The sequence below is a fragment of the Ovis aries genome, chromosome 3, assembly GCF_016772045.2.
Source record: "Ovis aries strain OAR_USU_Benz2616 breed Rambouillet chromosome 3, ARS-UI_Ramb_v3.0, whole genome shotgun sequence".
Taxonomy (NCBI): Eukaryota; Metazoa; Chordata; class Mammalia; order Artiodactyla; family Bovidae; genus Ovis; species Ovis aries.
Genome location: NC_056056.1, coordinates 110,996,431 through 111,284,788, shown reverse-complemented (window position 1 = coordinate 111,284,788; position 288,358 = coordinate 110,996,431). Strand labels below are relative to the sequence as shown.

At 38.1% G+C, this 288,358-nt stretch overlaps 1 protein-coding gene and 1 pseudogene across 4 annotated transcripts; both read left to right on the top strand.

Annotated features, from left to right (window-relative positions):
• Positions 1–7,479: 7,479 nt before the first annotated feature.
• LOC101123110 (cyclin-G2-like) lies at positions 7,480–8,274 on the top strand (annotated as a pseudogene).
• A 41,829-nt stretch (positions 8,275–50,103) lies between these two features.
• On the top strand, positions 50,104–287,428 carry KCNC2 (potassium voltage-gated channel subfamily C member 2). 4 transcript variants are annotated; one of them, XM_027967148.3, is made up of 6 exons: positions 50,104–50,345; positions 51,478–52,156; positions 276,351–277,278; positions 279,349–279,513; positions 285,134–285,228; positions 286,305–287,428. In XM_027967148.3, exons 2-5 carry the CDS (start codon positions 51,497–51,499, stop codon positions 285,193–285,195), a joined length of 1,815 nt encoding a protein of 604 aa, XP_027822949.1. In that variant the 5' UTR covers positions 50,104–50,345; positions 51,478–51,496; the 3' UTR covers positions 285,196–285,228; positions 286,305–287,428. The 4 variants fall into 4 exon arrangements, 3 of the variants coding, with proteins under 3 accessions (XP_027822949.1, XP_042102460.1, XP_042102459.1); XR_009600195.1 differs by having other exon boundaries at positions 279,349–285,228; XM_042246526.2 differs by having other exon boundaries at positions 285,134–287,428.
• The last annotated feature ends 930 nt before the right edge of the window (positions 287,429–288,358 follow it).

Genomic DNA, 288,358 nt, shown 5'->3' with positions numbered 1-288,358 from the left:
TCTCTGAGCTGTGGTACATATACACAGTGGAATATTACTCAGCCATTAAAAAGAATACATTTGAATCAGTTCCAATGAGGTGGATGAAACTGGAGCCTATTATACAGAGTGAAGTAAGCCAGAAAGAAAAACACCAATACAGTATATTAATGCATATATATGGAACTCAGAAAGGTGGTAATGATAACCCCACATGTGAGACAGCAAGAGAGACACAGATGTATAGAACAGTCTTTTAGACTCTGTGGGAGAGGGCGAGGGTGGGATGATTTGGGAGAATGGCATTGAAACAGGTATATTATCATATGTGAAACGAATCGCCAGTCCAGGTTTGATGATGCACGAGACAGGGTGCTCAGGGCTGGTGCACTGGGATGACCCAGAGGGATGGGATGGGGAGGGAGGTGGGAGAGGGGTTCAGGATGGGGAACACATGTATACCCATGGTAGATTCATGTCAATGTATGGCAAAACCAATACAATATTGTAAAGTAGTTAGCCTCCAATTAAAATAAATTTATATTAAAAACCAAACAAACAAAAAATGCTTTCTGTCCTCAAGCAGGCTTATGGGTCCTGGATACTGCAGATCCAGAAGTCAATGATTATAATAACTGTGATTGCCAACATATAGAAAAAATAAGTGACGTGTGTGTGTGTGTATGTCACGAAAAAGGGGAAAAGATAAGATGATACATAAGTTGAAATGGAGCAACCTAAGGCCATGAAGGCTGGAAGGCAGGGGCTAAGTTTTGATGCATTTCCTATCTATGTTTTTCTTTTGTATTTTAGTATCATTTAGAAGGTGGCTAATCTATTTCTGAAATTTCTTGTGAACAATTTAAAAACCACTTTCAGGTTTCATCCGTAATGTCAGAAATATTAGGACTCCTTTTTTTTATACCATCCATAACATTCTCTTTACCCTTTATATCACTTTGCCACTGGTATTGTCTAAATCAGTTATCTTCCTTGAGAAGACAATTGACATTTTTAATTGTTCACTACTATATTCTCATTGTCTGGCACAGTTCCTGGCTTTGTGTCTGGAACATAAATACAAAATAAATATTTGTTCACTGACATAATACTAAAATTTTATCTACCTCAATAATCCCAATACTTTCAGATCATTTTTATTTATTTATTTTTTCAGATAAAACAGATTTTATTTATTTATTTTTTAAATTTTATTTTAGTTTACAATACTGTATTGGTTTTGCCATACATTGACATGAATCCACCATGGGTGTACATGAGTTCCAGATCATTTTTGTATCATATATTTATTTGTCTGTCCTGTCATATTTTTTATGATTTCTTTGTGAAGAACTGACATTTTTGTAAGTTATGTTACAAAAATTACTAGAGCTACTTAAATTCCACACCAACTGCTCCTTCTGAATGTTTCCTTCTCACCCTTTTAAATGATCACTTTTATCTTCTCTTTGTTATTTAGGAATCGCTGAAGTGAGTAGTCAGTTTATAAGACATCTACAGATGTATTTTTTGAGTCTCCCTGTAACATTTAGTCATCAGTATCCTAGGTGGTCTCTTTCAGCATGGCTCCGATAGTCACCAAGCAGTAGGGACACCTTGCGATTGGAGTCCTAGGTCACCTGCTCTCTCTTTAGACTTTTGGAGACATCTGTCCACTGTCTTTGGTAGTCCGAAGCACTCTTCAATTTGGTTTCCTGGTAGGAAGCTGTTTACTGTTCTCCTGCTTTTCAAGTTTAGAGAATTCTTTTTTTTCTTCCTTGAAATGTAAGACTTTTATTAGGACATATCCCAGTATTGACTTCAGCTTGTTCATTTAACACTGGACATTTTCTAATTTTTCCATTTCTCACTTTGGTTATTTTTAATTTCAGAATTTTATATTATAATGATTATCAATTTTGCTCTACTATTGGAGTTTTCTTTGCATATTTTAAGGCTGGACTGCAATGGTAGTCCTTTTCTTGGCTTAAAGATCTTTCTCAGTGAAGTCAGATTATTGTTTCCCAGGTTTCCTCTGTTGCTCTGAAAGCTCCACTGTCCCATCCCCAGGTAAGGACCTATCAATTGTATCTTCTGAGTAAGCTTTTCCTCAGGACTCAGTCAGAAGTCCTCTTTTAGAAAAATGGAATAAAAATATATGCCTTGTGTGTATGTTTACACATACATTTATTTTGTCCAATCCCGGTAGAGCATTATTTTCCAACTAAATCACTGAATTCTAGTTTCTTCCTCAAGAGTCTCACTGGTGTTCCTTATGGCTGGCTAATTCTGAAGCTATAGATAAACACTAATCTTAATTCAAAGTGTTCAGCCTAATTGCTTTTTACCCTTCAGCAGGCCCATGGTTCTTGTTACTTTCTTCAGCAGGTTTACACTGAGTGCTTACTGTATGCCAGGCACTGTGCTATGCACTGAGCGTGCGCAAACACAAACCACAGAGTTTCTACACTTGTGTGACTATCTCACGTGGGAACAGCTGTGTTGTATAATATAAACCAAGCTATAAAATATCAGGAACTATGGAAGCCCCAGCCCTGTGATGGTGGTGGCTAACCAGAGGAAAATGCTTACAGGAATTGAACCCAGAGATACTTCTTAAAGGACGAGGAGAGTCAGTGAGTGTCAGGGGCAGGGATGGGAGAAGCGTGGAAGAGAAAGCCAAGAGCAGATGGACAGAAGTAAGGGCCCACCTAGGAGGTGGGGTGTGTGTGTCTGTGTGTTCCCAAACAGTTTACTTTGGCTAGAATTTGACTAGTCCAACAAGGAGTGACTGAAGGCCAGAGGGATTGGTAAGAGCAGGTCCTGGATAGTCTTGCATGCCTTATAAAGGGACTTGGATTTTATGCTAAAGGTGAGTGCATTTTAATCTTTCAATAACATTCCCCTTTGACAATCTGCTGACAGCACTGGAACTCCTCAGAATAGTGGGGAGAGACTTACACATGTTCATAGATTAAAGGGCTTCCACTCAAAGGCAGTTCATCTCTTCTGCTCCAAATGCAAGCAAATGACAAAATATTAAAATAACTTAATAGATGATAAAAAGTTATTTTGTATGTGCATTTAAAATAATAAAATGAAAACTCTAAACAACAATAACATTGTGTGGGAAGGGATTGTGAAAGATGACATGATCGGTTGAGGGTAGAGGTAAAAATACCATTCAATTTTGCTTAAAATTACAGTGAAATACTCATGTCAACATTTTAGTTGACGTCACCAAAAAGAATAAAAATGCAATCTACAGCTTTAAAAACCATCACAGAAGAAAGAAAACATAAAAATGGACATATACACATTGCTATATTTAAAATGGATAATCAACAAGGGCCTACTGTAGAACACAGAACTCTGCTCAATGTCATGCAGCGTCCTGGAGGGGATGGGAGACTGGGGGAGAATGAATATGTGTATATGTATGGCTGAGTCGCTTTGCTATTCAGCTGAGACTGTCACAAAATTGTTGGTTAATCAGGTATACCCCAATAAAAAAATAAAACAGTTAAACAATATTTATCAAATGGAAGATAAGTAGGGAAGAAATCTAATAAAAACTTTGGATAAACAGAATCATTAGTTTTGAAATGTGTGACTTTTAAATTAATGAGAACTTTAATTTTACTATGCTATAGAATAAAATGTAAAATGAAGAGAAGCCGAAAAAAAACAACAACAACAACAGAAACCACAAAATAGGATTGTAATAAAATCATAATATAGTAGTAACCATAATAAATACAATTGGGCTAATTTTACCAGGCAGATTTTTATCACACTGAATAACAAGAATAAAAATTTTAGGCACATTCTGCTTATAAGGGACTCCCAAATTAAATAACTAATCACCTAAGTCAAAATTACACAGAAATGGGTGAGGAAATATATACCATTCAAAAAAGTTAATCTGGCCTAATTAATATTGGGCAAAATAAAGGGAGGCAAAAAGCATTTATGAGAATAAAACAAGGGTACTACATAAAAATGATAAGGTAAAAGAGAAGATTGAAAAATATGAGGTACTGATGGAGTAGTAGGTAGCTTGGGACAAGATGGGGTCAGTGGTATACATGATGAATTTTAAGATTCTTGGAAAAAGAGTTCAGGTGGTTGAGAATGGGCGTAACCTAATTGTTGGCAGGTCTCTCTTGTGGTTAGAAAAATTGGGGGTAAAAATGGAGGGGGGCGTGCATTTTCACTTGTGTCCATTGGTTTTCAAAAAAGCCCCTAGACTTCCGTGGTAGTGCAGAGAATAGGAATTTGCCAGTCAATGCAGGGAACACGGGTTCAATCTCTGGTCCAGGAGGATCCCACATGCCACAGGGCAACTAAGCCCACATGCCCCAACTACTGAACCTGTGCTCTAGAGCCTGCATGCCACAACTACCAAGCCTGCAGTCTGCAAATACTGAAGCCCCAGCGTCTAGAGCCCATGCTGCTCAACAAGAGAACCCCTTGCAATGAGAAGCTGTGCACGCAGTGAAGAGCAGTGCCCGCTCGCCCACAATCAGAGAAAGCCCCTGCGCAGCAACAAAGACCCCGTGCAGTCAAAAATAACCAACTACATTAAATAAATAAAATCATATACATACATACATACATACATATATACATATACATATACATATATATAAGCTCACTCTGAAGCATTCCCAAATTATTCCGGTAGGCTTGAAAGTGGTATTTCATGTGCTCCCAGGACCATTCTGCCAGCTGCATCAACTGAACTTGTGGTCAACTGTTCAAGGCTAAGTTTCTGATCTTAGTACTGGACCAGCTACCTCCTCTTAGGACCATGGGATTCACATCTTTCTTTATGGGTTTGCTGAGGAACGGTATTTACACAATCAGCAAGAGAAGGCTGGTTACTCAATGAAAGTTTACTGCATGTATTTTGACAAAACCACGAAACATCAACCGAGATTGTTCTTGTCAGTGAAGGCTCATGTATTAAAGATCTTTTCTTGCATTAAAGAGACTTTTCCATTTTATATTCCACACTCTTTCTCTTGCCATAGAATACATGGTTGTCAGTGGTCTGTATCCCTTCTATAGAAGGCAGAAATGAAAGGGAGTTAAGGGGCTGGTGAGCACATAGTAAGGCAGGAAATGAATGTTAGGTCAGATTTAAATCTGGGGGGAAATTGAGAGCCTATTCCGTGAAATGACTGCTAGGTATTGTACTCATTGAACAGTTCAAGTCTTAGTAGGCCCTCTCCTCTGAAGGCTAGCAGGCATAACTTGGAGCTGAAGTCAGCTATTGGGCAGATTTCAGGCAGTCAGGATAAATCCAGATCGGCTTTTCTCATCTGCTACACTGTTTCAGTCCGCATGACAGATGGTAGTGTACTGGTTTAAAATGACATCACTGAATTAGGATGACAGCTTCTGGCGTGTTCAGATTTTGACCATGCTTTGAAGGTAAAGTAAATGATATTCTAATGCTGCAAATGATATATAACAATATGTATGACCTCCAGCCCATCCATATGCATGCTATGATACCGTCCAATGTTTTAGAAATAGCGACTGCTAACCACTGAGCCCTTCCAGTTAAGTTTAGCGGATTGACCACTCTTGTCCGTTAGCTCTCCCTCCAAAAACTTCACTAAAATACCAGTGAAGAATCAAAAAAGGGTTAACCACAAGGATAAAGACAACATGGGTGAAAGATTTCGAAAAATGTTTAGACAACAAAACGATGGGGGAGATGTGATGGACTTGGGTAGAAGAAACAGAAATCCAAATGCCTACAGGAGGTGAAGTACCTATAAGAACTGATCTAATTTGTCTTGCAGAATGCCTACAACAAGACCTGACTGGTTTAGGGCCTGTACCTCAATTGGTTGAACTTGCCTGCTCCCCTGCACTTCCCTGAGAAGTCAGGGAACTACCTCACCACATCCATCCTTCAGGGCAACAGGTGCAGTCTGGAGAAACTACCCCACAGAGCTCTGGATTCAGTGACAACAGACACAGGAAAAGGTAGGGGTGACTGCTGATGCTAAGAACAGTGGCATTATATAAATATCTACATACTAAAATGCTGGACTAGGAGGCTGCTTCTGCTTTGTTAGACAGCTGGGTTTATACCTTCCACCAACCCACACCTAGGCACGTCCTCCAATCAGCTTCTCATTTTCACACGTGAAGGAGTGCCGATAATCACTGGACATTTGAGAAAAGACAACTCAAGAAGCAGAGCCAAAAATAAATGGAAGAAAAGAAATGTGGACAAAAGCAATCAATGGAACCGAGAACCAAAAGAAAGTTATAGTTTATATCATCAAGAGTAGAAAAAAAAAGATTATTTGTTGATGAGACAAAAATGGGATCTTATGAAAAAAGAAAAATCAAAAAGCAATTTTTTACCTTGGAATTTAAAAATATGATGAGCAAGAAGTGTTTTGCTCCAGCTTCTGCTGAAGAGTTGCTGGGAGAGCAGAGTCTGCAGGAGGAGCTGCTGCCAGTGGGAGGGTGGGCATCGGCAGTGGCACCGAGCTCGACTGTGGAGCTGAGGAGGGGACAGCAGAGGCAGGGGAGGAGTGGGTGCTTGCTGGGGGACTGCTGTGCTGGTGGGTCGCTGACCCAGGGAAGGGTCCGTATGCTCCCCTGCGCCCACCCCTCTCCAGACCCCACGCTCCCTCTCCCACCTGATGAAGGGTGCGGCAGCACAGGTCTTGGGAGTCTGGAAGAAGGTCCGCTCCTTAAGTTGCTGTAACTCTACCTGGAAGAGGAACAGAAGTTCCAACCACAAAAAATGACTGAGCCTGATGAAGGCTGCTTCTGAGAATGATAACATGGTGTGTTGAAGACAGAGACACGTTGAGATTTAAGGGCTTTCGGTTCAGTTCAGTTCAGTTCATTTCAGTCACTCAGCTGTGTCCGACTCTTTGAGACCCCATGAATCTCAGCACACCAGGCCTCCCTGTCCATCACCAACTCCCGGAGTTCACTCAAACTCACGTCCATCGAGTCAGTGATGCCATCCAGCCATCTCATCCTCTGTCGTCCCCTTCTCCTCCTGCCCCCAATCCCTCCCAGCATCAGGGTCTTTTCCAATGAGTCAACTCTTCGCATGAGGTGGCCAAAGTACTGGAGTTTCAGCTTTAGCATCATTCCTTCCAAAGAAATTCCAGGGCTGATCTCCTTCAGAATGGACTGGTTGGATCTCCTTGCAGTCCAAGGGACTCTCAAAAGTCTTCTCCAACACCACAGTTCAAAAGCATCAATTCTTCAGCGCTCAGCCTTCGTCACAGTCCAACTCTCACATCCATACATGACTACTGGAAAAACCATAGCCTTGACTAGGACCTTTGTTGGCAAAGTAATGTCTCTGCTTTTGAATGTACTATCTAGGTTGGTCATAACTATTCTTCCAAGGAGTAAGCGTCTCTTAATTTCATGGCTGCAGTCACCATCTGCAGTGATTCTGGAGCCCAATTAAGCACCTCTTAAAATTTTCAGTCTCGCACATAAACTTTTGTCCTGGCTGTCAATATTTTGGACAGATTCTTGGCTTTTATGAAGGTAGACCCTAAAATTTGTCTTTCACTGGAGTCTGTTGTTCTTGCTGGCTGCCAGAATAGTTGAAAAAGAATGCAATGGTTCATCTACTCAAGAAGTAATCTGGATTAGTCAATGTAAATGCATTGCTTCTGACAGAAAACAAAGGAAAAAAACAATTTTGGAAAAAAAAATCAGAACTATGAAATGGAACATACTGCTTATTAAACTTTTTTTTTTTTTTTGCTTACCCAAGACTATTATACTTCATATTTCAGAAAGGAAAGAAATATTGAGCCTTGATAAATTGGAAGCTCTGCTTAAAGCTTGCAATTTTCTGGTAGTCTTTTCAAAAGCAAAGCCATCTGTATTAGTTGTGCCTTTTCAATCCGTAAGTAGAAACATAATTCATTATTACTGCAACTCCTCTGGCTTGTTATAAAGTATTCAAAAATTAATGATACTGAGTCCTTTTACTGGAGGGAAATAGCTTCTAAAGACTAGCTGAATATTTTCTCTTGAATGTTGCAAGGAACTGGTTTGGATTACTTCCAGGTACAGAGCCCAGACCATCCAAGACAGCAAATACAATGTTTCCAAGTTGCCAACAATACCAGAGGATTGTTGTCTTGATGAAAGTGAAAGTGAAGCCTTGGAAGACTTGAGTTTCAGAGAATCAGGTCTCAGCAGTTCTCTCCCCAGCTCAGTGATCAAAGACATGCTGTCTTTTTCAGCTTGAAAGTAGTACAGCCTCTGTGCTTTCCATCTTAGAAATCTAATTGCACTGGGTCAGACTTTAAAGTATACATATAGCTTATGAGTAATAAATAGGAAAGTTTTTGGTCCAGTCCCTATCTAGGCAGGAATACAAAGATGGAAATACCTGTTGTCAATAATTATTCGAATCAGATCTGGTCTATTTTCATATTTTAAGCTATCAAATGGGTTGTTGGTGGTTTACTTGCTAAGCTGTGTTCAACTCTTTGTGACTCCATAGACTGTAGCCTGCCAGGCTATTCTGTCCACAGGGATTCTCCGGGCAAGAATACTGGAGTGGGTTGCCAATTTCTTCTCCAGGGGATCTTCCTGACCCAGGGATCAAAGCCACATCTCTTGCATTTCCTGCATGGCAGGCAGGTTCTTTACCACTAGTGCCACCTGGGAAGCCCTCCATTAAATGGTTTAGGACCCTACTCCTCAAATGATTGAAAATAATTTAAATGTTGATACTTTCACTCTTTTTATTTAAATAATTTGTAGCTATTTTTCCATATGGATAGTATATTTCATCAGTAAGGATATAGGGAGTCAAAGAGAGAATCTTTTTTCCATTGATGAAATACAAAGTAGAAGACTAGAATCTGCTGAGGACTAGAGAGCAGAGTTTGAGTGAAGATGAGTTTAGAGGGAAGTGCAAGCTCTGAAATATGTTTTCAGGGGAAACGTAGGGGGAACAAGGACGAGTACAGAGGGTGATCCTGAGGTTCTAGTCAAGGCTGAAAATCACGAATTTAAAGTAGTGTCAAATCAAAGAATTAGGGGGTTTTTATCTGGTATTCTCAAATATCAAAATGTAGAAACAAAAAAGGTTGAGTGTCATTGCTCCAGGGTTTGGGTTTTACAGGTTGCTGATGATGTTGAACTTTCGACAAACAACCCTGAAGTTCAAACTCAGTAAGTAAGAAGGGTAGCCCAGGATGGAACTGATAAATCCAAAATGGGGAATCTAGGTACTGGATGGTTTGTGGAAATTGTTATGCAGATTTGGTGGAAAGGATAGTATGAGAGAGGTGAAAAAAATTGTTTGCAAAGTATAGAATTCACAGTTTCTGAGTGAACTATCAACATGTGTTCCTTGGAAAAAGGCTGTAGTGCAGAGGAGGAGAGGATAAGGGGAAAGAGGTCTAGGGAATTTGAAGTTGGATGCCAGCTTTTGTCTGCATGAACACTAAGACCTTGTAGAATTATGGCAGAAGTATTGCAGAAAAAGACTGTGATCCAGATCCAAAAGGCTACATTCAATGAAATGAACTCAACTGGATGATATATGATAAATAGCTTTAAATGAGGATAGATTTCTGTAGTCAGATGGAAGAGTAAAGGTCAGGAAAAAGAATCAGGGATTCAAGGAAATGTCGCCTCCCTATCTGTTAATATCCACTTTCCTGTGAATATGGGGAAAAGAATAGCTTTCAACAGAGAGGCTTATAGGAATACTGAAAGCCATAATTAATCAAGGTCTGTCTTTCTGTAGTGTCTGGGTGGCAGTAGTGGTAAAAAAATCTACCTGCCAATGCTGGAGACATAAGAGACGTGGGTTTGATCCCTGGGTCGGGAAGATCCCCTGGAGGAAGACATGGCAACCCACTCCAGTATTCTTGCCTGGAGAATCCCATGGACAGAGGGAGCTGGGCGGGCTACAGTCTATGGGGTCAGAAAGAGTTGGATGCGACTGAAGCAGCTTAGCACGTCTTCCTGTAGCATCAATTTCCATGCTTGGTAAACAGTGTCATACACCTCAGATTAACAGAAATGCAGATCCCTTTTGAAGTAGGATGCCAAATTTATGCACATGTTAATGATAAAACAGCAAATGTCAAAGAAAATTTACACTTATGAAATGCTGCTTTGAGCTAGTCCTCTGGTTATTCAAAGATTCTCTTTTCACTGTCATCTATGTGGAAAAAAAACTTTAAAATTATCTAGGAGATAAGGGGAGGGGAAGACACCCTGAAAGAAAAGAAAAGAACACAAGGCATTTGTTATCCACAGAAAGGAGCTTGCATGGCAGTGAATAAGGTGGGGGTTGGGTTGTTTAACAGAAAGATGAGGAAAAGAAATTTGAAAATAGTAATAGTACAGGAGCCCAGGAAAAGAAAAGAGGAGAAGGTGTGGGATGTTGTCGTTTTTCAGTGATTAAGAAAAATGAGTGAAGATTGTTCACCTGTGACTGTTCTTGGATATTTTCCATGTTAACTTTTGCACAGTTCATTTTTGTGCAGGCAGTACTGTACTCTGCCGTCTTAGGCACGTAGTGAGGACTATATGTGAGGAGATTTCAACCAGTTTTAAGAGTGCTGAAAAATCCAGGGCTTTTTCATGGTGTTGGAATCAGTCCCTTAATCACAACTTTCCTGGTGTCTTATATTTAACTGAAATGGTGACTTACTTAAGCCCAGTAACTCTTTTCCGTCGAGTCAGAGGCTGAGAGTGAAGCCCCCAAAACATGATCTTTCTTTTTTAAAAAATTGGTTTTAGGACAGACAGTAGGACAGTACATGCAAACAGGCAACAAGAAGTTTATCAACAAATTTACCATTAAAGTGTCCAAATATCAGATCTTTTGGCCTTCTGCTCACAGTGTCTTTTGGGTACTATTTGCTTTTATCAACAGTTATAGCAATACTGGTATTTTTTTTCCTCCATAAGGGTTACTTCATCCTCCTGAGAGATCTCTAAAAATGCATGAGTAAAGACATACCTCAGAACTCTTGAAGCTCTTTCCCCCTGTTGCCAAAATGATTCTGTTATCTTAAAATTATGCGGCATTTTTCAACCAGAAAGCTTTGTGAAGAATACTTCCTTCCTCAAATGTTGAGGATATTGAATTATAGTCCCTGTCTTCTCTGTCAGTGAACATGATCACATTATCTTCAGATAAACTAATTTCATGATTTATTAATAATCATTTCTCAGGACTTTGACCTGGTATGGCTGTAAATGGTGAAATAAAAAAATCTTTTTATGAGAAATTTTGGAATTTCAAGAAGTGTATTTTTGCCCTAGTTTGAAAGAGCTGCAGTCATTTCCAGAAGGACTAAAGGCAAGCCAGTTGAAAAATATTGTGGGGTTGGAGAAATGGATAAAAGGAAGTTTTTTCTAAAAGGGCAGGCAGTGGCCTTAGGAAAGGAGACTTGTTAAGGGTACTGGGTACAGACAGGAAATAACAGAATTGCCAAATTGGGTTTTTGAGGCTATCAGGAGGAGACTTAACCTGAATTATTAAGTTTAAGTCAGCAAGAAAGGACAGAGTAACACCTGCGGCTGTTATCAGTGGTTTGCTAGCCTGAGGAAGCAATAATAAAATACTGCCAACTCTAGGATGAATTGTTTAATTTTTACTTTTAAGAGATACTGTTCTCACTGAAGTGGAGAAGGCAATGGCACCCCACTCCAGTACTCTTGCCTGGAAAATCCCATGGCTGGAGGAGCCTGGAGGGCTACAGTCCATGGGGTCGCTAAGAGTCGGACACGACTGAGCAACTTCACTTTCACTTTTCACTTTCATTCATTGGAGAAGGAAATGACAACTCACTCCAGTGTTCTTGCCTGGAGAATCCCAGGGACGGGGAGCCTGGTGGGCTGCCGTCTATGGGGTCGCACAGAGTCAGACACGACTGAAGTGACTTAGCAGCAGCAGCAGCAGCATTCTTACTGAAGTACAACAAAGCATCGGGTGACATCTGTTAAACAAAATTGATACTTTTTCAATCATTTAAATATCAACTGATTTACCAAGTTTTTAAAAAGACTTAAAATTGCCCTAGAAAATTTCTCAACTGTATTGAGAGGAAGTGGGGACTTGTTGTGGATACTTAAATATGATGTGACTTAGATAATTTGAAAAGGAAAGTGTGTGACTAAAGACTAGAATGAAGAAAGGCAATAGCTAACAATAAAATAATGGAAGCCATGTTATAAATATAAGGAAGATATTTAAATGATAGATTGGATTGTTTGGTTTTTTATCTAAACAGTAACAGAAAAATACTATACATCCTCAAAGAGAAAACTAGCACTGATTTAGGAATCTTAGTCAATGATGTCATGTTGGATGGGTGAGGATTATATATAGACACCAGGCTGATGGTGGTGGCTATTGCAGGTATCTAAATACTAAGTAAACCTCCCTCGTTGGGCAAGTTTCGTGATTCTGGCAAAGTGAAGAAGAGATGGGCGTGAGAGGCAGAGGTTGCAGCTGACTGCATTTAAGCCAGGCTGTCTCCACCCCTGGTTTCAGATCTGCTCTGCATGCTGCTGATTAGGTCTGCCTGAGTTTGGCCAGCCTGACTGAGGAGGCTTCTTGGATGAAAACTTGACCAGAGAGAAAAGGGAGTCAGTAACTCAGTCTGTAGATATCAGAACCCAAACCAGGCATCCGTTATCCCTGGGGTATAATGATACTCAGTACACACCATTTCTGCCAGTTAGATTTGTCTCCTCCATACATCTCAATTGCAAAGTAAAAACTGGTTTTTAAGTCTCTAAGATGGGAACAGGTAACTCTGCTGTGTTATCCTTTAGCAGGACACAGTACAAAGAGTGGAAAGGGGTATTTTCCCTCAACTCAGAGATTTGTTGTTTCTGGGACGCCAGTGCCTCTGCTGCAGCGTCAGCATAAACAGTGGGCAGGGCTGGGAAGTGACCCTCCGAGGCTGCATTGCTACCAAGAAGACATGCTTGCATTTAATGAACAAGGCTGAGGAAGAAAAGAGAGGAGCATTAAAAAATATGACTTGGTTTAAGTACATGTAAGGGAGCTGGTGGGACTCCCAGAAGTGCTTGGAAGCGAAAAAATTTTACATAGAATTTTTCCTGAATTATGAAATAAGGGGAGGAAAGCAAAGAAGGGGGGGGGGTGAGGTGATATTTGAATTGACTTGGATTAGATAATGTGATGGACAGAATAATGATTTGGACATAAAGAGATGTCCAAATCCGAATTTCCAGATTCTGTGAATGTTACCTGCTGACAGGGAAATTAAGGTTGAGATTGCAATTAAGATGGCTAATCAGCTAATGTAGAAAATTATTCTGGATTATCCAGGTGGGCTTAGTGTAATCTAAGGGGTCATCAAGGAAGAAGGACACAGAAAAAAAGAGAACCAGAGAAAAGGCATCATAAAACAGACTCAATTGGTGGTCATTTCCAGCTTTGTAGTTAGAAGGGGATCTTGAACAAAGGAATGTGGGTAGAAGGAAAAGGTTAAAGAGGATGGAAAAGGTTAAAAACTGAATTCTTCCCTTGAACCTGAAAGTAAAAGAGGAGAGTGAAAAAGTTGGCTTAAAGCTCAACATTCAGAAAACTAAGATCATGGCATCTGGTCCCATCACTTCATGGCAAATAGATGGGGAAACAGTGGAAACAGTGGCAGACTTTATTTTTTGTGGCTCCAAAATCACTGCAGATGGTGATTGCAGCCATGAAATTAAAAGACGCTTACTCCTTGGAAGAAAAGTTATGACCAACCTAGATAGCATATTCAAAAGCAGACACATCACTTTGCCAACAAAGGGTCAGTCTAGTCAAGGCTGTGGTTTCTCCAGTAGTCATGTATGGATGTGAGAGTTGGACTATAAAGAAAGCTGAGCGCCGCAGAATTGATGCTTTTGCTTGGACTGCAAGGAGATCCAACCAGTCCACCCTAAAGGAAATCAGTCCTGAATATTCACTGGAAGGACTGATGCTGAAGCTGAAACTCTAATACTTTGGCCACCTGATGCAAAGAACTGACTCATTGGAAAGACCCTGATGCTGGGAAAGATTGAAGGTGGTAGGAGAAGGGGACAACAGAGGATGAGATGGTTGGATGGCATCACCGACTCAATGGGCATGAGTTTGAGTAAATTCCAGGAGTTGGTGATGGACAAGGAGGCCTGGCGTGCTGCAGTCCATGGGGGTCACAAAGAGTCAGATATGACTGAGTGACTGAACTGAACTGAAGGAATGCAGCCATGCTGGTACCATTTCAGACTTCTGTCCTCTAAAACTGTAAGATAATAAATTGATGTTGTTTTAAGCCCTAAGTTTTTAATACTTTATTAAAACAATAGAAAATTAATACAGTTGTGAATTTATGGGAGTTGATGTGATTGATCAGAGAAGGAAAAGAGCAAAACAAACATGAATCTTTTTTTAAAGTCAATTGGGATAGCAATGTATCCAGAGATGCCAACAATAATTGGCAATGGGAGATGTTTTGGGATAGAAGATAATGAGATTCAATTGATTTACGTTGAGTTTGAGGTAGAAGAATGCTATGAAAGCATAAATATCCAGATGAAAAAACAGATTTGAATTTGGAAATTGATAATATAGAGAAGCTATAAGAATACGTGATTAATCTAGTATCAATTTAGAGGGGTGTGATGGGGTGGAAGATGGGAGGGAGGTTCAAAAGGGAGGGGATATGTGTATACCTATGGCTGATTCATGCTGAAGTCTGACAGAAAACAACAAAATTCTGTAAAACAATTATCCTTCAATAAAAAACTAAAAATAAAAGAATATATGATCAATCTAAAGAGCATTTTAGGCAAATACATGGCTCAAGTTTACAGATTTTCAGACAGAGAGATGGATTAAAAATGTGAAAAATAAAATAATAGAGCAGTTAGAGAAGTGGAAGGGGAATCAATAAGGGATGGGGTGAGGTTTTTCTTTAAATTTATTGGAGAATAGATGCTTTCTTATGGACCATAAAGAAGACTGCACTCCAAGAAGATAGATTCTTTTAAATTGTGGCACTGAAGACCCTTGAGAGTCCCTTGGTCTGCTGGGAGACCAAACCAGTCAATCCTAAAGGTCTGCAAGAGATCAAACCAGTCAACCCTGAATATTCATTGGAAGGACTGACGCAGATGTTTCAGTACTCTGGCCACCTGATGCCAAGAGCCAACTCACTGGAAAAGACCCTGATGTTGGGAAAGATTGAAGGCAAATGGAGAAGAGGGTGGCAGAGGATGAGATGGTTGGATGGCATCACTGACTCAATGGACATGAGTTTGAGCAAGCTCTGGCAGTTTGTGATGGACAGGGAAGCCTGGCATATTGCAGTCTATGAGGCTGCAAAAAGTTGGACACGACTGAGTGACTGAACTGACTCATGTGGTATCTTTAAGTTCTTCCCTCTCTATTCTCTTATTTATTTTTTTCCTTCTGGAATTTCTATCAGATGGAAATTTATACTTTGATCTTCAGTCTTTGCATCTTGTAACTTCTATTTTTATAGAGTTGGGGTAAGGGTTTGTATAAGTACATAAAATTATCTTGTTCACTTAAAAAGTTGTATAATTAAAATATTGTAAAAATAATTTATTGATGGACATTTAGACTTCCAATTTTCACTACCACAACAAAGAAATCATTCTATTATGTACATTTTAATGCTCATCTGTGAATATTTCTCTTGAATTGTTTCTTAGAAGTGGAACTGCTGAGTCAATGGAAATGTACAATTTTATTCTGATAGACTGTCAACTTGGTTTCCAGAATGGTTTCTTCAATTTATACTCCCACTAAAAGTGTACAAAAGTACTATTTCTTATATACTTGCCAGGGCATGATATCATCACCGTGATTCTTGTCAAACTTATGAAAAACAATTCCTTTTAATTTACATTTTCTTATAACTAATCAGGTTGAGCAGCTTTCTATATATATTTATGCAGATGTTTGCAACTATCCTTTGTGACTTGTTTCTTTATATCTTGCCCCTTATTTTTACATATTTTTTTAAATTGACTTTAGGAACTCTGTGTATATTCTGCTTAATAATCTTTCTCAGTAATACAAGGTAAAAAAAATTTTTTTTTCCCCAGAACTTTCTTGAAATTTTAACATTATTTATAATTTATTTTGTTTTAGGGAGACTTTAATGTATATGAAATAAAATCTGTTGGTGTTTTAATTTGGCTTATGTCTTTGACTTAGGAAATATCCTTACTGATATTAACTTGTATTTTCTTCTATGACTTTTGTGGTATTAATTAAATTAACCTGGAATTTACACAGGTACACAGGCCTATAATATTTTTTAAATATGCACATCCAGTTGTTAAAATACTGTAATAAAATAGTCCATATTTTCATTTTTACTTGAAATACTATATTCGCCACAAACTAAATTAAAATAGATATGTAGGTCTATTTATGGATGCTCTTTGTGATATATTTTAACTTCTATCTTCATGTCCTTCTTCATTAATTAAAAAATGTTACAGCTATATTTTTCATAGGATTCCTACTTTATTCTTTTTACGAACTTTAGAATTAGCTCTTGGTTAATTTCTTTTGTCATTGGTTGAGGTGATATTTAAACATAGATTTATTTGCTCCTCATGATACATGACATAATCTCTTCCTTTTCCAGATCTTTCGGGTCTTCAGTAAACTCCCATAGTTTTATTCCTCACTCTTTGGGGTTTTTTTAACTTTTCATTATCATCCTTGATCATTTTTATCTTCAAATTTTCTGATTCTTCTTCAGAAACATTTGATAATTTAAAACTATCACTTGAAATTTATCATTTAAAATTAACATTTGATAATTAAAAGTAAATCTACTTGAAATTTATTAGATTCAAATGTGAACAGCGTGTTTCTTATAATTTACAATCTCTTCAGTATTGTAGGCTTCCCTTGTGGCTCAGCTGGTAAAGCGTCTGCCTGCAATGTGGGAGACCTGGGTTGGATCCCTGGTTTGGGGAGATCTCCTGGAGAAGGGAAAGGCTACCCACTCCAGTATCCTGGCCTGGAGAATTCCATGGACCATATAATCTATTGGGTCGCAAAGAGTCGGACACGACTGAGTGACTTTCATTTCACTTCACTTCACTTCTCCAGTATTATTTTATTTATGCTTATAATTCTTCTTTTATAAGGTTTACCATTGCACTTTTAATTTTACTGTTACTGCCTCAAAGAATCAGTTCTTGATATCAATCCTGTTATTGCCATTAAGTAAATTATTTATAGTTTTTTGTTTACTTTTTATGATTGTTTTAAACTTCTCTTTATTATTTAAAATAATGAAAGCTCTGAAATTCATACTTCTGTCACCGTTTTGTTTGGCTGTTATATAATTTGATACATGTTTTATTGTTAAATTGTAAGGATGTATTCCAGTTTTTAAATTAAAAATGTACAATTTACTCTTTTAATATTAATTAATTTAAACATGGGCTATTTAAATTAAATTAACATTATTTTATTCCTTCACTGACTAGTTGAGGGTCTACCATACAAAAAGTATAGTAAACCCCTACATACAAATGAGTTCCATTTTGAAAGCATGTTTGTAAGTCCAACAAAGTTAGCCTAGGCACCTAATGGACACAATTGGCTATATATTACTGTATTATAATAGATTTATAATACTTTTCACACAAATAAACATAGAAAATGAATGTAAAAACTAAAACATTTTTAATCTTCCAGTATAGTACTTTGAAAAGTACAGTGGTACTGTACAATAGCTGGCATACAGGACTGGCATCTAGTAAAAGGCAAGGAAAGTTACTGACGAGAGAAGTGAGAGGAGGTGGGACATGGTAGAGCTGAAGATTTGTGAGCAGTTAGGAGACAGAGGGCAAGCTGCAACATCACTCATGCCTGATATTGACGGAATGGATACTTGCGTCTTCAAAAGTTTGCAACTTGAAGGTTTGTATGTAGGGGGCTTACAGTATTGAAATATGAAACTATGTGATATTTATAATAAATGAACACATTTGAAAGGTGAAAAAATATATATCTCAATGTGATCTAAAATTTAATTTCTCCAGTTTCTAAGGGAGTTTACCATCCTACAAGTAATTTTAACTTATTTGGAAAAATACATGTTTTTATTCTTTTTCCTTAATCCTCTATAAGAGAGGCATCTTTTCCTTATCGAGTCCCCAAATTTCCTGATAGTTATGATTTTGACTCTTTGTGTTGTAGGCTGTAATTTTTTCATTTTGTTTTCACATTTTGAACTATTTCTTTTTAGTGCAATTTTATAACATTTTAAATTGAGCTATACTTTAACTACAGTGAAATGCACAGATTTAAAGAGTATTGTTAGATGAACTGGCAACTATGTAAATCCACGTGACTAACATTCTAATCATTGTAGAGTTCAATTATATCACTGAAGACAGTTCCTTTCTATCCCCTTCCAGTTGATCCCCTCTCCCCTGCTTCCTGCTGACCTCTATTGTTCTGATTCCTAGCAACACAGGTTAGATTTCTGTGCTGTAGAAATTCATTGAATAGAATTTTACTATATCTACTCTGATTATATCTACTCTGAAAGATTTGCCTGATCTGTTCACTCAATGTAAACTTCTGTTTTTGGGTATATCGGCAGTTTGCTTCCTTTTATTACCAAATAGTATTTTATTGACTAAATACACCAAAATTTGACTATCCATTTGGATTATCTTCTAGTTTCTGGTTACTATGAATGACTGGCTTCATTTATGGCCATACTACCTGGAATGCACCCGATCTCGCCTGAGTAACTGACTCTGATAATTTTTTGTTTGAGGTTCTTAGAAGACATATTGGAATTGAATTAATGCGAAGAGAATGTTAATCACTCACTAGAACCAGCTCTGAAATTGAAGAGATGAAGAGAGAAGCACATCACAACAGCTATTTTGATTATTGATACAACCCATATGGACAAGAAGGTAGAGAAAAGCATGGTCGTGAAAAAGAGACAACTGAGAAACACAAAGACTTAAATTGCACTTTTAGAGATAAAAACACAGTATCTGAGATGAAAAATAAAATAGATCATGATATGGGCTAACTGTCTATTTTCTCTGCAAATTCATATATCTGAATCTTAATGCTAAATGTAATGTTTGGAGGTGGGTCCCTCAGAAGATGATTAAGTCATGAGGGTGAAACCCTTATAAGAAAGGATTAGTTTTCTTAGAAAAGATACCCCAGAGTGCTCCTATGCCCTAGTTACCACGTCAAGGCAACCTATGAATTAGGAAGAGGCCAGTCAGTAGACAAATATTCCAGTGTCTTGATCTTGGACTTCCCAGCCTCTAAAACTAGGAGAAATAAATAATCTGTTGTTTAAACCAATCGTCTATGGTATTTTTACTATATAGCAGCCTGAGAAGACTAAGACAGATAATGTTCATATTAAATCAGACACAGAAGGAAAACAATCAGTGAACCTGAACACAGAGCTATAGAAATTATACAAAGTTATGCACAGACACAGAAAAGAAAAAAGAAATGAACAGCATCATTGACTTGTGGAATGATATCAGACAGTCTAATGTACATGCAACTGTGGCCTCAAAAGGAGAAAAGGAAGATAGGGGATGAGAGAAAAAAAATTGAAATAATAACTGACAATTTTTCCAAGTTTGTGAAAGACTACAAATCTGCAGACTCAAGAATCTCAACAAACTGCAAACAAGATAAACGTTTATGTGCTCAGTCGTGGCCAACTCTTTTGCGACCCCCATGGGCTGTAGCCTGCTAGGCTCCTCCATGGGATTTTCGCAGGCAAGAATACTGGAGGAAGTTGCCATTTCCTCCTCCAGGGGATCTTCTTGACCCAGTGGTTGAACCCGCAGTCTCCTGCGTCTCCTTCTTTGGCAGGCAGATTCTTCATCACTAGGTCACCTGGGAAACCTTTAAGAAAACGACACTAATCCAATTGCTGAAAACCAGATAAGGAGAAAATCTCAAAAGCATTTAGAGGAAATCAAGAGAGAGGACTTCACTGTGGTAAAATTTAGATGAATATAACATTTGTGATTGGTGCATTTAATTGGCTTAAAACTTTAAACATAGATAATAATAAAAGTAAAAAACAATAACCCTCACTTTTGAGACATATACCATTATTCTCTCATAAAATCATCATTAAATTACCAAGGGAATATAATATAATGAAAAATATGGATCTTGGAATGATGAAACCTGGAAAAGAATGTGGTTCTTGTTTCAAAGATTTGAGAAGTCTGCAGGCCATGGAAGAGATAAGAATATACAGAGAAGCCATGTCACCCTATCATTCACTGCATATTAGACTGTAGCTTATCTTAGAACTGAAACAATTATTACCATTACCTAAGTTTGAATGGCATGTGCTGGATAAAAGTGTGGGTTGCAGAGCAGTTGGTAAGAAGTATAACTTGGTCCTAATTAAATACACCACTAGAAATTTTCTGGATGCCAGAGTTTATGCAGGGGAAGGGACATGCTGCACAGATTATTCTCATATTACACTTTTTACTAAATCAGGGAGACAGCTGAGGCTGGTGCCCAGGAAGAGCTGTCAAACCAGTGAGAAGAGTTTCATGAAAAGTGCTGGGACTACTCCATAATTACAGTGGAGAAGCTCTTCAGCAAAGAAGAGACAGTCCACGCTATGACTGCATCCAACTATAATGTCCTTGATCACTAATCTTCCAAAGTAAAATGACAATAAAGCTATGTTTTTCTTTCCTTGCTTTTATGATTTGCACAGGGACTTATTCAATTTCTTACAATTCATCTCGACCTCAACATTATTCAAACATAAGTTTCCTTCTCTAGGGTTAGGTAAACCAAAACGTTGACTGATGCATGGAAAAATATACACTTTAAATTGAGACTATTATGAGGAAGTAAAACAAATGCCCCTCCCCCCAAATAAACATACTCATAGGAAAGAGAAACTTAGAAAAATCTATCATTTATAAATGTCTTAAAGTTCAAGAAAACTAGAGTAAGGAGTCATTAAAGATGCAAGAAGTATATTTGGAGATTAAAAATACGCCTTCTGGAATTTGAAAATGCAATCAAAGGAAAGAACTGTGTATTGGATTATTCAGAATACTGACAATGTAGTAATAATTTTACCCTCCTAAATTAAATAGGGGCCTCTCTAGAGGATCAGATGGTGAAGAATCTGCCTGCAATGTGGGAGACTGGGGTTTGATCCCTGGGTTGGGAAGATCCCCTGGAGGAGGGCATGGCAAGTCACTCCAGCGTTCTTGCCTGGAGAATCACCATGAAGAGAGGAGTCTGGCGGGCTACAATCCATGGGGTTGCAAAGAGTCAGACATGGCTGAGCGATTAAGCACAAATTAAATAGAAAAGAATGCAATGATAAATGGAACAGGTGTTACCTGAAAACACAAATGACTAAATATATGCTGCCAGTTCTCTTCTATGGGTATGCTGCAACCAGATGTCTCACGACAATGTATCAGTGTTTCTTTATGCTAGTGATTATAGGTACACAAGAACTTCCCAAACTAAAATTCACAGTGAAAAAGAACAATAAAAAAACAGGCAGAACATTCAAGACTGTAAACAACTTCAAAAAATATAACATACTTGTAATTGGGAAAGCAGAAGGAGAAAAAGAAAACAAAGCAGGAGAAATATTTAAAGTAATCATCTGGGAGAATTTTTCAAAATTAATGACAATCATCATAGATCCAGGAAGTTTATAGAATGCAGAGCAGGATACATATTAAAAATCTACATTTAGGCATATCATATTCAAACCTCAGAAAATCAAAAGAAAATGTTGAAAATATCCAAGAAGAAGAGGTGGGAGAATCTTCCTATAGAGCAATAACAGTCATGGCTGATTTCTTGTCAGAAACGCAACAGAAAACTCCACAGTGATGGCAGTTTGTAATGGCCAAAGCCAGAACAATCTGAGCAAAAATATAAATAAATAAAGAGCTATTACATTATAACCCATGCTATGAAATGTCCATGAGCCATATGGATATAAATAAATCAATAAATAAAAGAGGAGAACAGGTAAATTTTTCAAGCAGAAGATTCCAAGTAACTACGCTCTGTCCTCAGGGAGTTGGGACATAATCCTCCACTTCTTAAGTGTGATCTATCATAGTGGCTGCCAAAGAATAAGATATGGAAATGGGAGGGAAAAAAAAAGAGTAACTTTACAGTGGAAAAATCTGACACAGACTACCTCAGCTGAGGGGGTCAAGGTTAACATCGGCAGTGATAAGAAGTGTTGATTGTTTTACCACTGATATGATGGGGCAGGAATGGGACTTGACCTGTGTGGTCTTTTCTCCTAAAAACCTATAACCTCAGCCCAATCATTAGAAAAAATGAATCAGAAGAATCCAAATCGAGAGACATTTTACAAGATATCTGACCTGCTGCTAAGTCATTTCAGTCGTGTCCGACTCTGTGTGACCCCACAGACTGCAGACCACCAGGCTCCCCCGTCCCTGGGATTCTCCAGGCAAGAACACTGGAGTGGGCTGCCATTTCCTTCTCCAATGCATGAAAGGGAAAAGTGAAAGTGAAGTCGCTCAGTCGTGTCCAACTCTTAGCATGGACTGCAGCTTACTAGGCTCCTCCATCCATGGGATTTTCCAGGCAAGGGTACTGCAGTGGGTTGCCAGTGCCTTCTCCAAATATCTGACCAGTACTCCTCAAAACTGTCAAAGTCATGAAAAAATAGGGAAACTTAAGAAATATCTGTCACAATGAATTTAAGTGAATATAACAGCTAAATATAATTGGCATTCTGGATAGAATCCTGCAACAAAAGAGACATTAGTTAAAAACTAAGGAAATATGAATAAAATATAGACTTTAGTTAACAATAATAATCATCGTTAGTTCATTGTGACAATTGTCCCTAATAATGTATGATGCTATTAATAGTGAAAACACAGTACGGATATGTGGACACTCTCTTTACTACTGTCTCAATTTTTCTGTATATCTAAAGCTACTATAAACTAAGATTAAAAAAAAATCTGTTCTGGGAATATATCCCCTCCCCCAGTAAAATGTTTTGTTTTTTTTTAAAAATTCTATTGTGTATGTCATTCATACAGTAGCTTAAAATAGAAAAGCCACCAAGATGGACTCTTACTAATGGAATGTGTAACTGAGTATGCCTGAGAGAAGAAGATCAATGGGAGGAAGAATGCCCTTGTGATGTTACAGTCAGAGACCTTGTCGAAAACCACAAAATTCTTAGAAGTTTCCCCATGGACAGAGCACAGAGAACTTCGTGAAGCTGGGCTGCTGGGGATGGGGTCCTGAGTCTACCTTTATTTTGGCAATTACACGGGAGACAGTGAATCGCTGCTGTATCACGTGATGTGACACGGGACACACAATACACACTGGGCCTCTTTCATCTCTAACCTCAGATACAGTCGTTTAATCCAGGGTTGCTATTCAGTTTAGCTGAACCATGACCAGCTCATATTTCACTACGTCTTCTTAGAGATTTGTATAAAAGACCTTGCCTACATCCACAAACCATCCTACCAAGAGCTTACGATCCGTAAATTTCCCTGACCCAGATGCCTCGTGTATAGAGATGAGCAAGACACACGTGTTTCTCATCCTGACAGGGGTTTGGTCTGGTGGGAAAGACAAATATTAAACAAATAATTACACAGACAATGAATCAATTATAAAGGTGACAATATTGTGAATGAGGAACTAAGGCTGTAACAGGGGATTCTGTCCAATGCTCGTGTTTCTGGGTGGAAAGTGGTATTAGGGAAGGATTTCATATAAATAATGTTGAATTGGAAGGGCAAATTGAGTTGGCTAGGTTAAAGCTGTCAGGCTTAAAGGAGTTTCAGTCAAGGGAGTGAGCGAGCGGTTTACAGGCAGAGGAACAGCATGTGCGGAGGCCATGTATGGAAAAACTGATTGGAGGATATCATATTAGAGAGATTGAGAATGAAAACTGTCACCCACTCAACAAAAATGTACTCGGTTTCTGTTATGTGCCAGGTTTTTGGATGAAAAGTAACCTGCTATGGTGGGAGCATAGAGAGCAAAGAGGAAAGGAAGAATGTTAACATTAAATTGCTTGTCATTAGTAACCTTCCTACTGTTTCCTAATAATTTCCTAATAATTACAGCTTCATTTCGCAAAGCTTAGAAATTATACCATTATCTCTTGCTCTAGAAATGTTCTTCAGATAAGAGAGTCTTCTAGGGTTTTCACTTTGTTCTTTGCCTTTTTGAATATTAGAGACACCTGATTCTCTTCAGGCTTCTGGAAGCTCACGAATCCACCAGATTGCTCAAAGATGTAATGCCCAGCATACATCCTTCAGCAGATTCTTTCCAAGTTATTTTGCCACTTCAATAATTCACCTGGTCTTTGAGAACTGGCCTCATTTCGAGATGTTGCTATGTCTCCTTAATATCTTACATTCTGGCGTTCAGTTCCCTCTTTTTGGCATATTTATTTTACCCTAAATATAGTAATTCACCTTGTAGGAGATTACAAATGAAAAATAGTTGTTTCATTTTCTTCTTATAATACCTTAACATTTCTCCAAGCTCTTTCTCCTTTGGTTGTCTTTTGCTCCAAAAACAAGCAAAGAATTATTTTAGTTGCCTTTAATATTTTTGTATTTTTAAATGTATTGTGAATAAGACTTCTTGAAAACATTCTTAAGTGCTACTGTTATAATACTGTGACTATTTTGTTTGCCTTTTTGAATACATTTTTGAATAAATGTATCAGAAAGCTTTTTTGGTGGAAATACTATGTTGTTTCCGTCCCCACATTTTTTCTCATCGGTATCTCTTCTGTACAATATAAGCAGAATTATACCTTGTGGAGCATTTTGATGGGTTTCCCTGGCGGCTCAGGTGCTAAAGAGTCCAGATGTCTTACCTTATAGCTTCTGATGGCCTGAGTTCAATTTCACTTTCTTCTTAAACAAACTAACAAGCTTTTCTTCAAAAACGTTAAAAAAAAAAAAAAAAAAAGGTGGTCTGAATGTATCCAGAATTTTCTTTCGTTGTGATTTTAGACTCTAGGGTAGCACTGTTACCTGTTGTCAAGATTCTTGTCACCAATTTTTCTATGTTCTACCAACCAATTTTTCCTTCTTGGTCATTATTAAGTTCAGAGTAGCAATTTCCCAAGTTGCTTCCACTACCCTCTAAAGGTAAAATTATCCAGTTCAGTTCAGTTCAGTCGCTCAGTCATGTCCGACTCTATGAGACCCCATGAATCGCAGCACGCCAGGCCTCCATGTCCATCACCATCTCCTGGAGTTCACTCAAACTCATGTCCATGATGACATCCAGCCATCTCATCCTCTGTCGTCCCCTGCTCCTCCTGCCCCCAATCCCTCCTAGCATCAGAGTCTTTCCAATGAGTCAGCTCTTTGCATGAGGTGGCCAAAGTATTGGAGTTTCAGCTTTAGCATCATTCCTTCCAAGGAACACCCAGGGCCGATCTTTAGAATGGACTGGTTGGATCTCTTTGCAGTCCAAGGGACTCTCAGGAGTCTTCTCCAACACCACAGTTCAAAAGCATCAATTCTTTGGTGCTCAGCTTTCTTCACAGTCCAACTCTCCCATCCATACATGACCACAGGAAAAACCATAGCCTTGACTAGATGGACCTTTGTTGGCAAAGGAATGTCTCTGCTTTTCAATATGCTATCTCTCTAGATTGGTCATAACTTTTCTTCCAAGGAGTAAGCATCTTTTAATTTCATGGCTGGAATCACCATCTGCAGTGATTTTGGAGACCAAAAGATAAAGTCTGACACTGTTTCCACTGTTTCCCCATCTATTCCCCATGAAGTGATGGGACTGGATGCCATGATCTTCGTTTTCTGAATGTTGAGCTTTAAGCCAACTTTTTCACTCTCCTCTTTCACTTTCATCAGGAGGCTTTTAGTTCCTCTTCACTTTCTGCCATAAGGGTGGTGTCATCTGCATATCTGAGGTTATTGATATTTCTCCCGACAATCTTGATTCCAGCTGTGTTTCTTCCAGCCCAGCATTTCTCATGATGTATTTTGCATATAAGTTAAATAAGCAGGGTGACAATATATAGCCTTGACATACTCCTTTTCCTATTTGGAACCAGTCTGTTGTTCCATGTTCAGTTCTAACTGTTGCGTCCTCACCTGCATATAGGTTTCTCAAGAGGCAGGTCAGGTGGTCTGGTATTCCCATCTCTTTCAGAATTTTCCATAGTTTATTGTGATCCACACAGTCAAAGGCTTTGTCATAGTCAATAAAGCAGAAATAGATGTCTCTCTGGAACTCTCTTGCTTTTCCATGATCCAGCAGATGTTGGCAATTTGATCTCTGGTTCCTCTGCCTTTTCTAAATCCAGCTTGAACATCTGGAAGTTCACGGTTCAGGTATTGCTGAAGCCTGGCTTGGAGAATTTTGAGCGTTACTTTACTAGCGTGTAAGATGAGTGCAATTGTGTGGTAGTTTGAGCACTCTCTGGCATTGCTTTTCTTTGGGATTGGAATGAAAACTGACCTTTTCCAGTCCTGTGTCCACTGCTGAGTTTCCCAAATTTGCTGGGATATTGAGTGCAGCACTTTCACAGCATCATCTTTAAGGATTTAAAATAGCTCAACTGGAATTCCATCATCTCCACTAGCTTTGTTCATAGTGATGCTTTCTAAGGCCCACTTGACTTCACATTCCAGGATGTCTGGCTCTAGGTGAGTGATCACACCATTGTGATTATCTTGGTTGTAAAGATTTTTTTTTGTATAGTTCTTCTGTGTATTCTTGCCACTTCTTCTTAATATCTGCTTCTGTTAGGTTCATACCATTTCTGTCCTTTATCGAGCCCATCTTTTCATGAAATATTCCCTTGGTATCTCTAATTTTCTTGAAGAGATCTCTAGTCTTCCCCTTTCTATTGTTTTCCTCTATTTCTTTGCATTGATGGCTGAGGAAGGCTTTCTTATCTCTTCTTGCTATTCTTTGGAACTCTGCATTCAGATATTACTAACTAATTTGACAGTTCAGGGCACTCTACCAGTTTAGTGGCCCGAGAACATTTTTTTTGGTAGTCATTTGGGTAGAAATATTATGATAGTTAACTTAGCTACAACACAGCACCATAACTAACTCATACTATATTGTATTAAAACAGTTACAGACCAAAGACAAGTTATTCTTACTATAGCCCAGAGCTCTACAGCCCAGAGTTCTGTATAATCCAGACGCTGTTTCTTTCCAACTTCAATTCATACTAATCTGCTCTCCCACTTCACATGATCTGCTGACACAGCAAGCTGTTTTTTTCCATGGGGCATTCATTTATTTACTTTCCTCTGCCTGGACACTGTTTTTCTAATATTCTATAGAGTGAGTTCCTTCTCAGTCTTTGTTTCAGCTTGATATTTACTTTCTATAATAACCTGCTGTTTATTCCCTTCATAGTACTAATTACAATCTGAGGTTATTATACTTATGTGTTTGTTTAGTATATTACACCAATGAGAAAGTAAATGCTGAGGTGGGAAAAGTGTGTGTTTTCCCATTATTTCATACTTGTGCATAGTAAATCCTCAATAAATAATTGTTAAATAGGTAAGTAATAGCTATTCTAAAATAGCATGTTCTTTGCAGAAATGAACTAAATAAAACTGTAGAGAAGTTCTTTGTGATACATAATTACTCAATCAGAACAGCCAATTCATACTTGTTTTGAATAACCTTTTAAAGGTTATTTTAAAAAAGTGATTCTAATAATAGCAGGCAAAGAAATGCAAGCCTTATAGAGCATCCAGAAAAAAAATAGATAAAGTATCAGATCAAAATTGCTTGAAGGCACAGAAAATTAACAAGGTAATGCAGAATTATGAAGGAGAGAGGCAATCCTGACATTTGGGGCACTGGTCTTACAGGCAATGTACGCCAATACCAATTCTGAGAAATGGGTCTCAGAGGGTAAGGGCTGAGCAGAGTTTTAAATAGCCTTATAGGACTAGAGAAGCAAATTACTATCAAGAATTTATCAGGAAGGAATGTCACTGGCAAATATTCCATCTTGAGTTAGAATGTGAAAGAATGCACCCTAGAATAGAGTTGAATCAGAAGTAGAAGAGCATTTCAAGAAAGAGATCAAGTCATTTTAATCTCTGTAAAGGAATGTAAGTGATCTATTATTAGCTTTCTTGGATACATAAATCTAATGACTATTTAACAATAAATAATTGTTTATGTAGATGAATAATGGATATACTAAAATATTAAAACTTTTTCCAAAATGAGCCAAATAAAATCGTTGAGCCCTTCTTTGTATAACTGCTAAATCAGAACAGCTAATTCATGTTTTTGAGCAATGTGTAGCAAAAGATCATAGAGCAGTAACAGAGAAGCTAGCAAAAGTAGAAGTTAATGTCATCATAGGCCTCAGGTTATTTCCATAAAAGTTCATTTATGAAGTTTTTAAGCTTCCTGCACAGCTCAGCGGGTAAAGAATCCACCTGCAAAGCAGGAGACCCTGGTTCAATTCCTGGGCAGGGAAGTTCCCCTGGAGAAGGGATAGGCTACCCACTCTAGTATTCTTGGGCTTCCCTGGTGACTCAGATGGTAAAGAATCTGCCTGCAGTGCAGGAGACCTGTGTTTGATCCCTGAATTGGGAGCAACCCTGGCAGAGGACATTTCTTGCCTGGAGAATCCCCATGGACAAAGGAGCCTGGTGGGCTGTAGTCCACAGGGTGGCAAGGAGTTGGATATGACTGAGTGACTAAGCACAGCACAGCACATGATGTTTGTAAATAAGATTAAAAAAAAAAAGATTGAGTAACTAATGGAGGCAATCAACATGGTTTAAAACCAAGAGAAACAATAAAATATTGAAATAGATAAATAAGAAATAGAGATAATAGAGTTACAGATTTTAAAATAAGTATGTAGTACTTGTTCAGAAATTAATAAAAAAGATTGAAAACTTTGACAGAAAACTTGAAGCTATAAAAATGCAGACTTAAAGAAAAATTCTGAAAATCAAAATTAAGTGTTTAATATATAGATTTAATTATGCATATTATAAGAAAGTTATTGTTATGATTGGTCAAAAGAAAATGTTCACAACAAGCCATGGAGAAACAACATAGTGAAAGCAATACAAAAGATACAAGAAATACAGTGACAAGATCTTAAATAAGTGCAGCTGTATTAATGGGAGAAAAGAAATGAGGGCAGAGCAAAAACATCTCAAGACCTAATAGCTACAAAGATCTAAAATTAATGAAAGACACCAATATACAAATTCAAGAAGCCCTTCCAACACAGAAAAGGATGAATAATAAAAAGATTTATTGAGATCCCTCAAGGTAAAACTGTAAAAATATAAACTAATACTATGAATAGAAAGTTTCATAACAACAGAAAAACAGAACAAGAATGACACCTGATTTCTCAATAGCAATTAGAAATCAGGGTTTAATAGAATAATGCCTTCATAGTAATGAAAGAATAAAACTGCCAAATGAGGACTCTAAACCCAGTAAAAATATCCTCTAAAACTGATGATAAAATACAGGCATTCTTAGAAAAATTTGTCATCAGCTGACTTCTGAAGCAAATAGTAAAGGCTGTTATTCTGGAAGAAGGAAAAAGATTGTAAGGAGCACTGAGACGGAGGATAAAGAGAAATGGACAGAAACACATGGACATATATAAACAGTGACTGTACAGAATAAGAATAACATCTTATAGCATTTAATACACACTGTCACTGTGTGTGTTCAGTCACTCAATTGTGTCCGAATCTTTGCGACCCTATGGACTGAAGCTGACCAGGTTCCTCTGTCCGTGGGATTTTCCCAGCAAGAATACTTGTATACATACATTTAATATATATGATACACATTATACATATGTATGTCATATAGTTATATCTCTGTATATGTAATGAATGACAACAATATAATTTAAATCTAAATAAACAAATTTAAAGTATTCTAAAAACCTTGCATTTTTTCAAGAAGAGGTAAAAATATGTTATTTCAGACTTTTATAAGTCAAGACTGTTGAAAAAACAATAAAATTATCATTATTCATAAATTAATACATAAATTGCAGTCAGTCAGTTCAGTTGCTCAGTCATGTCTGACTCTTTCCGACCCCATGAATTGCAGCACACCAGGCCTCCCTGTCCATCACTATCTCCCGGAGTCCACTCAAACCCATGTCCATTGAGTCAGTGATGCCATCCAACCATCTCATCCTCTGTCATCCCCTTCTCCTCCTGCCCTCAATCTTTCCCAGCATCAGGGTCTTTTCCAATGAGTCAGCTCTTCGCATGAGGTGGCCAAAGTATTGGAGTTTCAGCTTTAACATCAGTCTTTCCAATGAACACCTAGGACTGATCTCCTTTAAACTGCAGTAATTCTACGTTAATAATGAGTAAAATGCAAACACTTCCAGTTTCTGGTTTTTCATAAAAGAGCTTGGAAGTCACCTATCCTGTTTTAAACCGACTAAAAAGTTGAACAGACTGGAAAATCAGTAACTTTTCTAGGATACACAAGAGAGGCCACAGAGCAAACTGCTGTCCCCAAGACTGTAGAGCCAGGGAGTAGTGGCTTACTGGAGCAGAGAATCACAAGCAGAAACAGTGGCAGGAATTAGTCCTAGGAGTAAAAGAAAAACTGAACTCCAATTGAGAGACTCCTGGAGGCTCAGTGTGGACAATTCTGAGAGTTTAAAACTCCAAGGGAACCAAGCCACAGAGGGGTTCCCACAGTGGTGTGAAATATATCTCCAGGGGCATGACAAGATGTCCACTGTGTGGATCACAACAAACTGTGGAAAAGTTTTAAAGAGACATGAATACCAGACCACCTACCTGCTTCCTGAGAAAACTGTATGCAGATCAAGGAGCAACAGTTAGAAATGACATGGAAAAACAGTGTGGTTCAAAACTGTGAAAGGAGTACGTCAAAGCTGTATATTGTCACCTCGCTTATTTAACTTATACGCAGAGTACATCATGCAAAATGCTGGGCTGGATGGAGCACAAGGTGGAATCAAGACTGCTGGGAGAAATATCAATAACCTCAGCTATGCAGATGACACCACCCTTATGGCAGAAAGTAAAGCTGAACTAAAGAGCCTCTTGATGAAGGTGAAAGAGGAGACCAAAAAAGCTGGCTTAAAGCTCCACATTCAAAAAACTAAGGTCATGGCATCTGGTCCCATCATTTCATGGCAAATAGATAGGGAAATAATGGAAAAAGTGACAGACTTTATTTTCTTGGGCTCCAAAAACACTGCAGATGGTAACTGCAGCCATGAAATTAAGACTCTTGCTTTTTGGAAGTAAAGCTATGACAAACCTAGACTGCACATTAAAAAGCAGAGACATCACTTTGCCAACAAATGTTCATACAGTGAAAGCTATGGCCTTTCCAGTAGTCAGGTACAGGTGTGAGAGTTGGACCATAAGGAAGGCTGAGCACTAAAGAATTGATGCTTTTGAACTGCGGTGCTGAAGAAGACTCTTGAGAGTCCCCTGGACTGCAGGGAGATCAAACCTGTTTCAATCCTGCTGCTGCTGCTGCTAAGTCGCTTCAGTAGTGTCCAACTCTGTGCGACCCCAGAGATGGCAGCCCACCAGGCTCCCACGTCCCTGGCATTTTCCAGGCAAGAACACTGGAGTAGGTTGCCATTTCCTTCTCCAATGAATGATAGTGAAAAGTGAAAGTGAAGTCACTCAGTCATGTCCTACTCTTAGCGACCCCATGGACTGCAGGCTACCAGGCTCCTCCGTCCATGGGATTTTCTAGGCAAGAGTATTGGAGTGGGGTGCCATTGCCTTCTCCTCTTTCAATCCTAAAGGAAATCAAACCTGAATACTCACTAGAAGGACTGTACTGAAGCTGAAGCTCCAATACTTTGGTCACCTGATGTGAAGAGTAAATTCACTGGAAAAGATCCTGATGCTGTGAAGGATTGAAGGCAGGAGGAGAAGAGGGTGACAGAAGATGAGATGGTTAGATGGCATCACTAACTCAATGGACATGAGTTTAAGCAAGCTCTGGGAGATGGTGAAGGACAGAGAAACTTGGCACGCTGCAGTCCATGGGGTCACAAAGAGTCTGACATGACTGACTGACTGAACAACAACAGTCAGAGGAAAATCCCCTAAGGCTTCCAGTAGAGGGAGGGGGAAAATGAAACAATTTGAACCATCCAGAGCACTCTTCTCAACACAGCGTGCCTGCAGGTGAAACTAGTTAATCAGAGCCTAAGCAGCTGGAGCATGATGAGAGTCTAACTGATCCTGAGAAGGGAAATACCCAAATCCAGCTCAGTCTGTCCTTTTTGTCCCATTATTGGAGAAGAAAATTGAGAAATTTGTGAAGGTCATAATTCAGAAGCATAGGTTCATTAAAAGACTCAGACCTAATTTTTCTCTAAGAGTCGGACATGACTGCGCAACTTCCCTTTCACTTTTCACTTTCATGCATTGGAGAAGGAAATGGCAACCCACTCCAGTGTTCTTGCCTGGAGAATCCCAGGGATGTCAGAGCCTGGTGGGCTGCCGTCTATGGGGTCGCACAGAGTTGGACATGACTGAAGCGACTTAGAGCAGCAGCAGAATGCATCCACCCTCCCATCCTCACCGCCATACTAGTGAGGGCCTATTTATAGCAGTCTATCTTACCTGGTACAGCATGCTTGGCTATCAGGAAAAACAAAAACAAAAAAGCAAACACCATAATTTGAAGATACAGAGAACCAGACATGGCAGAAACATTGAAATCATCAGACCCCAAATTTATTTATTTGTTTATTTCTGGCCACAGGACTTCCCTGGTGGCCTAACGGTAAAGAATATGCCTGCCAGTACTGGAGATGCGGTTTCATTCATGGTTGGGGGAGATCCCCTGGAGAAGGAAATGGCAATCCACTCCAGTATTCTTGCCTGGAAAATCCCAGGGACAGAGGAGCCTGGAAGGCTATAGTCTGTGAGGTCACAAAGAGTCAGACAAGACACAGTGACTAAGCAACAACAACAATTTTTGGCCGCACCTTGCAGATGTACGATATTGCCCTGACTAGGAACTGCACAGTGCCCCCTGCAATGGGAGTGCAAGGTTTTAATCACTGAATTGCCAAGGAAGTCCCAGATCCCACATTTAAGATAACTTTGAATAACTATGCTTAAAGGGCTCTAAGGAGTGACATAGACAGTATGTAAGAACGAATGGGCAATTAAGCAGAGACAGAAATCCTAACAAAGGACCAAAAATAAAAGCTAGAAATCAAGAACACTGCTACACAAATGAATGCTTTTAATGGGTTTATTACTAGACTGGATGTGGCAAAGGGAAGAATCCCTGACCTAGAGAATCAGTTCAGAGTATTCTCAAAAATTGAAAGCAGAGAGAACAGTGACTGAGACAGAATAGAGTATCCAAGGACTGTGGACAACTACAAACGGTGTGACTCATGTATAATATGAATAGCAGAACGACAAGAAAGAGAGAAAGGAACTGAAGAAATATTTCAAACTATAGTGACTGTAAATCTCCCCCAATTAATCAGATGCCAAACCACACATCCAGGAAGCTCAGATAGCAGCAAGCAAGATAAACACCAATAAACCACTACACCTTAGCATATTATTTTCCAGTTGTAGAAAATCAAAGATAAAAAAAATCCTTAAAGAACAAAAAGGAAAGCAATACTTTAGGAGACACAGAGATGATCACATCTGACTTTTTCTCAGAAGCCATGCAAATATAAGAAAGTAGAGTAAAATCTTTAAAGGCATGAGTGAAAAAACTAACCAATTTAGAAATCTATACCCTATGAAATTATCCTTCAAAAGGGAAGGAGAAATAGAAAATTTCTCAGAAAAACAGAAATTATACCTACTCCTCAATTTTGTTGTAAACCTAAAACTGCTCTAAAAATAAGATATCTTTAAAAAATGAAAATAAATGAATTATGGCTATACTCCACAATGTGGATGAATCTCACAAACATAATGTTCAAGAAAATGAGCCAGATACGAAAGGATACATATTGAATGACTCTCTTTGGTGGTTTAGTCACTAAGTTGGGTTCAACTCTTGCGACTCCATGAGCTGTAGCCCACCAGGCCCCTCTATCCATGGGATTTTCCAGGCAAGAATACTGGAGTGGATTGCCATTTCCTTCTCGAGGGGATCTTTCCAACCCAGGGACTGAACTCCAGTCTCTTGCATTGTAGACAGATTCTTTACTGACTAAGCTATCAGGGAAGCTCCTTGTTGCTCTTTACATAACATCAAAATAACAAAGATATATTTGTTGTTGGAAGCCAAGGTGAAATGATTGGCAAGGCAATGAAGGAATATTTTGGATATGTTGGAAATTTTTCTTCCTTAACCTTACATGTATGTTACAAACCTAAAAAATTTTCTTAAAAATGGTCAAAGTTGTTCCTAATACCTAACAATTAAAAAAAAACTATTAAACTATAAACTTGGTTTATGCAGTTTTAAGTCCATTCATTACTTTGACTCTTCAAAGGTAGATACATTATTAAAAAAGCAAACATATGCATAACTAACAATAATTTTTTAAGAGAGTGGATTTGTGTACAAACTACTTTGTAAATGGTCTTGTAGTTCTGATAAAGATTTTTTTTCTGATGTTTTCCGAATAATACCTTGACAATATGTAAATCAAGGCATGGTTATTCAAGGATAGACTGAACAATAGCTACATATTTTGAATTCACTCTTTTCAATTAAATTTGTTGAAAAAAGGACTTTATTTTGGCATATTAAGTTATCCGAAGACAAGACTTTTTCTCTATGAAGAACAATAATTGTAAAATAATAACATATTTTTTCCTCTTGACAATATGTGTTGTTTAAAATCACCATTTAGAAAACTGAGGCTACTGAAGACCATTAAAGTTGAATGATATGTCTTATGAATAAAGACATTTTTGCCATGAGCAGACACTAGTAATGTCAGAGGTAAAAACTTTAAACTTTAAGTCCATATTCTTTCAGATCAATAACATCATTTCATTTTAGGAAACTATCATGTATGTTGGAAAAGCATAGTTACTTTCCCTTTTATTTCTTTCCTTTCCTTCAGTGCTTTTAAGTCTTATTAGACCTTTTATAGTGTTCCATAATTTCTGTATTCTTCATTTTTATTCCTTTACCCTATATGTTTACTCCTTTACCCTATGTGTTTCAGTCTTGATATTTTCCACTAGTTGACTGAACTTCCACTTCACTAATCACTTTATCAGCTGTGTCTAATGTCTCATGTAATAATTTACTATATATTTTATTTCTAGGATTTCTTATAACAACTAATTTAATTAAAATTAGTCAGATAAAGATTATCTATGAATGCTAAAAAAAAATAGTGTTGGGAAAAAGAATTTTGATGTGATCACAAAGAATAATCCACAGGTTATTCACTAATTACTATAGTCTAATGTGGACCGAGGAGCCTGGTGGGCTGCAGTCCATTGGGTCGCTAAGAGTTGGACATGACTGAGTGACTTCACTTTCACTTTTCACTTTCATGCATTGGAGAAGGAAACAGCTACCCACTCCAGTGTTCTCGCCTGGAGAATCCCAGGGACGTGGGAGCCTGGTGGGCTGCCGTATATGGAGTCGCACAGAGTCGGACACGACTGAAGTGACTTAGCAGCAGCAGCAAAGTATCTTTATCTTAAGGGACTTGGTGGTCGCTTGATTACCAGATGACCACCTTAGCATCAACAGTAGTACAATTGGCTATTGCATGTCTTCAGATGTGATACAATAAAAAACAAGGCTAGATCATCTATTCTTTTCAAAAATGTGTAGTTGAATCTGATAATGAGAGAGCAATCAGACAAGTTTAGACCATCAGATGTCCTGCAAGACAAATGGCCAGGTCTCTTTGAGAAACAAAGAAAGGGTAACAAGTTCCAGATGAAAAGAGATTAAAGAGACATAATGAACACATTCAGCTATGTAAAAAAACTATGTCACACTTCATACATAATTAGATCCCAAAATGGGAAAAATTCAACATGGAATGTTTACATAGACATTACTGAATTGTTCATTTTCTTAGGTATTATACATATAAGAGAATGTATTAGTTTATAGGAAACACATTCTGAAGTAATCAGAGATAAAACATAAAGTCATCGATAGCTTATTTTCACGTATTTCAGCAACAGATACACACATATACACATATATATGTGTATATATTTGTATATATAATGTAAATTAATATACATATAATGTAACTAAATAGATATATTTAACAAGTAAGTTAAATTTGCCAATAATAAAATAAATATAAGATAATAGAACAATAAAGTATTTTCCTTCTAAATCAATAGAGAAGATAAATTAAGCTTCTTCACAGAATTTACTAAAGCAGAAAATGTGAAATATATTCTAAATAGCTTTTCTTGAGATATTGAAAAGTAAATATTTGAAATCTAAAGGAATAATTACTACATGACTTAAGAAAATGTGAACAATCAGAACATTCACTAGCTATCCTAGATATCAGAAACAAAATCTTAATGTTATTACATATTAAGAGAAAGCTGCCACTTTTTTTTCTATAAGCAAAATGTCCAGCCCTGTGGAGTCTCTTATTTCTTCCAGGGTAGTAGTATATGGTAATATGCTGCTGCTGCTAAGTCACTTCAGTCGTGTCTGACTCTGTGCGACCCCATAGATGGAAGCCCACCAGGCTCCCCTCTCCCTGGGATTCTCCAGGCAAGAACACTGGAGTGGCTTGCCATTTCCTGCTCCAATGCATGAAAGTGAAAAGCGAAAGTGAAGTCGCTCAGTCATGTCCGACTCTTAGCGACCCCATGGACTGCAGCCTACCAGGCTCCTCCGACCATGGGATTTTCCAGGCAAGAGTATTGGAGTGGGGTGCCATTGGCTACTAATATATAATTTGACAAATTCTATTTCTGGCTGTCCTTTATAGTCAGAGTTTCTCCATTCCATTTCATTGCAAGTAGTTTTACTCCAAGAAAGTAATTTTATCTTCACAAGAAGAGATTCAAGACTTTTATTTTGCTAGCCTGAGAATGGGACTTCTGGGAATGCTTTCTTAATGGATTATGTGTTACTAGCTTTGCCTGTGCTTTCTAGTCTAGCAATGGCACAGAGATATTTCTGTATTACTTTTTTCTCACAGTGTAATAGATTCTAGTACGATTCCCATGAGTTAGATTCTGTGGAAACATTTTCCTTACTAAGAAAAAAATGCATGTGAAATTAACTTGCTTCTAAATCCTGGTGGAAATGATGAAACTTGGTGTTTAATGATATTCCCTTTTGATTTGAAGTGCACATTTCTAAGATGGGGACAAGACTACAATTAAATTTCTAGTTTCCTCTATTGCCTGAAGGGAGAGTTCATCCAAGTTGATCCAGGCATTGCTTTCTAATAATTTCTTTGCATCTGCTATGACAACATAACACATTGTACTTAAAACCATTGAAATCAGATATTTCTATGTCTAATATAATTTCCAAACTTGCAATTTCATTTGACATTCTATTTTTCAGATGAGAAATAATTAGAGTTTAAGAAATAGTATTTGAATGAATAAAATGCATAAGCGTTTGTTTTATACTGGATATTTTCTATCTTTCAACTATTGCTGCTGTTGGTCAGGGTATGGGAGTAAAACAAAACAGGAAGATGGTAATTGACACAGTTGATTAGAAACAAGTTGAGGAGTTTAAGGGTTGAATATTCTGCTCTGTTTCCCCACTTTTTAAAGGCTAGATTCTAACTTATTTCTTTCCAACCCAGGAATCGAACTAGGGTCTCTTGCTTGCAGGTGGATTCTTCACCAACTGAGCTATCAGGGAAGCCCTTCATGAAAGCCACTCAGTCCTGTCCAAATCTTTGTGACCCCAGGGACTGTACAGTCCGTGGAATTCTCCAGGCCAGAATACTGGAGTGGGTAGCCTTTCCTTTCTCCAGGCGATCTTCCCCACCCAGGGATCGAAGCCAGGTCTTCTGCATCTCAGGCAGATTCTTTACCAGCTGAGCCACAAGGGAAGCCCTTTATAATTACATCTTCCCCAAATCTATTAAGTGAAGGGCAAGAAACAAAGTGATATATGATTAGATTGTATATCATTTTGCTTTTCATAAGACCACAAAGATTCACAGAGGGGAAAAAATAGTCATCAGTAATTGCAGTATCTCACCACCTGCAATAGAGGGCTCTCTTTTTCCTTTTGACCTCTCCACTGCACACCCTCCAATCTCATTAAGAAAAGTGACATGCTTCCTTGGATTCTGGGTGACTGATGCAGGAGGTAACTATGTCAAGACAGTCACTGTGTGATGATGAGTCTGAGCAGAGACTTGAATGACATAAAGGGAAATCCAGGAAAAGATCTAGTAGAATAACAATTCAGGAAAGGAAACAGTTAATGAAATGGTCCCAAGATAGAACTAACTTAGTACATTATGGAATATAAATAAAACTACTAGGATTGAAGCTTAAGGCTAGTGTTGTAGCATCATAGGAATCCTGTAGTTTATGCTATCATCTATTGGGTCTATTGCTTTTGAAACTCCGAGCTTCAGTGTAAAGTATATGATTCTCCTGGGCTGACATACTGGAAAAATGGCAAGAAGACATCCCATGGAAAGACCCTGAGATTAGGTAGATGGCAAACTCACAATCAGCCTCAGCAGATCTAGCCCACAGCCATTTCAATCTTCCCATCTGGAGCCTCAGATATCATGGAGCAAGGATGGACCATCTCTTGCTATGGTGCTTGACCTGCAGAACCATTATGGATAATAAGATGTCTCCGGTTTTAAGCCCCAAAGTATATGGAGTAGTTTGTGCTGCATATCTAAGCAAAACAGAATTTGATTCTTTAAGTGTTCAGTTTAGTTCAGTTCAGTCACTCAGTTGTGTCCTACTCTTTGCGACCCCATGAACCGAAGCATACCAGGCCTCCCTGTCCATCACCAACTCCTGGAGTCCACCCAAACCCATGTCCATTAAGTCGGTGATGCCATCCAACCATCTCATCCTCTGTCGTCCCCTTCTCCTCCTGCCCTCGATCTTTCCCAGCATCAGGGTCTTTTCAAATGAGTCAGCTCTTTGCATGAGGTGGCCAAAGTACTGGAGTTTCAGCTTCAGCATCAGTCCTTCCAATGAACACCCAGGACTGATCTCCTTTAGGATGGACTGATTGGATCTCCTTGCAGTCCAAGGGACTCTCAAGAGTCTTCTCCAACACCACAGTTCAAAAGCATCAATTCTTCTGCGCTCAGCCTTCTTTATAGTCCAACTCTCGCATCCATACATGACCACTGGAAAAACCATAGCCTTGACTAGACGGACCTTTGTTGACAAGGTAATGTCTCTGCTTTTTAATATGCTATAGAGAATGGTCATAGATTTTCTTCCAAGGACCAAGTGTCTTTTAATTTCATGGCTGCAGTCATCATCTGCAGTGATTTTGGAGCCCCCCAAATAACGTCAGCCACTGTTTCCACTGTTTCCCCATCTATTTGCCATGAAGTGATGGGACCAGATGCATGATTTTAGTTTTCTGAATGTTGAGCTTTAAGCCAGCTTTTTCACTCTCCTCTAGCACTACTGTAATAAAAACCCAAAGCATTTTCCACTGGCTTTGAGACCCAGTGGTTGATCAAAGCAGAAAGAATCTCAAGAAGACTGTTAGCCAAATCCAGAAATAACCTGGAGGAAACCACTGGTGAAGGCTTGAAGCAAAGTGAGGAAAATACTATTGGAAATTGGAAAACAAGGGGATTCTTGTTACATAGTGGAAGAAAGTTTGACAGTACTGTTGCCTATGGTCACATGAAAAATAGAAAGGAAACCCAATGAACTCAGATCTGGCTGGGGAGATTTTTAGGCAAAATGCACAAAGTGGCAACTGGCTTTTTTTTTACGGCTGTGATAAAATAGGAGAAGAATAGATGCACCAAAGAAGAAGCCTCTACATTTTTGAGCTTAATTTAGAGAGATTACATGAACTAGAACTTGCTGGATTTGAAAATAAAACTGTTTCTTTTCTCAATCTTTCCCAGCAAAGGACTACCAAAGTAACAAATCAAATTCAGACAGGGCTATACGATCCTTTGTTAAAAGCCTCCAAAGATATAAATTGTTATGTCTCATAGATACTTTCAGTTAGACACAAGTCATCTAAAGAATTTAAGGGCATGCCATAAAGACTTTCCCTGTTAAAACAATAGAACTAAGACTATTAATGGTTTTGTATCATAGTAGCCTCACTGGGAACCCAAGGTTTATATGGGCTTTGAGAAAAAATATATAAATGAATACATCTTTTGTTTAATAGAATAGATCTTAATTTGATACACAAAAATTTTAAAATAATTATATTATCTTGGACTGAAAGGGGCAGGTAAATTTCAAAATGAAAGATGCTTTTGGACTCTAACCAACTTCGGGTAAGAAGCAAGTTGAGAAGCATCCTTATATTTTGGAAGCTTTTCTCTTATTTTTTGAATATAGATGACTAATATTAGAACAAGACATTGACTGAAAAATAGTATCATTAAATTAATTTTAAAATTAGAAGGACTTTGACTATAAACTTCTGAATACCCATTCAAACACTTTTACTTTGTAAACTTGTATGAGTTTTTAATTTTCCAAAGAATTACTACGTTTAGAATTCTTAAGAACAAGAAGCAGAGCTGAGAGCCCTAGCACTACATTGTGAATGAATAAGATGGAAACATCAGAAATCCAACAGAATAAGGATGCAATATCTAAAATTCTCACTTGTAGAAACTCAAACTCATAAAGAGTAATTTTCTCCACATGGCCTGCAACATCAGTGACATTTAACACAAATATTACTGAAAAAGACAACTTTTGCAGCTAAAACACCTGGATTCAAGTCTCATTTCCTTAAATTATTAGAGATTTGATTTCAGGCAATTTTAATAACCTTTCTATACTTACACGCTCTTGTTGGGAGCTGCGTTAGGCATTACTGACAAAATGGAGGCATGGCCCCAACCCTCTCTCTTTGTCCTGTAGGCACAGACCCGGGATGAAGGAGCTGGGCCTTGTAATTCTGATTTGTTTTTTCCTCTCCTTGGCTGAGTTGACTGAAAAGGAATATTAAGGTGCTTATTGTTCCTGAGAGGAGCATGAGAAGGCACAAAGCCTTCTGCAGCTGTGCTCAGAGAATAATCCATAAAGTTAATCATTGGCATCTGTTTAAGGACTTTTACAAAAGAGTATTCCAGGATGAGCACATAGGCTTCAGCTTGAGGCCATGGGAGGGATTGCTATCTGAAGCCTATTTGTGAGGAGAATGTTTATGTCAAAGGAGTTTACTGAATTTAGGGCTTAGAAATAATTAAAATAGTTAGAAGTTAAAGATTTAAGGACAGTTGTAATGTTAGCATATTTTACTACAGCTTATAGAGGTTAGGAATTTTAGAGATACTAATAGCTAGAAGCCTTTTTAAGAGATAGTGAGCTCAGGATTTTAGGGGTAAACAGGATTTAGAAAGATAACAAATAAACTGCGGAATGCAGCATGAGTTACAATGTAATCACAAGTTAACTATAAGACGTAAGAGGAAGTAGACAATAAATGGCAAAGCTGACTCCCAGAGAATCGCTGAAGCAGGAGCTCTGTTTGAAGGGCAACAATGATTTATGGAGATAATAAATCTGGGTGAGGGGGAACTGAAAATGTCAAACCTCTGACCTAATGCTTTTGTAAAAGTATAAAAGAAAATCTTAAACTTGAAATAAAGGTGCAGTCCAAGAAAACTGAGAGGCTGCGTCGTTACTTGCCGATACTGTCTCTCCCTTCAGGTCGAATCCCTGGCTGCTGGAGCTGGACTCCTCCGGCATGCTCTTATCTCTAAAATGGGAAGAGTTATTATCTCTAAAATAGGAGTAATCATAATACATATGCTAAAGCATTGTTGTGATAATTAAATGGAGGAATAAATATAAATTATTTAGCCCAGAATCTGGAAGATGGTAGTTATATAATAATATAATATAATATAATCAAATGTAATATGATCACAATTGCAGTTATTTCTTCATCATCACCATCACCATCACTGATCATTGTAAAGCGGACATTAACCTAGACATTGGGGATATAACTGTAGCCAAGACACACTTGATTCCAGCCCTTATAGTCTGTCATGGGAGACAAATAATTAAAAAATAATTGCAATTCTGACATAAGTATTCTGATGGAGAAAATATAGCATGCTATGTACACGTGTATAGTTTGGGATCCACAGAGTACAACATTATTTACAAGATAATGTTGCAACTGAGATCCGAAGGTTGAGTAGCAGTTAGACATGTGAGGAGAGAAGGGAAGTTTCTATGAAAAAAGAACAGTATCTGAGACTAGCCTGAGGTAGTACAAACCAGAAGAAAGCAAGAGAAAGAAATGATGCAGGTGAGATGTACAGGGACATCTTAAGGAAATTGGGTTTATCTAGATGCAAGGAATAGCCACTGATAAGTAATAAAATAGGACAGGGCAGCATAAGTATCTTTATTCTCTGAAAGACCATTTTGACTGCAACATGCAAATTTTTTTTAATTTTTTTTTGTTTTTTTTTTTTTTAGTATCAGTGTTGAAGACAGAGAACTCTGTTAGGAGTTGTGGACTTTATGGAGATAACACATGTTGACTGCCTGGACAGTCAAGAATGGAAGGAAGTGAACAGACTTGAAAGCTATTTAGGAGAAAGAATTTTTTCAACCTGGTGACAGAGTTGATCTTGGGTATAAGATATAGAGGGACTGAGTCACGACTATTTCCCAAGTTTTCACTTTGAGCATATCAGTACCACTCACGGATTTCAGGAGGGGTTGGAAAGGCTGAATTGGAGACTGAAGTCGATGGCTGATGAGGTTAGTTCTAGAAATGCTATTTGCAATGCCTTTGGGACAATTTATTTATTTATTTTTGTTATCGTCCCTGATTTTTTGTCTTTGCCTAAAAGGGGACAAAATAATTGAAATGACTACTAGTAAAAGCAGAAAGTATTGTCTTTAGGACTAGGGAAGAGTATATGAGTATTCTCTTGGTTTAATATTTCATTAATAAATTGTGTCACACATCACAGTAATGAAATGAAATCAGCTAAAGATACTCTTAAATCTATTTAACTAACAGTCCAAACTTAATTATGGCATAATTATGGCAATAAAATAGATCCAGGACTTTCAGAAAATACTGGACTTTTAAAAATTATATATCTTACTGTGGAGTTAAAAATTGATGTGTGTGTATGTGTGTTTCTGACAAAAATTCAAAAAGTATTTTATATCTCTTGGAAACAATTAACAGTGTATTTTATTGTAGGATTTAACATTTTCTCTGAGAGGCTGTTTTGTCATGCTAATTCATACTGGAGTTTTAAATTATTTTTCACTTCTGTCCCCAAACTTACATGATATTCTATGTTACCCCCTAGTTCCATTTCTTTAAAGAAATAAATGAATACAAACTGAAGAGCAGGTTTCCACAGTACAGTTAAAGATTTTCAATATGAACTCCTCCTTTGCCCTGACATTATTTTAACTTCCCTCAACTCCATTGGAAATCTGCTATAGTGACTTTCCAGAAGCTTGCTTTTCTGCCTGTCTAGACATCTTTCCAAATAATAAAGCTAAAATGGTGTGGTTATATCTGCTTTAGTCTTATTGCAAGTCTCTCTAAGCTTTCCTCATTCTTTGAGCTCTTACTTTATTTTCTAGGGATTATTTCTATCAGATTATTTCCAACTTTTTGCAAAACAATATTTGTGACTCATGGTTTCCATTCTTCTCCTCTTACATTAAATAAATCCAAAGTCCTTTTAAAAATCTGCTTTACTGTCTTATTTTGATTTCTGCTTTTTTATATGCTATTTATTAAACCAAAGGGAGAGATATAGCTCTGAGATACTGTGATAATGAGTATCACAGTATCTAAAACCTAAGGGTTTTCAATTATCTAAACAATTGGTATACATCAAATTTGTTATTTACTTTTTGTTATGCCTATTGTCTTTTAATTCTGATTCAAATCATGGTTCTACATATATTCAAATCATGGCTCTACTATTTACTCTCTGACTAGAACACAGGTATTGAGATTAAATGCACATATGTTGAATGGTACCAGCTATGTCTTATTAGTTGTGTGATAGTGGGCAACTTATTTTAAAATTCTTAGTCTCCTTATTAGTAAAACGTGGGTAAAATCATAGGTTGAGGATTAAATGAGTTACATCTAAAGCTCTTAGCCTTAAAAAAAAATCTTTTGGCCATGCCACATGTGGGATCTTAGTTCCCCAACCAGAAATCTAACCTGTCTCCCCTGTAGTCTTAACCACTGGACCAAGCAGGAAGTCCCTCTCTGCCTTTTACTTTGCTCTTAATTACCTAAAAAAGTTTTGACTACTGCAGTTGCTAATAATTTTTTTTTGTTACTCTGACAATCCCTGACCTAATATGAAGAAAATTAGTATTTCAATACTTGCTTCTTACACTTACTGCAATAATAATGAAATAATATGTAATATCTACAGTTTGTCCTTAATAAATGTTAGTTCTCTTCTTGCTCCACTCCTCTCTAATATATTCTGCAGGTGCAATGTTCAGCTAATTCCTTGTTATATATTTATAAACACTAACTTCCATACAGCTTCTTATGGACATTTCATAAAGTGTAGGATGCTTTTTAAAAACACAGATTTCTGACTGCAGAAACTGGTGCAGACCAAACCAACTGAAACAAAAACTCAGGGTGGAGCCTTGCATCTTAAAAGCCTTCTCAGGGGACTCTGATGCACTTCAGAGCATAGAACTCTCCAGTCTGGAGTGAGGCAGAAAATGTAGAGAGGGAATCTATAAATGTATATAATGTAAGTCATACACATATGAAAGAATTAGCAGGAGAAGGCAGGGAAGTACTAAAAATATAGATTATAAAATTTTAATGAAACATCTTATCTTGCACCCATGACCTATTGAGGAACAAGGGCAATAGGAAGTAAAGTGCACTTTATCAGTATCTGCCAATAATTTAACCCTTAGTAGTAAAACAATCAGTCATACCAGGAGAAAGTGCTGCACACTGGCCCCCGTGTAAGTTAAAATGACATCAAGATGTGTAATGTGAATAATGCATTGCTCCATTTACCAAAGTTACCTGTTTATCTTCACCATCAGTATCAGCATTTGTTTAAATGGATGACGCAGAGGACTATAAAGAATGTTTCAGAATGAGAAGGCTATCTCCAACTCTTGCTTTTAATGCTCATCAGTCAACGTTATCCTATGTTCATGGGAATTTTTTCTCTTTCTTCAATCTAAATGCCTTTTCTTAGAACTCTTGCACATTAATTTTCTAGGCATATGACAAGCTCAAATTGGTTCAATGTCTATGTTGTCTTGCTGAGTATTTATGCAAAGCCTCTGACTCTTGATAACCAACACAAATATGTATTTCTTACAAATCAAATGACCAAGTTGTAAAAGTAGTAATCCATGAATTCTTTGTATGTAGGTCTATCTTATAATTGTTACAAGTAACTATGTCGGGTAGTAGAAAGTGTATTGCATAAACTAAGTCATTAAAGATGGTTAATACATATATTTTTGAATTAAAATAATTTGAGAAGAATGCAGACATACTGCAAATATTCTAGAGGTTTGGTTTCATTGCATCTTTATGGACTATTCAGTATTTGAACTAGTTTTGACCTCTCTACAGGATAGTGTGCTGGAACAGTTAAGGGTTAAAACTGCCATCAAAAAACGTGGGTTATGGTCTGCTCCTGCCAATTATTAACTAGGTGACTTCGGGATGAGACTTCTTCCTCATTTGACAGTAAAAGTTACTATCCACAGATGCTTAAAATATGCTAGAAACATAAGCATTTGATTGGCCTTATGCCATTTAATCCCCATAGTAACTATAGTGACATCCTTTTTATTCTATGGACAGGGAAATTGAGGCTCAAGGAGATGAGTACTTTTTTCCAGGTCAGATACCTAGCAAGCAACACTCAGAAGACAAAACTTCATTTTACCTGTCTCCAAGGCCTGTGGAATTAACCACCATGAATTACTACCTTTCAAAAAATTATAGCTTGAGGAAGAATATGTATCATATATTGCTGGGGATTTTTATAATTCACAATACATGATATAAATGTTAGTTATTGTTAAGAGGGCAGGTAAGTAGGTTCATGTCCTTTAATTTTCAGATGAAGGGAGCTTAGAGGATGAATCAGGTTGTATTACAAACCATTCCAAAACTTAATAGCCTCTATACATAGTTTTCTCTTTAGCTCTTGATCCTGTGTGTTAACATGTCTGGGACAGCTCTTCTGGACACACGCATAAGAGCAAGGCAGTTCTCCCTCTGGAGATTAGCTGGCTATCCTCCAGGGGCAGAGATGAGGTTTTAGCTATTGGTGGGGGGTCCTTTATATCTTTTAGATGTTTATTTCTTTTAAATCCTTGCTCTATTATGTCTTCTTACTTATTTTCTAGTACTATTTTTTTTTGCACCAAAGAGATGTGTGTTTGAGGTGGGGGGGGAGGACACTGGAAAATGTAACTCTTTCCATCAAGCAGGTCCCATAAGACTTGTCATAGCTCTAAGGTAAGGTTCCAAAAAAGAGAGAGAGCAGAAGCATGCAAGACCTTCTGAAGCCAAGGCGTTGAATTGGTACAAAATCACTTCCACTTTTTCTGTTGGCTAAAGCAAGATGCAAAGATTCAAGGGCTGACTGAAACAGACTTAGTGGGAGAAGATGCAAAATCACATTACAAAAGGGCATACCTAAAGGAAGCGATGGGAAAACAGCCATTTAAGACTAGGGCAGAGAAATTTTGCTTATGAACCTGCTGCTACCTTAAGTAGGGTTAATAATATTTAAATAATCCTCACACTGGATTTTAAAAGAGTTAATTTGTTCAAATGTTAAAATCTGACAAGTATGCCATCTGGCAGTCACAATGTAGTTTCATGAGATCCCATTTCTAGCAGTGATGCGCTGCTCAGTTTCTGTAGCCTGCTGTGATGCTGACTTAAGGGTACAAAGGAAGGCGCATTTCAGTTGCTTCTCTGCAAGAAGTAATGTCCACTTTGAATTCTTGAGTCCTTTGAATTCTTGTTCCATACACATCAACACAGGAAATCACAACTGTTTCCCCCCCTAGGTGTTCCACTGCCATCCTTCAAAGATTTGCTTCCCGTCTTCCACCTCCCACTTTTATGGGTCTTTTACAGCGGGATCAGTGGAGTTAGTTAGCTGAGGGGTGGGGGAGGGGTGTTCTACTCTCTCCTGTCTTATATATGAAGCCTGGATATTTGTTCTACGATTTTCCCGACCTGGGTTCGATCCCTGGGTCGGGAAGATCCCCTGGAGAAGGAAATGGCAACCCACTCCAGTATTCTTGCACGGAGAATCCCATGGACGGAGGAGCCTGGTGGGCTACAGTGCATGGGGTCGCAGAGTTGGACAGGACTGAGGGACTTCACTTTCACTTTTCCTCTCTTATATTGACCAAGAGGAAAAAAATGAGACTGTATCTCATTCATTGTTTCATTTATCAGTTCTCCATTGATAAGGGCATCTTATCCTTTTATCTTCCCATATTCTTGTTTTCAGATTTATCCAAAATCTTCTCTTTTCACAGCTATTCTTCTATGAATCACAAGAAAATTCTGAATTCTTCTAAAAGATGATCCTTTGGCCAATGTGATTATTTCTAGAGAAGCTTATATAATCTCAGACTGAACTTGATTCATTAGGTCTTTCTCTTTTCCTTTCGCCTATGAGTCCTCTGCATCATTTTCCTCCTTTCTTTTGGTTTCTATATAGAGCCTTTATAATACAGCCTTAACATTATCAAGCTGAAGGCTTTCATTATTGATTGCTGCCATCTGTATGAGTTATCTTTCTGGAAGTCTTGTAATTTAGCATGAATATTTCCTCTATTTAAGTCAACAGGAGTAATTTACGTAAAGCATTTTGCACATAGTAAGCTCTCAGTAAATGCTATTATTATAAATGCTGCTGCTACTAAACTTACTATTGCTAATATATTTTAAAGCAAACCATATGCCCTTTTCTCCCTATTGAGTTTACACTAAAGCTATATAAGGAACTAGCTAGACAATATGAGAACGAATATTGGAATTTGAATATAATTTTTCTTTGTAAATTTCTGACAACTGAATATACTATTACTGTTCTTTTAAGAAATGCCTCCATGACTTTGTAAAACTAGAATTATTACCTCAGTATTTAAGTGTTACGTTTCTTTCCATGTTAGTAAAACAAATTTATACTTTCACAAGGCTAGGTAGGTTATTATTACACATTGACTGTCATACTGTTAGTAAATTTCTTACAAATGTATACTTACCATATTTTCATGCATTAGTTTCCTAGACATCAGTGCCTTTCCAAAGATCTTTCTTCACTTTGTTTAGGTATTTACAGTCATAGCAGGCAGGAATTTTCTTTAGAGAATTGTTTATAGTTAACAGCCTACCCTGTAGTCTTGTACATTGCTAAAGCGCTTCCATTGGTAACTCACAACTTGCTCTTTCCATAGTGTCTGTGTTAGTATCTGTCCTTCAGGCACTTCCTCGTACATACAACCTGGTGATTCACCTGCTCCATGGACTTCAAGCCTATCAAACTATCTCCATGGACTACGGTCTCTCTCTTCCATCCTTTTCTTTCTAGAAATATAGGCACAGCCACCGAAACACACTCTCTGTTTGGTGGTAAGATCTAATATGGGTTGAACTGTGTCTCAGGCTTCCCTTCAAACCTCCCCCAAATCACCACGGCCCCAAAAAAGGGATGTGGGACTCCTAGCTTCCGGTAGCTCAGAGTGTCCCTTTCTTTGGGGTTAGGGTCTTTACAGAGGTAATTAAGTTAAAATGAAATCATGAAGGTGGGCCCTAATCCAGTATGACTAGTGTTTAAAGTCCCAGAGACAGGCGTGCATTAAGGGGAAATGAGGTACAGACAAAGGGAGAAGGCAGCCATCTACAAACCAAGGAGAAAGGCTTGGAAGAGATCCATTCCTCACAGCCCTCAGAAGAAACCAACCCTGACAACACCTTCATTTGGAGCTTTGAGTTTCCGGAACTGGGGGATAATAAATTTCTGCTGTTTAACAATCCAGTTCGTGGCACTCTCTTATTGACAGCCCTAGCGAACTAATACAGGGCCCAATAAAATTTTTAGAAAGGGAGAAACTGGCTAATGAGATCCCTGCCTTGGTACTTGGATGTCTGTAGTTTGTCTTTTTAAGCTTCTGATAAACCTGAATTTTCACTTGCTAGAGCCTTATGTTCCCGGAATAAACTTTTAAAACTTGTTTTGTTTTATATAACCATGATGTGGTGACTGGAGACCTACATTTCACTGAAAAGAGCAAGCCATAGCCATGGGTAAGACGCGAGAGACCGGACTCACTTGTCACCTGTAAGTAGAGCTTGCTCCCTCCAGCTGCCATTAAGAAAAAAACAAAAACAAACGCATAAAAAAACACACTTGGTCTCAGATTTTCGCTCTCACTTGTTGGGAGGGGTGGGGGAGCGGGAAGAGAAAGCGTGTGGAGAGCGGGGTGTAAATAAGGCAGACAGCCGCTCCAGAGAGGGCGGGGACAGAGTCTCCCTGAAGGAAAGGAGCTGAACCTGGTTGGTACAGCAGCGCTTCCCCAGACCCACCCGCCGCCCACCCGCCGCCCCGCGAGCTCGGGGCTCGGGCGCGGAGGCCGGCGGCGGGCGGCGCGGAGGGGCGGCTCCGGCGGCTCCGCCTCGGGGGCGGAAGGAGACCTGCGGTCCGCGTCGGGCCGGGCGGGCTCGCCGGCGGGGGGATGAGCCCCCCGCACTCGGGGGGGCGGCGCGGCGGCCGCTGCCGGCGGGGTCGCGGCGCGCCGGCGGGGCCCGCCCCGCGCTCCATGGTCCGCCCAGCCCCGCGCGATGCTGCCTCTCGGCGCCGAGGTCTGCGCGGGGCGCGCCCGCCGCTCGCGGAATGAGGGCGGGCGGCGCGGCGCGCGGCCGGCGGGCGCTGTCTCTGCGAGCCCTGCACCCGGGGCAGCGGCCCAACCACCTGCACCGGGAAAACGCCAACAAGTAGTTCCTCGTCGGCGCGGGGCGGCTGGGCTGGGCGTCGGGACTCAGTCGGGCTGCCCCGAGCCCCTCGTCCGCTCGGACGCCGGAGCAGCAGCACTTTCTTCTCGGTTTCCGTAAGGTAACTAGGGGCGGGAGGGCGAGGGGCGGGTTTGCCGGGAAGGGCGTGCAAGAGCCCGCGAGGCAGGCGTCCCCGCTCCGTTCCGCTCCTGGACTGGGAGAGGTGGCTGGGAGGTCGGAAACGGGGACACCGTCATCAGGACTCCCAACTCCGGGGTGCAGGGGGCGTGCCTCCAGCCGCTTTCCCGCGGGGACCCACCCCACTCGCCCCTCCTAGGAAGCAGCTCCCGACTCTCCACCCGAGAGGCGTTTGTTTCTCTTGCGAAAGGGGGATGGGGTGGGATGTATGGATCACTTCTCCTCTCCAAAATGGATTCTAGTTAGTTGCTTCCTTTCCCAAGTAATAATAATTTTCACAGCAATCATGTGAAAAGAAAACTGGATCAGGAAATTAGGCAGAGGGCTCATTGGTGAAAGGCACTAGCAGGGACGTTTGTTTTCGCTCCGACTTGTGCGTTCGGTCTATTTGCCTGGCCCGGGAGGGAGAGTAGAGGTGAACCGAGAATAGGTCGTGCAGAGGGCAGTCCCCGAGAGCCTGCGAGCGGCGCGCCGTCCAGAGTTCACCGAGGGGACGCGTCTGAGGGGGGCTCGCCGCCCAGTCCGGGGGTCTCTCACCCAGCACTGTCAAGTTGTCTGGGCACGGAGAACTCCTTGCCTAAGGGAGCTGCCTCCCGGAGAGGGTAGGGGGGAAGCGGGTCTCAGTGTGAGGGAGGAGAGGGAGTGGGCTGGGGGAGAGGATGGGGCGGAAGAGGAAGACGCGGGAGGACCCCGGAGGGGAGAATGAGGGGCCTGGGGGGAGAGCGGGGGAGGCGTAGGGACTGGAAACGGGTTCAACTCGAGAGGAGGTGAGGGGTGAGAAGATGCAGGAGGCAGAGCTGAGGGAGAGAGGTGTGAGGCCGGGGGAGAGGGGTCGTGAGAGGTGGAGGAAGATGGGGACTGCCATCTCCTCAGTTCCCTAGAGACCTGGGGAAGGCGCGTGCTGCTTGCGGCGGGGACAGGGCCGGGCGTCGGGCTGCTCGCCTCCCGGGCCACGCTGCATCCCGGGGCGCTGGGGCTGCGGGTGGGGGCGGGGGTCACAGCGCGGCTCCGCCAGCCGCGCTCTTTAACTTGGCGCTGTGTTCGCCTCCCCCCAGTCATGTCTGAGGCACAGAGATGGGCAAGATCGAGAGCAACGAGAGGGTGATCCTCAATGTCGGCGGCACCCGGCACGAAACCTACCGCAGCACCCTCAAGACCCTGCCCGGGACGCGCCTGGCCCTGCTCGCCGCCTCCGAGCCCCAGGGCGACCCGCTGCCGCCGCAGCCCCCCGCGCGCTCGCCGCCGCCGCGGCCGCCCCCGCGGTCCCCCGGGCCGGGCGGCTGCCTGGAGGGCGGCGCGCGCAGCTGCAGCGCCCGCGGCGGCGACCACCCCGCCGGGGGCGGCCGCGAGTTCTTCTTCGACCGGCACCCGGGCGTCTTCGCCTACGTGCTCAACTACTACCGCACCGGCAAGCTGCACTGCCCGGCCGACGTGTGCGGGCCGCTCTTCGAGGAGGAGCTGGCCTTCTGGGGCATCGACGAGACCGACGTGGAGCCCTGCTGCTGGATGACCTACCGGCAGCACCGCGACGCCGAGGAGGCGCTCGACATCTTCGAGGCCCCCGACCTCCTCGGCGGCGACCCCGGCGACGACGAGGACCTGGCGGCCAAGAGGCTGGGCATCGAGGACGCCGCGGGCCTGGGGGGCCCGGACGGCAAGTCCGGCCGCTGGAGGAGGCTGCAGCCCCGCATGTGGGCTCTCTTCGAGGACCCCTACTCGTCCAGAGCCGCCCGGGTAAGGCCAGAGGCGCCCCCTTCCCCGCTGGTCCAGCTTCTCCCCACCCCTTCCGAGACGTCCTGCTCTCTCAGCAGAGGACCTGGGGGAGCGGGCCGGGGTGTCCCGAATCGGGAGGCGGGGGTCCCGTCGCTCAGGGCAAACTCAGGGCCCCCCTCCCTCGTCCCCTTTCTTCCCCCATTCCCCTCTGCTTCCCCCTCCTCTCCTCCTCAACTCAAACCTAGATTTACTTCCCCAGGTGGGACCAGCAGGGCAAATGTCCCCTGCTCTGGGCAAGTCTGTTGGAAGCTCATTCTGAAATCGCTACCACGCTTCATGATGTGGAATTTCTATTTCTCTTTTATTCCAACCTTTTCTTAAGTTCCGAGGGTCCTCCAGACCTCCGGATCATCACGGTTTGATCTTTGCAGTGAGGTCTGACAGGCCTGACTCACGCAGAGCAGTGGCCCTACTTAGGGCCGTAGAGGGAAACAGAATGTATGTCTGTGGCTGGGCCGGGAGATGAACAGGTTCATCTTGGAAAGAGAACCTCCTGAATATCGTCTGGGCTTGTCTCCATCCAAGGGAGAGCAGTGCTGAGTCTGCTTGCCCCAGTAAGCTGACGGGATAGTCCACCTGCACAGTGAATTTTGGTCTGTGGTCTTTCCCATGGCGCTCTGTGTTTTACAGGTTCAGTGCCGATTGGACACTTCAGTGATCCTGGTTCAGTGGGAGTCTCTAATTTAGACTGCAGGCAACTTTATTTTATTCTATACATTTTGATCCCATACTCAATATTTCTTTTCAGTTTCTAGTTTGAGTGACAGTTTAAATTTAGTCGGATTGATTCTTCAAAATCCCAATGAAGAGATGATAAAAGTAACTAGTAATGGTTTCTCTAATTTTAAAGGAAATAAAAGAAATATAAATAACCTCAGATCATGCAGTATGTGAATGGTTTTTAATTCTATGTGAGAATGGAGTACTGTATTTAGTTAAATCCTTGCAACTGCTTGTGTCTGGTTTGCTTCAGACACCCAGGAAAGAACCTCCTTGGGCAGAATGGGATTTCTCCCAGCTTGAGTTTGGCTCCATCCTCATTATTGTGTTCCTCTGCATGTCAGAAGTCTCTGCCTCTGAGACATTTTGCAGCTGTCTGATAACATGTCCGAAGATGTGCTTCTGATACCACTTTAGAAGTCTGAGCATGCCTTTTGTTTGCGATTTGATATAGACTATCAAGGAGACAATTTAAAGCATTGCTACTTGATGGGATCTGGTATTTAAGTGCGCACATAAATTCTAGTATGTCCACATTCTCATATTTGAATATAGAATTAATAACTTCAACTCTGAGATCTTCCTTTTAAGACCAGTCTATGAATTCAGCAAGAGTTGGCATTCAGGAAAAAAAAAGTGCAGACTTATTTATTTATTTAAATTAAACCACAGACTCATGACCGTTATCTCTGTTGTTTTGGATTCCAGCTGTGTGCCATACTGCTTTTTCCAATTGGCGACTAAAAAGATAATCTACATTTGTTTTCAGACTCATCATATAATTGTGTTATTTTATGTGGTATGAAAAACCAGGATGCTTTATTATCTTTATTTATGTTAATAAAATGCAGTTTTTGGAGGCTAGGCTGCACAGGAAAAGCTTCAAGGCGTTCAATTTTTATTACTGCTATGGAATTTGATTCTATGAATTAATGGTCTAAGGGTAGCCCATTAACTTGAAAATAGTTTTTTAAAAATCTTACCAAGAGTTTATTGTAATAATATTAAGAATTTGACCTGCATCCATTTAAGGTGAGGAAAAGAACACAGATAGATTAGAGATTAATTTAAGGTCAAAGAGCCATTAAAAACAGAATCAGCTGAGAATGAGAGACCTGGAAAATTTCACTGAGGTCACCTCATGAGGAACCTGTAGTTTGTAGATTGGAAAAATGAAGACTGCAGATGCTAAGTGATGGCCAAGGTCATAGAGCAAGTTATTAGCAAAGCCAAAATTACGCTGAAGGTCTCATGACACCCTGCCCAGGCCCTTTCCACCGCAACCACTAATTATAACTGACTATCTGGCTTGTGAAATCTCTGCAGATAGTGTTGCTCTTGAGATTTAATGCAGCGTAGGACAGTCCTAGTCTTCTAACTTTGAAAGGTCATCTATGACATATCTCTGTGTGTGTGTGTGTGTGTGTGTGTGTGTGTGTATGCATACATATACATTTTTTTCCAGGTCTTTGGCTGTACTACCCAACATTGGAGTGCAGATATGGGATTCCAGTTTTCTTAAAATGAACCCTGTTCTAACTTTTGATTTTTATTGACCAGTTTATATGTAATGTTTTTCCTTTTTTTTTTTTCAGATTGGCTAACATTTATGAGACTTGTCTTCAGAAAAATTGCTTTTCAAATTATTAGGGGTTGCTTAAAAAAGAGTACTCAGAAGTCACCATTCTATTTACATGTGATTTAATATTTTTTTATGTACACTTTTAGTTCAGATGATTGACTGACAGTATTATCTGACTACTTTGGTAAATAGAATTACATTGGGAAGTCACTGGATGAAATTATATTTTTCATGGACATGATTCTAGGAGACATAAAATCAATTATCAAGTAGTTTGTTTCAGCTGTGGTCTTACTGATGTCATTCTTAATAGAAGTATTTAACTTTTATAAACCCTCTTACTTTTCATTTTACATTAGTTCATCTTTTATTGATGTACTTGAGATGAACAATTTTAACTGTGCAAATTCTATTTTCGATTTGTTACACTTGTTTCATCATTGTCCTTGTCCTCTCCCAGTATTGAGGAAAATGATTTGATTATATAGTAGATTTGTTTTACTTCTAACTTTTATAGTCTAAAGTGGCAGACTGAAACAACAGTGATAGGAACTAGATAATTAATTTAATTTTACAGCATTGTATTTTTGCCTTTTATTTTGGTTGGCATCTCCCCCTCCTCTGTTGCTTTTAATTTATGATGTAAATACATATTTGAGCAGTCTAAATTGTTCAGGTTAAGTTGGTAAATAAGTTTATATTTTACATTTATGAATTGTATCCTTAAAAATATATTAGAAATTTATAAAAATTTAAATATAAGTTGTCATGGAAACCTGTTGTGGAGAAAATGAGATCTGGAAAGAAGAGAGATTATCCTGTTGATGGCATTGGATGAGATTTACAAATAGTAAAAAGCATTTTAAATGTTTTTTTTTTCCCACAGAATTACTAAAATATACTCCTTAAAACTATTAAAATTTAAATTTGAATATCTAGAATTGGATTCAGAATTGCATATATGTAATTTGCTTTTTATGGGACATTTTTTCCTCTACCTCAAAGTACAGAACAGGAAAGGAATGATCTCAATAACTATTTTCTAGGTTTAGATGTAGCATTTAATTTTTAAAAATTATAATATGGTAAGGACAATTTGAGTCACACATTAAGATTAAAGAAAGAAAATGTATTGGTTCTTGTTTTGTGAGCCTTGCTCCAGTTAAAAGAAATAATGGCCAAATAAACTTGTTTGTAAAATATTGTTGTTAATTATTAAAATTTTAGAATTTTGTTTAGTCAATTAATATTGTTTTTGCAGTCATTGTAGACCAGAAACTATATAAGATACTAGAAGTGCGTGAGCAGATATGGTACTTTGCCCTCAGTAAGCTCACCACTCTATTTATAATAAAATATTTCCTAAAATATTATCTATTCAATTAAAAGTGCAACAGAATAACAACAAGCAAAATTCCAGAGATACTAAAGATGTTTCCTTTAAAAAAAACCAAAACTCATGTGGAAATGTTGCTTGAGATGTTCAGGAAAATACTGCATTTAGAAATGATGATCTTGGTAATTCTCTGGTGGTCCACTGGTTAGGAGAAACTGGGGCTCAATACCTGATAGGGGAACTAAGATCCTGGAAACTGTGGGGTGTGGCCAAAAAAAAAAAAAAAAGAAACGACAGTTTTATGCTTCTGTTAGTCTTCATTTTATTATGAACGTGTTAGGCTTTTTCAGCCTTGATTTTTCTGTTTTCAGAGTGATTTATAGGCTCTCTCTTTGCAATATTATTGAAGAGTATGAGACAAGCTGTACTTATATCTAAAAACTGAATTCTTTGCAGAGAAAACAACTGAATTATTTACAGTGTGTTCGAGTGTCTTCATCCCTTCTATTTTAGTTAACAGTTTGTTGTTGTTTGTTCAGTCACTAAGTTATGTCTGACTCTTTGCGACCCCATGGACTGCAGCTTGCCAGGCTTCTCTGTGCTTCACTATCTTCCAGAGTTTGCTCAGTTTCGTTTCCTTTGAGTCAGTGATGCTATCTAACCATCTTTTTAATCTCACAATTAAAAGTTATGGCCAACCACATGACAATGCTAGTCCAAACTTCGGACTCCTAAAAAGAGTCTGCAGTTAAGAGTCTGGTGTATTTGCATTTGCTATATAAGCATCTAAGCCTCCCTTGACTTTTTCCAGGCCACTAATTATATACTTCACAGATATATTTGATTTTATTCATATATTCTGAGCATTGGATAACATTAGAGAGTGCCTCATTCAACACAATTTAAAAAAGCAAGTAACTTTAGTAGAACGGTATTTTTGGTAGTGTATTTGACCCCAGACTAGGTGACCTAATCTGTTGCTGGGGCATTATCATGCCAAAGGTGAATAGTTGGACAGTTTATGTATGGTTTTTTTTTTTTTCTATTATATTTTCCCAAGAGCTCATTTGTAGACTCGAACTGACAAAACTAAATGAGAGTCAGAGAAATTTTTCTTCTCTGTCAAGAAGCTTATTTTCAAAGTAACTGAAAATGAGGAAAAGTGTAGTTTTATAAAAAATGCAGGTCAACCTTTCCCATTTAGAAATATGTATCATTACTATTTATTTTAACTACTGCAAATAAAGTAAATGCAGTTTTCAGATCTCATTTTTATTCTCAAATTCTGCATCATTTACCCTTTTTAATTATGGCAACCTTTAAAAATGTATCTGAATGAAATAGTAAATAGCACGAAAGGACTGATAGAGTATAAACACAGGTCTCTATAAGGAAATATATAATGGCAAGATAATCTAAGCTGTAACCGTCAGTGGATTATGTAAACTTGATCCAGTTCTTTTTGAAGTATGAAGGGCTTTTCTTTTGGAAAAACAGTCAAGATTTTTCTATGACAGGATAGCATTGCCTTTTGCGTATAGTTTGAAGGGTGGTGATTAATTTTAATACTGTGTGGTCAAAATTTTCACAGAAAGTGACTAAACTGTGGGTTTTGGGAGGAAAAGAGAGCAGAGTAGAGAATACATGGAAAGAGCATTGGGAAAATGCCTGAGTTGGAATTCATGAGTCCTAGGCACTAACTCTGATTTCACAGCTAGCTGTGTGACCTTTGAGAATTTACTTTGTCTTTCTAATTCTTGATTTCCTTTGGCTTTATTTTGAAAGAAAAAATGGGGATGACACATTGGACTAGATACGTATTCAAACTTCTTTCCAGCTCCAAGATTTTGAAGTTTAGAGGAAAAAACAAGCATAGTGACTGCTGGAAATCCCTGGGTAGGAAAAGATCGTGTCTGCACTCATTTTGATTGTCCTCTAGGGACCATCACACTAATAAGGTAAACTAGTATGGATTTCTCTTGGTTTTTTATTTTTTTATTTTAACTTGCTGCCCTTTTCTTTTCCTACAGCTGTTGGGTATCTGCTGCTCTGGTTACCATAGAAACAGGTTGGCTCCTAGCTTCCTGTTTCCATTGAAAACAGCTTTCTTTCAACCACATATTGATCTCAGGAAATCATTTTGCTGTGGCTCTGTCATGAAACCCATAAAGATGATCGGCTCTGTCATCTGCTAAGTCTAAGATTCAGTGCAGGTGTATAGCCATCCACCCACAAGGGTAACTGATTAGGTAATCTCAGTTTTATTTCCATTTGAAAAGCGCCTTGTCAAAGACACCAGCTTTTTCCCCTTCCCATATCTTATGCAGAAGGGAAAGTCTTATTCACTTGAGGATTTACAGATATGCCTAACACATTTAAGTGTTTACCAAATAGTGTCAAATTATTCAGTTCTAATCTTTTTCATAACTCAGTCAGGATAAGCATAGAGAATAGTAACACACTTTGTAAGTCTGCATTGTAATGTACTCACTAATGAAGAATATTTCAAGAGAAAAATATATATGTATTATTTAGTACACCCGATTTCTCTTTTGAGAAAAAATAGTTTTTCTATTTCAGCCTATACATATTTACATAATAAAGATATATTCACTATCATAATGTAGATACATACTCTGTGTTTGTATATATTTATAAAATGTTTATATGGATAAGTGAAGGAGGAGACTCATGGGAATATGGCTTAAAGTTTTGATTGAGAATATTTGTGTGTGAGCATGCGTGTATTACATATTATGTGGTATATAATCTTTGAATGCAGCCTCCCTAATGGCTCAGTGGTAAAGAATACACCTGCCAATGCAGATGCAGGTTCGATCCCTGGGTCGGGAAGATCCCCTGGAGGAGGAAATGACAACCCACTCCAGTATTCTTGCCTGGGAAATCCCATGGACAGAGGAGCCTGGCAGGCTACAGCCCATGGGGTCGCAAAGAGTCAGACACAGCTGAGCCTGCACACCACCACCCCACACCGTCTTTTAGTGACATTGGTATGTATAACAGCCTTCTGTTGCTCATGAGACTTAGAAGGAAAGTGGTGATGGAAGGAAACTGGTCATTGTGTCAGGAAACCTTAAATCACAAAAAAAGCAGCTGACTTGTTCATAGCCATGGCTAGTTAGTCTCAGTAGCAGGGTTGGAATTTAGGCCTTCTGACTCCCGGCACTCTTCCCATTCCATCTTGATTGCTTAGTCTGGATTGGGTTTAATATCAGCTGCACAAATTTTAGCTTTCGGAAAGTAGCAAGCCTGTTGGAAATAGTTGGGGTAGGGAATGTCCTATTGTTCAACAATAGCAGGGAAAGTTTGCTATCTTATTATTCTATTTCCAGACACCCTCAGATGCATCCTTCCATTGCTGCCTTCTCTACCAGTTCTACATCTTAATGTTCTACTACCTTTAAAACATCAAAACTAATCTGCCAGTTTTTTCACTTACCTCCTATTTTATCCCTTTATCCTTGTGTGTGTGTGTCTTTTGTAATATGTTTTTCTACTTTTGTTGGCTTTATTGCCTTTGGAATTTTTAAATGCAACCCTCGTTCAACCTACTGGTGATGGTTAATGTTTATAAAGCATTCTCTTCTCACGTGTAACTAACCAGATCATGGTTGGGTTTCAGTTCAGTCGTTCAGTCATGTCAGACTCTTTGTGACCCCATGGACTGCAGCACTCCAGGCTTCCCTGTCCATCACCAATACCCGGAGCTTACTCAAACTCATGTCCATTGAGTCGGTGATGCCATCCAACCATCTCATCCTCTGTCATCCCCTTCTCCTCCTGCCTTCAGTCTTTCCCAGCATCAGGGTCTTTTCCAGTGAGTCAACTCTTCACATCAGGTGGCCAAAGTATTGGAGTTTCAGCTTCAGCATCAGTCCTTCCAAGGAACACCCAGGACTGATTTTCTTTAGGATCGACTGGTTGGATCTCCTTGTAGTCCAAGGGACTTTCTAGTCTTTTCCAGCACCACAGTTCAAAAACATCAATTCTTTGGCGCTCAGCTTTCTTTATAGTCCAACTCTCACATCCATGCATGACTACTGGAAAAACTGTAGCTTTGACTAAATGGACCTTTGTAGGTAAAGTAATGTCTCTGCTTTTTAATATGCTATCTAGATTGATCATCACTTTCCTTCCAAGGAGCAAGCGTCTTTTAATTTCATGGCTGCAGTCACTATCGGCTGTGATTTTGGAGCCCAACAATTTGTTTGGGTTTACACATGGATAACTGGTAAATTAGAGTAAAGATGGTTGGAGCTGTTTTTAAGACCTAAAATGAGATTTATGTTTTAGTGAGGTCAGTAAATACAAGACTAAAAAACTTTTCCTTCAACCTTCTTTAGGAGATAGTTAGCCAAAGGTAGTGCTTCCTTCCCTATTGGTGGAATGTAAAGCAGCCTTATAATTTTGTGTGTGTTTGAGAGAAGGCATTTTATAGGAGTCAAACAGAAGAAGTTGCTGGTAGTATTGGGGGAAAAAAGTACTCCGTAATTGCTATGGCTACTTGACTGACCTTTTCTTCTGAAAGCTCGTAATGATAGAGACATCTGTGTAACCTGACATTTCCTCCGTGTTCATGTATTAAGAAAACCGTATGCAGAATCTCATTGTCTCAATTTTCTGTTTGAAGACACTGGTGGATTTTGTATCAGAACTTAGAGCTTTGCCATTCTTTCTGCATCTGACAACATTGTTGATATCTTTAAAAACTGGAGCAAAATTCGAGACAGCCCTTCCTGGCAAATGTTCTGTGATTTAGCCTCAGCAGTGGAAGATGTTCCCCTTTGAGTTGTCTCCATGGAGAAAGTCTCAGTGATGAAAATATGTCACCTTTTGGCCACAGATATTCTCTTCCTTTACACCAAAACTGTCCAGAATTTTAGAGTCATTCATTAAATGATAAAATGCAAAAACTTTATTATATAAAGTGATTCTAAATAATATTGTCAAGATATCCAAATGATACTATTAATTCTAAGCTTAAGACAACATGTTGATGTAAAATCTATTTGGATGAATATAAGGAGCCTGGTGGGCTGTATAATCCATGGGATTGCAGAGTCAGACATGACTGAGCAACGATCACTTTCACGTTTCAGTTATTCCTAGAGCAGTTTGTCTGATTGGGTTCAATGAAAGGGCCAAGGGTTATTCACAATTTCTGTAAATTTTGTATCTTGTTTGTAAGTTTGCTGCATAAATTCAGGTATGGGGTTGCTTATTTTTATATTTATTGATTGAGGATAAAATGCCATTTGCTTAAAGTGAATGTTATATAATAACTATTGGAAACAAGGACAAAGTAATGGCATTGGAAACAGTGGCAAAAGGAGGCTTCCTTACTGTATTAATTTGGATAAAATTGATATTTAGGAAAGCAGAACAAGACATCATTACAGTTTGATTTATTGTTTCGATTGTCCTGCTTCCCTCTTGAGGTGAACAGTGAGAGGGCAATTATGAAAATTATAATATTCTTAGTGAGACCCATCTTTCATATATAAATTGAGTAGGAAATGGACAGAACAGAGGTTTAGCTAGCCCTTTTTTTGTGCCAAGAGATTCTAAAGTACCAAGTAGCCTTTTTTTTTTTTTAAGCTACAACTTTACTATCAGGCCTGAGTGAGCTATCAGGGTTACATAAAATGATTAGTGGTGGATCAAAGTTGAACAACCATCATATTTGTATCATCATGATGGAGAAGCATTTGTGAACTTATACTTAATTCCCAGGTTCAAGATGGTGTTCACTGTGCTTTGATATTTAGAGTACAATGTTAGAGATATAAAATTCATGCCAAGCAATGAAATTAAATGTATTTTAATGCACTAATAGGCTTCAATGACATTCAAAATAGATTAGTCTCAATTCAAAAAACAAGGTTCTTTAATTGCTCCACTTTCTTATGAGAGCCCACTGCTTAGTTTTCAGTTGTAATATGTGCATACTATCAATTCTTTAGTCTTTAAAATTTAGTGATGATTGTTTCCAATACCTATACATTTTTCTGCTGATGTATTAGTCATTGGTTTAATTCATCTCAAACTTCTCTGTCTTTAGTTTTGCGTACTTGACTGTGCTTCAGTGCTGAGTTTCTTTGTTTGCAACCTTTTGTGTTTCCTCTGCCTTGGCTTGCATTGCTTCAGTTCAGTCACTCAGTTGTGTTCAACTCTGTGCCCCCATGGACTGCAGCATGCCAGGCTTCCCTGTCCATCACCAAGTCCCGGAGCTTACTCAGACTCATGTCCATTGAGTCAGTGATACCATCCATGAGTCAGTTCTTCACATCAGGAGGCCAGAGTATTGGAGTTTCAACTTTAGCATCAGTCCTTCCAAATGAATATTCAGGACTGATTGCATTGCTTGGTTGATGAAAGAACGTGCTAGGTATTAGTACATTTCTCTCAATTAAACCAACTGGAGGAGAACCAAGCCTCAAAGATGAAAGCTGTCAAATGCTTTTGATTCTCTCTGCTGACAGCTCTTGGGTTTTAACTATTGGCCAAAACTAGGTTAGTACAGAGAATGTAAGGGTTAAAATTTGTCATTTACCTTCAAGACACGTGTATTCTATTGGAAAAGAACAACTGCCTGTCCATGGTTACAGTATAATGCATTAAAACTATAATATAGATATTGGCATACTGTGGACACACAGATTTGGGAGGGTCCCACTGTCCTGTAAAGAGGAGATAAGATGTTAATAGTTAACATGCAAGAGATGTGTTTTCCAGCAGTCAAGGATTAGGTTAACAGGGTAGTGTGCTTGACACAGGGTGCTGTGCCGTGCCATAAGGGGCAATAGAAGGACCAGAATGCAGGAGAACAGGTTTGAAAGGAAAAGAGGGCCTCTGGGTTTATAACTGAGATTTTTCTGATGAGATGGATATTTAGTCCAGGGCAGGAATGTTTATCTCAGTGTATTTGAAAATAGTGTTACTAACCAGTTAGATAGTGGTTCTAAAACTTAGATGTGCCTAGGAATAACTTGAGATGATGACTAGAATTCTGACTTCCCAGGTCTCACTCCAGTAGGATTTGGATAGGATTCAGATAAGATGAACATCTTTGGCGTTGTAGTTGGCTGCTGACCCGGTTCATGTCAGTACTGTGATGTAACTGCTGCCAAAGCAAATTTTTACAAGTTTAACATTGAAACAGGGTAATAATCATGCTTGAACCAATATTTCTCAAAGTGTGTTTTCTAGATCTATAGCAATCCAGAATGTTAACAGGTGTTGCCCTCAAAAGAGTTCCATAGACAGATGAATTCGGAAACTAATTTAAAATAAAGATTTTAAGTTAGATTTTTATTTTTCAGTCTGTCTTCTTCTTGATATCATTTTTACTACTTCTCTTTTTCAGGGCAGAGAGTTAAAATACTAGCTGACAGTTGGTTTTGAGACAGGAGTGAATTAATGTGAAGGACTGCACTCAGTTCACTGAGTCTGAATCCTGACTGTACCACTTGCCTGTATCACTTTCACAATGTTGCTTCTTTAAGCCTCCCTCTTTTCATTTGGACTGGGAAGATAATAATTGTATCTGACTCAAAGAATTGTTATGAGGGTGGATTGTGCATATTCATGTTCAGAAGCCAGCAGGGTCTAGTTTTCTCAATTTTCGCTGTATCGTTATTACTGTTATCATCATCATCACAGTCGTCACTATTCCTTATGCCAAGCACTGGTTATTTGAGAGGGATTGGGTAGTTACATAGAGTATCTTAAGGGAACATTCTAGCATTTAGATTGTTCATAAAAAAGTAAGTTGTCTATCGCTGAGGTTTTTTCATGTATGAATATTGGATAGCTATCTGGGAAATTGTAGGAATAATTCTATTCCATGTGAATAAATGGTAATTAATTAGAACAGTATCTAACATGTGTATGTCCTTTACCAAACATTTTACAAGTAGTAAGATAATGGTTTATTTCCTGCCTTTAAGCAGCTGTAGTGTCCTGGAAGAGAACAACAGAAAAGAAATGAAAGTGCAGTGTCAGGAGAGCTCCAGTAGAAGGTTGCCAAGGGTGGGAAAAAACTTCCTGGAAGAAATATACCTGTCTTGGTGCCAGAGGAGATAGCCAGCCTTTTTAAAGAGAAGAGTTGACATAAAATCCTAAAAGGGAAAGAAGGCAAGGCCTGTGCAAGACGCTGTAAATAATTCAGGACAGCCCCTGCCTTGTGTAAGGGATGTGTGGTGTTGCCAGAAACGAGCTGAGGTTGGATCGGAAGCCTTGGCAAGCTCTGTTTGGAAGGTCTGGTCTTTCTCTGGGACTGGAGAGCTTTGGAAGGATTTTAAGCGGAGCAATGGCACGCATCTTTGCAATTGGGACTATTATTCTGAAATGTTTATGCTTGAAGACAGGATTGGGCTGGGGGAAATGAGTGCAAGTTTGCCACAAGAGCTACAGTTTAGCATGTGAGTGTGGTAACCCAGGTATGAGATACTAAAACGTGAAAGTGTTAGTCACTGAGTTGTGTCTGACTCTTTGCGACCCCATGGACTATAGCCCACCAGGCTCCTCTGTCCATGGGATTCTCCAGGCAAGAATGCTGGAAAAGACACTTACCATTTCATCCTCCTGGGCATCTTCCTGACCCAGGGATTGAACCTAGGTCTCTTGCATTACAGGCAGATTCTTCACCATCTGAGCCACCAGCCCAAGAGATACTGGTGATCTCAATTAAAACAGTGGCCAGAGTGATGAAGTGAAATAAAGACAATTAAAGTGGAACTGTTGATTAATTAGGTGCCATTTGAGTAAGGCAGAGAGAGAAGTCAAGAATGTCTCCCTAGCTTCTGTTTGCCCAATGGGACAAGACAACCTTTATGACTTTTTTCTGATTCAAGAGTCAGTGGTTATATGATTTGAGAAATCAGTAGTTATTCTTTTATGGATTTAACACTGTAGTATTTTGTATTATGTTTTGTGATTTTTCTTTTATATTTCAATACCAATTACTCAGTTGTTAATAGCTATTTCATAGATTTTATTGTTGTGAAATTATGCAGAGTATGCCCCTTAAAATTTTTGGTTGCAGTAATTCACCACCATAAAAGATAGTGAGGAATAAGTCTTCTCTAAAAGAAATGTCAGCTTTGTCTTGCTATATATTATTTTGGTTTCATGCCCAAGAAAATAATATCAATTTTTGTATAATTTTTGTGACATGTAACTGACTCATTCACTATAGTAGTTCATGTAGATTCCAAAGCTAGAAGCTTAAATTGAACTAGGGATTGAAAAGTACCAATGAGATTCTGTGGCTCTTTGGAAAGTTGTTTTAAATAAACATTTCCTCTAGATAAAGTCCAGGAAGGAGCAAAGGTAGTGAGGAAGAAAAACGAAAATGGGAACAGGCACCAAAGGAATTAAACTGGGAAGAACGTGGTGAGTTCAGATCCAAGGCAGAGTAGCTCCTTCTAAAGCATTACTGTACCATGCCATTTTCTTGCTTACAAGCTTGTTATCCTTTTCTAGTGGCTACATATTAAAACGTATTTTTCTTAGTCTGGCTTTCCAGAATCTGCCCATCATCTACAAATGCAATAACAGCTCCCGCAACTCTACTGCTCAGACAGCATGCTCTGCCGTTGCTGAGTGTAAGAGATGTGTTCACAATGCTCTGTGTTTCTGTACACTATTCTCAGAGCCTGCACTCTCTCCTCCTCGGTGTTACATGTGGACTCAATCATCTTTCAATACTTTGTAAAATTATCAAGTCTTACTTGGCACCTTCTAAACGCTTTCAAAAGCAGTTTGTTTTCTCCTCTGAGTTTCTATATCCCTTTGTAGCTACAGTATTGTAGCATTTAACTGGCTGCATTAGTTTCCCTGAGCTGTTGTCGCGAACTACCGCAAACTTGATGACTTGAAACCAGAGAGTTTATTCTCTTATGGCTCTGCAGGCTAGAAGTCTGAAATCCTGGCCTCAGCAGAATTTGTTTCTTCTGGGGTTTTGAGGGAAAAGTCTGCTGGCAGTTCTCGTCCTGGAGTGTCTCAGATGTCTCTTCTTAAAAGATACCAATTTGGGGGGTTATATCCTGCAGTGATCCAGTATGACCACATGCTAATTTAAATAAATTGAGTAAATTAAATAAATTAAGATGTGGTCATACTGGATTACTGTGGGCTGTACTTAAATTACCTCCACAAAGAAGTCACAAAATAAGTTCACATTCTGAGGTTTGAGCTGAACATGTGTTTTGGGGAGATACCATTTAACCCAGGATGCTAATTTGTCCATTTGGGCAACAATTTCCTAGTATCCGATAAATCTTTTATTGTCTGATTTCTCCTTTTCCATTTTGGTATGTTCTCACTTAATGGATACGATGTCTTCAAGAATCTTTATGAAGATACTAGTTAGATAATTTTCAAAGTTCTGTTTCATTTCTGGTATTAACTCTGGGTTCCTCTGTAGATTTTTTTCTATTCTTTCACTTTTGTCCCTTTTTATAGTATTTATTTTCTTCAGGTGTCTTTTCCTTTAAAAGAAGTTGGCAGTGATTGTAGTGTTTTGTGGGTAGACAGGCAGGATTGTGCAGAAAAAAGAATTCCCTTCAGGGTGGATAGGGAGGACCAGGTTGGGTAAATTAGGGACACTTTCAGGGTCCAAGAAAGGAATCTGTATTTGGGGAAATAAATTTAATGAATTTTGATTAACACAGAGTGACCTTTCTCCTTTTTCTCTGTACACTTTGAGTAAATATGAGACACTAAGAAATTTACATTACTGTCCTCTGTCACAGCAAGCCTAATTAGAAACTGTCTTCTGTTGATTCTCTAGGTAATTTAGAGAGCTCTTCTTTTTTAAAGAATATTTATTTATTTATTTTCGGCTCTGCCGTGTCTTCGTTGCTGTGTGTGGTCTTTCTCTTTTGTTTTCCTCTAGTTGCAAGGCGTGGGGGCTCCTCTCCTGTTGCTGTGCACGGGCTGGCCACTGCAGTGGCTTTGCGTGTTTCAGAGCGTGATCTCTAGGCACGCGGGCTTCAGCAGTTGCAGCTCGCATGCTCTGGGAGAGTGGGCTCAGGAGTTGTGGCCCACCAGCTTAGCTGCCCTGTGGTATGTGTGTCTTCCTGGACCAAGGATTGAACCTGTGTTCCCTGCACTGGCAGGTGGACTTCCAACCACTGGACCACCTGGGAGGCCCACTAGAGAGTTATTCTTGCTGGCTATCGCCTGAGGGTAAATCCTTTAGGAGGCACTGAAGGAAGTCAGGGTCTTCCAAGAAGTTGTCCTACAGTCGACTCTTGTCCTTGGGCCTGTTGCCTCTGAGTTTGAGATGCCTCTGGCTTCTGTAGCTCTCTGGGAAGAACTTGACCAACTTCAGGAAAAGCTTTCTCTTGCACCTATATTGAATTCCATTCTCCCTCTCCCCTGAATCTGCATCTCAATTCTGTTTGCTTTATATCTTATTATTTCTGGATCAATGATAGCAGTGTTTCCTATTTTCTATCCCTGTGATAATTTTTCATGATTTTTAACGAGACTTGACCAAGGAGATGAAGTGTACTATCTTCCAAGTAGAATTTGACTGTATGTATATAGCCTCCTTGCTCCTTGCACTAGTTATGAACTCATGCAGGGGGCACCATTCCATTCTTGTTGCCATTTTCCAGAGTAGCGCACAGCGTCTGGTAGTTTCCTAAGTGAGTTTTTTTTTTTTTTTTAATTATCATATGAACAATTCCATGAGTTCCGTTGTCTACAAGGATGTGTTCCTCTATGATTTTTCCTTGCAAAGTCATTGTTTCTTCTTATTTTCTTTGGGCCCACCTTCTTTATCCTCTTTTTGTCTATTCTGCTTCACACATGTACGCCCGTGGCGGATTCATGTTGATGTGTGGCAGAACCAGTACAATATTGTAAAGTAATTAGCCTCTAATTAAAATAAATAAATTTAAATTAAAAAAAAGAAAAATTTTTAAATGGGAAAAAAAAAAAGAAATTCAAAGCTGATGTATAGTGTGTGATTTTATCATTGACTATAAGAGGCTTGTTAGACTAACATTAATACAAAATCCTAGAAAATTATTACTTGGAGAATAGTGACACGTTAATTTATCATTTGCCCACTGAGAATACATTTGTAAGGACATGAACTTTGATGGTTTAACAGATGTTTGTGGTATTTAAATTTCCCCAATAAAGCAATAGAGTCAAGCGGAAATAACATTTACCTGTTAGCCTGCTTTAATTTTTTACACCGAGACATTGCCAATGAGACCACATGCTTTAGTCCTTGTTTTGTAGAGAGACATCTGACTGATGATAATAGATGGCACTGATTGTCCTGCTAATTACATGGAAATTGGGCCTTCATGAAGGGTGCTGTGTCCTAAGAAAAGATGCTAAAGAATGGATGTGTCAGCAGCAAGGAAATGAGACAAGAAGGACAGGAAAAAAAAAGATTCCCATTCATCACAGTATTGTTATCTCATTTCATTTAATAAAAGGGAAATATCCAAAGGTGAATTTTTCCCCATGCTACCTAGAATACACTTTATCAAACCAGTGCAGTAATGAAGATAATTACATCTAAAACCTAATTATGCTCAGATATTCTGAGTTGTGGCAAATAGAAAGACTGAGAAAGACATTTAAAGAAACATAGATACATGGTAGTGAGTGATTGAACACTGGCACACAGGCACACATATATTATAGTGGTAATGCAAATGGAAGGAATGAGAAAAAGCCTTCATTTATACACACATATTATATGTATTGTAGAGATTAAGCAAAGCTGTATTGTTTTTAGGAAAAACCATTGTGAGATAGTAAATAAGATAAAAATTGTAAAATAAATCATGATACTTAAAATAGTAATTTTAGAACAAATTTATGTTTTTAAGATGAGGGCTCATTGTAATTTATTTTTAAAATAAAAAAATAGTGTTAAATCTTAAAAGCAAATGTTCTGATTATGGACAATTAAGGGAACATATATAATATGCCAAAGAAGAAAATAGCCCTTTTATCCCCCAAAGGCTTTTAGAAATTTAGTATAATTATTTTTATTTCCTGTAAGAAAATTCTAAATTATATAGGGGTATAGAGAGTTCTTTATCCAATATTTAATCTTTGTAATGAGGAACACTGTACCTTCTGATTTAATTCAAATCTGATTTTACATCTCATAAAATAATTTTATTGCTTAATTCATACTTGTCCTATGTGTTTACTTCAAGTATTATTACTGTATATTTTATGTTTAGGTGGTATTGGGAATGGGGTCTTGCTGTCCCTTACATTTTAACTAATTACTGATGGCGTATGAATAAACTACTACTTTTAGTACTCTTGCCTGGAGAATCCCGTGGATGGAGGAGCCTGGTGGGCTGCAGTCCATGGGGGCGCGAAGAGTCGGATACGACTGAGCGACTTCACTTCACTTTAGTGTATTAATAATATGTGTAGTTACCTTGGCTTTCCTGATGGTTCGGTGGTAAGGGAACTGCCTGCCAATGTAGGAGTCTAGGCTTTGGTCCCAGGTTGGGAAGATCCCCTGGAGAAGGAAATGGCAGCCTGCTCCAGTATTCTTGTCTTCAGAATCCCATGGGCAGAGGTGCCTGGTTGGCTACAGTCCATGGGGTTGCAGAAGAGTAGGACTCAGCTCAGTGACGAAACAACAATAGTTGTCTTACTGAATCCTCATCGACAGAAATAGCATTTCAGTTTATTGTCTTAGGTTTTTTGGATATGCCACATATGTAAGTGATAATTCATTTTATAATTTCTAATAGTTTTAACTAATATATCTTTTCTCTTTTAATGTTTATTATATGTATATAATTTGTAACTATATTATGGTCTTTATTTACAGATATATTTCTATTTAACAAATTACCACTATTACTTTGTTGTTATTTCTCATTTTTGAGTCAGTTTGGATTTCTTGTGATATGCTATTAATATATATTTAAAATTTATTTTTCAGGATGACTTGAGTATGATATATTTTTGTGGGTATTTATGTATCTGAGGATATCTTTCTGTTGCATTGACCTATGAAAATTATGGCTAAGTTTAGAACTTTCGCATACCCAGTTTTGATTACTAAAATCTTCTGTTTCTATGTTTAGAAATAATGACATGTAGATGAAACAATGATAGGGAAATTCCCATGTGTAATAAGCACAGGCAGGAGCACTAAGCAAATCTTGGCCCCAAGTAGGATATCTCTTGCTGCAAGTTCTGCTTCTGCGTCCACCTGTAGTCTCCAGTTCTCTCAGTATTCTTCAGCCAAGACTTAGAATGGACCTGAATTTACTCCTAATCCATTTAAGTTCCAGCATAACCTCTCTTTAAGAAGCAGCATATATGATGGCTAAGAGTAGAAATCTTGGCATCAGGCAGATCTGGATTTGGTTATGGCCCTACGACATATTAGGTTTCATGACCTTGGATGACATCATTAACTTCTTTAATATTTTGTCTCATTATTTGTAAAAGAACTTCCTCAAAAGCTGGGTATTATGAGGACTGAATGATAGAACTAAATAAAAGAGTGCATTTAATGCATATAGAAGGGCGCCTAACAAAAACTAAGCCTTCCGTGTGTGTGTGGGCGCGCTGAGCCGTTTCAGTCGTGTCTGATTCTTTGTGACCCTATAGACTGTAGCCCACCAGCCTCTTCTGTCCATGGGATTCTCCAGGCAAGAATACTGGAGTGGGTTGCCATGCCCTCCTCCAGGGAGGAGGGATTGAACCAGTGTCGCTTGTGTCTCCTGCTTTGGCAGGCAGGCTCTTGACCGCTAGTGCCACCTGGGAAGCCCAGGCCTTCTAAAAATGGTGACTTTTATTATATGAAGCCAGAGGGCAGGCTGATGTGCAAAGTCTTCAGTCTAATAATTAGTGGCATCTTTCAAATGCTTGTTTTATGTTTAGATCTTGGGACGAATCTTCTCTTGTGGTTCAGATAGTAAAGAATCTGCCTGCAATTCAGGAGACCCAGGTTTGATCCCTTGGTGGGGAAGATGCCCTGGAGAAGGAAATGACAGCCCACTCCAGTACTCTTGCCTGAAAAATGCTATGGACAGAGGAACTTGGAGGGTACAGGCCATGGGGTTGCAAGAGTTGGATATGACCGAGTGACTAAGCACTCACGCGCAAGCACGCGTGCACAGATGTGCGCATACTTCCCAGCATGCAGTTCTCCAGAGGCTTCTGCTGCTGCACCTACCAGGGCGTCTCTGAGGGTGCGTCTGGAAACCTTTCTCCCCCCAGCTCTGTGGCTCCCTGGGATGGTTATTGGACAATAAGGAATAGGAGGGCCCTCGACCATCGTTAAACGTTGCTGGTAGAGGAGAGCGTGCCACACTGGCGGAAGGAATAGGAGGGCCCTTGACCATCATTACGTTGCTGGTAGAGGAGAGCGTGCCACACTGGCGGAAGGAATAGGAGAACCCTCAACTATCGTTACATTGCTGGTAGAGGAGAGCGTGCCACGCTGGCAACCCTCTCCACTCCTGAGCTATCAAAAGAGTAACAAACAAGCAACTCATACTTTTACAGAAGTAAAGTCCTCCCCTCTTGTTAATTAGTTCCCGTTCTTTAAACCATTATTGGTGGACGGATTTTTGGCTAATGTCATTCTCCTAGTCAGAGGTAAAGCCTGAATCTACTGTAACTTTTAAGCTTAAGGCAGTTTTCATGTTTCTCGAATCCTGGCCAGTCTTCACTTCCCCCAACCACCATTTCAGGAGTTTGAGCATGAGATGCTATGAACTCAGTTCTTTTTTTGGGGGTGGGGTGGGGGGGATTATCTGTGACCTGTTAAATTTATTTATTTTTAAATTGAAGGATACTTGATTTACAGAATTGTGTTGGTTTCTGCCAAACATCAGCATAAATCAGTCCTGTTGCTGCTGCTGCTGAGTCGCTTCAGTCGTGTCCGACTCTGTGCGACCCCATAGACGTCAGCCGACTAGGCTCCTCTGTCCCTGGGATTCTCCAGGCAAGAATACTGGAGTGGGTTGCCATTTCCTTCTCCAATGCATGAAGTAAAAAGTGAAAGTGAAGTCGCTCAGTCGTGCCCAACTCTTCCTGACCCCATGGACTTCAGCCTACCAGGCTCCTCCATCCATGGGATTCTCCAGGCAAGAGTACTGGAGTGGGTTTAAATCAGTCCTAGGTATAAATCGGTCCTAGGTATAAATATATATATATATCTCCCTTCCTTCTTTAACCTCCCTCCCCGTCCCACCCCTCTAGGTTGTTACAGAGGTCCGGTTTGAGTTCCCTGAGTCATACAGCAAATTCCCATTGGCTATGTAATTTCACATGGTAATGTAAGTTGCCGTGTTACTCTCGCCGCGCACCCGACTCTCTCATTCCTCCCCGTCTCCGTGTCCCTAAGTCTGTTCTCTGTGTCTGTGTTTCCATTGCTGCCCTGCACATTTCATCAGTACCACCTTTCTAGGCTCCATATATATATATATATGTGTTAGTATACCATGTTTGTTTTTCTGACTGACTTCACTCTGTGTAATAGGCTCTAGGTTCATCCGTCTCACTAGAACTGGCTCAAATGTGTTCCTTTTTATGACTGAGTAATATTCCATTGTTTATATGTACCGTAGCTTCTCTATCCATTCATTTGTCAATGGACTTCTATGTTGCTTCCATGTTCTAGCTATTGTAAACGGTGCTGCAATGACAAATAGGATACATGTGTCTTTAAAATTTTTGGTTTCCTCAGGATATGTGCCTAGTAGTGGGATTGCTGGATCATATGGTGGTTTTATTCCTAGTTTTTTTAAGGAGTCTCTATACTGTCTCACATAGTGACTGTATCAATTTACATTCCCACCAACAGTGTAGGAGGGTTCCCTTCTCTCCACACCCTCTCCAGCATTTGTATTTTGCAGACTTTCTGATGGCCATTCTCACCTGTGTGAGGTGATATCTCATTGTAGTTTTGATTTGCATTTCTCTAATAATGAGTCATCTTGAGCATCTTTTCATGTGTTTGTTAGCCATCTGCATGTCTTCTTTGGTGTAATGTCTGTTTAGGTCTTTTCCCCACTTTTTGATTGTCTTGTTTGTTTTTCTGATACTGACTTGTAAGAGCTGCTTGTATAGTTTGGAAATTGATCCTTTGTCAGTTGTTTCGTTTGCTTTAAGAGTTTGAGCAAAAGCTGCTATGAACATCAATTCTTAACTATTTTCATCAGTAAATGTTTTAATTAGTATACACTTTCCTGGATACTGGCATGTTGTAAGTTTTTGTCCTCAAATTTTGTCAGGTATTGTATTATATGTTCTTATGACTGCGGGTTTGACAGATAAAATATGACACCTAGATAACTTTGATTACAGATAAACAAAAAGTAAGTGCTTTTAGGATAAATGTGTGTACCAGATTATGGGTCATACTTAACACTAAAAGCATTCTGTTTCTTATCTGACATTCCAAATTAAACAGACACCCTATAATTTTTATTTGCTGAATCTGGCAACGCTGCATTGCATTTTAAAGAGAATGCAGAAATAAATTTTTGGTGCTTGTATTTTGCAGCCTTTCTCACTGTTTTACGTTTAGTTTCAAACACAGATTTTCCAGCTGAATATATTTATGGCGCTATGCATTGTCTACTGTAGCACTTGCTCTAATTTCTGAAGCAGTTAGTGTTCAAATAGAGATAGAGATAGATAACTTCTCCAGCTGTCCAGGGACATCACTGCCAGAACAACAACAAAGATGGTTGGGTCCTTGCCAGAGGTCATTTCTGTGCTCTCAGAGCTGGAGAAAGGGTGGAATTTAATACCATTTTCATTCAGATGTTATTGGACAAACATATTTCTGTATTTTTTTCTCTTCTTGGCTTTCATACAACTTCTGTTTACATGTCAGTAGCCTCTTCCTAGTATATTTTACTCAATACAGGTATGATGATTGCTAAAAAGAGGACTTCTAATTATTGCTAAATAATTGTGCACAAAGGCTATATTATTTGAGGAAAACTTAGTAGCTGCTACTGAGGTATAGAGAAATTCATCTCATTTCAGATGTGTTTTAAAATATATGGGTGTATGCATTCCTAACTTCTGGAAATTTGGTTTCTCATAATTTTATGTTATAACCCTCAGATTATTTGTGTTAGTAATTGTGCTGTTTCAGGCAGGCAGTAGTCCGTGGGCAATTAAAGAGTCTGCTCCATGATGTACTTTGGGCAGAGGTGCGTCTTGCCTGTGCCTTCAGTTTGGTTCCAACAGTCATTCTCTTTGGCCTTCACTGTCTCTTCTACAAATAACTGTCCTTGTGAACAGAGCCAGCATGCCCCACTGTGAGTTCTGCATGGTTCAGTAGGTGAAGAACAGGCAAGTGAAGGAATACAGCAGAGGAACTAAGGACAAAGAAAGAGATTGGAACAAAAGAGCATGTCCTGTAACTGTAATTTGGTAAGACTGATTTTTCTAGTGTGGTAAATTGTTTCTTGAAGTTGATTCCAGCAGAGGACTTCTAAACATGTTTTAAACCATGGCAGTGTCTTCCTAAGGTCATGATCTCTTCAAGCAGAAGTGTGTTCTTTGGTACACAAGTCCTTTGAGATGCTGCATTATAAAAAGCAAATTCTTGTTACATCACACCCTATCTCCACTTGCTGATTCACAGGACATATTGTGCATTAGGCTGCTGAGAAATCCCACTAATTATAAATAAAACAGAAAGGAAAGGTACCTATCTTCTACTTTCCCCCTGCAAACATATAATTTCATGGAGTGTCTTTCAAAAAATACTGTCCTTTGGGCATGTTTTTAAAAGAAGGAGATCATGTCATTGCTTATCTGAGTTTTGGTTTGTGTGTTTTTAAAGCCATTGCTTTAGTGTCTCATATTGCAGGAAAGGTGTTAAAAATGGCTGATGGAAGGAAAATGACACCTGTGATTCAGGCATCTAATAGTTAGAGTGCAGGACTGAAATGAGAAAAGAACAATTTTGTGAAATGAAAGTTCAGCTCAACTTTGTATGCCTTTGAGTTTGGCCACCATTCAAGATAATATTTGGGCTTCCCAGTCTTGCTCAGTGGAAAAGAAGCTGCCTGCCAATACAGAAACCACAGGAGACATGAGTTTGATTGGTGGGTCCAGAAGATCCCCTGGAAGAGAAAATGGCAACCCACTCCAGTATTCTTGCTGGATAATACTAGATAATGGACAGAGCAGTCTGATGGGCTAGAGTCCATGGGGTCACAAAGAGTTGGACATGACTGAATGACGGAACATGCATGTGCAAGATAATACTTAAGGAGTTTGATCACATGATTCCATCATAAATTAAGAAATTTAATAAGCTAGAAAATAAAGTAACAAAGAAAGAAAAATGTTTTCATGCAAGTTAACAGAAAATAGAAAAGATTGGTGAAATGCTGTCAACTTTGTCAGCAATTTTTTCTCTCAATCTAGACATCTGTTAGGATTAATTTTTAAAAGTATATTAAATATGAAGAAACTAATCTTTGAACAAAAATATTCCTTGAATAATTATTTTCTATTCATAAAAATTTGAAATAACTTTAATTTCCAATAAAGGGAGATAAAAGATATATGCAAATTATGGCAGTCCACATAATAGAATATTATTGTACTTTGAAAAATAATATTTATGAAAAAAATCTTAGTAATATGGAAAACTATTTATAAAACATTATCATAGCAGGTTTAAATTTTGCTTATTTCATATATATTGAATAAACTGAAAACTAGTAAAAAATTATTTATATAACAGAACTATAGAGATTTGAGATCATTTACTTTTTCATCCTAAAAAGATGATGTATTTCTCAGTTTTGTCCAGTGGTCATTTGTTAACTTTATAAAAAACATGAATGTACCAATTTTAAAAGCATGTTTCTAAGGTATAGCAGTATGTGCAAATAAAGCTCTTAGCACTGAAGATGTAGCTGGCTGGAAATTCTGTAAGTCTTTCTGCTTTAAAGGAATCAGTAAAATTATAAAAAAAATCTCAGCTCTAATGTTTAAACTCTAATGTATACCACAGAAAGAAATTCAGTGAGAAAACATAAATACCCAGTTTAATTTTTATATTTTTATTGATTAGATATTTAATGAGCTTCATGCCTCCTAAATACTATTGGTGCTGGAGATTATCTCTAGCCTGAAGAATCACACAGTCTAACTGGAGTTTGGAGGTACAGCAGGCAGGTAAACAAATGATTACATATTTTGATAAATTCATGAGAGAGACACACAGTATATCTTAAGGACCCATAGCATGAGCGTCTAATCCAGACCTAAGAATCGGAAGAGATTTACTTGAGAAGGCAACGCCTGAGCTGAGTCAAATGACAGGTTCCATGTAGGGAGGAGAGTAAGAAGAAATATGTTCCTGATAGAGCGGGCAACACTGGGATTGCATCAAATTTGAGAACAACCCACAAATCAATCATTTTGGCTTGAGTAGAGTACTGAGGCATGGGAGGAATGGTGAGGGAGAGCCCAGAGTTTTTCCTTAAAATGTTTCTGGCACTTTAAGAATCATTCTCAAAGAAAATTTCCAATATTCTAGAATTGTAGGATCTTTAGTACTATGTCTTCACTGATGCACCTCTATTTTCCTTATTGGCATTCCAATGAAATTGAAATGAATAACTAAAATGACATTTTTGGAGACTACAATAGTATGTTTATTTAGTAGGTAGCAGATTTTTTAGTGTTGTTTTCAGAAATGCATACAAACTGAGTAAGTAACTGATGGCTCAAATGGTAAAGACCCCCTGGAATGCAGGAGACGCAGGAGATGTGGATTCGATTCCTGGGTTGGAAAGGCCCCCTGGAGTAAGAAATGGCAGCCCACTCCAGGACTCTTGCCTGGAAAATCCCATGGACAGAGGAGCCTGGCGGGCTACAGTCCACGGGGTCACAAAGGGCTGGACACGACTAAGCATGCTTGCAGTGCTCAGTGCTCAGCTACTAATATGCAAACTAACAAATCACAGAAACGAAGTAGAGTGCATCCCCACTGTGCCAGTCCAAAGATGTCTTTTATAACTCTGTCCTCTATTAAGCACATCTGTTACCATTCCTATAAAGGGTTACACATCAAGTTTTGTTTTTCTTTGTAACTTGATTATTCATTTTCTTCTATGAGGATTCAACAGATATTATTTCAGGTGGAGTATCTACTCTTACCATTCCTATATATTCTCTATAATTTCCAGCTCTCCACCTCTTTTCCCTTCAGAGAGAGCCTGCATTCATGTGTCCACTAATGGATATTTCCATACTAAAAATTTCCCATGAGAATATGGACTGTTGTGGCCATGCTCAGATCTGATTTTGAACAGTGAAGATTGGGCATGTAACCATCACGAGTATTTAAACTCTGTTCTATCTCTCTGGATTCACAGATCATTTCCCAAATAGGCACTTAGATACGTTAGTGGCTCTTCAATCAAGGAATCATACAGGACTAGATGAATATTTTTAATTTAATCTTTCTTAGGTTCTATGAGTTAATTAAAGGAAATCACTGTGTCTCATGGCTTCTATCCTTATTTCCTTAATTCTGGGAAGAAATGCTTTGTGGCAGCACATCCTGCTAGTCAACCTAAGTATAAAAAGTGCCTGGCAGAATTAGACCTGGGTTTACATATCAGCTCTGCCAATTAAATTATTGATCTCCAGGAAGTTACCTTGCTTTCCTTGTTGAAAGAGATATAGTTAGAGGTTAAGAGAGAATTGATGCTTTTGAGCTATGGTGTTGGAGAAGACTCTTGAGCATCCCTTGGACTGCAAGGAGATCCAACCAGTCCATCCTAAAGGAGATCAGACCTGCGTGTTCTGTGGAAGGACTGATGTTGAAGCTGAAACTCCAATACTTCGGCCACCTGATGTGACAAACTGACTCATTTGAAAAGACCCTGATGCTGGGAAAGACTGAAGGCGAGGGAAGAAGGGGACAACAGAGGTTGAGATGGTTGGATGGCATCACCGACTCTATGGACATAGAGGTTTGAGTAAGCTCTGGGAGTTGGTGATGGACAGGGAAGCCTGGCATGCTGCAGTCCACGGGGTCACAAAGAGTTGGATACTGTTCAGTGACTGAACTGAACTGAACTGAACTAAACCTGAAGTGAGAAAAATATGTAAATTGTCTTTGCATAGAAGGTGCTTGTCTAATGCTTCATAATATTATTAGTGATTAAATCCAGTACTATTAACCCAAATTTCCTTAGCCTAGCTGATTGACATCTATGAAGACTCTCAGATGATTAAATTGACACTAATAAGTATCTGCTCTTGAATAGTACAAAAATGTTTAGCTCCTACAAAGTGATGCATGATTATTAAAATTATTCATTTTGTGTTTCTGTGAAATGGAAGACTGTCACTAATGGGGCTACATGGGTTACTATATAAATCCTTACAGAATTTACATCTAGAAAATGAGAACCAATAATTACAATCAAATATGATAATTGTTATAATAGTGGGTATATGGGGAACATACAGAAAGCGGATCTAACCAAGCCAAAGATGATCAAAGAAAACCTACAGGAATTAAAATTCATATAGATTCATGAAGGAAGGGTGTGGATTAAGGAAGTGGTTGTGAACAGGAAACGTGTGAGCTGTAAGACAGAAAAGTTATCAGGTGGATGAGCGGTGACATGCCTGAGGAAGAGACTAAAGGTGAGCAAAGCTAGGGCTCTAAGAATCTGCGGGGGAGAGAGGGTGGTGAGGTCGCAAAGGCAGATGGAGACAGTGGAGAGCCCAGTAAGCCACGTAAAGGACTTTGGGCTTATCCTAAGAGCAGTGAGTATTCAGTGAAGGATTTGTGGCAAGTGAGGGACAAAATCCATTGTGAGGTTTAGAAACAACATTGGAGAATGGATAAAAGAGCAAGGGTAAGAATGTAAAGCGAGTCAAAAGTGAAGGAGGCATTATACTAATCTAGGCAGGATTTCCCTATAATATTTGAGCGTCTTAGTGTACTTCCCTTTCATGGCTGTTGTTATAGAGTGTTTTTGCCTGTTTAGAAGTGTATACGGTGAATAGCAAACAGCTTACTTAAAAGCAAAACAACTTTTTTTTTTTTTTAAACTGGGCCATCTGGACTTTACTTCTGTGTTTCTAACCAGGGAAAACAGCAGCTTCACTGTTTTTTTTGACCAACAAAATATAAAATTATTCAGTTTCCTTTCAAATTCCAGAGTAAAATCGATTTCTTTATTAAATCGATTCTTTGTTAAAGTTTTGGAACCATCTCCAGGAGAGCTGACATTTCATATTCCTACATCCCTGTATGGAGAGGAGAAAAAGATATCATTCAGTTGGACTTAAAAGAAGCGTAATGATTATGCTAAAATTTCTAACATATGTAGATAATATTTCAAAGACACATCAAAGCCTTACAGAAATTTCAAATGTAGTTTGCTTTCATCTCTAGGGCCTTGTCATTTCCTGGTCTTTTTAGTCACTGGTTATTTCATTCCTGAGTATGACTGATGATTTTGGTGCATTGGACACAGTAATTTCTGTATTTTTTGCTTCTTGGATTGGACACTGAAAAGAAAGTTTAAGTATTTTTATTATGGTGGATACCTGCTGTAATAGACTACATTTTTCTTTCTTTTTTAGCAATGGTCGTGATTACTGGAGCTCCTACTTGGTTAACACAAAGGATTTCTCAGATTTAGGTTTGACGTCTCTCTATGAGTAGTCTGTGGGGAATATTTGAACTAAGGGCACCAAAATCTCTACGTTATGTTGTTAAGAAAAAAAAATAAACTTGTTTGTAAAAAAACTTCCAGTCAGCAGTGGAAGTTACTCCTTTAAATCAAAGCACTGTGATTTTGGAATGTCTCATAACATATAAATATGTTTCCTGAGAGAGCTGACCTTGTTGGACTCTTTTAAGCCACAAACACTATGCTAAAGTAGCGGTCAGATTGCTAACTGCTTGTCAGTGAGGGTCTGGAAGAAGTCAGAAGCAAGAAGCACTCTGGGGATAGGAGGTGGGAAGGATGATGTCTTCATTCTGCCTCTCATGGTCTGCTGTTAGGCATCTCATGTCTGTGGCACCCAGAGCAGTGCCTGGCATAAAATAGCCCACAGTATCTAGTCCTCAGTTCTTAGATCCTGGAGGGAAGAGAAGCTCTGGAAAGAGAACGTTTTTTTTTTTTTTTTTAGGAACTGACTTGCAGTAAAGCTTGTCCTGAAGTGAGGTGAGGCTATTTATAGTCCTTATTTATCCCACTTAGTGTGAAAGTTTTGATTGCTGCAGAAATATTAATGTGCTTGATTATGGGACGCTGCCCCAGACCCTGCTGGAGATGTTACGTAACATGTGTTAAAGATACTGTATTGCCTTTGTAAAATCTAAAAAAGAATTCAGAAATATACCTGGCTCTAAGTGTTTTGAGTAAGAAACTGAAGATCTTGGAAAGTACCAGATATTCAGCACTTCCCACAGGTCAGGTGGAGCACTTGAGTATTAGCACATATAACTTTGTTAATAATGAGAGGTGGTTTTGCAGGGTAGAAAGAGCAGGCAATTTGAATGCTAAACTACCTGGGTTGGAATTTCATCTCCATTCTTTAACCCTCTGAATGCCTTTGGGTACTATCCTTTCCCTCCCTTTACTTCAGTTTTCTCATCTCAAAACAGAGAGATAAAATTTCCCTAATAAACTTGTAATGGAAATTAAATGATGAAAGAGATGCAAAGCACTTATAACTATGTTTCACAGATTTATTATTGTTAATCATTTTGATAAAACTGTGATATTGGCACCATGATCGTCATTTTATAGATGAAGAAACAGATCCGACGAAGTTTGATAGCTTGCCTGTGTTCACACAGCAGGAAAGTCGTTAAGAAGAGTTTGAATCCATACCTGTGATGTCATCAGGTCTCCTCTTTTCACAGTTGTACTCTATTGCTTCTCTGTAAAAAGGGGTGCTTTAATGAATTGCTTGCAATTAAAATATTGGGAGAAAGAGGCTGCTTAGAGAAAGTCTTGGAGAAGGAAATGGCAACCCACTCCAGTGTTCTTGCCTGGAGAATCCCAGGGACAGGGGAGCCTGGTGGGCTGCCATCTATGGGGTCGCACAGAGTCGGACACGACTGAAGCGACTTAGCAGTAGCAGTAGCAGAGAAAGTCAGGGGGTGGGCACTCTAGTCGGGGGCCCTCATCATCCATGAAAGTTTAGTTGGGTATATTAAAAGGAGGCAGAAATCAAAGGCTGAAATAAAAGTATTAAGTATAATTTTTTTTGTTGTTGTTCAGTCTCTAAGTCATGTCCAGCTATTTGTGACCCCATGGACTGCAGCATGCCAGGCTCCTCTGTCCTCCACTATCTCCCAGAGTATGGTCAAATTCGTGTCCATTGGGTTGGTGATGCTGTCTAACCATCTCATCCTCTGCCACCTACTTCTCCTTTTGCCTTCGATCTTTCCCAGCATCAAGATCTTTTTTAATGAGTCTTCTCTTCCTATCAGGTGGTCAAAGTATTGGAGCTTTAGCTTCAGCATCAGTCCTTCCAACAATATTGGAATATTCCAATTCTAAAGAGTTGATTTCCTTTAGGACTGACTGGTTTGATATCCTTGCGGTCCAAGAGACTTTCAAGAGTTTTCTCCAACACCACAATTAGAAAGCATCAATTCTGTGGCACTCAGCCTTTTTTATGATCCAACTCTCATATCCATACATGACTACTGTAAAAACCATAGCTTTGACTATATGGAAATTTGTTTGACAATATGATATCTCTGCTTTTTAATATACTGTATAGGTTGGTCATAGCTTTCCTTTGAAGGAACAAGCATCTTTTAATTATGGCTGCAGTCACCATCTGCAGTGATTTTGGAGCCCAAGAAAATAAAATCTGTCACTGTTTCCAGTTTTTCCCCTTTCTATTTGCCATGAAGTGATGGGACCAGATGCCACGATCTTAGTTTTTTGAATGTTGATTTTCAAGCCAGTTTTTTCACTCTCCTCTTTGACTTTCATCAAGAGGCTCTTTAGTTCCTCTTTACCATTAAAATGGTACCATCTGCATATCTGAGATTATTGATATTTCTCCTGGCAATCTTAATTCCAGTTTGTGCTTCATCCAGCCCAGCATTCTACTTGATATACTCTGAATATAATTTAAATAAGCAGGGTGACAATACACAGCCTTGATGTACTCCTTTCCCAATTTTGAACCAGTCCATTATTCCATGTCTGGTTCTAACTGTTGCTTCCTGACCTGCATACAGATTTCTCAGGAGGTGATCTGGTACTTCCATCTCTTTAAAAATTTTCCATGGTTCGTTGTGGTCCACACAGTTAAAGGCTTTAGTATAGTCAGTGAAGCAGAAGTAGATGTTTTTCTGGAATTCCCTCACTTTATGATCCACTGAATGTTGGCAACTTGAACTCTGATTCCTCTGCTTTTTCTAAGCCCAGTTTGTACATCTGGAAGTTCTCAGTTTGCATACTGCGGAAGCCTAGCTTGAAGCCTAGCTAGCTCAGAATAGCTTTGCTGCTCTACAGTATTGCTTAAGATTGGTCATATTTGCATTGGTGTAAAAGTGCAGGTATGTCCTGTACAGAAAGAGGTGACTAAAAGGGTGATTAAGCATTGGAAAAAGTGAACAGTAATATTGTTACAAGTAGGGAAACTGCTTACTTTATGAACACAGTTCATTATTCTTAAACTGAGGATGAGGAATTGTTGTTATTATTTTTTAATTCAAATGTCCTTAACCTTTGTACCTGGGATCATAAGTCACTTGCATTTTAAATGAATTGACCTTTGAGTTTTGCCTTCTATTTCCATGGAAATCCTGGAAACTTAATTCATCAAGTTCCTTATTTAACCTTGTGGATCGTTTTCTTCAGTATTGAAGATTGTCCAGGAATACTGGCTCTCAGAATACTGGAATGGGATTCCATAGGAGACCTGGGTTCAATCCCTGGGTTGGGAAGACCCCCTGGAGAAGGGAAATGCTACCCACACCAGTATTCTGGCCTGGAGAATTCCATGGACTGTATATAGTTCATGAGGTTGAAAAGAGTCAGACACGAATGAGTGACTTTCACTTTCAGCTTGTTGAGTACAATGCTTTACAATAAATACTTGAAAAGAGAGCCTTCCTGGACAGTCTTCAGTACTGAAGAAAATGATCCCCAAGGTAAAATAAGGAACTTGATGACTTATTTATATTTTTTATGTTTTAAAATAGAAACTCAATTTGCAAGTTGTCCATTTATAATTTTGGATTCTATATTTGTGGTAATTTCTATGCAAAAGTTAAAAAAAAAAGGTTAACTGGAGGGCTATAGGTTGGATGGAGGCGTATAGGTTACCCACTCCAGTATTCCTGGGCTTCCCTGGTTGCTCAGACGGTAAGGAATCTGCCTGTAATGTGGGAGATCTGGGTTCGATCCCTGGGTTGGAAAGATCCCCTAGAGGAGGGCATGGGAACCAACTCTAGGACTGGGGCTTCCCGGGTGGCTCAGTGGTAAAGAACCTGCCTGCCAGTGTATGAGACCCAGGTTTGACCCCTGGGTTGGGAAGATCCCCTGGAGAAGGAAATGGCAACCCACTCCAGTGTTCTTGCCTGGAAAATCCCACGGACAGTGGAGCCTGACAGGCTACAGTCCATGGGGTCACAAAGAGTCGGACATGACTAAGCGACTAAATAACAACAAACAACAACATGTGGGATTGTTTTTAAAGCTTTGTAAATTTATTCTTGTTCTCTGATTTAAGGAATATTTCTTTAACTAATTAGATTTCTTCTATACTTTAACCAAAATAGGGAAATAAAACTGAGATTGATAAAAATGATAAACGATCTTTTTTTCTAAGGAGCAATTGGTTTTTGCTTTCAAAATTTATTTGCTTCTGAATGTTTATAGACAATAAAACGTTGTATCATATCCTATAGAAAGCCTATTTTCTTTTACTAGTGCTCTGATTCAAGTTTAAAACTGAACTATTTAATTTTGTAGTAATGATGAAAGTAGAAGAGCGTCCTGACTGCTTCATTAGTGTTTCATTTCTGGACCATGCCTTCAGTGTGTTCTTGGGGATAATTGTATTATGAAAGTTGAGAGGATTAATCAATATTTCACTGGGCACTCCACATTCCAGAAGACACGGGCATCAATGGTAGGCCTTGTCACTCAATTCTTGGGCAAGGTTTTTAGTCTTTATGCATATCACCTTTAGTGTGTTAATATACAAGTCCGGATATCGTCTTTAGTGTGTTAATGTGAAGACAAGGAACACTGTTGTTCCCCTCTATTCTCCACTTTATTCCTTTATAAAATAATTCTGAGTTTGTTCAGGGAGATACCATTATCCATATACAGCTATATGTTACAGGTGATGTTGACCTCGGCCTAGATGCAGGACCTAAATGGTCTAAGAACAATCCCATATCTCTTGTCAATGAATGGCTCAATAAAAACAACAGAATTTTAGGGCAGGTCTTCAAGGAAATTTTGGAGAAATTATCTTCCTTCCAAAGAGTTTGCCTCAAGGTTAGAACTTAAGTTTCCTTCTCTGTGTAATATTATGTCCAGATACCATGACTGAAATAGTTTTTTGATGAAGGATGAAATGAACACAAGGAGATCTTAGAGCAGAGAAATCGAATGAACCTGACCACTAGGTGAGCTGCTGAATCAACCAGCCTCGAAGCTTCTCCTGGTTTTCATAAAATTTAAGATGAATTTTCCTACATTTTAAGTAAGATTTAGTCAATATTTCTTTTTTATTGCAGCTGAAATCTCTTAGTTTACACAGTTCCCAAATTTCCTTGCATTTTGATTCTTTTTTTTAAAGAAAAAAATATATAATTAATATTCCACAGTAAATTTATAGAATTAAAGTACATTTTCTGAACCCTGTCTCATGGAATAGCATTACCTCTTCATGGTGTTTCCCCACTGTTTTTTGTTATTTTTTTGGCCAGGATATAGGGGAATAGATATTTTATTAAATTCACTAATATAAGTTTATTAAATCTTCCTCCTTAATTCTTACTTCATCCCATTGCAGCTTCTCCCAAAGTAGATCTTATTTTTATGTTTTTTGATTATAATATTTATAAGACAAAATAATAAAAACATTTCAACTATAATTTGATTGCTGTATTTTTTAAATTTATTTTTTAATGGAAGATAATTGCTTTACAGAATTTTGTTGTTTTCTGTAAAACCTCAACATGAATCAGTCATAGGTATACAGTGAAGTAAGTCAGAAAGAGAAAGATAAATATTGTATACTAACGCTTATATACAGAATCTAGAAAAATGATACTGAAGAATTTATTTTCAGGGCAGCAGTGGAGAAACAGACATAGAGAATAGACTTACGACCATGGGGAGAGGGGAGGAGAGGGTGAGATGTATGGAAAGAGTAACATGGAAACTTACATTACCATACGTAAATTAGAAAGCCAACGAGAATTTGCTGTATGGCTCAGGAAACTCAGAGGCTCTGTATCACTACCATACATTTTGAGCTGAATTATAACCCCTCCAAAATTCACATGTTGAGGCCTTAACCTTCAGAATGTGATTGTAATGGACTTAGCTACTTTAAAGAGACAATTAAGCTAAAATAGGGTCATTAAGATGGGCCTTAATCCAGTATTCCTGAAGTCCTTGTAAGAAGAAGTGATTAGGACACAAAGATAGCAAATAGAGAAACAACCATGTGAGCACCCAGCAAGAAGGGGGCCATATGCAAATCCAGCAGAGAAATCATGGGAGAGACTAACCCTGCCAATGCCTTGATCTTGGTCATATAGCCTCCAGGCTTAGATCATAGCCTCCAGAACTATGAGAACATAAATTTTTGCTGCTAAAGTCACCCAGACTGTGATGTTTCATTATAGCCTCTGTAGCAAACTACTATATTCTAAGACAGTTGGTTTCATTTCTTCCTGTTTTCCAGGGTGCAAAGTTGAAGTACAGTGTATAATAATTTGGAGCATTGTTTTACAGAACTTTCTTAACACTCAATATTTATGTAGTCATTCTGTTTATACTTTCTGATGAAACACAATATTCCATCATTCTATTTCTTTTTTCACTACTACAAATTAAATGATTGAGAACATGTTGAGATGGTAGGGATTCAGTGTTAACTGAAGTGGGGAAAGAGTTTAATCAGATCAATAGATCACTCTTACTATAGTAAGGAAGATGGCTTTATAGAAATTAAAGCAAGAAGGGCAGAGAGGTAGGAGGTTTCACCAGTTATCTTTGGCTATAATGATTATTTCAATTAAAGCAATGCTAATAAACATGAAAAAGGAACTTGGAGTTGAAATATGTTAAGGATATGATCTTAACACAATGCCACAGTGATTATGTATAGGGAGTGAGAGAGTAAGATAACTCCTAGGTTTTGGTCTGAGTGACAGGTGTCATTATTGAGATGGAGGCTGTAAGAGAAAGATGATAAATGCAGTTTAGCCGTGTGAATTGATGTGTTCGTGGGCTCTGCAGATGCATGTGTCCATCAGGCATTTGAATATATGCCCGAGGAAAGGCTGGAATGTATTACAGGGTCAAGAGTAAGCATTTAGAATAGTGAGAGTAGTGTGTGTGTTAGACGTTCAGTCGTGTCCGATGCTTTGCAACCCCATGGACTGTAGCCCGCCAGGTTCTGTCCATGGAGTTCTGTACAAGAATACTGGAGTGGGTAGCAGCCATTTCCATTTCTAGGGGATCTTTCCAACCCAGGGATCGAACCCAGGTCTCCTGTATTACAGGTGGATTCTTTACTGTCTGAGCCACTAGGGAAGCCCTCTGAGTTGTTCTAAATATAAGATCTGGGAGATGGCAAAATGTAGAGTGGGCAAAGAGGACTCACAAAGTACTCTGATAAATAATGGCCGTGGAGGGAAGACATCATCGCCCGCAATAGAGCCAACCATCAGACCAAGGGAAACAATATTTATAAAGATTTCAAACAAAGACGAACATGTCATGTACAGTCTAGAAGTCCAGTAATATACGGCCTGAAAAGTGGCTATCCAGTTTATAGACATGGTGATTATGGATGATTTTAGAATGAGTAGTTTCTGTGTGAGAAGTTTCCATATTCCAGTAGGATGAAGGTAAATAAGAAAGTCTGGGATAAAGCATTATTTCAAGAAGATTGTCTGTGAAACAAAGGTGAAACATACAGTTTTAATAAGAAAGAATTGTAGGTTCAGAGAAGTGTGGATTTGGATTGAAGGAAAAATATTGTTTGAGATTGGGTATGACTTGATCATGGGCCTTCCTTGGTGGTTCAGTGGTAAAAGAATCTGTCTATAATGCAAGAGACAGAAGAGACATGGGTTCGATCCCTGGGTTGGGAAGATCACTTGGAGGATGGCGTGGCAACCTACTGCAGTATTCTTGCCTAGAAATGCCCATGGACAGAGGAGGCTGGTGGGCTATAGTCCCTGGGGTCACAAAGTGTTGGACCTGCTGAAGCAACTAAGCACACATACATGGATGACTTGATCGTATTCAGAGCTGGGAGAGATCAATAAATTGGAAAAAAGGAAAATAAAAGGATCTTGAAATGAGTCAAAGAAAAGGCAGAAAATGCAATGACTCATGGTTGACTCAGTATTTCCCTAGTGAATAAATGAGTGAATATAGTTGAAGGATTAGTGAATAGCACAAGAATCACACATCCTCTGAGAATGAAGATAAGTGTATAGTATTAGGTGTAAACGTAGATAAATTCTGAATGAGTCAGGAGATGAGCCAGTTTATATCTGAGGTCTTGGTTTTTGTGATGAATTAGAAGGTGAGAAGTTGAATAGGACATTTGAGAGGATATGGAAAGCTTGTACCAAACACATTAAACTACTGAGAAAAAGAAAATTTATCATGAGGAAAGATTACTACATAGCTATAATATTATCTGTGTTTGGAGATTTTTCTCAATGAAGAAAGATGAGTGTGGACAGGAGAGGGAGATTAGGGCAAATCTCTTGATTTCCGTCTCACTAAGATGACAACGAATGGGCATTGCCAAGGAATATGGGATGTTGTATTACTTTTCTTCAGTGTATGGCATGTTGTTATCAATTTTTGTATTTTTTTTAATGAGAGGATTTGAATTCAAAGCTGAACAAAGTGAATCGGGTATAGTACACATTGGATACAGGCTATCTGTTTTAAAAAAAATTGTGGTAAAATACAAATAATGTAAAGTTCCTCATTCCAATTATTTTTATGTGATCAATTTTATGGAATTAAGTACATCCAGATTGTTCTGCAACATTCATCACTATCCATCTCCAGAGCATTCTCATCTTCACCTACTGACACTCTGTACCCATTAAACACTTAATTTCTCTTCGCATCTTCCCCTACCCCTGGCAGCTGGCATTCTCCTTTCTGTCTCTGTGGATCAGGCCACTCTAGAAATTTCATGTAAGAGAAATAATACATTGTTTTTTCTTTTGTGACTGGCTTGTCACTTAACACACTGTCCCGAAGTTTCATTTGTGTTATATAGCATATGTCAAAATGTCCTCCCCTTTTTAGGCTGAATGATATTCTATTGTATGTATGTATTCCGTTTTGTTTATCCATTCATCTCTGGGTGGGCACTTGGGTTGCTTAATATTTGGCTATTATGAATAATGTTGCCGTGGACGTGGGTATACAGATATCTGTTCAAGTTCCAGGTTTCAGCTCTTTTGGATCCTTACCCAGAAATGGAATTTCTAGGTCATTAATTCAGTGAGAAATGTTTAGTGAAAGTGAAGTTGCTCAGTTGTGTCCAACTCTTTGCAACCCCATGAACTATAGCCCACCAGGCTCCTCCATCCATGGGATTCTCCAGGCAAGAGTACTGGAGTGGGTTGCCATTTCCTTCTCCAGGGAATCTTCCCAACCCAGGGATCGGACCCAGGTCTCCCGCATTGCAGGCAGATACTTTAGCTTCTGAGCTTAGTGAGAAATCACCATACCATTTAGCAGCTGTTCATGTTTACATTCCCATCAGCAATGCTCATGGTTTCCAACATCTCCACTTCCTTTCTAACACTTGTTATTTTCTGTTTTTCTGATAATAGTCATTTAAAAAATACTAGTTTTTTTTTTTTTTTAATGGCCGTGTCGAATGGCTTGCAGGATGTTAGTTGCCCAGCCAAGGATGGAACCCATGCCCCCCTAGCCACGCTGGCCATTTTAAATGTGTGTGAAGTTGTTGTCTCACTGTGGTTCTGATTTGCATGTCTCTAATGCCTAGAGATGCTCAGCACCTTTTGGTGTGCTTAATGGCCATTTGTATATCTTTTTTGGAGAAATGTCTAAGTCCTTTGCCCATATTTTTATCAGGTGGTTTTCTTTTCTGCTGTTGTTGACTTGTAGAATTTCTTATATATTCTAAATATTATTTCTATATCAGATATACGATTTGAAAAATATTTTCTTTCACCCTGAGGGTGGCCTTTTCACTCTGTTGATAATACCTTTTGATGTACAAAAGTTTTTAATTTTGATAAAGTCTAATTTATATAGTTTTTCATTTGTTTACTGTGCTTTTGGTACCATATGTAAAGAATAATTGCCATATCCAACATCATGGTTCCTTTCCCCTATGTTTTGTATAAGACTTTTATATTACTTTATATGTTTTAATAATAAATCATTGCATGAATTACTTTTTAATAGCATGAACAAGGAAGCATAATAGCTGAAATAAAACTATACTATCTAAAATTTATTAAAAATGAAAGTCACATATGTCATGGAAGAATGTCTCTATTTATTGAAAATTAGGCTACAGTGAAACTGCTCTTATATTCTTAGGATAGTGCAAACAGTTTTCTAGCATTGACATGGCCTAGGGATGAGCAAAACTGACGGAGTCATGGTCTGTTAAGAGATAGATTATGGACTTTAAAAAGTGACTAAACAAAGGAAGAGTAGTCCATGAAGCATAAAAATTCCAACTGCCAGTAAAATCACATGGGTCTCAAACTCTAGGGTTACCTTAAACATTTTTCTACAATTTTCTCCTTATCCATTTGATTACTAAATTTTTATTTTGTTGTTCTCTCACATCATATTCTTATTCCCACAACTGTTGGTCTTTTGATATTACAGAAATAGCTTCCACAATTAACTTCCTATCTCTCTTGCATTGATTATTCACGGAAATATTAAGATACTGGGAAAGATGGAGCATTTATTTTTCTTAAAAAAATTGGTATTAGATATTTTTAAAAATACATAGAAAGAAATAAAAGATAAATACATTGAAAGCAACATTTTGGAAAAGATAACTTTATTAGACTTCCCTATACTTATGGTTTAATTTTTTTAAAAAGTCATTTATTTGGAGTACCCTTAAACTCTGTTACTAATATTAATAAAGTACATCTCAGGTAGTATGCTAACTGACTTCAGACCAGCCAACATTATTCTTGTGGTCCATGTAATTCATACATTCATTCATTTAAAAATATTGAGTATCTTCATGTGCAACCTGCTATTTTGGGACCTGGAAATACAGAAATGAATAAAGCAAACAAAACCTTTACCCTTGTGGATTTACATTTTATTGAGGGTGTAGACAGAAAATAAACAAGAAGAGGTGGCAAGAATACACAGAAGAACTGTGCAAAAAAGATCTTCACGACCCAGATAATCATGATGGTTTGATCACTCACACTCACCTAGAGCCAGACATCCTGGAATGTGAAGGGCAAGTGGGCCTTAGGAAGCATCACTACGAACAAAGCTAGTGGAAGTGATGGAATTCCAGTTGAGCTATTTCAAATCCTGAAAGATGATGCTGTGAAAGTCCTGCACTCAATATGTCAGCAAATTTGGCAAACTCAGCAGTGGCCACAGGACTGGAAAAGGTCAGTTTTCATTCCAATCACAAGAAAGGCAGTACCAAAGAATGCTCAAACTACCACACAATTGCATTCATCTTACATGCTAGTAAAGTAATTCTCAAAAGTCTCCAAGCCAGGCTTCAGCAGTACGTGAACTGTGAACTTCCTGATGTTCAAGCTGGTTTTAGAAAAGGCAGAGGAACCAGAGAGCAAATTGCCAACATCCGCTGGATCATGGGAAAAGCAAGAGAGTTCCAGAAAAACATCTATTTCTGCTTTATTGACTATGCCAAAGCCTTTGACTGTGTGGATCACAATAAACTGGAAAATTCTGAAAGAGATGGGAATACCAGACCACCTGACCTGCCTCTTGAGAAACCTATATGCAGGTGAGGAAGCAACAGTTAGAACTGGACATGGAACAACGGACTGGTTCCAAATGGGAAAAGGAGTACGTCAAGGCTATATGTTGTCACCCTGCTTATTTAACTTATATGCAGAGTATATCATGAGAAACACTGGGCTGGAGGAAGCACAAGCTGGAATCAAGATTGTCAGGAGAAATATCAATAACCTCAGATATGCAGATGACACCACCCTTATGGCAGAAAGTGAACTAAAGAGCCTCTTGATGAAAGTGAAAGAGGAGATTGAAAAAGGTTGGCTTAGAGCTCAACATTCAGAAAACGAAGATCATGGCATCTGGTCCCATCACTTCATGGGAAATAAATGGGGAAACAGTGGCTGACTTTATTTTTTTGTGCTCCAAAATCACTGCAGATTGTGATTGCAGTCATGAAATTAAAAGACGCTTACTCCTTGGAAGGAAAGTTATGACCAACCTAGACAGCATATTCAAAAGCAGAGGCATTACTTTGTTAACAACGGTCCGTCTAGTCAAAGCTATAGTTTTTTCCAGTAGTCATGTATGGATATGAGAGTTGGACTGTGAAAAAAACTGAGTGCCAAAGAATTAATGCTTTTGAACTGTGGTGTTGGAGAAGACTCTTGAGAGTCCCTTGAACTGCATGGGGATCCAAACAGTCTATCCAAAGGGAGATCAGTCCTGGGTATTCATTGGAAGGACTGATGTTGAAGGTGAAACTCGAATAGTTTGGCCACCTCATGAGAAGAGCTGACTCATTTGAAAAGACCCTGATGCTGGGAAAGATTGAGGGCAAGAAGAGAAGGGGACAACAGAGGATGAGATGGTTTGATGGCATCACCAACTCAATGGACATGGGTTTGGGTGAACTCCCGAAGTTGGTGATGGACAGGGAGGCCTGGCATGCTGCGATTCATGTAGTCACAAAGGTTTGGACATGACTTAGTGACTGAGCTAAACTGAACTGAACTGATATACCATATATTATATGGTGATAAAAGTATGGAGAAAATGTTTGACAAGAAATGAGGGCTTCAATGTCATAACTAGAAGAAAAGGCTACAGCAGAAGGTGGATATTTGAACAAAGACCAGAAGGTTGTAAGATAGGAGGCTGTGCAAAAATTTAGGTGAAAAGTATCTTCAAGTGGAGACAGGAGCAAGTGCAAAGATTCCACTCTGGGAAGTATGCCTGTTGCTTTTTAGGAGCATCAGGAAGGCCATTAGCCTGGTGTGGGGATGGTGGAGAGCAGTGGTAAACAGAGCCAGAGGGTTTGCGGGGCAGGAGATCTTGCAGGGCCTGAGGCTGTTGTAATGACTTCAGCTTTTACTCTGAGTCAGACTCATTGAAACATTTTAAGTGGACGAGTGACATGAGCTGGCTTCTTTTTAATTTTTTTAATATAAATTTATTTTAATTGGAGGCTAATTACATATTGTATTGGTTTTGCCATACATCAACATGAATCTGCCACGGGTGTACACGTTGTCCCCCATTCTGAACCCCCCTCCCACCTCCCTCATCGTACCATACCTCTGGGTCATCCCCGTGCACCAGCCCTGAGCATCCTGTATCCTGCATTGAACCTGCACTGGCGATTCGTCTCACATATGATATTATACATGTTTCAATGCCATTCTCCCAAATCATCCCACACTCACCCTCTCCCACAGAGTCCAAAAGACTGTTCTATACATCTGTGTCTCTTTTGCTGTTTTGCATACAGGATTATCATTACCATCTTTCTAAATTCCATATGTATGCATTAGTATACTGTATTGGTGTTTTTCTTTCTGGCTTACTTCACTCTGTATAATCGGCTCCAGTTTCATCCACCTCATTAGAACTGATTCAAATGTATTCTTTTTAATGGCTGAGTAATACTCCATTGTATATATGTACGACTGCTTTCTTATCCATTCATCTGCTGATGGACATCAAGGTTGCTTCCATATCCTGGCTATTATAAACAGTGCTGCAGTGAACATTGGGGTACACGTGTCTCTTTCAATTCTGGTTTCCTTGGTGTGTATGCCCAGCAGTGGGATTGCTGGGTTGTATGGCAGTTCTGTTTCCAGTTTTTAAAGGAATCTCCACACTGTTCTCCATATTGGTTGTACTAGTTTGCATTCCCACCAACAGTGTAAGAGGGTTCCCTTTTCTCCACACCCTCTCCAGCATTTATTGCTTGTAGACTTTTGGAATGCAGCCATTCTGACTGGTGTGAAATGGTACCTCATTGTGGTTTTGATTTGCATTTCTCTGATAATAAGTGATGTTGAGCGTCTTTTCATGTGTTTGTTGACACGGGTGCCCACTTTTACCACTACTGTTCAACATAGTTTTGAATGTTTTGGCCACAGCAATCAGAGCAGAAAAAGAAGTAAAAGGAATCCAAATTGGAAAAGAAGAAGTAAAACTCTCACTTTATGCAGATGACATAATCCTCTACATAGAAAACCCTAAAGACTGCACCAGAAAATTATTAGAGCTAATCAATGAATATAGTAAAGTTGCAGAATATAAAATCAACACACAGAAATCCCTTGCATTCCTATACACTAATAATGAGAAAATAGAGAAATTAAGGGAACAATTCCATTCACCATTGCAATGAAAAGAATAAAATACTTAGGAATATATCTACTTAAAGAAACAAAAGACCTATATATAGAAAACTATAAAACACTGGTGAAAGAAATATAAAAGGACACTAGTAGGTGAAGAAATATACCATGCTTATGGGTTGGAAGAATCAATATAGTGAAAATGACATGAGTGTACTACCCAAAGCAATCTATAGATTTAATACAATCCCTATCAAGCTGCCAATGGTATTTTTCACAGAGCTAGAACAAATAATTTCACAATTTGTATGGAAATACAGAAAAACCCCAAATAGCCAAAGCAATCTTGAGAAAGAAGAATGGAACTGGAGGAATCAACCTGCCTGACTTCAGGCTCTACTACAGAGCCACAGTCATCAAGACAGTATGGTACTGGCACAAAGACAGAAATATAGATCAATGGAACAAAATAGAAAGCCCAGAGATAAATCCATGCAGCTATGGACACCTTGTCTTCGACAAAGGAGGCAAGAATATACAATGGAGAAAAGGCAATCTCTTTAACAAGTGGTGCTGGGAAAACTGGTCAACCACTTGTAAAAGAATGAAACTAGAACAGTTTCTAACACCATACACAAAAATACACTCAAAATGGATTAAAGATCTAAACGTAAGACCAGAAACCATAAAACTCTTAGAGGAAAACATAGGCAAAACACTCTCCGACATACATCACAGCAGGATCCTCTATGACCCACCTCTCAGAATATTGGAAGTAAAAGCGAAAATAAACAAATGGGACCTAATTAAAATTAAAAGCTTCTGCACAACAAAGGAACCTAAAAGCAAGGTGAAAAGAAAGCCTTCAGAATGGGAGAAAATAATAGCAAATTAAGTAACTGACATGAATTAATCTCAAAATTATATAAGCAACTCCTGCAGCTCAATTCCAGAAAAATAAATGACCCAATCAAAAAATGGGCCTAAGATCTAAACAGACATTTCTCCAAAGAAGACATTCAGATGGCTTCTTTTTAAAATGATTACTTGGTCACTATTGTGAAACATTGTAGGAGTGACAGCAAGGGCTCAATCTGGGTTAGGCGGCTATTGTAAGAATATAGGCTAGATATGGTGGCTCTCAACAGAGAGGAAGTTCTTGAAGTGAATTATAGCCGAATGTGCCATTTTGTCCCATTCCAGCTCAGATGAGAGGAAGCTGGAGTGGATGACAGTGCTTAGGGCAAATGAGAGTAGTACCATGGATGGAACTCTAGGAAACAGCAAAATGCAAGGGAATCGGCCATCCTAGGTACACAGTGTTTCAGTTAAGTTAGACTCCTGATCTTTGGACATTCTTCTATACTTTTTGCTCTTTGGCCCTTTGCGTGAGTATTTGTTTATCTGTCCTACATGTCAAAATTTATTCATGATTTAAGATTCATCTCAGATACTACTGCCTTCATAAATAAGGTTGTCAAATTTAGCAAGTAAAAACAGGAGGTCCAATCAAATTTGAATTTCTGATAAACAATGAATAATTTAAAAGTAGAACGATGGGACATAGTTTACTACTTTTCATTGTTTATTAAAATTAAGATTCATCTTCAAGCCCAGAATTTTATCTTTCAACACTATTAATAAGCTATAATTAATTTACAGCTTAGTGCTTTAGTGCTCAAGTTTCAATGAGCGCTTAAGTTTCAGTGAGGATAGGTTTTGTTGTGCCACTCCAAAGTCTTAGAGACTTTAAACAACAAAGTTTTATTTCCTGTTTATGCTGCATGTACTTTACAGCATAGCAGAGAAGCCCTCTTAATTTAGTTCTTCAGAGACTACCATTTCAAAGTTGCTTTAAGTGATGCCAGAGGGAGAGCTTTGCAGAATTTCACATTAGCAATTAATTGCTCTGGTCTGAATGTAACAAACATACTGCCATTTGCAACTCATTGGCCAGAAAAGTCTTTGGGGGCCATCAGCTAAAGAGGAATAAGAGTTCAGTTCTATCATATCCTGGGAAAGAGAGGGCTGGAGCTAGACTGGAGCTAGGGAAAGCAGCAATGATGTAATTTCTAGGTGCAACTCCCCATGGGTGTAATCTTCCCTTTCTAGAGCCCCTTGGGATTTATTTGTAATTTCCTAATGATATTTATCTTATTTTAATTTGCAGTTTAACCATTTTCTACCTATTTAATCTTTTTGGGAAAAATTATTTGAGAGGCAGAACCTAGAATTATATTGACAGAGAGTATAACTTCAATCCATGTGTGTTGAATTCATCTTACATTTGTGCCTCACTCTTCTCTCTTTGAGGCTTCACTGGTGGTTCAGTGGTGAAAAATCTGCTTGCCAATGCAGGAGACGTGGGTTAGATCCCCGGGTTGGGAAGATCCCCTGGAGAAGGAAATGGCAACCCACTCTAGTATTCTTGCCTGGAGAAACCCATGGACAGAGGAGCCTGGCAGGCTACAGCCCACAGGGTTGCAAAAGAGTTGGATATGTATTAACTAAGCAACAACAACAGCACCTCTCTCTAGTCCCAGCGCTGTGTGAGGTGTGATTTCATCTGAGCTTTACTCTTGAGATGTACACAGCTGTGGTCTTCATTGGTCCTTTAGATACGGGCTTCTCTCTGCTCCTCATTTATCAGGCTGTTTACCCAGAGGTTCTACATGGCAGGCAAGAGTCCTCTGCTTCTGGACATTAAAAATTCTTTTCTTTTTGTATCTTTTTACTACTGCTGTTTCTAGCTTAGAGGAATTAATCTGATATTAATTTCCTTTAACCTTTTTCTTTTCTACTATCCTTTCAATCAGGTCAGATAAACATGTTCACACATAAATACATGTGTACAAAACCACAATTAATTCTGTACAACGTATAGAAAAATATGTTGACTACTCAAATGAGACTTCTTTTTGAATCCCTTTGGGATAAATAACAAATCTTGGTGGATTTCTGCCAGAAATCCAGACTTCATTTTCCATAAACTGAAAAGATATATTTTGCTAAATACATTTAAACTCTTAAGTGAAGACTGAATTTAAATGATCATTTTTATATATGAAAGGAGTGGGTCAGAGGCAACACATTCATTATGTTGAGGGAAGTTAATTTGTGTCTCAATAAGAGATTTTCAGACTATATGACAGTGCTGCAAAGTGTCCATCTCTCTTGTGGTGAGAATGAAGCAAAATCAAATGGGTTTTTGCTACTCTCTGTTTTATATTCACTAGGGGATCCATGTGCCATAAAGAGAGCATCAGAAGTAACTAAGATGGTCCTCCAATCATTCTATTTGAGAACATTTGAAAAGTTAGCACCTGTTTTATGATGATTTAGTCATGTGTGTAATAATATTTAAGAATTCTGATCAAGTTTAATCAATGATCTGGGATATTCAAGTTTCCTATGATTTTGATCACCTGATTAAGGAACCAGGTGGGAAAAATGTTAGAGCTCTGAGGAAGAATAATATTTAACTCAAATTCAATCAAAATCTATATTAAAGAGACTATCTATAAAGTCTATGGAATCCTCCAGGTCAGAATGCCCTCCTTCAGGGGATCTTCCCAGCACAGGGATCAAATCCAGGTCTCCCACATTGCAGGTGGATTCTTTACCATCTGAGCCACCTGGAGTGGGTAATCTATCTCTTCCCCAGGGGTTCTTCCCAACCTAGGAGTTGAACCGGGGTTTCCTGCATTGCAGGTGGATTCTTTACCAGCTGAGCTACCAGGGAAGCCCCATTAAAGAAACTACTGTTGCTAAAATGACTGTTTTTGTTGTTGTTGTTGTTGTTGAGAAAGATTATGTGCATTCTGAAGATTAAAACAATGAAACTCAGAAGAGGAGGATATGAAAGTACCCTGAAAATGATTGTATTGGTTAAAATTCTTTCCCAGCTTTTATTCCTAACCTTGTTGCCCAGTGAAGATAAAGTATAAATCAAGTTTGGTTCATTAAGAAGGTCATATATATATATATATACATATATATATATATATATATATAACCACGTTTGATTTCACAAATTTTAAGTTTTATTTTGTACCCTAAATGACATTATCTTATCACTTGTAATGGAACATCATTGAATATCTTTTTATATATACATTGTGAATAATTTGTGTTATTTCATTTGTTATAATTTATTCTACCAGTTTTTTCAGAGTGGTTACAGTTTTATATCTATTTTGTGATAATCAATGATTCATCCATTTATTCAAAACTATTTTTATTCAGGTGTGCCAGGCACCATGCTAGGTGCTAGTATAGTGATTTTCTTGGGAAAGACTGTCAAGGCCTCAGACAAAGGCAGTCCCAGTTAGCTTTATGCTTGAAAGAGATTATTTTAATTACTATGGTTTAGTTTTGATTACATTGGTTTCTGGCCTTCAAAAATGGAGGCTACACATAGTAAGTTAATTTCTTGGTAGAGAGATAACTTTGACCACAAAAATATATGCTCTTTCTTTTGGCATCTATCTCAACAGAAGATTGATGGTTTAAAGCATCATTTACCTGACTTTTGCAAAGGAAAGCCTTTCTGTTAGTCTTAGTATTTGCATTGTATTTGTGAGCAAATCTTTACAAATAGTCATAGCAATGGCTTAAACCAAGTAAGAGAATCTTTAAATGAAGATTGTGTGAACTACTTTGCTTCCAAAAACACTGAAACAGATTTTTAATATTTATTTTGGCTGAGTTAAAGATATTTGAAAAGATTCTAGCCAGTTACAGACTTATACATTATTTACAACCCATGCTTATTACAGAATTATTTGGGAATAAGTTTCATGAAGGAATAAACATTTTAAAAAATATTTGATCAATTCTCCTTCTGCTGGTATGTCTTTAAACAGAAAATGCTATTGTCAAAATAAAACAATCAAATAATTATATTTATCATTTGTGAATTTCAAAATTGTTGTGTTTTGTTTTTTACTTCATTATATTTTCCTAGCAAGTTTAAATTAAATGTATTGTTTGTATGGAAACCATGCAATTTATAATTATAGAGCATAGGACTTAGACCAAATCTCTGGTTCTGCATCCTGGTACCACCACTTTCTAGCTTCTTGATGATGTTGGGAAATCAGCTTCCTTAACTTAGTTTTCTAGTTTGCAAAACAGGGCTGGTGCTCTTATTTGCTGTGTAAGGACTAAACACAATACCTGGCAAAGAGAGACGTGCATAATAAGCAGTCCATTATTATTTCTTTTTTTAAAAGTGAATTTGTTACACTATTGCGCCTGGCTTTTTTCTTTTTTTAAATGATCTGATTTTTAAAGCCACAAGGTGTGTGGGATCTTAGCTGCCTGACCAGGGATCGAACCTCTGCTCTCTGATCGAAAGGTGAAGTCTTAATCACTAGACCACCAGGGAAATCCCTCATTATTATTTCTTATCAGATATATTTACCATGTATACCTACTAGACATACACATAGTAAATATTCAAGATAAGAGATATGAAAGTCATTGAAGAATTGTTTTCCTCCACTGCTTGATTGATTAGCCCAACATCCACCATGCCTTTCAGTTTCCTCAAGTCGTTCATTAAACAAAATCAAAAACCCAACATTCATTTTGTCAGTTACAGGAGGGGAGATGATGAACAGCAAGAAGAGATTAGCGTTTTGGAGATAGGTACTCCAAATCACTTGGACGTGTGGAGCTCATTTTGGTCTTTGGCAGTCTCATATTATACATTTTTAACAAAGAGTTATCATTCAAATATGGAAGATAAAATGTGGAGATTAAAGCAAAATTGGAAATGATGATTGAGAATGTAAGATAACTTTTTTATGCATTATAGATTACAGGCCATCAGTGTGTCAGAAAATCTTGAGATATTGTCATATACATAGCCGTGATTAAATCCTGTTATAAAATAGGAATTATATGAAAAGAAAGAGGATTTTGAAAGTGAAAAGGATGAAAAATTATTCAGGAGAGTGCATGATTTAGTAACTAACTCATTCTCAGCAGTACTTCTGAGAAAATGGAAATGCCAAAAACACAGACCTGTAATCACAATGCATTAATTACAACTCAGATTGGTGGGAGAAAGACCTCCCTGCTAAGACAACTCTAGTTATCAGCTTGTGTTTGTTTTTAATTTCATGTGTCTTTACATATGTTAACCTCAAGGTTATTATCTTTGTGTAGTTTCTTCATTCCAGTATTTATCTATGACATTCTTTTCATATATTATATTTATGAATGATTCCTAGCTTATAATTATCATTATTTCTAAAGAAGAAAATGTGACTCATCAGAAACTTTTGTTTTATATTTTTGAGAAAATTTTACTCTTTGTAGTTTTTACTACATAAACTTCATTTTATGAATGAAACATTTAAATAAGTGCTACATGATAGTTACCAAATAGAAACAAAAGAAGAAAAAAATACAAATAATAGAGTAAAAATTCACCCATAACCCTATGCCTGCTGATAACCAATGTTATTATTTGGACATACATTGATTTCTATTTTTAATATATTCACATATACATGAGTGTATAAACCATACTTTAAAAAAATTTTATTTTTAATTGGAGGACAATTGCCTTACAATATTATGTTGGCTTCTGCCATACAACAACATGAATCAGCCGTAAGTACACGCATGCCCCCTCCCATTTGAGCCTCCTCCCACCTCCCACCCCGTCCCACGCCTTTAGGTTGAAACAGAGTGCCGCACTGCAACTGTGTGGTTATACAGCAGCTTCCCTGTGTTATACAGCAGCTTCCTGCTGCTATCTGTTCTATGCATTGTAGTGCATATGTTTCAATGCTACTCTCTCAGTTCATCCCACTCTCTCCTTCCCCCACTGTGTCCAAAGTCTATTCTCTGTGTCTGCACCACACAGTTTTATTTTGCAAAAATTAAATCATATAACACAATTTTGTTCTCTTTTCTACTTTACAGTATATGTATACTGTTGTATACATATGTATAGTATATGTATACTGTTAGGTAAAAAAGAAAACAAAACTGTGTTATATATTGGAGAAGGAAGTGGCAACCGACTCCGGTGTTCTTGCCTGGAGAATCCCAGGGACGGGGGAGCCTGGTAGGCTGCTGTCTATGGGGTCGCACAGAGTCGGACACGACTGAAGTGGCTTAGCAGCAGCAGCATACATATACTATTATTTCTGCCTAAAGATAGATCTACACGGTAATTTTAATGGCTACATAATATTCATAGAAAGCTACATTGTATATTTAACAAATTCCCATATTTGAACGTTTATAATATTTTTGAAAGGTAGTAATAGATATGTAATGGTTAAGAGCATGGTCCTGAGTCTAGATTTCCCTTTTTCATATGTCAGCTCTGCCACTCATGGATGAATAATTTTGCGAAAGTTTTTAAATCATTCTGTTGCTGGGGTTCCTCACAGGTAAAATGGTAATTATAATAGTAATTAACTTATGGTTATGAGGATTTAATGGATTAGTGATAAAAACTATAATGTTTATAAAGTTAAGATTAACCTTGGGCTAGAAAAGCAGAGTGAAATCTTGTGTACCGTCTCATTGCTGATGAAACACATTCCTGCTGGAGGGAGAGGCCTGAAATACTCTACAAGTCTCTGCACTAGACATTTAAATCAGAGATATAGTGAATCATATAGAAAATGCAAAATATCTCTAATCCATCTCAGATCCTTATTGGGTTAAGTATTTAGCCCCTCAAACTATCTGTCTTAACAGTGGAAAGGATGAATCTGCTTTAGGGAACAGATTTTCAATTTTAGCTTCTAGGTATTTTTTTTTTTTAAGGCACAATGTTTGACATATAAATGAAAACTTATAAGTAAAAAGGAAAGAATATTAAGGGAGAATTTTAGAAGCAGACACACAGATAATTTACATGGTAGGGTTGGCAAACAAAATCTTTAACTACAATGGATATATTTTAAAAATAAAGGAAATTTGCATTTTAAAAGGATGAAATTTGAAAACTAGAGAATTTAATATAGACTTTTGAACTATCAGATTCCAGTGAATATTCTGTTAATACTAATTCTAAACTTAAGAGTGTATTAGGTTGGATTAACAACATAATAGAGATAGTTGAACATAGGTTTGATGAAATCAAAAGGCAGATCAATAAAACACATCTGGAACACAGAGAGGAAAAAGAGAATAGTAAGAACAGAAAAAAGTTAAGAGATATTTGGGGTATAGTAAATGGTGTAAACATCTGGAAATTAGAGTACTAGAAAGAGGGGAATGAATGAAAGTAATAGTATTTAAATACTTTAAATGCTTTAAATCACTTTAAAGTGATAGCGGCTGAGGCTTTTCCAAAACTGGTAAAATTCAGGTTCAAGAAGTTTAAGGAACCCTAAGTGAGAAAAATTAAACCCTAACCCTAATCCCAGGGATGGGGGAGCCTGGTGGGCTGCTGTCTATGGGTCGCACAGAGTCGGACATGACTGAACTGATTTAGCAGCAGCAGCAGCAGCAGCAGGCACACAATACCCACTCCAGTATTCTTGCCTGGAGAATCCCATGGACAGGGGAGCCTGGCAGGCTACAGTCCATGGGGTCACAAAGAGTTGGACACAACTGAACGACTTCACAGGCACATAATATCCAAGTTTCTGATAATTACAGGGAAAAAGAAACTCGATTTAAGAAATAAAGACCCAGCTGTATGTCAGGCACTGTTCTGTGCACTTGTATAGCATCTAAAAAAACATAACCTAACTCTAGATCACAGAGATTTATGCTTGTGTTGGAGAGTTTTATAGTTTTACTCTTATACTTAGGTCTATTATCCATTTGGAGTTAATTTTTGTGTAGAGTCCAAGAACTAACTTCATTTTTTACATGTGGATATTCTGGCACCGTATGTTGAAAAGACAGTTGTTTCTGCCTTTGCATGGTCTTAGCACCCTTGTCAAATATTAGTTGACCATAAATTTAAGGGTTTATTTTGAAATATCAATCCTATTCCATTGATTAATATGTCTGTCTTTATGGTAATACTATACTGTCTTGGTTACCATAGTCTTTTAGTAAGTTTTATAACTGAGAAGCATAAGTCCTCCAACTTTTGTTCTTTCTCAAAATTATTTTGGCTATTCTAGTTCTTTGAATTTCCAAATTAATTTGAGCATATCAGCTTATCAATGTCTGTAAAAAAAAGCAGCTAGCATTTTTTTGAATCTGTAGATCAACTGAGAAGTATTACCATTTTAGCAGTATTAACTCTTCTATCCGTTAACATGACTTATCTTTCCATTTTTTAGACATTTTAGTTTTCTTTTAAAATATTTGTAATTATCGTTGTACAAATCTTACACTTCTATTAAGTTTATTCTCAAGTATTTTTGATGCTATTTTAAATGGAATTGCCTCCTGAACTTTATTTTCAGTTTGTTCATTGGTAGTGTGCAGAGATGCAATTGATTTTTACATATTTATCTTGTATCCTGCAAGCTTGCCAAAGTTGTTTATGAGTTATAACATTTTTCAGTAGATTCCTTATCATCATCATCTTGTGATCTACAGATACTTCTTTTTTCAGTACCAATGCCCTTTATTTCTTTTTCTTGAATAATTCTCCTGGTTAGAGCCTCCAGTGCAATATTGAATAGAAGTGGCAAGAGGGAACATTCTTGTCTTACTCCTGAGATTAGAGTGTTCCTGATCGTAGTCTTCTGCCATTATGTAAGTGTTTTTTGTACATTCCCTTTATCAAGATGAACAAGTTCCTTTCTATTTTCAGGTTTGTTTTTTTTTTTTGAGTACTTTTTATCAAGAAAGATTATTGGATTTTGTCAAATGCCTTTTTCTACATTAGTCAAGATGATCATGTGGCTTTTGTCTTATATTCTATTAATAGAGTCCTATATTCTATTAATAGGATATTGATTAATTGATTAATCAATGTTGATCACATTGGTTAATTTTCAGATTTAATCTAATCTTGCATTGTGGAGATAAATCCACTTGGTCATGATATATAATCCTTTTTATATTTTACTCTGTGAGTATTTTGTTGAGAATTTTATTTTCTGGTCTATATTTATAGGGAATATTGTTCTGTATGTGTGTGTGTTTGTGAGAGAGAGAGAGAGAGAGAGAAAGATATCTTTTTTGGGCTGTGTATTAGGACAATAATGGTCTCACAGGAAGGATTGGAAAATGTTCCTTTCTCTTCTGTTTTTGAGCAGCTTGTGAGGGATTGGCATTAATTCTTTAAATATTTCATGGAGTTCACTAACAAAACTGTGTAGTTGGGTTTTTTGTTTGTTTGGTGGGGGGTAGCTTCTAAAATTAATACTTAAATCTCATTACTTGTTTTAGTTCTATTGAGATTTTCTGTCTGGTCCACTGATAAAATATGGGAAAATAATCGTTAAAGGGTAGATTTTATAAACGCTTTAATGAGATTCAAAGATAACAGTGCAGACTTCCTTCCATCACTTCCCCTTAGAATGTTCACAAATGGGCCCCATGGATTCAGGAGACATTGCCAGGAAAATATCTTGATCACTATCTTGACTTGTACAAATTAAAATCACTGAGAAATGAAATAGGAATTTTAGTATGTGTAGCAGCCATGGCTTGGCCTAAGAATAATGGTTTTAACTGCAGTAGGCTGGTGGATATTTGGGTGGTGAAGTTAGGAAAGCATATAAATGAAATATTGACAATTTGTTAAATGGGCTTTTAAAATATTAATGAATATCAAACAAAAGTTTTGACTAACTCATACAGATGAAGGTAGTTTTATTTCAGTCATTTCTGGTCTATGAATATAAATAGAAAACTTCAGGCACCATACTACTGGCTGTCCCCATACATAAAAAATAGATTTGGGAGAGGAAACAAAACAACATTTGTTACAAGTGTGTGTTTAAGGGACTCCATTTGACTTACCCAGAGAACATTTGTGGTCTCCTTGCAGATGACTGGTGGGTTCATTACCCAAAATCTACCTGGCAACAGTTTAGTCCAGAGGAATGCACTCTGGTTAAGGATCAATAGTTATGCCCAAATGCATTAAGTGACAGTGGCTACTGGCAAAGGATCAGAAATCTGAGTAGTTTCTAGGAACTAGAATTTTCAAGTGAGGGCACAGTGTGAAATGTGTTAGAATATGTGTGGGGCTAAGAATATAATTTGACCTGTTATACCCTGGGGTATTCATGTAATAACATAACCAGAGTAGTCCCTACACTGGTTGCTGATTTATCATTCAAAATGAAGTGAAAGAAATTTGGTTTAGATGGTAGTGTGTTGTACTGGGCTGAGTGAACATAAGCAGGGCCAACACGTGCATTAAGTCCAAACTATTTCTCCCATGAAAATATATTTTAAAAATACAATAGAAAACAAGCATGAGGCTAATGATGTTCAGATGCTGGGCCTATATTCTCCTCAAATGACTGAAGAAAAGAAAAGTTATGGAACAGGAGCTTAAGTCATATATAAAAGGTAATTCTTATGATAGTTCTGAGAATTCCTGAGTTCAGGTATCATTCTGTTGCTTTCTTTCATATATTTCTTGCAAATTCCAACCAAGGGAAGTTTAATTTTCCCCAACATAGTTTAAGAATTTCTGTGAAGAATTTGCTTCACAGTAGTAGCAACAATCTTTGCAGGAAATCTCATGGCAGTTTTAAAATGAGTTTACAGTTTGGAGAAAGTCTGGCAAAAGTATAAGTGTTGTAACATCAACACTTAGCATGTCAAATTTTTAGGTTTCAGGAAAATAGCACATCTTTCCTTTTACGCAGTGTAACCTGTATTTTTCGAGTCATTGATGTTACAGTTCTCCAAATGTAGTAGTGTGATTTTCTAAATTATATTCATGATTATGTCACTAGCCTTTTTAAAAAGCAAATAGAGCAAAATGGTTGGAATGAGTAAGCAGCAATAGATATTTCTTATATAGGCTATGCATCTATTTCATATTTTTGAAGTTTAACAGTCTATAGAAGTAGGTGTGTGCTCAGTGTCATAATTAACGCTCAGAATTTTTCATCTGTAAGTGGCTGATACTAAAACAAATTATTAATGTGTAGAAACTAAATGCATTTGTTCCAAATGGGAAGTGTTCTTTTTTGCCATCTGGTTGACTTTCAGCTTAGGAATCCCACTTGAGAAAATAGCTTTCTCTCAGCAACCCTCTGTTTACTCCCTGCAGTGATTTCTCAGTAAAATCTCTTTTACCTGAAGATGACCTGTCAATCCTTTTCCCTTTGGGTTTTTGGTCAAGAAGTTACAGACAAAAAGTAAATAAAATATCAGCGTTATTAATTAATGGAAAAGCACAGGATGACAGCACGTCTCACTTTTCTTCCTTCACCGCCTCCTGATCCCCCACCCCCTCCTTGCTGGCTTTCTCAGGAAAGCTGCAGTACCAGCCTGAGGTTTTCAGGCAAATGGAGTATGCCATCTTCCCCTGAACTGAAACTCAAGCTTGCCTGCACAGAGATCTGTAGATCTATAAATCTCCAGGATTTGCATCAGTTAAATAGGTCTGCTCTGTGAAGACAAATTGCAGGAGAGATCTTCTGCCTTTAATTACAGGAAATAAAGAGGAAGTATGTCAGTGCCTTAGACTTTTAAATCTCTGGTTAAATACACCTTCTGTGTGAGTGTCTTGAGATGGGGACTCCTAAAGGAGCTGGAAAGGGGCTTCCCTGGTGGGAAAGGTAAAGACTCTGCCTTAGCGCTCAGTGGTAAAGACTCTGCCTGCAGTGCTGGAGACCTGGGTTCAGTCCTTGGTTTGGGACTATCCTCTGAAGGAGGGCATGGCATCCCACTCAAGTACTCTTGCCTAGAGAATCCCGTGGACAGAGGAGCTTGAGAGGCTGCAGTCCACAGCGTTGCACAGAGTTGGGTATGACTGAAGTGACTAAGCAGCAGCAAAGGAGCTGGAAACGTTGCCTTCCACTAATCTGCAGGGGGGGTGAAGTTACCTATTGTGAAAAATGGAGTGAACAGAAAGGGAGAAAGTGAGGTTTTCTGATGATAAGTAGGCAACACAGATGTTAGTCAATCTGTTCTTACTCTTCAAAATCTAACCTACAGGGCAAGCCTCTTTTTGTGGAGTTTTAGCAGACATGGTTATCCAATTGTAAATGTGCTTATGATTTAAGATGGGAAATCAGTGAAGGAGAAAGGACTTAACGGTGTTCAGCAGAGCAAAGTGTAGCCTCTGATGGCGTGACAGCAAGAGAGCAAAGAACAAAAGTGTAGACGTAATCTAATAGTTTGAAAGACATTGCCACCAGGTGCCGATCTGTGGGCTAGCAAAGGTCCCATAAACTTGAGGCAACCCTGATGGCCTCAGGCTGTCTTGGGAAAGAATTATCAGTGGATTGAGACCAACAATGCTGATCATTTAGGAAAATTTGAAAAGCAGACCTTGGAGTCCACATAACCTAAATCTTTTATAAGCGAAGAAACTAAGGTCAAGTATTCTCTCAAGGAAGCTATATTTAATACATTTTATAGAGATGTTCATACAACATTAATTTTTTAAAAGCAAGATGTTGTGTTTTGTAATGAAGTAAGCTGGAAAACTTGGTTATGCAAAAAGACTCAGTGGGTGGTGTGGGGGGGATACCTTAATCTTTCAGGCTGCTATAACGAAAATACTATAGACTTGGTGACTCATAAATTACAGAGAGGCATTTCTCACAGTTTTGGAGCCTAGGAAGTCCAAGATCAAGGTACTGGCAGAAAGAGATGTCTGATGAGGGCCTGCTTCTTAGTTCATGAACTGTCATCTTCTCTGTGTCCTTACATGGGGAAGTGCACAGGGGAAATCGCTGAGGTCTGTTTTATAAGGGCACTAATTCTGTTCATGAGAGCTCCATCCTTATGGTCTAATCACATCCCAAAGGCCCCATCTCCAAATACCATCACACGGGGGGTTAGGTTTCAATATACGAATTTTGCAGGAGCACAGGCATTCGGTCTGTAATAGAGAATGAGAACATGACTGGAATGTCTTTATTTTCTGTAATCCCTAATAGAACCTCACATAGCTCTCTGCTCATCATGGATCCCATCATTATTGGCTGATGAATGTTGGAAGGTATATGGGTTGGGATTTTATAAGCACAGAATTCATGACTTTGAAGGAATTTAGTTACTGTAAGATTTCAGTTCTATTAATGGTATCACTTCCCTTCTTCAGCATGTTTTCATATCTCTCCCCAAGTATTGCTCCTCAATTGCCACTGCCTTTTCCATCCTGAGCCTTTGGGCTTCCCTTGTGGCTCAGCTGGTAAAGAATTCCATGGACTGTATAGTCCATGGGTCACGAAGAGTTGGACTTGACTGAGTGATGTTCACTTTTCTACCCTACACTTTAAGTCATAGTAATCTACCATGGGTAGGGAATAAGGCTGTTTTTTCTTAGTAAAAAAAATTTAGAGTTAAGATGTATTTCCCAGTTAGAAAGTATTACGTGACTCCAGAGGGTTGCAATTCACATTCAAGTCTCTAGAACTGGGTAGCGGCCAACCTGCGTGAGTGTATGTGACAGCTCTGGATTGTAAAATTTGCCAGAACTATAAATTTTACCAAGGTGTTTAGAGTAATCACTTTTCTTTCTTCACATTGCTGGAGGAGAAATGGCAGTAAAGTTCTCTGCCGAGCAGAAATCAGGATGCCTTAACTTCATGTTCAAATTTTGCAAAACTTTTATTCTGTAAAAGACCTTGATATTAGATAAAGATGGAGTTTTCATTTAGAAGATGTCACTGTGCTCCATTTGACAGATTATTTTTGTTTCTTTGAACTCTTTGTTTTTGAACTACCACTTGAAAGTAGCTTCCCATATGGCTTTGGGTAAAATTAGTTGATATCAATTTAAATTAAATGATACTTGAGTAGATGTCATTTACACTTTAAAGGTATGTTTGTAGGGTGAATCCATAGATGTTCAAAACAATAGCTTAGATTACTACTTTGATTTAACTTTGAAAATATAATGTTCTGAATATTTATTATTGTTGCTATCATGCTTGTTTTGAAAGCAAAGGCAATCTTGAGTTTATATTTAAAGATATCGAGTACCTACAACCTTTAATGGTACAGGCTGGTTGATATCCAAAGGTTAGTATTTGGGCTTCCCCGATTGTGCAGTGATAAAGAATCCATCTATCAAGGCAGGAGACATGGATTCCATCCCTGGGTTGGGAAGATCTCCTGGAGTTGAAAATGATAACCCACTCCAATATACTTGCCTAGAGAATTTCCATGGACAGAGGAGCCTGGCTGGCTACAGCCCATGGGGCTGCAGAGAGTCAGACACAACTGAGCATACACCAGTTAAGTGAAAAAGTTGACTTAAAACTCAACAGTCAAAAAGCTAAGATCGTGGCATCTGGTCCCATCACTTCATGGCAAATAGATGGGGAAACAATGGAAACAGTGAGAGACTTTATTTTTTCGGGCTTCAAAATCACTGCAGATGGTGATTACAGCCATGAAATTTAAAGACACTTGCTCCTTGAAACAAAAGTCATGATCAACCTAGGGAACATATTAAAAAGCAGAGATATTACTTTGCCAACAAAGGTCCATCTAGTCAAAGCTATGATTTTTCCAGTAGTCATGTACGGATGTGAGAGTTGGACTATAAAGAAAGCTGAGTGCAGAAGAATTGATGTTTTTGAACTGTGGTTTTGGACAAGACTCTTGAGAGTCCCTTGGACAACAAAGATCCAACCAGTCCCTCCTAAAGGAAATCAGTCCTGAATATTTGATGCTGAAGCTGAAACTCCAATACTTTGGCCACCTGATGCAAAGAACTGACTTATTGGAAAAGATCCTGATGCTGAGAAAGATCAAAGGCAGGAGGAGAAGGGGACAACAGAGGATGAAATAGTTGGATGGCATAACCAACTCGATGGACATGAGTTTGAGCAAGCTCTAGGAGTTGGTGATGGACATGGAAGCCTGGTGTGCCGAAGTCCATGGGGTTGCAGAGTCGGACACAAATGAATGACTGAACTGAACTGAACCTGACACAACCTATCATTTGCTTTTCATGGGAGATTGAAACTTTTCAAATCAATAATGAACTTGAAAAATTTGTTACATGTCTTAAAACTGTTTCTCTGTTTCTTGTGGTTATTATCTCCTGCCATACATATCTTTTGTGAAACTATGATAACTGAGATGTTAAATGCATGTATTTTTAAAGATCTTAATGAAGCCTTGAGTGTGTTTATCTGGGTAATTTAGTTGCTAAGTCGTGTCTGACTCTTTGCTACTCCATGAACTGTAGCCCACCAGGCTCCTCTCTCTATGGGATTTTCAGGCAAGAATATTGGAGTGGGTTGCATTTATCTTATGATTTAGCAAATGAGAATCTGAAGAGAGAAGATATCAATGTGTATTTGACAAAGATGTTATCCTGAAAAGCATGTTGCTTCTGAACAGATCACTTTAGTCTTTTTACAGACTGGATCAGTCTTTCGAAGGTGGTTATAATTCTGGGTTTGTTAATAGAGCACATTCTGTGCCATAGGACAGTAGGCAAAGGGTTTGAGTTATAATTACATAACTGCTAGACCAGTGTTCAAATCCCAGGGTTCTCATAACAAAATACTACAGACTGGGTGACTTAAAACAGCAGAACTTTATTTTCTCACCATTGTTCAGGATGGAAGTCCAAGGTCAAGGTGTCAGCAGGTCTGGTTTCTCCTGAGGCCTCTCTTGGCTTGCAGACAAGCCACTTTCTTTCTGTGTCCTCACACACCTCCTGTGTGCTGGCACATCCATTGTATCTTCCTGTATGTCCAGCTTTCCTCTTCTTCTAAGGACAACGGTCATGTTGGATTAGAGCCTGCCCAATTCCATTTTAAGGTAGTTACTTCTTTAAAGCCCTGGTCTCCAAGTAGTCACATTCTGAGATACTGAAGGTTAGGGATTCAACATATAAATTTTGAGGGAGTCATAATAGTAACTAGGTATTTTCACGATTTGTTCAGTCATTTATATATTTTCATTTAGTGCTCACTGATAAAGTACCTGGGCTTCCCAGGTGGCTCAGTGGTAAACATCTGCCTGCCAGTACAGGAGACACAGGAGATAGGGGTTCTATCCCTGAGTTGGGAAGATGCCCTGGAGCAGGAAATGGCAACCCACGCCAGCATTAATGCCAGGATAATTCCATGGACAGACAGAGGAGCCTGGCTGGCTACGGTCAGTGGGGTCACAAAGGGTCGGATACGACTGAGCAACGGAGCACGCGCATTGTAAAGTACCTACTCTGGGGCAGACACTTGTGTTAGGCTCAGGGCATCTGACTGTCACACTTGCCCCTGCCCTCAGTTAACTCATAACGTAGAGACAGTGGAGTGACCAGAAGGACTTTAGACTGTTCAGACCCTGAATATGTCAGGATCTCCCAGAGTGGGCTGTGAATTATGTAGTTATTAAAAAGAATTCTCTGGGAGATAATGGGAGTTTGGCTTCCACTGATCAAATGGAAAATAATAACTGAAAATCTAAAAGGTGCTTTGTAGGTGACTGAGTCCTTTGTGGTCATTGTGCCTTGTGGTCCTAACGATAAAAATTAAGCTTCAGAGAATCTCAAGTGTTTTGCCCGATATTACAGATCTAGTTTGAGTAGGAAGTTGGGTTGAACCTTGCTCTGTGTTTCCCTAACGTAAATAAATACTTGATTATGTCGTGAGGTAATCTTCAGCTGTCACCTTGGGTTCATTAGAGTTTTATATGCAGCTGCCAAACATAGTAGTACTTCCAAAGCCATCAGCAAACTACTTCTTAAATTTTCCTGGACTTAGGAAGTGTTATTGGGAGAAAACCAAATCAAGACCCGTATATATGTGTGTATATAAATATATATATGTACATATATATATTGGATAATTTACTTTTCAGATATACTTTAAAGATGTTGCACAGATCTTTAGCTGCTCATTCTGTCCCTACTGAGGCCACATTTCCACTTCATACCTCTAAGCCTTTTAAATAGGAATTTTGTCATTCCTGTTTCATTTTTTGGGTCTGATTAGGACAAGACCAAATTAAATTTTGCCCAGTATTGACTCTATGACTTGATTATATTCAGAGTCTCAGGGAACTAAAATTAAATCTGTAGAAGATAATCTTGCTGTTAATAAAAAGGCTCTTAGGTTGTCTTTGCCTTTGATATATTACTAGATCCATTTTCAGATAAAGCTTCTCAGAAGGCTTTTGGGCAAAAAAAAAAAAAAAAAAAAACCAACAAAGTAACTTTGTTGGTTGAAGCCTTGTTTCCTCATTTCACAAGACCCTGTTTCCAGTACTTGAAAAGCCAGATTGATTTTTTAAAATAAATGTCATGGGGAATTTCATAACCAAGAAAAAAAACCTTGGTTTGGATCTCAAAGCATCAAGCCCTCTTGGTAGGGAAAACCAAGGTAATATCCGATGTAAAGGTGAGAGAATATAGTCTATTACTTTGTTTTTGCTTTAACTAAAAATGTGTGGCTACTTCCTTTTTTCTCCTTGAAGTATATCTGAAAATATAATCTTCAGTAATACAGTGAATAATTTCCAGATATACATATGGTTTCCTTCCTATTAAAGGTGGGCAGCAAAGTTGTGCTGGTAACTTTTCCCTCCACTTCAGTTATGGTTAAAAGATTCTATTAGTTGAAAATTAGAACTACAGTTTTTTGACAACACTATTTTATTTCTGTTCCATTCACATCTTGAGTTTTGCTGGATGGCAGACTTATTCAGACAATAAATTGATAAACTAAGAGATTGCTAAAATTTTATATATTCATTACTGAACCTGGGAGAAAACATAAATAAGTCTCCCACTGGCTTCTGTTGACTTCAAATGTAAATCTTTTAAGTAAAGTTCATAGGCTCAGATTAATGACAAAGTTTGGCCAAATACAAATATAACTTGAATCAGTGACCTTCCTGAGTTATGACTTAAATGGACTTGACATCAATAAAGCCTCCCTGCCATTTAATCTAATCTTTCTAAGAGAGAGAAGTTTCCAGAGGAGTGGGTAAACCAAAGGTCTGTGAAATTTGAAGTTTCCATTGAAAATGTCTTGAAGTGATAACTTAATTATATTGCTGGTTTGCAGTACAGAGTTCAAGCTCCCAAATCAGAGATCTTGTCAATTCAGATCACCACTGTCAGTAGTTAGCGGCAGGGAGTCTCATTCAAAGTTCAGCATCTCAAATTCCTTTTTCCTATTTCTTTATCTTTTTCTTTCACTTTTGATGCTTGGTGCTAGTAAGTTACATAATATTGCTCATGGAAAAATGACAGGAAACTGATTAAAATGACTAAACTGTAGTCTTGATGTTTGGATGCCTGAAGGATATGGATCAAATAGTTCCTCAAGGGTGAATATATTAGTTAAGATTGGATTTTGCTATAAGAAACAGAGAAACCAAAAAATAAATGGAAGGCTTTATTTTTCTGGTTTGCCAAGAAGTCTTGAGGTAGAATGCTTCCCAGGTGGCTTAGTGGTAAAGAATTCGCCTGCCAGTGCTGGAGACACAACAGACTTGGGTTCAGTCTCTGGGTCAGGATGATCCCCTGGAGGAGGAAATGGCAACCAAGTCCAGTATTCTTGCCTGGAGAATACCATGGACATATGAGCTTGGTGGCCTACAGTCCATGGGGTGGTGGGTGGGCGGGGAGAACTGCAAAGATTGGATACAACTGAGCCACTGAGTTTATAATTTTGTCTCATAATAAACCTTCAAGATGGATATTATTTACTGATGAAGATATGAGGTTGAAAGAAATTGTTTTTAGCTAGACATTAATCAGGATTTGAATTCAAGACCCAGTGACTCAGAGCAAGGTCAGAAAACTTTCTCTGTAAAGGGCTGGATGGTAAAGATTTTAGATTGCAAGAGTTGTAATGCTCACATGTGATAAAATAACACTTTTGTTCTCATATTTTTCAACCACTTTTAAGAATGTATAAGCCATTCTTCGCTTGTGGACTGTACAAAAATACAGGCAGGGATGTCAACTTTGGTCCATGGGTCATAGCTTGCTGATCACTGCTCTGAATCTGCCGTATTTGACTTTGCTGCTATACCTAGCTGCTGTAGATATATTCAACTGGCATTTCCTAGATATCTGCACTGTCTCTACCCTCAAAAAGTATGAGGAAGAAATATGCAACCACTGTTCTTGGTAATCTGAAATCAGACCATTAGAGCATTTTTCTAATCTTTGAAGCCACACTCCACTTTCTTTAACTACATAGTGCTATATGGTAGGTGTTTATTTTTTGTTTATGCTCCCTAATGACATTTTCTCCTTTTTCTTCCTTTTTGCTGTGCTGTGCTGTGCTGTCGCTTCAGTCATGTCTGACTCTTTGTGACCCTGTGGATTAGAGCCCCCCAGGCTCCTCTGTCCATGGGATTCTCCAGGCAAGAATACTGGAGCGGGTTGCCATGCCCTCCTCCAGGGGATCTCCCCAACTCAGGGAATTGACCTGCGCCTCTTTAGTCTCCTGCGTTGGCAGGCAGTTTCTTTATCAGTAGCACATCTGGGAAGCCCGTTTTTTACTGTCAGTTCAGTTCAGTCGCTCAGTCATATCCGACTCTTTGCGACCCATGGACTGCAGCATGCCAGGCTTCCCTGTCCATCACCAACTCCTGGAGCTTACTCAAACCTCTGTGTCCATTGAGTCAGTGATGCCATCCAACCATCTCATCCTCTGTTGTCCCCTTCAGTCTTTCCCAGCCTTCAATCTTTCCCAGCATCAGTCTTTTCCAATGAGTCAGTTCTTCGCATCAGATGGCCAGAGTATTGGAGCTTCAGCTTCAGCATCAGTCCTTCCAGTGAATATTCAGGGCTGATTTCCTTTAGGATGGACTGGTTGCATCTCCTTGCAGTCCAAGGGACTCTCAAGAGTCTTGTCCAACACCACAATTCAACAGCATCAATTCTTCAGCCCTCAGCTTTCTTTATACTCTTATTTCTTTGGGATTTTATGTTGTCTCCTTCTGTAAATGTTACCTACTTTGAAGTCTTATTGCAAGAAGAAATGTTAAACTATGTAAAAAGCACTTAACCCAGTGACTCGAAGCTTCTTAACCTTGTCATTATATAATGGTGCTCTGCTTCTCTTCATAGGTTAATGTTTAACCTATTAATCCTCCCATCCTCTCCTTGCTAAGCACCCTCTCAAGTTAGGATCACCTGCAGTCGTAACAAGCCCTCTTGTTTTCTGTCATCAGATGTAGCATATGAACTCACATGTCAGGGTTAGATATAAAGCCTTGCTAACGTAGACACACATTATCTTTTGAAGGAAACCTGCATTAATTGGTTGAGGCTCCATCTTTGGGCAATCATGCTGGCACTGACTTTCTTCTCTTGAGTGACTGTGAGTTTGTTTTCCTTTGTCCTTCTTGCCCCTGACGTTTGGATTTGAGACTAGCTTTGAGTGTGTGGGGGGGAAAGGATTGTTCTGTGCTTAGTTGTTCTTTGTTTTCACTTCGTTCCACTGCCTCTAAATCTGCTGTTGAAAGGGTGCATGAGAGAACACGGCTTCACCATGGGCTCCACAAAATACAAATCCCTCAGTTTATAGAAGCAGCCCTAATCCAGTCTGTGCATTGATAGTTGTTATGGTAACATGTGAGCCAGCGGCTTGTGCAGACATGATGAAGAAGGGAGATGTTCTGGGGAGAGGGAGTTGGAAGACAGGACTGAATCTAATGTTAATTGCCCTGAACTTTGAACTCCAAACTGTTTGGTGATGGTTCTGAAGCTCTTTATACTTAGCACACAGCATGGCATATCAGTGAAAAAATGTGTTGGGACTTGAAAGGGACTTCTTGACAATAGAGACTGTAAAGAGAGAAAAATTGAAAGAACCATGGTTTAGTTTTTCAAAATGGTTAAAATGTGAAAGAAATCTCACATAGCAGTTGCCGTGTTGTAACTGTTGTAGAAAACCAAAGAGTTTTCTCTTATCTATTTATATATTGTGTATTTAGCTTTGTAGCACCAGTACCGTATGATTTATGAAATGACATCAAATGAAAATAGCTCAGAATTATAAAAGCTCTAAGTGAGTTATCCTCTCTTACTTATTTGGCTGACCAGCTCACACATTTCATGACTCAAGACACCCCATTGCCAGTCAGATGTCTCTTTTGAAACATGATTGCATCTATCTGTGCAGCAGTAGCTCCAGATGGGATTAGGAAATTTAGTCAGTTAGATTTATTGTCACTTATTTTCCACACACCACAAATGGCAGAGATGAAGAGTCCTAATGCCTGACATTTGCTAAGGTGTAAAAGCTGCATAATATGAGAGCCCCTGAACGTCCGTGAGAGCATCAGGCTGCGAGTCTGGAAATGGATAACTGTGAGGACAGGCATGATGACCCTTGGGCAGGAAACCTCAGCGAAGGCTTCCCGATCTCAGCTGTTTGGTCCACAGCAGTCAGTTTGTCTAAAGAATATGACCTATTTAAGATGCCCGTCTTTCAGATGCTCCTGTCTAAATCTTCCACAATTATTTCTCCTGCTACAACAAGTGCAGTAGTTGAATGTTTTGCCAAATAATTAAATATCAGCCTGGACCCCAGGGAACTGTCTACTTCAGGGTGCCCTGTTCTGTCATTTCCCTCATGAAACTACTCAATGGAATGAAAGTAAGTGCCTTTATAAAGAACCCTGAATAGAGGTGCAGATGTAGGGAACAGACATGCAGACACAGTGGGGGAAGCGGAGGGTGGGATGAACTGGGAGATTAGGATTGACATCTATGCACTGTGCTGTGCTTAGTCACTCAGTCATGTCCAACTCTCTGTGACCCCATGGACTGTAGCCTGCCGGGCTCCCCTGTCCATGGGATTCTCCAGGGAAGAGTACTGGGGTGGGTGGCCATGTCCTCCTCCAGGGCATCTTCCTGACCCAAAGATTGAACCCAGGTCTCCCTCACTGCAGGTGGATTCTTTACCATCTGAGCCACTAGGGAAGCCCAAGCATACTGCAGTGGGTAGCCTATCCCTTCGCCAGGGGATCTTCCCATCTCAGGAATTGAACCAGGGTCTCTGGCATTGCAGGTGGAGCTGAGGTGAGCTCAGCTAAATACACCAGCTGAGCTACGAGGGAAGCCAACATATAGACACTACCACATGTGAAATAGCCAGCTAGTGGGCACCTGCTTGGTTCAGTCCACAGAGAGCCCAGCTTGGTGCTCTGCGATGACCTAGAGGGGCGAGATAGGGGTGGGGTGGAAGGGAGGTCTAAGAGCGAGGGGATGTATGTAGACATGTAGCTGATTCATTCCATTGTATAGCAGAATAACACAACATTGTAAAGCGATTATGCTCCAATAAGAAAAGAACTACATCATTCTAATTAGGTTATGTAAAATTATATGCATACTTCAGGAAAAATGGTAAACATCATTGTCTCATCACTGAGGCATATCTGTATGCTAGAAACCCTTCATGACCCCCTGTCCCATCACATGCTGGCATATCTCCCTCAAAGTGTCTATCATTCCAAGTCACAGTTCCTTTAAATGGATCTCTAAATGATATGGTTTAGTATTAGCTTTTTGTGAATGCTAGATGAAATCGTGGAGTGTTTCTTTAGATTTTGCCTCAACGTAACACCCTATAATTCGCGCATGTTGGTTGTAGACGGCCTTGCTGCTCTCCTTTTGCCCCACTCTTGCCCCAGTTTTTTGGGACAAATTGAGTTTTCAAATTTATTTTTCTTATTATATATTTCTCCTTTAATTTTTACAAGTTGTATGGTCTATGCTGTTTTTCTAGTGCCTCTCTTAGTACATATAACAAACATAGTTTGCTTGAGGCGTCTAAATTATTAGGCCATATCATAACTTTCTTTACAACTAATCAGATACTTTAGAATTCTTTACCTTGAACACTAATTTATTATTGGCTCGGTATTTTAATTCTAGCCTGTTTACCCTCTTCTCCACACCAATGTAAAAGTAGCAATTTTTGCAGCTAATGTAGACAATAACTGTTTAAATTTACCCCAATATTTATTGTGTTTACCATTCTTTTTTACCTCTCAAATCTCACATCTGGGATAACTTTCCTTTGTCTTGAAGGATTTAGATAACATTTTCTTTCAGTGAGGGTCTTTTGGTCCTATCGTAGTTGTTGTTCGGTCGCTGAGTCGTGTCCGACTCTTTGCAACCCCATGGACTGCAGCACACCAGGCCTCCATGTCCCTCACTATCTCCCAGAGTTTGCCCAAGGTCACGTCCATGCACTGGTAATGCTGTCCAGCTATCTCATCCTCTGATGCCCTATTCTTCTGCCCTCAATCTTTCCCAGCATCAGGGACTTTTCCAACGAGTCATCTGTTCGCATCAGATGACCAAAATACTGGAGCCTCAGCTTCATCATCAGTCCTTGCAACCAGTATTCCAGGTTGATTTCTCTTAAGATTGACTGGTTTGATCTCCTTGCTTTCCAAGGGACTTTCAGGAGTCTTCTCCAGCACCATAGTTCGAAGGCATCAATTCTTTGGGATTCTGCCTTCTTTATGGTCCGGCTCTCACAACCAGATGTGAGCACTAAGACCACAGCCTTGACTATACCGACCTTTGTCGGCAGAGTAATGTCTCTGCTTTTCAACACACTGTCTTGGTTTGTCATAGCTTTCCTGCCAAGAAGCAGTCGTCTTCTGATTTCACCGTCTGCAGTGATTTTGGAGCCCAAGAAGAGGAAATCTGTCACTACTTCCACCTTTTCCCCTTCTAATTTGCCTTTCAATTAATGGGGCTGGATGCCATGATCTTAGTTTTTTTGAAATATTTAATCTTAAGCCAGCTCTTTCACTGTCCTCCTTCACCCTCATTAAGAGGCTCTTTAGTTCCTCTTTGGTTTCTGCCGTTAGAGTGGCATCATCTGCATATCTGAAACTCTGGTTTATTACTTGTTTGAATATGACTTGAGATCTGCAATCCTGGAAATGTTAGAACTGTGTTAACCATTATTTACTCTCAGTAAACCAAGGCATCCATTCTTTTCTGACTCCTACTGTTGTTCAAAAGCCAGCAAATATTTTAATAGTCATTCTTTTGAAGATTGTCTGTTTTTACTCTCACTAATATTATGATCTTCCCATTCATTTGGGTACTTTTTATTTTACTGTATTTCTTTTTATTTTTCTGCTTAGGATTCATTGAGCTTCGTGGATATGAGGATTGAATCTGTAACCATTGGAAATGTAGTCAGCTGTATCTTTTTACTCCCTTTTCTCTTTATTGGCTACTTTGTTGACCTACAGTTTTACATTAGACTTGCTTCCACTATCTCCATGTCACATTTTCTCTTTTTCATATTTTCCTTCTCTTTAACCTTTTGCCTTATATTCTGAACACGATCTCAGATTCATTGTGGTTCACCAATTTTCTCTTAAACTAATGCATTTAGTTGGTCTTGCTAATAAGGTTTTAATTCCATTATTTTACTTTTCATTTCTCTAAACACTATTTTTTTTCAGATCTGCTTGATTCTTGGTCATATTATCATATATTTTTATTAGGATTTTAATTGCTTTAAATATATTGAGTATATGATAATTCCAGAATCCATTGTCTGTTTTGATTTGAGTATTATTTATTTTTCTGTATATCTATCTGTCTGATCTACTTTCTCTCTCCTTCTCCCCCTCCCTCTTTCCTTCCCTCATCTATCCATCTATGTATTACAATCTGCTGATTCTTGTTCTGGCACAGGTTGTGAATTTGACTGTGAGCTATTCACTTCTTTTGGAATTTTTACCTGTAGGGACTCTTTGAAACTGAGCTCTTCCAGAGAGAGTTTATAGTCATCTGGCAGGGCCATCACCTAGGACACCTTGACCTTATCCACATGAGGATCTTGGGTTTAAACAGATAGTGTGAAGTCCAACTCCAAACCTGGTTTGAAACTCATCTGTGGCTAGAGATGCTCAGGAGAAATTTTAACTTTTCTCTTCACCCATATCCAGCATCTAGACAGTTGTGAGCTTTCCAAACAGAAGGGTGTATTTCCCCCGTGCTTAATCTTCTATGCAAAGCTTTCTTACTAGTTTCACTGCAGTGTGAGAACCTCAGGCTTTACCAGTTTTGTTCTTTTGTGCAGTAATCACAATGGAAGCTCAAAGTCTTCTGGCTTCGGGCAAAAAATGTCCAGGTAAAAATCACCTTTGGTATTTCCTCACATTCCAGAGCTCTTGCTTCCTCTTTTGTATTTTTGCATGAGTTTGATGATGTGTTCAGAATAACATGTATTACACAGACATGCACACTGGCACACACACTTACATGTAATTTTAATTGCTCAGTCAGGAGCATCAGGCAGGGTATATGAAAGTAAAAGTGTTAGTCTCTCAGTTCTGTCCTACTCATTGCAAACTCATGTAGCCTGCTGGGCTCCTTAGTCCATTGGATTCTCCAGCCGAGATATTGGAGTGGGTTGACATTGTCTTCTGCAGGAGATTTTCCTGAACCAAGGATCGAACTGGGGTCTCTTGCATCATGGGTAGATTCTCTACCATCTGAGGCACTGAAGGTATATAATCCACTGTAAGAATGGAACTAGATATTTTGGGTGTTAAGAACTGCAAATGCATAAAGACTGATTTTAATACCTAATTTTATTGTAGGATTTTGAAGGAAATGTTTTACATAGCTGAGGTTTTGTTATATAATAATGTACATTTTTTTCTGGAAACCAAATGAAGACAAAGTTAGTGAATAAAATATTGTTGATATTCAGGTGGACATAATTTATTAAAAGTGAATATATAACTTATTGATATATTAAACATAACTATATATAGTTATAAATATAAACATATTATATTAAATATAATATAACTATATTAAACATAACTATAAAATCTTTTATTAGAATAATGTGATCATGTAAATTTTTTGCAGTGTTTCATGTGTATATACAAAGATGTACTTGGCCAGTAAGCCTTTCCAGATTTTTAAAAACTTCTGTTAAAAATCAAAGAACTGTGAGAATTATGCATTTTAATTTGTTTAAATTTAGGAATTATTTGTTTATAGTGTCCATAAAAAGTCATTATTTCTTCAGTAATAAAAATAGCTAACTTTTGTTGAACACCTCTGTGCGCTGGAGACTGTTCTAAATTTTTAAAATTTATTAACTCAGTCCTCGTCATGACCCTTTGAGGAAGGTACTCTTTAATACTTGTTATGTATATGAAAAAACTGAGGTCAGAGAGTCTGAGTAGCTCACCCATATTTACACAGTTAGTTGTAGCCATGCCAGATTTAGAATCCAGACAGTACGGCTTCAGAATCCAATTTTCTTATATAAAAGTTCATTTATTAATACTAATACATTTACAATACATTCTCTAAGTGACTTGGAAAATTGAGGATATTTATGTAACAATTTATTCCTTCATTTGAAAATTATTTCTTGAATGCTTACTATATCCGAAGATTTCCTAAAGCACATGGAATGTTCCTGCTTTGATGAAGGTCATAGTTTAGTAAATGGATACCCATGCGATCAAGTAACTAGATACCTCAAAATGCACGCACATGTTAATGGTGTTTAGAGGAAGGATCCACTCAGTCTGCCTGTGAGAATCAAGGAACTTTTAAGAAGAGTCTTGATATGTAATAGGCATTTACCAAGTGAATACCTTGGAGACAGCAGTGACGATAGTTTATAAAGGCATAGCGTTATATGCAGAGCAGTATAATATAGAACTCTAAGCTCACTATTACTAGAGAGTATATAGTGTGTTAGTGTGGATGATGAGGGTGTAGTGAAAAAGGAAAAAATCGTTAAGCAGAGGTCACTAAAGTTATTTTTAAAAAATCATTTACATAATTGAAACGGAATGATTTTCTGATTTTTTAAAAGTTAACACAGGCAGTAGAACTAAGCCTATGCAGAAATACATAGTTAGCAGAAGTGAGCTCTAGTAGACTGAATGGAGGATCAGTGTGTTGGTTTATATTTGCAGTTATTGCAGTCGAGTGCCTTCAGGGGTCAGGCAGGTAACAAGCAATGGCTTATAGTAAGATATGAGGGTGCTGTGATCAATTGAGTCCTTGCCCAACCGAACAATATTTAAATTTAGTGTTTCAATAGCACTGTATCTGCTTGTTGAATAAAATAGAAATTGTTGCTGAAGTATCTCAATAATCTTCAGTTGTATCTCTTAGTTAAGATGTCCATGACTTCAGTAAGAAACTGTTGAGTTTTTTCCTGTCCAAATTTAATAAATATATGCATGTATTTTGATTTATCTTTCTTTAAAAATATTATTAGGTGACTATTATTAGTAGTCATTATACTTGACTTTTTGTTTCTTAGCAGATAATTAAAATGCCTTCCAATATTTTAACTTTTTGGATATAGGTCAAAACATAAGACAAATACCGGCTGTTTAATTCACAAATGTGGAGCACCAGTGAAGACTAAGGGCTCCCGGATGGCTCAGGGGGTAAAGAATCTGCCTGTAAAGCAGGAGACGCAGGTTCAGTCCCTGGGCTGGGGAGATCCCCTGGGGGAAGAAATAGCAACCCACTCCAGCATTTTTGCCTGGGAAATCTCAGGGACAGAGGCGCTTGGTGGTTACAGTCCAAAGGGTCTCAAACAGCCCAAAGGGTCAGAAAGAGTCAGACACGACTGAGGGACTAAGCATATATACATACTGAAGATTAAAGGTGACTAACCGGAGATTTGAGCGAGAATACCTGTGGAAAGACATGCCACAACTAGTGACGGCTTTTTTCATTTGTATGGATTGGAAGGATGATAAGGAAAACTTCCACAGTGTAGGTTCGGTTCACAATTACAATGGTATACATATTTGGGCTTTCACCATATTACAGAATAATTTTTGGAGGAGAGGCAAATACGTGATCTTCAGATGACTAAAAGGTAATGAGAAATAGTATATAGTCTTGATCTGTGAATGAAAATATGTAGATGCAGGATGTGCTTGACTCTTTGTGACCCCATCGACTGCAGCCCACCAGGCAAGAATACTGGAGTGTATTGCCATTTCCTTTTCCAGAGGATCTTCCCGACCCAGGGATCAAACCCGGGTCTCCTGCATTGGAGGCAGACGCTTTAACCTCTGGGCCACCAGGGAAGCCCAATAATATAAGGAGTAGAATAAGTGGGAAAACTATAAAATGCATACTTCGCACACACACGCGCACACACACACACACACACACACACACACACACACAAGTTCCTCCAGCTTTTCCACATCATTACCTTTTTTAATGACTATATAAAGGTTTCCTTAAATTGCATCCTTGATTCATTGAGTTACTTGTACTTCACATTTTAATATTCTGGTAGACAGTGATAAGATGGTATCAATTTTCAATTTCCACCAAGAATCTTTTTTTTCCCCCAGTTAATCAGTTATCAAAAAGCTTTTCACATTCATTGACATCGTGAAATGCCATGAGACATAAGAAGTGGTGTAAGAAATAAACCACTTTAAAAAATGTTTGCATTGGCAGGTGGGAAATCCTGAAACTGTTGAGGTGAAACTGAGGCCAAAAACTGAATTGGCAATGCTGAAATAATCTTGCTTCCCTAGACAGATATTAAGGAGAATTAAGACAAAAAAGGATTTCATTATTCTTTGAAGAATTTGACCAAAGTTTGAGGAGAAATATAAAAATACAGCAGGGAAAGGAGAGGGCAGGACCAGTTGAGAGAGTAGCCTTGAGACATATGCGTTACCATAGGTAAAACAGATAGCCAGTGGGAAGTTGCTGTGTAGCACAGGGCTCTCAGCCCATGCTCTGTGACAGCCTGGGGTAGGGGTTGGGAGAGAGGTTAAAGAGGGAGGGGACATATGTATACTTACGGCTGATTCATGTTGTCGTATGGCAGAACCAACACAACATTGCAAAGCAACTATCCTCCAATCAAAAATAAAATTTAAAAACATTAAAAAAACTACAATAATGTTTGCCATTAACCTTCCATTATGTTTTTGGTAAAAACAAATAATGCAATTTTATTTTACCTATAAAATACAGCCTAAAACATTTAAGAAATCTTTTAATATGCTAAGTGGAAATACTGAAATCATAGTCACTAAGTTAATCTTTTGATTCAGATGACTATTTTTAACCTTAGGAAGATATATCCAGAAGAAAAAAATGGCCAAAACACTTGTTATAAATTACCCGTACAACTGAGACCAGGAAGACCTCCTGACCTATAAGAATGTGTAGTAGTTTTTTCTTTTAATTTTTAGTTTTACTTTATTTTGCTTTACAATACTGTATTGGTTTTGCCATACATTGACATGAATCCACCATGGGTGTACATGAGTTCCCAATCCTGAACTCCCGTCCCACCTCCCACCCCATATCATCTCTCTGGATCATCCCTGTGCACCAGCCCCAAGCATCCTGTATCCTGTATCGAACATAGATTGGCGATTCAATTCTTACATGATAGTATACATGTTTCAGTGCCATTCTCCCAAATCATCCCACCCTCTCCATCTTCCACAGAGTCCAAAAGTCCATTCTATACATCTGTGTCTCTTTTGCTGTCTCGCATACAGGGTTATCATTAGCATCTTTCTAAATTCCATATATATGTGTTAGTATACTATGTTGGTGTTTTTCTTTCTGGCTTACTTCACTCTGTATAATAGGCTCCAGTTTCATCCATCTCATTAGAACTGATTCAAATGTATTTTTTTTAATGGCTGAGTAATACTCCATTGTGTATATGTACCACAGCTTTCTTATCCATTCATCTGCTGATGGACATCTAGGTTGTTTCCATGTCCTGGCTATTATAAACAGTGCTGCGATGAACATTGGGGTACACGTGTCTCTTTCAATTCTGGTTTCCTCAGTGTGTATGCCCAGCAGTTTAAAAGCAAGACAAGGAGGAAGAATATCGCCTGAGAGCTCGTTTTAAATGAATAATTGGTACAGATTGTATGTCAGTCATGGAAGAGCTATAAAGTTTTATCCATGTGGATAGAGGTTATCCTAATTACTTTTTCACTAGCCATGTAAAAGATTGAATTGGGACTTTGTTAAATTAAGGTGTAACAATAAGTCGTAGATTTGCGTCTTTTACGGATGTTTGAGGATAACAGCCATGTCTTTCAGTAACTTTTATTCCAGAATATTTAGTGCCCTGTGGATATCATGCAGTGTGCACAGTCACTCAGTTGTGTCTGACTCTTTGCGATCCCATGGATTATAGCCCGCCAGACTCCTCTGTGCATGGAATTCTCCAGGCAAGAATACTGGAGTGGGTTGCCATGCCCTCCTTCAGGGGATCTTCCTAACTCAGGGACTGAACCCAGGTCTCCCGCATTGCAGGCGGATTCTTTACCATCTGAACCACCAGGGAATATTAAGATGTGCTAATTAAAAAGCAGATGATATTGAATAATTTTAAAAATAAATATAGACTCATAAGACAATATATTTGGTGAATCTATCTTTGTACAATAAAGCTAATATTGTTTTTTCTTGTTTCAGTGACAAGTAAAACTATAATAATTATTAATGCAATGTCAGTCATACAAAAATGGGTATTCACCATGAATTGCAATGTTTTCTTAGGCAATTTTTACTTCCATACAATAATTCTTTCTTTACCTTTTGTATTGGTTTTATTATCAGATGAAAAGTATGTCTACATGCATATTGGAAAAAATATTGCTGACACTTAAATTAGTTTTATATGTCTAATTAAAACTTCCATCAAAGCGTATCATGCATAATAGGAGTTTTCAAGCTGACTTAACATAAAATTTTATGAAAGGGTTTTGCCACTGTTTTTACAAAAAGAAGCAAAAATCAAGATGAAAAATGCAAGAACTCACTGGATACTTTTGTTAAAGGTAACAATGGACAGAGTGAGTGAAAGTCACTCAGTCATGTCCGACTGTACAGTCCATGGAATTCTCCAGGCCAGAATACAGAAGCAGGCAGCCTTTCCCTTCACCAGGGGATCTTCCCAACCCAGGGATCGAACCCAGGTCTCCCACACTGCAGGCAGATTCTTTACCAGCTGAGCCACGAGGGAAGCCCTTGTGGTAACAGAAAAAGAAAGGCATAAAAGAAACATAAGAACCCAGGACAAGTGACTGGGGAATTCTGAGCCACAAAGTCAGAGATTTTGACTAGAATCTTCTTGGCCATGTGAAGGTCAAGGAGAGCAGGGGATCAAGGACAGGCTCTGCTGTTCTAGGTAGAGGTATGCAGACATGAGTCTAAAGAAAAATCCCTGACAAGTCAATCTACATAAGGAGTAGGTTGCTAGAACCTCATCCAGATGAGTTACCAAACCTCAGGTCTATCTTTGCAGTCAAGTGGGATAGCTGAGGGACAGAGTTACGTGTGGTAGAAATCCTGGAAGGCAGGTTTTCCCCTGAGAGGGTTGTAGGAGTAGGTTGCTGCTGCTGCTAAGTCGCTTCAGTTGTGACCGACTGTGCGACCCCATGGATGGCAGCCCACCACGCTCCCCTGTCCTGGGGATCCTCCAGGCAAGAACACTGGAGCGGGTTGCCATTTCCTTCTCCAATGCATGAAAGTGAAAAGTGAAAAGTGAAAGTGAAGTTGCTCAGTTGTGTCCAACTCTTAGTGACCCCATGAACTGCAGCCTACCAGGCTCCTCTGTCAATGGGATTTTCCAGGCAAGAGTATTGGAGTAGGGTGCCATTGCCTTCTCTGTAGGAGTAGGTACTAGGTGCCTATTCACAAAGGTAGGTTTTCAGCGGCAGACAAATTCTGTGTCTGGGTGGCCACTAGGATATGAGGTATAGGAGATAAAATATGGGAGAATAGGTAGAAAAATAGTTACTTTCATCATAAATCTCAGAGGCTTCGGAGGTGGCTTAGACCAACAGTCCTTTTATAGATGAGAGAACCGAAGCCTGCAGAGTCCTTAACCATCAGTTAGTGAGACCCAACCCCTAGCTGATCTTGGATGGCCTGATTTCCAGGATGAATGTTCTTTGAACAGCATTATTATTTCTACAGGCCTCCAGGTCTGACTCCTCACAAAGCTGCTGAACTGTTTCAGCATGGCTCTGTATATCTGCTTTGCTAGAGACAGAGCTGATATGAGAATTGAGAATGAGACTGAAGTTATTAATCAGGGTTGAAGGACTGAAGCTTTGAAAGTAATGCTAGTGCAGGAATTTAAGTACTTTATTGCTTTGACACTCCTCCCAAGAGATGGGTGGCCATGTTCCCATCTTGTGAACATTGGCAGGCTGACTCGTGAACACAGCAAAGCGTCCCTGTGTCCCAGGCTAACTCATAACAGATAACACTGCTTCTACATAGCTCCTTGGAGTTGCTCACTTTTGGAATCTAGCTACTATGCCATGAGAGACGCCATGCAGTCCAGGAAGGGGCTTGATATCCCTGGCTGAGTCCAAGCTGCCAGTCTGCAGAAGCATCTTGAAATAGACTGTCAAGTCCTTTTTCAGATCTCTGACAGCTGATGCTGTGTGGAGCAGAAATGGCCTGTTCATCTCAAAACTACAGATCCATGAGTAAAATAAATGACTGTTGTTGTAAGCCACTGAGTTTTGGGGGTGGTTTGTCCTGCTGGATACCATGTGCTTGCTTACTTGAGTGAAGGTCCCTATAATCAGGAGAATTTCAAAAACTGTTTAGCATACAAGTTTCATTGTTTCTAAAGCTTAAAGTTGGACTTGTGAATGACAAGTGTACCCAGATAGCATCACAAGAAATTCACATTTGTGGATTTGTGCTTTCTGGAACCACAGTTTTTACTGTGTTTTTATTGTTGTTGTTTTATCTGAAGCCAAACTGTGTTCAAATCTTTAGTCTGCCGTTTATGGTGAGATCTTGGACAAGTTATTTAACTTTTCTTGGTCTCAATTTACTTGACCTATGAAATAGAGCCAATAACTCTCTTACAAGACTTTTGTGGCAGTTACACAGGAAGTTTATTTAAGGATTAGACATTCAGCTTCTAGAGTCTGACCTGGATTTATCAGACATTGACACTTAAAAAGTCTGCAGCATTAGGCCGGTCACACTATCTATCTAAGACTGAACTTTCTCATTTATAAATGAGAAGAGTGTATGTACCTACGATAGCATTATACTTTTGTGAAGATAAAAGAACTAATGTAAATTGTATAGCACAGTATGTAACATAGTAAATACTCAAAACATGTTCAGTTCAGTTCAGTCGCTCAGTCTGACTCTTTGCGACCCCATGAATCGCAGCATGCCAGGCCTCCCTGTCTATCAGCATCTCCCAGAGTTCACCCAAACTCACGTCCATCAGGTCGGTGATGCCATCCAGCCATCTCATCCTCTGTCGTCCCCTTCTCCTCCTGCCCCCAATCCCTCCTTGTCATTTATTACTATTGGAATTAAATCATACGGTCCTTCAAAACAAACAGCTATTTTCTCCTCAGGTATATAGCAATATCTTCTAAAGAGCATTGTCCTTCTCCCAACTCCTTCTCAGAACCTCATAGCTCATTCAACCCATAATAATACATTTATATTAGTTAACAACCTTACTCAGACATGAAAAAGTAAGAAGATAGGTTCAAATTCTGAATGACTTTGATAATTGAATAAACTTTAAACAATGGAATACTCAAATGGGAAATCATTGATTCAGTCTGAAGAAGGGCTAGTAGTCATACTTACTGAGAAGCTACATATTAGCCAATAATATAATACATATTATTAGTAAAAATGCCAGTACATGAGAAGGTTTAAAATTAATGTGCCAAACATCTATTATCACTGTGACTATTTATATAACAACTGCTTGCTAGCCATATTTACAATGGTTACTATTTAAACTCATTCTAAAATAATTTATTTAATCCTGAAGACAATTAATATTGGAGAGGTTAACTGCATTATAGTTGCATTTGCTTAATCACAACCTAACATGGAGGAGCCTTATTCTCTTGAGATGAGTGTTATAAATTTTGAGAGGATTTAGAAGAGCAAAGTGAAAGTGATTTAGGGGAAATTTAGTCCTATAATAGAAGGGGAAAAAGAGAGATATCATTAGAATATCCCTCAGGTGAATGGAGGGTTATGGGGTTGTGTGAAGGAGGTAACCAGTTTTCATGTAGATTTCATGCCCAAAGATGGGCAAAGATGTTTAGTACAAATTTTACCATGAGTAGCATAGGTTGAATGCAAAAAAAAAAAAAAAAAAAAAAAAATCCTTCCCTCAGCAAGAGACTACTGAGTGGAGCTAATGGAAGAGTCGGATGAATTTTTTGGTTCACTTTTTAAAAAGTATAGATTTATTTTTTTATTTTTGAAATGGCATTATATAGTGTTCTAGAGGAGGTAAACAATGCCTTAATTTTTTTTTATCTTTCTGCGTCTATAACATTAATCATTCCATTTTTAAAACAATGATAAGTTATATATCTCTACTTCTAACTTTTATTTCAGTTGAGTTTGTGACTAGTCATTTGCCTAAGGTTTCTATGTTTCTTTTTTGCTTGTTAAGTAGCAGATATCTCTTTCTGTTGGCCTACCTCTTAGTCTTTCCACTTATTCTTGAGCAGATATATATCTCAAATGTTTCCACTGACAGGTACTCCAGGTGGTATTTTAAAAAGTAATGAAATTTGAATCAGTCAAATTTACTGCATTATAGGAATGATCAAGAGAGGAATGCATTGATAGACTTAGTCCAAATTTACTTTTATTTTTTTTACTATTTTTATTAATTTTTTTTTACTATTTTTAATGTTATAATTGTTATATTAGTATGATTCTTTATAGTTTACCAAATAATTGTAATACATCTTTGTTAGATTATGATAGTAATGGTCCCCGATGAATCACACCCCTGGTGTCTACATCTTTGTACAGTCCCCTCCTGTGACTTCTCCACTTGGCCACGTGACTTGCTTTAACCAACTGTGTATTCATCATTGTGATGCAAGCAGAGGCTTGGTGTTCGCTCATTGTGACTTGCTCCCTTGGAACATCCTGGAGAAGTTATGCAAAGAACAAAAGTACCCAGAACAGAAGTCCCGGTGAACCAACAGACACGTGGATGAGTCTGCTATGGACCGTCTACACCCGCAAGGTCCCCTCACGCAAGAACATGGGTGAGATGATTAGAAGACTCCTCAGCTAAATCCATCCCAAGGAAGAATACAAAGCCAATAGATTGTTTTTGTTTAGATGCCTAAATTCCAGGGTGACCTTATACAGCAATAGGTGACTGACACACATATTGCCGTTTGAAGCATGTGGGTATATCAACCTTGGGAACCAATTAGGGAAGATTTTGTCTCAGTTTTACACATGAGGAATCTATAGGGCTGCTACTAGGCTTTCTTCTATAATATTTTATTAATTCCTTCAGCAGATTTAGAAGAAAAGTCTAATATGGTCTCATCAAGTTCTTTAGAAATTTTTAAAAATTCTAAGACAAAATATGAGTCATATTTCCAAAGTCAAAATTATTTTCTTTTATATTTGAAAAAGTAGCTATAGTGTATTTCTGCTAAGACATCTTTTCCTCGGTATGGAGAAGAGTTGTATTAGCCATCATCAGAACATATACTTAGAAAAAAAGAGAGAAAGCCTGAGTGAGGATAGTATTTATGGATTGGAATAGCAGTTAGAGCTGAACTGAATTTACACAGAAATTCTTGTTCACATAAGGAAATTTCACCCTCTATAGTGATCTCTTTTTCTAAAGAATTTTGTGTTCTCTCTGGCTGCCAAATTGTATTTCACTTGGGCTGTTTTTAAAGCAGAGCATTGCCTACAATTTTATCAGCTTATTTCTAACCATAATTCACAGCTTCCTTTGAGGAAGAGGTACAATTTTGGTTCATGTTTTATTCTTTTTCATTTCCTTTTCAAGGCATGGCCTTATTATTATATCTGGGCCAACTTGGATGCTTGAAGCAACTGATTTTGTGCAGCAGAAGGAAGAGAAGTGAATTGGTTATTTTAACTCTAAAGAGAGCAAAGGCAGTCAAGCTGATCTTAAAGAAGCAGACAGTAAATAATATGATTTATTAGGTCTTGAGTTCTCTAGGCCGCCATGCTAGAATGCCTTCATTCATTTGGCTTTTTCTCAGGTGAGGAGCGCTAGCAGGAGTCTCCCTGAACCTTTTGTAAATGAGATCTCTCTCCTTTTTTAAGTGAAACATTTTTGACAACTTTCTCTTTCAGTCCCTCTTTCTGATTTCTTGTTCAAAGTCAACTTAGTGAAAGCAATGAGGAAGTCTTGTTTTCCAGTTTAGTGTGCACACACATCACCTGGGAAGTCCACGAAACCAGAGACCCTTGATTCACTGCAAATCTTTGGACTCTGTGGATTTCCTGAGATGTTCCAGGAATCTGTTTTTGTTGTGTCTTATTTTTTAAAAAGCATCCAGGTGATTTTGAAATGGCGTAAACCATAGTTTTATAAATTTAGATAGAATTATATTGTTATCTTCTAATTGGTATTGGTAAGTCACACGTATGTATAAACAGTTTTTTAAGACCTATGGTAAAGATAGTGAGACCATTAAGTGGTAGAGGTTTTTGTGGTGGATACAAGACAGTGAAGTGAAGTGAAGTGTTAGCTACTCAGTTGTGTCCAATCTTTGTGACCCCATGGACTATAGCCTGCCAGGCTTTTCTGTCCATGGAATTCTCCAGGCAAGAATACTGGAGTGGTTTGCTGTTCCCTTCTCCAGGGAATCTTCCTGACCCAGGGACTGAGCCCAGGTTTCCTACACTGCAGGCAGATTCTTTACCAACTGAGCCACTAACAAGCAAGTGACTAAAGAGTGGATTTTTTTCCCTTGACAAAGACAAAATGCAATGACTGAATATTCAGGTGGTTGCTGTGCTTTCATGTTAGGAAACAGATAGGCAGTCTTCCTAAAATGAGCATTGCTTTAAAAAATGGAATTAGCAGGATTCTGTTTATGTCCATATCAGTGAGTCAGTCCATGTGAGGGCACAGCATGGTTGACTGCCAAATGACAACCCATGGTAGCTCAGCTGGTAAAGAATCCACCTATAATGCAGGAGACTCCAAGTCAGGAAGATCCACTGGGGAAGGGATTGGCTACCCGCTCCAGTGTTCTTGGGCTTCCCTGGTGGCTCAGAGGGTAAAGAATCTGCCCGCAATGCAGGAGACCTGTGTTCAGTCCCTGGAGAAGATCTCCGGGAGAAGGGAATGGCTACCTAACTCCAGTATTCTGGCCTGGAGAATTCCATGGACAGCGGGGCCTGGTGGGCTACAGACCATGGTGTCGCAGAGTAAGACAGTGACTGAGTGCTTTTCACTTTCACTTTCATTCTAAACAACCACTGCATTCGCATAGTGGGCTCTCAGCCATGCTCATAACCTTGGTGAATTAGATTTTTCTCTTTAGGAAATAAACTCAACACTGCACTTTCATTTTTGTAGCTATTAAAATAAATGTAAATTGCTCATGAGCACATTTTTGTGTACCAAGGTTGAATCAGAGGTATTGGTCCTCTGTTTCTGCCCATGCTGAAGAGGTGAGAATATTTGATGGTGATAGATATTTGCTAGTGGAGATGTGAACTGAGGAAGGGAATTTAATATGACTTTGTCTCCTTTATATCCTTTCTTAAAAGGTCATATTGACTGTAAAGCTTTCTTCATTCAGAAATAAGAGTGATCTATGCAGAAATGTTTCAGCATGAAGATATATATAACAACAGTGTGATGGGACAAAATATTGATGATAATGCTGCTATTTTTAATGGATTTGACCATGTCATAATTTCTTTATTTGATTTTTTCATAAATGTGATTAGTCTAGTTTTATCTTAAAAGAATTTAGTTATGACAGATAAACAATAGTAATAAAATGTATGGAGATTATTTGCAACTGTACATAGGATCCTGGGACTTTGGGGAGAAACCAGGGTCACAGATGCAGTTGTAAACATTCTCTTATAGAGGTGGTAGGTAAAACCAGTAGGTTATATGATTTTCCAGGTGGTACATGTAATGTGTGAGAAGAGTTGGGGATGAGATCCTTGAGGAATTAGTATGTATGTGACAAAAAGGGGAAAAAGCCTGTTGTACACTTAAAGGGAAAGACCACTAAGGTAGGAAAGATCTAGGTGAAACAATATCCTGAGGGCCAAAGAGAGAAGAAAGTCCCTAAAAGAGTCCATTAGATTAAACTATTAACTATTAGGTGATCAGACCTTAATAAAGGCTTTTGGGAAAAAACTTACTGTATTCATTTGAAAGGAAAAAAAAGGAAGATAGCTAGTGTAAGTTATTATTGCAAGTTTGGTTGAGAAGGGAAGAGAAGAGGTTGCCGTGGATTGTGGTGGGATCATACAGAGTAAAGCAAAAATGGCCTGATTTTTTAACAAATAGAAGGAACTTGGGTTTCCTGGCAGGCTAAAGAGAAGGTGACAGTGAAGAAGGTTGTTATATGTACAAGGAGAGAAAGGATAATATTAACAGAAGGAACTGAGCCCACTCTCCATGGGATTCTCCTGCAAGAATACTAGAGTGGGTTGCCATTCCCTTCTCTGGGGGATCTTCCCAACCCAGGGACTGAACCCATGTCTTCTGCTTTTCAGGCAGATTCTTTACCATCTGAGCCACGTGGAAAACCCCTAGATAATATGGGGATCTCTGAGTGCTTAAATTGACAGATTAATCTTAACGGGAGGGGCACCTTTCCTCTGAGATTAGAGAAAAGGAGTTGAAGATAAGGTTAATGTGTGTAATAAAAAATGCTTTGTTTTTTCTCTATAGATCACACACTTGTCAAAGAAGAAACCATGTTAAATTAGAAAATAAACATGCTCAGGGTAGATGTAGGGTACCATTAAATCTTGTGCAGTTAGTCGTCAAAAATGTGGGATTATAATGAACCAATTATTTTATTTTAAAGAGCTCAGATGAGGCATTGATTCGAGGAAATGAGTAAACAGAGACCATGTCCATTGTGCTAGCCACAGTTCCATGGTGTGTGGAGAAGGGAAGCTATTGGTCACGGAACAAATGTAGGATGTCCTTACATTTTCTCCCTCTGATTTTCAGTAATAAGGTCTCTTCAAAAGTTCTGCAATTATAAAAGTATTGCTGTAACATCTGTTGTACAGCTTAGTTTATAAATTCTCTCTTGGACTAAAAATAGTTATTTTCAGAATGTTGTCTGCAGTTTGAATGATTCAGACAACATTCAAATTTGAATTTAAAGTCAACTTATTTGAATACAAACAAATTGTATTTATTTGTTTGGGCCTCCTGGTGGCTCAGACTGTAAAAAATCCTGCAATGCAGGAGGCCTGGCTTAGATCCTTGGGTCGGGAGAATGGCTTCCCAGTGGCACGGTGGTAAAGAATCCGCCTGCCAATGCAGGAGATGCGCGAGATGGGGGTTTGATCCCTGAGTCGGGAAGATCCCCTGGAGTAGGAACAGGAGACCCACTCCAGTATTCTTGCCTGGAAAATTCCATGGACGGAGGAACCTGGTGGGTTACAGTCTATGGGGTCACAAAGATATGATTGAGTGAGCGCACACACACACACACACACACACACACACACACTTCTTTGTTTAGCTAACTATTTATCTCTCTTATTTTCTCTAGAGAGAATTTTAGGACACTAATAATAGGAAACCGCACATTGAGTTTCCATGCAGTAAATGTTTGAATGTGTGATTGAAATAACAAAACCTGCCTGGTAGTAAAGAAGACACATTAATTTAACTACCACCATTATCACATTCACACACAACTGTGAGTCCATAATAGTCAGAGATTCAGTGGCATTTTTTTCTTACAGTTTTGCCAGAAACAAACACCTGGCCTGGTGCCTAATGAACCCAGCCATTCTCCATCTGTTTTATCCTGGACTTATTCCCATTCACTATGTCACTGTGGATAGGGATTCTAAGGAGAACAGATATTTGTGACCCGAGGTCGTAAGAATCAGTATAATCTTGATGTAGTGACTGGGGCTGTGTAACATTTGAGAAAGCAAATAGGAAAGTATTTTGTATTTATTTAGAGAAAAATGGCCTGATACTGGTTATGAATAAGTTTGCTAGAAATAATTATTTTTGTGAGTGTAATTATAATTGTATGAAACCTGATTAATCAGACTAACTAGAGAGAACTCTAGTTTAAATCTGAATTTCAGAACATTTAAAGCAAATGTGATTTTGTTACTTGCAAATGAACATTGCATTTAATATTAGATTGAAAGTGTTTTCTAAGAGTAGGCTTTAAGAAACGCCCTCTATTATAAAATGATTATAATTGTATCCATTAATTATCTGTGAATAGTTGTTTCTAGAAAGACTGATACTTTAGAAGAATTTGTAATCTTAGTGCCTTGCATAATCCATTCTGATCTAACTCAAAACGTTGGATTGGCCCATGAAAAGAATAGCAATGCCATTTACGGTCTGTGGGTGGGTTGGGGCTGGCTGTGTCACAGACATGTCTAGTGCGTGTTTATGTGCATCACAACAGCCTCCAACGTGAACTTAGATGGTGAATCATTTTTTTAAGTCATCATAAAGATAGCCATACCTATTTTTCTGTCATTCTAACATCATATTTGCTGCTAAGTCGCTTCAGTCGTGTCCGACTCTGTGCGACCCCATAGACGGCAGCCCACCAGGCTTCCCCGTCCCTGGGATTCTCCAGGCAAGAACTGGAGTGGGTTGTCATTTCCTTCTCCAATGCATGAAAGTAAAGAGTGAAAGTGAAGTCACTCAGTCGTGTCCGACTCTGCGACCCCGTGGACTGCATCCTACCAGGCTCCTCTGTCCATGGATTTTCCAGGCAAGAGTACTGGAGTGGGGTGCCATTGCCTTCTCTGAACATCATGTTTAAAAAATAATAATTTATGCTCAATAGAATTGCATATTCCTGTTTCAGAGAATATAGATATCACACCTTCTGTGTTACTAAAAAGCATGTGTCTGCATTAATCATATTATTTCATGGTATGAGTAGAAACATATAATTATATATTTGGAGTATCACAGTACTTTAGTCAGCAAGTAATCACTTGATGTTTATTATAGACAGTTCATTATGCTTTAATTTTAATTATACTGTTTTTAGTGGATGATGGCTAGTCTTCCAGGTGAGTCTGACAACTGTCCAGACACATTTTAATCACTATGGAGGATGATAATAGATTGGTTTTCATTTGTGTGACAAGTTTTACTTGTTTCAAGCTCTCATGCATGTACATTACAGCAAACTTTTGAGGAAGTTAGGATAAATATTAATCAATACCTACTGTCATGCTCTTGTCATACCTCTGGCGCCTTTTTTCCTTTTTATGATTTTTGCTCGCTATTCTCATTTTAGTTGGTCGCCCTACTCTCCTGCTGACGGCAGGAACCATGTCTTGGTTGGTCCCTATCACAGCTATCTGGCCCAGTTTCTTGCACAGGGCACATGTTTTATAATATTTGTTGGATGAATGAATTCCCACTTTATCAAAAAATGAGTTACAGAGAAATCAAAATATTTGCTCAACTTTATAGAGACATAACTGGAATCTGTTTCTTTTATTTCAGAGTCTATCTGTCCCTTCCTCCATTGGGCCTTATTCAATACTATTTGCTCAAAATGGTAACCAGTTTTACACACAGAGTTCAGTGACTGATCTTCAATTGTTGAAGAAGTCTCACCCCCCCCCCAAAAAAAAAGGATACTATTAATCATCTCAACTGAGAAAAAAACTAAGGGAAATGATTCAGACCTAGCATTGGAAATATGAAGAGATACACAAGGAAGATTTTCCTGGTAGTGTCTTAGTGTAAACTTTGAAATTGGTTTGAGCGGATTCTTGAAAGCTTTCCTTTTATGGAAATCATTAATTGCAGTTAATGCTCATCTACCCTAAATGACGGGGACACAATGTCATTGAGCTTCTGAGCTTAACTACAAACCCCCTACCAAGACAGTCCTCAATCAATATCAGTACTTGATTTATGAACTGTTCTTTAACACAAGTTTTGATCTGTATGATGTTGGTAGCAAAATCTTGAAGATTTTTTTAAGCATGAAAGATAATTACTGGGCAAAATCCTTATACAAGTTTATAAACTTGTATAAGTTGTTTTATTTGAAGTTATTGAGTCTGTACATCATTTAAACCTAAAAATATTAATTTAATACTTTTTATTTCTAAAGGTAGATCCAAGTAGACATTTCTTCAGTGATGGATGAAATCAGAAGGTCATTTATAACTTTTAACAAATGTTCAAACTTCTCCAGCCAGTAGAAGTTCCAGGGGGAGTAAAAGCCAGTCAAATAGAAAACTTAAAAAAAAGTCCCTGTTAGATGTCTGTAATACAGTGTTGCTGAAATTCTTATCATTTGTTTTAAATATCATGATTTATAGGTGTATGTCTCCAAGGCTCCAAGGCTTAGACGTATTGAAGATTTTTAAAGGAGTCTTGCAGCCAGAAATGAACAGTTGATTAATCAGGGAAAGGTTTTGGCATTTCAATCTAAATGTTGGTTGAACTCATTTTGCTTTGATAAGAGACAAAAATTTAGATCAGGGCAATTTTGATGAATTATGGTCCTCATTCGATATGGAGCCAACTTGCAGTGCCTGTTGAATTTAGAAAAGACATTACAGTTTGGGGAATTATCCAACCATCAGCACATATGCTTTATTTTCTTATTTTTATTTTTTTGCCCAGAATATGTTTCAAAATTCTTTTCCTATTGGCAATACAGAAAAGAAGGTTTTATTTAAAAATTTTGTGTCAACTTTTCTTTAAGAATCTGTTTAAGTAAGAGACATCTTTTAATTTAGTTTGTTCAAAGGTTCCGACACTCTGTTTAGGTAGCCTGACACTTCTGCCAAAACCTCATAAGTAGACTCAAGGGAGATGAAAGGTATTCCACACTGGTTTCGAAGCAGAATTTTGAAGCATCTAAAATTGAATTGTGCTGCAATTAAAACAGGATGATGAGCGATTGGACAGTTATTTTGATAAAGAAATTACTAATGAATGAAGATTTAAATAAAGCTTGTAAGGAATGAAAAGTCACTGTTTACTCAAATTTCAGCCTTTGACCACTGTATAATATAGGATAACCAAATGAAATATGGTAACCAGATGTCAAAGAGAATCATTTTGGGGTTTTAATACATATATCTTTGTATCACATAGAAATGCCTAACACTGTGTATCCTGATTTTAACTATTTAGCTTCTTCCCCCATAGAAAATATTCCTCCTTCTTTTGCTTTCATTAATGCTTTCTCTAGAATCATTATTATCAATTTTCTTAAGCTAAAAACCTAGTATAATGGTGAACACCTTCATTTGTGTCATTCTCCAGATTCAGTGGTATACCCATCAGAATAAATTTCTTTCTAGAGTGATTACAGTCCTTCACCATTTCATCTATTTTCACCCTGTTTCAGGCCCTCATCATAACATTTGCCCTGTGATTCATCCTTTATACTGTTACTTGGTGATGTTCTCATCATGTAATTAACTGATTATGTTCCTTTTTGGGAAAAACAACAGAAAACAATAAAAATAGTAAAGGTAAATTTCTTAGCATGGGATTTATGATTTTATGACTTCCTAAACTCATTTTCCAAGTTTTTGGTTTTTCTCCCAACTATATCTAAGCCACAGAGTAGTGATCCCTGAGAGAAGGAACACAAATAACGTGATTTCTACCACTGTCCTAGATGATTCCCTGGAGTTTCCAGGCCACAGGCAAGGAGAAAGAATTTGAGAAAAACCCAAGACAACCCCTTTCAGTAGAGGCTACAGAGTCTGATGTGTCAGGGCTGCTATAATTTGCAGGCAAAATATGAAAGATGGTGGAACCACACAGATTGTCTCAAACTGTGCAAAGGAGTTTCCTTCAGTTTTTGGTTGAGTATTCATTTGCATATACAAGGAAAGAACTACTGATAAGTGGAAGGTGGACAATCCCAAAGGTCAGAGAGGACTGGCCATAGCTTATGTTTCAGCAAGGACAAGTGGAAAGACCAAAAGTCACAGAGAAGTAAGATAAGACAGCCCAATAATCAGGAGAAAAATCAGTGAAACATAGCAAAATAAACACAGTGAATATTAAGTCATAATCAATTAAAGAGGATAACCCACATATTGAAATAAAATATTTACAAATTATATATCAATATATCCATGATACAAAAAGAAGTCTTATAACTAAATAACAAAAAGGAAAATAACTCAATTTATTAATGGGCACATAATCTGAATAGATATTTCTCCAAAGAAGTTACACAAGTGACCAGTAAACACATCAAAAGATGCTCAGTGTCATCAGTCATTCAGTTCAGTTCAGTTCAGTCGCTCAGTCGTGTCTGACTCTTTGCGACCCCATGAATTGTAGCACGCCAGGCCTCCCTGTCCATCACCAACTCCCGGAGTTCACTCAGACTCACATCCATCGAGTCAGTGATGCCATCCAGCCATCTCATCCTCGGTCGTCCCCTTCTCCTCCTGCCCCCAATCCCTCCCAGCATCAGAGTCTTTTCCAATGAGTCAACTCTTCGCATGAGGTGGCCAAAGTACTGGATTTTCAGCTTCAGCATCATTCCCTCCAAAGAAATCCCAGGGTTGATCTCCTTTAGAATGGACTGGTTGGATCTCCTTGCAGTCCAAGGGACTCTCAAGAGTCTTCGCCAACACCACAGTTCAAAAGCATCAATTCTTTGGCACTCAGCCTTCTTCACAGTCCAACTCTCACATCCATACTGGAAAAACCATAGCCTTGACTAGACGGACCTTTGTTGGCAAAGTAATGTGTCTGCTTTTGAATATGCTATCTAGGTTGGTCATAACTTTTCTTCCAAGGAGTAAGCGTCTTTTAATTTCATGGCTGCAGTCACCATCTGCAGTGATTTTGGACCCCCCAAAAATAAAGTCTGACACTGTTTCCACTGTTTCCCCATCTATTTGCCATGAAGTGATGAGACCAAATGCCATGATCTTAGTTTTCTGAATGTTGAGCTTTAAGCCAACTTTTTCACTCTCCTCTTTCACTTTCATCAAGAGGCTTTTGAGTTCCTCTTCACTTTCTGCCATAAGGGTGGTGTCATCTGCATATCTGAGGTTATGGATATTTCTCCCGGCAATCTTGATTCCAGCTTGTGCTTCTTCCAGCCCGGTGTTTCTCATGATGTACTCTGCATGTAAGTTAAATAAAGGGAAATGCAAATAAAAACCACAATGAGATAACCATCTACATCTATGAAGATGGCTGTAACAAAAAAGATGGAAAATAAGTATTATGGAGGATACTGGAGAAATTGGAACCTTCATAAATTGTTGGTGAGAATATAAAATGTAGCTACTTTGAAAAGAGTTTGGTACTTCCTCAATTGGTCAAACACAGAGTTATCATTTAACCTAGCAATTTCACTCCTAGCTATATACCCAAGAAAATTGAAAACATTTGTCTACATAAAGATGAGTGTTCCTAGCAGCATTATTCATGATACACAAAAAGTAGAAACAACCCAGAGGCCCATCAACTGATGGAAAGATAAATAAAATTTGGTATGATTTGGTCATAAAAATGAAAGAAGAACTGATATATGCCACAACATGGATGAACCATGAACACTCCATGCCAAGTGAAAGAAGCCATATACAAGAGGCTATATGTTACCCAACAATTGTAAAACAGTTTTCCTCCAATTAAAAATAAACTTAAAAAAGAGCAACAATGGAAAGGGCCAAATATTGCCTGATCCATTGATACAAAGTGTCCAGAATAGGCAAATCCATAGAGACAATAATTAGATTAGTAGTTGTCATGGACTCAGGGGAAGAATAAATGGAAAATGTTGGCTAATGGGTATAGAATTTCTTTTTGGAATGATTAAAATATCCTAAAATTAGATGGTTATGGTTGCACACTATAGATATACTAAATACTATTGAATTGTATGCTTCAAAATGATGAATTATCTAAATAAGATTATCATTAAAAATAAATTGATAGTATTAATAGCCTAAAATTTATTAAAGAAATTAATACCTAAAAAACCTTTCTATCAAAAAAATTCTAGATACATTCACTATTAGAGTCTATAAAACATTTAGGAAGAAATAATATCAAGTCTACAAAAATCCTTCTGGAAAGTAGAGAAAGAGGGAATGTTTCCCACTTCATTTTATGAGGCCAGTTTTGTCCAAATTCAAAATAAAACAATTACAACATAAGAAAGCTATAGATCAGTATCTCTCACAAATAGTCATTATCAAATTTTGGAAAACTGAATTTAGTAATACATTATATGTGTGTGTGTATATATATATCCTGACCAGCTGAGTTTTACTGCAAAATGCAAGGTAGTTTTAACATTTGAGAACAAAACAATGTAACTCACCTTATAAACAAACTGAAAAGCAAAAATGGTATAATTTTCTCAGTAGATGAACAAACAGCAATCTTAGTTCATGATAAAAAATTTTCACTAATTAAGAATAAAAGTGAATATCCCCAGGCTTCCCTGGTGGCTCTGATGATATAGAGTCTGCCTGCAATGCAGGAGACCTGGGTTGGGAAGGTGCCCTGAAGAAGAGAATCGCAACCCACTCCAGTATTCTTATCTGGAAAATTCCATGGACAGAGGACTTGGGGGGTGCTCAGTTCATGGGGTCACAAAGAGTAGGATACAACTGAGCAGCTAACACAGTTAAAGTGCATTTAAGAAAATTTTGTAGCTAATATCTTACTGGCCAAAGCCTGAGAGCTTTCCATTTGGATGGGGAACAGTTCCCTTTTACCATTTCAGGCTTACATTTTACCGTTTTCACTAGTCTGAGAGAGGACTGAGTTGGCTCAGTCCATCTTAGTGAAGTTATTTAGCCACTTAGCCTCTGGGGGAGAGCAGTGGAGATTTCTAGCGCCACATTTGGCTTCTTTCTTCGTATTTTTCCTCATCGCTTTTTACTGTTTAAAAGAATGAGTCAAGTTGGGTGACAGGTAATGTGTAGGATATCTTTGCTCCTCTAGCCCCTTTTCCCCACCTCTCTCCTGGGGATACCTTCAGCGGGCTCCCTCCTTGCTCTCTGTATCCCAGGGGAGTTTAGCCATTTGGAAGGACTGGCAAGAGACCAGAAGAAGACCGGAAGTCTCTGTGCTTACTCCTTCTTCTCCCTCCTTGCTGGAGCTTAAATTGGTAATAGCTGTGTCATTGACCAAAGGTCCCTCCCCTGTAGCTGCAGCTCTCCCTGATACTGTCCCATCATTTGTCTCCAAGCCTAAGGATGGGAACAATGTTCTGCTATTGCCAACCCCAGGTGATTCACCATCTGTCATGGATTTCCAAACCTTTCCCATACCTGTATAAATGCCCCCCCCCCCATTCTGCATTAAATTATCCTCAATTATTCAATTTTACATGGTCCATCTAACTGATAATAGGGAGAAATTAAGATATCACCTAGTTCAAATGCAGAGGTATTAATTACAATTCAACTCATCTGACCCTGATGTTAGTCTTGTTACTGTTCATGTGAAAGTGTGAAAATGTGATTGAAGAGACAAAAATATCACTGGTATGTTTATTCCCTAAGTTTGCTCCCAGCTCACTGGCTGAAGGTGTTTCTGAGGTTAGTGCTCTCCTAGGCTTCTGCTTTGGAGAAGGCAATGGCAACCCACTCCAGTACTCTTGCCTGGAAAGTCCCATGGATGGAGGAGCCTGGTGGGCTGCAGTCCATGGGGTCGTGAAGAGTCAGACACGACTGAGCGACTTCACTTTCACTTTTCACTTTCATGCGCTGGAGAAGGAAATGGCAAGCTACTCCAGCGTTCTTGCCTGGAGAATCCCAGGGATGGGGGAGCCTGGTGAGCTGCCGTCTATGGGGTCGCCCAGAGTCAGACACGACTGAAGCAACTTAGCAGCAGCAGCAGCAGGCTTCTGCTTTACTGCGGCCCTCCCTGCATGCTCAATTGCTTCAGTCATGCCCGACTCTGCAATCTCATAGGCTGTAGCCCACCAGGCTGCTCTGTCCATGGGATTCGCAGCAAGAATACTAGAGTTGGTTGCCATTTTCTTCTTGGGATCTTCCCGACCCAGGGATAGAACCCACGTCTTTTATGTCTCTTGCATTGGCCGGGGGGTTCTTTACTACTAGGACCACCTGGCCCCTCCCTCAGTTCAGTTCAGTTCAGTCGCTCAGTCGTGTCTGACTCTTTGCGACCCCATGAATCACAGCACGCCAGGCCTCCCTGTCCATCACCATCTCCTGGAGCTCACCCAGACTCACGTCCATCGAGTCCGTGATGCCATCCAGCCATCTCATCCTCTGTCGTCCCCTTCTCCTCATGCCCCCAAGCCCTCCCAGCATCACAGTCTTTTCCAATGAGTCAACTCTTCGCATGAGGTGTCCAAAGTACTGGAGCTTCAGCTTTAGCATCATTCCTTCCAAAGAAATCCCAGGGTTTATCCCCTTCAGAATGGACTGGTTGGATCTCCTTGCAGTCCAAGGGACTCTCAAGAGTCTTCTCCAACACCACAGTTCAAAAGCATCAATTCTTTGGCACTCAGTCTTCCTCACAGTCAAACTCTCACATCCATACATGACCACAGGAAAAACCATAGCCTTGACTAGACGGACCTTAGTTGGCAAAGTTATGTCTCTGCTTTTGAATATACTATCTAGGTTGGTCATAACTTTTCTTCCAAGGAGTAAGCGTCTTTTAATTTCATGGCTGCAGTCACCATCTGCAGTGATTTTGGAGCCTCTAAAAATAAAGTCTGACACTGTTTCCACTGTTTCCCCATCTATTTCCCATGAAGTGATGGGACCAGATGCCATGATCTTCGTTTTCTGAATGTTGAGCTTTAAGCCAACTTTTTCACTCTCCACTTTCACTTTCATCAAGAGGCTTTTTAGCTCCGTTTCACTTTCTGCCATAAGGGTGGTGTCATCTGCATATCTGAGGTTATTGATATTTCTCCCGGAAATCTTGATTCCATCGTGTGTTTCTTCCAGTCCAGCGTTTCTCATGATGTACTCTGCATATAAGTTAAATAAGCAGGGTGACAATATATAGCCTTGACGTACTCCTTTTCCTATTTGGAACCAGTCTGTTCCAAGTCCAGTTCTAACTGTTGCTTCCTGACCTGCATACAGATTTCTCAAGATTATACAGTGGAAGTGAGAAATAGATTAAGGGTCTAGATCTGATAGATAGAGTGCCTGATGAACTATGGAATGAGGTTCATGACGTTGTACAGGAGACAGGGATCAAGACCATCCCCATGGAAAAGAAATGCAAAAAAGCAAAATGGCTCTCTGGAAAGGCCTTACAAATAGCTGTGAAAAGAAGAGAGGTGAAAAGGAAAGATATAAGCATCTGAATGCAGAGTTCCAAAGAATTGCAAGAAGAGATAAGAATGCCTTCTTCAGCGATCTCTGCAAAGAAATTGAGGAAAACAACAGAATGGGAAAGACTAGAGATCTCTTTAAGAAAATTAGAGGTACCAAGGGAACGTTTCATGCAAAGATGGGCTCGATAAAGGACAGAAATGGGATTGACCTAACAGAAGCAGAAGATATTAAGAAGAGGTGGCAAGAATACATGGAAGAACTGTACAAAAAAGATCTTCATGACCCAGATAATCATGATGATGTGATCACTAATCTAGAGCCAGACATCTTGGAATGTGAAGTCAAGTGGGCCTTAGAAAGCATCACTACAAACAAAGCTAGTGGAGGTGATGGAATTCCAGTTGAGCTGTTTCAAATCCTGAAATATGATGCTGTGAAAGTGCTGCACTCAGTATGCCAGCAAATTTGGAAAACTCAGCAGTGGTCACAGGACCGGAAAAGGTCAGTTTTCATTCCAATCCCAAAGAAAGGCAATGCCAAAGAATGCTCAAACTACTGCACAGTTGCACTCATCTCACATGCTAGTAAAGTAATGCTCAAAATTCTCCAAGCCAGACTTCAGCAATATGTGAACCATGAACTCCCTGATGTTCAAGCTGGTTTTAGAAAAGGCAGAGGAACCAGAGATCAAATTGCCAACATCCGCTGGATCATGGAAAAAGCAAGAGAGTTCCAGAAAAACATCTATTTCTGCTTTATTGACTATGCTAAAGCCTTTGACTGTGTGGATCACAATAAACTGTGGACCTTCCCTACTTATTCACTATTTGTATAAATAGTGCTCCTAAACTGGGAATAGAGCTGATTCACTTGGCTTATATGTACTGACTTTCTACATAAGGAATGATTCTTGACTTAATCCAAATGGTCTCTCTACAAGTGAAATATTGTGATCAGGAGTACCAGTAGAAAATTGAATCACATCTGCATTCAGCTCTTAGCAGCTAGGTTATTTTTGTTCACTATGAACTTCCTAGAATCAATGGATTTCCTCAACACTACTTTAATTATGATGAAATATATTGTCCTTGAGTTAAATTTCTTTTTTACATTTTATCTGATTTGGGGAATGCATATTTTAAAGAAAATCTAATGAATAATCAATCCTAACCACTGTAATGTAAACACTAGAAATATCATTTCCCCACTCACTTGGGAGAGCAAATAATTTATTATAGATGAGTCAGAAAAATGTCTGTTTAGTTTTCGCCACATGTATCTGAAAGGAGTATGCATAATTTTGTTCTAGCTTATACTAGAACTAGGTCTATTGAGTATTATTTGGAGGGTTGCTGATAAGAACCGGTGAACATCAAAGCCAGTGCTTATACTTTCATCTTGACTTGGTTTTGCAGTCTGGTGCTGCACTCATTTATCAGTTCTTTTAGCATTCAGAGCATGCATTACATAGATAGAATTTTGTAATTATCACTTGATTATTAAAGCCTATGAACTTTTCCCTAACTTTCCAAGTTAGTATCCAGTTCACCTGCATATAAATCATAGACTGTATTTTTGGTATTATATTTCAAATTATATAAGATTTAGTAAAACTGAAAGGAAAAATTTGCCATATTCTGTAAGAATACTCATGAAAATCCAACTGCTAAGTGGTAGAAATTTTGTATACAGTCTACATGTGAAGGTAAGGGGTCATGCTAAGATATTTACAATTTCAGAACTCTTAACCAAACCATCTAGAATAGATGAAAACTAAAATCCTTGGTTACAGGCAGCTAATAATTAAAAGAAGAATTATTAAGCTTTTTGGTATCTGGATAAAAGTGAATTAATACATTTGATAAAGACTACCATTGATCTTATAGTAGCTTTATTAATTTTTCTTTAATAATTCAAAATTTACAGTGATTCAAGGCTCAAAATAACCTCACATGCTTATTAATCAATTCGAGTATGCAGTTGTCAATGTGAGAGGGAGTCAATAAGGAATGAATGGGAGAGAAGCTGAGCAGCAGTGATAATGCAGTGTCAGGGAGCACAGATTAGCAGGCCAGTTGTCATTAAATTTATGTGACATTTCTTCAGCAATGTTACAGAATCATTTAATTTGATTTAATGAGTATTTTAGAACATTCAATGTATCACTTCACTATGTGAAGAATTATTAATTATATAATAAAAAGATACCATATAACACTTTTATTTTGCATTGAGAGTTTGCTTCCATATAATCTGATTTTCTTAACATCTCAGAAGAGACAGGCCAGAGAGAAAAAGCAAGGGCAAAAAACCAAGATTTCTTCTCAAAGTTTGTAATTTTACTAACAATAACACTATCTGTGTTTTAATATAAGGTGTTTTCTTCATAAAAGACCACTGGCATGAATTTTTCTCCCCAATGTTTTTGTAATAAAAATTTCCAAGCACACAAAAGTTGGGTGGAATTTCACACGGAGCATCCATCTACCCACTTCCCTTCTGTCATTAATAATATATTATACTTGGATTTTCATATATCTATCCATTTATCCAACCCAGTGTCTATCATTAATCTGCTTATTTTTGATACATTTAAAGATTAATTAAAGACACTTATACTCTGGCTAAATATTTCAAGTGCATTTGACTTTAAATAGAAGTAGCTAATCTTTGATCAGCACATTATTTTATATGAGGCACTTAACTATGTTACTTGTGGTTTCTTACTGATACACCCATCAAAGTATGAGAAAGATGTTGTTTTTATTAAATAAACTTTCCAGGTGAAAATACGGACCCTTAATTATGGAAGCATAATTTTCCCAATATTCTTAGTTGTAGAGGTTGGTCAACTTGCAAGGTTGATTAGAAAACTTATATAAGTTGACTAGTAAGCTTTTTCCAATTATATCTTTGTGGTAGGGCTGTGATTTGAACCTAAAGAGTCTTAATTCCAGAACAAGAGCTTCTGTATTAGTTTTCTATTGTTGCTGTAACAAATGATCACAATCTTAGCAGCTTAAAACAACATCCATTTATCTCCTAGATTCACGGGTCAGAAATCTGTGCAGAACATAGCTCATCTGGATCCATTGTCTAAGGTCTCACAAGGGTGAAATCAAAGTGTTATCTGGGTTGGCTGTTTATCTGGAAGCTCTGCAGAAGATTCTACCTCAGTCATGTGTTGGTCAAATTAAGTTCCATGCAGTTGTAGAACTGAGGTCCTCCTTTCTTACTGACTATCCTTAAGGGGGCCATTTTGCTCCTAGACGTTGGCTGACTTCCTTAAACTTTCTGTATGGCTCCACTCCAGCAATGATGAGTTGAATTTCTCTCATTCTCTGAATATCTCTAACTTTTCTAATACTTCATCTCTCTACCTTCAGCCAGAGAAAGCTCTCTGCTTTTAAGGACCCATCTAATTAGATTAGATCCACTCCAGTAAACCAGAGTAATCTCCCTATTCTAGTATCTATAATCTTAGTTACATTTGCAAAATCCCTGTTGTTATGTAAAGTACATATTCACAAGTCCGACTGTGTTAAGGAGTTCACTCTGCCCGCTGCAATCACAGTTATATGCCATTGCTTTCAGTAGTCCTATTTTAAAAAAAGAGTTCCTGATTATCAAAAATTTTATTGAGTAAATTATAAAGAATTTAATTAATATTTGAGGGTAAGATCTGTGAGAAATTATTATAATATTTATATTTACCTTTTGATTTCTGGATATATGTTGAAAACCAAAAACTGTGGTCCTCTTCCCTGTGAAATATTCTCTTTCATAGGCTGTGAGTCATTCTGTTTTTATTTGAGGCATTCTAGCTGACTTGTTGTGGAACCCACTCCAGTGTTCTTGCCTGGAGAATCCCAAGGATGGCAGAGCCTGGTGGGCTGCCATCTGTGGGGTCGCACAGAGTCGGACATGACTGAAGCGACTTAGCAGTAGCAGCAGCAGCTGACTTGTTGCATTGCATATCTGAAAATTTATTATCATCTAGTCTTATTTATTTTCATGGAAATATACAAAAGGCCACAACTGCTTGGAAGCTTTAGGTCTTTTCTCAACATATGTTTATTCTAGTTATATCCTGAAGGGTATTCCACACATCATTCTATTGGTACATCCAAGCAGCAAAAATTCAGAAGACACAACAGATGGAATTGCTTTTATCTGTGAATCACAGATATTGGTCATTCATTCAGAACTGCCAGTGAACTAAAGTAGATTCTAGGGTAGACTGAATCTGAGCTTCCCTGTATGGCTTAAGTGGAAGTATCCAAGTCAAATAAAAAATTCTTGCCCTCACAAGTATGGATAACACATACTTTCAATATCCACATTGATGCAAATGAATAGTTCTTCATCCCATCCTTATAATAATTTCTTGTCGATTGCTTTATCACTTTCTATGTTACAGTAATTTCTGTAAGCTCATTCTGGTCATGGTTTAAATGTGACTCATATTTACAGCCCTGACATTTCCTAATACTGATTCTAGTACAAAACATGTGCTCAATTTTGATTAGTTAATCCTTTCATTCACTTATTTTTGCATAGGGCTATTGTGGCCCTATGTTATGTTAGTCATTGTTAAGTCCTGGGACAAAAGAGATAAATCGGGAAAAGATTCTTTCAAAGTTTATGGACAAACAGAAATGAACAACATGCAAATAAATTTATTATAATACAGCAATGAGTGCTTTGATCAAGAGTATTAAAGGAACATAGAAGAGACGGACCTAACTGAGGCCTAAAGACTCAAAAGATATAAATATTTGTGTGGTGTCTGTACTTTCATATAATTACATGAACTAAGGCTAAACTGTGTAATAAGCATTTATATCTATATGGCAACTGATTAGGACTGTTCTGTAGTTTTAAAAATTAAGCCTACTAGCATATCATGGATACTACACAGCTTAAACAGTGTTATATAGAGTTAATGATTTTAGGACTATACATGAGATTTATTTCTGCATATGTCTTCTGATAAGTTATTTACCTAGTGAAGCAAATATATAATCAAATTACCATTCTTCTATAATTTTTTCAGTCTCCTAAAATATGGTAAGCTCTTGGGCATCATTACATTCTATGAATATCTGGTTAGTGTAATGATTATCAGGACGCTTCAGAATGTTCTATCAGACACTTCCAATCCTCATTTTTTCTGCATGATTTCTATATAGTGCTACAGATAACAGAAAATCATCTAGATTTCTTCCCTCACTCTTGTTTCTATTGTCTCTATTTACTTTCCTTTATTTCAGGGTGTATACATTAAAACACTTCTTGTACATCAAACAGTGTGGTATGCAATGAAAAGGGAACCTAAAACAGTAAGAAACAGTTAAAGAAATTAGAATGTAGACAAGAGTCAAATATAAATACCAATGAAAGCACAATGCTCTCTATTATTTAATATTTGGCACTTGGTAAACTGAATGGTAGGGAAAGTGAGCTCAATGTAAGCCGCTTTATCCTTGAAAGCCATCACTGGATATTTGTGCTGACTTGTTATCCAGAGTAACTGGCTACCGTGACAGAGTCATAGTGGGAAATGGGAACTCTTTCACAGAATGTTAGTGCCACGACTCCTGGATGGCTGGAACGTATGTTTGAGGAGCTGTTCATCCCGTGGTGTTAATGTACTTGTTTGTGCTGGTTTGCTACCATTTTCTCATTTCCCTTTGAGATCTACTATAGCTTGCCTTTATAAGACAGTAGATTTGCAAGTGGTTATATACTCTTGCAAAACTGCAAGAAGTTTATATATAAAGTGAAGTGCATAACCATGAGAGAGAGAAAGTATAACTGGCTTTAGAGAATTCCAAGTTGACATATTGGTAACCTCAGTGTTGATTCATGCTTTAAATGGTTTTCCCCCTACCTATATCAGTGGACATATCATTCAGACAGAAAATCAGTAAGGAAACAGTGGTCTTACATGACAAATTAGACCTGATAGAATTAATAGACATATAGAGAAAGCCAAGCAGAATGCACATTTGTTTTCAAATGCATGTAGAAATTTCTCCAGGATAGATTACATGCTAGGCAACAATATGAGCCTAAATAAATTTAAGAAGATTGAAATCATGTCAGGCATCTCTTCTGACCACAATGCTATGAGACTAGTAGAAATCAACTATAAGAAAAAAAGAGCAAACCCTGCAAATGTGGAATATAAATCATGCTACCAAACAATCTATAGGTCACTGAAAAAAGTCGAAGAAGAAAAAAAAAAATACTGGGAGTCAAATGAAGATGGAAACAGAACAATCCAAGCTGTAAGAGATGCAGCAAAAAGTTTCAAGAGGGAAGCCTATAAATGATTCAAGCCTGCCTTAAGAAGCCAGAAAAATTTCAAATAATCTAAACTTACCACCTACAGGAACTATCAAAGAGAAGAACAAACAAAACCCAAAGTTAGTAGAAAGAAAGAAACAATGAAGATTAGAGCGGAAATAAATGAAATAGAGACAAATAGAGATCAATGAAACTAAGAGCTAGTTCTTTGAAAAGACAAATGAAATTGATAAACTTGTGGCCAGACTCATAAAGAAAAAACAGAGAGAGATGGCCCATATAAATAAAAATGAGAAACAAAAGAGAAAATACATACTGACACCGCAGAAATACCAAGGATCATGAGGTTTCTACTAACAATTACATGCCGATGAAACGGACAACCTAGAGCAAATGAGTAAATTCCTAGAAATGTATAATCTCCCAAGACTAAATCAAGAAGAAATAGAAAATACGAATATATAGATTACTAATAGTGAAATTGAAACAGTAGTTAAAGAAAAAGAAAACACCCAACAAACAGAAGTCCAGGACCAGACAGTTTCACAAGTGAATTAAAAAAAAAGAAGAATTAACACATACCTTCTTAAACTGTTCCAAAAAGTCGAAGAAGAAGGAATGCTTCTGAACTCACTCTGTGAAGCTATCATGCTAACACTGACACCAGACAAGGACACCACATTCAGAGAAAGTTACACACCAGCATCACTGATGAGCACAGATGCACACTTTCTAAACAAAATATTAGCAAAATACATTCAACAATGCATTAAAAGGATAATGTACCATGATCAAGTGGGGTTTATACCGCAGATGTAAGAATGGGTGAATATCTGGAAATCAATTAATGAGATTAACAGATTAATGTTAATTGTTAACAGATTAACAGTTAATGTTAGTTAACAATTAACACCGCATTAACAGATTGAATAGTAAAATCATATGGTTACTTCAGTAGATGCAGGAAAAACTTTTAACAGAATTCTATGATAAAAACTCTTATGATAAAAACTCTCAGCAAAGTGGGTACAGAGGGAACATGCCTCAATGTAATAAAGAATATGAATGATAAACTCAAAGCCAGTTCATTCTCAACAGTAGAAAGCTAAAAGCGTTTCTTCTACAACTAGGAACAAGACAAGGATGCCCACAGTTGCCACTTTTATTCAGCATAATATTGGAATTCCTAGTCATAGTGATCTGACAATAAATAAATAATGGAATCTACGTTGGAAAGAAAGAAGCAAATCTTTTTTCAGCTGACATGGTATCAAGTATAGAAAATCCTAAACATATTACCTAAGAGCTATTAGAACTAATAACTGAATTCAGTCAAGTTTCAGGATACAAAATTACTATACAGAAATCTTTTGTCTTTCCATACGCTAATAGCAAACTATCAAAAATAGAAATTAAGCAAAAAGTTTGTTTATACTACATTAAAAATAATAAAATACCCAGGAATAAATCTAACCGAAAGGTCAAAGACTTATACTCTGAAAACTATAAGATGTTGATAAGAAAATTTAAGACAGTACAAGTGGAAAGATATAACATGCTCATGGACTGGAAGAATTAACAATGTTAAAATGACCGTACTATGTGAAGCAATCTACTGATTCAATGCAGATTTATACCAAGGGGATTGTTTTCGCAGAACTTGAAACAACTATTTCTGAAATTTTTATGGAAACACAAAAGACCCCAATTAGCAAAAGCAATCTTGAAAAAGAAAAACGAAACTGGAGGGATCATGCTCCTTGATTTAAAACTAAACTACAAAGCTACACTTATCAAAATAGTATGGTACTGGCACATAAACAGACGCATAGATTAATGATACAGAATAGAGAGCCCAGAAATAAACTTACACTTATATGATCAATTAATCTGTGACAAGACAAAAATATTCAGTGGTGGGGAAACAGCCTCTTGGTGTTGGGAAAAGTAGTGTATTACCTACATACAATAGAATCAGAGTGGACTACCTTTTCACATCATATACAGAAATAAACTCAAAATAGGTTAAAGACTTAAATGTAAGTAAAACCTATTACTGTAAAACTCCTGGAAATAAAGATAGTCAGCAAACACTATAAAATAGGTCCTAGCAATATTTGTTTAGATCTGCCTCTTTGGGCAAGGGAAGCAAAAGCAAAAATAAACAAATGGGATTCTATCAAACTAAAAAGCTTTTGCACAGTGATGGAAACTACCAGCAAAAGTAAAAGTCAGCTTGCTGATTAGAAGATTTTAGCAACCAATATACCCAATAAGCGGTTAAATTCCCAGGTGGTGCTAGTAGTAAAGAACCTGCCTGCCAATGCAGGAGACATAAGAGACACAGGTTTGATCCCTGAGTTGGGAAGATCCTCTGGAGAAGGAAATGCCACCCCACTCCAGTATGCTTGCCTGGAGAGTCCCATGGACAGAGGAACCTGGTGGACTATAGCCCTAGGGTTGCACGGAGTCAGACACTACTGAAACAGCTTAGCACAACAATCCAAAATATACAGAGAACTCATTGCAACTCAGCATCAAAAAAATCAGTTAAAAAATGGGTGAGTGGATTAGGAGGTACAATCCTCCAATTATAAAATAAGTAAGCCATGGGGATATCATACACAGCGTAGAAGTACTGTCAGTAATATTGTAGTAATTTTGTTGGGGACAGATGTTTATTAGGCTTACCGTACTGATTACTTCATAATGTATGCAAATGTCAAGCCATATATGTGGCACACCTGAAAATAACATTATGTTGTGTGTAAACCATATTTCAATAAAAAATAAACTCAGATGTCTTTTATGACTATTAAAGTTTTCTGTTTTTTTTTTTTAAAGACTTTCCTGATACATGGATAATAATTTGGCTTGTAGAAGTCCGTGGAGAGGATTTTCAAGTTGGTAACAATCTGACCTTGGTTTCTTGAATCAATATAAATTGAAATGCTGAGAGGCATGAAACCACGCATTTGATTAGCAGGTGAGAGGCTAATTGCATCTTCTCTAGAGAAAACATGAAAATAAATAAAGCACGAATCAACAAATAATGGGACTCACTACTGTATGCATTTCTTTTTGCCTCCTGTGTGAAATTAATGAGTTTAAAATTTAACCTTCTTTTTGAATAATATTACCGGAGTCTGAAAAACCTCCTGAGGCTTTTGAATATCTGTTATTTGTCTCTTATAGGATTTGAAAGACGAAACCCTAGATAAGACTGGTATTCAGTTCAGTTCAGTTCACTTCAGTTGCTCAGTCATGTCCGACTCTTTGCGACCCCATGAATTGCAGCACACCAGGCCTCCCTGTCCATCACTAACTCCCGGAGTTCACTCAGACTCACATCCATCGAGCCGGTGAGGCCATCCAGCCATCTGATCCTCTGTCGTCCCCTTCTCCTCATGCCCTCAATCCCTCCCAGCATCAGAGTCTTTTCCAATGAGTCACCTCTTTGCATGAGGTGGCCAAAGTACCAGAGTTTCAGCTTTAGCATCATTCCTTCCAAAGAACACCCAGGACTGATCTCCTTCAGAATGGACTGGTTGGATCTCCTTGCAGTCCAAGGGACTCTCAAGAGTCTTCTCCAACACCACAGTTCAAAAGCATCAGTTCTTTGGTGCTCAGCTTTCTTCACAGTATGCATAAATGTTAAAGTCTAAAATTCCTGAAAATGCAAATATGAACTGCTCTCTTTGAACATATGAACGGAGGTCGCTGTGTTTTCCTTGAGTCTGTAAACAGGGAGAGTAGGGAGTCTCATTCTCCGAGCATTTTAAAGAACACCTATTCAGTGGTAGAGTTTGTTGACTTGCCATTTTAACTGATTTTATAAACAAGGTGTTGAGATCCTAAAATTATGAGGAACTAATTATGAGGTATGTGAAAGGTCCACATACTCTGGCATGTTTAAAAGTACACTGAATATGAAGCTGATTTGTAAGAATTTATTTACTCCCTCCAATATCCTCTCATTATTTTGGTCATTGACAGTGTTCTGCAGAAATAGGCTTAGGAATTTACATGCGTTTTTAATGTTGAATATATTTCTACTTATAAATGAGTATAATACAATAGATTTCTACTGTGGGCCACAGAAGACTGAACATATTTGAGTTATTATTCTTTATTGACTAGTTTCATGGCTATTATACTGAATATTTTCCTTTATCATTCCAATGCACATTTAAAATCTGAATTGTAAATATTTGGGGGTTAAAGATAATAAGAAAGTAGATTAATTAGGAGAAAAGGTAATGGAAAATTTACTGTAGGGAGTACTTTGTAATAAGAATTTTCTTGGACATCATGTTTGAAACTGGGACTTTTTATTAGATTACTAGACATTTTCATTGCTATACCACTTTAATATTGAGACGTTCTAATGAATAATAAAGGTTTTGGCTTGATATGTTTTTTCTTAGTTTGAAGAAAAGTTGTATCCATATGTTTTTAGATGATGATAGTCTTTGCTCCTCTCCAGGTTAACGATGAAAAACTTTTAATATTTTCTTAAAGATAAAGGAATTCCATTAGCACTTCCATAATTGATAACTTTTTGAAAAGGGACATTGATTTGTGAAATATGAATATTCTGTTGAGTTTTTTTAGTGGGCTAAACTTTATTCTCATTACATTTGTCTTCCAAACATGCTCACATTTTCAATGTTAAATTCTTTTCCACTGCTTCCTCTTTTTAGAGAAATATGATTTGTTTTCCCTTTTTCACTTCATCATTTCTAGTCTTTATTATTTTCATTCCTAAGGGCAATGTGTATATTTGCCTCATCATCCTCTTCAAAGCTTTTCACCTTGGGAATGAGAATTTGTGTGTTTTGATTATTCAGTAAAGGACTAGTTTTTTCCCCCATCCTTTTTCTTTATATTTTCCAATTGGCATGCTCAGTTATTATTTCCAAACCATCACTTGACTTAAATTAAACATACCATTGAGACTGCCATTTTTCTCAATGGTTCCCTAAAACCATAGGGAATTTTCCTTAAATATCAAGCTCCCTTTTTTCTTCCTGTCAGCAGTAGGAGAACTGACCTTTTTCTCTGAAAGCAAGTGAGAGATCCTATAATTTTCTATATGTTTGAATTTAATTTGAGCTACATTTTCAGCTAGTGCTGTCATGCAGCTACTAATTCTCACTTTATTAGAGTGTGGATTTCACCAGAACAGAAAGATTGTTGCTATCTGTCTTCTGTAATTTCCATGGTGAATTCTCATTCATAAATCTTTGAGACAAATGGCAAACCCAAAACATTAACTGAGACAAACTAAAAAGCAAAATTTTTTAACAATATACGTTATACAGTGCACACAATATAGAGTGCAATATATAATGGTATATTGTGTTTTAGTAGGCATGATGGAAACGTTATTGGAATATTTGATTATTATGCATGAGTTTTTCTTTTAACATATCCAGGTCATTTTGAAGAGTTGACTCTCTTCAAAAGTGTGATTTGAGAACACTGGGAAACCCTTTCTGCCCCTAACTCCTTCTCCAAGGCATGTTTCTAACACTGCTAGAGGGGTCTTATTCTGAACACTCTTGTTTATAACCCTTTGATGTCCCCATAGGATTCAAGATGAAGCTCAGACTTTTCAGTTTAGCCTGTGACCCTTCATTTTCAGTCTGTACGCTGAGCCTTGCACATCACTCAGAGCCGTTTTGAGTGACTTGTGTTTCCTTCCTTGTTCAGGCTGTTTCACACCTGTGCCTTCTTCATGCAGTCCCAGGTGTCTGGAACATTCTTTCTCTAATATCACCAGCTTCCTCATCCTAAAACAATCAGCTCATTTGTCACATTACACATGAAACCTTTATAGTATGTTTTCTCCAAACTCCTTTTGTTTTCATGGCATTCTATGTAAACCTCTCATATATCACTCCACAGTAATCAATGATGCTTAGTTTTCTATCTGCCCTGATACAAAATACTTAGAGATGTAAAAACAGCTTATTCAAATTGCATCCTTAATAGCTTATACAGTGACTTGCACATTGTACAGTGCTCAGTAAGAGTTTGTTGAATGAATGTATGAATGAATACATTAATGCTTGATATTTCAACACTGGAAGTTCATTTTCCTATTTTAAAGATCTAATTTACCTAATTATTCTCTTTTAAAATGCAAAATATTATAAATGAGATGACATGTAAATTCAATTAGTTTTACCTCCTTCAATGAAACTTTTAAAACTAGTTCATGTAGCCCTGGGCTAGGCTATAAAGATTATTATTATTATTATTTTTTACTATTTTGTAAAGCAGTAAGGCCTTCAGTTTAAGAGAAGAGGGACTTGGGTATTAGTTTTGATTTCACAGCTCACTAGATATCCATCCTTTGGCCTTATTTCCCTTATCATCTGAAAAGAAGAAAATAACATTCATGTTATGGGATTATCATAAGGAGCAAAATGAGATCTCTCTCTCATTATTTCTATCTATTTATCTGTATATCTATCCATTTGTCTATGTATTACCAATGGGCAATATTCACGTAGAAATTTGTGTTGAACACTTTATTTCCCAATGCATGATTCTATGAAAGGGAGTATGCTGATGAGGAATGAGAAAAATACGTCCATTTAGTTTGAGGGTCCTGGCCCGTAGCCTGAGTGTGTGTGAGTTTGATAACAGTGAATGCAAAAAGGTGAAAGGAGTGCAGAAGGGTTGTTTGACACACAAAATAGCAATGACTTTAAATTTTCTCCTACACGTCCTAATAGTCTTGGCTAGATACCTAACAAAAGGTGATCTTGAAACAGAAGCTGTGGCTCAGAGTCAGAATGATTCCTTTCTGAAAGAGAAAGAGCCAAACATGAAAGATTCCACCATTTCTTAAGGATATATGCATATACTACTGCTAAGAAACATCTGCTCCTTCTTCACTTTGTTTGGATCGTCTACTGAAAACACAGCTGATTCCTTTTAACTAAATTTATTGATAAGTTTCTGTTAAGAAGAATAACAGTATGATCATGGAAGCTAAACTGTTTTGTGATTGACTAACGTGGGTTGGTCTGAGTTTGGCTCAAGTTCAAGATCTCAAGTTTATTTTCCTAAACGCTTAATTGAGATGTGTACTTTTACATGCTGTGTTAATCTGCTGATCACTCACGTTGTGAACAACTCGTTGCAGGAGAATGGTGGCCTCACGAGTTTGTCAAATGTCTTAGTTATTTTCCCTCCGTGGTGGACCGTACACCAATCATTTGAACCTCTTTGATGTTCTTTGCCAGCTTGATCATTATGTTTGCCCACAGCTTTTGATGCATTCTGACTAAGATCTCCTAAATAGGACAGTAATAAAGATATGAAGGGTGGTAAATTTCAATGGGAATATTACGAACTTCTTTGCAGAATGTTGTAATCACTAATGAGAAAGCAAATTATTTTAATTTTTTGGTGTCTGTTTTTAAAGTATTATGAGCCTGGTAGGAGATAGAGATTTAATCATGGAATATGCAAATTTTACATCTTTAATCCTTGTTCAACTTGTAGTAAACATCTTTATCTTAAAAGACTCACCTGTGTCATGGCTCATTTCTATAGAATCATAGGTCTGTAAGGGATCCCCAGAGCTCATTTTTTGTCTCTGTTTATGATTAAATATTTAAGCCATCTCAGAGAGTTAATCCTTAATTACTTATCAAAGTATCTTAAAAGTCCTGTTTACCATCAATTCATATTTAAATCTCATAAAAGCCTTCTCTTTGCAGTCTATATTCTTGTACCGGCCTGAGTGAGGGCATAAAACTTCTATATAGTAAATCTCTATAGAGCTGATGATTACGATCAAGTAAACGTGCAGACTTTTAACTTAAAAAGAATGTGGTGTAAAGGCAATTTAGGGTATATAAATCCCCTGAATATGTTTTGTGAAGTGTGGATAATCATATCGTTGGGTTTATTTAAAGCATGAATATTGATCAGTATAGGACAGGCTGGTTTTTATTTTGGAGTTATATACATGGTGAAAAGTGACTTGGGGGAATGAGGATGATTTAAGTTCATGTAGAACCAAATCCTGAATTCAGAAGGTAATTAAATGTTATTAGAAAGATTTAAAAGGTTTGAACTCTTTTTTTGGAATTTTGTACTTTCTTCCTTTAGCAGTCCTAGGTGAAATTTCATTCCCTTCACTCAAATGGGGAACATGTAAGGCTTAGAAAATGTAATGTTTATTGAAGGATCGCTCCCTTGTGTTGCAGAAGTGGTATTCAGATTTGGTTTTTGACAAATAACCTTTGCATTCTCCTCTGGTCAGCTTCCTCTAAGTGCAGTGTTCCAAGTGCTGCTGATTTTGAAGTTTCTGCTATTTTCTATGTGATTCTAGTGATGCTCACTGATTGCTGAGGTTCTAAGACCATCAGATCCCCAAGCGTTCTACCACAGGAGGGAATAAGTGAAGGAGAAAGAGATGTGGACGGGTTTATACCCCAGAGGAAGAACCGTGTTCAGGTTGTACTGGACTGAAATGAAGGTCAGGGAACCTGTTAGCTTTTAAGCCTTGACTTAATTGGTCTAGGATCAAGACCTTAAAGTGTGTCCTCAAATGAAGTCGTGTTGTTCCCACATGAAGGAGGGGATGCTGTCCTATTGGTTTTCTTTGCAGAATAATGATCAGGGAAGAGGACCTCAGGTAGACGGAAGGATTACAAATGTACTGCCTGTTCAGCCCCCAAAGAGGCATTTAGGAAACGTAATTGCTTGGAATGGTGGGTGGATACCAATCTGTTTGTTTTGCTCTGCTTCTTAAGTGTATTTTTAAAACATTTAATTAGAGGAGAAGTATTTCATTGTGCCTATTTTTGTACTATTAAGAATAGAACTGGTTTCAAGTGATACTCTAAGATTTACATGTCACTGATTCTGAGTCAATTAACATAAACTTAATGTTTAGGCTTAATCGATGCATTAAAAATTGCCTTGAAAAAAAGACTATTTTGTTATGCTTGTCTCTGCTGTACCCAAATTTGAAGCAGAAATTTTATGAAAGTGTTTCCATTTTTGTCCTAAGTGGTACCTTAAGTTTATATAATGATGTTAAAGAGCACTTATCCTTTAAAAATGGGCAAGACCTATATACCAATCTTCATTTTTTTTTCTACAAAATTTATACTTTTGAAGAAATATATTTAATTTAATGTAATTATCTGATTTAGTTAGGTAGAGATTTTATTTCATCTAGGATTTGCTAAACACTCAATTTAAAAGCCATAATACTTCATAAAATATCTTTATAAATTATCAAGACAGATTGGCCTAAGACCTGAAGTAAAATATCCTGTGATTAAAATAAATCTGAGTTTCAAAGAATAAATTTCTTTTAGTAAAACTATGACCTACAGCACTCTGATATTCTTCCAGCTTTCTGACTTTAACTAGTATCTGGGGTTTCGTTACACAATCTTAGCAAATGTTAGAAAGTGAAAGAAAGTGAAGTTGCTCAGTCGTGTCCGACTCTTTGCAACCCTGTGGGCTATAGCCCACCAGGCTGTTCCATCCATGGGATTCTCCAGGCAAGAATACTGGAGTGGGTTGCCATTTCCTTCTCTAGGGGATCTTCCTGACCCAGGGATCGAACCCGGGTCTCCCGCATTGGAGGCAGATGCTTTAACCTCTGAGCCACCAGGGAAGCCAATGTTAGAAGATAATGAATATTCCACAGATGAACAACAAAAAAATGTTCGTGTTTCTGGTTTGCTTTGATGCCTTATAATTGTATTTTGTGCTTATTTGGCCTAAGAGATCAAATAAGAACATTCAATCCTTGAATTTTTCTGTTTTAGTTACTGAAAAGCATACTTAATAGATTTCGCTGTTTTAACAATGATTTACTTTGATACTGAAGCCATGTGGAGGAAGTGAATCCTATTTTCTTTTTCTTAAATATAGGGCTACTGATCAACTCATAAGGATTAAATCAATATATAACATCACAAAGCCACAAATGGGAAAAACTGAGACTTGAACTTTGGTCTCTGGTTTCTGAATCTGTCATCTACTTATTGCGTGGCTTATGTTTTGCTTTAAGTTTTCTAGAAAGTTGAGACTTAAGCAATGGAATGAAAGGTTTAAAGACCTTAGGACATGTACTGTGGAACTGAACTTTTATTGAAAATGTGTTATGATGTATACTCATTTAACTGAACCTTTTCAAAAGTCACTTAACACAGCTTCGAAAACAGTTTCATTCATGTGAATATAGACTATAAAACGATAGCTAACGTTTCCTGGGTGTGTGCCAGACACTGATACTTAAAAAATTATACTTGAAACATTTTGAAAAAAAAAAAAACCATACTTGAAAGATTCCAAACAGAATGATACAAGTTATTGACCTGATTTTACAGGTGACAAAATGTCTAGAGAGCAGCAGAGCCAGGATAAAAACCCAAGTATGTTGAGCTTCAGAGTCATCAGCTTTGAACTTCTATTTCCTGTTCTGACTCTTTAAAAATAAAATGTTCTGTTGTTAAGTCAATATATAGAACAGGGTACTCATCAAGGAGACTTATACGAGAAACTTAGCTCTTAATTCATACCCTGTATTTCAACACTGGTAGGTGTAATCGGAAACTTGGCAGTTTTGGATTCCCACTTGTGTGGGTACTGAAATGACTGCTGATTTTTCTCACCATATAAATGGCTCTGGGACTCAGTTTCTGCATCTGTAAAACAATATCCATATCCTAGGGCTGTTATAATATTTGGATGATGATTTTTGTTGGGTGGTCATGACTGTATAAAATAGCTCCCATTTCCTATCTCCCTTCACACTAACAATTGAACTCTACTATCTATGAGTCTAGGGAGGGCAGAGAGAACTCCATTTTTTTTTTTTTTTTCTGGAAAGAAGGCTAATGTTCTTGTGTTGGTGATGGTGGAACGTGACTTTCAGTTTCTTCAGTGTACCATCCTCTGGGCTTCCCAGGCGGTGCTATTGGTAAAGAACCCACCTGCCAATGCTGGAGACCTTAGAGATGCTGGTTCAATCCCTGGGTCAGGAAGATCCCCTGAAGGAGGGCATGACAACTTCTCCTTGTATTCTTGCCTGTAGAACCCCATGGACAGAGGAGCCTGGTGGGCTAAAGTCCATGGGGTCACAAGGAATCCGGCACTACTGAAGTGACTTAGCATGCACACACATACCATCCTTGTATGTGCTCTGGTTGGGGCATTGAGGGATGTGAGACTCTTGAGCAGTGTCCGCAGCAGCATCTGTGGGATGCCTCCGGTCACCGAGTGTAGATGCTGAGTCAGTGTACAGGAACTGATAACCTAGGGCTCTGTGTTCTGACCTTTTCTCCATCATAAACTTGTGGAGTCCTTTGGTAAGATCCTTTAAACACAGAGGACCTCAGTTTTCCCCTCCATACAGGGGAGGAGGCCAAGGATATCAGTGAATACTAGATATGAAATGGAGAATTTTACTGTGGCATTGCTTCAACTGAGCCGACAAATGAGTTGTACTTATTTTAATCCATCCAATATGGCCAAGGGAAACGAATGCTTCTGTTCCACTGGAAATTCCAAAAGAAACAGGACCAAGCTCTTGAGGCACAACTAAAGAGTATCTGAGTCACTTGCTGAATATTAACCAAACTAATACAGCATTTGGATTTCAACAGCTCATAAAAAAGTGCAATTAAAGACTGCTTATGGCCCTGTGACAAAGGCAATCACTTCCTTAGGGGCCTTCTATGACTCCCTCCCACCTCCTCACCTTTTTCACTAGCACATCACAACCTCCACTTTCTAGTTATGTATGTGGTTCCTTGCTTAGCATCCTCTTTCCTGAAGGATGCTAAGACTGTGGGCATTCTGGCACTCAGGTTTGGCAGACACTCCCATCCTGCCTCCACCAGGAGCCCTCACCTCCCCTGCTGGCCTCCTTTGACCCAGGATTCTAAATCAAGCAGGATTTACAGCTGGGATTATATGGAGCAGTGCTTCTTTATAATGCCATGCCTTGAGTCCAGCTAGTTCTTTTCACAGCTGGAACAAATCCATATACTACATCCTAAGGCCTAGGGAATGACAGCCTTTTAAGATTCTGAAACTGCATAGACTGAAGCCACAAATGAGGCCAGCGCCATCAAAGGAATGTCCTGACCCCTAAACACAAAAATGCTAAATTTGATGAAAGATTTTGGCAACAAGGAGAGTCTCTAACAAAACATTCCCTGGCAATTGGTTAATAATTGTCCTCCAGGAAAGGTAGATGCTTGGTGGTTCTCAGAAAGTGTCTCTTTCAGATGAATTGCAGGAATTACCTGAGAGGGGCTCCACGTGTCTCTTTTCTGAAGGTTATGAGATTATGCGATCATGTTGTTGTTCAGTCACTCAGTCGTGTCTGACTCTGTGACCCCATGGACTGCAGCACACCAGGCTTCCCTGTCCTTCGCTATCTCCTGGAGCTTTCTCAAACTCATGTCCATTGAGTCAGTGATGACATCCAAACATTTCATCCTCTGTCATCCCCTTCTCCTCCCACCTGCAGTCTTTCCCAGCATCAGGGTCTTTTCCAATGACTTGGCTCTTCGCATCAGGTGGCCAAAGTATTGGAGCTTCAGCTTCAGCATCAGTCCTTCCAGTGAATATTCAGGGTTGATTTCTTTTGGAATTGACAGGTTTGATCTCCTTGCTGTCCAAAGGACTCTTGGGAGTCTTCTCCAGCACCACAATTCTTCAGTACTCAGCCTTCTTTATGGTACAACTCTCACATCTGTACATGGCTACTGCGAAAACCTTAGCTCTGAGTACACAGCTCTGAGAAGTTCATTTTAGCTTCATACATCTTTTTATTTCCTTTTAATCTTTGTGATACTTTTTCCTTAAACACTATCTCTGATGATAAATCCACAAGAGATTTACTTTATGCATTTTTTCAACAATAGATGATGGCTGTAATTTATCCCCTTCTCTGCAGCTAATATGAGTTAATATGTACAACTCACTAAGAGCAAACTCTTGTACAGCATTTTCTTTCTATGTACTCTAGACCTCTGTGTACACCTCTCTCTGGCCCACATGATCCACAATGCCAAGATTGTCCTTGATAACTTCTATTTTTCCATCCCTAGCTTTTTTGATGTTTCCAGATCTTAATTCCTCTCTCCCCTAATTCCTAATACTACATACCTCAATTCATTTCAGTTCATTTCATTTCCTTAGTTGTGTCTGACTCTTTGTGACCCCATGGACTGCAACATGCCAGGCCTCCCTGTCCATTACCAACTCCCAGAGTTTACTCAAACCCATGTCTATTGAGTGGGTGATGCCATCCAACCGTCTTATCCTTTGTCCTCCCCTTCTCTTCCCACCTTCAATCATTCCCAGCATCAGGGTTTTTACTAATGAGTCAACTCCTTATATCAGGTGGCCAAAGTATTGGAGTCTCAGCTTCAGCATCAATCCTTCCAATGAATATTCAGGACTGATTTTCTTTAGGATGGACTGGTTGGATTTCCTTGCAGTCCAAGGGACTCTCAAGAGTCTTCTCCAACACCACAGTTCAAAAGCATCAATTCTTCAGTGTTCAGCTTTCTCACATCCATACATGACTACTGGAAAAACCATAGTTTGACTAGATGGACCTTTGTTGCAAAGTAATGTCTTTGCTTTTTAATAAGCTGTCTAGGTTGGTCATAACTTTTCTTCCAAGGAGCAAGTGTCTATTAATTTCATGGCTGCAGTCACCATCAGAAGTGATTTTGTAGCCCCCAAAATATAAAGTCTGTCACTGTTTCCATTGTTTCCCCATCTATTTGCCATGAAGTGATGGAACCAGATGCCATGATCTTCGTTTTCTGAATGTTGAGCTTTAAGCCAACTTTTTCACAGTCCTCTTTCACTTTCATCAAGAGGCTCTTTGGTTCTTTGCTTTCTGCCATAAGTGTGGTGTCATCTGCATATCTGAGGTTATTGATATTCCTTCAGACAGTCTTGATTCCAGTTTGTGCTTCGTGCACCCCAGCATTTCTTATGATGTACTCTGCATATAAGTTAAATAAGCAGGGTGACAATATACACCCTTGACGTACTCCTTTCCTGATTTGAAACCAGTCTTTTGTTCCATGTCCAGTTCTAACTGTTGCTTCTTGACCTGTCCTCTGCAGGTCAGGTGGTCTGGTATTCCATAGTTTGTTGTGATCCACACAGTCAAAGGTTTTGGCATAGTCAATAAAGTAGAAGCAGATGTTTTTCTGGAACTCTCTTGCTTTTTCTATGATCCAATGGATAGTTTGCTAACAAGACCCCTTTCTCATTTGAAAACTAGTTACTGAGCTCAGGGCAGGGCATAGGATGAGATGCTAAGGGCATACCATTGCAAAATAGACATGATCCATGCCTTCAGAAAAGAAGATGCTAAGCATCCTCTGTGTGTGCCTATGTGCTCAGTCACTTCACTCGTGTCCTGCTCTACGTGACCCCGTAGACTGTAGTCCACCAGAATCCTCTGTTTATGGGATTCTCCAGGCAAGAATACTAGAGTGGGTTGCCATGTCTTCCTCTAGGGGATCTTCCAAACCCAGAGATTGAACCTGCGTCTCCTGTATCTCCTACTTTGCAGCGGATTCTTTACTGCTGAGACACTGGGGAATCCCTGTGTTCCAACATGTGCTCCAACATAAATCCATCCTGAATATTGATGAGACACTGCTGCCATACTAGGGAGTCGCTGCAACTGTTAATATGATAGAATATTTAGGGTTAATTGGAAGTGAGTTATTCTAAACACCCCTTAAATGCAGATGACCAGAGCTATTCAACTGATGCTCATTAGAGACTTAATTTGCTGTTATATTCATTCTGTATGTATTGCATTTAAATCCCCAGCCTTCTATTAATTACAAGTGAGATGTAGAGGATGGGCTGGAAATCATCTTTGAAAGTTTATGCAGAGTACTATAATTGTCTGTGTCATCTTATCCCTGACTTGGTTTTACAGTTGTATTCTAAAGACAATTAGAGTGTATGCTTCATTTAGTTGTAGGGGTCATCCACTTCTGAAACTATCATTTATTAAGCTATTGCTGTTGCTTAAGATAGTATGCTAAACTCTTTCTATATATTGTCTTAATCCTCAAAACAAGATCTTTGAGTTGGAACTTAGTATCCCCATTTCACATGTAAGAACATTGGAAACAATTAGGCACTGAGAGTGCCAGTGAGATAAGAGAGCTAGAGTATAGATCCATGGAGCTATATCTGACCTCAGAGTCTGTTTTTATCACTGGAACGTGCAGCTTCCAGGGCAAGAGAGCCTTTACTGAATGCAAGCTGCAGAGAGTGATGGAACTAGCATGATGGTGAGTTACTGGCTGAGTTTTCTTGGTTAGGTCACTAAATCTCGAAACTTACTTATTCATCTCTATATTAGAGATAATAATAATTATTATTACCCTAAATTGCAGTGTTACCTTAGGGATCATAATGAAGCATTGGATGGGAAAGCAGTTTACAAATAGTAAACTGATACTTAATATTAGTTATTTTTAACCAAACCCTTTTCACTCTTTCTGCTAGAGAGAAAGAATGTCTACCTTCCTAGGTGTGATTTGATTTGGTCAAGACCACTTTTTAAAGAAAACCTAAGTTTTGAAGTTATGTGTGAAATGGCTCACTTGGCAGTCTGCAAGGGTTTGTTGTTGTATTTTCGAGAATGAATGTGAGCAGCCTCAATATCCCAGTCTTGCAGGTACTAAGTTGTGCATTCAATATTAATCTATTCAAAAGAGGCATTGAGTAAAAAACCTGAAGGGATACAATGAAAAGGGATATCCAGCAAACATATTCCATATAACATTTCAATGTAATTGATGCACTGCTTTATTCTTCATAATTTCACTGTCTCACTGCCATTTAGCTGGACTATGATAAGGCCTGGTAACTTAGAGTGAAGTTGATAAGAAGTGCAGGTACCACATTTGCCTTGCTAGCAAGTTCCCTTTTTCTGTGCTTGTAAATTTATAAAAGGATAAAAGTTGGGATATCATATTCATTCAGCACTGCATTCTGTCCAGTTAGAAGTTCTTTCTCTCATAGGGGTAGAAAGGAATGTACTGCAAAATATAATCTCTTTCCTGAATTACTATCAGATCAGATCAGATCAGATCAGTCACTCAGTTGTGTCTGACTCTTTGCGACCTCATGAATCACAGCATGCCAGGCCTCCCTGTCCATCACCATCTCCTGGAGTTCACTCAGACTCACGTCCAGCGAGTTGGTGATGCCATCCAGCCATCTCATCCTCTGTTGTCCCCTTCTCCTCCTGCCCCCAATCCCTCCCAGCATCAGAGTCTTTTCCAATGAGTCAACTCTTCGCATGAGATGGCCAAAGTACTGGAGTTTCAGCTTTAGCATCATTCCTTCCAAAAGAAATCCCAGGGCTGATCTCCTTTAGAATGGACTGATTAGATCTCCTTGCAGTCCAAGGGACTCTCAAGAGTCTTCTCCAACACCACAGTTCAAAAGCATCAATTCTTCGGCGCTCAGCTTTCTTCACAGTCCAACTCTCATATCCATACATGACCACTGGAAAAAACGCAGCCTTGACTAGACGGACCTTTGTTGGCAAAGTAATGTTTCTGCTTTTCAATATGCTATCCAGGTTGGTCATAACTTTTCTTCCAAGGAGTAAATGTCTTTTAATTTCATGGCTGCAGTCACCATCTGCAGTGATTTTGGAGCCCCAGAAAATAAAGTCTGACACTGTTTCCACTGTTTCCCCATCTATTTCCCATGAAGTAATGGGACCAGATGCCATGATCTTTGTTTTCTGAATGTTGAGCTTTAAGCCAGCTTTTTCACTCTCCTCTTTCACTTTCATCAAGAGGCTTTTGGTTCCTCTTCACTTTCTGCCATAAGGGTGGTGTCATCTGCATACCTGAGGTTATTGATATTTCTTCCAGCAATCTTGATTCCAGCTTGTGTTTCTTCCAGTCCAGCGTTTCTCATGATGTACTCTGCATATAAGTTAAATAAGCAGGGTGACAATATACAGCCTTGACATACTCCTTTTCCTGTTTGGAACTAGTCTATTGTTCCATGTCCAGTTCTAACTGTTGCTTCCTGACCTGAATATAGGTTTCTCAAGAGGCAGGTCAGGTGGTCTGGTATTCCCGTCTCTTGAAGAATTTTCCACACTATACTGGGCCCTTAACTGAACTTTATGCACTTTTCTTACCTTATTTTCTACAGTTATCTGGAGGAAGCTTTCTAAAGTTTGAATTGAATCCCACTGCTTCCCTGGTTAAAGCCATCTCGTGGATTTCCACAGTAGCCAGAAAGAAGTCTACCTCCTTGACCATGACTTCTAATGCCCGACCTTTCCTTCTGACTCTTCCTAAAATCTCTGTACTCAAAGCATTCCAAACTCTCTGGGTTTCTTCTCTTTGCCAGCTCTTTCAGGTCTTGATCCTTGATTTCCTTCTGCTTGGGATGCTTTCTCTTGCTTCTTACAAGGCAGTCTTTTCAGAACTGCGGTTGAAACGCAAAGGTCACCTCTTCCAAGAGGACTTCCCCAAGTACATTATGTAAACCTGCCAACCAAGCCAGTCTAGACCCTACCACTCCACCTTACTCCTTTTTCTTATCAGTAGTCTCTGAAGTTCTTTTATTCACTTTCATGCTCTCCATCTGTTTCTCCCCAGTGGAATGTTAGCTCCTCTGCGGTAACGGTTATGTGTTATCCTTGGCTGTGCCCTTGGAGTCTGGCACATCATAGGTGTTCAGAAATGGCCAGTGATCATTTAAGTGAAAGTTCTTGATTAAGGCACTTATCCTTTCTGAGATTCAGCCTCCTGATTTGTCTACAGAGAATACTAATCATCTTCTCTATCTATTAGTTCTCAGATTTTGTGACACTCTCTGACAATGTTAGCATCCGCCTTTGCAGGACTTGCCTTGGGCGGAGGTCCAGGGATGAAGGACAGGGCCTGTTTTGAAGAGTGCACCGTGCAGTGAGGTTGGCAAGGACTGGACGAGTAACTGACACACGTTGGTCGCTATACTGGGCTGCTAAACTGTACAGCTCTGGGGGTACTTTGCAATTGGTGGTATGTTAAGCCCAGCTTAATTGCCCTAAATTATGTAACACAAAGTTTTAAACACTCTTAAATATTAACTCATATGATATTCATGAATAGCTGATGAGGGAGTTTCTCTGGTGATCCAGTGCTTAAGAAGCCACCTGCCAGTGCAGGGGCCATGGGTTCAACCCCTGGTTTGGAAAGCTCCCAAGACTATCCATGATTCTAACAATTGCACAAAAGAAGAAGTATCAGCATTACAGTTTTTTGGGGGAGGGGGGCAGTTGCTATGGGTAGCTTATATACAGTGTCTACAGTGTATATGTGTACAGCTTATATACAGTCTACAGTGTCCTGTTGGTGGCTGCAGTCATGATAACAGAAGCAGTGCAGGGCCAGCCTGTTGATACGGCAGCTTGTATCTTCCCCAGACTTTCTCCTTTGTATGTTTTGAAAGGAGCAGGCAAAATGAATTCAAAAGAAAACCTTCTCAGAGCATTAGAAAGAACAAAAAACTTTAAGCCTTTACACCCAGAAATTTCTCAATGTATGGAGACAAATGTGTAATTAAATCTGGAAGTTATTTCTTTCTGTTTTCTCTTTCTTCTCCTTAGAAAGAAAGAAAGTGCAATGCAAAAAAAAAAAAAAAAAAAAAGCCCAATTACCAGTGATAATGAGAGTCATGGAGTAAATGTGCCCAAAACAGAAGGAAAAATGTGTTGCTATGTGAATGGAATTTTAGGGAGAGCAATTGTAAAGGAAAACTTTCTTATGCTAGGCTGGAAATTACAGCCGAAGCAAGTGAGATGCCATCTATTACTGTTAGATAATTTAAAGTAAAGCTGTTTATTTGGCGGTGGATGGGCTGCAGGGAAAAGTTCATCAACCATGAACTGGACACGTGTGTATGGGGTCAGTATGTGGGGTCTGCTGAGGAGTGGGTGCAGAATTTGGACTGAGGTTGCCAAGATAGAGAATGTTAGGAACAGGGCCATCTTGCAGCTTAACCTTTCCTACATTCATTGCTGTTTTGTTCCACTTTCAAATATTGTTTTGTTATCTAGTGATCTAAATTTTAGGATGAAATAGTGTGTTTTGTCTTTTGCTCCTACTGTGCTTATTTGGCTGTTTCTAAATGTTGGTTTGCTCTTGCAGTATTTTCTCCTGCTGGAATATGTATAGTCAGCCAGTTCCCTGAGAATGTTCATTTCATTTGAAACTGAATAAGAAAATGATATTATGTGAATTGGAAGACTTCCTAACAGTGATTTTTAGTAGCTGCCTTTATAGCTTGATTTTGAAACCTAATAACATTTCCCTTTGCTTTATTATTATTTTATAATGAGCAAGTCCAACAATGGGAGGATTTCCTCCAACCATGAGGAACTATACGTCTGGTGCTATCTTTAAGGCAGGGAATGTGAGTCCCATTTGAGCCCTGCTTCTGTGTCTATAATATGGATTCCTGCTCAAGAGGACTGTCTGAAGGGAAACGGAGGGATAGGTGGGCATACAGACGGCCAAGAGGCACATGAAAAGATGCTCAACATCACTAATTATCAGAGAAATACAAAACTACAATGAGGTATCACTTCACAGCAGTCAAGAACTGCCATCATCAAACAAAATCTATAAACAAGAAATGCTGGAAAGGTTGTGGAGAAAAGGAAACCCTCCTACACTGTTTCTGGGAATGTGCATTGGTACAGCCACCATGGAGAACAGTATGGAGGTTTCTTAAGAAACTGCAAACAGAGCTACCATATACTTCTGCAGTCTTATTCCTGGGTGTACATCCAGGGAAAACCATAATTGGAAAAGATACGTGTTATCCCATTGTTCACTGCAGCACTGGTTCCAATGGCCAGGATGTGGAAGCAACCTAAATGTCCTTCAATGGAGGAGTGGATAAAGAAGAAGATGACCTGATGTGACTCCTAAGAATTACTCAGTGCTATCTAAGTGTGTTTGACCCATGCCAAGGTGGATGGAGGAAAGACAGCAGTGAAACTAGGGTGCGAGTGGGTGCTCACAGTATCTGACAGAGATGCTTCTAGTTGTTATCACAATTGCAGAATGGATACATATATATATATATATATATATATATATATATAGAGAGAGAGAGAGAGAGAGAGAGAGAGAGAGAATATTACTCTTCCATAAAAAAGAATGAAGTGGTGCCATTTGCAGCAAGATGGATGGATGTTGAGATTGTCATACTAAGTGAAGTAAGTCAGACAAAGACAAATATCATATGATATCACTTTTATGTGGAATCTTAAAAAAGTGTTATGAAACAGAAATAGAATCACAGATGTAGAAAACAAACTTACGCATACCAAGGGATAAGCGGGAATTGGGGGAGATAAACTGGGTGATTGGGATTGACATATACACACTACTGTATATAAATAAATAACTAATGACCTTCTGAATAGCGTAGGGAACTCTACTCAGTATTCGGTAATGAGCTGTATGGGAATAGAATCTAAAAGTGAGTGGATATATATTTATTTACAATAAGTTCATTTTGCTGCACAGCATAAACTAACATTATTGTAAGTCAACTATATTCTAATAAAAATTAATTTAAAAATAAAAGGAAAAAAATCCGGATTCTGCAGTCAGGTTGAGAATTCACAGCTCAATGACCTTGAAATGGTGGAGATGAACTCTATTGTGCTCCCTTTTAGAAATTGTTATCTCCTGGTCTTTTGGTTCTGCAAAATACATCCAACTTTCTTATTTTGCAAACTGGAATTAGATGAGTTTATGCTGAAAACCTATCACTTGGCATACTTTATAGCACAAGATTCTTTGACAGGTACGTCACTTAGTATATTTGTTCAGCACTGTGCCAGGCACTGCAGGGAACTCAAGAGAAAATAAATCATAGTTGCTGTTCTCAAGGAGCATGTAATTTCCTTGCGTGGTTTAAATAAATGCATTCAAAGCCGGAAGTCCAAAGGATGAGCTTCAGGAAAGCACAAGAGTGTAATTGTATTCATTATTTTTCGGAGGAGGGTATCTAGAGCTCACATTAGATTCTTCAATAATTTTGTTTAGAAAAAAGGATTAAGAACCACACAAGCAGAGAAATAAACAGGTTCCAGTCTGTGCCATTCTGATTCCAAGTGTACCAGGAATTCAAGAAGAGATCAATACTGTCTTAACTATTTGAAAAAGCATTGTAGCATGCTGGGCTCTGAAAATTTTGATATGCAGAGAAGAAACCTAACAATTCTAGGCAAAAGCACTGAAATCATCTACCTCCTTCACTTGGAAATAAAGACATGGGGCAAACTGTTTTTATGTAGGAGCAAAAGTAAATTAATTAAAATAGATATATGAAATTATATAAAACTGAATATGGATTTTGGCTTTGTGGTCAGAATCTCTGTGTGGTCAGAATCTTTTAGGTAAGTTCCCACATCGGTAAAACTGGACAGTAATAGCTACCTTCTAGGAATAGAATTGGAGAAGGTGATAGCACCCTACTCCAGTACTCTGGCCTGGAAAATTCTGTGGATGGAGGAGCCTGGTAGGCTGCAGTCCGTGGGGTCGCTAAGAGTCGGACATGATTGAGCAACTTCACTTTCACTTTTCACTTTCATGCATTGGAGAAGGAAATGGCAACCCACTCCAGTGTTCTTGCCTGGAGAATCCCAGGGACGGGGAGCCTGGTGGGCTGCCGTCTATGGGGTCACACAGAGTCAGGCACGACTGAAGTGACTTAGCAGTAGCAGCAGCAGAAGTAGCATGACTGTTAAGTGAGATAATATATAAAAGGTTTTGGGCAGGGATATGGCTCATATTAGAGGTTCTAAAAGTTTAACTTCATTTCTCTTTTAGGTTCTAAGTGCAGTGATATTCGGTGCAGGTCACAGGAAGTGAGAGAGCTGGCCATGAATGACAGAAGTTGAGTATAGACTGGAGTTTTCTAAGACAGGGTCCTGGAAGTGTGCAAGGAACTGATTGGATTCCAAAAGGCAGCAGAGTGGTGGGCATTTTAGTTACAAGCAAAGGTATAAATAAAGGAAATACTAAATATAATTCTTGATACAAGAGGATCCCAGGTCCTTTGCACACACCTTGAGGAAGACTCAGTTCTAAGCATCACTTATGCTTTGATCAAATGTTACCTCCATGGGTTGTAATCCCCTATCTGAAATATTCTCTAACATGTCCTTGTCCTGATTTATTTTTCCGATAGCAATATTGCATCATAGAACACATGCTCAAGAGGCCAAGACTTAGTCTGTTTTGCTCACTATTATGTCATTGCTGCCAAAACAGTGTCTGATATTTATTAAATATTCTCTATATATTTATTAAATAAATTAATAATGCCTGAAAAATATTTAGGAACAAGAACCCATCATTATTGCTGACAGATTGGCTGTAGGGTACAAAAAGAGGGAAGAGTCAAAACTGGCTGCCATCTACAATTTTATTTTTAAATTTTGGATTTTTTTGTTTAGTGATATCTGATACTAAAATACATGTGTTCATAGCTGGTTTTGAATCTCTAAGTCAAAATGTCAGAAAAACTCTCATTTTTGGTTTACTGCTTTACATGTTATCCATCATATTTTGTGAGTTTTTCATTCTGTTTCAAATTAAAATTTTAGTTGAGTCACATTCAAATATGAGTTAGATTAATGAACTTGTTTTTCTTTTTACTTATCTATGAAATTAAACTTTCATAAACAGTAAATATGAGTGTGGGAGTTACTTTGGGGAAGGAAAAGTAGATTTAAAATAAATAAGCTATATAGTAAGTTGGATTCTGTTGGTTAAAAAAAATTCTCACTCCTAGAGGAGATGTTTAAATGTCTAGATGCTCTGTCTTAGCATCAGCATGATTCTTATGACCCAGGGCAAGAGAATGTACTAATAATATCCTGTAATGAACACAAACAGGACTAGACTTGAGAATCAAAATACAAGTAAGAGGTGTTTTTTTTTTCTCCCCTCACAATACAGTAGAGATATTGTATTGTGAATTTGCAAAAATAGATTTCTGAAATTTTCCCTAAATAGGAAAAGAATTTGAAAAAGAGTAGATACATGTATGTGTATAATTGAATCACTTTGCTATACTAATACATTATTAATCAACTATACTTCAATACAAAATAATTTTTAAAAAGATATAAATGAAATTATAAGATATTTTGTATTTTAGTAGAAAAGACTTCTAAAAATTAAGATAAATCTAATGTGAATTGGATGGAGATTTCAGTATTTTCATAATTTTCTTTATCTTGTCTGTAGAATTTTTTTTAAACAATGAGAGTATTTAAAAATTGTCTGATTTTTTTTCACACAGCACAGATGGGATGGTTTGTTGAGGAACTTTAAAGATGAAATTGCTGTATCTGCTGTTTCTATGTTTGCTATAATATTCCAGGGAACATTAATTTTGGGGTTTAAGGAAGAAGGTGATAGCAAGTAGTCCATGGACTGAATTTAGCTGTTGATCTGTTTCACTGGGCTTCCCAGATGGTGCTGGTGGTAAAGACCTCACCTGCCAATTCAGGAGACAGTAGAGATGCTGGTTCAATCCCTGGGTCAGAAAGATGCCCTGGAGAAGGGCGTGGCCACCACTCCAGAATTCTTTCCTGGAGAATCCCCATGGACAGAGGAGCCTGGCAGTCTCTGGTCCATGGGGTCATAGGTTTGGACACCCCTGAAGCGACTGAGCAGGCACGCACTAGGTCCACCCATTTTAGTTCACTTAGCATAGTTTCTCCCTGTATTTTAAAACTTTTCAATTGGTTTCCCAGTAATATCATGTAAGAGCAAAATAAAACAAAGCTAGCTTAACAGGCATCTTTTGAAAAGTTGGAAGATCTGGCTGCAGTGGCCCACACTCCCACGTGACAGCGTCTGTCTGAAGCTGGCAGCATCCCCCGTAAATCAGCCTGTGTGTTCCGGGTCACAGTAGTGACCTCTTTCCCTGCTGTACCCTCACCTGTCTTGAGGCAATAATTATGTCACTCATCTGAATTCTTTAGCCATTTGAGTTTCTGACCTGTTTTAATGAACTGATGTAGCAATAATGAATTATGACCACCTCTCTTGCTAAAAACTCCTGACCCCTTATTATTATGAGAGTTATGGTATTAATGGTTAACTTTAATGGATACTGATGATAAAGGCAGCCAGAATGAAATACTAAAAGATAGTTTAGAAACTACAAGTTCTTTTTTTTATTATTTTTTACTTATTTTATTTTAATATAGTCATCCTTCAATATATGTGAGGGATTGGTTCCAGGATCCCAATGGATATCAAAATCTGCCAATGCTCAGGTTCCTTACAGAAATAAAACGGTGTAACAGTATTTGCGTACAGCCTGTGCACAACTTCCTGAATACTTTAAATCATCCCTAGGTTACTTATACTCCCTCAGTTCAGTTCAGTTCAGTTCAGTCACTCAGTCGTGTCCGACTCTTTGCAACCCCATAAATAACAGCACGCCAGGCCTCTCTGTCCATCAGCAACTCCCGGAGTTCACTCAGACTCACGTCCATCGAGTCAGTGATGCCATCCAGCCATCTCATCCTCGGTCGTCCCCTTCTCCTCCTGCCCCCAATCCCTCCCAGCATCAGAGTCTTTTCCAGTGAGTCAACTCTTCGCATGAGGTGGCCAAAGTACTGGAGTTTCAGCTTCAACATCAGTCCTTCCAAAGAAATCCCAGGGCTGATCTCCTTCAGAATGGACTGGTTGGATCTCCTTGCAGTCCAGGGGACTCTTAAGAGTGTTCTCCAACACCACAGTTCAAAAGCATCAATTCTTCGGCGCTCAGCTTTCTTCACAGTCCAATTCTCACATCCATACATGACCACAGGAAAAACCATAGCCTTGACTAGACGGACCTTTGTTGGCAAAGTAATGTCTCTGCTTTTGAATATGCTATCTAGGTTGGTCATAACTTTCCTTCCCAGGAGTAAGTGTCTTTCAATTTCCTGGCTGCAGTCACCATCTGCAGTGATTTTGGAGCCCCCCAAAATAAAGTCTGACACTGTTTCCATTGTTTCCCCGTCTATTTCCCATAAAGTGATGGGACCAGATGCCATGATCTTAGTTTTCTGAAAGTTGACCTTTAAGCCAGCTTTTTAACTCTCCTCTTTCATGTTCATCAAGAGGCTTTTTAGTTCCTCTTCACTTTCTACCACCTAATACTATGTAAATAATTGTAAATACAATGTAAATGCTATGTAAATAGTTGCTGGCTTGTGGCAAATTCAAGTTTTGCTTTTTGGAACTTTCTAGAATTTTATATTTCTGAATGCTTTTGATCTGCAGTTGTTTGAATCTGGAAATGTAGAACCAGCAGATATGGAGGGCCAATTGTATTTACCTGTATTAATTACATCTTTGTACTTTCCTGGTTTATTTATTTTTTATCTTCTTTTTCTTAAAATGAGTGACAAGTTACTTTTGTCAGTTCCAGTTTTTAGCAATGATGATACTCAAATCTGTCAGATTTCCTCTGTGTAGATCTTAATCACTTTATAAAATAAATCTTTTTTTGAAAAAGTGAATTTTGTATATTTAGTTCAGGTTTTTTATTTGACCCAGGGATTAGGAAAAAATTTAGAAAATGCTGTTGTAGTAAGTTATTTGATTGTCCTTTTATCATTTCTAACTTTATTGGGTGATTCCAATTATTTGAATATCAGGGGAAGGTTAATTGTCAAGAAAAGACTGAGTATCTTTATACCCTAGACATTTGTTCACAGTATATATCTCCCATATTTTCAAATTTTTAGTTTCTGGCATGCTGCCTTTTAGCAGTATTCATTCTTTGTATGGTTACAATAAATTCATTTTTTAAGTTTATTGGTTGATTGATTAAAAGTAAACAATATATTTTCTATAATGTGGCCTTTTATTTGAAGAATATGTACATTTTTTTCTTAATCAGTTGGATGCAATTATAAGGAAAATTACTCTGTTTCCTGATATTATTATTTCTAAGTTATTTGTTGATTTCTTCTTTTTTAAAATATATTGAAGATTTTAAATTCCTAAGCATATGATGCATATTTATAAATGTTCCTTCATCATAAGACATGAATAGCATTTCAGTGCTTATAGTATAAGACATAATTATATACAGATACAGATAGAAAATATAAATCAATATAACTGAACTTTTTAGTTGTATTTTTCAGACCCCTTCATTCCTTAACAAAATGTTTTTTCTCTGTATTCTGTTCTATTCAGAAAGATGTATCTCACACTGTAATTGTTTGTCAAGGTCACCTTGTACTTTGAGTAAGTTTGATTTTTTATATTTAGCTGCAAAGTTTATAGAAGCAGTTTGTAAATTGTGTCTTTATGATTACCTCACATGCCTCTTATCCTATTTGGTGTTTTGACTTTAAATTCTGCTTTACTGATATTGTCACTTCTGCTTTGGTTCTGCTTGCATTTATCTAGTCGCTGGCTCTCATTTTATTTTAAGCCTTTTGTTTTATGTGTAGTGTGAAAGAAACAAATAGAAGGGTTTTATTGCCTTTTTTGGGGCCCTTCTCCTGTTTTAGGGAGATCAGCAGTCAAGTCAGTCATGTTTAATGGAGGTAATGATTGCTTTATGAGTGATTTTTAATTCTGCTTTCTGAATTTTTCTAGTTATTTTCATTGTTATTTCTTATTTTATAAAATGGTAAGGAATTTATCCTGTCTAAACTGACAAATTTAGAGCTTTTTAATACAACTTTCATTTCTGCTGGTGCTTACATTCCCATTCTAATCACTAATTTTTAAATTCATATTTTGTAATTATTACTTAAAAGAGAAACACATATGATGTTCCTCTGTTCACAAAATGGATATTTAAATTCATGTGCTTTAAAAATTCATGCATTTCCTATCTTTTCCTAAATTGCTTCAAGTTTTTAGATTTTTGAGGAGATAGCTTAATATTCTTTACTCCAGATTTAAATGTTTTCTCCTGAATCACTTTATCTTTTGACAATGCCAAATCTTGACAACTTTCAATGAAAACATATACACTACTGGAGACAGTGAAATTGGCATTACCTGGTAGAACATATATTTATTATATTAAGATAAAATATTTATCTGGGTATGTTCTCTAGAGAAACTATTGTGCCAGTAAATGTAAATAAAATAGTTTATATCAATATTGTTCATGATTACTAACCACCAAGTTTCTCCAACCAAAAAACAGACAAAATGTGCCATGAGTTTGTTCCATGGATATGTCTTGCACTGAAAGCAGATCATCTGCAGAAAAACATTCATGAACTGAATGAGCATATTACTGCATAGAAAGCAAGTTTCAGAAAGTTGCAGAGTCTAACAAGAAAAGCAAAAAAAAAAAATGTATAGAAATATGCATATGTTGTTTAAAACATAAATTCCAAAAAGAGCAAGAAAAATATAATGGTCTCTGCTGGTGGTTCAGACAGTAAAGGGTCCACCTTCAATGCAGGAGACCTGGGTTAAATTCCTGGGTTGGGAAGATCTCCTGGAGAAGGGAATGGCAATCCACTCCAGTATTCTTGCTTGGAAAATCCCATAGAGAATCCTGGTAGACTACAGTCCATGGGATCACAAAGCATCAGACATGACTGAGCGACTAATGCAACACTGCTGGTATAGTAAGGCAGAGGTATTGTAGCCTAGAGTTTTTTGGAGTGGTCAAGTAGTTGGTTCATGGATATTCTTTTTCTTATTGTTCTTTATAACTTTTATATGCATATTTTATAACTAAAAGCATTGCATTAAGATATTTTCAAGAAAGAGCATATTTACAGCATATCAGTGATCTACGTCTTCATGGAGATCGTCCCCATATGCTGTGTGCCTTATGTGTACACACATCCCTGCGTGCTCAACAATGTTCCTGGCTTACTACTCTCCTCTTTTCATCTTTTTCTATCCCAGGGTCTACAGTCTTCCTCAGCTGATGTTTGATAGTTTCTCATATTTTCCTCAAATGGGAATACGTGAGTGGTGTAATCTCAGAATCTCTCAGATATGCAGAGCTAGACTTCTTTTCTTTTCCCAGGTGACAGGAGTATCACCTGGATATGGGTTATTGATTATTGTCCATTCTCAGCAGGCTGTGAATATGAGTTTCTTTTAACTTTTGGAATTTCAGATGATTTGAATGCTACTCCAGTTCTTTTTATTGTGAAAGTAACTTTGTTTGGAGCTTAAAAGAATTTAACTCATTTTAAGAATTCAGAATAATTTACTGGAGTACATATAAAAATATTTTTTTATTAGTCCTTTCTGGGATGTGGTGAATCTTTTCAATCTGTGGCTCAAATGTTTCTTCAGTTCAGAAAACATTTTGTCTGTTGTTGGCTTGATTATTCTCTCTCCTCCATCTGTTCCTTTCTCTTTATCTGAAATTCTTATTATTTGCACATCCAGCCTCCTGTATTTTTCCTTCAGACTCTTGACTGTTCTCCCATGACTTTTTATATTCCTGTCTCTTTTGTATGTTTTTAGATATTCCTGTTCGTTGAGCTTTGCCTAAACATTGTTTCTTTCATTTCCTCTGCTGCTGATTTTTTAAAAGTTCAGATTATTTTTTAAGACCCAAAGGATATCTTTATATGGTCTTACTGCTTTTTTATTAGTTTCAAGTCATCAGCAGACTCTTCTCAGGGAACTGTGTAAAAGCCTTCAGTTTGGAATCATCTACTTGAAAGTCCTCCCCGTAGGTATCTGGGCTCCAATGCCTGTTGGTAGCCATCAGGTCAGATTGTTAGGATCCTGTCATTGCTGGCCAGCCAGCGAAGAGAGCCCAGTAGGTTTTTGTTCCTTTAGACCTGTGAACAGACAGGGGACTTGAAATCTGATGGGGTCCCATGGAGGGGCTTCTCAGATGCTCCTAGACCTTCTGGGGTGCAATGCAAGTCTTAATACTGCAGTTAATAGCTTTCAAGACAGTTAGCCGTGTGGCTGCAATTATGGCTGCTCAGACCTCACCTAAGCATGACCTCCTTATAGTAACTCACAGATTCTGAAGGGTGGCGTTATCTCTGGGAGTACAAAGGTCCAAATAATCACCCAGGACCAGTGGTTTCTGGCTTCCGTCAAAACACAGAGGAGAGTGAACGGTTTGTCTTCAGTGGCTGCTGTCTGGAACCATAGAGCGAGAGGGAGTATGGTGCGAGCATTAAGGATTAAGTTCAGGAGATGTCATCTCTCCAGAGTCTCCCAGAACTTTTTATGAGACTGATCAGTTTACATAAAAGATAGTACTGTTTGTGGGGTTTCCGATGTGTCAGGCTGTATCTACTTTTAAATCATCATATCAGTGTCTCGAGGTATGTAGTAATTGCCCCACTTAAAGTGAGGAAACTGAGGTAAAGAAGTAACCTGCTCACAGATGCATGGGTGAGTGGCTAAGGTTTTGACTCCCGTTTTTCTGGACTTTATAGACTTTTGCACTCTTTCCAGAAGGTAACTCTCTTACTTTCAGAGTTACCCTGAGCTTAATTGCAGAATTGTGACAGTTGCTGTCATCTTCCCTTCTTTCCTTGTAGCACATGCATTCCGTTGGGATGATATTTACTGTAAAGTGACTGTATCTTGTAGTTTGAATTTCAGTTTAGAAAAAAAAAAATGCCCCAACGAAACCATCTCAGCCTTGAAACAACCACATTGGATTCATGAAAACACTTATTTGGTTTAGAATGAAATTAAGCTAATAATCCATTTGTAAGAATCTATGAGGGCTTGGGGGAGTGAGAAAGTTGTAATTGCTGACTTTATGAAATTAGCAGCTGTTTTGGAATGGATAAAGGCAGTTAAAGGCTTAGTCATGGTAAACTTTAGTCTCAATTCTAAATATATTTTTAAAATAATTGCTTCTAAGATGAATGGGTAAACAACACTATTAGACAAATTGTTCTTGAAGCAGTTGGGGGGTTAAAAAAAATAGGTGGCAGCATCTCCTTTTCTTGCCCTTAAATAGTCTTCAGTTGAATACTCATAGAAAACACAGGGTAAACAAAAATTTGCAAATATTAGTAATTATTTTATGTATCTATAATCAAAACCAAATTTTAGTCACTGCTGTTTCCTTCTCTAATTTTTAATTAAAATTTGTTCTCAAATTCACTGTCATATGATAATATAAGGGACTAAGTAGCCGAGGAGATGGTGTTCCTAAAGAATGGACATGGATATTTCTGAACCTTTTAAAATTATGAAGTAAAAGAGAGAAATATATCATCACAGTGAGGTTGAGAAAGCTTTTACAGGGTAATAATCTTTTTTCTTATTTAATGAATGTGGAAATTAGAGCTCAGAGAGGTTAAGCAGCTTGCCCAAGGTCACATGGGCCTCTTGCATCTTTGCTTTGTAAAACACTCGTCATTCTGAATCAAAAGCCAGGCTGTTAATTAATTCTTCTTGAATATATTCAGTTAGCTTCAGAGAGGTCATTTTCTAAAGAGGTAGGTGGAAAATAACCCAAAATGCTGTACCAAATATCTGCTTGGCGTTTATTTATTGATTTATTCAGCAAACATTCTTTCTTACTATTGACTGAAGAACTGTGTCACTTCCCAGAGGTCACAGGTCTAAGGACAGCTCTGGTAGCTTTATTTTCTCCTCTGCAATTGTCCTCTCTCTTCCCTGCTTTGTTTTTTATTTTCTTTTTCATGTTGTGTGATGTGAATAAAGAATTGAAAAGTAAACTAGGTTCCTATGCAGGATTCTGCTACTTTCAGAAAATGAGAGTATCTGGAGAGCTCTATGTTTTAATATGCATGCAGGAAAAGTAATTCTTTTCCAGATTTTCCTGAATAGTTTAGAAAAGGTAAAAATTAATGACTTGGACCTTGTTTTTCTTTGTTTGCTCTTACAGCTTATTCTAAAATTTATATTCTTTATGGTTGTCGTCATCACATTCCTTTTACTGTTCTGACTTTTAAACTTAAAAATCATAGCTGTGTTACATGAAAGACATTTGCAAGAAACATATTCAAATAAAAATATGCACTTCGTGTTTTCCTTCTGCTCTTCAGTTGAAAACGTAAATCTAATGGAGATTGGAGAAGACTGAGTGGCCCTGTTATTAATTGGAGATTAATCTTAGAGAAATTTTTCCTTTCCTGACAGAAGTTAGTAAAATAGACTAAGCATTTCAGATAATACATCAGATAATGATGGAAAATGTTATTTTACTTTTTATGTTCTTTTGATTTCATAATAAACTCTATTAGAAAAGCTTTTTACAGTGAGCTATTATTCCTACTCTTTCAACTCTGTTCATATCCCTGTGATATTTTGGGGGGCTTATCTTCTTAATATGAAAGAAAAAAGAATAAATTTGCTGACAGAAAATTGACTTGATTCTAAAATCTGCTATTCCTTACTATATATTGTTATTCTATTAATTTTGACTTTCCCTAAATATTAATTTGTGTGGAATTAAAAACGTATTTTTGAAATTGAATATATGAATTGTTTTCTTGCTATCAGCTTTCTCCATAGTAATGTAAGTGGAAGTGAAAGTCACTCAGCTGTGTCCGACTCTTTGCGACCCCATGGACTATTCAGTTCATGGAATTCTCCAGGCCAGAATACTGGAGTGGGTAGTTGTTCCCTTCTCTAGGGGAGCTTCCCAACCCAGGGATCAAACCCAGGTCTCCCACATTGCAGGAGGATTCTTTACTAGCTGAGCCACCAGGGAAGCCCAGTGATGTAAGAATAGTATCTAAACTAAAAGAGGTATTATCACATAATTAATGGACCCAGCCCTGTGCCTGCTACACAGCTGATGCTCAGTCTCTATTAGTGGTGATTATATTTATATTGTATTTTATTCACTTTATATATTATTGAGAAAATTGTAGCAATTTGAAGAAACCTACATGTGCTTCTAGGTACTTGTCTACATCTTTTGGCCATATCCTCATCATTTTCTTTCCCTCCTGTTTCCATGAGTGGATCTTCCCGCTTCCCATCTGGTAGCAGTCTCTCCTCTTCTTCAATAAATCCAGCTCATCTCCTCTTCTCAATGACACCACCCCAGCAATTCTCCCTTCTCTCTTAGTTATCATTGCTTTTTCTCTTAGCCAGGAATAATATTTGTCAGCATAGAGACATACTATGATTTCTTCCTGCCACCACCTTATTTCTCTGCACTCTTTTACATAAAATTTTCTCAAGAGTTGTCTGTTTTCTCTCTCTACTTTCTCCATTTTACCAGTCATGCTTGAACCTACTGCTCTCAGGCTTTCAGCCCTCAATATCAGAGACTGCTGTTTGCAAGGTCACCTGCGATTTCTAATTAAGGTGAAATCATTAATCTTTGCAACACTAACACTTACCAGCAGCACTTGACACAAGCGATCATCTCAGTTCTTCTTGGTCTCTTCTGCTGTTTCCTCCTCTGCCCAATGTCCTAATGGTGGAGTCTCCAGGAACTCAGTCCTCAAAGCTTCACCTTCTCTAGTTTCCTCTGTAGGTGATTTCTTCCAGTCTAAAAAAGTCGAATTCTATACATTCATTCATGTCATCTTCGTCTCCAAACTAGATTCTTGTATTCAGCTGCTGCAGTGGACATCTCTTCCTTGTTGCCTTATAGCCATCATTACAGACTTAACATGACTCAGTGAAATTCTGGTAAGCCCTAGAACAGCTACTTGAAAAGCATTCCCCACCTCAAGATATGGCAACTTTATCCTGTGACTCCAAAACACTGGAGTCAAGTTTAAGCTCTCCTTTTTTTTCATTCCCTATATCCTATTCTTGCATGTATGTGTGTGTGCTAAGTCGCTTCAGTTGTATCCAACTGTTTGCAACCCTGTTGACCTTGCCCTCCAGGCTCCTCTGTCCATGGGATTCTCTAGGAAAGAAGAGTGGAGTGGGTTGCCATGACCTCCTTCAGGGGATCTTCCAACCCAGGGAATGAACCAGCATCTCTTATGACTCCTGCAATGAGAGTCAGGTTCTTCACCACTACTGCCACTGAGAAGCCCCTAAGAAATTCTATTTCCTCTGCTTTCAAAAATATATCTGGAATTTGATATTTCTCTCCATTTCTACCACCAAATTTAAACCACTACCATCACCTCCTTCAGCTCTCTCTTTAAATGCCATCTCTATAGTAAGAAATTTAAAACAGCATATCTTCACCTCTTATCTACCTTAACTTTCTTATTTCACTTATTTATACTTTTATCCAAAGCATTGACATGCCATATATTTTACTTACTGATAATGCCTGTTTCCTGATTTCTCTACTAGAATACAGCCTCTCGGAGGTCAGGGACCTTGATATGTTTTGATTTTAGCTTCATCTCAGGCACTTAGATCAAAGCCTGTTGAATTAGTGGATTATCAGTTCAGTTCAGTTCAGTCGCTCAGTCGTGTCCGACTCTTTGCGACCCCATGAATCGCAGCCCTCCAGGCCTCCCTGTCCCTCACCAACTCCTGGAGTTCACCCAAACTCATGTCCATCGAGTTGGTGATGCCATCCAGCCATCTCATCCTCTCTCATCCCCTTCTCCTCCTGCCCCCAAACCGTCCCAGCATCAGAGTCTTTTCCAACGAGTCAACTCTTCGCATGAGGTGGCCAAAATATTGGAGTTTCAGCTTTAGCATCAGTCCTTCCAAAGTACACGCAGGACTGATCTCCTTCAGAATGGACTGGTTGGATCTCCTTGCAGTCCAAGGGACTCTCAAGAGTCTTCTCCAACACCAGAGTTCAAAAGCATCAATTGTTTGGCACTCAGCTTTCTTCACAGTCCAACTCTCACATCCATACGTGACCACAGGAAAAACCATAGCCTTGACTAGACGGACCTTAGTCGGCAAAGTAATGTCTCTGCTTTTGAATATGCTATCTAGGTTGGTCATAACTTTCCATCCAAGGAGTAAGCGTCTTTTAATTTCATGGCATTAAACTCGGAACCTGCTTTTATTCTGTAAAGGGCAGTGCAAGCTACTGGTAAGATTCTTTAGACTGGAATCATATTGCTGAGGTTTGAAAACCGGCTCTACCATTTACTTTGTGTGACCTTAGACCAGTTAATTATTCTGTCATTTTCCTTATGTGCATATATATACATTGCACAAGGAGTAATATTAAATTGATATATGAATTAGATATGTTTCAAAACTATGCTCAGAAGTAAACTACATAGATATAATGGTGGCCATAGAACAAGTTGATTGTACCGATTATCAGTATTGTTTCTTTCGGTGCCTCTTTTGTGGGGAGTGCATTGGACTGATCCCTGTATACTCGATGAATGTCACATCATACAATGAGTGTGGATTTTTGGAATCTGATTTGTGGTTCCCGTCTTCCCACTAGCCATGTGGATTCCAGTTACTAATGTTAAATTTTATCCACCTCATTTTAGAATGAGGATATCTTTGTACCATAAAGGTCTAGTATAATATGCAAATGAGGTAACAGATATAGACAATCTTGAAGAATGGTTGATGCTAAGTAGATCAGTTACTCCGTAACCCTGGCAGTGAAGAATAAGGATCAATCCTTGATGCTAAGTAGATCAGTTACTCCGTAACCCTGGCAGTGAAGAATAAGGATCAATCCCCAGAATGTGTAAATACTGTCCTTGCTTTGGTATCTTACGGAAAGTAACTAGTAGGATTTTATGAGGGGCTATATTTGCAGATTTCAAACAAATGGATAAGGACAAATAATAGGCCCTCCTTAACAATTTTATATAACAGTAGTAAGGAGGGAAGACCCCTCACATGTTTGGAAATGACAATAGTGGTCCTCAGCCCCACATCTAGTCTGACTTATGGTTGGAGATGTCCAAGTACATTCTTTGGGTTGTTTGTTTTCCGTGGAGTTAGATTTAACCCTTTTAATCATTTTCATTTAGAGAGCTTATGATTTGTCCTTAAAGGTGGTATTTTCAGCAATTCAGCACATTCCTCCGGAAAGCTGCGTGTGTCTCAGCATTCTTAATCTCACCTCTGGGCACCCGGGTGTGTCTTTCATGCTTGCACTTGGTGGAGGCATCTTCCATCCCAGGGCTCTTCTCAAACTGTGAAGACCTGCACTGAGGAAGTGTTAGTTACAGATTTTTATATTATATGGGAAAAGTTCAAATCAAAACATTCCATTCCGTGGACTGCTGTTTGAAAGAAATTATCTTGTAAAATCAAAGGCATTGTCCTCTATTAAAAGATCCATTATCAATAAACCTGTATGGGAGGGGACACGTTCCATGGGCAATGCCGCTTTCTAAAAACTCTGAAAGCTCACCATGTTATAAGAACCTAATTTTTTCTGTAGTCCCCTAATTGGTTCCATTAAGAGACAACTCTTCGATCTTAAAAACAACATAGACATATATGTATGTATTCTTTTTTTTTAAATTTTTATTTTTACTCTATTTTACTTTGCAATACTGTATTGGTTTTGCCATACATTGACATGAATCCACAGAAATATATATGTATATAAACTATGTGTGTTAGTCACTCAGTCCTGTCCGACTCTTTGTGACACCATGGACTGTATAGTCCACCATGCTCCTTGTCCATGGAATTCCCCAGGCAAAAATACTGGAGTAGGTAGCCATTCCCTTTTCCATGGAATCTTCCTGACCCAGGGATCAAACCCAGGTCTGCTGCATTGTAGGAAGAATCTTTACCATCTGAGCCACCAGGGAAGCCAAATTTAAACTATATGTATATATAATTATTATAGAATATTTTTTTATAATTAATATATTATACTGTTATGTAATTGGGCTTCCCAGGTGGTTCTAGTGGTAAAGAACCTACCTGCCAATGCAGGAGATGCAGGAGACGCAGGTTTGATCCCTGGGTGGGGAAGATCCCCTGGAGAAGGGCGTGGGAACCCACTCTAGTATTCTTGCCTGAAGAATCTCATGGACAGAGGAGCCTGGTGGGCCCTAGCCCATAGCGTCGCAAAGAGCTGGACATGACTGAAGCAGCTGAGCATGTACACAAGCACATAGTTATATATTACATATGTACATATAATTTATCCTGTATGTATGTGTAATTAGAAATGTGTGTGTGTATATATATCTGTATATATACATATGCACATATACCCAGTATTCTTGGGCTTCCCTGGTGGCTAAGATGGTAAAGAATCTGCCCACAATGCAGGAGACGTGAGTTCAGTCCCTGGGTTGGGAAGGTCCCTTGGAGGAGAGCATGGCAACCCACTCCAGTATTCTTGCCTAGAGAATTACCATGGAGTCAGACATGACTGAGCGACTAAGCACAGTGTATTTATAATTAGAAATCTTTACTTTGCCTATTGGTAATAAATATTTTGAAGGAGAACTCCAAAAAATATAGGCCTTCAAGAAATGTCCAGATAGCATTTGCATTGCTTTAGCTTTTATTGAGGGTTGTTTTGGCTGCTGATGTGGTGTTCTGGGCTAGCTACTAGGGCTCTCCAAAATTAGAGGTCTGTAACCAGTGCAGATGTCACCCTAGTTATCTAATTTGCATTTAATGATTATATTTGAAATAACTTCCAAATGATAGAGTTTTCCTCTGTAAAAGGATCAAATCTTCTCCCACTATATACTTTTGTCTCCACTCACTTTTGGAAAATAGTTCCTTTTCCTTCCCTTTCGATTCCTATGCATACACAGAAATATGGTTTTTAGAAAAAGACTTCACTGCTAACTCCAAGAAAAGAGCTGGTTGTTTGAAGAAGGTAACCTGATTTCTTCTTCCCACGTAAAGAAGCTAGGTGTGAATAAAGATGTAGTCTCGTTGCCTGAGAGCTTCGTATACTCCCCATTGATGAAATCACTCTGTGGCACAGCACAGCATGGGAGCAATGCATGTGAGAAACTATTCTTGACATATCCCTTGGGCTGTTGACTTTCTGTGCTGGGCCGTCTGTTAAGGTGTACTATTACTATTTCCCATTTGATTATGTGTGTGCATATGCTGTCAGTTTGCATTGCTAGGATAAGCACTTTGAACTTGATGATTTGGTGCTTTAAATGCCATCTCTTCCTTTTGAATGAAATCTCATTTTCTAGCAATTTCAGGACTTGTTAAATTTGGCCACAGAGGAATCTATATGCAATTTTTATTTTTCTTTTCTGTTCTTACTTTCATCACTGGTGCTAAGAATAAGGAAAATCCCACACAATTGCTAGCACTGCACCTAAAGCTTTGGGAAATTGGTATTAAAGCAGACAATATGGAATCTTTATTTTTGGTCCTTTTAGTTTCTTAAGGAAGAGTATGCTTACATTCAGGAAGAAAAGGTTATTTAAGAAACTAGTCAAGTTTTCTCTTTTTTAGAAATACTCTTTTTGTGGAAATCAAGGTTTCTTTATGCTCACCTACTGAATTAATTAATTCTTTTTGCTATTGTTGCCTTTTTAAACTAAGAACTGTACCGTCAAAAGGTATAACAGATCAACTACCCAACTCTGCAACAAGGTTTTTTTTTTTTTTTACAAATCACATGTAACCTACCCTTCTGTATTCCCAGAATAGTTCCACCCTATGAAACTGCCCCATAAAGAATTGGCAAATCTCTGAACACTGTATAATCTTGAGCTTAACCATTCTCATTAATGTGAAAATTTTAATTGTAATAGTCATTTTATCAAATAAAAGTAGGTAAAACTGCCCTCTTACATTGTGCTGGATTGACTTTTGAGTAGACATTAGGGATTGAAATCCCAACCACATACCTAAATGTATGTGAAAACATATCATATCAAAAATGGCGAATGAGACTGCCACTGAAATAACAATTCTCAGGTGAAACATTCATTTTAAATGATCAGTTCAGTTCAGTTCAGTTGCTCAGTCAGTGTGACTCTTTGCAATGTAATGAACTGCAGAAAGCCAGGCCTCCCTGTCCATCACCAACACCCGGAGGCCACCCAAATGCATATCCATTGAGTCAGTGATGCCATCCAGCCATCTCATCCTCTGTTGTCCCCTTCTCCTCCTGCCCTCAATCTTTCCCAGCATCAGGGTCTTTTCAAATGAGTCAACTCTTCGCATGAGGTGGCCAAAGTATTGGAGTTTCAGCTTCAACATCAGTCCCTCTAATGAACACCCAGGACTGATCTCTTTTAGGATGGACTGGTTGGATCTTCTTGCAGTCTAAGGGACTCTCAAGAGTCTTCTCTAACACCACAGTTCAAAAGCATCAATTCTTCTGCACTCAGCTTTCTTTATGGTCCAACTTTCACATTCATACATGACCACTGAAGAAGTATAGCCTTGACTAGACGGACCTTGGTTGACAAGGTAATGTCTCTGCTTTTTAATATGCTGTCTAGATTGGTCATAACTTTCCTTCCAAGGAGTAAGCATCTTTTCATTTCATGGCTGCAATCACCATCTGCAGTGACTTTGGAGCCCCCAAAAATAAAGTCAGCCACTGTTTCCCCATCTATTTCCCATGAAGTGATGGGACCAGATGCCATGATCTTAGTTTTCTTAAAGCCAACATTTTCACTCACCTCTTTAACTTTCATCAAGAGGCTCTTTAGTTCTTCTTCACTTTCTGCCATAAGGGTGGTGTCATCTGCATATCTGAGTTTATTGATATTTCTCCTGGCAATCTTGATTCCAGCTTGTGCTTCTTCCAGCCCAGCGTTTCTCATGATGTACTCTGCATCTAAGTTAAATAAGCAGGGTGACAATATACAGCCTTGATGTACCCTTTTTCCTATTTGGAACCAGTCTGTTGTTCCATGTCCAGTTTTAACTGTTGCTTCCTGACCTGCATACAGGTTTCTCAAGAGGCAGGTCAGGTGGTCTGGTATGCCCATCTCTTTCAGAATTTTTGACAGTTTATTGTGATCCACGCAGTCAAAGGTTTTGGCAGTCAATAAAGCAGAAATCGATGTTTTTCTGGAATTCTCTGGCTTTTTCGATGATCCAGGAGGTGTTGGCAATTTGATCTCTGGTTCCTCTGCCCTTTATAAAACCAGCTTGAACATCTGGAATTTCATGGTTCACATATTGCTAAACCCTGGCTTGGAGAATTTTGAGCATTACTTTACTAGGGAGTGAGATGAGTGCAATTGTGCAGTAGTTTGAGCATTCTTTGGCATTGCCATTCTTTGGGACTGGAATAAAACTGACCTTTTCTAGTCCTGTGGCCACTGTGAGTTTTCCAAATGTGCTGGCATATTGAGTGCAGCACTTTCACAGCATCATCTTTGAGGATTTGAAGTAGCTCCACTGGAATTCCATCACCTCCACTAGCTTTGTTCGTAGTGATGCTTCCTAAGGCCCACATGACTTCACATTCCAGGCTGTCTGGCTCTAGGTGAGTGATCACACCATAGTGATTATCTTGGTGGTGAAGACCTTTCTTGTATAGGTCTCCTGTGTATTCTTGCCACCTCTTTTTAATATCTTCTGCTTCTGTTAGGTCCATATCATATCTGTCCTTTATTGAGCCCATCTTTGCATGAAATGTTCTCTTGGTAATGCTCATTTTCTTGAAGAGATCTCTAGTCTTTCCCATTCTGTTGTTTTCCTCTATTTCTTTGCACTGATCACTGAAGAAGGCTTGTTTCTCCTTGCTATGCTTTGGAACTCTACATTCAGATGCTTTTATCATTCCTTTTCTACTTTGCTTTCGCTTCTCTTCTTTTCACAGCTATTTGTAAGGCCTCATCAGACACTCATTTTGCCTTTTTTCCTTTTCTTTTTCTTGGGGATCGTCTTGATCCCTGTGTCCTATACAGTGTCGCAAACCTCCATCCATAGTTCATTAGGCACTCTATCAGATCGAATCCTTTAAATGTATTTCTCATTTCCACTGTATAAGGAATTTGATTTAGGTCATGCCTGAATGGCCTAGTGGTTTTCTCCACTTTCTTCAATTTCAGTCTGAATTTGGCAATATGGAGTTCATGATCTGAGCCACAGTCAGCTCCCGGTATTGCTTTTGCTGACTGTATAGAGTTTCTATATCTTTGGCTGCAAAGAATATAATCAATCTGATTTCAGTGTCAACCATCTGGTGATGTTCATGTGTGGAGTCTTCTCCTGTGTTGTTGGAAGAGGGTGTTTGCTATGACCAGTGTGTTCTCTTGGCAGAACTCTATTAGCCTTTGCCCTGCTTCATTGTGTACTCCAAGGTCAAGTTTGCCTGTTTTTCCAAGCATTTCTTGCCTTCCTCCTTTTGTATTCCTGTCCCCTATACTGAAAAGGACATCTTTTGGGGGTGTTAGTTCTAAAAGGTCTTGTAGGTCTTCATAGAACCGTTCAACTTCAGCCTCTTCAGCGTTACTGGTTGGGGCATACACTTGGATTAATGTGATATTGAAGGGTTTGCCTTGGAAATGAACAGAGATCGTTCTGTCGTTTTTGAGATTGCATCCCAGTACTGCCTTTTGGACTCTTTTGTTGACCATGATGGCTACTCCATTTCTTCTAAGGGATTCCTGCCCACAGTTAAGATATAATGGTCATCTGAGTAAAATTCACCGATTCCAGTCCATTTTAGTTTGCTGATTCCTGGCATGTTGATGTTCACTTTTGCCATCTCCTGTTTGACCACTCCCAATTTGCCTTGATTCATGGACATGACATTCCAGGTTCCTATGCAATATTGCTCTTTACAGCATCGGACCTTGCTTCTATCACCACTTACATCCACAACTGGGTGTTGTTTTTGCTTTTGCTCCATCCCTTCATTCTTTCTGGAGTTTTTTCTCCACTGATCTCCAGTAGTGTATTGGGCACCTACTGACCTGGGGAGTTCATCTTTCAGTGTCCTATCTTTTTGCCTGTTCATGGCGTTCTCAAGGCAAAAATACTGAAGTGGTTTGCCATTCCCTTCTCCAGTGGACTACATTCTGTCAGACCTCTCCGCCATGACCTGTCCATCTTGGGTGGCCCCGCAAGGCATGGCTTAGTTTCATTGAATTAGACAAGGCTGTGGTCCGTTTGATCAGATTGGCTAGTTGTCTGTGATTATGGTTTCAGTCTGTCTGCCCTCTGTTGCCCTCTCTTAGTGCCTCCTGGTCTTACTTGGGTTTCTCTTATCTTGGATGTGGGGTATATCTTCACGCCTGGTCCAGAAAAGCAAGGCTGCCACTCCTGACCCTGGACATGCGGTAGCTCCTCACGGCTGCTGCTCCTTGCCTTGGATGAGAGGTAGCTCATGTGCCACACAGCCGCCACTCCATACTCTTGTTATAGAAGAAAGGGATCATTCTTTCTTTAAGACATAGTTTCTCTTTCTGCGTGGGGGCTCAGTCCCTTCAGTCTTAGGCAGCTGAACTCTTCTTGAACTCACGGACTGTAACCCGCCAGGTTCGTCTGTGCATGGAATTTTTCAGGCAAGAATTTGGAGTGGGCTGCTATGCCCTCCTCCAGGGGATCTTCCTGACCCAGGGGATCTTCCTGACCCAGGGGTTGAACTCTAGTCTTCTGTGTCTCCTGAATTGCAGATGAATTCTTTACTACTGAACCACTGGGGAAGCCCTAATTTCTCTTCCTAAAAGCTAGATATTGTATGGAATTTAGTGTTATAATTTGCTAATATGCCATTAGTAAATGTGATTGGAGATGTCTCTCAACCAGTTTTCTTTGGAGGACAAGGCTGATTCCCTGTCCAATGCAACAGAAAATAGTGTTCTATATATGTAGGTGACGCTGACTAAGTATTCTTCCAAAGCAGAGATATTAATACCATTACAGTTGCTCAGAAAAAGCAGGAATCATCTAGATCATACTGTATTGACAACATATAGGATACACTTATTCTACTCTTACCTATTCAGTAGTAATTAATGTAACTCATTAATTACATTGATAAATATATGAGCAAAATATATTTATATGTATATACTTACATGTGATCAATATTTAGTTTTCACTAATGCTATGTTGATTAATATATATAAAACCAAAGACAAAATTTTAGACTGTAATTTCGTGGACTAAAAATGAGGTATGTGAAAGTACTTTGAAAAATTAAAGACTTAAAAATTTAAGATTTTATTGATGTAATTTAAATTCAGCATCATGACATAAATGGCTCAGAAAACTACATTTTATTCCTCTTCCTTTGTCATCCAATAGAATGATATCTTTTAGCATTTAAAGAACCTTTTAAAAAGAAACTTGAGTGTCATTGCAGTTAATTGATTTGGTCAGATTGCAGAGGTAATAAGGTCTTAGATCTCCTGAGCTCTGTGTAGTAGTATTTCCATATAATCTTGTGTTCAGACCCAAGGTTAGAAAACCCATATGTAGGAGAAGAATGTGGAATGAATGCAAAATGGTTCACCTAAAGCTTCAGGAAACAAAAACAAAAACAAAAAAACCACAAAACTTGAGGCAAATAGTTGACTATATGCATGAAACCCAAACTTTAGGAATTACCACTTTTTTGTGTGTGTGTGTGCTTACACACTGGTGTGATGATCTTGCAGTTTCAGAGTGATCTTGATTCATATCTTCTGGGATAAACATTCCCCCTTTTTTCTGAATCATTTGGGAAGTCTGTGTTTTCATGACCGATATCAAATATCAAATACCTCCCCCAAAGTATGGTATTGTTCATGTATGAGCATATGTCAGGGCAACTGAAGAGCTGTGCACCTTTTTACCCTTGGTATTATCAATGGAGACAGCTGTTTAGCCCTCCAGGCATTTAGGTCCGTATATTGTCAGGAAACGGCCTCCCTAGTGACTCAGACAATAAAGAATCTGCCTGCCATGAGGGAGACCTGGGTTCGATCCCTGGGTTGAGAAGATCTCCTAGAGAAGGGAACAGCTATCCACTCCAGAATTCTGGCCTGGACAGAGGAGCTGGGTGGGCTACAATCCATGGGGTCCCAAAGAGTTGGGGACGGCGGAACGTCTATCACTGTAAGGAAAGAATAGAAGCTTCTTTGTAAGATTTTCATTGTGCTTTGCTCAATCCTGTCATTCCTTGGACTTCTCAAAACACTGTATCAGCAGTTATTTAATGGAGCAAACTATATTATCTGTGCCCCCCAAAAGCAACCAGTGGAGGAACATGCAAATACATTAATAGAGAAGTCCTCCCAAATTTATCACCCCCTAATCAAATTAATCTAGATGGCTTACTCTTACTGTGGTCTGACTAGGAGGGCCCTGTTGTCAATTCCTTAAGAACTGAGGGGAAAGAAGAATAGTAAATCCCATAAGAAGATGCTCTTCCATTTTCAGCAGCCATGAAAGGGCCACAGGAAGGGGAGTGTGACATGAGAGGCACTCCGGAGTTAATCAAGACAGAGGTCCTAAGAATTTGTGCTACCTAATGTCCCACTGGAGAAGGCACTGGCAACCCACTCCAGTACTCTTGCCTGGAAAATCCCATGGACGGAGGAGCCTGGTAGGCTGTAGTCCAGGGAGTCGCTAAGAGTCAGACACGACTGAGCGACTTCACTTTCACTTTTCACTTTCATGCATTGGAGCAGGAAATGGCAAGCCACTCCAGTGTTCTTGCCTGGAGAATCCCAGGGACGGGGGAGCCTGGTGGGCTGCCGTCTATGGGGTCACACAGAGTCGGACATGACTGAAGCGACGTAGCAGCAGCAGCAGCAGCAGCAGCAAAGCCCTACTTGTAATATGCATGATATGCCATAGCACTTATTGTATTATGGTTTTTCTAAGTTTCTTCCTTACCAGTATTTCTGTGTTAATTTCTATTTTCATTTTTTTTTCTTATTGTAATTTCACATAGGATTTTTCAAGGAAGTTCAGATCACACGTGGTTCTGTTAACTGATACTGAAAAAGTTCTGAATAAACTGAAAGAGTCCATGAATTTTCTGTCTATGCATATATTTTTCTAATGACTTGAAAAAAATAGCTCTCTATTGTTGAACCACAGATAGAGTAGATCTGTTTTTTGAAAAGATATGCTTATTCATTTTAGAAATGAATGAAACAGCATTCTTTTCAGGTCAAAGTTAGATGAGTTCTGGTGAAGGTATACACTTGGAAGCAACACCTTAATTAAAACAGGAAGATTTCCGTCACTCCAAAGTGTGATGCCCCTTTGGATTCAGTCTTACTTCTTTCATTGCTCCCAGTCACCCCACCCTTGGAAATCACTGCTTTCCCTATTCCATATGTCCAATAAATAGAATCATACAGTGCGTAGCTTTCTTTCTTTCAGTCAGCATAATGCTTTTGAGATTCATCACTGTTGTTGCTTTGTATTGCTGTAAAGTTTTCACAGTATGAACCTGTCACAATTTGATTATCCATTCATCTGCTGATGGAAGTTTGGGTTGTTTCCAGTTTGGGGCAATTGTGAGTGAAGAATATGTATATAGGCCTTTTTTGACACAAGTTTCCATTTCTCTTGGGTAATTACTCTATGAATTATTGGGTCACATGGTAGATATGATTGTAATCTTATAAGAAACTGTCAACCTGGTTTCAAAGTAGTACCATTTTGCACTCTCACCAGGCAATGTTTGAGAGTTTCCTTGTTAGAATTCTATATTGCACTTTAAACAAGAATAATTTAGCCGTTCTAGTAGTTGTATATAGTAGTATCTCACTGTGGTTTAATTTGCATTTTCCTGATGGCTAATAATATTAAGCGTCTTTTCATGTTCCTGTTCATCATCTTCATCTCTTGTCTGATGAAGTGTCTGTTCAGATCTTTTGTTCTTTTTTAGATTGTATTGTTGGTTTTCATATATTATTGAGTTATAAGAGTTCTTTACATATTGTAGATTAAGTCCTTTAATAATGCATTTTGTAATTACTTTCTTATAGTTTATTGCCGATTGTGACATGTTTTTAGCATGAAAAGAGAAAACAGAAGATTTTTACTTCTGATAGATTTTTATTTATCTATTTTTAAGACTCCTTCGTTTGTGTCCTAAGGATGAGTCTAACAGAATTTTGCAAAGATAATTTAAAACTATTTTCTTGAAATTGTGTGTTTGTGTCTGTATTAGTTGTGTCTGACTCTGTGACCCCATGGACCACCAAGCTCCTCTGTCCATGGGATTCTCCAGGCAAGAATGCTGAGTGGGTTGCCATTTCCTTCTCAAAGGATCTTCCTGACCCAGGGGTCAAACCTGGCTCTCTTACATTGCAGGCAAATTCTTTGCTATCTGAGCTATAGGGAAGTCCCTGTAGTTTTGCTTTTACCTTTAAGTCTATTATCAAATTGAGCTGATACTTATATATGATGTTTGGAGATCTGCTATTTAAACACTTCCACTGCTTCATAATTCCTACTATTTTTTCATGTTGTATTTCTCTTGCTATCTGATTATTTAAACTCCTGATTTCACCTTTATCATTAACTGCTTGTATAGAGTTTGTAGTTTATGATCTAAGGAATATTAATTTGATATTTAGATTTGTCAAGTTTGTCCCTAAGACAAAAATGTATTAAAAATATGTGCAGTCAACATTTCATACTATAATTTTGGATTTGTTGTAATCATTATGAATATACATTAAGACTATCTATATGTAGGCAGTAAGGAAAGAGGACCACTGAAATGGTAGTAGCAGTATGGTTCATAATAAGAGCAAAGTGGAGTACTTAATGATATCCAAAAATTTATGATGTGCATGTGTTTTATATAAATCTTATTTCCATGTAAAATTATACATCTATTCAGTATGCAAAATTATATATCAGTAATTTCTTTAGGGAAATTTATTTATTAATATAGTTTTACATTGTCTTCCTGCCTTTGCTAGTTGGTTTGGATTTCCAGAATGTATTTTGCTGTGTGGACATGCTGAAATTTGTACATTAAGTACATAAGACCATAATAACAACAAACAAACCAAAGGAGGAGCAACCCTTTGATGTAACCTGTTTGAGGAACAGATTGATCAGAAATTCTGATCTGATCTGAAATTCATCATTCAATCTGATTGTCTGAAATTCATCAATTTTTCTCTGGTTCGACTCTTAGATATAAAAAAGACTATAGAAATAACCCAATTATTTAATGCATGTATAGAAAACATTTTTATTAAACCAAAGAAAGATTAGTGCAGAGTGATTCTAATGAAAAGGGGAGCAAAAATCCTACCTGTCTGAAATTTTCTTTCTCTATTTTTTTCTGCCTTAGCCTTCCTTTCAAATACCTTCACAGAATCCAGATGTTCTGGAATTCAATTTGAAAAACATTCATCTAGCCTATTTTCCTTAACTGTTATGTGTAAATGGATGTCCAGATAGTTTCCCAATGTCTTAGCACCATTTGGAGTCAGAGAAAGCTCTTTCGATCCTGGTCTGTTGTTTCACTTATCCACAGCTCACAGTTCTTTTGTTCATTCTGACAAATGTTATGGGTCTTGGAAACTTGACATTTTTTGTGATATATTTTGTTTTTTAACTTGAAGTTATTCGATGGAGACTTGAGAGTGAAATGGAATGATAGAAATCTAGTATTTGAGCACAAGCTGAGTTCTTTATCTTGAGATGATTGGTCATTCAACAGCTAAGGAAGCCATAATAACTCAATCAGGGTGAATTCTTATAAGTGCCTTATGTTCGTATAAGAATCTCTAAATAATGTCTTATTTATAATCTTCATGTTCATAGAGTCAGAAGCTTTTCGTATGACCTTAAAACAAAGAAAATATATATCTACAATTTTTAGTTCCAAAGGGAACAGCAGGAGTACAGAATCACACAAATAAAGCTATGATCTGGAATGACTGATAGGCAGCTGGGCAAGCAGCTGGGCCTTTCATGGACAAAACAAAGCAAAAATGTGCAAAAACTGAACTTTATTTGAATGTGAATTAAATTCAACTCCAAAATCCCTGGATGCATTGTAGAGTTGTGTGTCTGTGGGTGAAATATTCAAGTTCTTTCTCTCATTTGAATCTTAGAAATGGAAAGTAAATTTATCTCAGAACAAATGACGCCTTGCATTGTGCCATCCCTCTAGACACTACTCATAATTCTTCAAATTAATACATTCAGGTTTTTATCACATTTTGCATAAATGATGATAATGCTTTGCATTTCTTAGCAATATGTCTGTTTCAGATTTGTATCATAAGTTAAGGTTATTAATTTATAATTTGCCACTAAAGAATGTAGAAGATACTGACATCTTTTGCTCATTTTCAACAACTAGTAAGGAAGAGCCCTTGAGAGAGGTCAAACAATGAATCAGCAGGACACTGAGAGCAGAATCTTTCCATGTTCTCTGAGGGCAAAGCCCTACTCTGTGTATCAACAGCTCTACCAGCCTTTCTCAGACCACACTGGCTTATGATTTTTGTATCGCTTCAGAATTCTTCCAGCATGATTTCTGAGAAATAATTCCCTGCACCAGACCAACACAATTTAAGTATTCCACAGATAAGGAGGATTTAAGGTAGTTTTAGAAAGTGTTTGAAAAGCTTCTCTGTAGTTCTCCATGGAAATAAAACCTGAATCAACAAACCGAAGTGATGTGAAATAAATATTTTACAAATAGCAACAGATTGCACAGTAATATAAGTGCCCAGTGAAACATGTAAGTGCTTAAAAGGCTTCTCAACTTCTTAAATGAACAACAGAAGCAAATTTCTCTTCTATTAAATGCTGGTAATGTATTTGAACATGAAATATTCAATAATATTATCATGTCTCTAAGTTGCCCTTATCTGGATGAGAACTGCATCTACATAGTGAAGCTCAGTTTGGAGCTTTATTGCTATAAATTCACCGCCTCTTTAAGGCTTGAAAATGAGCAAGACTTCTTAATTATACATATTAATAATAATGTAAATAATAAGCTTTCTTACTATAGAACTTGAGTAGGCAGAAGGTAGTAATTTAAAACAATGATTCAAACTGAACCATCTTATAACATGATACTGTTTTTATTTCCAAAAGAACAAATAAAAGGACATTATTGGGTTATTTTAATATTTCATGTTGAGATAAAACAGAAGGAGGGAAATAGGTACAAATATCATCTTTTTCTTGTACATGATGGAACTTAGTTTTTGAGTGATTAAAATTTTTTTCCAAGGTGAAACAGGTGGTAAATAGCAAAGCTTCAGTTGAAATGCTGGTTGAGCTCTCTTCAAAATCCTTGCTGTTAGAAATCATGGTATATATAGGCTTCTAGTGCTATTTTGTAAGGTAAAATTACTTCACTAGTATACTTTTATTTTTCTCTTCTCATTTGTATGAACCTTAAAAATAGACTTTATTCACTTTTGAACAGTTTTGGTTTTCAGAAAATTTGGGTAGAAAGTGCAGAGTTCCCATTTGCATCTCCCCTCCTTTCCTCCCATTTCCACTTCTTGCATGAAAGTGGTACGTTTGTTAGCGATTGATGGGCCAATACTGACACATTATTATTATTTAAAGTCTTCAGCTCACACTTTCTCTTTGTGTTGTACAGTCTATAGTTTTGACAAATATACAATGACATATATCTGCCATTATAATAGTATATTCATTGTGCTAAAAATCCCCTATGCTCCATCCATTCATCCTTTCCTCCCCACCCCAAACTCCTGGGGGACCATTGATCTTTTGCTGTCTCTATAGTTTGGCCTTTTACCAGTATGCATTTAAGTTTCTTCCATGTCTTTTCCTGGTTCCATAGCTCATTTTTAAAATCACTGAATAATATTCCATTGTACAAATGTACCTGTTTATACATTCACTTATTGAAGGATATCTTGGTCACTTCCAAGTTTTAGAAATAAAATAAAAGCTGATTTAACATTCATATACAGGTTTTTGCATGAACACATCTCATTCCTTATTTTATTCATTTACATATTTTTACTGAGCTACACTGGATTATGTAAGTTCTATTATGTAACTCTATTATATAACTATATTATGTAAGTTCAGGTATACAGTATAATAATTCACAATTTTAAAGGTCATATTCCATTTACAGTTATTATAAAATTTTGGCCAGACCCCCTATATTATGCAATATATCCTAATAACTTATTTAATATACAATTAAGAGGTACAAAACAGTTTGTACCTCTTAATCCCTTACTGCTATATTGACCCTGCCCTTTTCTTCTCCCCACTGGTAACCACTAGTTTCTTCTCTATATCTGTGAGTCTGTTTTTTTTTGTTACATTCATTAGTTCATTGTATTTTTTAGATTCTACATATTAGTGACATCATACGGTATTCGTTTTTCTGTCTGACTTATTTCACTAAGCATAATACTCTCCATGGTCATCCATGTTGTTACAAACTGCAAAATTTCATTCTTCTTATGACTGAGTAATATTCCATAATGGAATATTATGGAATATTATATATATATGTGTGTGTATATATATGGCTTTCCTGGTAGCTCAGCTGGTAGAGAATTCATATATATATATATCTATACACACACACACACACACACATATATATACTACATCTTCGTTATCTGTTCATCTATTTATGGACATTTAGGTTATATCCATATCTTAGCAATTGTAAATAATGCTACCGTGAACATTGGGGTGTGTATATCTTTTCAAATTAGTGTTTTTGTATTTTTGAGATATATACCCAGGAGTGAAATTGCTGGGTCATAAGGTAGTTCTGTTTTTAGTTTTACATTTATGTAAATTAAATTATTCTCCATAATATTAAAGTGGAAATTCCTTAAAGGCCTGAAAATAATGAGGATACTATTTATTCACTAAGCAAAATGAGTTATACTTGATTTTAAATTCATCTCTCCAACTATGAATTGCGGAATTTTTTAAGATTCCTAAATCTGGTTAAGCTCATTTCCTAAATGCTTAAGGGAAGTAGGGTAATGATAATAGGGATGAATATGTGCTTTTCCAGTTTTTTCTCATTCTTTTGTTATTTATTACTCATTCTTTTTTTCCCCCCTATAATTGTATAATTAATCACTTGCCTTTTACTCAGTATTTCTTCTGAAGAAGTGTTCCATTGAGTAACAAATTGTCTCTATGCTATTTTCCTATATTCAACAATAATATTTTATTTAATCATTTAGAACTGTTAAGGAGACTTAGACAAGTTTTAGCAGAAGAATATCTTAAACAAATATTATGAGAAAACTCAACGAATAACGAAAGCAAATACAGATTTGCTCTGGTAGAAAGTAGAGAATCCACTGAAGTTCTTTCCTATTTTCCCCACTTCCCCAAAACTCTTTCTAAAATATTTTCATGAAATCAACAATATTAGAAAACATTAATTCATTCTTCTCAGTTTGAAACTCCTATAAGCATGGGAAATTAAAGTGTATCTTTATTCCTAAAGGGAGATAAAATTGAGCTGAGCTGTTTGCAATCGACTTGGTTGGAAGTAGTGTGACGGGAAAGTCACTAAGTTGTGTCTGACTCTTTGTGACCCCATGGAGTATACAGTCCATGGAATTCTCCAGGCCAGAATACTGGAGTGGGTATGGGTAACGTTTCCCTTCTCCAGGGGATCTTCCCAGCCCAGCGATTGAACCCAGGTCTTCTGCACTGCAGGTGGATTCTTTACCATCTGAGCCACAAGAGAAGCCCCAAAATACTGGAGTGGGTAGCCTATCCCTTCTCCAGGGGATCTTCCCAGATCTTCCCGACCCAGGAATCAAACCAGGGTCTCCTGCATTGCAGGCAGATTCTTTACCAACTGAGCTATCAGGGAAGCCCCAGATCAGGGAAGTAGTGTAACAGAGCGCAAATTGTGGGATTTGTTCATTGTGGTATATGGAGAAAATTAAGGACTTCAATCAAGCTGTAAATTGAAGTTATAGAGAGAGGGTGAAAACTCAATTCTGTAGAGTCATCCGTAATTTACCGTTTTACTGTAAGCCATTCTAAGTTATTTTTTCAACTAAACTGAGTCTTTGAGCGTCACTGTCTTACTTGAAACAGATTCCTATACCCATCCGCATTACTATTAATGGGATAAGAAAAATATCATGATTATGGTAAGGAAGTAAATATCAGGAAATTTTAAAAATTAAGGTTACTTGGTAAATTAGGTAAATGTAAACAAATGTTAAAGAACACATTTCACTTATTCAGTCTTTCAACAAATATTTAATTAAGAGATCTCTGTTGAGGTCTTTGAAGGACTCACAAACAACATTAAAATTTTTTTGTTCTGAAAAATAAGACGAATGAATAGACAGAGATCCTAAAATATTACCTCTAGTATTAATAGAGTCGGAGTGGGGATTGTAGCTCAGTTGCAAGAGCAAAATGGGTTTCCTAATACTGCATCCCACAATTAGGCAGATTTATTGGCTTTTCATGGGATTGTGTAGACCAGGCATTAAGTAGAAGTTATGTTCCCTGTGGGTTATGTGGTTTTAGATAAAATGAGAAACATTTATTTAATTTAATAGAAGGAGACCCAACTTTATATGTATACAGATGTAGGTTGCTGAATATGGTTGCAGGAGGAGGTGGAAATTCTCTTTTGATTGTTTTCATTTCCTTTTTAGTACAATAATATACCCAAACTGAGAGATGAAAGGAGAAGACACCAGAAGAATAAAAGAAAGCAATAATAATTATTGGGAAAGTAGAGGAATATAGCAGAGAAGGCAATGGTACCCCACTCCAGTACTCTTGCCTGGAAAATCCCATGGATGGAGGAGCCTGGAAGGCTGCAGTCCATGGGGTCACTGAGGGTCAGACACAACTGAGGGACTTCACTTTCACTTTTCACTTTCCACTTTCATGCACTGGAGAAGGAAATGGCAACCCACTCCCGTGTTCTTGCCTGGAGAATCCCAGGGACGGGGGAGCCTGGTGGGCTGCCGTCTATGGGGTCGCACAGAGTCGGACACGACTGGAGCGACTTAGCAGCAGCAGCAGTAGAGGAATATAGAGATTTGACTAGCATAGGCAACACAAAATGTGAGAGTCCTATTAATAAATTGTTAAAAAAACCCCTGAAGTCTATGAAAGCTATGCATGAAACCAAGCATGGGTCCTAAGTGCAAATACACTCATGCATTTTAAGGTGAAAAAGAGAATACAGTAGAATTCCCTGCCAGCACTGAGGGACATCTTAAGGATTAAAACCATAAATTGGATAGGACAGCAGAAAGTATGGTTGCATAATTTTCTTTGTTAACGATCAGCTATAAATCAGTTTCCATCCTTATAATTCTCCCCCCTTACACTTCTGTTATCTGTATAACAGAAGGGCATAAACACAAGTCTTCCTTCACTATTTAAATGTGCTGACAATGTATTGTTCACTCTGTGAAGCATGATGCCTTTAAGACTTTGTTCAATCAAGGGGACATTAGGTGTTGTTAATTCCCAGTTTTACCCGTTGTTGCTTTTTAAAAAGCTTGATGTTCCTAGACGCATTGGTCTGTTTCCAAGCACATCAGGTCACTTACCATCCATCTCATTGCAACATCATTTTCTGTAATGTCTTTGAAGCGGGGATTTACATTGGAGAGAGGGATACAGTAAGTCTTTATCACTGCCAATTTCTGTTGGCAGAGTTTTCATTTGATTATTGTTCCCACATCAGGACTGTCATGAGGACAGATGTAGCTAATTAATTTTTATCAGTTCTGATTCAGTTAAAAATTCCTGGAAACTTCTCAATGTTTGTTTGAATTATCCTTTTGGAAACCTTGCTGTTAGAATGGTGAATATTCTTGCTAAACAGAAACAAGAATTTTATGAGTAAGACATTTCCCTGGATAAGGGAAGGTTTATATATAGAATTGATATAAATGAGAAGGCAAAATAGTACTGAATATAAATATGAGAGGATAGGGGAGAATTTTGTTATTCTGTTCCCACTTTTAAGCTGAGAATAGGTACATTTATTCATAAGCGTACAAGAGCAGAATAATTTTGCTATATCACCTTTGACAGACTTCTAATTCAGTCAACTTGAGAATGACCATTCATTTAACCATGTATTAGCTTCATAGCCATATGCTTTGGTAGTCCATTCATAAAGTATTAGTTGGTGGAATATTTGATGTTAGTATAGGAGGAGCAGATAGCTTTTTACTTTCAATATGCACTTGTGTATGTTCAATACTTATGTAATTGAAAAATCAAAAGATAACTTTAAAAGAGAAATCATATTTAATTTTACTTTTAACAAGCAGAAAGTTGTATCCATCCAAACTGTGAACTAGTCACTAAATGTGCAGACTGTATTCTGAGCCTCAACCCAAAAGGGTGGCAAGAATTTGCTTTTTTGTGTGTGTACTGGAGAATAATTATTTTTAATATAAATCTATTTATTTTAATTGGAGGCGAATTACTTTACAATATTGTATTGGTTTTGCCATACATCTGCGTGAATACGCCACAGGTGTACACATGTTCCCCATCCTGAACCCCTCTCCCTCCTCCCTCCCTGTACTATCCCTCTGGGTCATCCCAGTGCACCAGCCCCGAGCATCCTGTATCATGCATCGAACCTGGACTGGTGATTCATTTCACATATGATATTATACATGTTTCAATGCCATTCTCCCAAATAATCCCACCCTTGCCCTCTCCCACAGAGTCCAAAAGACTGTTCTATACATCTGTGTCTCTTTTGCTGTCTTGCATACAGAGTTATCATTACCACCTTTCTAAATTCCATATATATGCATTAGTATACTGTATTGGTGTTTTTCTTTCTGGCTTACTTCACTCTGTATAATCGGCTCCAGTTTCATCCACCTCATTAGAACTGATTCAAATGTATTCTTTTTAATGGCTGAGTAATACTCCATTGTGTATATGTACTACAGCTTTCTCATCCGTTTGTCTGCTGATGGACATCTAGGTTGCTTCCATGCCCTGGCTATTATAAACAGTGCTGCGATGAACATTGGGGTACACGTGTCTGTTTCAATTCTGGTTTCCTCGGTGTGTATGCCCAGCAGTGGGATTGCTGGGTAGTGGAGAATAATTTTTAATTTCTTTAAAATATTTTAAAAAGAGGGCCTAGTAAAGCATTATACTGAAACTATGTATTATTATAAATTCAGAATGTATTAACTTCTCTCCTAAAGGGGAACCTTCTAGTAAAGCAGCCTCATGTTACCTGTTTCTCACTGGTCAGTACATACATATTAGTGGGTGCTCAATCGATCAGTCGTGTCCAGCTCTTTGCAACACCATGGACTGTAGCCCTCCAGGCTCCTCTGTCCACGGAATTTTCCAGGCAAGAATACTGGAGAAGGTTACAATTTCCTACTCTGAGGGATCATCCCGATCCAGAGATCGAATCCGCATTTCTTGTGCCTCCGGCCTTCGCAGGCGGATTCTTTATTAGTGCCACCTGAAAAGCCCCACATATATGTTTACTGTTTGTAAATCATGAAGATTACAAGCTGATTTTTTTTCTGAAAAGCTTGATTCTTCTGTGGATTGCCATGTGTCTTAGCTGGTCCTTCAAATCAAAGCAAAATTAGTTCAATAAGCTCTAGTCGGTGTCAGATTGTGCTGTGTTCTCTGTACCTAAACACAGTCCCAGTTACAAACTGTCTATGAAACTTCATTAGCCCTTTAACTTTACGAATAATTTACTTGTATTATGTTGCTGTCTACACTTCTGGATGAAATAAGCCCTTTATCCCTGAGTAAATTAAACCCGAGTTTCAAGTCTTTTAATCTTCCACAAGTCCATGGATGACCAATCAGTGCTGAAGAGGTCTAAAGAATAGATGTTGCATCTGAAGAAATCAGGCTTGTTGGGTTATTAGCTTCTTACAGAGACTGATTTTCCATGAAACGCATGAGAGAAGGAACATACTGTAATACAGTTTTTTCCTTTTAATGGACATAAACTAATCCTATAATATATGTAGAGTTGACACTACTGAGACAAACTGATATTGTGAAAAAAGGGAACGGATTTTAAAAGAAGACTTTCTTGAATTTCATTTAATTTGTGAATTGCTGCCATTCCATCTGAATATGCATATGTTTCATGTGTATGTTTGCCAAAGTTTTTAGAGTCTTGTGAATTCATAAAGCAATAAAAAAGGACATTTTCAATTGTTGTATTGGTTCTCTGTGTTCGCTATCCTCATTTTCTTAGCGGTTTCAAGGACAGGAGACAGAACAGATAACTATTCAACCGATTAAAAAACACTGAAGGTCAAATTACAATCATATCCTGGACTCATGACCTTTTCAAGTCAGCATCAATCTTATGATAAAGATTTGTGATGAGCTGATCGAACAGTATGCAAGAATATTGAATATGATAAGCTTACATAGTAGGTTTAATTTTGAGCAAAGTTATTTATTTGTTCTTTTTATTCAAAGAATATTGTCTTCAAGGCTAAATGTAATATTTGATATGTCTTTCCCTTAGAGATTGTGACAGAAGTATGAAAGGGAGAAGGGAAGATTGACAATTATTCTTTTATTTTCGTCAACCATGAAATTTTAATTTTTTTATAATTGTTGTTCAGAGTTTTATACAACTGATTATCGTAATTATCACTCTCCCAAGGGAGAGTCTCATTCTTTAGGAATAGATGTCTGTGTTTAATTTGCCTTGAAGATATTAGTGCAAGTTGTCATCAATGAATTTTAATGTTAAGTTGAGTAAAATATATTTGAATATGTTTGCAAGGCAATGAAAAATCAACTTTTTTCCCCCTAGAGAAGTACTACACTGGTTAAGATATTTTTACAAGTAAATTTATGTTGGCAATATAAGCATCAGTCTGTTTTCCTATTTAAACTATCAAAACTTTGTCAAGAAGATTTAAAAACCAGGTCTGTTATGCCGCAGGGTAATTATACACGCTGCCTGTGCCCTACATGTGTGTGTGCTTAGTCTCTCAGTTGTGCCTGCCTGTTTGTGACCCCATAGACTGTAGCCCACCAGACTCCTCTGTCCATGGGGCTCTCCAGGCAAGAATACTGGAGTGGGCTGCCATGTACTCCTCCAGGGAATCTTCCCAACCCAGATACTGAACCCAGGTTTCCAGTATGTGGGTGGATTCTTTACCATCTGAGCCACCACATCAGCCCAAGAATACAGGAGTAGGTGATCTATCCCTTCTCCATGCAAACTTCCAGACCCAGGAATTGAATCAGGGTCTCCTGCATTGCTCCTTGGAAGGAAAGTTATGACCAATCTAGACAGCATATTAAAAAGCAGAGACATTACTTTGTCAGCAAAGGTCCATCTAGTCAAAGCTATGGTTTTTCCAGTAGTCATGTATGGATGTGAGAGCTGGACTCTGAAGAAGGCTGAGCACCGAAGAATTGATGCTTTTGAACTGTGGTGTTGGAGAAGACTCTTGAGAGTCCCTTGGACTGCAAGGAGAGCCAACCAGTCCATCCTAAAGGACATCAGTCTTGGGTGTTCATTGGTAGGACTGATGCTGAAGCTGAAACTCCAGTCCTTTGGACACCTGATGCAAAGAGCTGACTCATTTGAAGAGACCCTGATGCTTGGAAAGATTAAGGGCAGGAGAAGAAGGGGACGACAGAGGATGAGATGGCTGGATGGCATCACTGACTCAATGGACATGGGTTTGGATGGACTCTGGGAGTTGGTGATGGACAGGGAGGCTTGGCGTGCTGCAGTTCATGGGGTCTCAAAGAGTTGGACACGACTGAGTGACTGAACTGAACTGAACTCCTGCATTGCAGGCAGATTGTTTAACCAGCTGAGCTACCAGAAAAGCCCAGTGGTAAAGAATTTGCCTGCCGATGTAGGAGACTTGCAGGAGACAAGGGTTCTATCCCTGGGTCAGAAAGATCCCCTGGAGAAGGGAATGGCTACCCGCTCCAGTATTCTTGCCTGGAAAATTCCAAGGACAGAGGAACTTGGCGGGTAACAGTCCATGGGGTTGCAAAGAGTCAGACATGACTGAGCAACTGAGCATATATACCCTATATCTAAAATAAGGACTTCAATTGTTCCGTGTGATTTAAAGGAGAGAGGGAAGTGGTCCACCTGACCTTTTATCTGCCTTTGGTTTTATCACTTAATTGCTTTCATTCTAAATAACATAGTGCATTGTTTTTAAATTTTGAAGCCCTGGAAGTTATCTGCTGCTGCTGTGGCTGCTAAGTCTTTTCAGTCGTGTCTGACTCTATACGACCCCATAGACAGCAGCCCACCAGGCTCCCCCATCCCTGGGATTCTCCAGGCAAGAACACTGGAGTGGGTTGCCATTTCCTTCTCCAATGCATGAAAGTGAAAAGTGAAAGTGAAGTCGCTCACTCGTGTCCAAGTCTTAGCGACCCTATGGACTGCAGTCTTCCAGGCTCCTCTGTCCAAGGGATTTTCCAGGCAAGAGTACTGGAGTGGGTGCCATTGCCTTCTCCGGGAGTTATCTGAGGAGACTGTTAAAATGCAGATTAGGCTCTAACTCCAAATTTCAAATTCTTCCAGTAATCCGTGTTTCAAACAAGTGTTTCAGATGTACCTGATACTGTTGATCTAGGAGACACACTTTGAGACACATGGTTATAATGAAGTAATGTTGGTATTTGAGGGAAATACTATAAAGTCAACATTGTTTTCCTCAGTTAACCATTAACCACAATTGAATTGAACATTTGCCATTAATCACAAAATTAACTGACATCTCATAAGTTTGTGTCTTACAACCTAAGTGAATAGTATTTGCATATGTTTTAAAGGACACTTTATATTTGTCTACAGCCCTTACGCGCTTCCCTGATGGCCCAGGGGTTAAAGAGTCCACCTGCAATGCAGGAGATACAGGAGACTGAGGTTTGATCCCTGGGTCGGGAAGATCCCCTGGAGAAGGGAATGGCAACCCACTCCAGTATTCTTGCCTGAAAAACCCCATGGACAGAGGAGCCTGGTGGGCTACAATCCATAGCGTCACAAAGAATCAGAAACGACTCAGTGACTAAGCACACACACTAAGGCCTTTTAGCATTCTGTTTTGTTTCTCAAAAATACCCAGAAATAGTTTTATCATCAGTGAGAATTCTCCACATATTCTTACAACTTCTAAACTTTGTTTCAATAACAAAATGAAATACACACAAAAACATAGTTTGCATTGTAGAAACTGAAGACCTTTTAATTAAAGCAACTTAATATCTGACTCTCCACCTATTTTCTATGAGGACAAAAGTAGTGCTTTATAAATTACTTTTCAAGCAGTTTTTTTTTAAATGTTTTTCAGAATAGGACTGTGCGTGCAGAAAGCTGAGATTCAAAGATTCATTTGCTAGGCCAGCCTTACTCAAATGTTATAATCCTTCAGCAAATTTGATGCTTTTGCTGATAACAAGTTGCCTTTATTAAATCAATAGGGAGCTATCTTATTGACAACTGTTCCTAAATTGTTGGTACAGGAAGAGCTAGAAAAGAATTTAAAAAACTTAAAGCGAAAAGTGAAAATTGGTGAAGGTGGTTGAGAGGTACAAACTTCCAGTTTAAGAAAAATAGGTACTAGGGATTTAATATAATTAATGATCTAATATAATTAACACTGCTGTACAGTATATATGAAAGTTGCTAAGAGAGTAAATCCTAAGAGTTCTCATCACAAGGATACGATACATTTTTTCTATTTCTTTCATGTTGTGTCTAAATGAGATGATGGTATTCACTGAACTCATTGTGGTATCATTGCATGATGTGTGCAAGTCAAACCATTATGCAGTACACCTGGAAATTATATTGTGCTGTACATCAATCAAATAAAAATGGGAGGAAACAAAAGATGAAAACTGAGATAAGCCTTATAAGAACAATATTCCAGTAATTCTTTAGTAGTAAGGGGATAACATTACCAACTGGATAGACTCAGTATTATAATCTATCTGGGCAATAAGGCATAGAGACTACAGATGTCTTTGTATCAGGTGATGGAGCACAACGGACATTTTTGTACTGCATTCAGAAATCTTATAAAAATAATTTAAGATTGTTTATAGCATTGGGCCTCAACACTAACTTTTAGTGGTAATAAGAAGGTCATTGCGATCTTCAGGCTACCCCTCAGTGATAGGATTGGTCGTGGCAAGTGGATGGTGCCTTGTCTGACCTATTTTCCTTCACCAGTGAAATGAAACATAGGAATCTTTACCACTCCATCTATGCAGACTTCTTTGAAAATGCAGCTAGAGATGTGGAGGTTTAAAGCCAAATTAATGATGAGGTTGAAGATGATGATGATAACAACAGCAAAAATTTATTACATGGCTTATTGTAAGCTCTGATTATCCCTGAAAGTAGCTATTCTTTCCTCCACTTATGGTAGAAAAACTGAGGGTCACAAACATTAAAGACCTTGAATTTATTTTTAGCTATTTGGAAAAGGCTTCAAAATATGCCAACAGAAGTTACCGAGGCATTGTGGAGGGGTGTCTGAAGCATGTGTTGGGGTTTATGAAGGCAATGGCACCCCACTCCAGTACTCTTGCCTGGAAAATCCCATGGGCGGAGGAGCCTGGTAGGCTACAGTCCATGGGGTTGTGAAGAGCTGGGTAAGACTAAGCGACTTCACTTTCACTTTTCACTTTCATGCATTGGAGAAGGAAATGGCAACCCACTCCAGTGTTCTTGCCTGGAGAATCCCAGGAACAGAGGAGCCTGGTGGGCTGCTGTCTGTGGGGTCACACAGAGTTGGACACAACTGGAGCAACTTAGCAGCAATGCTGTGCTCAGGAGTTTGCCTCTCATTTTGTAGTTGGATCTGTCATCTTATCTATGTTTTAATAAGACTGATATGGTATTTGTCTGGAACATAGATTAAGGTGAGAAAGAGATTGTTAAGAGTTACAGTGAGGGTAGAGAAGAGGACAAGGCAAAAAAAGAATTATGTGGTTGGAGAAATGGCATGGTGACCACTTTAGAGGTCATGATGAGAGGTAAAGGAAGTAGTCAAAGGCATGCCTTTAAAAATTACTGTGATGTAGCTGTGGAGATGGTAGTACCATAAACATAAATAGAAGAAGAAGGTAAACAGGGGCTTTGGAGAACTGTGTATGGCAGATACATAGAGTTTCCCAAAGTAAGAGTTTGAGGATATTTAGAGACTTCTGGTAGAGATGTCAGGCTATTGATGTGAGGATTTGGGGCTCCCTAGAAGGTACCTGGTTTATTAATAATAATGAAAATATTTTAAAAATCCATTCTAGTTTGTTAGAAAGTCACAAACTGGACTTTTATGCATGGAAAATTAAAACTGAAAAGAGTTTCTTCTAAAACCTATATAGGGACTCTCCAATAGCTGTTTTGTATTTGCGCTGCCCGCGATGGCTGACCCCAGCCACGTGTGTTTACCAAGTACTTGAAACATGACTGTTGAGAGTGTTTTACATTTTATGTAATGTATTAAATTAATACCTTATTTATAATTTAGATATTTATAGTTTTATAATTTATATTTGTAATTTATAAATCTAGATATTTTATAAGTATTTTAATCTAAAACAGAGTGCATTATGAACAATTTGGAGATCACAATTCCATTTGTAGTAATCCACCATCATCACTGATAAAGGAAATGGAAAAGAAGTGTCCAATTAAGTACAAAATTGTTAAGTGTTGCATGTTCTTTTAGCTGCACATCTCCCACTGACGTTAGTGAAACGTGTAGGTAAAACAGTTCAATAGTTTAAAATTCATAAGTCGTAATTTAAATCTAACTAGGTTGCATTAAAGAGAGCCCAAATCAATTACTGATGAAAGTGGATGCTATTTTATAGACTATTTTATAGTCATATTACACAGTACTCTAATAGAAGGTTATCAATTTAGAAGTATTACATAGTGAGCGCTGAGAATGAATGGCAGTTCTGTATTTAACATTAAAGTTTATATATTGCAGGACTGCAGATTCAATATATGCCTTTACTGTGTTATAACAGAATTATATGGGCACTTAATTTTCAGTAGAATGATAACAGAAAATGAATCACCAGGATGTACTCAATCTCTCTTCACTTTTTCCTTTTGCAATTAAAAATATATCTGTCAGTGTGCTTAGTCACTCAGTCATGTCTGACTCTTTGAGGCCCCATGGACTGTAGCTGGCCAGGCTCCTCTGTCCATGGGGATTCTCCAGACAAGAATACTGGAGTGGGCTGCCAAGCCCTCCTCCAGGGGATCTTCCCAACCCAGGGCCTGAAGGTGTCTCCTCCATTGGCAGGTGGGTTTTTTACCACTAGCGCCACCTGGGAAGCCCGTATCCATCTATCTATCTATCTCAATGGAATGCTGACATAGAGCATAATGATGCATTCTTAAGTTATTAACTCTTATCCTTAAGTATCCTTAACTCTTTTGTATAAAAAATTGTATATTGTCAATTTCCAGAATTAACAAATTAAGCCTTTTGGGCTTCAATTCGAAAGATATTTTATTTCCTTGCTCACTTCAGCCTTTATGGAGAAGGACATGGCAATCCACTCCAGTGTTCTTGCCTGGAGAATCCCAGGGATGGAGGAGCCTGTGGTCTGCCATCTGTGGGGTTGCAGAGAGTCAGACACGACTGAAGCGACTTAGCAGCAGCAGCAGCCAGCCTTTACATATTGTATCTTCATTATGGGAGTGGAGGGAGCTATATTCTAGCTCCTGAGACCAAGGACTTCAGTTTCAGACACATTAAGGTTTGTGATTCAGCACTGTTGCTTATTAGTGGACTTAGACAAATTATTTCCTTGCAAGGTTATTTTGAGGTGCAGTGGTAATGTATGTATGTGAGTATGAATCCAGTGACAAATTTAATGTTTTCTTTTCTTCATTCTCTACATTTTTTACTTTGAATTTCAGTGAATGAGAACAAGCACTTAAACTTGGAAAGTAAAGAGTGCTGAAGTCTCTACATTTTCAAAAAGTCTCTGATCCCATTGTCTGATCTTTTTTTTTTCTCTCATGTCCAATGCTGTAGAAGTTTTCATTAGTTTATGTAAATTTTTAATTAAATTACATTCAATTCTATAGCCTTTTTTAGGTATAAAGCATATGTGAAACAAATATAGCATTTTCATCAGTTTTTATAAAATATTTTGGATTATGAGTTTATAGTAATAAGGAACACTTGCAAAAACAGCTCTGTAAACTAATCCAGAGAGTACTTGGTGAGTGTACAAATTTTCTGGAAGGTGTGGCAGGCACAGTATTTGTGTAGTAGGCATATAATTTATCTTCCACACCTAGAAGCTTTTGAGAATAAAATTATGATGGTTCCAGACAAACTAAGGCCAACAGTTACCATAGTTGCAAAGTGTGTTACTAGCCATGGTGTTTGGAAACTTTGAACATCAGTTGATATGTTTTACACAAAGAACAGAATTTTTGGTTAATCTGGGCAATTAGTTAATTAGAGGTTAAGTGAGCTTCCACTGTAACTTTATACTTGTGCAGTATTTTAAAAGTTCACATTTATTGAGCTGATTTTATAGACCTGACACCAGGTGAAATACTTTCATGTATTACCTCATTAAATTCTCAGACTTTAAGGGATAATTTATTTTCACTTACACAGATGTGGAAATTAAAACTTAGAACTTCATTTTTGCATAATTTGCTAAAAATTCCATTGATTTCACTATAAGCCAGACTCTGTGCTAGAACTCAATGTTCATTGCCTCATTAAATACTTATAATTACCCTGCAGGATCAATAGTGTTTTTAACCTCCAGTTCACAGATGAGAGATAAACATGCTGCCCAATGCTTTATAGCTGATAAGTGTCATGGACTGGATATAAATCCAGATCCATCAAATAAAAAGTCCATCACTCAAGTGTTAAGCTAGTTTCTGTTACCATGGAAATTATAGTTCTGTCACTTGAGACAATCAAGAGTTTAAGGGGAAAGGAAGAGGATGACACTGGTGGCCACAGAGTTACATTTGAAACACTTTAGTCAAATTATTGGGGGGAAGAGGCAGTTTTCCACTAGCCTATTTTCATGTTCTCATCCCTGGCCCACTCCCAGCCTCTTCCCAGGCTTTGCATTTTTAAACCTGGCAATAACATACACCCATGGATGGGGATCTGTCAGGTAAGTAGCAGTGTTGCCTTGGGTTTCCCTAAGATTTAATTTGAAAGAGTTTAATGTGGACATTGAACTAAGGTCATGAGCATCAAAAAGAAAAACCAAATGGTAATTGCTTTGGGTGCTAAAGATCAGGAACCTCAAAATAATGAAAGCACTAGGAAAAGATCAATTTAAAAAATGTATCGTCTTTTTAAATTCCATATATATGTGTTAATAAACTGTACTGGTGTTTCTCTTTAGAAAGATGGTAACAATGACCCTATATCAGTTCAGTTCAGTCACTCAGTCCTGTCCGACTCTTTGTGACCCAATGAATCGCATCCCGCCAGGCCTCCCTGTCCATCACCATCTCCCGGAGTTCACTCAAACTCACGTCCATCGAGTCAGTGATGCCATCCAGCATTCTCATCCTCTGTCGTCCCCTTCTCCTGCCCCCAGTCCCTCCCAGGATCAGAGTATTTACAATGAGTCAACTCTTCTCATGAGGTGGCCAAAGTATTGGACTTTCAGCGTTAGCATCATTCCTTCCAAAGAAAACCCAGGACTGATCTCCTTTAGAATGGACTGGTTGGATCTCCTTGCAGTCCAAGGGACTCTCAAGAGTTCTCTCCAACACCACAGTTCAAAAGCATCACTCCTTCAGTGCTCAGCTTTCTGCACAGTCCAACTCTCACATCCATACATGACCTCTAGAAAAACCATAGCCTTGACTAGACGGACCTTTGTTGGCAAAGTAATGTCTCTGCTTTTCAGTATGCTAACAAGGTTGGTCATAACTTTCCTTCCAAGGAGTAAGCGTCTTTTAATTTCATGGCTGCAGTCACCATCTGCAGTGATTTTGGAGCCCCAAAAAATGAAGTCTGACACTGTTTCCACTGTTTCCCCATCTATTTCCCATGAAGTGATGGGACCAGATGCCATGATCTTTGTTTTCTGAATGTTGAGCTTTCAGGCAACTTTTTCACCCTCCTCTTTCACTTTCATCAAGAGGCTTTTTAGCTCCTCTTCACTTTCTGCCATAAGGGTGGTGTCATCTGCATATCTGAGGTTATTGATATTTCTCCTGGCAATCTTGATTCCAGCTTGTGCTTCTTCCAGCCCAGCGTTTCTCATGATGTACTCTGCTGTTGCTGCTAAGTCACTTCAGTCATGTCTGACTCTGTGCGACCCCATAGATGGCAGCCCACCAGGCTCAGCTGTCTGTGGGATTCTCCAGGCAAGAACACTGGAGTGGGTTGGCATTTACTCTGTGTATAAGTTAAATAAGCAGGGTGACACTATACAGCCTTGACATACTCCTTTTCCTATTTGGAACCAGTCTGTTCTTCTGTGTCCAGTTCTAACTGTTGCTTCCTGACCTGCATATAGGTTTCTCCAGAGGCAGGTAAGGTGGTCTTGTATTCCCATCTCTTTCAGAATGTTCCACAGTTTATTGTGATCCACACAGTCAATGGCTTTGGCATAGTCAATAAAGGAGAAATATATATTTTTGTGGAACTCTCTTGCTTTTTTGATGATCCAGTGGATGTTGGCAATTTGATCTCTGGTTCCTCTGCCTTTTCTAAATCCAGCTTGAACATCTGGAAGTTCATGGTTCACGTATTGCTGAAGCCTGGCTTGGAGAATTTTGAGCATGACTTTACTAGCGTGTGAGATGAGTGCAATTGTGCAGTAGTTTGAGCATTCTTTGCATTACCTTTCTTTGGGATTGGAATGAAAACGGACCTTTTCCAGTCCTGTGGCCGCTGCTGAGTTTTCCAAATGTGCTGGCATATTGAGTGCAGCACTTTCACAGCATCATCTTTCAGGATTTGAAATAGCTCCACTGGAATTCCATCACCTCCACTAGCTTTGTTCATAGTGATGCTTTCTAAGGCCCACTTAACTTCACATTCCAGGCTGTCTGGCTCTAGATGAGTGATCACACCATCGTGATTATCTTGGTCATGAAGATCTTTTTTGTATAGTTCTTCTGTGTATTCTTGCCACCTCTTCTTAATATCTCTGCTTCTGTTAGGTCCAGACCATTTCTGTCCTTTATCGAGCCCATCTTTGCATGAAATGTTCCCTTGGTATCTCTTATTTTCTTGAAGAGATCTCTAATCTTTCCCATTCTGTTGTTTTCCTCTATTTCTTTTCATTGATTGCTAAGGAAAGGTTTCTTATCTCTTCTTGCTATTCTTTGGAACTCTGCATTCAGATGCTTATATCTTTCCTTTTCTCTTTTGCTTTTCACTTCTCTTCTTTTCACAGCTATTTGTAAGGCCTCCTCAGATAGCCTTTTTGCATTTCCTATTCTTGGGGATGGTCTTGATCCCTGTCTCCTGTACAATGTCACGAACCTCCATCCATAGTTCATCATGCACTCTATCCATCAGATCTAGTCCCTTAAATCTATATCTCACTGCTACTGTATAATCATAAGGGATTTGATTTAGGTCATACTTGAATGATCTAGTGGTTTTCCCTACTTTCTTCTATTTAAGTCTGAATTTGGCAGTAAGGAATTCATGATCTGAGCCTCAGTCAGCTCCCAGTCTTGTTTTTGCTGACTCTATAGAAGTTCTCCGTCTTTGGCTGCAAAGAATATAATCAATCTGATTTTGGTGTTGACCATCTGGTGATGTCCATGTGTAGAGTCTTCTCTTGTTGTAGAAGTCTTCTCTTGTTGTTGGAAGAGGGTGTTTGCTATGAGCAATGCGTTCTCTTGGCAAAACTCTATTAGCCTTTACTCTGCTTCATTCCGTATTCCAAGGCCAAATTTGCCTGTTACTCCAGGGGTTTCTTGACTTCCTACTTTTGCATATCAGTCCCCTATAATGAAAAGGACATCTTTTTTGGGTTTTAGTTCCAAAAGGTCTTATAGGTCTTCATAGAACCATTCAACTTCAGTTTCTTCAGCATTACTGGTTGGGGCATAGACTTGGATTACTGTGATATTGAAGGGTTTGCCTTGGAGACGAACAGAGATCATTCTGTCGTTTTTGAGATTGCATCCAAGTACTGCATTTCGGACTCTTTTGTTGACCATGATGGCTACTCCATTTCTTCTAAAGGATTCCTACCCGCAGTAGTAGATATAATGGTCAGCTGAGTAAAATTCACCCATTCCATTCCATTTTAGTTCGCTGATTCCTAGAATGTCGATGTTCACTCTTGCCGTCTCCTGTTTGACCACTTTAATTTGCCTTGATTCATGGACCTGACATTCCAGGTTCCTATGCAATATTGCTCTTTACAGCATCAGACTTTGCTTCTATCACCAGTCACATCCACAGCTGGGTATTGCTTTTGCTTTGGCTGCATCCCTTTATTCTTTCTGGCGTTATTTCTCCACTGATCTCCAGTATCATATTGAGCACCTACTGACCTGGGGAGTTCCTCTTTCAGTATCCTGTCATTTTGCCTTTTCATACTATTCATGGGGTTCTCAAGGCAAGAATATGAAGTGGTTTGCCATTCCCTTCTCCAGTGGACCACATTCTGTCAGGTCTCTCCACCATGACCTGCCCGTCTTGGGTGGCCCCACACAGGATGGCTTAGTTTCATTGAGTTAGACGGAGCTATAGTTCTAGTGTGATTAGATTGACTAGTTTTCTGTGATTATGGTTTCAGTGTGCCCTCTGATGCCCTCTTGCAACACCTACGGTCTTACTTAGGTTTCTCTTATTTGGCAACCCACTCCAGTACTTGCTCAGTCATGTCCGACTCTTTGTGACCCCATGAACTATAGCCTATCATGTTCCTCCATCCATGGGATTTTCCAGGCAAGAGTACTGGAGTGGGTTGCCATTTCCTTCTCCAGGGGATCTTTCAGACCCAGGGATCGAACCTGGGTCTCCCGCATTATAAGCAGATGCTTTACCATCTGTGCTACCAGAGAGATCTACTATGACCCTATATACAAGACAGCAAAAGAGACAGTTGTAAAGAACAGACTGACACTGAATAACACTAAAACATGTATATTATCATATGTGAATGGATCGCCAGTCCAGGTTTGATGCATGAGACTGGGTGCTCAGGGCTGGTGCACTGGGATGACCCAGAGGGATGGGATGTGAGAGAGACGGGAGGGGGGTTCAGGATGGGGAACACATGTACACCCATGGCTGATTCATGTCAATGTATGGGAAAAACCACTACAATATTGTAGAGTAATTAGCCTCCAATTAAAATAAATAAATTAATTAAAAAATAAGAAAAAAGTATCATGTCTTTATGCAATTATTAGAGGTTTAAAAATTATTGAAGTGACCAATTGTAGGAACAATTGCTTATAAAATGATGCTGATATTTCATATATAAACTGATATTACTCTACATTCCTAAAATAATTGCCAGAGCATTTATAAATCTAAACCTCTAGAATATTATCCTTACTAATTGGAAGAGAGGGCATGTACTAAATCTAAGGTGAATGTTAGAGATGAAAAGTCTTATGATTCTGCTTTAGCTCTGAGGCCTTGGAAAAATCCTGCTATATCTCCAGGGGCCAGTGCTACCCTTAGTATGGGGATGCAGACATTAACTAAGTTTAAGTGGAGGTTTTTTTGAAGATAAGTAGTTCAGCACTGAACATTCTTTCACATGGCCCTTTTCATGCAGACCAAGAATGGTTTGGTTATGTGTTTTCCTTCTCTAACCCCAAGCTCCATAAGTGTAGAGGCTCACAAAGTTCTTTATTCTTGCATCCCCAGTATGCAGAGAAGAACTTGGTGCAAAGAATTATTTCGATGATTTCCTTTTTGTTGAGTAACCACATGACTAGGTGAGTCTAAAGGTGCTGTTGAACATTAAGAAGCATTGCAAGAAAACATTTTATAGTTACTCAACTCCAGTTTATTTGTTGAGCCAGGTACAGCTGTCCCTTGGTATCTGAGAGGAGTTGGTTCAAGGACCCCGTGGATACCAAAATCTGTGAATGAGTATATGAAATGGAGTAGTATTAGGCACCCCTATCAACCCGTTCTCAGCCTGAGTATTTCAGTCTGTCTTTGGTTGATTCTGAGGTTGAGGACTCCTCGCTACAGAAGGATGACTCAATTAAATAAACCCAGTTCACTGGAATAGTATTATTAGCTAATGCGGGAAACTGCACGCATTCATTTTTTTTTCCGCTTCTTAAACTTCCTCTTATCTTTTATCTTAAATGAGATTTTATTGGTAAGCGAATCTACTTTTTAAGGGACTGTATTCTACTTGTTTGAAGGTGAACTAAACATATGTCTTAGCCCTGAATCCTGGTGCTGACTTACTACCTCCCTGAGCTTGTCTGTTACCTGACCAGATGCAGGTTAAGAACACGTTAGATAGATCTGAGTTAGTCACATCCATTTTAGTATTTCAAGAGGAGAGCACCGAGATAACAGAACATAACAAGCAAATGAAGGTAGAAAAACAGATCTTATTTCTTGTTTCGGCTAAATTCTTTTCATTATCCTTTGATTATGCACGTTTTTCCAAGTCACTTAACCTGCGTACTTGACAGATGCTAGGAAATGCAGATGGCTCAACAGCCAGGAGCCATTCATGGCACATTTGGCAAAAAGTCATGTCTTCTAATGATTATATTTCTCACCCATTGTCCCCTCTACTCTTCCTCCCACTTCACCCAACACGCACACCAACCCAAGCCCTTCCAAGTGCAAAATGATGGCTTCTGGAAGTTTGGGGTAGAGAAATTTTATAGTCACTGTTGATATTTCCTACAACCTAAATCTTTTCTAGAATATGAATGGAACATACTACTGGTGGAAAATATTTGTTTAAAAAAGCTGAATTATATTAAAGCTATAAATTTTAGAACTAGCATGGACGTGAGTTACGCTCATACCTTCAGCAGAAATGAAATTTCATTAAGAAATGTGTTGAGTGGGGAAATCCGGTGTTTTGAATCCCGGCATAATGTTATTCCATCACAATCACTGCATTAACGACACAGCTTTAGATTAATCTTTAATTTTCTAATTTTCTTGTTCTTTGTATATTGAGATATAAGAATTTGGAAAGCTACTAGATAAGGGATCATAATCAATTGAAATGAATCTATTTTTAGGAGACTAGTGTGAGAGAAGAATAGTAATGACCTTGTATTGGGCCAATAAACTTCCTAGAGACACCATTTGAGAAATCACTCTTAAGCACAGTAAAATATATGTGACTGAAGAGAGTTAATGGAATTTTCAAATATGTCAGCCTCTCTGTAGATGGCAAAATCATAGGCTCTGAATTCAAATGACAAAAGTTTGAATCCTAGCTCAGTCACTCCCTACCTGTAGCAGCATAATTCAAAAAATACTGGAACTAAGATGATGTCCTATTTTTATGAATTCCTACAGCTTTTGGAGAGGTTTAAAATTCTACCATTTTGCATTTTTTAATGTATGTATATATATTTATATATATATATATGTATTTTATTTATTAGATAGCCAGATAGGTAGATACAGATATAAAATCAACTAGATTATGAACCCCAGAGAGCAAGATTTCCTTTTCATATAGTATTTGGTAAAGAAGATGCTCCTTAGATATTTTAGGGTGAATTACTTCTTTGATGTCCACATTTTCCAGCTTTCTTCGTGAACACACTTGAAGTGGTTTAACTCTAGGATACTTCAAGAGCAATATGAAGCACTCAAAGCAAAAATTAAACAGAGGATTCTAATTAAAGGGGTGCATTCCAATTTAGGAACATTAGTGCTTACATTTTCCACTTGGCCCAAGACTATAGTACAGAGGAAATAAAAATGAACTTATTTATTCTTTGAATTTAATGAAGTATTTTATTTACCTTGATGTTTCTGAATTTTAATTATAGTACAGTGCATTTATAGTTTATTAAAAATTTTTTTTTTATTTTTAGTTTATTTTACTTTACAATACTGTATTGGTTTTTCCATACATAATATTAAAGAGGGGTAGGAAAAACATTAGAAAATCATGTATTTATTATAGTAAAATTTCTTAAAGTCTTAAAATGTTAAATTTAAGTATTTTATACTGATTAACAAGCATGATAATTAACTCAAGTTGTCAATTTCTTGGTTTATTATTAAATAATAATAATTACACTGATTGTAATGCTTATGTAAGTCTTCTTAGATTTCATGCATGCTACCAGAGTTTATTTACATATGTCTGTTAAGGTACAAGGGCAGTTAGTTTTAGCCCAGTTTTGTAAATGAAGTAAATGAGGTATAGAAATTTACAGGAAACATTTCAAAGCTTTGTGCCTGGCAAGCAGCAGGAGTGGGATTATAGCTCTTATTTTCATGACTTCTAAGGTACTGTTCTCTTTTGGCTTTACCATGTACCCTTATGAATCTTATCAAGTTAACTACAAATGTTACCTTCTGTACACATTGTCCAGTTAAATGCACCTAGTGTGGTTGTCTCTAAGGACTTTCTATTGTAAACCTGAAAGTTTTCAGATATTTTTGCAAATTAATTACTGATAACAGTTAATAAACAGAAATTGTGATTGAAGACATCTAAAAGGGTCATGATTTTTTCTTCTTTCTGTGAATTAAAACAGCCAACAGAAAACTGCAGTGATACTGTTCTTGATAAGATGATGCTGATCTTTATTCATTTTTTTGTCTTTACAAATAATTTTTTAAAAACATAATATTGCATATTAATTTTAAAAAATTTCTAAAATTAGTAAATTTTTAAGCAAAATAAGGCAGATGAACAGAAAAAAAAATTAAATCTTCACTACCTTTAGATGTTGTTAAGTCACTTCAGTCGTGTCTGACTCTGTGCGACCCCTTCGACGAAAGCCCACCAGGCTCCCCTGTCCCTGGGATTCTCCAGGCGAGAACGATGGAGTGGGTTGCTATTTCCTTCTCCAATGCTTGAAAGTGAAAAGTGAAAGGGAAGTCGCTCAGTCGTGTCCGACTCTTTGCGACCTCATGGACTGCAGCCTACCCGGCTCCTCCATCTATGGGATTTTCCAGGCAAGAGTACTGGAGTGGGGTGCCATTGCCTTCTCTGATTACCTTTAGATAGCCACTTCTAAATTTTAGCTGTTTAAAGATATATGTATATATACATCTAGATTCATGTATTTCTGAAAGTGTAATTTTGTCTCTATATACTTATTTTATTTCTCTATGTAAGTACCTCTATCTGTATTTTATTTCCACACCTATCTTGTCTTTCTTGATTTATCTCTGGTTCTATCTCTGCTATACAGATGTCTTTCCATCTCTTTATATATATGTCTCTATCTGTGGATGTAAAAATGAAATATATGCTGTCTTTATATAAACAAAATACAATCATCCTCAATATTAACTTGTACCCTGATTACTTTTCAGTAAATTTATGAATCTTTTTCTTATCATTTAGTATTTTTCCAAAAGCTGTTTTAATTGTTTAGCAAGTAATTCAATATAGGAATGCTCCAGGATTTATCTTAATTATCCGTTATAACATGTATATTGAGGTAATGTCCATGTTTTTACCATGAAAAGCACCACCATGATGAATACACATCAAAGCTTAATTCCTTTGAGTGAGAATCTAAAAGAGTTTCTGGATCAAATAGAATTTAAATTTTTAAAGTTTTGGGTTTATTTGATTATTAAATTTTCTGAAAAGTTGTATGACTTTATACTCCAACCAGAAAAATAAACATCCCCCAATTTTATAAACATTGGTTCAAATATGCATTTGATTGGGAGCAAATATCTTATGGTGTTGAATTGTGTTATTTTTTTATTATGAGTGAAGCTAAACATTAAAGAACAGAAAATGGACATCTGTATTCTCTGTGAATTTGCTGCTTGTGTTCTTTGACTCATATGTTTAAAATGTATAATTATAAAAAAGTTTTTTACATATCAAGTATGCTAATCAAGGTCACATATGTTACAAGTGTCATTTTCTTAAGTTGTTTATTGTATTTTCATTTTATGTGTGATAGTAACAATCTGAATTTTCCGTCTGCACAGTGGTAGTGACTAAATTTTAATTATGGCAGTATCTACCTAGATACCAGGTGATATCCACTCACTCATAGGGAAGAGTCTACTCTCTCTACTTTTAGGGAGTTTAAATTCTCATTTAATATTAGAAATATCAATTATATTTTTGTCAATGACCATTAAAATAAGTACAACATGTTGAAATGCAAAGAGCAGAAGACCTGGATAGAGTTCCTAGCTCTTGTAGGTAAAGGCTGTTTGATTTGAGCACATTATTGAACATGTTGAGACTGTTTCATCACCTCTGAAATAGTTAAAACTATACCTGTCTACATTAAGGATTATTTTAAGCCTCATGTAAGATCTGTATGTAAAAACAATTGGCACAGTGTCTGCTATACCAGTACCATAGCACTTATTAAATACTGCTGTCTGTCCTTTTCTGGGGTGGGGCTTCCCAGGTGGTGGTAGCAGTAAAGAACCTGCCTGCCAATGCAGGAGGCATAGGACATGGGGGTTCAATCCCTGGGTCAGGAAGATCCCCTGGAAGGATGGCATGGCAACCCATTCCAGTATTCCTGCTTGGAGAATCTCATGGACAGAGGAGCCTGGTGGACTATAGTCCATAGGGTCACAGAGAGGCGAACACAACTGAAGTGAATTTGCATGCATGTCCTTCTTTCATGTGGATGTTATGAGTGCTAGTAACAGTATTTTCCTGGAGATTAGTTTCTGTGATAGATTTTTCTTTTACACGAAACCTGTTCATGATAGTAGGAGGTTCAGTTATAGGAATCTCACTTCCAATGTCGTTCTGTCAATTCAGTTCAGTTCAGTCGCTGAGTCATGTCTGACTCTTTCTGACCACATGGACTGCAGCACACCAGGCCTGCCTGTCCATCACCAACACCTGGAGTCCACCCAAACCCATGTGCATTGAGTTAGTGATGCCATAGAGCCATCTCATCCTCTGTTATCCCCTTCTCCTCCTGCCCTCAATCTTTCCCAGCATCAGGGTCTTTTCAAATGATTCAGCTCTTTGTATCAGGTGTCCAAAGTATAGGAGTTTCAGCTTCAACGTCAGCCCTACCAATGAACACCTAGGACTGATCTCCTTTAGGATGTACTGGTTGGATCTCCTTGCAGTCCAAGGGACTCCAAGAGTCTTCTGCAATACTGCAGTTCAAAAGCATCAATTCTTCGGTGCTGAGCTTTCTTTATAGTCCAACTCTCACGTCCGTACATGGCAACTGGAAAAACCATAGCCTTAACTAGATGGGCCTTTTTTGGCAAAGTAGTGTCTCTGCTTTTTAATATGCTTTCTAGGTTGGTCATAACTTTTTTCCAAGGAGTAAGCGTCTTTTAACTTCATGGCTGCAGTCACCATCTGCAGTGATTTTGGAGCTCAGAAAAATAAAGTCAGCCAGTGTTTCTACTGTTTCTCCATCTGTTTGCCATGAAGTGATGGGACCAGATGCCATGATCTTCATTTTCTGAATGTTGAGCTTTAAGCCAACTTTTTCACTCTCCTCTTTCACTTTCATCAAGAGGCTTTTAGTCCCTCTTCACTTTCTGCCATAAGGGTGGTGTCATCTGCATATCTGAGGTTATGGATATTTCTCCCAGCAATTGCGATTCCAGCTTGTGCTTCTTCCAGCCCAGCATTTCTCATGATGTACTCTGCATCTAAGTTAAATAAGCAGGGTGACAATATACAGCCTTGACGTACTCCTTTTCCTATTTGGAACCAGTCTGTTGTTCCATGTCCAGTTCTAACTGTTGCTTCCTGACCTGCATACAGATTTCGCAAGAGGCAGTTCAGATGATCTGGTATTCCCATCTCTTTCAGAATTTTCCACAGTTTATTGTGATCCACACAGTCAAAGACTTTGGCATAGTCAATAAAGGAGAAATAGATGTTTTTCTGGAACTCTCTTGCTTTTCCATGATCCAGCGGATGTTGGCAATTTGATCTCTGGTTCTTCTGCCTTTTCTAAAACCAGCTTGAACATTTGGAAGTTCACGGTTCACGCATTGCTGAAGCCTGGCTTGGAGAATTTTGAGCATGACTTTACTAGCGTGTGAGATGAGTACAATTGTGCAGTAGTTTGAGCATTCTTTGGCAATGCATTTCTTTGGGATTGGAATGAAAACTGACCTTTTCCAGTCCTGTGGCCACTGCTGAGTTTTCCAAATGTGCTGGCATATTGAGTGCAGCACTTTCACGATATCATCTTTCAGGATTTGAAATAGCTCAACTGGAATTCCATCACCTCCACTAGCTTTGTTCGTAGTGATACTTCCAAAGGCCCATTGAATTCACATTCCAGGATGTCTGGCTGTAGATGAGTGATCACACCATTGTGATTATCAAGGTCATGAAGATGTTTTTTGTACAGATCTTCTGTGTATTCTTGCCACCTCTTCTTAATATCTTCTGCTTCTGTTAGGTCCATACCATTTTTTGTCCTTTATCGAGCCCATCTTAGCATGAAATGCCCCCTGGTATGTCTAATTTTCTTGAAGAGATCTCTAGTCTTTCCCATTCTATTGTTTTCCTGTATTTCTTTGCATTGATTGCTGAGGAAGGCTTTCTTATCTCTCCTTGCTATTCTTTGGAACTCTGCATTCAAATGGGTATATCTTGCTTTTCTCCTTTTCTTTTCACTTCTCTTCTTTTCACAGCTATTTGTAAGGCCTCCTCAGATAGCCTTTTTGCCTTTTTGCATTTCCTGTTCTTGGAGATGGTCTTGATCCCTGTCTCCTGTACAATGTCACGAACCTCCATTCATAGTTCATCAGGCACTCTGTCTCTCAGGTCTAGTCCCTTAAATTTATTTCTCACTTCCACTGTATAGTCATATGGGATTTTATTTAGGTCATACCTGAATGGTCTAGTGGTTTTCTCCACTTTCTTCAGTTTCAGTCTGAATTTGGCAATAAGGAGTTCATGATCTGAGCCACGTCTCGCTCCCGGTCTTGTTTTTTCTGACTGTATGGAATATGATCTATCTGATTTCGGTGTCAATCATCTGGTGATGTCCATGTGTAGAGTCTTCTCTTGTGTTATTAGAAGAGAGTGTTTGCTGTGACCAATGTGTTCTCTTGGCAGAACTCTATTAGCCTTTGCCCTGCTTCATTCTGTACTCTATAGCCAAGTTTGCCTGTTACTCCAGGTGTTTCTTTACTTCCTACTTTTGTATTTCAGTCTCCTATAATGAAAAGGACATCTTTTTTGCTGTTAGTTCTAGAATGTCTTGTAGGTCTTCATTGAGCTGTTCAACGTTAGGTTCTTTAGCATTATTGGTCAGGGCATAGACTTGGCTTGCCATGATATTGAATGTTTTGCCTTTGAAACAAACAGAGGTCATTCTGTCATTTTTGAGATTGCATCCAAGTACTGCCTTTCAGATTTTTTTGTTGACTGTGATGGCTACTCCGTTTCTTCTAAGGAATTCCTGCCCGCAGTAGTAGATATAATGGTCAGCTGAGTTCAGTTCACCCATTTCAGTCCATCTTTTGTTCCCTGATTCCTAGAATGTTGATGTTCACTCTTATCATCTCCTGTGTGACCACTTCCAATTTGCCTTGATTCATGGACCTAATATTCCAAGTTCCTATGCAGTATTGCTTTTTACAGCATTGGACCTTGCTTCTATCACCAATCTCATCCACAACTGGGTGTTGTTTTTGCTTTGGCTCCATCCCTTCATTCTTTCTGGAGTTATTTCTCCACTGATCTCCAGTAGTATACTGGGCACCTACCGACCTGGGGAGTTCATCTTTCAGTGTCCTATCTTTTTGCCTTTTCATACTGTTCATGGGGTCCTCAAGGCAAGAATACTGAAGTGGTTTTCCATCACCTTCTCCAGTGGACCACATTCTGTCTGACCTCTCCACCATGACCCACCTGTCTTGGGTGGCCCCACATGGCATAGCTTAGTTTCATTGAGATAGACAAGGCTGTGGTCCGTGTGATCAGATTGGCTAGTTGTCTGTGATTGTGGTTTCAGTCTCTGCCCTCTGATGCCCTCTCTCAGCACCTACCGTCTTACTTGGGTTTCTCTTACCTTTAACATAGGGTGTCTCTTCACGGCTGCTCCAGCAAAGCGCAGCTGCTGCCCCTGACCTACGACATAGGATAGCTCCTCCCAGCCGCCGCCCCTGACCTTGGACGTGGCGTAGCTCCTCTTGGCCACGCTTGGGCACCATCGCATAACTTTAAGTAAAATTATTATTACAGGCCTTCTGATGAATCATTAATTTCCAGGATTTAACCTTCCCTAAGGTAGTTTCTTACTCCTCAGAGTTGTAATACCTTGTGTTTATATAGCATTTTCAAAGTTGTCAGCAAACAGTGTTTTAATTAATCTTCACACCACTGAAGTAATAGTAAGAAATAGGTATTATTGTTCGTCTTTCACACATTCTGAAGGTACTTATCAGAAAAGCAACGTATTTAAGTTTGAGAAGAAATTAAGTGGTTCTCAAGAGATTCTATGGAAATGCACACTCTAGGAAATTGGAATAAATTTTTACTTTGGTAACATAACCGTTTTGAAGATGCTTAGGAACCAGTAAAACGGTCCAGTCCTTATTGTGTTGCTTTGGGTCCAGCACACGCTTATAGGTACCAAACAATTAGATCAAAGGATGTCTGCTAATGGGCTTCCCAGATGGCTCAGTGGTAGAGAGTCTGCCTGTAATGCAGGAGACGCAGGAGACGTGGGGTGAATCCCTGGGTTGGGAAGATCCCCTGAAGGAGGAAATAGCAACCCACTCCAGTACTCTTGCCTGAAAAATGTCACAGACAGAGGGCCAAGGAAGACTATAGTCTAAAGGATTGCAAAGAGTAGGATGTGACTGAGTGACGGAGCACACGATACACACACACACACACACACACACACACACACACACACACACGCATGCACTCGTCTCCTAGTGTGGATTATATTTGTTTTTCTAAACTTAAAAGTTATGCGTCATGATTTTCAATTTGTGTGTGTTTCCACTGAGGCATTTATGTTTCTCTCTTCTTAGGTATAAATAGTTCTCATGGTCTCAAGCTATTATATAGGTATAACTTCATTACCTTCCATTTTTATGGCTAGAGTTTTCCAGAATAGCTGAGGAAATTTATTACAAGAAGTGAATCAGGCTGTTTGTAGATAAAATATTTAGCAAACTATCCCCAGCAACCAAATTATTACAAAAGCTGTAAATCTATAGAACAAAAGTATTTTGAGGTAGGTCAAGTAGGTCTTAGGTCTCATTATTATATTTTATTGTCTCTATAAACCTCGTCTTCTGCCAGAGTCTTCTAAGGTCAAAATAAATGTTTAAAAAGTAGCAATTTGGAAGAAGAGGAAAGAATAAGCAGTGTTAGATGGTGCTTCTACTTTATTCCAATAGGAACACAGTGATATAAACAAAATATAAATTGCCCGGGAATTGAATGTGGCAGAATACATTGATTATTTAAATCTGTTGACATACCAGAGTCCTGCTGTGAAAATAAACTCTCTGGGAGGGGATTTGGTTTAGTTTGAATGCTGTACCAGGACGTTTAAAGATTATTGGGGAAAAGTTGTTAAAGATATTACTCTTCTAATAGAATGGATACTGAAGACACGGATGCTGAAGACATAATGTGTAGGGTTATAGGGAGGCTATAGGATATAATTACAGAGAATAGAAAGTCATTTCTGAAACCACTAATTTTACCCTATGCTAGCATATCTTCTTTCTGGGAGGAATTTGCCATAAGAAGATTAAGAAGCCATAATTGATCCATCAATTTTAGTCAACTAATGTGACTTCTGATTAATGCTTAGCTCTGCACTTTGTCCTGAGGGTTGTGCCATCATGGGATGATCAAATACAAACTCAAAACAACTATCTAGGAATGAAATTCTAGTATAGGCATATTACAGTCGTGTGTGTGTGTGTGTGTGTGTGTGTGTGGCAGAGAGAGGTGACTGGTGTGTAACCAGAGGAGAGAAGGTTAGAGAAAGGTGGTGTGTGCTTGAAAAACAAAAGAGCCAGTTACTTTACCAGCAAAATGAATCTTCCTTTATTTGGGAAGATCAGAGAAATTTGCAATTTGGGTCATCCAAACTGTGGCAAACTGTAGCAAGTCCGAGGAGACAAACAGGAGGTTAGCCGTTACTAGGTATCAGGAAGAAATTAGGGAAGCGGTGGCGGGTCTTCATTGGCTGCAGGCGGTGGGACACTTGTTGCCGGGTCAGGAGGGAATCTTCCTGCCGCAGTATGTGACCCGTGGTGAGAGCTCCTCCTTAGAGCTTCCCAACTTTACTTGTGTTTTCTCCTAGTTTTATTGAAATATAATCGACATACAGCACTGTTCAAGTTCAAGGTGTACAGCCCAGTGATTTGACTTAACATACACATGAAATGGTCACCGCAATTATAAAATGAACTGCTGCTAAGTCACTTCAGTCGTGTCCGACTCTGTGCGACCCCACAGACAGCAGCCCCTGTCCCTGGGATTCTCCAGGCAAGAACACGGGAGTGGGGTGCCATTTCCTTCTCCAATGCATGAAAGGGAAAAGTGAAAGTGAAGTCGCTCAGTCGTGTCCGACTCTTAGCGACCCCATGGACCACAGCCTACCAGGCTTCTCCATCCATGGGATTTTCCAGGCAAGAGTACTGGAGTCGGGTGCCATTGCCTTCTCCATATAAAATGAACATCCATCATTTAAATAGATAACAGCATTCAAGAAATAGAAAAATATTTTGATGAAAACTCTTGGGATTTACTGTTTTAACAACTTTCAAATATAATATACAGCTATGTTAATTATCATGTTGTACATCATTTATCATGTTGTACATCACATTTTTAGTACTAATTTATAACTGGAAGCTTGTACCTTTTGACCACTTTCATCCAATTCCTCTTTCACCCCTCTCACTCCCTGCCTATGGTAACCACGTATTTGAGCTCTCTTTCTATGAGTTTGTTTTTGAAGTATTAATTAATCCTACAGCAATGTTAGTTTCTGGTACATACTGATTTCATTTACTGTACATTTCAAAATGATCCCTAAGTCTAGTTATCATCTATCACCATAGGAAGATACGTAACTGTTGACTATATTCCCCACAATATACATTTCGCATATGTGATTCATTTATTTTGTAACTGAAAATTGTACTGCTTATCTCCCTCCCCTGTTTCTCTCCTCCCCCATCCGGTCTCCTTTAGTAACTGTTTTTCCTCTGTATCAATGGCTCTGTTTTTGTTTAGTTATGTTTGTTTGTTTTTAAATGAGGTTTCCCGTATTTATTTTTATAAAGTAACTCTTCAAGGATAATCATGTCTTAAAATTTGATCTGTTATGTGTCGTTTAGTAAAATTCTAGCCCAGTACAACATTTCCATTTATAGAGATGTTTATATGTATTGAAAAATGCCTTTTGTTTTTATTGTAAAACTGAAGCTCAAATGTTGAATTGAACTGTGTTCTCTTTATGCATGGCTAGTTGGTTTATATCAAGAGACAGCTTGAGTAGTTTTCTCAGTGTCTTGCATTTTCTTCTGTTTTATCACTGTGAGTGAAGCTTGTGCATGATGGTGAATACAAGCATTTCCTCGCTCACATGTTCCAAACAAGATGTTCTAATCCTCAATCTTGGTGCACAAATGCCACAGATAAAAGATTGCTTGCATAGTTCATCTACTTGTCTTAGCATGTTATTTAATTACTTTTTCTGCATTCTTGATTTTTAAAAGTTATCTTCAATTAAATTCTCAAGTTATTTTGGAGGAGTAATTCATTGCCAACAGAACTGATCACAAGATTGAGCAAGAGAATAAGAACAAAACAGTATATGTTGAAATTAAAAAAGGAAATTTTTTGTGTAAAATTAAACTGATTGTGTAAAATTAAGCTCATTTATTCATTTTTATTCTCACTGCTGATAAAATGTGAAAAGTCTTCAGAGACAAAAATAGGAAAACACATTGTCCCCCACCAAAGGAAATGCATCCACAAAGGAAATGCTTTATTTCAAAGAGGGGTGCTATACTTTGCCCCTCTCTCCATATCTAAAATGTTAAAAATATGATATACAATTATCTTAACTTTTGGTTATTTGGTTATTTTATATTGAGAAACTGAGTAAGAGCTGTTAAATTCAGTAGACTTTTATATGCTTATATTTATTCCAGATTTTGATGTTCAGTAACTGAGTTTTTATTTTATTTTTGTTTAGAATTATGGCCTTGTACAGAGACTGCATATTTTTATGATTCATGATAAGATTTACCTTGCAGTTAGTTATAGTGATCAAACAGCTTATAAGCATATACACCGTCATACCAACATACCTATTTTAAACACAGAGATATGTTAGCAAAGGGGCTGAGTATGTATTTATTCATTCAGTCATTCATTTAGTCAACAAAATAGTCCATGATATGGATTACATGCCTACTATACTAGATACACTGTTCTTAAGATCTCGAGACCTTAGCTTGTTTTTCACAGTTGAACATTTTTTTTTTTTTGATATTCAAAGTTTACATACAGTCTTTCCACTCAAGAATGAAGAAAATTGCATTCCTTAAGGTAGTTCACTGGAGAACTTCTGGGGAATCATGGATGAATTATAGTTCTAAAGCATTTGGTAGTTTATCCATAGGAAAGATCAAGCCTTTGATCGCTATTCATGTTTAACAGTGGCAGAGGCACAGACCATAAACATGGCTTAACATATTCCTATACACTGTTACCACAACACCAAAAACATTTTGTGCGTTGCATACACAATTTGGTGGTATATTCTAAGGTCTATGTGAAACATGGAATTTAATTTCTCTGACCTCCTAGTCTAATTTCAGCTTCTCATGGTAAAACATGAAGCTTTTGTGTTTAGTACATATTTATCATAGTGATGTTAATAATATTCACATAAAATTCTCTATGCTCTTACATTAAACTTGGGTATAGATGTGTGCTCAGTCATTTCAGTCATGTCTGTCTCTTTGCGACCCCATGGACCATAGCCCACCAGGCTCTTGTGTCCATGGGTTTTTCCCAGAAAGAATATTGGAATGGGTTGCCATGCCCTCCTCCAGGGGATCTTCCCAACCCAGGAATCGAACCCATGTCTCCTGCATCTCATGCATTGCAGGCAGATTCTTTACCTGCTGAGCCACTGGGGAGGTGCTTGGGTATAGATAGAACTGAGAGAAATTTATGCTACCATTGCTTAAATAGTCTCTAGTCATACCCAACTTGATTGACTTGTAGTATTAAAAAAGGCTGTTGAAACTCCAATATCTCAGGGATATAAATTATGTTTAAAAATATCCTCACTAATATCTTTCAGTTCAGTTCAGTCGCTCAGTCATGTCCAACTCCCTGTGACCCCATGAATTGCAGCACACCAGGCCTCCCTGTCCATCACCATCTCCCAGAGTTCACCCAGACTCACATCCATCGAGTCAGTGATGCCATCCTAAGACATTCCTTTTGCCTACCAGATTTATTCTCCTAGTTAAAACAGAAGCTGACTCACTAGATTGGAATCCCAGCCTTGCGTATGTGAACTTGCACAAGCTAATGTCTGTATGTTTCACTTCATTTCTAGAAGGGATTTCCCTGAGGATTACAGGATTTGGCGCATGTATAGAACATTTATGAAAACATACTGGTTGTGTAATAAGAACTCTCAGTATGTGTTGACTATTATGATGATGAAGACTGACTGTACTGAAGGAAATTGCAACTACCATTCAACAACTCTTTTTGTATTCTTTAGTGTCCCACTTTCTTTAAAGTCATTACAATGAGAGAACATAGATTTATGTGGAAATGTCAAATTGAATGTTCAGACACATAAGTGTGAGCAATGGCAGGAGTTAAACTCCTTTATACTTACATATCCTAAAACCTGAAGTTATTATAAAGTGCACTCCAGCCAGTTTGGTCTCCCACTACCACTTCTGGCCTTGTGAGCCTGTGAAAGAACACACCCAGCATTCTGGAATCTTCATTCAGACTACTTCTGCCTAGCACTTATTCACAATTAATGGTTTCTTATTCTTAACCATTCTGCCTAATGAATATTCTATATGAGTTGCCTGAGATGGGCTGAATGTGTTATGTTTTATTGAACACAGTCACACAGAAACGGAAGAAAGAACACAGAGCATGAAGACAAGGGACAAGAGCAAGACAGCAGGAGAACCTGAGTTCTGAGTAGACTCTTCTTATGACTCAGCGAGTAACTGAACATATGCTATCTTTCTGCAACACCAGCCGCCTAGCCTGGATACTATGTACTCTGCCCTTCAGTATCCTGCTTTCCATCCTCCTTTCCTGTCGTAAGTGCCAGAGGAAGTGGAGGTTCAACTCATTTGTCCCTTTCCTTGTAAATTTTTGTAATATGTTTGGGAGGTCTTATCCTATCATTACTTAGATAGTCTAACAAAGGATATTGCCTAAATAAACCTAGTCTTCCCTTCCAGGAGTCTAATGGCTGCTATTATTTATTTTAAGATAGTTGAGCAAGTCCATGGTTTCAAATTAAGGTATATTTTGGAATCCTTTAGAAGAGAGGAAATTTTTGCCCTTCAAACTTAAAATGGACTAGCAATAAAAGAACAAATGAGTACTGCCAAGAAGTTGATTTGCATCAGAAACCTTACCTTGTTTTCTCAAAGTTACTTGGAGCCGTGGAATATCCAATTAGAAAACAAATTTGGCCAGACAGCATGTGATGAGATATTACCAAAATGACCCTGTGTGGAAAGTAATTATTGTATGAGTCATTCAGATCCATGAAAACAGGAGTTTATTAAGTCTTAGGAAATTGACTGATTTTAATGAGGTTTATCATATAGATATGGTTGCATTTTTATTTAAATGATAAGGACAAAAGTGATTTTTTTCTCAGCAAATACTAATGAAACTAGCACTGGTATTAACAAGCTGTACTACTGATATAATAGATCTACTTTTAAAAGTTGGTGAAACTATGAGTTGACATGTTTTTTTCATTGATTAGGTTAAATTTGCAGCTATTTCAAACCAGAAAATATCTTACACTTAAGCTTTATTGAAATTCAATAATGCTTTAATATATTTAATTTAGTAGAGTGAAATAGATATATTTAGATGCAGAATAAGATATTAAAATACACAGCAAGTCAACAATTTTCATGCTGAAACTACAGTAATGTGTATTGGGATTATTGAAATGAATGTTTCAAGAATCTCACATTCTGGAGGTTAATCATAACATAAATTTAGAAATTTATACCGAACAATAATTCTACCATTTATTATGGCTTCCCCAGTGGTTCAGTGGTCAAGAATCCCCCTGCAGTGCAAGAGACACAGGAGATGTGGGATCAATCCCTGGATTGGGAAGATTTCCAGGAGCATGAAATGGCAACCCACTCCAGTATTCTTATGGGGAAAATCCCATGGACAGAGAAGCCTGGTGGACTGTAGTCCATAGGATCACAAAGAGTTGCACTCGTGTATTATATAAAAGGATAAGTTGATTGAAAACTCTAGGCATATAGAAAGGCTCTGTCAGTGTTCTAGAATTCTGTGTCCAGAGAAAGTTCTGGCATTGCTTATGCATTTTGATATTTTTACACCTGGTCTAAGTTGGTGGGAACTAAAATATCTCAGTGTGTTTCGGGCCTTCGTATAGCATCTCTACCTGAAAGCACTTTACCAGTAGTTTGATTGTTAGGAAACATTGCCATTGTTTTTATAATGACATGTCACTTGCAAATGTTAAATAGAAGAGTGATCTTTAAGGTAAATTTAGATAGGAGTTAATTTATTTAGATCTATTCTAACAGGTGCTTGTAAAATGATATGAGGAAAAATCTTATATTTTACTTCTTCCTATGTATACTTCCTAAGTTATAAATATGAGTAATGGTATACAGTTATTTTATTTAGAGCATGAATGGAACCATAATTTCATAAGTTTTTAAAGTTTCAACATTTAGGTCAAAACTCTAACATTTTAGAAACTAATAATGCAATCATAGCTGTCATCTGCAATGGCACCCCACTCCAGCACTCTTGCCTGGAAAACCCCATGGACGGAGGAGCCTGGTGGGCTGCAGTCCATGGGGTCGCTAAGAGTCTGACATGACTGAGCAACTTCACTTTCACTTTTCACTTTTGTGCATTGGAGAAGGAAATGGCAACCCACTCCAGTGTTCTTGCCTGGAGAATCCCAGGGACGAGGGAGCCTGATGGGCTGCTGTCTGTGGGGTTGCACAGAGTCGGACATGACTGAACTGACTTAGCAGCAGCAGCCTTCCACCCAACCCAATAGATTCAAGACTAGCTATGTGCTATGTGTTTTCTTTTTAAAGAGGTTTCCATTAATTCCTTTTCAGTCTTCAGATTAGGAAATATATGTATTGAGGAATTTTTATGTTTTGTTCTCCTGAGACTTGGATTTAATGTTTAGAGACATTCATTTTTTCCTACAAAGAGGTTAAGAAGATTATTCAGATCCCGAAAGGGTGTTTTCTTCTGAAGGAATAATGAGAGGAGGAATCATAGCACGTCTTGACTGGAACAGTTTAACTACCAACATTGGCCTGGTGGGATGAGGCTTAGGATAAATAGATAAAACAAAGTTAACCAAACAACAACAACCACATGCGGTTAGTTCACACTTTAGTAGAGTTATAAAGTATAGGTCTGACTCTATCATTGTTTTTCATAGACCTTCAGTATTATTTTGGGCTTAGAGTTTAGTGTTTATAGATTAAATTCAGATCCCTAAATTATTTTCTTTTTGTCTGATCTTTCTAGCCTGACATTCATCTACTCCTCCACATAAAACTGTCGCTCAACAATACTGCATATCTTGTTTTCCAAAGTATCTGTTCCTTTTCTCTCTTGATCTAGAAACACCTTTCTCTCCTTCAGTGAGCTGAACTTTGTTTGACGTGAGTTCTCCTGTCCTCCTGAGTTAGATAGGCCTCTTTCTTTCTTCTGTAGACACACTGTTTCTCAAACACAATACTTTTTAAACCTTTACAGTAAGTATTACTTTACTAATCTCACTTGTTTAGCACTTCAGTCTTTTGAGGTCAGGGACTATATCATATATATCTCTGTGGTGTCAGTATCTCAAGTCTAATGTTTGCAACATTGTAAGTGATGATGACTGCAGCCATGAAATTAAAACATGCTTGCTCCTTGGAAGAAAAGTTATGACAAATCTAGACAGCATATAAGAAACCAGAGACATTACTTGGCTGACAAAGGTTTGTATAGTCAAAGCTATGGGTTTTCCAGTTGTCATGTACAGATATGAGAGCTGAACCATAAAGACGGCTGAGTGCTCGAGAATTGATGCTTTTGAACAGTAGTGCTGGATAAAGACTCTTGAGAGTCCCTTGGATAGCAAAAAGATCAAACCAGTCAATCCTAAAGGAAGTCAACCTTGAATATTCATTGGAAGGACTGATGCTGAAGCTCCAATACTTTGGCTACCTTATAAGAAGAGCGGACTCATTGGAAAAGACCCTGATTAAAGGCAAAAGGAGAAGAGAGTGGCAGAGAAAAATGGTCAGATAACATCACTGACTCAATGGATGTGAATTTGAGCAAACTCCTGGAGATAGTGAAGAGAGGCCTGGCATGCTGCAGTCCTTGGGGTTGCAAAGAGGTGGACGACTTAGGGATTGAACAACAACAATTATGTGAAATTGACAAATGGAAAAGTCACTTGCCCAGAATATTTAGGAGGAACCCCAATATAAAATATCAACTTTGATTAGGTTAATTGTATCTATTTTTACTTGGATTCATTGAATTAAAAATTGTCAATTTAGAAACAGCAATATATTAGGACAATATTTCTATGCTGTCTAGAATTTTAAACGATTCCCATGGTTTATTTAATAGAAGCATTTGAAATCATCTATTTTTGTATTTTATATTCTTCCTTCTTTAAAGAGATATCTTAGTTGCACATAGCTTATATGCATAATTCACAATCTCCTAAATTTAGGTGCAGGCTTTCTAATTGTGAAAAATATTTTAAACAAAGAAAAAGCAAAATACTCAAAATATGATCATCTGTATCTACCTGAAGCTAATGTAAGATTACAACTAATGAGGGAAAATTTCTACTAAACATACTAACACACTCAGTTAAGGTGCTGTTGTGAAACAAGTTTAATTCTTTAGCACTGAGCCACCAGGGAAGCCCCAAAATAAGTTTAATTTTGTGAAAATCTTACCTGTCTAAGGAAGTGATACAAAATTTGAGAGTGGATTTCAGAAATTTATATAAAAATATTCCTTTGACTTTGCAAGCTTTTTAAAAATGTATTTCCTACCTTCAGTCAAAAGTTTTTTTTTGGCAGAATTCAGCCAGCCAAGAACTTACTTTAAAAGTATGCTTATTTTGAAAAATAGAAATATTGTTATTACCAAATGATAACATTTGTTTCAGAGAAGCTAAAAAGTTGTACAGATATTGTGTGCTTAGACTGACTAATCAATGATATGACAGTAACTCTTTTATGATGATAGAATGTCAGGCCAAAGAGATAAACAACCTGTGCAGAGTTATGAAATCAGGTAATGAGCTTTAGAATTCTCAGCCCAGTTTGCTGCAATTTAGATCATATTTGTTTTCCTTTGATATAAATAGGCATTTTTGTAATGAGGGGTATATTTCTATTCCTTTGAATGGGCACCATTCTGCCCACTGCAGTGGAAACTGTCTTATCAGGAGATCCTAAATCCCTGAATAGTCTACAAGTTATATTTATTGGCAATTTGACAGAGTTGTGTCTTAAAATCATGTCAGATCAAAGCCATTTCAAGATCTGTGGTTCACAAAGCTTTACTGAAATAGCATTAAAGGTCTGATTGAAACTGACAAGTGAAAGAAGATTGCAAGTTAAGGTTGTCATTCCCAGGCACTCAGCAAGTTCCAGAGAAATTTTTGAGCTCTATAAGAGAGTTCCTGAAAAGCTAATAATAAAATGACCTATTGTATATAGGACTTACTTGACTTTTCTGTTGGTTTTCTCTCTGAAATATCCTGACATTTCATATCTTTGGGTTTCCCAGATGTTATCCTTCTATTTTTAAGACTTCAGCTATGCAGGGAGATTGAGCCTCTGTAATACACACATTTAAATAATAGGACTTCCTGAAAGATCTCAGGAAGGATCTTCTTGAAGAATATATTTATGAAGTATTTTTTTATAATTACAGAAGAATAAATTTCCTTTTTACCATTATTAGGCTTTTTTTCCCATAAATATAATTTTAAATAATCTATGTTGAATTTATTTATGAGTAATTAGCATAATTTTAAGCCTAACTGAATCAAATTAGATATCACATTGTCTTGCCACAGTGCTCACAAATGTCAAAGTCACTTCAATTCTTCTCTTTTGATGACATGATGTTTAATAACAGCTGTGAAAAGTCAAGTAACAGAGGCATTAATAGAAAGATAGAAGTCTATGTAATTTTGCAGCTAGCTCCATGACATCAATTCTATATCAGCAAGGCTGCACATATCAAATTGACAGTATTTTAAGAAATACCCCTGCTGAGCTTTCATTTGAAAGATATTTACATAAATATAATCTCTGTATCTGGCATTCTGTTAACCAGCACTTTAGCTCACTCTCACTTGGATGGAGAGTTGTTTCTGTGGTGTTAGCTTTGGGGAATTGGTGTATTCTGAAATGTTTACTGAAGGACAAAGAAATTTATTTGGTGGGGTATGCTTTTAGTAAGAAGCATAATTCATTATTTTCTAATTATTTGAAAACATAATATGCATAAAGTACATAGGATAACTCCCCAAAAGTCATGAAGCTAACCGTTTAAGGTAACAAAGAATGTGTTGGGTTTCAATAAAACCCTGGTGGCTCAGAGGTTAAAGCGTCTGCCCGCAATGCGGGAGACCTGGGTTCGATCCCTGGGTTGGGAAGGTCCCCTTGAGAGGGAAATGGCAACCCATCCCATGAACGGAGGAGCTTGGTGGGCTACAGTCCACGGGTCTCAAAGAGTTGGACACGACTGAGCGACTTCACTTTCACTTTCCTTTTGAAGTGTTTATGTAAAAACATAACTTTTTAGAAGTGTGCATATATTTTTAGGATACTCCTTTATCCTTAAACCTGGTATGACTAAGTAGAAGTGGGGAGATAAAACACAATATTTTAAGTACCTCCTCAATAAATGCTCAGGACTATGATTTAGGTTTTTCAACTCGTGCTGCCTGTGTTGGCTCCTCTCATGGGGTATACGCGGGGAATCAAATCCCTGCTTTCAGCTCCTTAAATCCTGGGACCTGGTGAAGCATGGTAGTGTTTTTGGAAATTAGTCTGTCCAAAGTTATTGTTAATTTAAATTACTTTCAAGACATCTTTTATGCCAGAAGAGACCCTGGCATTATGCAGTGCCTTTTACATAGATCAGGTAATTCTGGAGATGAACTAGTAACTAGGTAGGGTTTTATTATCTCTCTCCTTAAAGTGAGACACTGATGGCCAGAGTTGCACAGATAGTGAATGGTGAGGATACGATTCAACTTCAGTCTAGTAAAATTTACTTTCAGTTAAACCATGAAAATGTGATTAGGTATAGGAAAACCATGAGAAAGATGAAAATAAAGAATTTAGGAAAATAAATATAAGAATTAATGTGAAAAATACATCTGTTGCTAATAAAATAGGCTATTAATTTTAAAGCTTATAATTTAAATATGTAATTTTCTCCTTCTGCATTTATATGTTCTGTGAATATATTTTAGCCACTTAGTCTGAAAAATATTTTTCAGAATATTTGCACTATCCATTTATTTCCCACAAATGCTGTTTTAATCAACATTTATAATTTATAAAGTCATTTTCTCAAATGAAATTAATACATAGACATCTTATAAAGGTACATATAAATTAAATGTATTATAAATGCATTTATACATTTGTATATTATTATTTTATAATTCTACATTTAAGAATATATCAAGCATTTTTTAAAAAAAATTCTATTTGTATCACCTTGAGGATTGAGATGAAATGGCAATGTAGATGTAAGACTATAGGAATTTTTCTCTGAAAATATTTCATTCTCCTTGAAAGAATTTACCTTTGCAATTTTTAGTATTATACAAGTTAAAGAGTGACTATGGCTTGTCTAAAAATGTATTGTAAAACATTTATTTTACTCGCAAGAAGCATATTCTTGTTTATTATTCTTTTATTGATTAAATGCATTTTCTTAAGTTTACTCATAGAGCTTAGCTAATGATTGGTAAGAGCCACATTTCTATGGATTAGTAAAGAAGCCAGAGAGAGAAATGTCCTACTCATGAAATTTTTGCAGAGGAGTCACTTAGATCCTGTTTATTGTTTTCTTGATGTATAGTTGGGACTATTGAAATTGACTTTACTGCCGTAAAAATGACCCTCTGAGGCCCAACCTTACTCCTCTGGGTCTTCCTGAAAGATAGAGAAGACAGAATGAGAAGAGAAGATAACTCCTTCTCGTCTTGAAGCTTTATTTATCCCCTAGAGCTGCAAGAAGGTTCTACCCAGAGGGTGAAGGTGGAGGAGGGAATACTTTCTTTTTCTTCATTTACACAGTAAAGAGACTTCCTTCCATCTTTTTAAGTGCTTGGTAATAAAGAATGCTTAATTAAGCCCAGTTATGCTTAGATAGGAAGAACTGAAATAAAGATGTGTGTAAACCATTGAAATTTGTCTGCAGTACAATATCGCATAGTGAAATTTTGGTCCACTGTAATCATTCAATGGAAACAGTACACTAAGCCTAAGGTGACAGTTGTTTTGATTTTTAGATTATACGAAAGCAGCAAGCTACATTTTAGTTCTTTTGACTTGTTTCAGCGGTCCTTTAATTTTAATTCTTAACGATATTTTCACATAGATGTGTGCTTACTCCTGTATATTCAAGCTCTTCCTTTCCACTGATTTTTTTCTTTCTGCCTATTTTGAGTATTCTACTCAAAATATCTTCTAAAAGAAGACAAAAGCCAGGCAGACAAGCAGACCTTGAAATGTTCCTGTCCTTTAAGACTTTGTTTTCCTGTTAGGGTGCGTTTTGTGAAGAACAGTTAGCCCTTCTTTCTTATATGCCAGTCATTTCTAAACTTAGTTTGCTTCTGGGCTGAATACTCCCTCTCCCGTGAAAAGATTCTCATTTTCATTATTGATTAGTTCCCATTACCCAAGTCCAAAGACCCATCTTAAGTTTTCTTTGATTTCTCCCTGATATTTGTAACTAGTTAATAATACCTTGGCCACCTCATGCGAAGAGTTGACTCATTGGAAAAGACTCTGATGCTGGGAGGGATTGGGGGCATGAGGAGAAGGGGACGACAGAGGATGAGATGGCTGGATGGAATCACCAACTCGATGGATGTGAGTTTGAGTGAACTCCGGGAGTTGGTGATGGACAGGGAGCCCTGGTGTGCTGCAGTTCATGGGGTCACCAAGCGTTGGACACGACTGAGCGACTGAACTGAACTGAACTGATTAATACTCTACTCCTCAAATTTTGTTCCTCCTTTGGCTTTTTGGAGCTTAACTTTATCAGCACAAATATAATCTTTTTTGTCGGTAGACAGTTCCCACAGAAGGCAGGCATACTTAATTTGTCCATATGTGCTCATGTGGTGGCTCAGGTGGTAAAGAGTCTGCCTGCAACGGGGGAGACCTGGGTTTGATCCTGGGTTGAGAAGATCCTCTGGAGGAGGGCATGTCAACCCACTTCAGTATTATTTCCTGGAGAATCTCCATGGACAGAGGAGCCTGGCAGGCTGCAGTCTCTGGGATGTCAGAGAGTCGGACACGACTGAGCGACTAAGCAGAGCACAATTTGTCTGTATAGATTCTCCTCTTATTGTTTCTAACTTCTGCTTTCTACAAATTCACCTCATTAAATAATTCATAACAAAATGTATTTGTCCCTTTTATCTGTTTGACCTCAGAAATCTATCTTGAACCTGTTTCCTTTTCCATCCTCACGGCTGCTGCCCTGGCTTTAACTCATGCCTTCGTCTTCTCTTGCCTAGTTGATTGGAATATACTCTATTCAGTTTTTTTTCCTCCCCAAATTACTTCCTTGTCATCAATTAAAATTCATTAAAAAAGTGTTTATTATGTCCCTATCATGTTTACAGCTTTTCTTGGATACCTATGGTGAACACAGACTACACAATGTTTCTTACGGCATCTAAGACCATTCCCTATTTGGATCCAACTCGTTGCTCATCATTTACGTCACAAGTGACATGCCTGGGTCTCCTGCATGGCAGGCCGATCCTTTACTGTCTGAGCTACCAGGGAAGCAGAAGCCCAGTAACATGCCACCGCTTTCCATACCGTGGTTTAACCCTCAAAGTATGCATAATTGGCTCTCCTCTGTCTCGGATTAGTAGAGTCCATTAACACTCTGTACATTTGCCACTTTTTTTCCTTCCCTGGAAAATCAGTTTCATTGCTTCAGAGATAAACGTTATGGTCATTGCATTAGACCCGGTTTACTTTAGTTTAACAGAAGTCTTACAGGAACTCTCTATTGGGCTTCCCAGGTGGCTCAGAGGTTAAGGCGTCTGCCTGCAATGCAGGAGACCTGGGTTCAATCCCTGGGTTGGGCAGATCCCCTGGAGAAGGAAACGGCAACCCGCTCCAGAATTCTTGCCTGGAGAATCCCATGGACAGAGGGGATTCAGTCTGGTGGACTGGTGGGCTACAGTCCGTGGGGTCGCAAAGAGTCAGACACAACTGAGCAACTTTACTTTCACTTTCTATGTGCATAAGGGGCTTCACTGGGTAAAGAATCCATCTGCAATTCAGGAGACCCCAGTTCGATTCCTCTGTCAGGAAGATCCGCTGGAGGAGGGGTGGGCTACCCACTCCAGTATTCTTGGGCTTCCCTTGTGGCTCGGCCGGTGAAGGCTTCTATTTATATTTGTCATGTTAGCTGATTTTTCATGGGTCTTACCTATTCTGTGTGTTCAATAAGTGTTGGTTAGATGCATGTAGAGAAGACTGTGTGTGTGCTCAGTCTCGGCCAACTCTTTCGTGACCCCGTGGGCTATAGCTGCCAGATTTTTCTGTCCATGGGAATTTTCAGGCAAAAACACAGGAATGGGTTGCCACGTCCTCCTCCAGGAGGTCTTCCTGACCCAGGGATCAAACCCGTGTCTTCTGCATCTCCTGCATTAGCAGGTGGATTCTTTTACCACTGAGCCCACTGAATTTCTCAAACAGGACATAATATATTACATTATTTTATAATTTATACGTTTACTTGTGTTTAAAATTTTTAAAATAACTATGTAAATACTATGGTGTTTACTTAGAGATTTTGTCACAAACTAGGTGACCCTGGACATGAGACCTAACTTCTTAGGCTTTTTTCATCCATGAATTGAAGAGATTAGACAAAATGCTTTGAAACTTCTTTATAGCTCTAAAATTTAATTTTCTATTAACGTGTAATAGACAAAAAACAATTGGAATACACTTACTTGGTATATTTAAGGTAACAATATCACTTTTAAACCATGTCCTATTAAATTTAAAAAGTCTTTATTTATTTTCAATTAACTGGTATGGACAAGAATACGTATATCTATTCCAGTTCTTATATATGTTAGATTTATTGAAGTTAACAGTTTAGGTTTATTAATTAAATGATGAATAATTACTTAAAGAGAAAGAACACATGGCTTAAAATCAGATCTCTGTAATGTGACTGTATCGTTCAGATAGTAAGAGAGTACTATTTATTTCATTAACATTAGTTGACATTAAGTGAATTATTGGATTTAGTTTAGTTTCCAAATTTTTTCATTTTTATATGCAAATAAATTATTCCAACTGCAATTATAGCCCCCAAACTTAAATTACTTAGTAAACTTTAGACATAGGCAACTTAGCAGCAGCAGCAGACATAGGTTATGACATTTATGTAATCCAACTTATAAGTGATCTTGCTCTGTTGAAAACAAAAAACTATTTCTTATGTGGTGTAAGGAGTGCATTATAGTTTGAACTTTGTCTTTGTAGGAAAATATTAATTTTTACTATACCAGACATCATATAAAATCAAAATTTGTAGCATAACTTAAGGCAAACTAGAAATTTTATTATGATACTTTAAACATTGGTTATCTATAAAAAATAGGGCCAAATGGTAAAGATAAAAAAAGCCATAAAGAAGGCTGAGAAGAAAATATTACTGTTGTAAAGTTAGGGCTTCGTGAATTATTCTTATATTTCTATAAAAAAGAATAACGTCTTATTTTTAAGAGATGGACATTTGATATCAAGTGGTGCGAGATGAGATTTTCATAGCTGCATTTCTCATTTTGAATAGTTGGTGCAAATGGGGTTTGTAGCAAATTGAAAACAAAAATGTAATTTCATTAAGTTAGTCATGAAAAGCCTGATCATATGGAATGCTGTCTTTGAGCATTTATACAATTAAAAATTCAGAGCAAACAAATAACTGGCAATATCATGCTTATTTATAATATTATAATATAGAATTTACAAACACTAAGTAATCAACTTTCAGTAAACTCACTTGCTTATCAGTTTCTAAGCCATTAGACCGAATGGGCTTCACCCGAGGCACACTAATACCCTGAAGGAGAGCACGCACACTGCTGTTGAATCTTTCGTTTGGGGGTCTTTTGAAGAAACGGCCAAAAAATATTGATTGTTACTGTTTCCACCCCCACTAGGGGTTCTTTGAATCCAGCGATTCAGTCTTGCATTACCAATGAGGTCTATTTTTCAAATACTGATAATTATATTTAATTTTGTACTTTGTTTTCATAATGTAAACTCTAGCTAATAAAATTAGTGAGTAAAGGTTATTATATGCTCAAATAGTAAAGAAATTCACTGGTATTAGTTTCTCTTTTCCATCTATCTAGTTGCCTGTGTTATTTGGGAAAATACACACACAATTTCATCAGTTTTATATAACTTTTATAGCATATTGGTGCTATGCTACACGCATGCGTGTATAGTGGAGTGTATACACTCATAATCCAAATAACATACCAGAAACTTTTGCCTGGAGTAGAAGTTGTAAATGGTGTACTTTAATTTGAGGTTAAGTCCTCAAAATTCAAACGTGGAACTTCAAAATTTAAGAGAATGTATGGTAAAACCAATACAGTATTGTAAAGTAAAAAAATAAAAATAAAAAAAGAGAACATTTCTGATCAGTTAAATTCAAAATTAAAAGGCTATACACCCTGTCACAGGAAGTAAACTTGCAAATGACATTTTTGAGCATAATTTCTATTGCCATTTCAAAGGCCACGTTTGAAAGCATCTGTCTTGTTGAAAATAATTACTAATGCTGACAATAGCAAGCAAAAATTAAATGGGAAGAAATCATAACCTAATAACAACAGTAACAAAAAGTTAACATTTCTGTATCTTCTTTTTAACATAATTTAGAGAAATATTTGTTGTCTTCCTAATACAATTAGCTGAAACACTTACTATACCTCTTGATCAGAAGACTCTAGTATACTCAAGCTCTTTTCCAGGAAATGAAAAGTTATAATTATTTCAAGAAAAATTGGCATGCTTTATTCCAACAGTCACAGCCAAAACATGGAGCCGAGTCACAAAAACTAAAAGATGCTATGGGGAGGTGATGCTGCTTATCCAACTTGGCAGGGTTAGCTGAACAACCTTTTAGAATCTACAAAGAGAGATTGGATTTAATAGCACTTTAGAGTAGTGAAGTAATGGAATAAAAGAACAAAGGAGCTAATGACAGCTCATTTCAAAGTAGAATCTAAGAAAGATTAAGGGACATGCATATCAGTTTTTGCTTCTCAGTATTTATTTACCTTGGAATCAGTCTTGTTGTTCCGTCACTTAGTCGTGTCTGACTCTCTGTGACCCCATGGACTGTTGCCCATGGACTGTCCATGGGATTTTTGGGGCAAGAGTACTGAAGTGGGTTGTAATTTCCTTTTCCAGAGGATCTTCCCAACCCAGGGATCAAACCCACGTCTCCTGTGTTTCCTGCATTACAGGCAGATTCTTTACCTAGTGAGCCATCAGGGAAGCCCTGGAATCAGTCTGGTTTTAACAATTTAATAATAGTTTCAAACATGATGGCTAGTTTTTTTTTTTTTTTTATTGTATCCCTACTGTTAGGAACTTATAGTTAGGAAATCATTTTTTTAACACCAAGAAAGTGAAAATTAGGTAATTTTAGTTGGAATGTTTCAAAAATCATCCACATTATTGTGAATCATATGTTGGGCAAAAATAATAATTGATTGTGAAAATTAATACATTGGCATGCTAAGGAAGTGTAGGCATTCTTGACCAGTTTTGCTTCTGCATCTAATTTTCCTCATTCAGCTTCTAACCTGCCTGAACATGTTTGTCATAAAGTGTGACAGAATTTGTCCTGTCTCTGGTGTACAGGTCTCTTCTGCCAGAATGTTTAAAAAGAAGCTTAAGGATCTCAAACATTTTCTTGAATTTACCACCAGCATTGTCAGTGATTGCTTATTGAATGAAGTATTTGAGGTGATTCAGTTCATGAAATGACAAGCTACTGCTTATTCAGATCTGCTTCTCCTTCCAGCCTAAGCCTATTGCTAATACACTCCTATCACTGTCCTTCTTTCAGTCTGGATGTCGAAGATGACTTCTGTGTGAAGAAGGATTTCCCTTCCAGGCTCAGACAAGGCAGGTAGATGCTCTGAGAAGGCTAATAATTTTGCTCCAATTCAAACCAAGTTTCTAATATATAAATTGAACATTGAATAACTTCTAATTTCCAACGTTTTATTATACTCCCTCAATATGGAATGTTTTCCATCTCATTGCACTGCAGTTTTTTCTTGCTTGAAGATCAACACCCCATTATTTTACAGTTACCTTCCACACCTGACTCTGACTCTGTGTCCTTACTTTCTGATCTCATTCCATATTATATGTTCCCACTTTCTCAACATCTGTTCTAACTCCCTCCTATGCCTACAACAACCTGGACTGTGATGCTCTTCTCTTTTATCACGTGGTCCCATGAAACCCACAATGCACTCTGACTATGAATTAACCAGTTCAGTATTGAGGACTGAATTGTGTCTCCTGATCGACCCTGCAAATTCCTGTATTGAAGCTCTAACTGTTAATATGACTGTATTTGGGGACAGAGCCTTTAAGCAAGTAATTAAGGTTAAATGAGGCCATATTGGTGGAACTCTAGTCCAACAAGACTATTATCTTTTTATGAGAAGAGGAAGAGCTACCAGGAATGAACAGACACAAAAGAAAGACCACGTCAGGACACAGGGAGAAGGTAGCCATCTGCAAGCCAGGAAGGGAGGTCTTATCAGAAACAACCTGCCTTCCTCTTGTACTTCTGGCCTCCAGAATTGCAAGAAATAAATTTCTGATGTTTTGTTTAAGTCACCTAGCCTGTGGACCAGACTAATATAGCTTATAGCTCACTTTCCTGTCATTCTTCCACCTCCTTGCCTAAGTGAAACCTAACTTTTCCTGAGATTGCTTTTAATTAGCAGGACCTCCTTTTGCCATTCCTTGAAAAGAGGTGTTTTTCACTTTCTTCTCCGCTGCCAGGTTTATACATGTTCTGAAGCTTTCCTCATTTGAAGGAAGGTTTGTCCCTGTAGGTTATACATTTAGACTGTCCCTTTTCATTGAAATTACCCAGAGAATTTTTGAATCTCTTTCAGTCTTTCTTGTTAACATTAGGTTTTCCCACCTATATTTCTTTCAGTAAAAATTATTTTCTGCATTCAGAGAAGGCACTGGCACCCTACTCCAGTACTCTTGCCTGGAGAATCCCATGGCTGGAGGAGCCTGGTAGGCTGCAGTCCATGGGGTCGCTAAGAGTTGGACATGACTGAGCGACTTCACTGTTCCCTTTCATGCATTGGAGGAGGAAATGGAAACCTACTCCAGTGTTCTTGCCTGGAGAATCCCAGGGACGGGGGAGCCTGGTGGGCTGGGGTCACACAGAGTTGGGCACGAATGAAGCGACTTAGCAGCAGCAGCAGCAGCATTGTCTGCATTGGTATCTGCACAGACTCTCAATTCTGGAATCAATCATTTTCAGAACCCTTTAATTCCACTCTCCATGCGTTATGATTGTCTTGGAGTTGTTTTGTATGAAGGCCCTGCACTCTGGGCAGAGAAAGGCTGTGGTGGTTTAAAAGTGTTCCCCTAATTCCTGATATTTCTCTCTTCAAAAATGGTGTTTGATTTTTTTTTTTTGAAAGTGGGCTGGATTTAGTGATTTGTTTCTAACAGACAGTGTAGAAAAAGTGATGGTGCATAAAGTAGCTTCTGAGACCAGGTCACAAAAAACATCACATTTTCCTCCTTGTTTTCTCTCTCTCTTGGATTCCTCATGGATCCCTGGTGTGGGCAGATGTTTTGAAGGCCCTCAAGGCCATGTGGAAAGGGGCCCACATGGTAAGAAACTAAGGCCTTCTCTCAATAGACAATAAGAATAGAGGTCTCCTGGAAACAGACTATGTGCTACCTTAGAAATAGATATGCCAGCCCCAGGTAAGCCTGAAGTAACCACAGCTCCTAGCTGAAATCTTAACTACAATTTCATGGAGACGCCCTGTGCCAGAACCACCCAGGTAGGTAACCCTGACTGATATGAAATTGGGATAATAAATATCTGTTAATTTGCTAAGTTTGAGATAATATTCACATAGCAATAGATAACTATAATAACTTTCGTGTCTGGAAGCATGGGAATAGGAGATTAATTAAAGACTGGTGATTTCTCAAAGGGATGATTGCCTCCTGACTCCAGTGAGTTGGTGAATTAGACCCTGAAGTGAGAAGGAAAAGGAAGGACTAACATGAGCTCTCAGTTTTGACTTGAATACTTGAGTACCAGTGTTCCAGGGATTCCCAGGTGATGCTGTGGTAAAGAATCTGCCTGCAATGCAGAAGACGCAAGAGATGTGGCTTTAATCCCTGGGTCGGGAAAAATCCCCTGGAGAAGGAAATGGCAATCCACTCCAGTATTCTTAACTGGAAAATGCTATGGACAGAGGAGCCTGGCGGGCTGCAGTCCATGGGTCACAAAGAGTCAGACACAACTGAGCACACACACACACACACACACACACACCAGTTTTCTCAGTTCAGTTCATTTGCTCAGTTGTGTCCCACTCTTTGTGACCCCATGGACCACAACATGCCAGGCCTCCCTGTTCATTACCAATTCCTGGAGTTTACTCAGACTCATGTCCATTGAGTTGGTGATGCCATCCGACCATCTCATCCTCTGTCATCCCCTTCTCCTCTTGCCCTCAGTCTTTCCCAGCATCAGGGTCTTTTCCAGTGAATCAGTTCTTCGCATCAGGTGGCCAAAGTATTAGAGTTTCAGCTTCAGCGTCAGTCCTCCCAGTGAATATTCAGGACTGTAGGACTGACTGGTTAGATCTGTCTACTGAGATATCTACCAGTGTTCTTTCTACTGAGATAAAGAGGAAGAGAGAAAGAACAGATCAGAGGGAAATTAAACAATTTGGTGAACTTACTTGGCATCATATCTAGTGACAATGACAAGAAAGCCACTGAGCAGGAATGCAGTCTAGAGTTCAGCAAGGCCAGAGCTGGGAATATAAGTTTGGAATCAGAAGCAGATGGATGAGTTTTTAATCATTGGATCATATGAGGTCACCTAGATGTATAAACGGGTCTGCAGCCAAGTTGCATGTTGTTCCATCATTTGGAGATCAAGTGGAAGAGAGGACCTTTCAAAGAAAACTGGAAAGTATTGTCCAGAGAAGTAGGGAGAAAATCAGAAGGACATGGTAGACTGGAAATCATTTACTATACACATCTCAAAGAGAGAGGACCTTTAGTGTTTACTGCTTTTGAGGATGAGAACATGAAAATATCCATTCAAACTGGCTTGCAACTGATGACCTCTATGAGAGTTGGGTGCTCTAATTGGAGAAATATGAGGTGGGTGGATGGCTGACTTTTAAATATTTTGTCTCTTTCTTATTGAATGAACTATTTTTATCTCTATCTGAAGCATTTATTTTTTTATATCCCCCCCACAAATACATGCTCTTTGTATATAAGAACTTGTCTTGGTTTTTCCAGAATTTCAGGCAGAGAGGCTTCAACTTAATAGTTGAACAAGAAACATTTACCGAATTGAATTAGACTCTTGCACAATTAATAAAATTGCAGAACAGAGAAGAAACAAAACAGTATGTCATTAAATATATTCAGCGAAGGATTACTGTAACCATTTGAGAAGGACTTTTTTGTATGGGGGTTCCTTCTCCAGTCCTAGTTCTTTCAAAATTTACTGTCTTAAAGAAATTTTCACATTTATAAAGTTAAAATCAACAAAGCATGTTGGATGTGCAAAAGCTGTTAAAATGGCATTAGATGGCTGATTTGCTTAGCATTCCTAAAATGGGTCCCTGATTCAAACAAAGCAAAACAAAAGTGACAAAGCAGAACAAAACAAAACCTAGATAAAACTTGAGCTGTTGCCAGATTGTTGAAGCTCTAAAAACAAGAAATAAAGTGATAAAAAATGAGACATCAACAAAAACATAAAGTACAGGTCAAAGTTACCTTTTCCTGATTAACTAAGGACTTTTACCACATAGTTTAAAGGTTTTACCTTTAAGAATGAAACCAGTTCAAATTTTGAGTGTCATTTTAAAGCATACAGAATTTTTAAGATTCTACAATGTGGAAAAGAGACACTTTGGGTTTCTTTCTAAGTCAGCACCATGCAAGCTCAAGAGAATATTAACTGTAGGATTTTCTAGCTCTATTAAATATTCAGAAGCTTCCCTTCATTGTCTCTCCGTCAAGGGCAAGTCCTGTAAACCTTGCTCTGGAAAGTCTAAATGAGCTAAATAACCTGTGAAAACAACCATTTCTTTCTCTAGCTAAAAAATAGATTTTTAACAAATATGTAAAGGAGAAGAACCTAGCTCATACTTGTCCACTCATGCAAGCTTCAGACTTTTTAAAGATGCTCTAGGAGCAAAATGTATGATTTGTCCAAATAATGAACACACAGTTGCTTTCTAGCCTGATACCTCTTTGCTTAGTTATTTTTGCTTATGAAGAATCAGCATTTGGTTATTATTCTATTTATTTTATAAGGACCTTGAAAAAGTACTATATATAAAGACCCATAAGAGAAATCAGGAATAAAGCTTAGGAATTTCATTTTTGTGGCTTAGCTACTTTTGCACTATTGATGACCAAAGTTTAGCATGTTTCTGTGCAGGAGTGTTTGTACATGTATATGTGTATAAGATGCTATTGGTTGGAATATTGTAATACTTATTTTCTAAATATTTGTTTTCAGTATAGTTGAAGATTCTTGTCTTAATAAGAGATAAATTCAGAGAATCAATTCATGTTAGAAAACAGAGAGCTTTGACCTTAGTCTCTGCAACTTTTCTTTAAAATGGGATAATGGAATCTACTTGCAATATGGTTGCAGGATTAAAACAGATGCTAATTATTTTTTAGGACAGATATCCTCATTGAATTTTACCTATTATAGTAGTATTGCTTTTTGTTTTAAATTTTTGTTTTTATTATTTTTAGTTGCTACCTTTTAAATGACAAAGATGGTATTGCTCTTGACATCTTAAAACTAATCCTAGTTGGTTTTTTTTTTTTAATCACTCATTAATCCTACAAACTGTCATTGGTGGTACTGCCCTCAATTTCCTAGTTTCCTGATGCCGCTGAAGACAGTGGATACTGAATTAGATTTGGGAGGTGGAATTAGTTAAAAATGGTATAAAATAATTGTGTAGTTACCATGGACAGGAACTTGAGCAAACTCTGGGAGATGATGAGGTACAGGAAGGCCTGGCGTTCTGCAGTCCAGGGGGTCACAAAGAGTCGGATGCAGCTGAGCGACTGAACAACAGCAAGTTACCATGTTTTGCTGATTGGTTATAGATAGAAAATGTCTATGATTTAGACAGTTTCAGTGATCATATTTGGGATATTTGGTATTAGCTTTCATTACTAAGCTCTTAACTTCACAGTTTCAAAAATGTGGTCTGCTGCTGTATTAGCTGAATAACTTTTTTACATTTTTCAGAACTAGCTCGTTTTGTTTATTCCTATAGCAAGTCGAGCAAAAATTTAAAATCTGTAATAATCCCTATGAGCAAAACTGACTTACCCTTGTGAAAGCATTAATTTGTGTGTGTGTGTGTGTGTGTGTGTTTATTTACAACTCATACTTCTCAGTACCCACAGTTGGTTAATCCCTTGAAATCCTTTCTCTCCTTTTTCTTCACTAAAAGTACTCAATAAGGGAAACTAGTGATGCCCTAATTATCTCATCCAGAAGACCTGTCTCCATTTTTATCGTCTTTGAACTCTGCGGAAATTGACATTTTAATCTCTCTCCCTTGAATCTTCCTCTTTCTCTTTTCATCTCTGACATTGCCCTGCTCTTGTCACTCAGATGTTCCTTTATTAGTCTTAGTTTATACTTTTCTTTCCAATCTGTTATGTGTGTTGTTTTCATAAGCCTTTTTAAACGTCCATTTGAAGGAAGTGGCTGCGTGTAAATAAGTGAACCAAAGTGGTGGTAAACTTTATGTTTGCTCTGAGCATATTCTTTGCTATTGCCGGTGTTTATTAAGCACCAACTCAATGACATTGAAAGAAAAGAGGAACAAATATTTCTGCTATCACAGGCTTATATTCAACCAAAGGAACAGAAATAAAATATTGCAGAAATGAGGGAGGTGGTATAGCAGAGACATGAACAGGAACCTATCAAGAAAGTATTTAATTTTGCCTCAGATTTTTAGGGATTTATTTCAAAGACCAAGTGATCTCTGAGTTGAGTCTAGAATATTAAGTAGTTCTTTGCCAGTCATACAGAGCAAAGAGGTGCATGTACAAGTGCATGAGGATTGAAGTGTCTGGTGCATCACGGAAGATAGGGAGTGTGTAAGGAGATAGACAAGTGTGTAAGGTCTACATAAAGCAATTTTTTGAATGGCATATTAAGAACATAGTGTGTTATCCTGTAATTGAGAGCCATTAAACTTTTAAGCAGATGAGTGACATAATTACATTTGTTCCCTTAAAGGGATGCTTATTCCTAGTAATCAAGGACAAGCTAATTAAAGGCAAATTAAAAGCTAAACCACCGGCACTGGGAATAGAGAGACAGGAGAAAAATACTAGAGAAATTTTAAGTCTGAGAAACTATAAGACTCAGTGATTCAACAGCTGAAGGTGTTGGGAAAATAAATAAGGAATCTAGGTACCAAGTTGGTTAACGGACAAATGATAGTTCAAAATAACAGAAAATATTAGTTAGTTCAGTCGCTCCGTTGTGTCTGACTCTTTGAGATCCCATGGACTGCAGCACACCAGGCTTCCTTGTCCATCACCAGCTCCTGGAGCCTACCCAAACTCAGGTGCATGGCATCAGTGATGCCATCCCACCATCTCATCCTCTGTCGTCCCCTTCTCCTTCTGCCTTCAATCTTTCCCAGCATCAGGGTCTTTTCCAATGAGTTGGTTCATCACATCAGGTAGCCAGAGTATTGGAGTTTCAGCTTCAGCATCAATCCTTCCAATGAACATTCAGGACCAATTTCCTTTAGGATGGACTGGTTGGATCTTTGCTGTCCAAGGGACTCTCCAGAGTCTTCTCCAGCACCACAGTTCAAAAGCATCAATTCTTCAGCACTCAGCTTTCTTTATAGTCCAACTCTCACATCCATGCATGACTACTGGAAAAACCATAGCTTTGACTAGACCATGGACTTTTGTTGGTAAAGTAATATCTCTGATTTTAATATGCTGTCTAAGTTGGTCATAGCTTTTCTTCCAAGAAGCAGGTGTCTCTTAATTTCATGGCTGCAGTCACCATCTGCAATGATTTTGGAGCCCTCAAAATAAAGTCTCTCACTGTTACCATTCTTTCCCCATCTATTTGCCATGAAATAATGGGATCAGATGCCATGACCTTAGTTTTCTAAATGTTAAATTTTAAGCCACCTTTTTCACTCTCCTCTTTCAATTTCATCAGGAGGCTCTTAAGTTCTTCTTCGCTTTCTGCCATAAGGGTGGTGTCATCTGCATATCTGAGGTTATTGATATTTCTTCATGCAATCTTGATTCCATCTTGTGCTTCATCCAGCCCGGCATGTCTCATGATGTACTCTGCATATAAGTTAAATAAACAGAGTGACAATATACAGCCTTGAGGTACTCCTTTTCTTATTTGGAACCTGTCTGTTGTTCCATGTCCAGTTCTAACTGTTTGATGTACTCCTTTTCCTATTTGGAACCAGTCTATTGTTCCATGTCCAGTTCTAACTGTTACATCTTGTCCTGCATACTGATTTCTCAGGAGGCAGGTTAGGTGGTCTGGTATTCCCATCTCTTTAAAAATTTCCCACAGTTTGTTGGCAAATGATGGTTCAAAATAACAGAAAATATAATGGAATAGAAATATCAGATTTGAATGTATATTAGGCAAGTACAGTTTGAAGTTCCTTTGAAACCTTCAGTAATACAATGTATAACATCTACTCTGATGGTTAATTTTATGTGTCAGCTAGGATAAGGAATGCCCTAATCACTGGTAAAACATTATTTCTGAATGTGTTTCTGGAATAAGTTAACAGTTTAGTTTATCCACTGACTAAACAAGATCAGTGGACCAGTGTGGATGGACTGTTGAGGGTCAAAAAACCAGAAGGGTGAATTAGCTCTCTCTGCTTGTTTGGAGACATCCATCTTCTCCTGCCCTGGGACATTTGGACGCATGGTTCCTGGACCACCAGACTCAGACTGGGGCTTACATCATTGGCTACTCTAATTCTGAGACTATAAAACTTGAACTGGGACTCTACTGGCTTTTTAAAGCCTTCATCTGGCAGACAGCAGATCATGGGGCTTCTCAACCTCAGCAATATTGTGAGCCAATCCCTCATAATAAATCTCTTTTTATATACCTAGATATATTGTATTGATTCTGTTTCTCTAGGGAACCTGGACCAAGAGAGTTATTGTTTTGATTACCTCCATATTACTTGTTATTTAATTGAGATGGAAGAATTGTATGGATTTGGAGAACTACAAGTCACAAAGGAAAAAGTATAAGCCAAATATTAATATTTCATGCATTGGTAGTAATTGGAATTGTGGAAATAAATAAGCTTACCAGATTTCCAGAGATTTCAATACTTAATCAGTGGATGCAAGTATTTCTGATTATTCCAGATTTCTGTGAATACCAAGAATTCCTTAGGTTAGAGCTCAGTTCATGTGTGATAGTTTTAAAATTATTAACATAATAAATGCATGATTTATTTATTTTATAATCTAATAAAGCATATAATTCTATTAAAGATCACCTTGGAGAACTAGTGATCTTGTGTAGAGTCACAAAGAAAGAGGAAAGTGAAAAAGCTGGCTTAAAACTCAACATTCACAAAACAAAGATCATGGCATGTTGTCCCATTACTTCATGGAAATAGATGCAGAAAAAATGGAGACAGTTACAGACTTTATTTTCTTGGACTCCAAAATCACTGTGGATGGTGACTCCAGGCATAAAATTGAAAGATACTTGCTCCTTGGAAGAAGAGCAATGACAAAACTTGACAGCATATTAAAAAGCAGAGACATTACTTTGCTGACAAAAGTCCATATAGTCAAAACTATGGTTTTTCCAGTAGTCTTGTATTGATGTGAGAGCTGAACAATGAAAAAGGCTGAGCATCGAAGAATGCCTTCAAACCATGGTGCTGGAGAAGACTCTTAAGAGTCCCTTGATCAGCAAGGAGATCCAACCAGTCTATACTAAAGGAAATCAGTCCTGAATATTCATTGGAAGGACTGATGCTGAAGCTGAAGTTCCAGTACTTTGGCCACCTGATGTGAAGAGCCAGCTCCTTTGAAGAGACTCTGATGCTGGCAAAGATTGAAGGCAGGAGGAGAAGGGGACGACAGAGGATGAAATTGTTGGATGGCATCACTGACTCAATGGACATGGGCAAGCTCCAGGAGATGGTGAAGGACAGGGAAGCCCGACATGCTGAAATTCATGAGCTCACACAGAGTCAGACACAGCTGAGCAACTGAACACCAACAATAGAGTCATTGGTGAGTCCTATTAGTTATTATAGAAGGATCGAGAGATACCTGTTTTCCTGGATTAGGACATGACTCAGTGATATAAGCAAACATTTTTAATAAAAATAATTTTTAAAAGAATAGCATTTCTGAAAGAAAAAAATGTGAGAAGAGTGGCATTGTTTTACATTTTTGCAAATCTCATGTCTGACTTACTAGAAGATGGCTGGATTCTCATATCTCCTTGTACATTCAGTCTGTCGTAACACACCATGTCATGTAGCCTCTAGAAAACTTCTCTGTAAACTGGTGAGACAATGACAATGAAAAATGCCAAAACTATTTGAATATTATTACAAAGTCAATTTTGATTTTATAGACCGAGGCAAAGTTCTAAGGACCTCTGTAAATCCACAGGCTATACTGTGATAGCTGTTGATACCGTTCAATTGCTAAAGCAAGCAATATTAAGGTCAACTCTACTGGGTTTTCGATTACCCAGCCAATGAATCCCCTTTCATGTTTAAATATGTTGTTTCTGTGTCATGTAATGAAATTGCAAGTTACACGTGGGCTTTGTTTTGTGACATATAGATAATTTCCTCTGCCTTCTGGGAAGAATTTGCAACTCTTTGCAATAGTGCTCAAGATCTTCAGGTAAAGCAGGGACTGAGAATCTAGTGTCCTCAATCCACACAGAGGTTGACTAGGGTGGACTGAAGGGGCCTGACCCAGGTTGAGTAGCATGGAAGATCAAGGTATCTGCTAAACGAAATGATCTTGAGGAGAGGGGGATACTAAAACCCAAACAAATATGTTAATATGTATGGGGAAGGCCCAGATACATTGGAGCAATGGCTAAGATTGGAAGACTCTCAGGATTCAGTTACCTTGGTATAGGTCATATTTTTAGAAAGGATTACTAAACAAGCAGATATGAAAAAGAAGGAGCAGTAATATTTGAGACTGAACCTGGGGAAGACTGTATGGTGTATCACAGAGGTAGACAGGCGTGCGTGTCATTGGGTAGAGTGTGTTTTAACCACAGTGCCATAGTGTTGAAAGAAGCATTTTTATCAGAGTCAGTGAATCTCTGGCAGGTGTTTCCAAACTAGTCACCTTCCTTCACCTTCATCTAATCCTCCCGTCACCTCCCTCACTTTCAACTAAGTAAAATCAAGGACTCTTAAGTAATTCGTTTTGGAAAGTAGCTGTTAGTCTAAAGAAAGATGTACTGGGGTTCATGTGATATGGGGATTAAAATCTGCCTGTGTCTAGGTAATCCTAGATCATGGTTGCATACATCATATCATTTCAAAGCAAGCTGAATCATTTAAAAAATAAATTTAAGGCAAATAAATAAATGCTAAAGATGGAAAATTTGGTTTGAGGAGAGTTTTCAATGATTGGCATCTAAGGTATACATTCATGTTTATGTTTTGAAATGACAGTATGTGATCTGTTATTCTTATGACTGAAAAAGCATAGAATTTTTCTTTAGTCTAATGAAAGAGTTGTAAAAATTATCTTCACAAAGTGTATTAATGACACAGTTTAGATTGTATTGTGAGACTTAGAGAAGTAAAATGACATTGTATATTCATATCTGATGACTTAATTCTAGTTCTCTATCTTTGAATAACACAGTCCATTATGATGATACTAATATTATACACAGGCCTCTTTTGCCTGTATCCTGGAAAATTATATTTGGGTGTGAGTGACTAGGCCTTGATTATAAACAAACAACTAAAATTTCAGTGAAATCAGTCTATTGCAAAGAAAGTGTAGAGAGAATCATGTATATGTTGGATAAAGATACCAAAAAACATGATGGAAGATATTTATTAGGGATTACATAAGTCTCAGTAGCCAAAAGTAATATTTTGGTATATTTTCTTGATTTAAGAAATCTTATATTGTTCTATATCTTTGGGTTTTTTGTCCATTTCTATATATGTCTAATTCTATATCATTTATATAATATTTTGTGTCTATATTTAACCTATAGCTACTATATATAATACCCGTCTATCATACATAAACACATTTTATATGTAGATATGAAACACATAGCATGTTATAAACACATACATGATTACATACAGTTGAAAGTGAAAGTGAAGTCGCTCAGTTGTGTCCAACTCTTTGCGACCCCATGGACTGTAGCCCACCAGGCTCCTCCGTCCATGGGATTCTCCAGGCAAGAATACTGGAGTGGGTTGCCATTTCCTTCTCCAGGGGATCTTCCCGACCCAGGGATCGAACCCAGGTCTCCCGCATTGGAGGCAGACGCTTTAACCTCTGAGCCACCACTGTCCCCTACATACAGTTACCTCTAGCTTAATCTTCTTCCCTGATTTCTGAGTTTAGTAATCACGTTAGGTGATCAGCTTTCTTCAACCTAATTCTGTACCATAAATGCAGTAATGTATGTGAAACTGCTTCTTAATGATAAACTTGGATGAAGAGAAACTGATTTTACTGGCTTAAGAAGTCAAAGTGATTGTCAACTCTGCATGGAGCCAGCAGACATTGGGCTCTCGCTGTCCCTGTTTGATTGGCCCTTGAAGACAGGCTGACTAATGAAAGAAACTTCTCTCCCTAGAGACCACAGTTCTGTGAACAACACGGCAGAGCTAGTGTATGGGATCTGAATACAGACATGATTAAGAGCATCTGCTGAGTTTCAGATGCTGTGGAAAAGAAGAAAAATTACAAACTGCTAATGTATAATTTCTATGGACAAATAAAATAAGCTTAATGGTCATCAAGAATGAAGATCCAGGTTTAATCCTCTTTTGGTCATTATTTTCCTTGAGTTTTGTTTTAAAATTAAAACTTAAAACACATAATTAAAAATTTTGTGATAAATGTAAACTTGGTTTGCATTTATAAAATCAGTTATGATTTTCCATTAGCAGCAACACACTCACTCAAGGCCACATTCTTATACTCAAACATAACTGCTGCTAAGAATATAGCATTTCTATTTATTTGTACGCACTAGTTATACACAAAGAAAGGAATGGGATTGAACTCTGCATTGTCGTGCCACAGCCATTTAGAATAGAGTCTGCTAGTACTAGTACTACTACTAAGTCGCTTCAGTCGCGTCCGACTCTGTGCAACCCCATAGATGGCAGCCCACCAGGCTCCACCGTCCCTGGGATTCTCCAGGCGAGAACACTGGAGTGGGTTGCCATTTCCTTCTCAAATGCATGAAAGTGAAAAGTCAAAGTGAAGTTGCTCAGTCGTCTCCAACTCTTAGCGACCCCATGGACTGTAGCCCACCAGGCTCCTCCGTCCATGGGATTTTCCAGGCAAGAGTACTGGAGTGGGGTGCCATTGCCTTCTCCAGAATAGAGTCTGGTACATAGTAATTACTAGGAGCCGGGTGGTTCTTTAGTATGTTTCATTAGTGATCATTCTGTGTCAGTACATATTGTTATATCATTCTTTTGTGATGCAAGTTTATAACCATACCATGGCCATACCATTGACTCATGGTGTTTATATTTTTTCTGTTTCTTTTTTGTACAAATAATGCTTAAATGAATGCCCTACATATATCTTTGTATTTCTATATACATATTTTACCAGAGTAAATTTCTGAAAGTGGAAATTTTGGATCAAGAGGCACTGTGGGTTCTGATACTTTATTGTTGGAAGTCCTTGCTCTTCTCATGTATTTATTTAAGAGAGTAAAGCAGAATGAGCATAATAGGAATGAAGCATTCCCATTTAGAAAATATATAATGCCCTTGAAATATAAGCTAAAAATAGGTGCACCTCATGTGGAACTGTAAAAACAAATTCCTTAGCATATATTTTAGGTAATATGCCTTAGAAAAGCTTCCTAAAATGTTTATGTCCAAGTATAAAATTGTCTCATTAACTGTTGTTAAAAAATAGAGGCAAGTTTAAGTTTTCTTCAACTTTTTTCTCCCTTTAAAACTGCAATGAAGGTTCATATATCTGTGAATTAAAAAGATGAAGTGAATTTTAAGACAGATTCTGTGTTGTGGCCAACATAATTTTTACATAACAGATATTTTTTAAATGTGCTGTTTTACTAATTTCATAAGAACTGAGCACCTACTTCTTGCCATGGGTTAGGTCTGGTCCTTAGTTTTAAGGATAGATATCAAGTCCTTCTCTTTGAAGAACTTGTGAAAGTGTTCTTCCAAATGCTGATGAGGAATTAGCATCAGTAACAAAACTGATAGAAGAGTGCTACAGTATTATCAGTGATCCTGGGCTAGGGGAGGGTCATTTAATCAGTCTGGTTCTCATTACCTTTTTAAGTCCTGGAACTTTTGAATTAGTTATTGAGTTCAAGTTTATTTATTTATTTAGCTTTCTATTTTTATTTATTTATTATTAATTAATTTATTTTTTATTGAAGGATAATTGCTTTACAGAATTTTGTTGTTTTCTGTCAAACCTCAACATGAATCAGCCATAGGTATACATATTCCCCTCCCTTTTGAATCTCCCTCCCATCTCCCTCCCCATCCCACCCCTCTAGGTTGATACAGAGCCCCTGTGTGAGTTTCCTGAGCCATACAGCAAATTCCCATTGGCTACTTTACATATGGCAATGTAAGTTTCCATGTTACTTTCTTCATACATCTCACCCTCTCCTCCCCTCTCCCCATGGCCATAAGTCTATTCTCTATGTCTGTTTCTCCATTGTTGCCCTGTAAATAAATTCTTCAGAACCATTTCTTTTTAAGATTCCGTATATATGCATTAGAATACAGTATTTGCCATATCTTTCTGACTCACTTCACTCGATATAATAGGTTCTAGGTTCATCCACCTCATTAGAACTGACTCAAATGTGTTCCTTTTTATGGCTGAGTAATATTCCATTGTGTATATGTACTACAACTTCTTTATCTGTTCATCTGTTGATGGACATCTAGGTTGCTTCCATGTTCTAGCTACTGTAAATAGTGCTGGGATGAACAATAGGATGCATGTGTCTCTTTCAATTTTGGTTTCCTCAGGATATATGCATAGGAGTCAGATTGCTGGGCCATATGGCAGTTTTATTCCTAGTTTTTTAAGGAATTTTCATACCATCTTCCACAGTGGCTGTATCAATTTACATTCCTACCAACAGTGCAAGAGCATTCCCCTTTTCTCCACACCCTTTCCAGCATTTACTGTTTGTAGACTTTTTGGTGAGGGCCAAAAGCGTAAATTTAAAATGAGTAAGCAACTTCCAAAAAAAAAAAGGCATATTTAACAATTCCTTCATTGTAGTTTTGATTTGCATTTCTCTGATAATGAGTGAAGGTGAAGTCACTCAGTCGTGTCCGACTCTTTGCGACTCCGTGGACTGTAATCTACTAGGCTTCCCCATCCATGGGATTCTCCAGGCAAGAACCCTGGAGTGGATTGCCATTTCCTTCTCCAGGGGATCTTCCCGACCCAGGGATAGAACCCGGGTCTCCCGCATTGAAGGCAGATGCTTTAACCTCTGAGCCACCAGGGAAGATCTGATAATGAGTGGTACTAAGCATCTCTTCATGTGTTTGTTAGCCATCTGTATGTCTTCTTTGGAGAAATGTCTGTTTAGGTCTTTCTCCCACTTTTTGATTGGGTTGTTTGCTTTTCTGGCATTGAGTTGTATGAGTAGCTCATATATTTTGGAAATTAATCCTTTGTCAGTTGTTTCACTTGCTATTATTTTCTCCCATTCTGAGGGTTGTCTTTTCACCTTGCTTATAGCTTCCTTTGCTGTGCAAAAGCTTTTAAGTTCAATTAGGTCCCACTTGTTTACTTTTGTTTTTATTTCCGTTACTTTAGGAGGTGAGTCATAGAGGATCTTGCTTTGATTTATGTCATTAAGTGTTCTGCCTATGTTTCTTCTAAGAGTTTTATAGTTTCTCGTCTTACATTTAGGTCTTTAATCAATTTTGAGTTTATCTTTGTGTATGGTGTTCAGTTCAGTTCAGTTCAGTTCAGTCGCTCAGTCATGTCCGACTCCTTGCAACCCCATGAATCGCAGCATGCCAGGCCTCCCTGTCCATCACCAACCACCAGAGTTCACTCAGACTCACGTCCATCAAGTCAGTGATGCCATCCAGCCATCTCATCCTCTGTTGTCCCCTTCTCCTCCTGCCCCCAATACCTCCCAGCATCAGAGTCTTTTCCAATGAGTCAACTCTTCGCATGAGGTGGCCAAAGTACTGGAGTTTCAGCTTTAGCATCATGTTAGGAAGTGTTCTAATTTCATTTTTTTTACATGTAGCTGTCCAGTTTTCCCAGCACCATTTGTTGAAGAGGCTGTCTTTGCACCATTGCATATTCTTGCCTCCTTTGTCAAAAATAAGGTACCCACAGGTGCATGGGTTTGTCGCTGGGCTTTCTGTCTTGTTCCAGTGGTCTATATTTCAATTTTTGCACCAGTACCATACTGTCTTGATGACTGTAGCTTTGTAGTATAATCTCAAGTCAGGAAGATTGATTCCTCCAGCTCCATTCTTCTTTCTCAAGACTTCTTTGGCTATTCACGGTCTTCTGTGATTCCATATGAACTGTGAAATTTTTTGTTCTAGTTCTGTGAAAAATGCCATTGGTAATTTGATAGGGATTGCATTAAATCTGTAGATTGTGTTTGGTAGTATAGTCATTTTCACAATATTGATTCTTCCTACCCAGGAACACGGGATACCTCTGTCTGTTTATGTCATCTTTGATTTCTTTCATTAGTGTCATAATTTTCTGTGTACAGTTCTTTTGTCTCCTTAGGCAACTTTATTTCTAGATATTTAATTCTTTTGTTGTAATGGTGAATGGGATTGATTCCTTAATTTCTCTTTCTGATTTTTCATTGTTAGTGTGTGAAAATGCAAGTGATTTCTGTGTATTGATTTTATATCCTGCAACTTTGCTAAATTCACTGATTAGCTCTAGTAATTTTCTGATACTATCTTTAGGGTTTTCTATGTACAGTATCATGTCATCTGGAAACAGTGAGAGCTTTACTTCTTCTTTTCTGATATAGATTCCTTTTATTACTTTTTTTTTCTCTGATTGCTGTAGCTAGGACTTCCAGAACTATGTTGACTAATAGTGGTGAAAGTGGGCACCCTTGTCTTGCTCCTGATCTTAGGGGGAATGCTTTCAATTTTTCACCATTGAGAATAATGTTTGCTGCAGGCTTATCATATGTGGCTCTTACTATGTCGAGGTAGGTTCCTTCTGTGTCCATTTTGTGAAGAGTTTTAATCATAAATGGGTGCTGGATTTTGTCAAAGGCTTTTTCTGCATCGTTTGAGATGATCATATGGTTTTTACCTTTAAATTTGTTAATATAGTGTATCCCATGGATTGGTTTGCATATATTGAAGAATCCTTGCATCCCTGGAATAAATTGAACTTGATCATGGTATATGAGCTTTTAGATGTGTTGCTGAATTCTGTTTGCTAAAATTTTGTCAAGGATTTTGCATCTATGTTCATCAGTGATATTGGCCTGTAGTTTTCCTTTTTGTTGTTGTTTTTGTCTGGTTTTGGTATCAGGGTGATGGTGGCCTCATAGAATGAATTTGGAAGTGTTCCTTCCTCTGCAATTTTTTTGAAAGAGTTTTAGAAGGATAGGCATTAGCTGTTCTCTAAATGTTTGATGGAATTCTCCTGTGCAGCCTTCTGGTCCCGGGCTTTTGCTTTTGGGGAGATTTTAAAATCACAGCTTCAATTTCAGTGCTTGTAATTGGGTTGTTCATAATTTCTGTTTCTTCCTGGCTCAGTCTTGGAAGATTGAACTTTTCTAAGAATCTGTCCATTTCTTCCAGGTTATCTATTTTATTACCATATAGTTGTTCATAATAGTCTCTTCTAATCCTTTCTATTTCTGCATTGTCTGTTGTAACCTATTTTTTTTTTCATTTCTAATTTTGTTGATTTGATTCTTTCTTTTTTGATGAGTCTGGCTAAAGGTTTGTCAATTTTGTGTATCTTCTCAAAGAACCAGCTTTTAGTTTTATGAATCTTTACTATTGTTTCTTTCATTTCTTTTTCATTTATTTCTGCTTGGATCTTTATGATTTCTTTCTTACTACTAATTTTTTTTTTGTTCTTCTTTCTTCCAGTTGTTTTAGTGTAAAGTTAGGTTGTCTATTCAATGTTCTTCTTGTTTCTTGAGGTGGGATTGTATTGCTATAGACTTCCCTCTTAGAAAACTGCTTTTGTTGCATCCCTTAGGTTTTTAGTTGTGTTTTCATTGTTGTTTGTTTCTAGAAAATTTTTGGTTTCCCTTTTGATTTCTTCAGTAGCCTGTTGGTTATTTAGAAACATATAGTTTTGTCTCCCTGTGTTTGTGATCTTACACTTTTTTTTCTTGTAACTTATATCTAGTCTCATAGCATTGTGGTCAGAGAAGATGCCTGATACGATTTCCATTTTCTTAAATTTACTGAGGTTTGATTTGTGACCCAAGGTGTGGTCTATCCTGGAGAATGTTCCATGTGTGCTTGAGAAGAAGGTGTATTCTTCTCCATTTGGATGGAATGTCCTGAAGATATCTGTGAGATCCATCTCATCTAATGTATCATTTAAGACTTGTGTTTCCTTATTAGTTTTCTGTTTCGAGGGTCTGTCCCTTGGGTGTGAGTGGAGTGTTAAAGTCTCCTACTATTACTGTGTTACTGTCAGTTTCTCCTTTTATGTCTGTTAGTGTCTGTCTTATGTATTGAGGTGCTTCTGTGCTAGGTGTATAGATATTTACAATTGTAATGTCTTCCTCTTGGATTGATCCCTTGATCATTATATAGTGTCCTTCCTTATCTCTTATAATCTTTATTTTATGGTCTATTTTGTCTGATACGAGGATTGCTACTACAGCTTTCTTTTGCTTCCCATTTGCATGGAATATATTTTTCCATCCTCTCACTTTCAGTCTATATGTGTTTGGTGGTACTGAATTCTCTTAATTTTTGCTTGTCTGAAAAGCTTTTTATTTCTCCATCAACTCTGAATGAGATCCTTGGCAGGTTCAGTAATCTTGGTTGTAGATTTTTCCCTTTCAGTACTTTAAATATATCCTGCCATCCCTTTCTGGCCTGCAGAGTTTCTGCTGAAAGATCAGCTGTTAAGCCTATGGTGTTTCCCTTGTGTGTTACTTGTTGCTTCTCTCTTGCTGCTTCCAATATTCTTTCTTTGTGTTTAGTCTTTGTTAGTTTGACTAGTATGTGTCTTGGTGTGTTTCTCCTTGGGTTTATTGTGTATGGGACTCTGTGACTTTTGGACTTGATTGAATATTTTCTTTTCCATGTTGGGGAAATTTTCAACTATAATCTCTTCAAAAGTTTTCTCATACCCTTTTTTTTCTCTTCTTCTGGGACCCTTATAATTCAAATGTTGGTGTGTTTGATATGGTCCCAGAGGTCTCTGAAACCATCTTCAGCTTTTCTCATACTTTTTACTTCATTCTGCTTTTCAGAAGTTATTTCCACCATTTTATCTTCCAGCCTACTGATTCATTCTTCTGCTTCAGATATTCTACTATTGATTCCTTCTAGAGTATTTTTAATTTCAGTAATTGTGTTGTTTGTCTCTGTATGTTTTTTCTCTAATTCTTCTAGGTCTTTGTTAATTGATTCTTGCATTTTCTCCACTTTGTTTTCAAGGTTTTTGATCACCTTTCCTATCATTATTCTGAATTCTTTTTCAGGTAGTTTGCCTATTTTCTCTTCATTTATTTGGACTTATGTTTTTCTAGGTTGTTTCTTCATTTGTGCAGTATTTCTCTGCCTTTTCATTTTTTTTTTAAAGTTATTGTGTTTGAGGTCTCCTTTTCCCAGGTTTCAAGGAAAGTTGAGTTCTTTCCTTGAAGAAGATTGAATTCTTTCTTCCTTTTGGTTTCTGCCGTCCTAAGATTGGTCCAGTGGTTTGTGTGAGCTTTGAATAAGGTGAGATTTGTGGTGAGTTTTTGCTTGTTTTCTTGTTTGGGGCTTCCCTGGTGGCTTAGATGGTAAAGTGCGGAAGACCTGCAGTGAGGAAGACCATGTTCAATCCCTGGGTTGGGAACGTCCCGTGGAGAAGGAAATGGCAACCTACTCCAGTATCCTTACCTGGAAAATTCCATGGATGGAGGAGCCTGGAGGGCTACAGTCCATGGGGTCACAAAGAGTTGGATATTACTGAGCGGCTTCACTTCCACTTTGCTTTTGCTTGTTGAGTTTTCCTCTGATGGGCAAGGCTGAGTGAGGTGGTACTTCTGTCTGCTGATGATTCATTTGTATTTTTGTTTTGTTTGTTGTTTAGATGAGGCATTCTACACAGGGCGCTACTGGTGTTTGGGTGATGCTGGGTCTTGTATTCAAGTGGTTTCCTTTGTGTGAGTTCTCACTATTTGATACTCCCTAAGGTTAGTTCTCTGGTTGTCTAGGGTCTTGGAATCAGTGCTCCCATTCCAAAGGCTCAGGGCTTGATCTCCGGATGACTCTGGCTCAGGGTCTCTCATGAGACTGCTGTGAAACTGACTGGAGCTACAGCCATCCAAAGGCTTGACTTGGGCTGCAGAGCACAATTGTAGACAATCCACAGACACCAAGTACTATGAAGAATCAGAGCATGCAGGGTTCCAGCTATTTCACTTAACCATGATGTTCCTTGGCAACATCTGGCCAAGGTGTTGAGCTGAGAAGTGCCAAACATGTGGGTCCAGGTGACCGAAGGTGTTAGAATCCCTCTGGAGCAGTCACTGGGTCGCAGGGAGTGGAATCAGAAAAAAACTTTATTACTGAAGTATAGTTGCTATACAATATCATATAGGTCACAGGCATACAATATAGTGATTCACAGTTTTAAAGGTTACACCCATTTATAGTTATTATAAAATATTGGCTATATTCCCCATGTTGTACAACATATGCTTGTAGATTATTTTATAGATAATAGTTTGTACCTGTTAATCTCTCCCCCTGTATATTCCCCCTCCCTGCTTCCTTTTCCCCACTGGTAACCACCAGCTTGTTGACTGCATCTGTGAGCTTGCTTCTTTTTTGTTCTGTTCACTAGCTGGTTGCATTTTTTAGGGTGCACATACAAGTGATATCACACAGTATTTGTCTTTCTCTGTTTTACTGATATCACTTAGCATAATGCCATGTAAGTCCATCCATGGTGTTGCAAATGGCAATATTTCATTCTTTTCTATAGCTGAGTGTATTCCATTGTATGTATGTATGTAGGTACATGTATATATACATACACCCATCTTGTTTATCCATTCATCTGCTGATGGACATTTAGGTTGCTTCCATATCTTGACAACTGTAAATAATATTGCTATGAACATTGAAGTACATTTATCTTTGTGAATTAATGTTTTGTTTTTTTGGAGGTGGTATATACTCAGGAGTGGAATTGCTGGGTCATATGGTAGTTCTATTTTTATTTTTTTGAGAAACTTCTGTACTATTTTCCACTGTAGTTGTGTCGATTTGCATTCCTACCAACAATGCACGTGTGTTCCCTTTTCTTCACATCCTTGCCAATACTTGTTACTTGTGTTCTTCTGGATAGTAGCCATTCTAACAAGAGTAAGGTGATATTTCATCACGGTTTTGATTTGCATTTCCCTGATGAGTAGTGATGCTGAATATTTTTTTATGTGCCTATTACCCATCTGCATTTCCTCTTTGGCTAAATGTCTACTCAGTTTTTCCTGCCCATCTTTAGGTGAATTGTTTTTTTTGATGTTAAGTTGTAGGAACTGCTTATTTATGTTGGGTATTAGTCATTTATCAGTCATATCTTTTGCAAATATTTTGTCCCATTCGTTAAGCTGTCTTTTTCTTTTGTTGATGGTTTCTTGTGCTGTGCAAAGCTGTTAAGTTTAATTAGTTCACATTTGTTTATTTATTTTTGCTTTTATTTCCTTTACTTTAGGATATGAATTAAAAAAAAATACTGCTGTGATTTATGTCAAAGCGGAGAAGGCAATGGCAACCCACTCCAGTACTCTTTCCTGGAAAATCCCATGGATGGAGGAGCCTGGTAACTGAGTGACTTCACTTTCACTTTCACTTTCATGCATTGGAGAAGGAAATGGCAACCCACTCCAGTGTTCTTGCCTGGAGAATCCCAGCCTCTTGGGCTGCCGTCTATGGGGTCGCACAGAGTCGGACACAACTGAAGCGACTTAGCAGCAGTGGCAGCAGTACCAACGTGTCAAAGAGTGTTCTGCCTATGTTTTCATCTAGAAGTTTTTCAGCCTTACATTTAGGTCTTTAATAATTTTGAGTTTATTTTTGTGTATGATGGTAGATAATGTTAGTTAGCTTTTGAGTTCAACTATATGTATTTTAATACTTACACAAAAAAGAAAATGATGAAACATAAAACTATACCGCATTTATCCTCACCTTTCTTTCAGCCTATTATGTATACGTGGAGAATCTTACTTGAATGTTTGCTTTGAGGCTTTTAGACATAATACATGCCATGTACAACCTGGGCTCTGAGGACTTCTCCATAGATGCTAATCAAGAAAAAAAAATTAGAGCGTGTTGGGCACTCTGTGTTGCTAAGCATGGACACTGAGCTTATGGAGAAAAAGTAACTGCTTCTTGGAACCACAAACCAATATTTTAGCAGGATATTCCCATCCTGAAACTGCCGTAGGTGATGTAGCAGTCCTATGAAGTCAGGCAACATGCAGCATCTTGTCTAGAAAACTTTAAAAATTTTTAATTAGTATTTAACATGCCTTTTTTTATTTTTATTTAATGCTTGTAGGAGTTTGTAGTCTTATCACAGGGGAAAAGGAAGAGAAAGATGGCAGTATAGTTTTCTTCCTCAAATCCCAGGTAAGACACAAGCTTTATTAGCTGAATGAATGGAAGCTATTATTGGCAACATTTGGACAAATTTAATTTGTTTCTGCTATAAATTTGAATTTTTGCTTCAATGTGCGTGCTTATTTTTTCATTTCTCCTTTTCACATCATTTTTATCACGATCAAAATGTGTTCTACCGTATTATTTTGTTCATTTTATTCATTTTAAATTAATTCTTCTACCCTTCTATTCATCCATCCAGTCATGATAAATACTAACTAAACATAAGGAGTAATAGGCAAATTTGGCCTTGGAATGCGGAATGAAGCAGGGCAAAGACTAATAGAATTTTGCCAAGAAAACGCACTGGTCATAGCAAACACCCTCTTCCAACAACACAAGAGAAGACTCTACACATGGACATCACCAGATGGTCAACACCAAAATCAGATTGATTATATTCTTTGCAGCTAAATATGAAGAAGCTCTATACAGTCAACAAAAACAAGACCGGGAGCTGACTGTGGCTCAGATCATGAACTCATTATTACCAAATTCAGACTTAAATTGAAGAAAGTAGGGAAAACCGCTAGACCATTCAGGTATGACCTAAATCAAATCCCTTATGATTATACAGTGGAAGTGAGAAATAGATTTAAGGGCCTAGATCTGAGAGATAGAGTGCCTGATGAACTATGGAATGAGGTTCATGACATTGTACAGGAGGCAGGGATCAAGACCACCCCCATGGAAAAGAAATGCAAAAAAGCAAAATGGCTGTCTGGGGAGGCCTTACAAATAGCTGTGAAAAGAAGAGAGGAGAAAAGCAAAGAGAAAAGGAAAGATGTAAGCATCTGAATGCAGAGTTCCAAAGCATAGCAAGAAGAGATAAGAAAGCCTTCTTCAGCGATCAATGCAAAGAAATAGAGGAAAACAACAGAATGGGAAAGACTAGAGATCTCTTTAAGAAAATGAGAGATACCAAAGGAACATTTCATGCAAAGATGGGCTCCATAAAGGACAGAAATGGGATGGACCTAACAGAAGCAGAAGATGTTAAGAAGAGGTGGCAAGAATACACAGAAGAACTGTACAAAAAAGATCTTCATGACCCAGATAATCATGATGGTGTGATCACTCACCTAGAGCCAGACATCCTGGAATGTGAAGTCAAGTGGGCCTTAGAAAGCATCACTACGAACAAAGCTAGTAGAGGTGATGGAATTCCAGTTGAGCTGTTTCAAATCCTGAAAGATGATGCTGTGAAAGTGCTGCACTCAATATGCCAGCACATTTGGAAAACTCAGCAGTGGCCACAGGACTGGAAAAGGTCAGTTTTCCTTCCAATCCCAAAGAAAGGCAATGCCAAAGAATGCTCAAACTACCACACAATTGCAGTCATCTCCCCCGCTAGTAAAGTAATGCTCAAAATTCTCCAAGCCAGGCTTCAGCAATACATGAACCGTGAACTTCCTGATGTTCAAGCTGGTTTTAGAAAAGGCCGTGGAACCAGAGATCAAATTGCCAACATCCGCTGGATCATGGAAAAAGCAAGAGAGTTCCAGAAAAACATCTATTTCTCCTTTATTGACTATGCCAAAGCCTTTGACTGTGTGGATCACAGTAAACTGTGGAAAATTCTGAAAGAGATGGGAATACAGACCACCTGACCTGCCTCTTGAGAAATCTGTATGCAGGTCAGGAAGCAATAGTTAGAACTGGACATGGAACAACAGACTGGTTCCAAATAGGAAAAGGAGTACGTCAAGGCTGTATATTGTCACCCTGCTTATTTAACTTCTATGCAGAGTACATCACGAGAAACGCTGGACTGGAAGAAACACAAGCTGGAATCAAGATTGCCGGGAGAAATATCAATAATCTCAGATATGCAGGTGACACCACCCTTACAGCAGAAAGTGAAGAGGAACTAAAAAGCCTCTTGATAAAAAGTGAAAGAGGAGAGTGAAAGAGTTGGCCTAAAGCTCAACATTCAGAAAATGAAGATCATGGCATCCAGTCCCATCACTTCATGGGAAATAGATGGGGAAACAGTGGAAACTGTCAGACTTTATTTTTGGGGGGCTCCAAAATTTCTGCAGATGGTGACTGCAGCCATGGAATTAATAGACGCTTACTCCTTGGAAGAAAAGTTATGACCAACCTAGATAGCAAATTCAAAAGCAGAGACATTACTTTGCCGAATAAGGTCCGTCTGGTCAAGGCTATGATTTTTCCTGTGGTCATGTATGGATGTGAGAGTTGAACTGTGAAGAAGGCTGAGTGCAGAAGAATTGATGCTTTTTTATTTTTTATTTTTTTTACTTTACGATACTGTATCGGTTTTGCCATATATTGATGCTTTTGAACTGCGGTGTTGGAGATGACTCTTGAGAGTCCCTTGGACTGCAAGGAGATCCAACCAGTCCATTCTGAAGGAGACCAACCCTGGGATTTCTTTGGAAGGACTGATGCTAAAGCTGAAACTCCAGTACTTTGGCCACCTCATGCAAAGAGTTGACTCATTGATAAAGACTCTGATTCTGCCGGGGGCGGTGGCGGGGTGGTGGTTGGGGGCAGGAGGAAAAGGGGACGACAGAGGATGAGATGGCTGGATGGCATCACTGACCCGATGGATGTGAGTCTGAGTGAACTCTGGTAGTTGGTGGTGGACAGGGAGGTCTGGCGTGCTGCAATTCATGGGGTTGCAAAGAGTCGGACACGACTGAGCGACTGAACTGAACTGAACTGTGACCGAATCAGGGGATATAGAAATGAATATGACAATATTCAAGTCCTTAAACAGTTACCAATTCAGTGGAGAGAAAAATAATTAATTAATTAATTAAAGTCTTCTTTCCCCCTATTTCTTTCCCTTTGTATTTCTTTTTCTTAATATTATTCAGTGTAACCTCTCATTTACTCATTTTGAGGCAATCTGTGAGTTAGGAACAAAGGAAGACATTTTCTATCTCTGAGACTCTTAGATTTAAGTTCAAATAAAGTGTTCACATCCTTTGTTAAAGAAATCCAGCTGTAGCCTCTGGATAATCCTAGATCTTCAAGATTTCTGGAGCTACCCTTTCATTTGATGCTCAAACTAAATTCCTAGTAAACTGAGATCCTATTCTTCACTCCGTGGGAAGCTTTGTCTCCCAGTATCTCCAAGGACTTTACTGGGGGCTCCATTTCTCCTGACGCCCTTTTACTGTTATTTGTTGCTCTCTTATGTTTTTGAATCTGACTGTGTATGTTTCCTCCTTGGCTGCCTGCTGCCCTCCTGTCACCCTCCCGTGGCCCAAGAACTTCATTACTCAGAGCATGTTCAACACCAAGCTGTTTTGTAAAACCACCTTTTACTGAGGCATAAGAAAGCAAGCATCATCTTAGAATTTAATATTCTCCGTTAGTCTCCTAAGGTTCTTTTGCTATATCTGTGGTGGTGGTGGTGGTGTAGTCTCTAAGTCGCCTGACTCTTGCTACCCCATAACCTGCCAGGCTCCTCTGTCCATGGGATTTTCCAGGAAAGAATAATGGAGTGGGTTGCCATTTCCTTCTCCAGGGTATCTTCCCAACCTAGAAATCGAACCCCGGTCTCCTGCATTGCAGACAGATTCTTTACTGACTATCTGTGGGGGGATTTCTAATTGTTTGTCCTCGCATTATGGACTTTTCCTCCTTGTCTTTGGAGACCTTTTCCATTTCCTTCTTGTTAAAATTCAACTTTCTCGTAACATCCTCTTTTGCAGGCTGACAGAAGCCAACTTCCAATTCCCTGCCATGTAATAATGAAGTAACCGTTGGCTTTCAGTTACAGCTTTCTTATTCTTGACCATACCAAGTGTCCTTAGCCTTTATTAATGACCTATCTAGCTGTTTTTTAAACAAAATAATCATCTACTTAGAAGATGAATCCTGTATATTTCCAAGCATATCAAAGTTTATTTCTATTTTTCATACTCTCTATATTTTCCTATGTTATAATATTATCATACCAGCAGATGTACAAAGTCCTTAAAAGCTAAAGACATATTGAGTTATAAAGACTACAATGTAGAATAATACAAATGCAAAAATCATCATGTGGTTCTTTAAATAATTCTAATAAAATTTTTGATAGATGAAAGATCCAAATGACATAAAACCAGACAACTTTTGGTTTCTAAAGTTTTGTGTCTTAGAATTGTGTATACTTAGAAACTGTTCTGTTGCTTTGCTTACTCAGTTATTTGTGTAGAAGCCAGAATTTTGTCTTAACATAAACACACATGGGCCATAAACATCCCATTACATAGGAGGTAGTTAGCTAGTCTTATCAAGGTTTAGGAAAACTCTTTTAAGAGTCTACAAATGCTTAGAATTTAAAAACTACTCCAATTCACTTAGTAATCAATTATCCATCTTGTATTATCAGTCTGTTGAAAAAACACGGGAACAGAGGTTTCAAACTATACTATGCATAGCAATCACCTAGAAAGCCTGTAGAATGCAAATTCCATCTCCCCAAACAGTGGAATCTGACATCTGATGTAGGGCTAAGAAATTCACATTTACGTAAGCTGCCCAGGTGTGTTATAATGAATGTGAGCACAGTTTTGGAAATATGAGGCGGGTATTTAAATAATGTCCTAGTTCAAAATGATTCATGTTACTTAAATCCTAGCCACCTAGTGTGGTATCTTAAGACTTTTTTGACCTTTTCCTGGTGACATAACTTGTTTAATGAACATAAACAGTAAGTTCCAGTAATTCTTACTGAGGTAATAATGATTTCAAGTATTTTCATAGTGCTTTAAATTACAAGCCATCTTTTATTTTCACTTTATCCCAGTCAGTGGGGCTGGTGCAATAATTTAAGACAGGTTAATTCTATAGGTCTCCCAATATAGAAAGTCCAAAGGGACTCTACCAGCACTCAAACCTCAAAAGTCACCTTACAGTCTCATTTTAAATTCAAATACAGGTAATATTTTTGGTTGATTTAAAACCTTTGAAAAGTGAGGATCTCCGTGCTAATTTGGGATTTGTTCATCACAATTTGTGCAAAAGAGGCAGACCTGAAAAGTCTACTCTACTCTTCCTTTGGTGTTCCCTTCAAGGCATCACTTAAGAAATTCCAGACATTTTTGTTAAAACTTCTCTCTTGTGTGATACACATCTCTCCTTTCTATCAGGTTGACCTCCGCTTATCCTTCAAAGTCCAGTCTATTGATATTTTCTCAGAGGTTTCTATAACCTCTCAGTCTAAATAAAGTTTTAGGTCATTTTTTCCTTTCATTGAATTTATTATAATTGCAATTGTGTAATTTTGTGTAGTTAAATATTTAATGTCTGTATGCCTAGTGGATTGTGAGTTCCTCAAAGGATGGGATTGTGTTTTGTTTACTACTGTTAAAGTAAGGCCCTATCCCTGTGGCCTGGCATACAGAGGCACTCAACATACTTGTTGAATTAATGAATGAAATCTAGGGGAAAATATCTGACTGGAAAAGATTTTAGCACTTTATACTGATGAGCATAAAAGTATGGTTGAAAACTGTCTTTGCTGTATGAGAGGTGGTAAGTCAGGACTAATTTTGAATGAGCAACATTGAAGTTCCCACTCTATTCTCTACAGAGTATAGGTGGACAGCATTTGAGACTGAAAACTTAGTTTAGCCAGAGAAAATGCTGACTCAGAAACACTGGGATCAAAGATAAAAGTGCAGTTTACTTTAATTGCTTTGTACTCTCTAACATCGCACAGATGGAATTTGCCCACTAAACCCTTAGACGCTTAGCCTAAAATTTTGGATGCCGTGGTGGGATATGTGGGGAATGGCTGTGGAGGACTCAGTATGTCACACTGCTGAGGCTCTAGTGACAAAAGAACAGGGTGGAGTCAGAAACGAGCGTGACTCTCAGATCCAGAGATGAAACTGTGATTAGGTAAAGAAGTGACACACAGATCAAAGATAATTGATTCTTTCTCCAAAAGATGTAATATTTTAAAGACTCTGTGAGGTCCTAGTGATATTGAGTGTTAGAACAAGTAGTTGACTTAAAAAGAGTATATTTATGTGTATGAAGGAAAAACTAAGTGAAAAAAAAATGCCATCATCTCACAGTATATCTGGAAAAGATCATAGTCAAACTGTAACGTCAAAACCAAGGGAAGTTGGAAGATAGGAATGGAAAAATAAGGCAAAGCCTTGATTTACATGACTTATAATATTAATATGAATGATGTACTTTACTAGCACACTGCAGAGAAACTAGTCCATAATTTGGGGTGGTTCTTTCCTTTTCTGGAGAAGGAAATGGCAACCTGCTCCAGTACTCTTGCCTGGAAAAATCCCATGGATGGAGGAGCCTGGTAGGCTACAGTCCATGGGGTTGCAAAGAGTCGGACACGACTTCACTTTCACTTTCTTTTCCTTTTTCGTTGAGGTTATAGTTGATGTACAATATTTTATGTTTCAGATGTACAGCATAGTGGTTTACAACTTTTAAAAAGCTGTATTCAATTTATAGTTATTAAAACTATTGGATAGTATTCCCTAAGTTGTACTATATATCTTTATAACTTACTCATTTTATCCATAATTGTTTGTACCTCTTAATCCTTTACCCCTATCTTTCCCCTGCCTCTTGAGAAGTTTCTTTAAGGCAGATAATCTCAGTCCTAAGATTTTTTTTTTCAGTCTTTTTGTGTATCTCATGTATTTGGCAAGATCTGTGTATCTCTTACATTGAAATTCAACCAGGGAAAAAGGAAGATGATTTTAATCTCTTCTTGAAACTTAGATCTTTTCAATGTTTAGTTGAGAAGCTGGTATTAGGGAAGAGCTTTGGGTTCAGGACATGTCGTACTATTTCTCAAAAAGATCTCCCTCTATTTGACTGATGACCTCTTCCTCCTGAATAACTCATTTGTTTAGATATTCAAGGACCCTTGGGAGTCTCTTGATGCTCAGTGAGCATGCCCAGTCTGAGCACACTCAGAGAGTGCCAGGGATCTGCCAGCTTTTCTGAAAGCCTCCGGTGCTGACAGCTGGCAACAGTGTTATGCGCTTCACATGACACTGGGTCTCAGATTTTCAGATCTTTCATATTAAGACGAATGTGATCCTAAAATAAAGGTTTTGACATATTTGTATTCTACATCTGAGAGTTTGGTAGTTACGGGAACAGAATCTGGGGCAAAACTTATCAGGTTAATCTTATGACTTTGAAAAGTTACAAACTCTGTGACCATAAAAGGTGGCAGTGTGGTGTCCTTATGAGTATTGTGTGAGTTAATTATGTAAATTGCTTTGAAGAGTGTTTGGTACTAGTAAGAACTATATAAGTGGGAGCTTTTATTATTATTCTGTATTAGTAAGTGTGTGTATTAGTCATATATTATTGGCCAAAAAAATGTTGAGTTTTAAAAATCCTGTATAACATATATTTTATAACTTTTTAACATATTATTCTAACATCTGAAGTTCTTTTTCAGGAGAGGAAGAATGCCTGTTAATTTGTCCCTTTATTCTTTCTCTCCCTTCAGTCTCAATGCCAACTCTTCTTCCTTAGGTTTGCAAGACTTCACCTTTGGTTGATATAAATGGTAGCACAGCTCAGATAGTTTTCTCATGTTCACACCTCATGATAATCTGAACATTTATGAAGAAGCCTGCAGTTAAATATGGGTGGCTTCCAAATTTCCATCAGTGTAGACTGCACCTTATATTTATGGTTGTCAATCTGGATCTAATACACGAAGATTTCTAGGATCGCAACCAATATCTGGAGCCATTGTCTACATTTATTTTTTTTTCAGCCTGCTGCCCTTTAACATTCGATTGCAAGGATTTTATTTTTTGCTCTTTTTCTTACACAAAAGAGTCAAATTGTTTTCCAACATAAATCAAAACTTTTAATCTATATAAGCTGGAAAAAAAGCTTGAAACATCCTTCCTGTGCAACTCTAATGGATGTTACCTACATGTCTGAGTTCTTCCAGTTGAGTAACATCCCAAGTGAAATCTCCAAAAAACATGTTTATACTTCTTCATCTACAGGAAGTGCTCTTAGACTTGGATTGAAGTATATTATGGTTCAGATCATTCTATGTTTCTTCTTTTATTTCTTTTTTTTTCTCTACAGTTTATTGCTTTTGCTTCTTTATTCTTCATCCTGGTTTCAATCACAACCTTTTGCCTGGAGACGCACGAAGCTTTCAATATTGTCAAAAACAAGACAGAATCAGTCACCAATGGCACCAGTGTGGTTCCACAGTATGAAATTGAAACGGATCCTGCCTTGACGTATATAGAAGGAGTGTGCGTGGTATGGTTTACTTTTGAATTTTTAGTCCGTATTGTTTTCTCCCCCAATAAACTTGAATTCGTCAAAAACCTCTTGAATATCATTGACTTTGTGGCCATCCTACCCTTCTACTTAGAGGTGGGCCTCAGCGGGCTCTCATCTAAAGCTGCTAAAGATGTACTTGGCTTCCTCAGAGTGGTCAGATTTGTGAGGATCCTGAGGATCTTCAAGCTCACCCGCCATTTTGTAGGTTTGAGGGTGCTTGGACACACTCTTCGAGCGAGTACAAATGAATTTTTGCTGCTCATAATATTCCTGGCTCTAGGAGTTTTGATATTTGCTACTATGATCTACTATGCGGAGAGAGTGGGTGCCCAGCCCAACGACCCTTCAGCTAGTGAGCACACGCAGTTCAAAAACATCCCCATTGGGTTCTGGTGGGCTGTAGTGACCATGACTACCTTGGGCTATGGAGATATGTACCCCCAAACGTGGTCGGGGATGCTGGTGGGAGCCCTGTGTGCTCTGGCTGGAGTACTGACAATAGCCATGCCAGTGCCTGTCATTGTCAACAACTTCGGAATGTACTACTCCTTGGCAATGGCGAAGCAGAAGCTTCCAAGAAAAAGAAAGAAGCACATCCCTCCTGCTCCTCAGGCAAGCTCGCCTACTTTTTGCAAGACAGAATTAAACATGGCCTGCAACAGCAAACAGGGTGACACGTGTCTGGGCAAAGACAATCGGCTTCTGGAACATAACAGATCAGGTAAGGCACGGTTTCAAATGCATGCCATTAAATACTTTATAGACCAGTATGTCCCTTAAGTAGAAGGCACCTTCTCATTTTCTGCAAGTGTTTGGAGTTTTCAGTTCTACCCCTTTACAAAATCTGTTTGTGTCAGGCTCGTAGATAGCTAGACTGTAGCTTTTCTAAATGAATCCTAAGTAGAAGTCCGCATAGCTGGTCTATAGAGTTCTCCTGCTTTGACGGGAATGCCCTGTGCTGACGGCGCCAATATTTTCTTTTGCCTGTGTGTTGCTTTTGTGCCGTTGTTTCTTTGTTTCCCTGCACGATGTGGCGGTATGATATTGGACATTTTCCATCCTTCATTCTCAAAATGTTGATCTCCATATCATTTGGCTTGGTGTGTTTGTCTCAGTTTTATCTCTGCCACACGGGGCCATGCATTTTGACCTAATTCACAAGAAGAAGTTATGTAAAAAGAACGGATGTTTACGTTTCAAAGGCCTAAACACTGAAGAGGTGATATGTAAGAGTGTGCCCTGTGGAAAGGAAAGGTCTTCCTCATTAATATTATGGAGGGTTGATTAAGTTTTCATTATTCTTAAGTTAGGCTATTTCAATATAATTCCTTTGCTTTGGGTAAAGTGCTGTGTAGTACAATCAGCCCAACATTATGCAGGGTCTAGAGGATCTGCTTTGGCTAATCAATAGGAAGGTTGAATTTCTCTGTGGATTTCCTTTTTTATACATTCTGCACTGGTCTCTTTTCCCTTCCAGAATATAATTTTGGATAAATTCCTGCTTGAAATTAGCTGAATTCCTACTTCTCTCTATAGCCATAGATAATCTAGAGTTAATTGACTGTAAATTGACATTCAGTTTGCCAAAGTGATAGTCAATAGTGTCTTCTCTAATCTGTTATGTCTAGTACAGATGAAATATATTGTAGACCTCACAATTTAACTAATTTTTTGTCATCTATGAAATGCTAAATATATGCATTCCCTATAACTTAAATAGTTTAATCTTTTTCCTGTAGAAAAATAATTTATGACCATCTCATGTGAATAATTTAGCATTATTTAGAAATAACACTGATTAAACAAAACAAGCAAACTAGCATACAAATGGAAAAAGCAAGTGACATTTTCACAGGTTGCCTCCTTAGCTCCCAGAAGCTATTATGGATTAAATAGTGGCGGGGCGTTGGGGGGAACTTAACTGGGACTGAACTGCTTTTTAAAAGATTTTATTCAAAGTCCTTATGTTTATTTAGTAGATTGTTTTGCAAATTCTGTCAGTATGTTTCTGAGAGTTGCTGTCCAGGAATGTCCTTGTGAAAGAAAGTTTGCGTTGCTGCCCTTATTGGATTGTTCTGAGGTACCTGTGCAGAGCTTTTCTGAAGGGCATGGAAAGGAGGACACACTCTCAGCTTGGGCAAGCACTGTTACCAGCTAGCATCTAGGCTATAGGACATGAAAGTCTTTGGCAAGTATTTAGACGTAAACGTTTCAAGGGCATTTGGAGAAGGTGATGTTGTTCCATTGTTATGCTCAAAAATACTATGTCACTTCAAAACAGAGAACCTGGACACAAAGTCTGTAAACTTTGGGATTGTTTTCATTATAAAATTTGGGAAAAATTACTTTCAGAAAATAATGAAAGCATATGTCTTTTAGCACTGCAAAGACAATTATTTTCTTAGGAGTTTCTCCTTCAGTAGGCTCCATTTTTAAAGACGTACAGTATCTAGATAACCTGTCAAAAGTGGAAACATATTAATTTCGTGTGCTACTACATTATCACACTTACTTTGAATCATGTTAGTTTTGTAAAAGTCGTTGTCATATTAGATAAAATCCAACATGAAATTAAAATTTCCCTGAGAACATTTCTCTCCTTTTCAATACATTTCCATTTTGCTCCATGTAAGTTTTTGTGACGAGTGATGAAAATTCTTTTCTTATCATGTTGTGATTATTGTAGTTTGTATTATCGAGTGACTGTACTATGGACATTCGGTGTAAACTCTTTGTATTGTCTCATTTCCTCATCATCACTGTCTGTCAATGGGCACGGCGCTGTGACCAGTGTTATCAGGTGACGACAGTGCAGGAAGTGAGCCGCCATTATCACCCCCAGAAAGGCTCCCCATCAGGCGCTCTAGTACCAGAGACAGACACAGAAGAGGGGAAACATGTTTCCTGCTGACGGCAGGTGATTACACGTGCACCTCTGATGGAGGGATCAGGAAAGGTAGGCATGCATTTCATCACATCCTGACAGGTGACTTAGCAATTAAATGCTGCAGATGTATGGAGTGATGTAAAATGCTCATTCATCATTTTCTAGGAACAACTATGACATCATAGTGCTTTTTGCCTCATTACATCTTATCTCATTATAAACATTTAAAAATATGTATCATGACAGCCAACTTGATTGTCATATCTGAAAAACATTTCACCCTTTCTTTTTTTTTTATGTTTTGGTTTTCCATTTGTCTATGGGCAGAATTGTAATGAAGTATTTAATAATTAAGTCAATCATTTAATTGTTTTAATATAATATATTCAGCAGCCTTGAAAAGTTATCTTTTTTCTTCAATGAATTAAACTCACTAATTAACTCTATGCATCTGTTTGACACGTGGTTGATAATTATAAAACAATAATAAAGCTTTTTCTTTAAAGTAAAGCATTAAACATACTGTAATGGTCTCTTATCCTGGTGGCTCAGACGGTAAAGCGTCTGTCTACAATGTGGGAGACCTGGGTTGGATCCCTGGGTCGGGAAGATCCCCTGGAGAAAGAAATGGCAGTCTACTTCAGTACTATTGCCTGGAAAATCCCATGGACAGAGGAGCCTGGTAGGCTACAGTCCATGGGATGACAAAGAGTCGGACATGACTGAGCAACTTCACTTAATGGTCTCTTATCCAGTGTTTGGGCAAATTTTCCCCAGTAATTAATCTCAATGTCAGGAGCTTGCTAAGGTACATGATCCTCTGGCCATACAGAACAGTATAGCCAATCAGTGGAAAGGTTACTTACTGTACTGTACATTTTGTAAAATGTACTTATAAAATTTCTCTTCTGGGCAGTAATCATTTTATTATTGTTTTTTAATTGACCCTGAACAATTCCTGGCTCATAGAAGATACTTAATATCTGTTGAATGGATACATTGTATTAGGTAGGCATCTTGGTTAAGAAATATATCAGGATACTGAAGCTCTACTCCAGCATGTGGTTTTATTTCCCTAGATTGTATCAACCATCTATGATGATTCCTTAGGTGCTAGTTTTCATTTTCATTTTATTAAACTTTGCCAACCAAACAATTGGACCCTTTTTATCCTCAAGAAGTTAGTTTCGTGACACTTATAACCCACCCTTGTCAAAGTTCTCGTATGCTCTTAGAACACCTTCTACTTTGAGAATTCCAGTTGCTTTAGTGCCAAGGTTATTTTACTCGATTTACTGACAGAATAGAGAAAGAACTACAAATTTCTTATGAAGAAATAATAATTTCTTAGGCAATTGACTGAATTTGAATGAAAAGCCACTCTAAAAGTTTCATGTTAGTGCAACTACATTTTAAAAATATTGTGCTTTTTTGCTATTCATTGCAGTTTCTCCCTACAGAATACTTTACCGCTTTAAGTCTAAAATATTTATTTTATGAAGCCTATTTCCTCTGAAATAGCTCATTACCCATGTTGTGCTTCATTTTTGTTTCTTCTGAGCACTTTACATTGTTCTTTCTGTCTCCATACAAAAGAGAAGACAGAGGACTCTTCTTTTGTTGCTTTAATGTGTAACATTTTAAATTATACTTCATTCCAAGAACTGTCACTCTTTGCATCTATCTCTTGTACCAAAATGTATTTCAGTTATCTGATTTTTCACTATTTTATATTGTTACAATAGTTTTAAAATATTTTTATAATTAATACTCTATCACAGTACTTAAACAAAATATATGTATATAACTAATAATATAGAATATAGTACTTAAAGTGCCTTGTAATCTTAATCGCTATATATGTATGTACATATATCCATATGTGTATATATGTATTTTTATGTATTATGTGGTTATATTTGGATATATTTTAAGCATCATTCACTAAAATATCACATGCAATATTTATACTAGGGCTACATGTTAAGACTCTAGCTAGAATGTTTTTCTTCTATGTTAGATAATATTTTGAATTTTAAACTGTCAAAGGGGATCACATATTTAAGAAGACTTTGAAAACTATAAAGCACCTGTGATAGTTTTCCTGTAAAATGGCAAAATTCCATAGCAAAGCAATTAATAAGATATTGTGTTTATATAAGAAAATTATACATGTGATCTTATTTCACAAATACAAATTCCATCAATGAGAGCATCTTTGAAAACCCAACTATGAGCTTTTTATTTTTCATCATTTCTCACTATAAGCAAATCCTTTTTCATTCTTGCTTAGTTATTTTGTAGATCTGTGTTGTTTTTTTTTTTTTCCTAGATCTGGTAACATTTCTGGCTATTCTTACTTAATCTTCTCAGTGTTTTCTCTGTCATGTCTATTAGAAATCCATTCATTTCTTCTCCTGTTTCCTTTATATAGATTAGAGATGTCTTCTATTATTCCCACTCACATATGTATGCTTCTAATGGTTTCCTACACTGACCTGATTTTTGAGTTATGTAAATTCTCCCCTATATAGATGAGAAAAATGACTGGATTCCCATTGTTTTCTTTTTCTATCAACAAGTGTAAATGCAGTTGGGCATACATTAAGAAAACATGTGGATTACCTAAAAGAATGGACTCCCAAAACTTAGAACCTATGATTTTATTTATACAGTAGTTTTATTTATATATCATTTTACATGAACATAAACATCTCATTGATAGTGCACAAATAGGCAGTTTCAATATTGCCTCAAACAAATATGTGCTTTTAAAAGCTGTATAAAGTGTATATCATGTATTTAGATGTTAGTTCAGATTGAGTTCAGTATTGCTTATTCTCATAAATTATATTTTCAGTCATTCCATTCAATAAAAGCTTGATAAGGCAAAATTTTGTCAAATTTTCTAATCATAATGAACCTGCAGAATAAAGGAAGAATAAATGTATATGAAAAACATAATTTTACTAATTAAATACTTGTTACTAAATTATAAGGGAACCCTTCTCAAGTGGACACTGAAATCACTGGAAAGACTTATAAACAGAATAAATAATATTTATCTTAATGACTATAATTCAGAAAAGTAACTAAACATTTGCAAGGGCAACCAAGATTTGCATGTAAATAACATGATTAATATAAATTGTTAAACAGATTTTTACCTTTTTTGGAAGTCTCATAGGGAACACGGTTATTGTGGGGAATAAGATATTTATTTTTACAAGGATGGTTTATAGTTATTAGCAACTTCTTTGATTCATGTATATTCACGAGGTTGCTTTTAATCAAAACCAATCAATGTTTATAGTCTAGTTTACATTTTTAGGTTACACTAAAAATCCAAGTCAACTTGGATAAATTGTTCTTTCTCCAATCCTAGTTATATTTCCAATCGCATTACAGAAGAGGAATGATAATTAGCCCTCTAGGAATGTGAAGGTCCCTATGTAAGAGTGAATGACTTGCAATTCCTTTTTAATTATTTAGGACATTCTCTCATTAACTGTTCCATCACCCAGCAGAGCAGAGTGAAATATATGCGTTATAGCTCAAAATACTAATAAAACATGTAGGCAGATAATTTTCTCATTAGCAGAAATTACGTCCTAGAGAACTTTACTGTAATCAGTGGATGACGTAAATTTTCATCGACAAAATATCAAAGAAAACATCTAATCTGCTGAAAGTTTGTGGGTGTGTATGTAGAGAGGGGGTTCCTACTAGTCAAACCTTACCCCACAGCAGAGCTGTTTCATTTTCCGGATCTATAACACTTTTTCAGTGGAGCTGTCAGAACATTTATTTACTGAATTGTATAATAATGCCTGTTTTTTCAGTTAATGATTGCCTGCCTTTTAAGACAATTTTGCCTCTACTTTTACAGTAGGTACTCACTACCTCGTTTACCTGCCTCTAGTCTTTTCTAATAAAAAATACCACAATCTATACTCCTCCTAAAAGTGTCCTTGATGTGGTGTGGGTTAAGCAGCTAAGGCAAATCAGTGGGTTAAAGTTTGTTGGAAAGACCTGTAAGTGGGAAGGATTCTGTAAGTCAATGATTATTATGAACAGAAGATTAGAATGCAAGATAATAGGAAGAAAAAGTGGATTAATATCAAATTATTCTTCATTCCTGGCAGGGAAGAATCAGCTGAAAATATATAATCAAAATCAGATTTAAGTTTACTGAAATGATGACTCAGTTTATATTATATAGTTATTTATTTTTTAATACAAGGGATTAGAAATAGGCATTCATTCTACATCACCTAGATAATGGCATTAAAAGCCATTATTGACGAATCATCTTTTTAACCCCATAAAGCTGGAAGATTAAAGATGCTGGGAAAGAGTTGTCCACTTAAACTTAAGCAAGCTTTATTAGCTTAGTGAATACTAAAATAAGAATGAAAAGAGAAAAAACAGCTCATTTATTTTTTTTTCAGGGACATATTCTGAAATTTTAAAATGTTAGCCAAATTTATATCTTACTTAAGTTGCTTTGCATAATTCTTAAAAGTTTTCTGATACTGAATATGTCAAAATTGCATCAATACAAACTATATTTGGAAAAGAATAGATTTTGAAGTATTACAATAGTAATTTGTGATAGCTGGCTTAATCTTTTGGAAATGACAGCTACAGTAAGCTTCATTTTTTTTTTTTAGAGTTGTAAATTGTCTCAATATTGAATTCTTTGTAAGCGAATTCTTTGAGCTCAAAAATAGCACTTTGATTACCCTGCATGATATTGTTTGTCTGTGTCTATTTTCTGGTTGAATTCAACTGATGTCTGTGCATTTTTCCATAAAAGGATATGAAAAATCCCGAAGCTTAAACAACATAGCGGGCTTGGCAGGCAATGCTCTGAGGCTCTCTCCAGTAACTTCACCTTACAACTCTCCTTGTCCTCTGAGGCGCTCTCGATCTCCCATCCCATCTATCTTGTAAACCAAACTGCATCAGTTGGCTAAATGGTCTTAATTCAAGTACTGTTTACCCCATAATGGAAATAATTAAATGTAGAGTTACTCCAGACGCCATTAATACAGTATAAATCCTGCATGATACTACTATCTGAGGTCAGAAATGCCATTTGGGTAGCTGACGAATCTTATCCTGGCTTTAAACGAATCTTATCCTTGTAGTGCTACCACTTCTCCTTATGAATTGCCCTGATCTCCTTTCGCAATAAAGTGACAGATAGCATCAGATATTGGCGGGTAGCCTAATACATAAACACATCTTCAGGGAGATATATTTATATCATTGTGCTTCCAAATGCCAGCTACTTCATGGGGACTTCATTTCTTGTGACTCTGAACCATTCTGAAGATGTCTGGGATTCTGTTTTGAATGCACACAACGTGACTTTGGCCAGCTCATTTGCATGGACCATCTTGTCTTTATCACCTGAAAGCAATGTCGCAGAGTTCGGGGACCGCAGAGGGCTCGGGATATGTGTACTTGCATCGAACCATCCTGCTGACGTGAAAGCACTGGTTGACTGTTCTGCATGTTGAATTGTGGGGCAGGGAGGGTGAATTTCTCCTTGACAATTTTTTTTCTTTATTAATTCTTTGAAAAAAACCTTTGTTTTAAATAGTTTAATTTCTTGATTGATTTACTTTTCTTCCAAAATGCTGTATTGGAGTTCTGAATGTCTCTGGTTGTTTGCACACAGATAACTGCAAAGAGATTGTCATTACTGGTTACACGCAAGCCGAGGCCAGATCTCTTACTTAATGGCTTGGGGAAGGCACAAAACATGAGAGAAAGGTAACTGCCAGCCAGGCTTGCATCGTTCAGATAGGAATTGCTATTTGGAACTAGACTCATGGTTTTTTTTTTTTTTTTTTTTAATCCCAGAATTTGTCATCGTTTTCAGAGTCAGGGTGCCAAATACCACTCAAAATTCTTGTCTTTTTTACCCCCTTCTTTTATTTAATTAATTTATTTATTTTTTTTGCAAACAACAAAGAGCATTGTTGTTCACAGGAAGCTTTCTTGACCAGCCTTAAATTCCCGACTGACAGCATTAATCAGGTTTTCAGGCAGTGTTTAATCAGGTGCTTTGTCCTGTATGTTGTTCTGTCCGTATGTCTTAGCTCCCTGTCTTATATGTATATGCCATCTGTCTCCATGAAGCACAGAAATGCCTTGATAAGGTGTTCATGATTTTAGTACTGGGTCTTCTCCCCTGCCCCTTGCCTTCTTCACTACTTGGAACAGCCTCTCTGCTTTGTGTATAAATTAATGATGCCCCATAGACTACCTAAGTTAATCAGTACTGTGAACCTTTTTGAGAAGCAGGATTTAAGCAGCAGTTTTACCGTTGCATTTGATTGCCTGCTGCAGTGTCAGTTTCTACTACCTAGCAACCAGAATTCATCAGGACACACCAGTGAAACCCTCAGGGTGTCTTATTCTGTCCAAGTTGAAGACATTCTATTTGCACATCCCTACAAATGCAATAGCGGTAGTGTGTGTGATGTATTGGACGTGAGAGGGAAGAAAATACCATACTATAAATTGAGAGGTAAACAATATTTTTAAGGCATTTAGGATCCTTGAGACTGCTGATTCCTAATGCTCATGTTTATTTCCAGTTAGGGAGACAGTTGTCACTTTTAGAATTGGCCACATAACATGTATTATTTTATATCCCCAAGTCCTAGAGCATGACCTGCATGTCAGAGACCTTGTACAGCAATGTATTTACCCAGACGTAAACAACTGGTGTTTAGAGATTCAGTGATGCTTTTGATAACACTACACATAGAAAGTTATAATTAAACACAACTTTATGGTAAAGGAATTAATATACTGTCTGGTGCTGCTGTTATTGACTGCAGTGTTATACAGAATTTATCATGGATTTTTGACTGCTGAAAAAGGGACAGTGGAATTTAGCCATACCAAGGACTGTTCTGGAAACAGACTTCTGCTGCTGAATGTGCCCTGACGTGACCAGGTTGCACTTGGAAGAGATCCTGGCGTCTTCATGAGGCATGAGAAGCCTATGCAAGAGCTGTGGCTGGAACTCATTTGGTGCTGCCCATATGAGTGGTCTGCTGAGGACTGGCTGGTGTCCGTGAAACAGCTGTAAATACCAACATGTATGCATGGGTCAACAGCTTTGGCCATCTCACATCAAAGAAAGCCAGAGTCACGATCAACATCTCTGGAGCTTCAAGTAAGGCCCACACCTCTGTGAATTACCCTTTGTGGACCTGCAGTAGATTGTGCTGTGATCATAAAAGCAGTGATATTGGTATACTATAGGTCTGTCTTAATTTCCTTTATTTCTCCTTTGTTGGTTAGATCCACAAACACTAACTGTATCATTTATTTTTAATAAACCACTTATAGTAGCTTGTCATATTATGTTGTAAAATTTTCAGTGCCTATTTGTCCAAATTGACCCATTTGGAGTCTCAGATTTGTTTTAAGTTCTTAAAAGTTATTTGACTTAAACTCATTAATATTATTCATGATTCAAGTATTTTGTCATTGTTACCTCAATTATAAATATTACAAAAATAAAATTCTGGCAATGAGAGTATTTTTTTATTAAATTATCAAGAACTATGTCAGTATATAGTAGAATATTAATTGAATTATATCCTAAAATGTATATTTTGCATAAAAGAGATATTCTTCAATCAATTACTTTTTTTGTGAATTTTGTGGCAAAGAAGCTTGTACTTGTCTTTAAAACTGTTGTAGTTGAAACTATATAAGAATTCATCTTGCTTAATCAGTATTTCTAGAATTTATTAGTTCCCCTGGGACTCTGAATATAACATACAGCCTAATTATGAACCCCTATATCATGGACCTTTTGTGACCATCTCAAGGTGCATGCATAACCTTGAAGATAAACGGTGAAAATGTAATTAACTAAAATGAAGAATAAAAGGCAACTAAGTTGGGGATAAACTTGAATCGTATCTGAATAAATTATTCATGTTTTTTCCTTGGCTCGTCTCTTTATTTTGGAGTTTTCAACAGGCTCTACCATTTTTATGCATCGTGATAACAAAAGACACTCATGCATAATAAAGAATTTGAGATGAAAGGATTTGTAAACACACCTAGGTCACATTTTCATTCAAGCCTTGGACATGTAGCCAGTGTTTACCTCTTCTAAGTGATTTTTCCCTTATAATTCTGAAGTGGTAAAATTATTACTATGGTATTTGATTTTTATATGGCATTTTATGACTAAATACTGAATTTTCACTTACACTTTCCAACTTAATCATCACAGTGATTCTGGAGGTAAATATTTTTTTTTCATTTTATTGGTGTTGAAAGATCACAGAGGCAAGACTATTCACTTATGTATTTGTCACAATTTTCGTGTCATAGTTTCTTATGGTTTAAATTTCTACTGAGCTTCTTGTGCTAAGTCCTTTCAGTCATAGCCAACTCTTTGTGACCCTATGGACTGTAGCCTGCCAGGCACCTCTGTCCATGGGATCCTCTAGGCAAGCATACTGGAATGGGTTGCCATTTCTTACTCCAGGGGATCTTCCCTAAACCCGTGTCTCTTGCTTTGGCAGGAAGTTTCTTTACCATGACTGCCACCTGGGAAACCCTTTTATAAATGCCTTATCTTGTAAATATGACTTCTGTCTCACTTTTGGGTAACAGATGAGTGTTTCAGCAGTACACCACACATGGCTGGCATTCCATTTACATTGCAGCGTTATGTATTTATTTACCTGTAAATTCTATGTCACCAGCAGGAAAAGAGGAAAGGGAAAATGGAAAAGAGAAATAAGGTTGACAAATCCAACACTTTACTGACTCTTTTCTAGGTTTAAAAGAGCTAGATTATTAAGAGAGTATTGATTATTAAGTCTATTAAGAGACTGATGATTATTGAGACTATTAAGAAACC

Bases quoted from the DNA above. Each gene is read 5' to 3' on its own strand.
- KCNC2 (XM_042246525.2), top strand. From the start codon at position 51,497: ATGGGCAAGATCGAGAGCAACGAGAGGGTGATCCTCAATGTCGGCGGC. The intron at 52,157-276,350 runs GTAAGGCCAGAG...TTTTCTCTACAG, and splicing joins ACTCGTCCAGAGCCGCCCGG to TTTATTGCTTTTGCTTCTTT. The intron at 277,279-279,348 runs GTAAGGCACGGT...CGCTGTGACCAG, and splicing joins TCTGGAACATAACAGATCAG to TGTTATCAGGTGACGACAGT.